The 274,512-nt window shown below is 42.8% G+C and overlaps 6 protein-coding genes across 15 annotated transcripts in view; 5 read left to right on the plus strand and 1 right to left on the minus strand.

The window, feature by feature from the left end:
- The first annotated feature begins 12,638 nt into the window (after positions 1 to 12,638).
- LOC115154010 (solute carrier family 22 member 4) lies at positions 12,639 to 18,506 on the plus strand. Of its 2 annotated transcripts, XM_029699765.1 has the most exons (10): positions 12,643 to 13,325; positions 13,739 to 13,842; positions 13,918 to 14,072; positions 14,158 to 14,329; positions 14,502 to 14,628; positions 15,172 to 15,272; positions 17,332 to 17,546; positions 17,639 to 17,821; positions 18,069 to 18,204; positions 18,297 to 18,506. In XM_029699765.1, exons 1-10 carry the CDS (start codon positions 12,933 to 12,935, stop codon positions 18,370 to 18,372), a joined length of 1,662 nt encoding a protein of 553 aa, XP_029555625.1. In that variant the 5' UTR covers positions 12,643 to 12,932; the 3' UTR covers positions 18,373 to 18,506. The 2 variants fall into 2 exon arrangements, with proteins under 2 accessions (XP_029555627.1, XP_029555625.1); XM_029699767.1 differs by lacking the exon at positions 18,297 to 18,506 and having other exon boundaries at positions 12,639 to 13,325; positions 18,069 to 18,208.
- Positions 18,507 to 25,347: 6,841 nt separating this feature from the next.
- On the plus strand, positions 25,348 to 132,240 carry LOC115154012 (long-chain-fatty-acid--CoA ligase 6). 8 transcript variants are annotated; one of them, XM_029699771.1, is made up of 22 exons: positions 86,322 to 86,729; positions 87,606 to 87,665; positions 98,549 to 98,769; positions 102,641 to 102,758; positions 106,803 to 106,867; positions 107,533 to 107,634; positions 107,904 to 108,003; positions 111,059 to 111,237; positions 111,981 to 112,013; positions 112,936 to 112,987; positions 120,065 to 120,138; positions 120,567 to 120,644; positions 122,040 to 122,174; positions 122,280 to 122,414; positions 122,957 to 123,052; positions 123,278 to 123,350; positions 126,449 to 126,537; positions 126,711 to 126,827; positions 126,984 to 127,127; positions 130,090 to 130,191; positions 130,523 to 130,594; positions 130,802 to 132,240. In XM_029699771.1, the coding sequence occupies exons 3-22, from the start codon at positions 98,566 to 98,568 to the stop codon at positions 130,940 to 130,942; spliced, it is 2,109 nt and encodes a 702-aa protein (XP_029555631.1). In that variant the 5' UTR covers positions 86,322 to 86,729; positions 87,606 to 87,665; positions 98,549 to 98,565; the 3' UTR covers positions 130,943 to 132,240. The 8 variants fall into 8 exon arrangements, with proteins under 8 accessions (XP_029555634.1, XP_029555632.1, XP_029555633.1 ...); XM_029699774.1 differs by lacking the exons at positions 86,322 to 86,729; positions 87,606 to 87,665 and adding an exon at positions 25,348 to 25,458; XM_029699772.1 differs by lacking the exons at positions 86,322 to 86,729; positions 87,606 to 87,665 and adding an exon at positions 27,022 to 27,144.
- irf1b (interferon regulatory factor 1b) lies at positions 74,075 to 78,543 on the minus strand. The gene is made up of 8 exons (XM_029699776.1): positions 78,385 to 78,543; positions 76,943 to 77,034; positions 76,551 to 76,650; positions 76,187 to 76,398; positions 75,737 to 76,007; positions 75,587 to 75,621; positions 75,297 to 75,438; positions 74,075 to 74,841 (listed from the first exon to the last, which is right to left on the minus strand). Exons 2-8 carry the CDS (start codon positions 77,027 to 77,029, stop codon positions 74,690 to 74,692), a joined length of 999 nt encoding a protein of 332 aa, XP_029555636.1. The 5' UTR covers positions 77,030 to 77,034; positions 78,385 to 78,543; the 3' UTR covers positions 74,075 to 74,689.
- A 5,942-nt stretch (positions 132,241 to 138,182) lies between the features above and the next one.
- On the plus strand, positions 138,183 to 140,922 carry LOC115154015 (uncharacterized). Its single transcript, XM_029699777.1, has 10 exons — positions 138,183 to 138,285; positions 138,620 to 138,758; positions 139,135 to 139,225; positions 139,424 to 139,478; positions 139,560 to 139,596; positions 139,728 to 139,853; positions 139,972 to 140,097; positions 140,372 to 140,411; positions 140,519 to 140,553; positions 140,687 to 140,922. Exons 1-10 carry the CDS (start codon positions 138,265 to 138,267, stop codon positions 140,779 to 140,781), a joined length of 765 nt encoding a protein of 254 aa, XP_029555637.1. The 5' UTR covers positions 138,183 to 138,264; the 3' UTR covers positions 140,782 to 140,922.
- A 325-nt stretch (positions 140,923 to 141,247) lies between these two features.
- On the plus strand, positions 141,248 to 194,414 carry fnip1 (folliculin interacting protein 1). Its single transcript, XM_029701859.1, has 21 exons — positions 141,248 to 141,377; positions 144,860 to 144,961; positions 145,074 to 145,700; positions 163,711 to 163,840; positions 168,630 to 168,773; positions 168,971 to 169,071; positions 170,535 to 170,609; positions 173,560 to 173,651; positions 174,310 to 174,393; positions 176,533 to 176,604; positions 177,729 to 177,864; positions 178,530 to 178,731; positions 180,565 to 180,650; positions 186,842 to 186,988; positions 187,537 to 187,706; positions 188,656 to 189,665; positions 190,167 to 191,359; positions 191,509 to 191,674; positions 191,834 to 192,034; positions 192,917 to 193,032; positions 193,750 to 194,414. The coding sequence occupies exons 3-21, from the start codon at positions 145,612 to 145,614 to the stop codon at positions 193,826 to 193,828; spliced, it is 4,293 nt and encodes a 1,430-aa protein (XP_029557719.1). The 5' UTR covers positions 141,248 to 141,377; positions 144,860 to 144,961; positions 145,074 to 145,611; the 3' UTR covers positions 193,829 to 194,414.
- Positions 194,415 to 198,311: 3,897 nt separating this feature from the next.
- The window catches only part of rapgef6 (Rap guanine nucleotide exchange factor (GEF) 6), a 181,957-nt gene continuing 105,756 nt past the window's right edge, over positions 198,312 to 274,512 (plus strand). Inside the window, exons 1-7 of one of the 2 annotated variants that reach the window (XM_029699779.1) lie at positions 198,312 to 198,733; positions 198,873 to 199,283; positions 237,685 to 237,755; positions 238,302 to 238,358; positions 240,312 to 240,395; positions 256,425 to 256,494; positions 273,548 to 273,676. In XM_029699779.1, the coding sequence (XP_029555639.1) occupies positions 199,209 to 199,283; positions 237,685 to 237,755; positions 238,302 to 238,358; positions 240,312 to 240,395; positions 256,425 to 256,494; positions 273,548 to 273,676 (486 nt within the window). In that variant the 5' untranslated portion in view covers positions 198,312 to 198,733; positions 198,873 to 199,208. Of the gene's footprint in view, positions 198,734 to 198,872; positions 199,284 to 237,684; positions 237,756 to 238,301; positions 238,359 to 240,311; positions 240,396 to 256,424; positions 256,495 to 272,958; positions 273,677 to 274,512 lie in introns of those variants that run through there. The other variant, XM_029699778.1, reaches the window with a different exon arrangement.

Genomic DNA, 274,512 nt, shown 5'->3' on the forward strand with positions numbered 1-274,512 from the left:
CCTACATAGCATTACATGGGCTTGCTCCTACCTATCTTTCCAATTTGGTCCTGCTGTACATACCTACACGTACGCTACGGTCACAAGACGCAGGCCTCCTAATTGTCCCTAGAATTTCTAAGCAAACAGCTGGAGGCAGGGCTTTCTCCTATCGAGCTCAATTTTTATGGAATGGTCTGCATATACATGTGAGAGACGCAGACTCGGTCTCAACCTTTAAGTCTTTACGGAAAGGCTCTGGAGCAACGAACCACCCTTGCTGTCTCTGCCTGGCCGGTTCCCCTCTCTCCACTGGGATTCTCTGCCTCTAACCCTTTTACAGGGGCTGAGTCACTGGCTTACTGGTGCTCTTCCATGCCGTCCCTAGGAGGGGTGCGTCACTTGAGTCGGTTGAGTCACTGACGTGGTCTTCCTGTCTGGGCTGGCGCCCCCCCTTGGGTTGTGCCATGGCGGAGATCTTTGTGGGCTATACTCGGCCTTGTCTCAGGATGGTAAGTTGGTGGTTGAAGGTATCCCTCTAGTGGTGTGGGGGCTGTGCTTTGGCAAAGTGGATGGGGTTATATCCTGCCTGTTTGGCCCTGTCCGGGGGTATCATTGGATGGGGCCACAGTGTCTCCTGACCCCTCCTGTCTCAGCCTCCAGTATTTATGCTGCAGTAGTTTATGTGTCGGGGGGCTAGGGTCAGTCTGTTATATCTGGAGTGTTTCTCCTGTCTTATTCGGTGTCCTGTGTGAATTTAAGTATGTTCTCTCTAATTCTCTCTTTCTCGCTCTCTTTCTTTCTCTCTCTCGGAGGACCTGAGCCCTAGGACCATGCCTCAGGACTACCTGGCATGATGACTCCTTGCTGTCCCCAGTCCACCTGGCCGTGCTGCTGCTCCAGTTTCAACTGTTCTGCCTGCGGCTATGGAACACTGACCTGTTCACCGGACGTGCTACCTGTCCCAGACCTGCTGTTTTCAACTCTCTAGAGACAGCAGGAGTGGTAGAGATACTCTCAATGATCGGCTATGAAAAGCCAACTGACATTTACTCTTGAGGTGCTGACTTGTTGCACCCTCGACAACTACTGTGATTATTATTATTTGACCATGCTGGTCATTTATGAACATTTGAACATCTTGGCCATGTTCTGTTATAATCTCCACCCGGCACAGCCAGAAGAGGACTGGCCACCCCTCATAGCCTGGTTCCTCTCTAGGTTTCTTCCTAGGTTTTGGCCTTTCTAGGGAGTTTTTCCTAGCCACCGTGCTTCTACACCTGCATTGCTTGCTGTTTGGGGTTTTAGGCTTGGTTTCTGTACAGCACTTTGAGATATCAGCTGATGTAAGAAGGGCTATATAAATACATTTGATTTGATTTGAATAGGGTTTAGATGACTGTGCTGGCCTCTCCATTACAGACAGAATACCAGCTGACTGCTTCTTCCCTAAATAGGTCTTGCATAGTTTGGAGCTGTGCTTTGGGTCATTGTCCTGACAGATGCGTCAAGCACTCCCCCAGCATCTTTTCATTTCTTTCTGCGTCTCACAGATGGTCTTCTTTGTGATCCGAACACCTCAAACTTAGATTCGTCTGTCCATAACACTTTTTTCCAATCTTCCTCTGTCCAGTGTGTGTTATTTTGCTCATCTTAATCTTTTCTTTTTATTGGCCAGTCTGAGATATGGCTTTTTCTTTGCAACTCTGCCTAGAAGGCCAGCATCCCGGAGTCGCCTCTTCACTGTTGACGTTGAGACTGGTGTTTTACCGGTACTATTTAATGAAGCTGCCAGTTGAGGACTTGTGAGGCATCTGTTTCTCAAACTAAACACTATAATGTACTTGTCCTCTTGCTCAGTTGTGCGCCGGAGCCTCCCACTCCTCTTTCTATTCTGGTTAGAGCCAGTTTGCGCTGTTCTGAGAAGGGAGTAGTACAGAGCGTTGTACGAGATCTTCAGTTTCTTGCCAACTTCTCGCATGGAATAGCCTTCATTTCTCAGAACAAGAATAGACTGACGAGTTTCAGAAGAAAGTGCTTTGTTTCCGGCCATTTTGAGCCTGTAATCGAACCCACAAATGCTGATGCTCCAGATATTCAACTAGTCTAAAGAAGGACAGTTTTATTGCTTCTTTAATCAGAACAACAGTTTTCAGCTGTGCTAACATAATTGCAAAAGGGTTTTCTAATGATCAATTAGCCTTTTAAAATGATAAACTTGGATTAGCTAACACAATGTGCCATAGGAATACGGGAGTGATGATTGCTGATAATGGGCCTCTGTATGCCTACAGTATGTAGATATTCCATTAAAAAATCAGCAGTTTCCAGCAACAAAGGTCATTTACAACATTAACAATGTCTACACTGTATTTCTGATCAATTTGATGTTATTTTAATGGACAAAAGAAAATATTTTCTTTCAAAAACAAGGACATTTATAAGTGACCCCAAACTTTTGAACGGTAGTGTACATCTGCCTCACCAGGCACCCATATTGGTTGGATGTGTGTACTGATCTCCTAGGTGTAAGGTGTCTTATCTGGATAACTTATGCACTGGGTTTGACCAGGCCACAAATAGTGACAGAGATGTATTTATCTTGGGTGAGTTTAATATGAATTGGAAGGATCAGAAAAATTCAAACATAACAAAATTATTGAGATATGGCAAGAGCTGTGGTTTGAAACAAATGGTTAATGACACTACAGGATCATTAACTAAGTTCGCTCACCGTTCAGACACGTGCATTGATCTGATCTTCTGTAATATACCATTGCAATGCTTAAAGGCCAGATCAACGCCAGTGGGCTGGACAGACCATAATATTGTGACCATAACCATGAACACCAAGGTTCCAAAGAAACCCCCAAGGATTGTGGTCAAGAGAAATTTGACAAAATTTAACCATGAGCAATTTCAAAATGATTTGGCTGCTGTATCCTGTGAACTGATTTATCTAGAGGATGATTTAAATCACGCTACAGAATGTTTTATTCGTTTGCTCACTGGGTTAATGGACCATCATGCCTCAGTAAGAAATAGTACAGTTGGGGCTCGTCCATCTCCATGGATTGATGATGAACTGGGTGAGGCATTTTCTCAAAGACATATGGCAAAATCTAAACTAGAAAATGATGAACAGAAAAATAGATCACTACGTAATTATGTAGTTAAATTAAATCGTAAGAAAAAAAACATTTTACAAAATGCATGTATTGATTGTAAAAATTATTACTTGGTACTTTGTACTTTGTACATCTATCTCATTATGCCCCTCTAGTGTGAAGATTGACGGGAGAACAATAACAACACCAGCTGATATTGGCAATCATTTTGCAGATTTCTTTAGAAAACGAATTTACTGAGAGATCATATAAACTCCCATTCTTCCAAACAAGCTATTGTCCATTGGAATGATTATCATATTATGAGCAAAAACATTGCTATTTTAGTCTACCATTGGTGTTAGTAGAGGAGTTGTTAAATCTATTGAAGGCATTACCCAATGATAAATCTACATGTTATGATCTTATGGACAATTTTTTACTTCACTATGCTGCTCCCCAGATTGCATCTCCACTGAAATACATATTTAATTGGTCACTGGAAAAGGGGACATTTCCAAATGTATGGAAGCATGCTAAACTGTGTCCAATCCCAAAAGATAGCAAAGAACCCATTACTCCTGCCAATAGTCGACCAATCAGCCTTCTCCCTTCACTCAGTAAGATGTTGGAGGGTATTGTGAGTAGACAAATATGGTATGTATGGAAAATAATGGTCTGATCACAGCCAATCAGCATGCTCATCGCAAAAAACATTCCACTACCACTGCATTGGTTGACATGAATAATGTCAGGTTTGTGAGGGTACAATTGTTTTATTTCAGTGCACCATTTGATTTAGAGTATCATGAAACCATTTTGATAGCATTATTGCATTATGGATTTAAGGAGGCATCATTGAATTGGGTACAGTCATATCTAATTGACAGGAAACAGTCCACCTATATCAAATGGGTAGTTTTCTTCCCCTGATGCTTTAAACTGTGGAATACCGCAGGGCAGCTGCCTTGGGCCACTTCTTTACTTAGTATATACCAACAACCTTCCTTATGCCTTATCTGAAACTCAAGCTACTACATTTGCAGATGATACTACACTTTATACAGAAAGGTAAATCGGTTCAACAGATACAGCAAGTTCTACAAGTAGATCTGGGAAATATCAGGGAGTGGGTTTGCCGGAACAAACTTGTTTCGAATGCTAAGAAAAGGTTATGTTGGTCTGTTCCACCAAGAAAAGGCCAACGCAGCATGGGATGTGATTAAGCATGGGGGGGGTACAAACTGCATGCATGATGAGAAGGATAGCTAAATATTTACCAGGAAATATTCTTCTGCAAACAACCCAAGCATTAATTAGGAGTCTGGTGAACTACTGTTCTGTTGTCTGGGTAAATGCATCAGCAACTGAGATTAGGAGGCTGCAGATTGCACAGAACAAAGCAATAAGGATTGTCATGCACAGTGCTCTTGGGTGGTCATCAATCAACAAGTAAAAAAACATGCTTATTTTATTTCACAATGTGCACCATTTAAAACGGCCAAACTCCATTCACAACAGCATTCAGTTGGTAAGAGACAGATGTTCAGTCAATACTAGGAATATATTGTCCACCATCTATGTGTTATCCCAGCAGAAAAGATAAATAGGCAAAATAACATTTTAGATTCAGAGCAATAAAGAAATTGAATAATTTATCTGAGCAAACCAGAAACCTTTCAATATATAAATTCAAACAATACTTTAGAACCATTTAAATATAATACATTTGAAGGTTGTGCAGGACTATGGTAGATGAAGGAACCAATCTATCTTTTCATATTGTCAGAGTATTTATCTGGTCAATATGTCAATGTTTTATGTCTGTTGTTCATAACAGTGTGTTATATGTGAAAATATGATTATATTATAAATTGTATTTTAATATTTAAGGACTTGGAAGATTAGTCCAAATGAGGACTATAAAGAGATCCTAATAAAATTTTATTAAATCAAACACCTTACCGTGTGTGTGTGTGTGTGTGTGTGTGTGTGTGTGTGTGCGCGCGTTTGTTCATGTAAGTAGAGAAATGACAATACCACCCCCTCTATTTCATGTTGATGAAAAAGGTCTATGACTCTGTCATATAATACACACTTTTAGTTTTTGTTGTCCTAGGCTATCTGGCTAAAATGCTTGCTCGCTAGCCTAACTTCCTTTCATGGGCAACGATGAGCCAGCTAGTTAACATTAGCCTACTACATCTAGCTACACATTGAACTTCCATCCTCTCAGGCCAGGGGAACAATGTATTAATTTATGGTTAGATCAGAATCGTCGTTATAAGCATTGGCCAGTACGTAGAATTAAGTAAAACCACAAGTCCAAATCCCTGTCTCCACAATTTTAGCTAGCTAGCTAGCCACAGGAGGACAATGACCCAATGAGATCCAACAATTACATTTTTTTCTGTCAATGACGTTTTTCTTTTGATGTGATTGGTGTGAAGCCCGATCCAAATTGGCTTCCCTTGACACTTTTTTTGGTGCACCAGGACCGTTCACTGTTGAGCTCACCCAGTTTAGCTCAATGCTGATTGGTTATTATTTTTTACTTTTTTATCAAGGAAGGTCAAATGCTCGCTGGCTTCCCTTGCATTCAATGCTACAATGTCATTCTCTTTTATGACCAGACAGCATCATATAGATTTTCTACACATACAGAGACAGAGGGGCGCTGTTAAACTTGATGATTGAGTTGAAGGCGTGCATGGCCACGCAGTCGTCGGTGAACAGGGAGTACAGAAGGGGGCTGAGCCCGCACCCTTGTGTGGCCCCAGTGTTGAGGGTCAGCAAAGGGGAGATGTTGTTTCCTACCTTCACCACCAAAAAGTCCAGGACCCAATTACACAGGTTGGGGTTGAGACCCAGGGCCTCCAGCTTGATGATGAGCTTGGAGGGAACTATGGTGTTGAATGCTGAGTTGTAGTCAATGAACAGCATTCTTACATAGGTATTCCTTTTGTCCAGATGGGATAGGGCAGTATGCAGTATGATGGTGATTGCATCGTCTGTGGACCTGTTGGGGTGGTATGCAAACTGAAGTGGGTCTAGGGTGGCCGGTAAGGTGGAGGTGATATGATTCTTGACTAGTCTCTCAAAGCACTTCATGATGGCAGAAGTGAGTGCTAAGGGCAGTGGTCATTTAGTTCAGTTATCTTTGCCTTCTTGGGTATAGGAACAATGGTAGCCATCTTGAAGCATGTGGGGACAACAGACTGGGATAAGGAGCGATTGAATATGTCCGTAAACACACCGGCCAACTGGTCTGCGCATGCTCTGAGGACGCGGCTAGGGATACCGTCTGGGCCAGTAGCCTTCCGAGGGTTAACACGTTTAAATGTTTTTGTGCCACCGGCGCGGCCCGTGTTAACCCTCAGAAGGCTACTGGCCCAGATGGCATCCCTAGCCGCATCCTCAGAGCATGCGCAGACCAGTTGGCCGGTGTGTTTACGGACATATTCAATCGCTCCTTATCCCAGTCTGTTGTCCCCACACGTCAGCCACAGAGAAGGATGGGGGGGGCGCAGTCCTTGTTAGCGGGCCGTGACGGTGGCACTGTATTTTCCTCAAAGTGGGCAAAGAAGGTGTTTAGTTTGTCTGGAAGCGTGATGTCGGTGTCTGTGACATGGCTGTTGTTTTTTGTAGTCCCTACCACATACTTCTCGTGTCTGAGCCGTTGAATTGCGACTCCACCTTGTCCCTGTACTGGCATTTACAGTGCGGGAAAAAAGTATTTGATCCCCTGCTGATTTTGTACGTTTGCCCACTGACAAAGAAAGGATCAGTCTATAATTTTAATGGTAGGTTTATTTGAACAGTGAGAGACAGAATAACAACAAAAATATCCAGAAAAACGCATGTCAGAAAAGTTATAAATTGATTTGCATTTTAATTAGGGAAATAAGTATTTCCCTCATTAAAAGCCAGATACAAACATTTTTGTATGTGGCTTTATTGACTAAACTACAATTGAAGTCAGAAGTTTACATGCACCTTAGCCAAATACATTTAAACTCAGTTTTTCACAACTCCTGACATTTAATCCGAGTAAAAATTCCCTTTCTAAGGTCAGAATAATAGAGTAAATTATTGATATAATCTTTTATTTATTTCATCACATTCCCAGTGGGCTAGAAGTTTAGATACCAATTTCTAATTGAGTGTAGAAATGCCTTGAAATTGTTTAACTTAGGTCAAACATTTCGGGTAGCCTTCCACAAGCTTCCCACAATAAGTTGGGTGAATTTTGGCCCATTCCTCCTGACAGAGCTGGTGTAACTGAGTCAGGTTTGTAGGCCTCCTTGCTCGCACACACTTTTTCAGTTATGCCCACACATTTTCTATAGGATTGAGGTCAGGGCTTTGTGATGGCTTTGTTGTCCTTAAGCCATTTTGCCACAACTTTGGAAGTATGCTTGGGGTCATTGTTCATTTGGAAGAACCATTTGCGACCAAGCTTTAACTTCCTGACTGATGTCTTGAGATGTTGCTTCAATACATCCACCTAATTTTCCTCCCTCATGATGCCATCTATTTTGTGAAGTGCACCAGTCCCTCCTGCAGCAAAACACCCCCACAACATGATGCTGCCACCCCCATGCTTCATGGTTGGGATGGTGTTCGTCGGCTTGCAAGCCTCCCCCTTTTTCCTCCAAACATAACGATGGTCATTATGGCCAAACAGTTCTATTTTTGTTTCATCAGACCAGAGGACATTTCTCCAAAACGTACGATCTTTGTCCCCATGTGCAGTTGCAAACCATAGTCTGGCTTTTTTATGCCGGTTTTGGAGCAGTGGCTTCTTCCTTGCTGAGGGGCCTTTCAGGTTATGTCGATATAGGACTAGTTTTACTGTGGATATAGATACTTTTGTACCTGTTTCCTCCAGCATCTTCACAAGGTCCTTTGCTGTTGTTCTGGGATTGATTTGCACTTTTTGCACCAAAGTACGCTCATCTCTAGGAGACAGAACGCGTCTCATTCCTGAGCGTTATGATGGCTGCGTGGTCCCATGGTGTTTATAGTTGTGTACTACTGTTTGTACAGATGAACGTGGTACCTTCAGGCATTTGGAAATTTCTTCCAAGGATGAACCAGACTTGTGGAGGTCTTGGCTGATTTTTTTTTATTTCCCTTTGATGTCAAGCAAAGAGGCACTGAGTTTGAAGGTAGGCCTTGAAATACATCCATAGGTACACCTCCAATTGACTCAAATTATGTCAATTAGCCTATCAGAAGCTTCTAAAGCCATGACATCCTTTTGTGGAATTTTACAAGCTGTTAAAGGCACAGTCAACTTAGTGTATGTAAACTTCTGACCAACTGGAATTGTGATACAGTGAATCATAAGTGAAATAATCTGTCTGCAAAAAATGTTGGAAAAATTACTTGTGTCATGCATGAAGTAGATGTCCTAACAGACTTGCCAAAACTATAGTTTTTGGCAAGGGATTGGTTGGACAACAACCAGTGAGATAGCACGGCGCGAAATTCAAAACAAATAATAATCTCAAAATTAAAATTCAAGTATTATACGGCATTTTAAAGATACTCTACTCGTTAATCCAATCACATTGTCCGATTTCAAAAAGGCTTTACGGTGAAAGCAAAACATTCGATTATTTTAGGATAGCACATTAACAAAAAAATAAAAAAAGCAATTTTCCAAGCACGGATAGCCGTCACAAAACCAGATATACAGCTAAAATTAAGCACTAACCTTTGACAATCTTCATGAGATGACACTCCTAGGACATCATGTTAGACAATACATGCATTTTATGTTCGATCAAGTTCATATTTATATCCAAAAACCCAATTTTTACATTGGCGCGTGACGTTCAGAAAATGTTTTCTCCCCATAACCCTCCGGTGAATAGGCACATACATTTACAGAAGAACTCAAAACATTGACAAAATTTATAACAATTATTTAAAGAATTAGAGATAATCTACTCCTTTATGCAACCACTTTGTCAGATTTCAAAATAACTTTACGGAAAAAGCACATTGTTCAATATTCTGAGTACAGAACTTAGCCTTCAATGCTAAGCTATACAGTTAGCCTACAACCACGGTGTCGACAAATCTCTAAAAATATGTTCGAAATATTTTCTTACCTTTGCTGATCTTCGGCGGAATGCACTCGGAAGGGCACCCACTTCCACAAGAAATGTTCATTTGTTCTGCAAAGTCCATCATTAATGACCAAATACGTCCGTTTTGTTGACCCATCCAGAACACTTTACAATGCCATGTGGCATGGACGCAAATCCATAGACGAAATGGTCAAAAGTTCCATTACCGTTTGTAGAAACACGTCAAACGATGTTTACAATCCATCCTTTAGGGTATTTCTTAACGTAAAATTGCGATAATTTTACAACCGGGCAATAGGTATTCATCCCAGAAGAAAAATAAAAAACAACGAAGTCACGTCCATGCGCGTCATAAGACACCTGTCCTCAGACTGGCCAATGATTGACTGAGCCACAATTTTCTGCCCGGTAACAGGTGACAGATGAAACCAGTTCCTAAAGATTGTTGACAGCCAATGGAAGAGTTAGGAGGTGCAAAGTAAATCCTATGTCACTGTAGTTTTTCAAGGGATTCAAAAGAAAAACGACATTTCTAATTTCTCCCACTTCCTGATTAAATTTTTCTCCGTTTTTTTGCCTGCCATATGAGTTCTGTTATACTCACAGACACCATTCAAACAGTTTTAGAAACTTCAGAGTGTTTTCTATCCAAATCTAATAATATGCATATTCTATTTTCTGGGCCAGAGTAGTAACCTGTTTAAATTGGGTACATTTTTCATCCGGCCGTGAAAATACTGCCCCCTAGCCCAGACAGGTTAACAAGAAATATGTAGAGTGGTTGAAAAACGAGTTTTAATGACTCGAACCTAAATGTATGTAAACTTCCGACTTCAACTGTATATATCTTTTATATATTGTTTGCAAACTGATCTGTGACACGTATTAATGCCAAAATAACCTCTCTAGGGTATGTGGGACGAAATCGTCCCACCTACTCAACAGCCAGTGGAATCCCGTGGCGCGTTATTCAAATACCTTAGAAATGCTATTACTTCAATTTCTCAAACATATGACTATTTTACACCATTTTAAAGACAAGACTCTCGTTAATCTAACCACACTGTCCGATTTCAAAAAGGCTTTACAACGAAAGCAAAACATTAGATTATGTCAGCAGAGTACCCAGCCAGAAATAATCAGACACCCATTTTTCAAGCTAGCATATAATGTCACATAAACCCAAACCACATCTAAATGCAGCACTAACCTTTGATGATCTTCATCAGATGACAATCCTAGGACATTATGGTATACAATACATGCATGTTTTGTTCAATCAAGTTCATATTTATATCAAAAACCAGCTTTTTACATTAGCATGTGACGTTCAGAACTAGCATACTTCCGGTGAATTTACTAAATTACTCACGATAAACGTTCACAAAAAACATAACAATTATTTTAATAATTATAGATACAGAACTCCTTTATGCGATCGCTATGTGCTTTCGGTGAAAGCACATTTTGCAATATTCTGAGTAGATAGCCCAGCCATCACGGGCTAGCTATTTAGACACCCACCAAGTTTAGCCCTCACCAAAGTCAGATTTACTATAAGAAAAATTGGATTACCTTTGCTGTTCTTCGTCAGAATGCACTCCCAAGACTTCTACTTCAATAACAAATGTTGGTTTGGTTCAAAATAATCCATAGTTATGTTCAAATATCCTCTGTTTTGTTTGTGCGTTCAAGACACTATCCGAAGGGTAAAGAAGGGTGACGCGCCCGACGCGTTTCGTGACAAAAAAATTCTAAATATTCCATTACCGTACTTCGAAGCATGTCAACCGCTGTTTAAAATCAATTTTTATGCAATTTTTCTCGTAAAAAAGCGATAATATTCCGACCGGGAAACCCTGTTTACGTTCAAAGACAGAGAAAATAAAAACATGGGGTCGCCTCGTGCATGCGCCTCAGTCTCATTGTCCTCTGATTGACCACTTACCAAAGGCGCTAATGTTTTTCAGCCAGGGGCTCCAAAGACATCATTCAGCTTTTTCCCGCCTTCTGAGAGCCTATGGGAGCCTTAGGAAGTGTCACGTTACAGCAGAGATCCTCAGTTTTCAATAAAGAGAGTGAAGAAGCCCAAGAAATTGTCAGACAGGCCACTTCCTGTAAGGAATCTTCTCAGGTTTTTGCCTGCCATATGAGTTCTGTTATACTCACAGACACCATTCAAACAGTTTTAGAAACTTTAGGGTGTTTTCTATCCAAAGTCAATAATTATATGCATATTCTAGTTTCTGGGCAGTAGTAATAACCAGATTAAATCGGGTACGTTTTTTATCCGGCCGTGTAAATACTGCCCCCTATCCCTAACAGGATAAAATATAAAACAGGCAACAACCAAAAAATATTTGTTTTTTTGCTAAACAGGTTGGGCTCAAAACAGGTGCTGCCCTGAATGACGTGTCACCACTGGTTGTACTCCATAATTGATCATTCTTATACCTCCACTACACTACCTTGATACGAATCAGTAGCGATTAAGAAGTGAATATAAGCAATGCCCACTGAAAAAAAAGTGGGTATACTGTTTATACCTGCGTCTACCCTCCAGTACACCACTGGCCCTTTGTGTTTTACAAAAAGTGCACTCTAACATGAGTGTGCCGGTATTACGGTTGCTGTCCTTTCATAATCACAAACCTTTCACACACTGAAAGCATATAGGTTCATGTCTATAATAGATATAAAGGCTGTTAAGATATTCATGTTTCAAGAAAGGAGTGTATATATTTGGCCTGGCGATGTCCTCACTGTCCAAGACTGAGTCAAGACCGAGTACAAATGTATCCGACACCAAGACAGTCAATATGTGGTCTTGAGACCACACTACTACAACATTGCCTCAATACCACACCAGTGCACTGGTCGCAGGCTTATCGACTCATCGTGCGGCCCAATCAGCCACTCAAAATGGTCTTGAGTGGCAACACATCTGCCCAATTAGCTGATTCGCTTTCCAAACACCCACTCCTTCCTACACACCCACTCGCCCATACTCGGTTGCTATATTGAGCTGGAGCTACCCATACTTGAAAAAATCTGCCGCTGTCAGACTTATAGTTTTTCTTTTAATTGGTAAAAACTTTAAATGATGCCATTCAGTGTCAGCTTAAGAGGTTGCTGTCAAACAGGCTGCTTATGATGCATAAGTGACTCTTCGGCTCAATCGGATCCTAATGCACACTCACTTGTCTGTTGTTTTTACAGAGCAAACTCTGACATGTGTCTTAGCCAATCATTAACTAGGTCTGGGAAGGTGTGTGAGATAAGGCTGTAGTTAGAGTGTTGTTGAGGTGGGCCCCTCTGCCCCCCTTCCCAGACGTTTCATCCCTCTTCAACTGTTGTCCTTAACTCGAGGTTGAATTCCACCACCAGCGGACATCCTATCATAAATTAACCCTCACTTTTAATTACCTTCCAATACATTACCAATACCGAGTGGGGCAATTCAAGATGCAGTGATATGTTATCTACCTGCTTTCAAGAGGGGTTGGTGCATGAAAGGAGAGAGCTCTGCTGTTTGTTGACGGTGTCAGATCAAAGGAGTGAGCTCTGCTGTTTGTTGACGGTGTCAGATGAAAGGAGAGAGCTCTGCTGTTTGTTGACGGTGTCAGATGGTGATGGATGATATCCGACACCACTACAACAACTTCTGGACAGCTATACAATGCAGGCAGTTTTCTGCAAGTGAATAAATGACTGGACTCAAAGGTCAACAGAACACAGCAGCAACATGAGAGATTACGATGGAGTCACAGCTTTCTTGGGAACATGGGGACCCTTTCAGCGGACAATCTTCTTGGCATTGGCCATCAGTATCCTGCCCAATGGGTTTACTGGTATTTATATAGTGTTTGTAGGTGATACACCGCCACATGAATGCTATGTTCCTGAGGAGTATAATATCAGTGAGATGTGGAGAAATGTGACCATCCCAATGGAGACAATAAATGGTGCATTGCAGCATAGCTCTTGCTCAAGGCTCAAAGTGGAGACAGTTAGAAACTACTCTAGCCTAAATATCATTCCAAATGTGGATGTCAACGTGAGTGAAATTGAGCTGGAAAGTTGCTTGGATGGTTGGAAATACAGCAAAGACGTCTACCAGTCAACATTCGTCACTGAGGTGAGAAATGTATTGCAAATCAATGCAAACATTATTAGCTATTCCCAAAGACCAAAACAATTCTATGTGATAAAAAGAGTATGAAAAACAAATATGTGAATGATGAACTTTAAATGCTTACACAAACACTTTGGATTGCACTGTTGGGTTACCCAAACCCTTACAACAACAAATTGCAGTTACAGTACAGTACATTTTAGTTGTACTGCAATTACTGCATCCAGAAACAAACTGCTGTGTTACTTTGCTGTCTAGTGTCATAATTTAGCAATTCACCTGTGTTTATTTTGCAGTTATAGTGCAATTACTGGTGTTTAAAATAGTACAGTAACTGCACTGTAACTGCAGTTTCACTTTTTGTAAAAGGAGAGAAAGGGCATTTGTGTAATTTAGGAAATATGTGTATTTTGCAGTGGGATGTGGTGTGTGATAATGCATACAAAGTTCCCTTGACCACTTCAATTCACTACTTTGGTGCGCTGGTGGGAACGTTCATCTCTGGCCAGCTGTCTGACAGGTCTGTACTGTATACCTCAGTCCTGATGGAGAATCATCTCAGACAATGTGACCTTACATCATTTTTCATCAACAGGTTTGGAAGAAAGCCAGCACTCTTTACTATGATGATAATCCAGAGTGTGGCCACTTTCGCACAAATATTCTCCCCAAACTGGCAGGCATTCACTATTTTTTTCTTCTTTGCTGGTGCTGGATCAGTCTCAAACTACGTCATAGCATATGTTCTTGGTAGGTTCAAAATAAGCATAACTTGTGTCTACAGTATCTCTTGCACATTTGGTAAATTTACTGAACTTGCATATCTGGTCTTCAGGGACAGAAATACTGAGCCCTGGAGCTCGTTTGGTATTCTGCTCTCTTGGAGTGTTCCTGAGCTCTGCGATTGGCTACATGTTCATGCCGGCTGTGGCATACTTCATCCGTGATTGGAGGTGGTTGCTGGTTCCCATGACAGGCTCTGGAATAATATGCCTCCCGCTATGGTGGTAAGCAAAATGTATCCCCACAGGAATGTGTTTGCCGCAAAACCTACTATGTTAATGCTCTGTGTACTCTTCTTTTAGCGAAGGTACTTATCTATGTCAAATACAAACATTAGCCTGATTTAACATAGGACCTCAGTAATGTTTATATAACTGTGCATATGTATTGGTATAGGTTCATCCCAGAGTCCCCCAGATGGCTGCTCTCTCAGGGAAGAATGGAGGAGGCTGAGGCCATACTGAGAGATGCTGCCAGAAGGAACAGAGTTGAAGCACCAGAGGTCATCTTCACTCCCTCAGAGGTGAGCAAGTTTACTTAGCTACAGTTTAGCTTGCATCATTTAATAAAATAAACCTTCCCAGGGATATGGAGTAACAAAAACCATATATAGAGGAATTACAAAAAAGTGCCTATGTCTTTTATTCCCATGTAAAAATGTTAATATCTTTTTAGGCACCTATCCAGTTGAAGTCAAAGTCCTTTTTGCTGGTGCTGCAATACATAAACTGAATGAAGTTGATTAATAACCATTGTTAAATCATTTGAGAGACTAATGCATCCCTTCCTGTTTTATGGTGTAATCCAGGTCATTCATCAGACTACTTGACCACTCACTCTGGCCTGACTCTAGTTTAGGTTTCTGAAGTGTTATCGTTTAACCAATGCAGTGTAGAACTGCAGAATAATGAAAGTGAGACGGTGGACTCTGTGCTTACGGCGATGAAGGAGAGACACGGGGAATAAAATACAGGGGAAATCTACTCTTAGCAATTTCATCCATTATGCATTTTGCTCTTCTAAATGGTGTATCCTAATAATGATCCTAATGATGACTTATCTCCAGGTAGAAGATGCTCTGGCCATGAAGGACAAGAAACACAACATTCTGGATGTCATGAGGAGCAGCAATGTGCTTTCAATTATAATTCTGTGTTCCCTTCTGTGGTAAATCTTAGCATCTGTTAACACAAATCCTACACAATCTTAAAGGAAAACTCCCCCCCAAAAAACTATATTTTGGTATTTGTTTCATTAGTCCATTGTTGACATAGTCCCAAAATGTTTTGCTTGTCAGCAATCAAGTTTTCATGATATGTAACTTTCAAAATACAGAAATCCTCACATGATGCAATTTGCATCATATGATACAAAACGCAGCATCATATTATGCAAAGTACGGTATTACTTCTTTATTTTGAAAGTTACATATCTTAACTTGATTGCTGATAAGCAAAACATTTTGGGACTATGTCAACAATGGACTAATGAAACAAATACCACAAATGTTTTGAGTGGAATTGTCATTTAATGACTCTGAATATTACTTTGTTTGTGCCTGTTCATCTACAGTTGAAGTCGGAAGTTTACATACACCTTAGCCAAATATATTTAAACTCAGTTTTTCACAGTTCCTGACATTTAATCCTAGTAAAAATTCCCTGTTTAAGGTCAGTTAGGATCACCACTTTACTTTAAGAATGTGACATTTCAGAATAATAGTAGAGAGAATGATTTATTTCAGCTTTTAATTCATTCATCACATTCCCAGTGGGCTAGAAGTTTACATACACTCAATTAGTACTTGGTAGCATTACCTTTAAATTGTTTAACTTGGGTCAAACGTTTCGAGTAGCCTTCCACAAGCTTCCCACAATAAATTGGGTGAATTTTGGCCCATTCCTCCTGACAGAGCTGGTGTAACTGAGTCAGGTTTGTAGGCCTCCTTGCTCGCACACACTTTTTCAGTTTTGCCCACACATTTTCTATGGGATTGAGGTCAGGGCTTTGTGATGGCCACTCCAATACCTTGACTTTGTTGTCCTTAAGCCATTTTGCCACAACTTTGGAAGTATGCTTGGGGTCATTGTTCATTTGGAAGACCCATTTGCGACCAAGCTTTAACTTCCTGACTGATGTCTTGAGATGTTGCTTCAATATATCCACCTAATTTTCCTCCCTCATGATGCCATCTATTTTATGAAGTGCAGCAGTCCCTCCTGCAACAAAGCACACCCACAACATGATGCTTCCACCCCCGTGCTTCATGGTTGGGATGGTGTCCTTCGGCTTGCAAGCCTCCCCCTTTTTCCAAACATAACAATGGTCATTATGGCCAGACAGTTCTATTTTTGTTTCATCAGAACAGAGGACATTTCTCCAAAAAGTACGATCTTTGTCCCCATGTGCAGTTGCAAATCATAGTCTGGCTTTTTTATGGCGGTTTTGGAGCAGTGGCTTCTTCCTTGCTGAGCGGCCTTTCAGGTTATGTCGATATAGGACTCGTTTTACTGTGGATATAGATAATGTTGTACCTGTTTCCCCCAGCATTTTCACACAGTCCTTGTTCTGGGAATGATTTGCACTTTTCACACCAAAGTACGCTCATCTCTAGGAGACAGAACGCATCTCCTTCCTGAGCGGTATGACGGATGCGTGGTCCCATGGTGTTTATACTTGCGTACTATTGTTTGTACAGATGAACGTGGTACCTTCAGGAATTTGGAAATTTCTCCCAAATATGAACCAGACTTGTGGAGGTCGGTAATCTTTTTCTGAGGTCTTGGCTGATTTATTTTGATTTTCCCATGATGTCAAGCAAAGAGGCACTGAGTTTAAAGATATGGCCTTGAAATACATCCACAGGTACACCTCCAATGGAGTCAAATTATGTCAATTAGCCTATCAGAAGCTTCTAAAGCCATGACATAATTTTCATGAATTTTCCAAGCTGTTTAAAGGCACAGTCAACTTAACATATGTAAACTTCTGACAAACTGGAATTGTGATAAAGTGAAATAATCTGTCTGTAAACAATTGTTGTAAAAACGACTTGTGTCATGCACAAAGTAGATGTCCTAACCGACTTGCCAAAACAATAGTTTGTTAACAAGAAATTTGTGGAGTGGTTGAAAAACGAGTTTTAATGACTCCAACCTAAGTGTATGTAAACTTCCGTTTTCAACTGTAATTCATTCAACTTTGTATGTTTGATTTCCCTATGCAGGATTATTATCACATGTGGCTACTTCGCCCTGATTTTGAACACCTCCAACCTCAGTGGAAATCCCTATGTCAACTGCTTCCTGTCTGGAGCTGCAGAAGTGCCAGCCTATTTCATTGCCCTGTTGCTGCTCAGATACTGTTCCAGACAGTTTTGCCAGTCCTCCACTCTTTTCCTAGGGGGAGCTGTTATTCTCTTCATTAACATGGTCCCAACAGGTAAAATTCATTGACCGTCTCAGAGGGAGTCTCATTTACAGATCTTTATAGACATCATCTAATTTACACCTGGTTGTCTCTCTATGTTTCAGATCTCCCAGGAGTGGCTATCTTCCTGGAGATGGTGGGGAAGTTTGGCTTCACGGCAGCGTTCTGTGTAGTGTACGCAGTCACGTCGGAGCTCTTCCCCACCGTGGTGAGGAACATGGCCATGGGGACGTGCTCCATGGCAGCACGCATCGGAACCATCATCTCACCCTTCATCATCTACCTCGGTAAGACCAATCAATCAGTTAATTCATCAATCAGTTAATTAATCAATCATCAATGTCAATATTGGACTGTTAATGTATATATATATATCCAATCTTGTAAGACCTGGATCACTACCCATTACTTTGTTCAGTAGAGATAAACAAGATTGAGTGGATGTATTCGACAATGTCTCTCACTGTTAATTTGGTTTTCTGATGTTCAGACCTCTCCCTTGATATTGAAAATTTCTCTTTTATTTATCTGCAGGAAATTACTACAAGTACCTACCATACATATTGATTGGTAGCTTTGCAATACTTGGGGGTCTGTTCTGCTTCATTTTACCTGAGAGTTACGGCAAGGTTTTGCCAGAGACCATCTTACAGATGCAGCATATCAAAGGGTGAGTTTGACTGTCCGTCCGTCTCTACGTACATTCCTCCATCCATCTTGATTAAGAATTGTTTCAAACATGTGTTTTCATCTTTTCTACAGGTGTCGATGCAACACAGACCAAGACAACGAAAACGTAGATAGCAAATCAGAGTATAGGAAGGAATCTAAATTGTAAATCTTGTACTTTTTCTTCTAAGCTGACATATGGAATTGTTTGAACATGGTCAAACCATGGATCATTTAGCTATTTGATTTTGAATTTTAGGACCCCTTTAGGTATAAAATAATATACTGTATATAAAAAAGTTAGTTGATAAAATATTGAATTTGGCCTTTACTACTCTAGCCCATAGAAACACATTGAATAACACATTCATAAATGGCAAAAAAGACAGTAAAAAAATAAATAATAAAGAATAAGGTTTTGAAGTGTCTGTCCTATATCTAGGAGATATAAGAAAGCTCAGGAAATATTTGTTTTTTTGGACACATATTTAACCCCTTATTTTTGTTGGCACAAATTAACCTCCATACTTCCATTCATTTGTATGGGTCACTAGTCCCGTAAAGCAAAACGGAGAACACCATCATATTCATGAGAGTCTCCTTTCCACAGTCATACAGTATAAGCTTGAAGCCCAAACGGTTCGGACGCTACAGAGAGAAGTTGGCACATCAGCATTACCGAATTCAGATGAGTCATGTGGAGCTTGTGGGGGTCATAGAGAAAGATGGAGGACCATCGTGTTTGTGAGACGTTTTCGTGAGAAGACCGATTTTCAGGATGTATCAAGGTCTGACAAACACTGCTGTAGCTCGGACACCTTCCTCTGCAGATGCGGAAGGACAACATAGCCTGATGTTGTGGATTGAGAAACACCCCAATGCAAAATACATACATAAACTGACAGATTTTGATGGGGATTATTATGTAACTTCGATTGATGCACAGGTGCGTCAAAAGACTGTTAAGGATTTTTATATGAATGTACTGTACACCTAAACTTAATACAACCAGCAAAATGAATGGTTAAGTTACAAAACTTATCACAGCATTTGGACATTAATTGTGTAGAGGTTAAAAGATAAAGACAAGTTCCTCTTAAATTAATGTGGATTCCTGGCTGAGACTAGATAACTACATAACTCTTGAGTTATGCATGAAGAGTCCCATAACCTTGTAGCGCTATTGTCAGAGAGAGGTAAAGATAAAGATTTTGTTCGGGCACCAGGCAGGTATTAACCCCGCCGAAAGGAAAAGAGTAGGATAGATCGACACACACATCAGCAGAAGAGACTGCCTTGAGTGTAGCCTGTTGGCCAGATAGCCAGTGGAGAGAAAAGATAAGACACACCATATGAAACACACATCACAGCACAGGGGTAACCCAACCAATAATACCTCATACAATAATAATGGCAGAGAAATTTAACGGCAACTTCATAGAAACTATTTACAAGAAAGAACTCAGTCATCAACATTAGAGGATTTGCAATAATCTGTTTTACCTCCCGGTGGAGGAGTGCAGAGGGTTTGAATGGTGGGCACACCGCACCAATACAGTTCCAATAACAATACACAATAAACGCGCAAGCAACCTCGCTTTAACTAACATGTCAACCCAAATACGTCTGGCAGGGCATAATAGTCCAGCGACACTAAACATCAAAGGGAAGCGCATTGACTAAAAATAAAGTCTGCTGCAATGAAAAGCATGATAGAGGGAAGAGAGAGAGAGGGGGTTGTTGACTTCAGGCTTGCAGTTGCACTTTCTGTCAGTCTTATGGTTTGTATGTCAAAGCTTCGCAACAATGTTGCTACTAATCAATGCGATCAATAACCGGTGCAGTCCCAAACGATAACTACCATGACGTAGAGCAGTAACACCGGCGATCTGGTTATAGACTTTACAAACTAAGCATTCTGAAAATAAACAAGACTTTCTGACTGCTGATGAGCTCTTAAAGTTGCAGCGTACGGTGAACGTTCTGTGCAGGATTTCGCTACAACCTCTCTAGCCTCATCATTGGCTGCTGCTCCAGTTGTGCGCAATGGCCAAGCAACTGAAAGACATGGGTGTGAGCAATATGTTAACAAGAAATGGACTGGAACTAAGCACAGGCAAAATCATAGAGGAAAATCTTGTTCAGTCTGCTTTCTACCAGATACTGGAGAGATGAATTCACCTTTCAGCAAGATAACTTAAAACACAAGGCAGAATCTACACTGGAGTTGCTTAGCAAGAAGACAGTGAATGTTCCTGAGTGGCCTGGTAACAGTTTTGACTTAAATCTGTTTGAAAATCTATTGCAATACCTGAAAATTGTTGTCTAATAGAGATCAACAACCAATTTGACAAAGCTTGAAGAATTTTGTAAAGAATAATGGGCAAATGTTGCACAATGCAGTTGTGGAAAGCTCTTAGAGACATACCCAGAAAGACTCAGAGCTGTAATCACTGCCAAAGGTGATTCTAACAAGTATTGACTCAGAAGGTTGAATACTTGTCTAATTAAGATATATTAGTGTTTTATTTTTCATTATTTTGTTTTACTAATGTTTGAATTTTTCTTCCACTTCGAATATTTTGTGTAGATTTTAATCCCACTTTGTAACACAACATAATGTGGAAAAGTTCAAGGGGTGTGGAAACTTTCTGAAGGCACTGTATGAAGGGGATAAAACTAGATCTAATGAAGCTAGCCATTCCAGCTCAGGCTTCATCAGTACTATGACGGTGGAATGGCCGTAACCATATATACAGAATATAGTACACAATCAAATAAATTACCGGTCAACATCCTAAATATTGCTCCCAGCATTGATCAAAGCTCAGAAGTAGGTGAACGGATGATCTCTGCATGTGTGGTTCCCACCATGAAGCATGGAGGAGGAGGTGTGATGTGTGGGTGTGCTTTGCTGGTGACACTGTATGTGATTTATTTAGCATTCAAGGCACACTTAACTAGCATGGCTACCACAGCATTCTGCAGCGATATGCCATCCCATCAGGTTTGCGCTTAGTGGGACTATCATTTGTTTTTCGACAGGACAATGACCCAACACACCTCCAGGCTGTGCAATTGCTATTTGACCAAGAAAGAGAGTGATGGAGTGCTGCATCAGATAACCTGGCCTCCACAATCATCCGACCTCAACCCAATTGAGATGGTTTGGGATGAGTTGGACCGCAGAGTTAAGGAAAAGCAGCCAACAAGTGCTCAGCATATGTGGGAAGTCCTTCAAGACTTTTGGAAAAGCATTTCAGGTGAAGCTGGTTTAGAGAATTGCAAAGCTGTCATCAAGGCAAAGGGTGGTTAATTTGAAGAATCTCAAATAAAAATATATTTTGATTTGTTTAACAGTTTTTTGGTTACTACATGATTCCATATGTGTTATTTCATAGTTTTGATGTCTTCATGACTATTCTACAAAGTAGAAAATAGTAAAAATAAAGAAAAACCCTTGAATGAGAAGGTGTTCTAAAACGTTTGACTGGTGATTGGAAATTATGCAGACAATTCAATTGATAAAAGCCACTATCAATCCGCAATATTAAATGCACAAATAACTTGGCTGACTATCAAGCTTAGATTAAACAGAACACAGCTAGCTGCATTTACTATGTTTTTAATCAGATGTTGTTCAAATGTCTTGCCTCCAAACCAGTTGGACTCAACTATTTTGTCCTGCCAAGCCAATGCCATGAAAACAAATTGGGAAAAAAACTATTTGATACATTTGTCATTAGCTGGCTAGCACGTTCACCAATTCACGATTAAAAAAACTGTCTGGGTCTTCACAATTGACACTGCTGACTTGACGATTAGTTTGTTTAGTTGTTCATCTCTAAACAGCTGATAACCAGGACGTGATCGCCTGCTAGCTAGCCATCTGTCCAACCAGCTAACTTAGCTTGGCTAGCTGGCTGATAAATAGCAGTGACTCAACATTTTAATTTAATAATGTTTTAACATAATGTGGTGAATAAATAAACATAATATTTAGATTTTACAAACTTCTTCCTCTGGAACATTTTCTCTCAAGCGGGGACTTAAGTTCTCCATTAATTCAGAAGTTTGGGAATTTTCGCTGTGTCGCAAGGTGTTATTGGATAGCCTCCCCTGCGAAGGGAAAGAAAAAGTATGCTCCCATGCATGCTTAATTCTGTGGTTCTTACATTGAGTTATCAGAATGAAAAGTGTGACAAAAAGGATGTTATGACTTAACAGTTAAAAAAAAAAAGGTTTTATTTACCTTTATTTAACTAGGCAAGTCAGTTAAGAACAAATTCTTATTTACAATGACGGTCTCGGAACAGTGGGTTAACTACCTTGTTCAGGAGCAGAAAGACAGCTTTTTACCATGTCAGCCTGGGGATTCGATCTAGCAACCTTTCGGTTACTGGCCCAACGCTCTAACCACTATGCTACCTGCAGCCCCCCGCCCAAAAAAAAATGTAAATACAAAAAATACTAAAAAATAACAAAAAATTAAAAAAGGTTGGTAGACTTGTTTTGGAATGGAGCAGTTCAAGAGGAATATTTCCATATCTTCACTGTGTATCTGTTCATTTCCATAAATAAGATAAATAATAAGCCCATTAGAGATTCTTATACCAAAAATGTATGGAATGATCAACCATGACTTTTAAAAGGTATTTGTATTTGTATTTATTATGGATCCCCATTAGCTGCTGCCAAAGCAGCTGCTACCCTTCCTGGGGTCCAGCAAAATTAAGGCAGTTTATACCATTTTTAAAACATTACAATACATTCACAGATTTCACAACACACTGTGTGCCCTCAGGCACCTACTCCACCACTACCACATATCCACAGTACTAAATCCATGTGTATGTTATCGTGTGTGTGCATGTGTCTGTGCCAATGTTTTTGTTGCTTCACAGTCCCCGCTGTTCCATAAGGTGTTTTTGATTCTGTTTTATAAATTTTACTGCTTGCGTCAGTTACTTGATGTGGAATAGAGTTCCATGTAGTCATGGCTCTATGTAGTACTGTGTGCCTCCCATAGTCTGTTCTGGACTTGGGAACTGTGAAGAGACCTCTTGTGGCATGTCTTGTGGGGTATGCATGGGTGTCCAAGCTGTGTGCCAGTAGTTTAGACAGACAGCTTGGTGCATTCAACATGTCAATACCTCTCATAAATAAAAGTAGTGATGAAGTCAATCTCTCCTCCACTTTCAGCCAGGAGAGCTTGACATGCATATTATTAATATTAGGTCTCTGTGTACATCCAAAGGCCAGCCGTGCTGCCCTGTTCTGAGCTAATTGCAATTTTCCTAAGTCCTAGTTTTGTCGCACCTTGACTACTGTTCAGTCGTGTGGTCAGGTGCCACACAACTAGGGGCTGTAGGACCTGCCTTGTTGATTGTGTTGTTAAGGCAGAGCATCGCTTTATTATAGACAGACTTCTCCCCATCTTAGCTACTACTGCATCAATATGTTTTGACCATGACAGTTTACAATCTACTCAATTTCCACATTATTTATTACAAGATTTAGTTGAGGTTTAGGATTTAGTGAGTGTTTTGTTCCAAATACACTGCGTTTAGTTTTTAGAAATATGTAGGGCTAACTTATTCCTTGCCACCCACTCTGAAACTAACTGCAGCTCTTTGTTGAGTGTTGCAGTCATTTCAGTTGCTGTAGTAGCTGACATGTATAGTGTTGAGTCATCCGCATACATCGACACTCTGGCTTTACTCAAAGTAGTGGAATGACTTTAGCTTCCCTCCAGGCCTGAGGGATACAAGCTCTCTATGAGGCTTAAATTGAAGATGTGGCAATATTGTCTGCTATTATCCTCAGAAATTTTACATCCAGATTGTCAGTGGCTTGTCATTGTTGATAGACACAATAATTATTTCACCTCTTCCACACTGACTTTACGGAATTCAAAAGTACAATTCTTGTCTTTCATAATGTAACGGCCGTCGTCTGAAGAAGTGGACCAAGGTGCAGCGGAGTTAGTGTTCATTATTAGATTTTAATATAAACAACATGAACACTATACAAAACAAGAAAAGAGTAAACCGACAGCAAACAGTCCTGTCTGGTACAAAACACTGACAGAAACAATTACCCACAAACCCAAAGGAAAAACATGCTCCTTATGTGTGACTCCCAATCAGCAGCAACGAGCTTCAGCTGTGCCTGATTGGGAGCCACACACACGGCCCAAAACAAAGAAATACAAAAACATAGAAAAAGGAACATAGAACGCCCACCCAATGTAACACCCTGGCCTAACCAAAATAAAGAACAAAAACCCCTCTCTATTGCCAGGGCGTTACACATAATTTGGTCCGATATACTTTGATGTGTAGTGTCAGCGCTTGTTGCTGGCATGTCATCCCTAATATTGCTTATCATGCCAATGAAAAAAATGATTAAAGTAGTTTGCAGTATAAGCGGGCTTTGTGATGAATGAGCGATCTGATTCAATGATTGAAGGAGACGAGTTGGCTTTTTTTCACAAAATGTAATTTAAGGTGCCCCAAAGCTTTTTATTATCATTCTTTATATAATTTATTTTTCATAGTGTAGTTTATTTTTATTTAGTTTAGTCACATAATTTCTTAATTTGCAGGTTTGGAAGAAGCCCAATGCTCTTTTCCATGATGATGTTACATCTTCGCCAAGGTATTCTCCCAAACTGGAAGGCATTCAGTGCCAGCTTCGTCTTTGTGGGCTTTAGTGGATTCTCCAACTATGTGGTAGCTTATGTGTTAGGTTTGTGACAAACTTTAATAATAAACTAACATTCATTCCTAATTGTCCAACTTCCATGCAAATATCGGATTTATCCAATAAGCACAATACACCTTTGACCTGTGTACTGGTTGGTGTCTGCAGAATCCAAGATTCTGCATGGGGTTCGGCTCCCTGGGGGTGTTCATGGGATCTGGTTTGGGCCAAATGTTCATGCCAGCAGTGACCTACTTCAGCCGTGACAGGAGGTGGCTCTTGGTGCCCATGGCAGAGTCTGGACGGATGCACATCCCCATCTGGTGGTAAATTGATGAATTGACACTCAACACAGTCTAGTTGAGGACCCTGGACCTGGTCGAACTGTACTACCTAATGTACTGTATGTTTGACTGGTTAATTCCAGAGTTTCCCAGATGGCTGCTCTCTCAGAGAAGAGAGGAGGGGGCTGAGGTCATACTGAGAGACGCTGCCAGGAGTAACAGAATCGCAGCACCAGAGGTATCTTCACTCCCTTAGAGCAATGGAGGTAAGCGGTTATCTTTATTGAATAGGTCTAGATTAGAGGCTAACAGAAAATCTCACACATGCACTATAGCTACAAAGATTGAGTGTTTATTGCCAAAAAACTATCAAAAAACGATATAGTGACAATAAGGTTATGTGACAAGGGAATTATGTCTACACCTCACAAACACAGAAAAATCAAGGATGGAAGGGGTAAATCCCTGAGGTGGGCAGGGAATGTACATTGCTAACTAACATTGGTAACCTACAATAGGTTGAGGATGCCTGTGAAAAGAGGGACAAGAAATATAATTTCTTGGACATTCTACATTCTACCATTGCAACATGGTCTCAATCATACTTATTTGTTCTCTTTTGTAGTAAGTCGTACTCACCGTTGTATTAGTTATATTCCTAAAAATGTTTAAGATATCAGAGTCTTATCACTCAGTCCAGGCATTAAAGGTAGACTCAGCGTTATGACATTTGCCACGATCAGCACCGCAGATATTGAGATAAGCTCACAGTCACATAGAGGATCTACGCATGTGCACGAGTGTGCTTCACGCTGATACAGTGTTGTAGCTGCTGAGCCAAAACAGCAGATCATTTTAGCCTCATGCTTCAATGCTCTTAGTTGTTGCGGAAATACCAATATTTTGCTTACTTTGTGTGTCGCTGTCTGCTTTTAACTGCTATGAATTAAGCTAGTCCTCTGTCCAATCCATGGTAAAGTTATAACATTCAACAACTAGTAAGCATATAGGACCAGCAGGTTTGCTAGGAGCAGTAAGTGTATTGGTTAATAATGAATTGTAGGTCTACAGTCCCTCTACACCAGAGAGTGTAGGAGCAAACCAGTTCAGAGTTCAATGTCATGGGTGGGTCAACTTTTAATTTGTCAATGACAAAAAACTGTCATAGACTAAATGAACTGCAATACACTTGTCTCAAATACAATAGCATAGCTAACAACACAGAACGACCGTGGACCCCACCCCCCTTTTGCCCTCAGAACAGCCTCAATTCGTCGGCATGGACTTTACAAGGTGTCAAAAGCGTTCCACAGGGATGATGGCCCATGTTGACTCCCTTGCTTCCCACAGTTGTGTCAAATTGGCTGGATATCCTTTGGGTGGTGGACCATTTTTGATATACACGGGAAAATGTTGAGCATGAAAAACTCAGCAGCGTTGCAGTCCTTGACACAAACGTGTGCGCCTGGCACCTACTACCATACCCTGTTCAAAGGCATTTACATTTTAAGCCTATTCACCCTCTGAATGTTACACATACACAATCCATGTCTTAGTTGTCTCAAGGCTTAAAAATCCTTCTTTAACATGTCTCCTCCCCTTCATCTACACTGATTGAAGTGGATTTAACAAATTACATCAATAACGGATCATAGCTTTCACCTGGATTCACCTGGTCAGTATGTCATTAATGTTTTGTACACTCAGTGTATATTTGCAATATCATCAGTAATATGAGCTGATCAAATAGCCACAATATTTTCTATTTCCTTTTTATAGATGCGCACAGCTTCCCTACCAGAGCCCTCCCCCCATTTGATCACAACAAAAAGTGAAAGTAAAATTGACTGCCATTAAAACATTGTGCGAGACTGTTATCCTTGGGTCCCTCAAACTTCATTTATATTTAGGATATTTTACTATGGAATATGATCGTCTCACTGCATTTTAAGGTGAGTTTGTGTGATGTAAATATCAAAGGATAGGATAAGAATGATTTAGGTCTTAGTGGCTACCTTAGCAATGTTTTCATAGAAGATTGATAAAAACATTGGTAAAAACATGTATTTTTTGTGTTTCGGGTAAGAATATAATACTATAATACACTCAAAATTGTGTATTGATAATAAAGCAGTAATACATGTTCATGCTTTGTTATAATCTATTAGCCATATGCTACGTGAGAAAGCAAAAGTAAAAATGAAAATGGTCATCTCTCAGGAAACTCATCCCCACATACCTTGACTTGATGTAGGCTAAAACATAAGCAACATTGTTTCATTCAGGCTTTATTATTGATCAATGTTTAGAATGTATAGGACCCTTTTTAACATGTATGCCATTTTCAAATACAGCTCTTTGACTGTTGCGGTTTAAGGCCTGCGTGTGTGTGTGTGTGTGTGCCATGTGTGTGTGTACTTACGTGTTGAACGTGTTGCAGATAAATGTGAATATTATTACAGAACATTTGTTTTTCTGTACTTTAAAGTCTCTTTGGTGTCAGAGTTTGTGTATATTGGAACCCTAGGCAAATTGTCACTGGTAGGGTTTAATTTTCCCCCATGAGGAAATCTGTGAGGGGACTGTGGATAGGTCTCTGTCCATCCGTTTGTTCGTTATTCACACAAGATATCCAAGACAGCACTGGCCTGATTTTGACTAAACTTGGCTGAATGACACGTCTTGACATAGGCATTGCAAAATGACACTGATTGGCCCAAGGTGGGAGCTATAGTAATTAACTGGAATTTGTGAGTCACACCAGGAAGGAAGAGGCGAAGCGAGAGGGATAACTGGGAAAGTTAATTAAGCTTTCACATTTTCAAACTCCAAAACGTAATAAATAAGTAGATTTTCCCAACGTCTGACGCTTCACACTTGTTATCAACCAGCATTCGGTTTCCAAGCAGAGGCACGAATGTCAAAGCCTTCCCTCTGCCTAGAGTGAGCCCTGCCTCAGTAGGCTAGGTCCTGGACACTCACAGTCTCAGTGGATGTAGGATCCCAGGAGCGTAGCCACAGGTGGGTAGCCAGGCCCACCACTCAGCAACAACAAAACATTTTTGTTTTATGCCCTTTACTTGTCAGTGTTCCAAACGGGACATTATTTGTCTTTTTACCTAAACATGCAAACACCATCAGATAGATTTCATAGCAAGCAGTGCACTGGGTTAGTCAGATTTGATTAAATATAACAGAACAGATGACCTGGAATGACATTCACTCCCATGGCATGGTTTGACAAAAATAACTAACTGAAGGCCACGAATATGACTGCATTGAGGCATATGTCACTGTGCTTCTATGGCTATATGCAACATGCCATTGCCTATTTCCTTTGTTCATTTAGCAAACAAGACAGCTCATAATCCAGTGCCTTTATCATTCAACATGAACACCTGATTCACGCAGGTCTCCTCTGAACAGTTGATGTTGAGATGTTTGTCTGTCACTAGAACTCTGTGAAGTATTTATTTGGCCTGAAATTTATTTGGGCTGGTAACTCTAATGAACTTCTCCTCTGCAGCAGAGGCAACTCTGGGTCTTCCTTTCCTGTGGCGGTCCTCATGAGAGCCAGTTTCATCATAGCGCTTGATAGTTTTTGCAACTGCACTTGAAGAAATTTTCAAAGTTCTTGAAATGTTCTGGATTGACTGAACTTAATGTCTTAAAGTAATGATTATTGTCATTTCTCTTTGCTTATTTGAGCTGTTCTTGCCATAATATGGACTTGGTCTTTGTCACGTATACTCCCTCTCCGGTGCTCAAGGTCGTCAGGCTGCTCATTATTACGCACACCTGTCACCATCGTTACACGCATCAGTGCCTCATCAGACTCACCTGGACTCAATCACCTGCCTGATTACCTTCCCTATATATGTCACTCCCTTTGGTTCCTTCCCTAGGTGTTATTATTTCTGTTCCGTTGTTTCATGTCTGTACGCTACTCGTGTTATTTATTATGAACAGTCACTCCCTAACATGGTTGTAGCTAGTTGGCAAGCTTATAACTCATTATTTTATGGTGGTCCAGTTACTGTATGTGTTTTAGCCTAATTGTTAAGGTCAGGGTTAAGTTTAGGAGTTAGGTTAAAGGGTTAAGATCAGTGTTAGGGGAAGGGTTAGCTAACATGCTATGTAGCTAGCTAAAAAGTAGTAAGTAGTTGAAAAGTTGCTAATTAGATTCCAACTCTCAACCTTTCGGTTTCTAGATGTTTGCGTTATACGCCCACCCATCCAACCTACTTTCGTTTTTGTCTTAAGTAACCATCGGTCGTATGTAACCATACCAAATGTAACATATTGTAATGAAACAGCAGGGAGCAGGTTTCGAACCCTCAACCTTCTAGCCCAAAGTTCGGCGCGCTATCGACAGTGCCGCAAAAGCATGCTCAAGCGGCAGAGTCGATTTCCGCGCTTATAAACCCAGGGTCGTTACACTACTCCCTCCTTTCAAAGAGTGCGTCCTCGCGCTAGCTTGAGACTCTACGTCTTACAGGAACGCGCTCACCGGCCAAGCACACGCACTGTCGTGGAAGCAAGGTCCGATCACTTCCGACACCAATGTAATGAAACGGCAAGGAGCAGGTTTCGAACCCTCGACCTTCAAGCCCGAAGTCCGGCGCGCTATCGACTGTGCCGCAAAAGCATGCTCAAGCGGCAGAGTCGATTTCCGCGCTTATAAACCCAGGGTCGTTACACTATCATACACATTTTTGTGTCCCGGATTTGCATTTACTATGTTACGTCTAGTCTGAGACCAGGCTGCAACATCAGGCAGGTGTGCTATTTTAGCAATCAGCATTATGATTGCTATGATTGCAGCATTATGATTGTCTGATGCAGCATCGTGGCTACATGGATGAAGCATGGGGCTGCTCCTCTGCATTGTTTACCCAAATGGGCTAATCATTAGCTAGATCACCGACTCTATGATCTTGTTGTTTGTTTAATGTCCAAAGAACAACTCACACTGGCACAAATAAAATCATGTGATTTTCCCAGTGTTTATAGGCTTACAGTTTACAGATCTTTCTATAAATAATGGGGCCAATGTGTGACATTGGGATCAACATTTCAAATGTTTTGAAACCAAAATTAAATGGGTTTTCATGCAGTTCCACATGTGTACTTAGAGGAATAAAAGTGAATGTATGCAAATTGTCCCACAACTCCACCTATACACCAACATAGGCCTAGGAGGGTCAAATATACTATACATTCTTTAAGCAGGGTTCATACAGACATTGGTAAGTCAAATTCAATTACTTTTTCAAGCACTTAATTGTAATTTTCAAGGACCTAAATGTTATACAATTGTATAATGTATATAACTGTAAATATAGGGTCTAAAATAGAGCACCTCCCCCAAAAAAGCATGCAAAAAGTATAAAAGAAAAGTAGGCCATTACCACTTTGAGAATAAAAAAAATGTAAGGCCTTGAAATTCAAATTATTATTACATTCTAAAATATGTGAGAATAATGTGGACATTGCCTTACTAAATATATAGATTGAATGCATGCGTGGCATTTTTTTGTAGTCTATCTGGCCAATTTAGGCAAACGTAATAAATCCATGAATAGCGGTAGTATTCATCTCACCATCACTGTTTTTATAATGAGAAAGTGGCCAAAAACAAGGTTCCTTTTTTAATGGAAGGATTTGAATGGAACGCCAAGTAGAAGCCGACAGTGCATGTTGTCATCTCCAATAACCGCACGTGGTTTTACCGCTATAGAGTAGCGAAACACCCTTGATTTGAAGCGGCGGGAAACAAACAAAAGTGGCCACATCTCTCACAAAAACGGATCAAAAATAAAATCACGGATAATTATGAGGGAGCAGGAGAACTTATAAATTGGCTACAATAACTACATGGACTTTTCAAGCACCAAATTGAGTCCCAAAGGTAGGCCTATTCCAGTAGTTGAATTTCTGAGCTCCAAATTCAAGTAGACAACTTAATTTGTATGTATTTTTATTTAACTAGGCAAGTCAGTTAAGAACACATTCTTATTTACAATGATGGCCTACCAAAAGGCAAAAAGCCTCCTGCGGGTAAAGGGCTTGGATTAAAAATAAAATATAGGACAAAACACAAATCACGTTATTTTGACCTAGCACTGTTGGGTTAAGTGAATGACCACGCACGCACGCGCATACACACACACACACACACACACAGTGGCCTTTCCTATTGCTCAGAACATGCTATACTCCTATACAGTCTATTGTTGTGTGCGGGTATTTCATTTGCATTGAGTCAAGACACTTTGTGCATGGTTTAAAGCAGGGGTGAGAAGAGTACTGAAATTGCCTGCTCAAGTAGCAGTACTGTTACTTCAATTAGATTTTTTTGGTTTGCAGTGGTTTAGATGGTACATTGATTCCATACACTATACTTGCTTGTTTTGTCACACAAACTGAAATTAGGTGAACTATTATAATTTTAGCAACCAGGAAATGGTGTAGCGATTTCTGCATAGTGCATCTTTAAGTGGAGAGTCAAAATGGATAGCCTAAACTTCGATGAACTGAGAAAATAATTTTCAATAGATTATGTTAAAGTAACTGTCTGCATTCAGACTGAGACTAGCTAACTACCTAACTCAAACCCATAGCCTAGCTAACGTTAGCCAGCTAGCTAACATTAGCCACCTAGCTAGAAATCGTAACATATCATGTTTTGCAAATTTGTAACATATCATACAAAAATTTGTGATGGACCTCCACAAATTAATACATAACATATGAAACAACATATACTAAATGGAGTGTCTCGAATTTACATGGACCATGTACAGGCCCTAAATATATTGCTTTTTATCAATATGTTATCGGGCTCATTTCTGGAGGAAATATTACATCTTCAACGTTTTAATATAGGCTATGTCATCATTTACGGGGGGAGGGGTTTCAAACAACCAGCGTAAAATCAGATGTTATGGTTGGCTATAATATAAGGTACTTTCCCATACTGCAAATGAAAGATGAAATCACCCACGATTGAAATTCTGCGTGCATAACTTGCTTTAATGTGATCTTGGCCCGGGACCAGTGCTTAATTTGTAAATCGGGAGGTGCAGGAACAAAAAGTGAGAGGGAGAAGGGGAGTTATGAGGTAGCTGAACGCATGAGAGAAAAAAAAAATCACCTTTATAGGAATGCATTGCATGCATATCATCGCATTTGCGTAGTGGCATAGAGCGGTAGAGTAGAGGCATTTACAGAAGTTGCACACCTGGGGAACATTTTAGTAGTCTTGAGTCCTGGAAAAATGTGGCCTTTTATAAACGCATGTCATGCAATTCTACATCATTTTACATGACTTGGAGACTTTGGTAGAATCTGAGAATACTTTGACATTGATAAACTGAGAATGTGAGATCAATAAAAACAACCCCGTCTTATATCCATCAAAAGCCTAGGCCAAGGTGTGTGGAGACATATTGAGGGCTACAATATGCGGAGAAAATTATAGTCCTAAAAATGCTTTCCAACTTCACTGACTCACTCAATGATGCATAGCTCACTCACTGGTTATTGCCGATACGCTCGTGCCGAAAGCCTATTCTCTCTTTTGGAAGTTGATCAAATATTTTGGTAGCCTACAGCATAGAGTTTTCTATTTTCAGCAGGAGCCATTTGCTTTCCAACCTGTGTGTCCCCTCGATTGTATTTGAAATATTATGAAAGGCTTGTTTTGTCTACATGCAGTTTTTCCACTGACAGATTTGCCGCGCGTTCCCTGCTGTAGGCAATTCCTTGTGTTATTGGGCTACAATCAACAGCTAAATTAGGATTTGTTTTTATTTTTTATAAACTATTGATTCTCTGTGGTTAAATTATAGGCCTGCTCATGGTGTAGTAGGCTATTCTGAATGATTTCCTTTATTTCTTAACAGACAGCAGTAATAATGACAAATATATTTCCATTTATCAGGGGTGCTACAGTTCCTTCAGAACCCTTCGCGCGATTCTATACGGAAATCAATTATGCAGTGCAACACAGGAGAGATGAGAGTTGCATGAGTATTTCGCTACGATGTTGCGCAAAACATAAACCCGACCGGCCCAACCCGAATCAATTACAATATTAGGCTCGGGCTGAAAATCTACTTTTTCACATAGTTTTTTTTTCTTTTGTGGTGGCAGGATAATTAACGAAGAGTCAACTCGCACAAACTTTTATCGCTTTTGTTCAAATTTTTACATTGCAAAAAGTGAAAATTCTTTTTCATGCCACGAGAGGTACCGGGTCCAGCCAAATAGGTTCCAGAAAAAAAAACTGTCCAAAACGGAGAGGTGGGGATCCGGCTCAAATTAAGCACTGCCGGGCTGGGACAGTAATTTCCACTTCTTAATAGGCCTGTGTGGCACTGGCAAATTGACCTGAATGTCAAGTGTTGGACTGGTACCTGGGCTAATTGCCTTCCATTTTTGAATACATTAATTTACAATCGGCAATTTGAGTATCTGGTCAATATAATGGCTAATCCGCATCATCCGTGGGGGACGACATGTTTACTGTTGTCTTGTTTAAATGTGTAGGGTGGGGTTTTATTAATTACCAAATATTCTGTGTAGGCTGGCCCATTGTAGAATGTATTAAATCAATGCATCATATTACATCTTTCATTGTGACATATGTGATTGATGCAACAACATGACATTTTGGCTCAGTTCCTTGCTGTAGGCAATTCCTTGTGTTATTGGGCTACAATCAACAGCTAAATTAGGCTCAGTTGGTAGAGCATGGTGTTTGCAACGCCAGGGTTGTGGGTTCGATTCCCACGGGGGACCAGTACGGGGAAGAAAAAAATGATGTATGAAATGTATGCGTTCACTACTGTAAGTCGCTCTGGATAAGAGCGTCTGCTAAATGACTAAAATGTAATGTCAAAAAAAAAGTGTAAATGTAATTTTATTGGCAAGAAATGCACCACTTCACAGGTAAAATAACTATTTAATAAAAGACCACAAGATGTCGCCAATAGTATACTCTAAAAAATATTGCTTGTCCTTAAACCTGCTCTTGCGAGGACTCAGGTTACTCGACTAATTCAGTTTATAACAATGAAAACACAGAAACTCATCTTGACCATGTGTCATATGGTTATTACCATGACAGTATTGTTCTTGTGAAACAATTTGTATGTGGCACTTGCATTACTGTGAAGAGAGACATGGTATTTGGAGGGCTAGTTTTATCACTAAGCCTAAAGTTAGTTAGAAATGGCATGCTTGTCTTCAATGCACTGGGAGGCCTTTATGCATGCAGGTAATTATATTGAATTATAAATAAAGACCTATTGCAGGCATCAAAGTCAAGATGATGATCTCTCACTCTATTTGCATTATGGAGCCAGAACACTGAGATGCTTTTTATAGCGTTTTGCATGTCTGGATCGATGCCAAGCAGGATGTTTGTCTTAATTATAAGGCGGTGATAGTGATCATGGTAATTGTGACCAACTAGGTCAGAAAATGCAGTACACCCAGACTTGTGAGCCAAAATTCCAATGTGAGGTCTAGTACTGGTGTAATCCTGATGTGTAGCAGTCTACAGGTATTCACCTCAAACAATTAGCCCGCAGAAAGCAAACTATATCCTGCTTAAATCCCCATTCAGATTCACATCAAGGATCAATCAAGTCTTTCATAACAAAATCGTTTTTATGCTGCTGATGCATTGATAGTGGCCTGAATAGCACATCGTTGGTATGTGTGTCAAGTCAGCCACTGATATATAGTCTAGTTGTTTTTTTTAAGGGCCAATATAATTAACTGGTGTTTGTCAGTGTTGTGTATTGTGTGAACAGTATCAGGGCTGAGTCATTGCAGTAATTATCAGAATTATAGTTTTATTGTCATTCATACATATTGAAAACAACTGTCCATGACATGGTTAGACTATTGTGAGGTCTTTGTTACTGGAATGTCACTATGATGCTCTGTTTGTCATTACTGTCTGAGAGGGCTACACATCACAGGAGCTGGATAATAACAAGTCCATGAACATATCGTTTTCTATAAATGGGTTGCTTGTTTAGCAACAAAACTGACGCGTGCACAACTATGGGGCAAAACAGACCGGGTTGGCTTAGATTGTTGACAACATGTTAACTATATTTCGTCTCCATTGTTTATTTTAAACATAAACAATTGTCACAATGAGCACAAAACAAGTGTTGTCTCAAATACATCGTTTCAGTTATTGGTTATCTAGCTAGATTTTTTGTTGTTGTTGCCATATTCGCATGACATGAAATCAGTCAAAACAAGACATGGTAACTAGCTGAAATGTCCCATTTTTGATTCCCAACATGGCCGTTTCTTGTCATTGTTGTTAGCTATCTGGCTATCCAGAATCTCAACAACACACGGACTTCTGTCCCATTGAAGTGTGCACATCATTTTCGCGACGTTCTCTGCTAACACATCTATAGAATAAAAATAAACCTTACCAAACAAAGCAGCATGATACTTGTAAATGAATGGAAGCCTCCCCATATGAACAATTGACGGTGGATTCCAAATGGAGGGTTTCCTGTAAATGTCTTCTTCTCAGTGGCAACACACCCTGGTAACAGGCCCACATTGCAGCCCAAGTAAAAGTCACGTGATTTTCAATAAATTGGACCTGAAATTTGAGTGTTTCCACTGAGATTGTTTGTTTAGAGCAGCATGTTAGTTTAGAGTAGTATGTTAGTTGTATTTATGTTATTATTCTCAAAACATGATACTTGGCAATGAATGGAAGCCACCCCATGTGAACAGAGTTCGATTCATCAGGTCAGAGGGAGGATGAAGAAATGGTCAAGGTTCTAAATGTGGATATCTTGTATACTATTTGACTTATCCCAAAATAGTTTGTGGTTTTGTTTTTCACTTTTGCTACTATATTTCTTTATTCTGATTTCTGCACGTGATTCTGAAATTTCAACACTTGAGTGGTCATCAATGATACTTGTTGGAATGAATTTAGCCTTAAGATGATTTTGGGAAACCGGGTCCAGGTCTTTGTAGGAATTTTGGGTTGAAATAAATACTTATTTCTGTTGTTTAGCTAGATTTATATGCATAGAGTATTGTTGCTTTGACACTGACTTTTCACATTTCTCACATGCTTAGTAGAAGCACTTAAATGAGACTGGAAAGCAGTTTTTGCAACATGACCTTTATACGTAGAGAGGATGATATATATATACGACTGTGGTGGGAGGCCTTTGTTCAGTATCATATCGCTTCCTTTTTTCCATTTTTTTGTGACCAACCACTCTCTTAGTTAACATAATGAGGCCTAGGGGGCTACTACAGATTTTTAGCACCTTTTCCATTTACCATAACAGCTCTGCTTTAAATTCCAACAGATGCAATGTACCTTGATTGACTGTTTTGTTTTTTTATTCATCCCACACCCTTCCACTAAATTATAGACGTCACACTGGCAATGCCAGACATTCCTGGTCTCTGTGTGTTTCAGAAAAATAGTCTCTAGTCTATCCAGTAAATCAGGAGACCGACGCAGAGGTTGCATCCAAAATGGCCAGAGGCAAGGAGACTTAGAGCTTGAATCACCAAGGGATCTCTTTCTCCTTATCAACCTGCTCTCAGCTCTTTGGCTGTGACCCAAATGGCACTCTATTCCATATTTAGTGCACCACTTTTGACCAGGGCCATTAGGTCTCTGGTCAAAAGTGAACTTTATGGCATTATTAGTATTTTAATACAGTACATACCTGACCCCTCTTTCTAGGACTGGAACCCTAATGGCTGCTTATGAAGAGGAGAGGCATTACTCACCGTGAATGTGCATCAGTTCCCTGAGTTACTTTTGTGAGGAGTAGCTGTGATTGAATGAGTTACATTATTGGTTACTTTGCTGCACTGTCATCAAATAACTTGGCATGGAAAAGGTTATCTAGCTGTGCCCTAATTCCAAGAATACACACCATTCCTACTACCCTCTTTCCGGGTGTGGTTGCATGCGTGGTTGCATGCCAGTGTGTAGGTGTGCCTGCAGAAGGGTTCTTTGAAAAGCCGAGCAAAGGGATCGAAGTCAAGTCTGAAGATACAGTAAACAGTTACCGGATAGTTCAGATTCTCAATCTGTTGATGCGCTACAGATGGTGGTAATATCAACAATCTATCTGTTGATTAGCAACTGCTTGCTAAGATTACGGTTAGGGTTAAGGTTAGGGCTATGATAAGGGTTAAGGTTAGTAGATAGTCTGTAGAACATTACAGATGGACTATACAAATAAAGTATTACCCAGTTACCATGAATAGCCTTACTTGCCCAGGCATGGCAATCTAGCTTTACCTCCTGCACACTACCAACACCAGTCCTTTAATCTGTATGCCATGCTCTTTCCCGGTGGTTGTGTGGGTGGTTGCATGCCAGTGTGTAGGTGTACCTGTAGAAGGGTTTCTGAAAAAGCCAAACAAAGGCGTCAAAAACCTGAAAATCAAGTTGGTCTGTTGTTGTTTTGTTTGGCCTTTGTTATGATTCTCAACATTCATTTATATAACTTTGCTGTGATGTATCAAATATGTCTGCTGCTTATTATTTTGAGGTAGTGAGTTTGATGAATGATTTAGTGGTGAAGGAAGTTCTTGAACATAAGGGTTTAAAGTGGAGGTGATGGCATTGTGTTTCAACGAGATCATGCAACATGATCTCATCAATGGAGGTCTTGAGCTTTATGTTACGTTTCTAACAGAACAGTATAATCAGCACCATATCACAGTGGTTATGGATCTCCCATTAATGCATGTCCATCCAATGTGATTATACGCCTTAGTGCAATAATTCATCTGTGATAGTGGACTTTGCATACACCAAACTGAGTTTAATATCAGCAAATGTACATATGTTCAAAATGTGTGCATATCAGCTGTGTCTAGACAATGACTCCTAAATGCATTCCATTGTTGAGAATTGGTATTCAGAATCGCTGTCCTACATCCGACTGTAGTGGCCTCTACTCTTTTCTAATCCACTCTACTTTCTCTGCCTATTGGCATCCCGAAGTAGGTCTGTGATCATAATCAATCCTGTTGGCTTTTTCACACATTCTGGTGCAAAGACATGTGGGCAGGTGTAATAAGGCAGGTGATAAAGCCAAGGTGTATCTGTCCCATCTGGCTTCCTTAGTTAACCAATGGAGGACAATGAGCTCTGATTATCATCAGACAGCTGAGTGATTGGTTCCTTGGTAACCCTTGGCTTTGATTGAGTGACGGCAAATTATAACCCATCATTTTGAGATTGTTGAAATGTCAACCTCACGCTCAGTTTTATAGAGATATTCCATCATTCAATTTGCGAGCTTAATTATCACATCTCTTACCCTTTCTGTCACCCGCTTTGTATTTATTTATTTCACCTTTATTTAACCAGGTAGGCTAGTTGAGAACAAGTTCTCATTTACAACTGCGACCTGGCCAAGATAAAGCAAAGCAGTGCGACACAAACAACAACACAGAGTTACACATGGAATAAACAAACATGCAGTCAATAATACAATAGAAAAGGTATTTAATACAGTGTGTGCAAATGAGGTAGGATAAGGGAGGTAAGGCAATAAATAGGCCATAGTGGCGAGATAATTACAATATAGCAATTAAACACTGGAGTGATAGATGTGCAGAAGATGAATGTGCAAGTAGAGATACTGGGTTGCAAAGGAGCAAAATAAATAAAATAAATAACAGTATGGGGGATGAGGTAGTTGGATGGGCTATTTACAGATGGGCTATGTACAGGTGCAGTGATCTGTGAGCTGCTCTGACAGCTGGTGCTTAAAGTTAGTGAGGGAGATATGAGTCGCCAGCTTCAGTGATTTTTGCAGTTAGTTCCAGTCATTGGCAGCAGAGAACTGGAAGGAAAGGCGGCCAAAGGAGGAATTGGCTACGGGTGGGTGCTGCTATGGTGACCAGTGAGCTGAGATAAGGCGGGGCTTTACCTAGCAAAGACTTATAGATGACCTGGAGCCAGTGGGTTTGGCGACGAATATGAAGCGAGGGCCAGCCAACGAGAGCATACAGGTCGCAGTGGTGGGCAGTATATGGGGCTTTGGTGACAAAACAAATGGCACTGTGATAGAATGCATCCAATTTGCTGAGTAGAGTGTTGGAGGCTATTTTGTAAATGACATCGCCGAAGTCAAGGATCGGTAGGATAGTCAGCTTTACGAGGGTATGTTTGTCAGCATGAGTGAAGGATGTTTGTTGCGAAATAGGAAGCCGATTCTAGATTTCATTTTGGATTGGAGATGCTTAATGTGAGTCTGGAAGGAGAGTTTACAGTCTAACCCGGGGGTCGGCAACCCGCGGCTCTAGAGCCGCATGCGGCTCTTTAGCGCCGCCCTTGTGGCTCCCTGGAGCTTTTTCAAAAATTTGAAAATGGAAAAAGATGGTGTGAATATATTTTTTGTTTTAATATAATTTATTATCCAATGCTGTAAAAATGTCTATAATAAATATTTAATTTCAACATTTCTGTCAACGAAGATTTACGTCATAGCCTGCGACACACGTTTCTTTCAGCTCGGCGTAGTGCCAGACAGGTGGCTGTTGCAAACAAACCGGCGGGTGTGTCATGGGCCATGGATCCCAAATGGAAAAAGAGAAAGATAGCTGAGGAGAACAGAGGATTCCACAGTTCTTGGACCGAATCATTTGCTTTCATTGCCAATGCGGAATGGCTAGTTAGTTAGCGGTGGTCCGCGCTAATAGCATTTCAATCGGTGACGTCACTCGCTCTGAGACTTGAAGTAGGGTTTCCCCTTGCGTTGCAAGGGCCGCGGCTTTTGTGGCGCGATGGGTAACGATGCTTCGTGGTTGTCAGTTGTTTGATGTGTGCAAGAGGGTCCCTGGTTCGAGCCCGGGTTGGGGTGAAGAGAGGGACGGAACCTACACTGTTACACATGTTTGCTTTGTAATGAGAAGTTGTCAAATAACAAAAAGAGTAACGTGGAAAGACATTTCCATTCTTCCTGACAGTTATAGGAACATGAAGAAATATGCATTTGGTGTATTATCCATCTTTGGATCAACATACCTGTGCAAGCAGATATTCTCAAACATGAACTACATAAAATCCAAATACCGCACCCGCCTCACAGATGAGAGCTTGCAGTCCTGCGTGAAGATTAAAGTTACATCTTACATGCCCGATGTTGAGAAGCTGTCCAGTGATGCCCGAAAACAGAAGTCACATTAAACGGGTAAGAACACACTCCTGTCATAGGCACATATTTAGTAACAAAGTGGCTGTTTTTATAAAGTTATTTCTGATTTTTGTCAGTATATATTTGGAATGACACATAGGGATATTATTGTGTTTTGTTGCTCAGGTCCGAGGATGGCTGCATTGTATTGTGCGTGTCAAAAGAGAAGAGGGTGCTGCTGCACATTTGCAGAAAACTAAAGAGAAGAGGATAATGCACAGAAATCGAACTTAAACTGTATTATTTTAATTTTATATACTTTACCTTTTCAAAAGGCAGCTGTTTTATTGCACTCTGTCTGTTGCCCAGATAAGGGGAAAAGAGAAGAGGATTGTATCGTATTATTGAGGTTTGAAAAGGACTGCATTTTATTTCCATGGGGAGGTCTGAAATTACAGGAGGCCTATTATGCACGTTGCACATATATATATATATTTTTCGAATCCTAAAATAAAAATGACATCAAATCTGATTTCTGTATTGTATTTCTATAATTTCATCAATGCAACGAAACATAATACATTAATATTATAATGGAAGTTAAACTTAAAGCACCATCGTACAGCAGAGTAGTCACTTGGTGCGTCATTCTCTCCAGGATGCGCTGCAGGTAAAATAAACGTTTAATCATGAATGCTTATTATGTATTTGTAGCCTACTTATCATTTTGATAGTAGGCTATTATAGCTAATATAGACACTTACAGCATGTATTGCCTTCATTATAAGGCTTATATAAGGCTTTTAATTTTTTGCGGCTCCAGACAGATTTGTTTTTTGTTTTTTTTGGTCCAATATGGCTCTTTCAACATTTTGGGTTGCCGACCCCTGGTCTAACCAGACACCTAGGTATTTGTAGTTGTCCACATATTCTAAGTCAGAACCGTCCAGAGTAGTGATGCTGGACGGGCGGGCAGATGTGGACGGCGATCGGTTGAAGAGCATGCATTTAGTTTTACTTGCATTTAAGAGCAGTTGAACGCCATGGAAGGAGAGTTGTATGGCATTGAAGCTCATCTGGAGGTTAGTTAACCCAGTGTCCAAAGAAGGGCCAGAAGTATACAAAATGGTGTCGTCTGCGTAGAGGTAGATCAGAGAATCACCAGCAGCAAGAGCGACATCATTGATGTATACAGAAAAAAGAGTCGGCCCGAGAACTGAACCCTGTGGCACCCCCATAGAGACTGCCAGAAGTCCGGACAACAGGCCCTCCAATTTGACACACTGAACTCTGTCTGAGAAGAAGTTGGCGAGGCAGTCATTTGAGAAACCAAGGCTGTTGAGTCTGCCGATAAGAATGTGGTGATTGACAGAGTCGAAAGCCTTGGCCAGGTCGATGAATACAGCTGCACAATATTGTCTCTTATCGATGGCTGTTAAGATATCGTTTAGGACATTGAGCGTGGCTGAGGTGCACCCATGACCAGCTCGGAAACCAGATTGCATAGCGGAGAAGGTACGGTGGGATTTGAAATGGTCTGTGATCTGTTTGTTAACTTGGCTTTCGAAGACCTTAGAAAGGCAGGGTAGGATAGATATAGGTCTGTAGCAGTTTGGGTCTAGAGTGTCTCCCCCTTTGAAGAGGAGGATGACCGCGGCAGCTTTTCATATCGTTGGGGATCTCAGATGATACAAAAGAGAGGTTGAACAGGCTAGTAATAGGGGTTACAACAACCTATGCTTAACCTGTGACAGTGAGTCTGCATCCCTGAGCACTATACTATGAATGTAGTTTTTTGTCGATCACAACTTATTTATCTCATGATCATGGCATAACAAAAGTTGTTTTGATGAGATCACAAGATAATTTTCTTATGATCACGACATAAAAGTTGTTTTGTCGAGATCACAAAATAAACTCTATGAATAGGAGTGGATGCATTGATGATAGATTGATAGTAAGTATGGCTGAAGCGGCAGAGCTTACAGTCAGCGCATATGTTATTATTGTTTGCTACACTAAGGGATGGTACATTTCATGCTAACATTATGCTTGGAGCTCATTATCAGTTTATAAGTTAGAATGTTAGCAAGCTAAACGTCCCTTACCTTGAGCTAAGTGCCTGTGGGGCATTTACGTCCTGAACTATACCTGACAGGCAAGACTGTCTCCCCGGCTATATACCACCTCCAAGACCACAGCCAATCGCATGCAAGCAACAACTCAGCTACAGTGCTTCAGAAAGTATTCAAGGCCCTTGAGTTATTCCAAAATTTGGTTGTGTTACAGCCTGAATTTTTTCACCCATCCTAGACACAATACCCCATAATGACAAAGTGAAAACATGTTTTTAGACATGTTTGCAATTTTATTGAAAATTAAATAAAGAAATATCTCATTTACATACGACTTGACACCCCTTTGTAGAACCACCTTTGGCAGCCATTACAGCTGAGACTTTCTGGGTAAGTTTCTAAGAGCTTTTCACAGCTGGATTGTCTTCAAGCTCTGTCAAGTTGGTTATTGATTATTGCTAGAAAACCATTTTCAGGTCTTGCCATAGATTTTCAAGTAGATTTAAGTCAAAACTGTAACTCGGCCACATTCCCTCTCTTCTTGGTAAGCAACTCCGGTGTAGATTTGACCTTTTGTTTTAGGTTATTCTCCTGCTGAAATGTGAATTAATCTCCCAGTGTCTGGTGGAAAGCAGACAAGCAGGTTTTCCTATAGGATTTTGCCTGTGCTCAGCTCCATTTAGTTTATTTTTTATCTGGAATAACTCCCCAGTCCTTATCTATTACAAGCATACCCATAACAGGATTCAGCCACCACTATGCATGTAAATATGGAGTGGTACTCAGTAATGTGTTGTATTGGATTTGCCCCAAATATAACAGGAAAAAAAGTTAATTGCTTTGCCACATTTTTTGCAGTATTACTTTACTGCTTTGTTGCAAACAGGATGCACGTTTTGGAATATTTGTAGTCTGTACAGGCCTCCTTCACTCTGTCAATTAGTGACTGGGTATATTGATACACCATCCAAAGTGTAATTAATATAATTAATCACCATGCTCAAAGAGATATTCAATGTTATATATTTTTGTATCTACCAATAGGTGCCCTTCTTTGCGAAGCATTAGAAAACCTCCCTGGTCTTTGTGGTTGAATATGTTTTAAATTCAATGCTCAACTGAGGGACCATACAGATAATTGTATGTGTGGGGTACATACAGTGCCTTGCGAAAGTATTCACCCCCCTTGGCATTTTTCCTATTTTGTTTTCTTACAACCTGGAATTAAAATAGATTTTTGGGGGGTTTGTATCATTTGATTTACACAACATGCCTCCTACCACTTTGAAGATGCAACATTTTTGTGAAACAAACAAGAAATAAGACAAAAAAATTGAAAATGTCAGTGTGCATAACTCTTCACCCCCCCAAAGTCAATACTTTATAGAGCCACCTTTTGCAGCAATTACAGCTGCAAGTCTCTTGGGGTATGTCTCTATAAGCTTGGCACATCTAGCCACTGGGATTTTTGCCCATTCTTCAAGGCAAAACTGCTCCAGCTCCTTCAAGTAGGATGGGTTCCGCTGGTGTACAGCAATCTTTAAGTCATACCACAGATTCTCAATTGGATTGAGGTCTGGGCTTTGACTAGGCCATTCCAAGACATTTAAATGTTTTCCCTTAAACCACTCGAGTGTTGCTTTAGCAGTATGCTTAGTGTCACGACTTCCACCGAAGGTGGCTCCTCTCCCTGTTCGGGCGTCGCTCAGCGGTCGTCGTCGCCGGCCTACTAGCTGCCACCGATCCATTTTTCCTTTTCGTTTGTGTCTGTCTGTTTTTTCACACCTGGTTTAATTTAGTTGATTTCAATGGGTTTATAGTCACCCCACTGCCTGCTAGTCTTTGTGCGGGATTGTTTCAGAGTTATGTTGTTAGGGGTGCGTGTTGCACCACAGGGTTTGTTCTTTGCTCACGGTATGTTACCGTTTTGATTTATTTCATTCGAGGAGTAGAAGTTTCTCCTCCGTGTTTTGCTTTTCTTCCCTATGTGTGGCGACTTCGTTTTTGCGTGTTTCCCACATGTTGTGTTTTGTTTGGGACAGCTTTAAAATAAACGATTGTGCCACTGGGACTTCCTTGCTCTCCTGCTCCTGATTCCATGCACCTCCCTCCTACTAGGAGGTGCCTAACACTTAGGGTCATTGTCCTGCTGGAAGGTGAACCTCCGTCCCAGTCTCAAATCTCTGGAAGACTGAAACAGGTTTCCCTCAAGAATATTTAGCGCCATCCATCTTTCCTTCAATTCTGACCAGTTTCCCAGTCCCTGCCGATGAAAAACATCCCCACAGCATGATGCTGCCACCACCATGCTTCACTGTGGGGATGGTATTCTCGGGGTGATGAGTGTTGTTGGGTTTGCGCTAGTCATTGGTGGGTGGCCCGCTCTTGGCAGCTTTGTTGTGGTGCCATATTTTTTCCATTTTTTAATAATGGATTTAATGGTGCTCTGTGGTATGTTCAAAGTTTCGTTTTTTTTTTATAACCCAACCCTGATCTGTACTTCTCCACAACTTTGTCCCTGACCTGTTTGGAGAGCTCATTGGTCTTTATTGTGCCGCTTGCTTGGTGGTGTTACAGACTGGGGCCTTTCAGAACAGGCGTATATATACTGAGATCATGTGACAGATCATGTAACACTTAAAGTCCACCTGTGTGCAATCTAACTAATTATGTGACTTCTGAAGGTAATTGGTTGCACCAGATCTTATTTAGGGGCTTATTAGCAAAGGAGTGAATACATATGCATGCACCACTTTTCCGTTTTTATTAGATTTTTTTAAACAAGTAATTTTTTTCATTTCACTTCACCAATTTGGACAATTTTATGTATGTCCATTGCATGAAATCCAAATAAAAATCTATTTAAATTACAGGTTGTAATGCAACAAAATGGGAAAAATGCCAAGGGGGATGAATACTTTTTTAAGGCACTGTAGATGAAGTAGTCATTAAAGAATCATGTTAAAAACTGCTATTTACCGCCTCCCGAGGGGTGCAGAGGTCTAAGGCAATACATCACAGTGTTGCGGCGTCACTACAGCCTGGGGTTGACCGGGAATCCCATAGGGCGTCGCACACTTGGCCCAGCGTCGTCCGGGTTAGGGTTGGGGGTTTGGCCAGGGGGCTTGACATGACTCATCGTGCTCTAGCAACTCCTTGTGATGGGCCGGGCGCCTGCAGGCTGACTCCGGTCATCAGTTGAACGGTGTTTCTTCCGACACATTGGTGCAGCTGCCTTCAGGGTTAAACGAGCTGGTGTTAAGAAGCATGGTTTGGCGGGTCATGTTTCGGAGGACGCATGACTCGACCTTCGGCTCTCCCGAGCCCGTTGGGGAGTTATAGCGATGAGACAAGATCGTAATTGGATCGCAATTGGATATTATTTACTTATTTAGGCTTGCCATAACAAAGGGGTTGAATACTTATTGACTCAAGACATTTCAGCTTTTCATTTTTAATGGAGCATCAGCATTTGTGGGTTCGATTACAGGCTCAGAATGGCCAGAAACAAAGACCTTTCTTCTGAAACTCGTCAGTCTATTCTTGTTCTGAGAAATGAAGGCTATTCCATACGAGAAATTGCCAAGAAACTGTACTACTCCTTTCACAGAACAGTGTAAACTGAATAGAAAGTGGAGTGGGAGGCCCCGGTGCATAACTGAGCAAGAGGACAAGTACATTAGAGTGTCATGTTTGAGAAACAGACGCCTAACAAGTTCTCAACTGGCAGCTTCATTAAATAGTATCCGCAAAACGCCAGTCTCAACATCAACAGTGAAGAGGCAACCCTGGGATGCTGGCCTTCTAGGCAGAGTTCCTCTGTCCAGTATCTGTGTTCTTTTGCCCATCTTAATCTTTTATTTTTATTGGCCAGTCTGAGATATGGCTTTTTCTTTGCAACTCTGCCTAGAAGGCCAGCATCCCGGAGTCGCCTATTCACTTTAATGACTACTTCATTGGGTACGTTTTTCATCCGGCCGTGAAAATACTGCCCCCTAGTCCAGACAGGTTAACGAGAGAATCACTGACATGATGTCAGCTGGTCCTTTTGTGGCTGAAATTCAGTGGAAATGTTTTTCGGCAGATTCAGTTCATTTGCATGGCAAAGAGGGACTTTGCAATTAATTGCAATTCATCTGATCACTCTTCATAACATTCTGGAGTATATGAAAATTGCCATCATACAAACTGTGGCAGCAGACGTGTAATACTGTTATATGATGTACTGTTTTATATTTTGTTTATATGTAATGTAAGTGCCTTAATGTTTTTGGACCCCAGAAAGACTAGCTGCTGCCTAAAAACGAAATAAAACACTTTTAAATGCTATTTGACGGACAGCAAAAACAGGCAGAAATGACCCTAGCCATTATCTCCTTGGCTGCTGTAGGTTCATTCACCTGTCGATCTACAAACACATAGCCTATTAACTATACAATTTCAATGTTATACCCCTGAAAGGGGGGGAAATATGAGAAATGCTCCACACTGGCACGTAGTATCAGCGACTGTTCAGTCTGTTGTAATGGTGATTTTGTGCAATTCATCAACTCTTCAAATAGATATCTATTTTCTTAAAATTACATAGCATTCACAGTTGTATTCCTAGGCATTACTGATCAAGCTCTGCACAGACAGACACCAATGTAGTGGTAAAAAATAAAATAAAAGGGATAATGGATAAACTACATTGGGCATCGAGATAAGACGAACAACCACCGATATACAGTTGAAGTCGAAAGTCGATACACCTTAGCCAAATACATTTAAACTCAGTATTTCACAATTCCTAACATTTAATCCTAGTAAAAATGCCCTGTCTTGGGTCAGTTAGGATCACCACTTTATTTTAAGAATGTGAAATGTCAGAATAATAGTAGAGAGAATGATTTATTTCAGCTTTTATTTCTTTCATCACATTCCCAGTGGGTCAGAAGTTTACATACACTCAATTAGTATTTGGTAGCATTGCCTTTAAATTGTTTAACCTGGGTCAAACGCTTTGGGTAGCCTTCCACAGGCTTCCCACAATAAGTTGGGTGTCACGCCCTGACCGTAGAGATCCTTATTATTCTCTATGTTTGGTTAGGTCAGGGTGTGACTCGGGTGGGAAAGTCTATGTTTTCTGTTTCTTTGTTTTTAAGCCAGTGTGGTTCCCAATCAGAGGCAGCTGTCCATCGTTGTCTTTGATTGGGAATCATACTTAGGCAGCCGGTTTTCCACCTGTGTTTGTGGGATGTTATTTTCTGTTTAGTGTCTGTGCCTGACGGAACTGTTCGCTTTCGCTTATTCTTGTTTGAGTGTTTCTTGGAATAAAGTATCATGAACACTTACCACGCTGCACCTTGGTCCACTTCTACTACCAACGATGAGCGTTACATTGGGTGAATTTTGGCCCATTCCTCCTGACAGAGCTGGTGTAACTGAGTCAGGTTTGTAGGCCTCCTTGCTCACACCCGCTTTTTCAGTTCTGCCCACACATTTTCTATTGGATTGAGGTTAGGGCTTTGTGCTGACCACTCCAATAACTTGACTTTGTTGTCCTTAAGCCATTTTGCCACAACTTTGGAAGTATGCTTGGGGTCATTGTCCATTTGGAAGACCCATTTGCGACCAAGCTTTAACTTCCTGACTGATGTCTTGAGATGTTGCTTCAATATATCCACATCCTTTTCTGCCACATGATGCCATCTATTTTGTGAAATGCACCAGTCCCTCCTGTAGCAAAGCACCCCCACAACATGATGCTGCCACCCCCGTGCTTCACTGTTAGGATGGTGTTCGTCGGCTTGCAAGCCTCCCCCTTTTTCCTCCAAACATAACGTTGGTCATTATGGCCAAACAGTTCTATTTTTGTTTCATCAGACCAGATGACATTTCTCCAAAATGTATGATCTTTGTCCCCATGTGCAGTTGCAAACCGTAATCTGCCTTTTTTCTGGCGGTTTTGGAGCAGTGGCTTCTTCCTTGCTGAGCGGCCTTTCAGTTTATGTTGATATAGGACTCATTTTACTGTGGATATAGATACTTTTGTATTATTTTCCTCCAGCATCTTCACAAGGTCCTTTGCTGTTCCGGAATGGATTTGCACTTTTCGCATCAAAGTACTCTAGGAGACAGAACGCATGTTCTTCCTGAGCGGTATGATGGCTGCGTGGTCCCATGGCGTTTTATACTTGCGTACTATTGTTTGTACAGATGAACGTGGTGCCTTCAGGCGTTTGGAAGTTTCTCCCAAGGATGAACCAGACTTGTGGAGGTCTACAATTTCTTTTCTGAGGTCTTGGCTGATTTCTTTTGATTTTCCCATGATGTCAAGCAAAGAGGCACTGAGTATGAAGGTAGGCCTTGAAATACATCCACAGGTACACCTCCAATTGACTCAAATGATGTCAATTAGCCAATCAGAAGATTCTAAAGCCATGACATCATTTTCTGGAATTTTCCAAGCTGTTTAAAGGCACAGTCAACTTAGTGTATGTAAACTTCTGACCCACTGGAATTGTGATTCAGTGAAATAATCTGTCTGTAAACAATTGTTGGAACCGACTTGCCAAAACTATAGTTTGTTAACAAGACATTTGTGGAGTGGTTGAAAACCGAGTTTTAATGACTCCAACCAAAGTGTACGTAAACTTCCGACCTCAACTGTAAACGAAAACGTATGACATTTTTAGAACTGTATTGTTTGCATTTTGATTGCATTTTAATGTAGGCCTATAGGGAAGATAAGCCATGAAACATATCTTCTTTGTTTTAACTTCCTCACTTGTTTGATAAGATTAGTACATATCTTCTGAGGAGACCCCACATGGGGCCCCGACCCCAAGTTTGGGGTTGTCACTAGTTAACACAGCCACAAAGTCAAAATTGGCAACAACAAAAATTAATGGTCTTAATTGAAGGTTAGGGTTAGGCATAAGGTTAGCAGTGTGGTCAAGGTTCAGCGTTTGATTTAAAATCAGATTTTAATAAGAGATATCGTGGAAATAGGCAGGTTTTACCAATAATTATGACCTTGTGGCTGTGGTAACTAGTGACGACCCAAGTTGGGAACCACTGTACTAACCTCTCTCTCTGCATGCTTCCTTTCTCTCTCTGTCTCCACTGCTTCCTCCTGCATGCATTGCAGCCTGCCTCAGCCTCACCACTGAGCGTCACATCACTGTCTCAGTAGCCTTCTCTCTGTAAAGCATAGTTATTATGAGAACTTAGTAGCCCACGCAGGCAAACATCACGATCACACCACTGATCATGATTCCACTCCTTCACAAAGAGGCAGGCGCAATTACAACTGTCAGATCAAGATTATAAGCTTACTGACCTTTGATCAACGCTGGGAGCAATATTTAGATGTTGACCAGTAATTTACTTTGTGTACTATACACTATTCAGACCCATTTACTTTTTCCACATTTTGTTATATTACAGCCTTATTCTAAAATGTATTAAATAAATCAAAAATCCTCCAGCAATTTACACACAACACCCCATAATGACAAAGCAAAAACAGGTTTTTAGATTTTTTTGGCAAATGTATTAAAAATAAAAAACAAATACCTTATTTACATAAGTATTAAGACCGTCACGTCTGGAGGAAACCTGGCACCAACCCTATGGTGAAGCATGGTGGTGGCAGCATCATGCTGTGGGGATGTTTTTCAGCGGCAGGGACTGGGAGACTATTCAGGATCGTGGGAAAGATGAACAGAACAGAGCAAAGTACATTGTGATCCTTGATGAAAACCTGCTCCAGAGCCCTCTGACTGGGGTTAAGGTTCACCTTCCAATTGGACAACGACCCAAAGCACACAGCCAAGACAACGCAGGAGTGGCTTCGGGACAAGTCTCTGAATGTCCTTAAGTGGCCCAGCCAGAGTCTGAACTTGAACCTGATCGAGAGTGTGCAAATCTGTCATCAAGGCAAAGGGTGGCTACTTTGAAGAATCTCAAATATAACATATATTTTGATTTGTTTAACACTGTTTTGGTTACTACATGATTCCATATGTGTTATTTCATAGTTTTGATGTCTTCACTATTATTCTACAATGTAGAAAATAGTAAAAATAAAGAAAAATCCTGGAATGAGTAGGTGTATCCAAACTTTTTACTGGTACTGTATATATACACAACGCAAATTTAAACGCAACAAGGATCTGTACACAGTTCCTGGATGCTTATGATGTCTCAGTTCTTCCATGGCCTGCCTACTCACCAGACATGTCACCCATTGAGCATGTTTGGGATCCTCTGTATCAAAGTGTACGACAGCTTTTTCCAGTTCCCACCAATATCCAGCAACTTCACATAGCCATTGAAGAGGAGTTGGACAACATACCACTGCCCACAATCAAAAGCCTGATCAACTTTATGCGACGGAAATGTGTCGCGCTACATGAGGCAAATTGTGGTCACACCAGATAGTTTTTTTTTAAGGTATCTGTGACCAACAGATGCATATCTGTATTCCCAGTCATGTGAAATCTATAGATTAGGACCTAATGTATTTATTTCATTCGACTGATTTCCATATACTGTTACTCAGTAAAATCTTTGAAATTGTTGAATATTGCATTCATATTTTTGTTCAGTGTATCTGTCACGGGTGTCATAGGGATTAGACCAAAACGCAGCGGGAACGTGTAAACTCATCTTATTTTATTAAAGAAGGAAAACAAAAGAAACACGTATACAAAAATAACAAACGACACTAAACGGTCCCGTCAGGTGCACGAACACAAAACAGAAAATAACTTCCCACAAATCCCATAGAAAAAACACCCCTCTTAAATAGGACCTTCAATTCGAAGCAACGAGGAGCAGCTGCTTCCAATTGAAGGTCAACCCAATAAACACCACATAGAAATAGAAAGACTAGAACTAACATAGAAATAGACTAACAAGAACATAGCCCAACAAACCCCGAAAACACTCTAAACAAACACCCCCTGCCACGCCCTAACCAAACTACAATAACAAACAACCTCTTTTACTGGTCAGGACGTGACAGTATCTTGATTAGATAAGTATTCAACCCCCTAAGTCAATACATGTTAGTCTTTAAGAGCTTTACATCTCTAAGAGCTTTAAGTCTCTAAGAGCTCTCTAAGAGCTTGCCACACCTGGATTGTGCAACATTCTCCCATTATTCTTTAAAAATTCATCAGGCTCTTTCAAATTGTATGTTGATCATTGCTAGACAACCATTTTCAGGTATTGCATAGATTTTCAAGGAGATTTAAGTCAAAACTGTAACTCGGCCACTCAAGAACATTCACTGTCTTCTTGGTAAGCAACTCCAGTATAGATTTGGCCTTGTGTTTTAGGTTATTGTCCTGCTGAAAGGTGAATTCATTTCTCAATATCTGGTGAAAAGCAAACTGAATCAGGGTTTCCTCTAGGATTTTGCCTGTGCTTAGCTCCATTCCGTTTCTTTTTTTTATCCTGAAAAAGTCCCCAGTCCTTAGCGTACAAGCATACCCATAACATGATAAAGCCACCACTATGCTTGAAAATATGGAAAGTGGTACTCGGTAATGTACCTTCAGAAACTCTTCACACCCTTTTACTTTTTACACATTTTGTTCTGTTACAATCTGAATATAAAATTAATTACATTTAGATGTTTTGTCATTGGTCAGCACACAATCGCATAACTGTTTTTTCGGTTGTTTGTGAACACACAAAAAAAATCTTAGGGTAAGCCATCGTCGAATATTGGTCAACAGTAGGAATTCTTCAAAGAAGTGTCTGTCACAACGTCCACAGAAGGTGGCGCCTCTCCTCGGTCGGGCGGTGCTCGGCGGTCGTCGTCGCCGGCCTACTAGCTGCCACCGATCTGTGTTTCAGTGTCTGTTAGTTATGTCTGTTTTTTGATTGCACCTGTTTCGTGTTTGTCATTAGTGGGGGGGTATTTAGTCTGTCTGTGTTTAGTTAGGATTCGTGCGGGATTGTTCTTTGTTACGTGTGGTGTTATATTGTTTGGTTTACGACTTATTGTATAGGCATTAGGGTTGCCAGGCTGCGCCCCGTCTGCCTTTTTGAGCGGAGCTTCTTTTAGTCTTTTTGATTGTTGTGCTCCCAGCCGTATATGGATTTTGCCCTTGGATTTATTAAATCAAGTTTGTTCCAACGGACCTCAGCCTCCTGCGCTTGACTCACCCTTAAAACTGTTCTATCCGCCCGTGACAGAATCACGCACCACGTTATGGAGTCAGCAGGGACAGAAACACCATCAATGGAGGAACAAGTCTCCCAACATGCCAGCCTCCTCCACCGACTGGGCACGGCCATGGACCAGGTGCTGGCCCGTTTGGAGAGCTGGGAGCGAGTCGCTCCTTCACCCCCACCAGGGCCAAGTCATCACCCTGCGCCCCTACCGACACCCACCGAACCCAGTACAGGCGGGATCCGGATCATGGCTCCCAGGGAGTATGATGGGACGGCCACTGGGTGCAAGGGGTTTTTGCTCCAGTTGGACCTATACCTGGCGACCATCCGGCCCTCTCCCTCCGATGAAGAGAGGGTGAGCGTCCTCTTCTCGTGCCTCACGGGTAGAGCTCTGGAATGGGCCAACGCCGTCTGGGAGGGCCCAGACTCAGCTAAGGACAACTACCAAGAGTTCGCTCACCGCTTCCGGGCGGTATTCGATCATCCCCCGGAGGGCAAGGCGGCGGGCGAGCAATTATTTCATCTGAGGCAGGAGACGAGGAGCGCTCAGGACTTTGCCCTGGAGTTCCAGACTCTAGCCGCCGGACCGGGGTGGAATGAGCGGGCCCTGATTGACCACTACAGGTGTAGTTTACGTGAGGATGTCCGCCGGGAGCTGGCTTGCCGGGACCATACCACCACCCTGGACCAGTTGATTGATTTGTCCATCAGGCTGGACAACCTGCTGGCTGCCCGGGGACGTTCCGATCGGGGCCTATTCATTCCACCTCCCATCCCTCCTGCTCCAACGCCCATGGAGCTAGGAGGGACTGCTGCTAGGAGGACCGGAGGGGGGGGCCTCTCCTGCACCCACTGTGGCCGTAGAGGACACACTGCGGACCGGTGCTGGAGAGGTTCTCCCGGGAATTCAGATGGCAGGCCGAGCACCACTTCGACCCCCCAGGTGAGTCAGCACCAGACCCACCCAGAGCCACCTGTCGACCACATGTACGTCTCTGTTTTTTTCCCTGAGTTTTCCCCTCACTCCCAGTATAAGGCACTAGTCGATTCAGGCGCAGCTGGGAGTTTTATGGACCGTGGGGTTGCTGATAAGTTAGGGATTCCCCTGGTTAAACTGGACCAACCCTTCTACGTGCACGCTTTAGATAGTCGACCACTAGGGTCTGGCCAAGTGAGGGAGGTAACAGTGCCACTGGTCATGGTGACGCAGGGGGGTCATGAGGAACGTATCAGCCTGTTCCTTATTGATTCCCCGGCATTTCCGGTGGTGCTGGGACTTCCCTGGCTAGCCTCTCACAATCCTCAGATTTCATGGGGGCAGAGGGCTCTTAAGGGGTGGTCGAGGGAGTGCTCAGGTAGGTGTATAGGAGTTTCCATCGGTGCAACCACGGTGGAGAGTCCAGACCAAGTCTCTACTGTACACATTCCCTTTGAATATGCCGATTTGGCTATCGCCTTCAGTAAAACGAAGGCAACTCAATTACCACCCCATCGACAGGGGGATTGTGTGATAAACCTCCAGGCTGGTGCGGCCCTTCCTAAAAGTCACTTGTATCCTCTGTCGCAGAAGGAGACAGTGGCTATGGAGACATACGTCACTGAGTCCTTGAGACAGGGATACATTCGGCCATCTAAATCACCCGTCTCCTTAAGTTTATTTTTTGTGAAGAAGAAAGGGGGAGGCCTGCGCCCGTGCATTGACTATAGAGGTCTAAATTCTATCACAGTGGGGTTCAGTTACCCACTACCTCTCATTGCTACGGCCGTGGAGTCATGTCACGGGGCGCACTTCTTCACCAAACTAGATCTCAGGAGTGCGTATAACCTGGTGCGTATCCGAAATAAAGACGAGTGGAAAACCGCATTTAGTACCACATCTGGCCATTATGAGTACCTCGTCATGCCGTATGGGTTAAAAAATGCTCCCGCCATCTTCCAATCCTTTGTGGACGAGTTTCTCAGAGACATGCTCGGACAGGGTGTGGTGGTGTACATCGATGACATCTTGATCTACTCCGCCACACGCGCCGCGCATGTAGCTCTGGTGCGTAAAGTGCTTGGGCTGCTGCTGGAGCATAACCTATACGTCAAGGCTGAGAAATGTGAGTTCTCCAAACAAGCCATCTCTTTTCTGGGATATCGCATTTCCACCACAGGGGTGGTGATGGAAGATGACCGCGTTACGGCTGTGCGTAATTGGCCGACCCCTACCACGGTGAAGGAGGTGCAGCGGTTCTTGGGGTTCGCCAATTATTACCGGAGGTTTATCCGGGGTTTTGGTCAGGTGGCAGCTCCCATTACCTCACTGATGAAGGGGGGTCCGGTGCGATTGCGGTGGTCGGCAGAGGCGGACAGAGCCTTCCGTCATCTGAAGGTTCTGTTTACCGACGCTCCGGTGCTGGCGCATCCGGATCCCTCTTTGCCATTCATAGTGGAGGTGGACGCGTCCGAGGCTGGGGTAGGAGCTGTTCTTTCGCAGCGTTCGGGCGTTCCTCCGAAGCTCCGCCCCTGCACATTATTTTCTAAGAAGCTGAGCCCGGCGGAGCGCAACTATGATGTGGGGGACAGGGAGTTGTTAGCCGTGGTCAAGGCTTTGACAGTGTGGAGACATTGGCTTGAGGGGGCACGTCACCCTTTTCTCATCTGGACCGACCACCGTAACCTGGAGTACATCCGGGCAGCGAGGAGACTTAATCCTTGTCAAGCCAGGTGGGCCATGTTCTTTGAGGTTTCAATTTACCCTTTCGTACATTCCGGGTTCTCGGAACCGGAAGGCCGATGCACTGTCGCATCTCTACGACACCGAGGAGCGGACCATCGATCCCACTCCCATACTCCCTGCTTCCTGTCTGGTGGCACCGGTGGTATGGGAGGTGGATGCGGACATCGAGCGGGCGAGTCGGTCAGAACCCACTCCACCTCAATGTCCCGCGGGTCTGAAGTTCGTTCCGCTGGGTGTTCGCGATCGCTTGATCCGATGGGCCCACACTTTACCCTCCTCGGGTCACCCTGGGGTGGAACGGACAGTGCGAGGCCTGAAGGGGAAGTACTGGTGGCCCACCTTGGTTGAGGATGTAAGACACTATGTCTCTTCCTGTTCGGTGTGCGCCCAGTTCAAGGCTCCTAGACACCTGCCTCGAGGGAAATTACAGCCCCTCCTCGTTCCACAGCGGCCTTGGTCTCACCTCTCGGTGGATTTCCTTACGGATCTCCCGCCATCTCAGGGGAATACAACGATCCTGGTTGTTGTGGATCGGTTCTCGAAGTCCTGCCGTCTGCTTCCGTTGCCCGGTCTTCCTACGGCCCTACAGACTGCGGAGGCCCTATTCACCCACGTCTTCCGGCACTACGGGGTGCCCGAGGACATCGTATCTGATCGGGGTCCCCAGTTTACGTCCAGGGTATGGAGGCCGTTTATGGAGAGACTGGGGGTCTCGGTCAGCCTGACCTCGGGTTTCCACCCCGAGAGTAATGGGCAGGTAGAGCGCATTAACCAGGATGTAGGCAGGTTTCTGCGGTCGTATTGCCAGGACCGGCCAGGGGAGTGGGCGCGGTTCGTTCCCTGGGCCGAGATGGCCCAGAACTCTCAGCGCCACTCCTCTACTAACCTGTCACCCTTCCAGGTCGTGTTGGGTTATCAGCCGGTCCTGGTGCCATGGCAACAGAGCCAGACAGAGGCTGCTGCGGTGGAGGAATGGGTCCAGCGCTCTAGGGAGACCTGGAATGCTGTCCAGGAGTGTATAAAGAGGGCTGGAGAACGACACAAGGAGAGCGCTGACCGCCACCGCAGTGAGGCCCCCGTGTTTAACCTAGGGGATAGAGTCTGGCTCTCGACCCGGAACCTGCCCCTCCGCCTGCCCTGCTGGAAGCTGGGTCCGCGATTTGTGGGGCCATTCAAAATCCTGAGGAGAATAAAAGAGGTGTGTTATAGGTTACAACTTCCTACATATTACCGTATTAACCCCTCGTTTCATGTGTCTCTCCTCAGGCCGGTGGTAGCTGGTCCGCTGCAGGACGCTGAGGTGCGGGAGGCCCCCCCTGGACATCGGAGGGGCCCCGGCGTATACAGTCCGGGCCATCTTGGACTCCCGACGTCGGGTGGGGGGCCTGCAGTACCTCGTGGACTGGGAGGGGTACGGTCCGGAGGAGAGGTGCTGGGTCCCGGCAAGGGACATTCTGGATCCAGCCATGTTGCGGAATTTCCACAGCCTCCACCCGGATCGCCCGGCGCCTCGCCCTCCGGGTCGTCCCCGAGGCCGGAGTCAGCGCGCTGCGGGACCCGCGCGTCAGGGGAGGGGTACTGTCACAACGTCCACAGAAGGTGGCGCCTCTCCTCGGTCGGGCGGTGCTCTGCGGTCGTCGTCGCCGGCCTACTAGCTGCCACCGATCTGTGTTTCAGTGTCTGTTAGTTATGTCTGTTTTTTGATTGCACCTGTTTCGTGTTTGTCATTAGTGGGGGGGTATTTAGTCTGTCTGTGTTTAGTTAGGATTCGTGCGGGATTGTTCGTTACGTGTGGTGTTATATTGTTTGGGTTACGACTTATTGTATAGGCAGTAGGGTTGCCAGGCTGCGCCCCGTCTGCCTTTTTGAGCGGAGCTTCTTTTAGTCTTTTTGACTGTTATGCTCCCAGCCGTATATGGATTTTGCCCTTGGATTTATTAAATCAAGTTTGTTCCAACGGACCTCAGTCTCCTGCGCTTGACTCACCCTTAAAACTGTTCTATCCGCCCGTGACAGTGTCTGTCTTTCAACAAGAGACAAATTGTTTTCATGCAACAACAAAAAATACTTGAAGTACTACACCAAACCTCTTAGTTAGATGTAAAATTGCGTGACTAAGATCTCGTCTGCATAAATGTCAAAATGAATTCCATGAGTTATTTTAGATTAATTCTGACTATGGTGTCTCAAGATGGACAAGCGGTACTATTGACACTTTTTTTCTTGTCATTCAAGCAAAGGTCTTTTTAGGGAGTATGCGAGCACACTCGTTCGGTTTCCCTAGCCGAGTTCGACATATATAGGGCAGGTAATCAAGGAGGTGATGGAGTCCAGGTGAGTGTCATTATGCTCGTAACGATGGTGACAGGTGTGTGCCATAACGAGCAGCCTGGTGACCTAGAGGCCGGAGAGGGAGCACACGTGACAATATTTTTATTCTGTACAGGCTTCCTTCTTTTCGCTCTGTCAATTAGGTTAGTATTGTGTAATAACTACAATATTCTTGAGCCATCTTCAGTTTTCTCCTATCACAGCCATTAAACTCTGTAACTGTGTTAATGTCACCATTGGCCTCATGGTGAAATCCCTGAGCAGTTTCCTACCTCTTCGGGGAAAACTGAGTTAGGAAGGACGCCTGTATTTTTCTAGTGACTGGGTGTATTTATACACCATCCAAAGTGTAATTAATAACTTCACCATGCTCAAATGGATATTTAATGTATTTTATTTTTACCCATCTACCAGTTAGTGCGCTTCTTTGCGAGGCATTGGAAAACCTCCCTGGTCTTTGTGGTTGAATATGTTTGAAATTCAATGCTCAACTGAGGGACTTTACAGATAATTGTATGTGTGGGGTACAGAGATGAGGAAGTCATTCAAAAATCATGTTCAACTATTATTGCACATAGAGTGAGTCCATGCAACTTATTATGTGACTTGTTAAGCACATTTTTACTCTTGAACTTACTGAGGCTTGCCATAACAAATGGGTTGAATACTTATTGACTTAAGACATTTCAGCTTTTAATTTTTTATCACTTTGTTTAAAAAATGTAAATCATCATTCCACTTTGACATTATGCGATATTGTGTGTTGACCAGTGACAAAACATCTCAATTTAATTAATTTTAAATTCAGGCTGTAACACAACAAAATGTGGAAAAAGTAAAAGGGTGTGACTAGTTTCTGAAGCCACTGTATAAACCCCAATAATGACTATATATAAGCCACTGTATAAACCCCAATAATGACTATATATAAGCCACTGTATAAACCCCAATAATGACTATATATAAGCCACTGTATAAACCCCAATAATGACTATATATAAGCCACTGTATAAACCCCAATAATGACTATATATAAGCCACTGTATAAACCCCAATAATGACTATATGTTGTGTTTTTGAATGAGTGGCCTGGGTGGTCATAGGTAACATATTTTCACTGTGGGTAATGTTTACAGAAAACCAGAGTTATTGTATAACACACCCTTGGTGGAGAGTCAGTATGTGCAACCATGCTGGTTAATGAGGCCTGAATGTTAGGGGAATACCAAAAATAGTTTTCTGTCTACTTGTGTTAAGGAAGTTACCCTGCTGTGCTGTGTTGGGGTTGTGTTACTGAGCTCATTTTACAACCATCAAAACAACACATTTTAAACTGCTGCTTGTTCAGAAGCAATACATCAGCACCTTTTTAAAGTGGTATATATCTTCTCAAAAATATAAAGCCGCTTACTTTTATGCCTGAGAATAAATCTTCTGGTAGGGTACTGTACCGTTAACTAACATACTGTTTATCTGTACCTAATAGGTGAAACTGACTACCAGCATCAGTGTGCTCGATAGCATCCTAGTGATAGATATGAAGATTGCCCCCTATTATCAATGATAAATACAATATGCACTGTAAAAAGAACTATCGCTTTCCTTCCTATTGTGACCTGTGTATATCTTAGTTAACACAGGTGTATGTATTTGTCATAGAATTAGGAATTAGAATACTAATTCGAATTTAATAGTATTTCTGTGGTATTTGTCTCCAGGTGCACCACTTTGCAATTAGGGGTGGGGCTTCGCTGATATATACCAGGCTTTTGGGTCAGTCCACAGATCCCCATGATGTGTGAAAGTTGGCGTGTCCTGGGAGGATGGAAGCTGAGATGGTGTCTTTTTATTAAATTCCAGTGTGGCCGATTGGAATTTGTAAGTGTATATCTATTGTCTATGTCCCCTATGTAGCTCAGTTGCAACGCCAGGGTTGTAGGTTCGATTCCCACGGGGGACCAGTATTTAAAATGTAATAAAATGTATGCACTCTACTGTAAGTCGCTCTGGATAAGAGCGTCTGCTAAATGACTTAAATGTAAAAATGTAAATGTATGGCGGGTTGCCCTTAGTGCACTGACACGCTCCCCTTTATCCCTGGGCACGCCTCCCTGAGATTGCTGGTATGAATTATCGGTGAATCGTGCTTGAGAATGGAGAACCTTATTTGAGGAGGTAAATCATTTTTTATAACATTTTAACTTGGAGGTTCCGAGTTTCCGATAGCACGTGAATGTGGCGTTAGGTTGTGTTTCGAGGTGAAGAAATAACTTTCTCCCTGTCACACTATCTAACCAGGAAGTCACCGGTTTGATGTGTTTTTGGTATGGGACAGCCTATTATATTACTGTATGTGTGTGGACTGGAAAGACTCTGTTTTTCATGTCACATGATATTGGTACTTGCCATCCCTCTCTCCCTCCATCCACCTCTAATGGGCTCCCGGGTAGCACAGCGGTCTAAGGCACTGCATCTCCGTGCTAGAGGCGTCACTACAGGCCCTGGTTCGATTCCAGGCTGTATCACAACCGGCCGTGATTGGGAGCCCCATAGGGTGGCGCACAATTGGCTGGGTTAGGGTTTGGCCAGTGTAGGCCATCATTGTAAATAAGAATTTGTTCTTAACTGACATGCCTAGTTAAATAAAAAAAGGTGTGTTTGTGGTTATTTGATCACTGGTCAGGTATTTTCAGTGACTCCTGACAGTCTTCAGAAATGATGGGGTGAAAAGGTTTGACATTGTGGGTTTAGCTGCACTTTCATGGCCTTAACTACATGTGAGGACACCGAGGTCCGGATCTCTAATTTCTGTATAATAATAAAAGAAAAACAGTACACAGCATTGATCTGACAATTCTAATCGCGCCTGCTTCTTTTACGAACGAGTGGAATCATGAACAGCGGTTTGATCGTTGTGTTCGCCTGCGTCGCCTGGCTTTGCCTTTTTAGCAGCGTACATTCACTACTTTCTCAAAAGGCTAAATACATCCGCATGCTTCCCATCCGAATCAGTTTGTGCATATACACTGCTCAAAAAAATAAAGGGAACACTTAAACAACACATCCTAGATCTGAATGAAAGAAATAATCTTATTAAATACTTTCTTCTTTACATAGTTGAATGTGCTGACAACAAAATCACACAAAAATAATCAATGGAAATCCAATTTATCAACCCATGGAGGTCTGGATTTGGAGTCACACTCAAAATTAAAGTGGAAAACCACACTACAGGCTGATCCAACTTTGATGTAATGTCCTTAAAACAAGTCAAAATGAGGCTCAGTAGTGTGTGTGGCCTCCACGTGCCTGTATGACCTCCCTATAACGCCTGGGCATGCTCCTGATGAGGTGGCGGATGGTCTCCTGAGGGATCTCCTCCCAGACCTGGACTAAAGCATCCGCCAACTCCTGGACAGTCTGTGGTGCAACGTGGCGTTGGTGGATGGAGCGAGACATGATGTCCCAGATGTGCTCAATTGGATTCAGGTCTGAGGAACGGGCGGGCCAGTCCATAGCATCAATGCCTTCCTCTTGCACTGCTGACACACTCCAGCCACATGAGGTCTAGCATTGTCTTGCATTAGGAGGAACCCAGGGCCAACCGCACCAGCATATGGTCTCACAAGGGGTCTGAGGATCTCATCTCGGTACCTAATGGCAGTCAGGCTACCTCTGGCGAGCACATGGAGGGCTGTGCGCCCCCCAAAGAAATGCCACCCCACACCATGACTGACCCACCGCCAAACCGGTCATGCTGGAGGATGTTGCAGGCAGCAGAACGTTCTCCACGGCGTCTCCAGACTCTGTCACGTCTGTCACGTGCTCAGTGTGAACCTGCTTTCATCTGTGAAGAGCACAGGGCGCCAGTGGCGAATTTGCCAATCTTGGTGTTCTCTGGCAAATGCCAAACGTCCTGCACGGTGTTGGGCTGTAAGCACAACCCCCACCTGTGGACGTCTGGCCCTCATACCACCCTCATGGAGTCTGTTTCTGACCGTTTGAGCAGACACATGCACATTTGTGGCCTGCTGGAGGTCATTTTGCAGGGCTCTGGCAGTGCTCCTCCTGCTCCTCCTTGCACAAAGGCGGAGGTAGCGGTCCTGCTGCTGGGTTGTTGCCCTCCTACGGCCTCCTCCACGTCTCCTGATGTACTGGCCTGTCTCCTGGTAGCGCCTCCATGCTCTGGACACTACGCTGACAGACACAGCAAACCTTCTTGCCACAGCTCGCATTGATGTGCCATCCTGGATGAGCTGCACTACCTGAGCCACTTGTGTGGGTTGTAGACAACGTCTCATGCTACCACTAGAGTGAAAGCACCGCCAGCATTCACCGCCTATAATTTCCACCTGTTGTCTATTCCATTTGCACAACAGCATGTGAAATTTATTGTCAATCAGTGTTGCTTCCTAAGTGGACAGTTTGATTTCACAGAAGTGTGATTGACTTGGAGTTACATTGTGTTGTTTAAGTGTTCCCTTTATTTTTTTGAGCAGTGTATTATGACGACATTTTGATGTTTTTGATCTTCGGCTGATGTTTTTTTGGCTGTTTGTGAACTAAAAAAAAACCTTGCGGCAAGACAACGTTGGTAGCCGAAGTTTCCGCCCCTTCGTCGGTGACTGGTCAACAGTAGGAATTCTTCAATTAAGTGTTTGTCTTTCAACAAGAGACACAATTTTCATGCAACAACAAAAAATACTTGAAGTACTGCACCAAACCTCTTAGTCAGATGTAAAATTGCGTGACTAAGATCGCGTCTGCATAAATGTCAAAATAATGAAGGATTTCATTAATTCTGACTAGTTTGAAGAAGTGTATACCGGCTACGGTGTCTCAAGATGGACAAACGGTACTATTGGCACTTTTTTTTCTTGTCATTCAAGCAAAGGTCTTTTCAAGGAGTATGCGAGCACACTCGTTCGGTTTGCCTAGCCGAGTTCGACTAGACGCAGCATTTTAAAGACATCCCCCAAACAAAAACGGACTCATTCTGAGAGTAAGTGCACACCTGGTAAGTTGTTGCTTAAAGATAGCTGCCGGCCGGCAGACTTATATTGCAGTAAAGTTGAAGGGCTCTGGCTAATATTAGATAGATGGATGAAGTACAAAGCTACTGTTAAACAGAGCCTACCTCAGCAGGAGTAAAACATTGGCTACTAACTTCTTATAATACTGTAATGACCTGACTAGATCATAAAGGAACAATTGTCCAGACAGAAGATTGAGTTTACGAAACTTACGGTTTATTAACCCAACTTCACACAAGCTTCTGTTTGGCCGTAGCCCACGCCAAATAAATGAAGGATACCCTATAAAACAACCGTGACCTTCTGTTGTGAAGGCCAGACGTAAGAGAGAGAACAATGGCTAAACCTGGTCTTAAGTTCCAATGCTCCATCCCCTGCCCAACCCTCCTCCACACCACTCCGCCAACCACCAGGATGCCCGGCATCAGAACATTCCAGGCATTCTCGTGATTGGCAGATAGCAGGTTGATGTCGGACCCCTCGAACACTGGTAAGTACAACACAACCCACTAAAAGCCTAACACATAACACACAGCTGTCTGTGCGGGTCGCTACACAGCCCCCCCACCACAAAGTCCCTCGTCCCCGAGGGAACAAACAAAGTCTCTGAATCGACCCGGAGGTCTCCTTTGCCTGCGTGGCCATGATGGTCGCAGAGTGTCCAGATGTGAAACAGGGGGCTCCATCCGTGGCAGGGGGCTGCCCCTCTGGGACCCAGGGGATGAAGGCAGGGATATGGGGGACAAGGATGCGGGAACGGGGAATACAATCCGTGGCTCCAGGGAACCACGCGATGACACGGAGGGAGACAGAGGGAGTGGGCTGTCTGGAGCCTTGTCTGCGGCACCTGGGCTTGGGTGCCTGGAGAATGTCATTGCCAGAAAGGGGAATTGTGGGGGTCCCTGGGGTTTGGGGAGAAGAGGCCCCTCTGTATGGGTCTAACCTGTCCCGGTGCAATGCAGGGGGAGAAAGCCTTCACCCGGTAAACAATCTCCCCTACCCTTTCCAGGACGCTGCAGGGTCCCACCCAGTGACTGTCCAACTTGGGGCATCTGCCTTTTTTCCTTAGGGGGCTGTAGACCCAGACCAGCTCCCCAGCCACAAAGTGCCTTCCCCGGGTGTGCACGTCATAGTTCCTCTTCTGCCTCACACCTGCATTCACCAGCTGCTCTCTGGAGAAGGTGTGGACTGTCTCCAGGCGGTCCTGGAGTCTCCGGGCATACTCCGACCCCGGGGGAACATGAGGGCTATTCAGGAACCAACCAAACGCCATCTCCACAGGGGTGCGGATCTCTCTCCCCAGCATGAGGGCAGGCGTGCAGGAGGTGGAGTCTTGGACAGCGAAGCGGCATGCCATGAGGACCACAGGCAGGTGCTTGTCCCAGTCACACTGGTGTTTGGCAGAGACGATGGTCAGCTGCTGTCTAAGCGTTTTGTTGAAGCGCTCCACAAGTCCATCACTTTGAGGATGGAGAGGAGTAGTGCGGGTCTTGTGCATACCCAGCCTCTCACACATGGTGGCGAACACACTGGACTCAAAGTTTCTGCCTTGGTCGGTGTGGATGGACTCCGCAGCTCCAAACCTGCTGAACATCCCCGCTGTCAGGGCGTCGACGATGGTCTCTGCCTCCTGGTCAGGCAGAGCATAGGCCTCGGGCCATTTTGTGAAGTAGTCCATGGCCGTGAGCACACAGCGGTTTCCACTGTCTGTGGTGGGGAACGGCCCAACTACATCCACTCCCACCCTCTCCATGGGAGCCCCCACTGGGAACTGTTGGAGCTGAGCATGAGAGCGGCCTGGGGGGCCCTTTCTCGCTGTGCAGTTGTCACAGCGACGGCAAAAGTCCTCCACATCCCTCTTGTTCTGCCCCCAGTAAAAGCCCTGACGGAGGCGGCGCAGTGTTTTTGTGACCCCAAAGTGTCCAGTCCCCACCCCCCCATGAGTACTCTGGAGCACAGCCTCCCGCAGTGCTTTTGGGACCACCACCTGCCACCTCTCCTCTCCCGTAGCTGACTCCTTCCATGCCTGCTGTAGCACGCCATCAGCCAGCCGCAGTCTCTCAAACTTTGACCACAACCCTTTGGTCGCGAGTGAGAGCGCTGCCACCTCTTCCCACGGTGGCCTCACCTGTGCCTCTACCCACTGTAGCACTGGCTGTAGGTCTGTGTCCCGTCCCTGCTGCTGCCCCCATTCAGCCACGTCGACAGTCTGCAGCTCACAGCAGACAGGCCCGCTCTCCCGACCACACTGTGGCACAGACCCCCTCCTCTGCACACAGCTCTCTCTCACGTCCCTCTCTCCGCTCACAGTGGCGGCAGCCGTCTGCAGTACAGGGCCGACGGGACATGGTGTCGGAGTGGCATGCCCCTGCCCTGTGCACCACTGTGAAGTCTGGCTGAAGCTCCTCCAACCAGCGTGCCACCTGCCCCTCTGGCTCAAGACATGAGCCACTGGAGAGCAGAGTGGTCAGACCTTACCGTAAAGGGCAGGCCACCCAGGTAGTACTTGAAGTGTTTGATGGAAGCCACAACAGCCAGGAGCTCTCGCCGGGTGACACACTAGTGGCGCTCATGTTTGTCAAATGTTTTGCTGAAGTACGCCACCACTCTCTCCTCCTCTGGCCCCACCTGGGCCAGCACCCCACCCATGCCCACATTGCTCGCGTCTGTGTCCAGGATAAAGGGCAAGGTGAGGTCGGGGGGGGCAAGCACGGGGGCCTCGATCAGTGCACGTTCGAGGGTGTTGAAGGCCTCCTCACACTCCACTGTCCAAGTGAAGGCCTTGTCCTTCGGCAGCAGGCGGTTCAGGGGAGCAGTGATGCTTGAGAAGCCCCGTACAAACCTCCTGTAGTACGAGGCCAGGCCCAGGAAGCTCTTCAGCTGACGCTGGTCGGTGGGGGTGGGCCAGTCTCGGACAGCCCCCACCTTGTCCTCCATGGTGCTGATCCCCTCCTTCCCCACTCGGTGGACCAGGAAGGACACCTCTCTCCTCATGAAGTGGCACTTCTCGGGGTGGAGCTTCAGACCTGCGGCAGCCACCCGCTCCAGCACACGCCATAGCGCCACCAGGGCTGACTGGTCATCGAGGTATACCAGACACTGCTGTCGGGGATGCTATCCAGCATCAAACGATCAAAAGTAGCTGGAGCATTGCACAGGCCGAAGCACAGGATCTTGAACTGCCAGTGTCCTCTGTTAGTGGAGAACACAGTTTTGTTCTGGCCACCGGGGAGAGGGGCACCTGCCAGTAGCCACTGCGGAGGTCTAGTGAGGAGAACCAGGAGGACCCCCTAACCAGGTCCAGCGACTCATTGATACGTGGTATGGGGTATGAGTCCTTCCTGGTTACCTAATTCAGCCGCCTATAGTCCCCACAGAACCTCAGCTTGCCCCACTTCTTAGGAACCATGACGACTGGTGCCGCCCAGGGGCTGTCTGAGGGCTCTATGAAGTCTGCCCGCTGCATCTCCAACACAGCCTTGTCTGCCTCCTCCTGGCGTGCCAGCGGGACATGGCAGGGACGCAGCTTAATGGGTCCAGCATCACCTGTGTCGATCTCATGTTGCACCAGATGAGTCTGACCCACCTCTTCATCACTCAGCGCAAAGCTGTCTTTGAATTAAAACAGCAACTGCCACAACCGTTCCTGTTGCTTGGGGTCGAGACCAACAGTTCCTCCCCCATATCTCCCTCACTGCAGACAGTGTCCTCTCCTCTCCCATCTGGGGTAGCGAGGCCCGGGCTCACGGAGGGATGTGTCGTGGAGGTAGCTGGGGGAATGTAACACACAGCCGTAGGTGACAGAGGGGCTGAGGAAAAGTCACACACAGATGAGGGGGAGATGGGGGAGGGGGGGCAGCCATGAGTCTCTGCTGCTTTAACTGTTGGAGTAAAGTGTTTATTGGGTTGAATGAATGTGACATTAGGGGGGGCCATGGTGACTACCAGCCCTCCCTGGAAGCTCAGTGTGCCCCCATTTAGGTCTAACTGGCAGGCTGTGCTCCTAAGAAAGTCCAACCCCAGGATACAAGGGTCATGCACAGCCGCCACCCACACAGGATGACGCACAAACCTGCCCCCTACTGTCAGAGTCACTATTCCCTTCCCTTTCATGGGTGCCAGCTCACCTGTGACTGTGCGGAGCTGCACAGTTGTGGGCTCACACTGAGTCCAACCTGGCACAATATCTGGCCTCACCAGGGTTACTGTGGACCCGGTGTCCACCAGGGCAGAGCAGGGCACCCCCTCCACAGTGACAGGGACATGACAAAAGTCCCCAACACAGGTCCGGCCCACCACAACAACAGGCTCCATCAGCTTGCCCTCGTCTGCTTCTGGGGGAAGTGGAGCCTTGCTTACCCGTCTGTGCCGGTGGGCTCCTACTGAAGATGATGGTGGTTGGGAAAGAAAGCCAGGGTTCCGCACTACCCGGTCTATGCGGACCCCGAGCCGTTTCCCTGAGCTCTGGGGGACATTGGGCAATCCCGGCGGAGATGGCCTGGCTGGCCACACCCCCAGCAGACCCTGGGACCAGGGTGTGTGTTTTGTGTCGCCTGTAGAGACACAGCACGAATGAGTTCAGTCAGCCACCAAAGCTCCAGCTGAAGCCCCAGCCCACACCAGCTCCCTCTCCAAAGCCATCTCCAAGACTATCTGCAATGACTCAGGATGAGCCAGCTGGGTCTGTATGTTCAGCTCCGTAGGAGAGAGCACCTGTATGAACTGGTCCCGTGCTAGCTCGCTCTGCATGGAGGGGCCATGTGAGCATGTGCCCGCCGAGAGGCTCTCCAGGCTGCCTGCGTCTATTACTCAGTTCGGAGCGCAGCAGCCCGGGCTGTACACATTGTCCAAAGCGCCTCCTCAGTGCTCCCACTAAAGCCTCATAATCACGTCTGTCCTCGGGGCTAATCAATATCAAACAGGCCAGAGCATCATCCGTGAGGCACAAAGCCAACTGCAGTGCCCCATCTTCATTCAACCACCCCCCAAAATGAGCTAACAGTTCAAACTGAGCATGAAAAGCTCCCCAATCCGCCTTACCGGAATACTACTTAACAGATACGGACGCGATCGGGAACTGGGCGCCGCCGTGTTTGTTTACATCCTGAGCCCCAGATTCCTCTTCCTGCCGCGTCGACGTCACACCTTCGGTCCGCCCACCAGAATCCGCGCGAAGCAGTCGACGAAGCACTCATCCCCGTTTCAGCGGCCATCATTCCAACGTCCTCCCTCAAGCGGCCTCTGGGCTCCGACGCCCTGGCGATCTCTTCAGCCAGATCCTCCGACATCCATGCACACGCACCTCCTTGGCCATAATCGTCCCCTACCTCCACCTTCACTTTCGGATTCCCTCGAAGCATTTTCAACCCCGTTCTCACCTACGTTAGCTAGCAACAGAAGTCAGCTAGCTAGCTGGCTAACTTTTATCAACGTTTTTACTTCTGACACCAATGTAATGACCTGACTAGATCATAAAGGAACAATTGTCCAGACAGAGGTTTGAGTTTAAGAATTTACGGTTTATTAACCCAACTTCTTACAGGCTACTGTTTGGCCGTAGCCCACGCCAAATAAATGAAAGATACCCAATAAACCAACCGTGACCTTCACTTGTGAAGGCCAGACGTAAGAGAGAGAACAATGGCTAAACCTGGTCTTAACTTCCAATGCTCCATCCCCTGCCCAACCCTCCTCCACGCCACTCCGCCAACCACCAGGATGCCCGGCATCAGAACATTACCGTGATTGGTAGATAGAAGGTTGATTGGCATGTCGGACCCCGCGAACACTGGTAAGTACAACACAACCAACCAATAGCCTAACACATAACACACAGCTGTCTGTGCGGGTCACTACAATACATTTGCTTTAGAAGGAAGGCTACTGAGACAGTGATTAATAATTTATTCAATTTAAAGTGCTTTTCAAATGATGTCAAAGCACAAAATTACAAGTAATTTAGAAAAACAACATCAACACAAGGGGATGGACAGTCAGTAGAAAGTTCATGACTTGAGTGGTCATCTGAGGGAGGTGGTCTAGCAGGGCGAGAGAGTCTAGAGTCAGGCAGTGCAGTCTCATCAACGTGTCTCGCCGTTTCTGTCTTTTCCGTAGTAGAACTGTCAGATTAAGTTTTAGTTTAGCCACTAAATCCATGGACTCAGTAGTAGCTAGCTAGCTAGCTAGCCACTCATTCACTATTACCAAAATTAAGCACCCATTGGATGCTGCTACGGCAATTATGTGGCCCCAGAAAGCACACCACATTTCAATGTTAAATCAAGCGCAGCCTTGTAACTTTGACCTCCCTACGATTCTCATTATTGCACACCTCTGCCATCTTGCTTTGGGCTTCTCTCCATCCTCAACACCTGGACACTGGCTGGCATTGGAATCAAAACAGCTAGCTAGCCAAACAAACAAATGCCTTGCCAGCTTGTCGTAACGCTGTGGTGGATTCTGATGAAAGTACATTAATTACATAGATTAATTGTTCATTCTTTTAAACAAAGTGTTGGTTAAAAAACATGCCATGAACTAATTAATTACCAAAATATTTACAAAATGTACAGGAGCTCTCTGCTTTGGCTGCTGCTAGGGTGCCATGGCAACTGCAGAACAGTGATGTGGCGCTCAGTGGTGAGGCTGAGGCAGGCTGAGGCAGGCTGAAGCAGGCTGAGGCAGGCTGAGGTAGGCTGAGGCAGGCTGAGGCAGGCTGAGGCAGGCTGCAATAAAGCTCGCCAGCTTGTAGTCCTAATATCCGGAAATAAATTACCTCAGGTTCGTTCAACCATACCTATGGAAAAAGAATAGGGTTTGGGAATAAACGCCCAAAATAAGGTCTGAGGTGAACACAGATTTAGGAGATTTTATACATGTTGTGCTATGAGATAATAGTAGTCAGTTAACATTATATATGTTTTTTATTTGAAAATAAATTCTTAAAAATTCACAAAAAGTGGCATTAGCTGATGTAGTTTCTCATAGAACAAAACGTATAAGATCTCCTAAACTTGTGTTTATCACATACGTTATTTTCTGTGTTTATCCATAAACCCTCCAAAAATTGCATTTATTTTCCTTATAGGCTTTGCCCAACGAGCAATGGCTGAGTTAGTGCCAAGAAAAAGAGCCATTACCATTTCTCTCTATGCATGCAGGAAGCAGAGGAGACAGAGAGAAAGGAAGCAAGCAGAGAGGTTAGTACAGTGGTTCCTAAACCTGGGCCGTCTATAGTTACAACAGCCACAAAGTCATAATTATTGCTAAAACCTGCCTATTTCTACAATTTCTCTTCATAAAATCTGATTTTAAACCAAACCCTTAACCCTAACCGTAACCACACTGCTAACCTTATGCCTAACCCTTACCATAACCCTAACCTTAACCACATGGGTCGGGCCCCATGTGAGGTCTCCTGAGAAAATCTGTACTAATCTCATCAAACAAGTTAGGAACTTTTAAAAAGAAGATATGTTTCAATATGAACATCTCATTTTAATGTCGGCCTGTCTTCCCTATAGGCCTATATTAAAATGAAATAAAAAAACGCAAACAATACAGTTCTAAAAATGTCATACGTTTTTGTTTATATCGGTGGTCGATCGCCTACTGGAGTTTATAGTTTACCCATTACCCACCTTTTACCACTACATCACTGATATTAATACAGCATCGTAAGTAATATTCTAAGAATTAATGTGAATGTGATAATGCAATCATCTGTGTGCTCCATTGATGTCTGTTTGTGCGGGGCTTGATTAGTAATGCCTAGGAATACAAATGTGAATGCTATGTGATTTAAGAAAAGATATCTATTTAAAGAGTATGTGATTTTATGCAATTCATCGTTAGAACAGAGTAAATAATCGCTGATGCTACGTGTCAGTGTGAATAATTGATCATGTTTCCTCCCTTTCAGGGGTATAACATTACAATTGTATAGTTAATGGGCTATGTGTTTGTAAATGGACAGAGGTGATTGAACCTACAGCAGCCAAAGTGATAATGGCAGTCAAGTAATGTACTGTACAGTCAAGTCTCGGTCAATTAGAAGCAGTACATGTACATTAATGTTTAGTATAAGCTACTGTGATAGATCTTGCTAGTTCTTTAAATCAAATCAATTTGAATTTGTTACATGCTTTGTAAACAACAGGTGTAGACTAACAGTGAAATGCTTACTTACAGGTCATTTTCCAACAATGCAGAGTTAAAGATAAAGATACAAAATTAAATAGAAATAGTGACACGAGGAATAAATACAGTGAACAATGAATAACAATAATGAGGCTATATACAGGGAGTACCAGTACAAGGAGTACGAGGTAATTCATGTAGGAATGCTTCTCTGTCTCAGATACAGTGGTGGAGTTTGGTTAGTGTAAAATTTTGCTAGCAGAGAGAGCAGGTGTCTGGGACAAATGTTAGAAAATCTCCCCGATGGGTCGTCACTAGTTAACACAGCCACAAAGTCATAATTATTATTATTTTTTTATTCTCACCTTTATTTAACCAGGTAGGCTAGTTGAGAACAAGTTCTCATTTATAACTGCGACCTGGCCAAGATAAAGCAAAGCAGTGCGACACAAACAACAACACAGAGTTACACATGGAATAAACAAACATACAGTCAATAATACAATAGAAAAAGTCTATATACAGTGTGTGCAAATGAGGTAGGATAAGGGAGGTAAGGCAATAAATAGGCCATAGTGTTGAAATAATTACAATATAGCAATTGAACACTGGAAAGGTAGATGTGCAGAAGATGAATGTGCAAGTAGAGATACTGGGGTGCAAAGGAGCAAAATAAATAACAGTATGGGGATGAGGTAGTTGGATGGGCTATTAACAGATGAGCTATGTACAGGTGCAGTGATCTGTGAGCTGCTCTGACAGCTGGTGCTTAAAGTTAGTGAGGGAGATATGAGTCTCCAGCTTCAGTGATTTTTGCAGTTAGTTCCAGTCATTGGCAGCAGAGAACTGGAAGGAAAGGTGGCCAAAGGAGGAATTGGCTTTGGGGGTGACCAGTGAGATATACCTGCTGGAGCGTGTGCAACGGGTGGGTGCTGCTATGGTGACCAGTGAGCTAAGATAAGGCGGGTCTTTACCTAGCAAAGACTTATAGATGAACTGGAGCCATAATTATGACTAAACCCTGCCCATTTCTACAAAGTCTCTAATTAAAATCGGATTTTAAACCTAACCCTAACATCAACCCTAACCTTAACCACATTGCTAACCTTATGCCTAACCCTAACCTGAAATTAAGACCAATATTTTCATTTGCCAATTTTGACATTGTGGCTGTGTTATCAAGTGGAAACCCCTCTGATGATTGTGGAAGATCCACTAGATACTGAACACTTCTTGGTCAGATGATAAGGGAGGGTTTGTTATTTGGGCCAAGGCGGCTGATGTACTGATATAGCCTATAACCTGAAAAACTCTGCCCTGCCATGCGTATAGTAATTGCTCTGTAAGGTTTCCAATAATTGTCAAGTAGTCTGTTCAGGTCACAACTTGTGTGAGGAATAGATCTCAAACTCCATGTGTTCATATTTGTTAACTTTTTCTATCACTTGTTGCTACTGTATTCATCAATTGTTGAAATATAGTTATTGTATCTATCTCATTATTGTACTTGAGTATTTCAATAAAATAACATTTAACCACACAATGATCAAACACTATTATGATTTTGAATCTACAATTCTGCACGGTTCTTTCAGCTTCAGTATATTACGATGTAGAACAACTGGGTTTAAAATAGTACAATGGCCAGTAAAATGTTTATCTGCGAGAATTTGACAAACTACCTAAATAGGAAATTAGAAGAATTATAGATGGACTAACACAAAATATTGAGTAAGGCCTGGTTTGGGTCTGTTCATCAGCCTAAGAGGAATTGTAATATCCGTCTGTGGCTGAAACTCACATGAGGAAAAAAAGCTTATGTTGGAATGGATAAATAAGACTCAGCAAAATACCCAAATGAAGCCGCCGTGGACAGCACACTGTAAAAAGTAACTAGTTCAGCTAACAATTTTTATGTGGTGGATTCCCGTTGCCTAGAACCATTTGAGTAACCCAACTCAAAGTGTTGCAGTGTTCAATACTTAAAGTAATAAAGTGACATCCCCACCCATATAGTTATTTTAAGGTGTAAATACTATAAACTTTTTGACACTAAATTGTATTAAGTATTCTGAACTATAACGATTGAAGTTACTTGAATTATTATTTTTTGTATTGAACATAAAAATGCAAGGTCCTTTCTACTTCAATTATTAACCTTCATTAATATATTTTTTCAAGTTTAAGTAGTTTTGATTAGTAATTTTCAGTGGTCATGTCTTAGTGTTTAACGTTGTTTATTGTATTTGACAATATCTCATTTTATCCCACATTAGGAGGCATTGTTGAGCACGTTGGTCATTCCTCTAACAGTAACTGGAGGTAGAACTGTAAGCATTACAGGATGTTGCATTAACCCCTGTCATTAAGAGTGGTGCCTATAACTTTGTTGATGGTGGGAATGACTTGTCTCATTGTTGAACATCAATTTGCCAGATGGTTTTGATATGCGTTCATCATGATCAATTACACTGATCAAATAAACTTGTAAAAATTAAATAACTTTGGATTAGCAGAACAAAAATATAGTTATAGTTACTCAATAACCTAATATTTGTTAACAGTACTCAAACATTAAGTGATAAGAAATCTTATTGACATACAGTATGAGTTAGTACCACTTTTGTGATTTGAGTTCTACTGACCGTTAGAGATGTTTGAGTAGACACTACTCAATTTCTTTAATAAGTTAGGCAATTACTTTTTATATTGCAGTTGTCAAAGCAGTTTGACCCATTTCCAAGGAATGTAACAAACTTGACATGAAAAATGTGCAAAAGTATTCAACAGTGTTTTATAGGCTTGAGTCTGAGAATGTAATTCCTCTCTAATGTATTTATGGAAGTAGTTTACAACAGCTAGGATTAATCATGTGATTTACACACAATGCTGTGTTAAGTAACCTTCACCATTAAAATAAACACTTTCATGCTCAGTCACTTTTATGAATTCCACTGAGACTCCCTTTAAAACTGTTTACAAGAAAATATTATTTCATAAGTATTGGATTGATTTTACGATTATTACACTGTAATGTTACTATAACCTTGCGCCAGGCTGTTGTCACTGCAGTACTGCAGCTCCCCATGTCTCTTAGACGGCTAACTAACTAATCAGGTCATACAGGCTCATCAAAACTTATCTAAAAGTCTGTCCTCTTTGTCATGGTGGATATAAGAAGTATTAGATAATAAGTATATTATACTATACATACTATATGCACTACAAAATAAGTTGGTATTTTATTTATTTTATATAAAACAAACCACAACACACATATTCAATACAAATACAGTATTTACAGATTCAATACACAAAACAGTACATCTTTAAGACTTTTCACCAAATGAACAGACATTTTTTTCATAATAGTTTGTCATGAATGATTATTGTTCAGGAATATACAGCTATATACAAGTGTAAATAACGGAATTTCTTTTCACAGTAAAACAGAAAAAACTGATATCGTATTGCCCACTCAATTGGAGAGTTTCTGTGTTGTGCTGGCAATGGGATAGGTACCCTCATATCGACTATGGATCTTGTAAATTATCAATACAGCTATGAGCACAATGATGTAACAAAGACTAGAAACACAGTAGAGAGCATGACAGTTGGTTAAAAAATGTCTACTTCCTGTCAAAAATGCTATATCACTTCAGAGATCCACCAATTATCACAGAACATCAGAGGTCAAATGGCAAAGATGGTGTAGCTTAAGGTTCAGAGGTCACGAAATAAAAAAGTATTTTAGACTAGAGAGTCAGAGTGAAGTCTTTTGTTTCTGAACAGTGTCTGAGAAAGAGTAGGCAGGGCTTAGAGTGGGCAGGAGATCCAGGCATGGCTCAAAGTGGGCAAGAGATCTGTTGAAGATAACTGGTCGTGCTGTTGTTCAGTGTGTTGTTCAATGCCCAGTGGTCGGTGTAAGAGACGAGATCTTCTGCCATTGGTAGTCCTGGGCTCAGTTCTGTGTATAACCGCAGCTGTATTTCCGACCCTATATGGCAAACAAAACAAAGCTGGTCAGTGATGCAAGAGAAACACAGCTGAATGAAGTTGCAGATTTCCTCTATGTTGTGCAATGTTGAGAGCAGCCTTGTTAGAGAATTTTGATGTAATGAAGAAGAAAACAGAAACTCAGGCTCCGGTGTAATCATTCAGTTCTTATCTCTGCCATCTGTTTACCTTACATGCATTATTATGTTTCACACCTTATGCATATGAGAAGGAAATACTATTGACTGAAATGCGTTCCTCAATCGTCTGACACGTATACTTTTTTTCTCATATGTTTCTAAAGGCCCTTGGATTCCATCAGTTTTATTTTCCTGTTGTAGTCTTTCATTTTCACTAGCAAATGTTTCACAAAGACAATACATGCAGACATGGTGAAGCCCTGCCGTTGAATACTACAGTATAACAAAAAGCCAGATTCCCTCTAGCATCATTTACCTGAGTTATCACTCCATTGGCTCTCTGGACTGTGGTTAGACTCTGCAGTGTTGTATGACTCTACTGTAGCTTCTTCATTGCTCAGGAACCCCTTGCTGTTTACACTGCCTGGCAGCTCCAATTGCTCCCAATGCTGTGCAATCTGAAAGAGCAAAACACAGGGGATGAGCCTGGTCGAATTTTTGCTTGGTTTAACTGTGTTAGAATTTTTGGATTTCAATGTAGAATATCTGGTAAACATGGGTATTCCTGATAATGAAAAAAGCACACTGAACAAGAGACAAACTTACCTCAATAAGTGTTTCTTCGTTCAAATCTTCATAGTCTGTAAAGTTGAAGGAAAATTGACATGAGCATTACGCAAACCTCAATTACATTTGCAGCCCACATTCACACACAGAGTTGAATCAAACCCAAGCATCAAGCAAGCTTAATCTTACCTGTGGAGTGATCCGGTGACACTTGGAAAGACGAGTAGTAGTTGATGCTGTCTGGTCCTATTTCCACAGAGGTGATAAAGTCTGGAACATCAGGGTCATTGACAGAGCCGTCAAGATATGACGCTGCTGTGATGGTCTCACCTAGGTTGTCTGAGCTGTCGACTTTGTTCTCCTGTATCTTTCTGTCCTCCTGCAGGTGTGTGTTGGTGTTGCGATCCTCGAGGCAATGGGTTGCGCTGTAGTCCATTTCCTCTGTCTTGATCTTTAACCCCTAGAGGAGAAAACAGCAAAACATTAAATAAGATTGAAATATTGATCTCTGTTGTCACTGGTCTGGATACAGCCAGCTAAATATACATGCACCGCTCTTTATTCAGCAGAGGGAAAACAGTACTACAAGTGATGATAAAGGGATTCTAAAGATTTGTTGCAGTTAAAAAGTAATATAACCTTGTCATTTTTCTTTGCATCCTTTGCTTTTGACCTCTTGTTATTTGGCTTTGTGCTGACGTTCAGCATTTTGTAAACGCGCACCGCTCCAGACCCTCTGTTGATGCTTTTGTCTTTCACCTCCTTGATGTCAGGAAGGGAGTTCATTGCGCAGCGGAAATTAGCCTTCCATGTCTTAGGGTCTGGTGTAGTCTCGCCTTGTATGAATTTCCCTGCATCAACAGACAAGTTATATCATTGTTATTACGATGCAGAAAGTAGATTGAAAAGGTGCTGAAGTGCATATTGTTCATCTAGCAAAAATCCATTATTATAAGAGGGGCTATTCCACACTAGGTAGTCTAGGTATGTGTAATTTGCTCACCTGTGTGCATGGCCCATTGCTTGAATAGACAGGCATCCTTGTTCAGGTCCCATCCATGACGTGCAGCATGCTTCCATGGGATGGAGAATATCTTCTTGTCCTGGACAAAACCACAAAGAAATGGGTTTCAAATTAGCGCCTCCTATCTCTCACCCCAGCGTCTCCTGTACATGCTTAGTTGTTATTTCTTTTTTTCTTTAACCTTTATTTAACTAGGCAAGTCAGTTAAGAACAAATTCTTATTTCCAATGACGAGTAGTCCTGTTCATGGGTAATAGTACTAAATATGTTTTGTGTTGGCAATGCCTCGACTGAGCTCTCTTCATACAATGACAGTGTCTTTGTAGATAAAAAAAATCATTAGATGAGTTTGACGAGCAGGAAAGTCTTACTTTGTCCACCCACACCAAACCACTGATGGAGTTGGACTCAATCTTATCCTCCAGCCAAGGCCTCATTCTCATCCTAGACACAGGCATGGTTCCTGGGAGATCAAGGAGAAGAGATAAACTTAGTTTTAGGCACATGGCATTTGGGGTAGATGTACAGGCATGTCACTCCCACCCACTACCCTGCTCAGTTAGTGCAAATGTTTAGTGCACATAGTAAAGTTCATGACCAGGAAGTGTGATGTAGCTACTATGACAATTGCCAACAACTGCCAAATTACTGGAAATATGTGCAAATCAGTGAAAGAGAGCAGTACTACTAGTATGTCTATCATGTGCATTTTAGGACTACACTGAAATTATTTTAAAGTGTTCTAATTATCTTATTCAAGCAGATGCACGGTTATACTATACAGTGGTGTAAAGTACTTGAGTAAAAATACTTTAAAGTAGTACTTAAGTAGTTATTTTGGTGTATCTTTACTATTTTTATATATATATTTTTACTTCACTACATCTCTATAGAAAATAATGTACTTTTTACTCCATACATTTTCTCTGTTTACATTTTGATCACTTAGCAGCACAGGAAAATGTCTCTGATCTGGCAGACTCACTAAACACGTTTGTAAATGATGCGAATGAGTGTTGGAGTGGCTATTCATAAATAAATAAAAAACAATCTAATGGTGCCATCTGGTTTGCTTAATATAAGGAATATGACATGATTTATACTTGTACTTTTGATACTTAAGTATATTTAAAACCAAATACTTTTGGGCTTTTACTCAAGTAGTATTTTATTGGGTAACTCTTTACTTGGGTCATTTTCTATTAAGGTATCTTTACTTTTAGTCAAGTATGACAATTGGGTACTTTTTCCGCCACTGCTGCTATATCGCTATTTATGTTGCATTCGAGGTTAAAGAGAGCGGGGTTCAATAGCTCTTGAAAAGAACGAACAGACGTATTCACCCACGCACACTTTAATCGTGCATTGAACAAGCGCATGCATATTTTGAACAATGCATTACAGTGCCTCTAAATTACAATGTTGCAACCCTTGACCCACTAAAACTTGCAACTTTACATTTTAACTATAACTCTTGAAATGTCATAAATATACTACTGCAAAGCTGCATTAATTATAACTGCATTGTTCCATGTCTCGTTAAATTCACAAATGAGCGCACCGCGCACACCACTTAGCTTCTAGCCTCGTGTCAAGGGTAAATAAGATCTGTCAATATTTGGGATATATGTGCCCAATGACAAAACGCACGCTACTGCACACATGGAAAAACAAATCCCAGTCAATTGAATAGAAAATAGCATATACTATAAATTACAAGTATATCTGCTATAAATATGTACAAAGAGCACTAGCACAAACACAACGTTTCCACGTAGCCCAGTGCATGCAATAATACAATAAAATCACTTACAGCTACAATATGATGTCGCTTAATCCCGGTAATTTGTAATTGAGCCTAAAAGCAGGTATTTCCTTTTGATTGGATGGAGTGTGAAGTTATTCCTCTGATTCCTTGTATAGTTAATATCCACTCAGGTCTTCATTTACAGTGTGACAATCTGCTGAAGGAAACTGTTTTTTATATAAAGTGGGTGGGTTTTCCCCAATATAGTATCATACACACTCTTCATTGGTGGCGGGGACAGTTTTGGCAGCAGTCCGCATCTGCGCTGAGGCAGAACTGCACATACAGGCGCGCTCAAACTTCAGGCAACATGATTTCCGAGAAATCATGCTGTTGTGAGAGATAAGGTGTGACGAGGAAGTCTTGAGTATAGCCAATAAACGAATATACTGCAGGATCCTACATGTAGCAGTATCATGATGTATCATTTTACAATATCTTGGCTCATTCCACATGTATTCCCGCCGATTATCCTAAATAAGTACACATAATTAGAGAATAAGATTGCACTATTTTATAGCATAAGTAAACCAAATGCAGAGGGTGAGTGGCCTATGCATTTTCAGTTATTGTTGCAATTATGTCCCGCAAAGCATCAAACAGACAAAATCCAGGCAAACCCTTCAGAATAAATTGTAGTCGAGTCGCGCTTTTCCGGGAAATGGTGTAGTTATTAAAATCAACGTCAGGGGCAGTATTGACTCTGCAGTTGATACAGAGTTGTGTCACAGACTCCAGTTCAGACTTCATGTAAATCACTGCTGACAGTGCGTTTCTTGTTTACGTAAGATAAACAAACAGGGGTGGACTGGCCACTCGTTAGCAAGGCCCACCCAATCAGATTTAGAAAAAATTAATTCAGATGTATTTGCAAATAAAAAAATTACGCTCTTTACTTGTCAGTGTTCCAAACGGGATAGTATTCGTCTTTTTACCTAAACATGCAAACACCATCAGATAGAATTCATAGCAAGCAGTGCACTGGGTTAGTCAGATTTGATGAAATATAACAGATTACCTTGAATGACATTCACTATCACAGGATGGTTTTGACAAAAGTAACTAACTGAAAGCCACCTCAACAAGCCACAAATATGACTGCAGTGAGGCATATGCCACTGACTGTTTCATTTGTTAATTTAGCAAACAAGATGTATCATAATCCAGTGCCATTTTCACAGTCAACACACCTACATTTTAGCTTTATTTAGCTTTAAAATGCTAAATGTTCTCTCAGCCTCATGGCAAAATGTGTAGAATAACATGAGATTTGCTGTAAAACTGCATATTTTTCTCTGCCCCATGTCAAAATGTGTAAAATTGCAGGAAGTTAGCTTCTTTGAGGGGACCACAGTATTTTAGCTAGCTAATATTAGCATTGCTAGCTATTTTTGATGAACTTCGCTAATAACAGTAACAGAAATATTTACATCTCTCATCAATTTGGCTACATCATAATATGGCAAAGATGTTTCCGACAAATGATTGCCTACTTTAGCAATGTCATCGGATTTCCATGCCACTCTAAGTTAGTGTAACTTAGACAAAACAAATATCCGATAACATACACGTGGTCTGCGGTTGTGAGGCTGGTTCGACATACTGCCAAATTGTCTAGTATTTTGTTTTTTGGGGTTTTATTTCTTAACAAGCATTTCGCTACACCCACAATAACATCTGCTAAACATGTGTATGTGACCAATAAAAGTAATTTGATTTGAACAGCTCTGGTGGACATTCCTGCAGTCAGCATGCCAATTGCAGACTCCATCAAAACTTGCCGTTGTGTGATAAAACGGCCATTTTAGAGTGGCCTTTTATTGTCCCCAGTAGGGATGTCCACCAGAGCTGTTGCCAGAGAATGTAATGTTAATTTCTCTACCATAGGTGCACCTGTGTAATAACCATGCTGTTTATATTTTTTTTACTTTTTACCTGTTTTTCTCCTCAATTTTGTGATATCAATTGGTAGTTACAGTCTTGTCCCATAGCTACAACAGGGATGTAAACACATTTGTACACAACATTTGAGAGAAATAAATAAGCTTTTTGTGTGTATGGAACATTTCTGGGATCTTTTATTTCAGCTCATGAAACATGGGACCAACTCTTTACATATTGTGTTTATATTTTTGTTCAGTGTATATTCCACACTATGAGGTTGGAATGATACTGTGAAATTGTGAAAATTATGATAATGCCCATTTAGTGTAAGAGCTGTTTGAAAAGACCGCCTGACATTTCAGCCTGTTTTGTGGGATGGAGTTTTGGCCTACCTAGTGACATCATCAGGCAGTAAATTAGTTAAAAGACAAATAAGAAAGAGTTCCAAACCCCTTTGCCAATAACTCCTTTTCAGTTTTCCCCTTACCACTTAGACCACTCCCAGACAGTCCTTGCAAAATTCTTGTTTGAGAATTTGCTCTTTGCTAAGAAGTTATTTTTGTTAGATGTTCTTTACCATTCGGCCTTTGGCAAAAGGCTCGGCACACGCATACTCAGGCAGACTGGCTCTCGTTCAGGCAAATGAGAAATAAGTGCGCTCAGGCTATCCGGAAGGCCAACGTTAGTTACTTTAAGGAGCAGTTCTCTCTCTGTGGGTCAAAACCCAAGAAGTTCTAGAAAACGGTTAAAGACCTGGAGAATATGCTCTTTAATCATCACTTCATTAAGTCAGGATTTGTACTTGACTCAGCCATGCCTCATTGCCTGTCCAACATTTCCTCATCTTCCACCCTTCTAATGCGACTAGCCCCGATGCTCCTCCCTATTTTTCCCCTGCCCCGCTACAAAGTTTCTCCCTGCAGGCAGTCACTGAGTCGAGGTGCTAAAGGAGCTACCTAAACTTGACCCCTAAAAAACATCTGAGACAGTTATAGTCCAATTTGCATTTTGCCCTGTTTATCAAAAGTGTTGGGAAAACTGACTGGCTTTGTTGATGTCTATAGTATTCTCTCTGGTATGAAATCTGGTTTCCGCTCAGGTTATGGGTCTGTCACTGCAACCTTAAAGGTGATGTCACCATTGCCCTTGATTCTAAGCAATGTGTTAAATGCTCTACTACAACAGATTTCTTAACTTCCAACAAGCTTTCTCTGCCCTTAACCTTGTTCTGAACACCTCCAAAACAAAAGTAATGTGGTTTGGTAAGAAGAATGCCCCTCTCCCCACAGGAGTGATTACTACCTCTGAGGGTTTAGAGCTTAAGGTAGTCACCTCATACAAGTACTTGGGAGTATGGCTAGACGGTATAGTGTTCTTCTCTCAGCACATATCAAAGCTGCAGGCTACGGTTAAATCTAGACTTGGTTTCCTCTATCTTAATCGCTCCTCTTTCACCACAGCTGCCAAACTAACCCTGATTCAGATGACCATCCTACCCATGCTAGACTACAGAGACGCAATTTATAGATCAGCAGGTAAGGGTGCTCTCGAGCATCTAGATGTTCTTTACCATTTGGCCATCAGATTTGCCATCAATGCTCCTTATAGGACACATCACTGCACTCTATACTCCTCTGTAAACTGGTCATCTCTATATACCCGCCGCAAGACCCACTGGTTGACGCTATTTATAAAACCCTCCTAGTCCTCACTCACCCCTATCTGAGATACCTGCTGCAGGCCTCATCCTCCACATACAACACCCAATCTGCCAGTCCCATTCTGTTAAAGGTCCCCTGGGTCCCATTCTGTTAAAGGCACACACATCCCTGGGTCGCTCCTCTTTTCAGTTTGCTGCAGCTAGCAACTGGAACAAGTTGCAAAAAACTATCAAACTGGACAGTTTTATCTCCATCTCTTCATTCAAAGACTTAATCATGGGGTGGCAGCGTAGCCAAGTGGTTAGAGCGTTGGACTACTAACCGAAAGGTTGCGAGTTGAAATCCCTGAGCTGACAAGGGACAAATCTGTCGTTCTGAACAAGGCAGTTAACTCCTAGGCTTTCACGTAATATATTGTTGTCTCTTGCCTTTGTGCTGTTGTCTGTGCCAATTAATGTTTGTACCATGTTTTGTGCTGCTGCCATGCTATGTTGTATTAGGTCTCTCTTGTCGTGATTTGTGTTTTGACCTATATTTTTAATCACAGCCCCCGTCCTCGCAGGAGGCCTTTTGCCTTTTGGTAGACTTCATTGTAAATAAGAATTTGTTCTTAACTGGCTTGCCTAGTTAAAGAAAGGTTAAATAATAATTAAATACAGTTGAAGTCAGAAGTTTAAATACATTTAAACACAGTTTTTCACAATTTCTGACATTGTCACAACACAACTGATTGGCTCGTCACAACACCTTGTCACAACACAACTGATTCGGTCAAACGCATTAAGAAGGAAAGAAATTCCACAAATTAACTTTTAACAAGGCACACCTGTTAATTGAAATGCATTCCAGGTGACTACCTCATGAAGCTGGTTGAGAGAATGCCAAGAGTGTGCAATGCTGTCATCAATGAAGAATCTCAAATACAAAATATATTTTCTGGGTTACTACATGATTCCATATGTGATATTTAATAGTTTTGATGTCTTCACTATTATTTTAAAATGCAGAAAATAGTAAATATAAAGAAAAACCCTTGAGTGAGTAGGTGTGTCCAAACTTTGTACTGGTACTGTGTATATATATATATAATTATCTGAATGTTAAACTGCTGAGGAAAAGGTAGCCTTCATGCCATGCCTTAGAGATGAAGGATCTGAGAATAATACATTTACTTGTAAGAAGTAGTCTGTTTACTAAGAGAAAGTCACACAAATGCACGTCTGAACTCGTTGAATCAACTTTGTTTTCACGTCATTTCAACCCAATTGGATTTGCAAATAGTCATCAACATAAGGGAATTTCATATTTTTTTCAACATACACTTACTTAAACTACAATCTCCCATAAACCCAGGTGGGAAAAACAACTACTTAAGTATGATCTCCAATTAGAGATAACGATGACCAGCTGCCTCTAATTGGAGATCATCCCCCCCCAAAAAAACATAGAAATACAGAAACAAGAACATGACAACATAGAAAATCTTAACGTTAAACACTTTGAAATTTGATGTTTGGAACAACCTCGAAATTTGAAGTCTGAGAAACATGGATTAATGTCTTATTCTGACGTGAGACTGTGAGAGCTGGTAGCTTTTAACAGCTTCTCTGCAACAGTTCTCCACCTCTGTTTCTGTCTACCCCTCCACCATGGCCACCCCCCACCCCCCAGTGATCAGTGAGATAAGAGGGCCTCAAGATGATATAGATAACTTGACATTCTTTATGGCATGGAAGATGGGGGAGGAGGAGGGGTTAGTGTGTGGGGGGATGTTTATATGTGGAACTTTGAAAATCCCATGAACAGAACAAGCAGCTGGGGGAAAAGAGGCATGTTGTTCCTGTGCAGTACAAGTTTCACTCTGTTAACACGTATCTCCATACGTGTGTGTTGTGTCCTCAAACTTCCCTTTCTGCATCTAGGGACATTGCAATCATGCAATGAAATCCCTCTTGTCTGTCAGGTAACTGCTCTGTAAGCAACTCTTGCATGGCCTTCATTGATTCCCCCTTCATGTAGTGTGTGCATCCCAAATTCCTTATATAATGCACTACTTTCTACCAGAGCCCTATGAACATTTGATCAAAAGTAGTGCACTACTTTCTACCAGAGCCCTATAGACATTTGATCAAAAGTAGTGCACTATAAAGGAAATCGGGTACCATTTGAGATGCAATCAGTATCCATTCACCAGTGTGATCTGGTTGCCTGCCTTTGTTTAGCATGTTTAAAGTGGCCATGTTTGTATTTTCTGCGGCGGGAGGAGAAGAAGTGTGTGGCTGGTGGCACGACAGAACATGACAGATGGGTGGTCCTGACCATGACCCACTTGATACCACAATAGGGCAATTACGCCTCCCTTCCATGGCTCCCTCCCCGGCTCCCTCCCCGGCTCCCTCAGGAGACTTCCTCCAACAAGTTTCTTAGGTTGCTCAAAATGTGTCCTCTCAAAACATACAATGGGTACAATGAATGAATGACATTTTATTTTCGTGTCAAATCGCCAATTGGCAACCCATCCCTTATGGGATGAATTGACACATAAACAAACATTACAATAATTCCCTATGGTAATTAAATGATAATTATTCTTCCAGCATTCTCTGCATTGTGCATCACATAAAGAGTGAAAAAATATATAGAATTATTATTTTTAAATACATCAATACATAATAGTATATAAGGTTATCCAAACAATAATTACATCCCTAGAGCAAGTGTAGGCTAGGCCTACTCAAAATGGTGTCGAAATGAACCAGTTCTATAAAAGAGGCTACAGTGCCTTAAAATGTATGGTGTGATATAGTCTATGTATGACAAGCCAAGAAGTAGAAATGTATCTCTGTGTGCGGTCCTATCAAATGGTCACACACATTTGACGTTGCAGCAGCTGTAATCTCATTCCCAGACACTTCAGTCCAAATGCACGAAGAGTGTCAGACCAACGCGTCCAATTTGGCTTTCGTTAGCAGAGAGCCGGGAGAAACTCCAGGTGCGGCATTGGTTTAATCGACTTAATCTGCCAAACAATCATCTCCCACAAGCTCTTCCCCCTAACCCTCCTCCATGCACTAATGACGCGTTCATGTGCAAGTCGAAACTAGGAAACTCTGAAATTTTAGACTTGCTACGTTCAACCAGTTAGCAGGTCGGAAATGTAGGAGTTACTTAGTTCCGACTAGCACGTGAACGCCCTAGCACACAACAAGAACAGAGCCACGCCTTACAGTTGTGTGATTCGCTTAAATTAAATGATGACGAATACTTGACTCAGTAGGTCACTCTTATAGAATTATATGGTCACTCCCACTAAAGAAAGATTTGAATGGCAGATATCCCAGGTTCATATGCCCATGCGGAGGGCCGGTTTTAGCCTTTTGGTGGCCCTAAACAAGATTTTGTTGCGGCCCCCCCCACCTTGCGTGCAAAACATTTTAGTGGCCCCCGTCTTGATGGCGGAGTGAAAAAAAATATGTGTTAATTTCCTGTAAATTCTACACATGTTGCCTTGGGGCGTAGACTAAATGTTGCCATTTTAAAGCAAGTTATCTGCAATTCTACACATTTTGCCATGGGTCAGAGAGAAAATGTTCAAATTGTATAACTCATTTCATGCCATGACTCTCATTTTGCCATGGGGCAGAGAGAAAAAAATGCAGTTTGACTGACATAGCAAGAGGAAAACTGCTGATGCACAAACAAATATATAAATTGCACCTTGTGTATTCTACTATTCAGTAGAACATTAAGTTGAGACCCGACTGAGTTAGGGGCCCAAGCCGACCGCCTATGTCGCTTAGGCCATGGCTGTGGCAATAGCCTATGGATGAGGTTACAGCAGCAGCAGCAGAAGGGATGGGCTCTCCCCTTGCTGTGTAGGGTGAATTTTCAAGGTGATGTTAATTCAGGGGTAGTGTCATGTCACGTGACAAGTGTATCTCCAACCCATCTCACTCTTGGGGAATTGTGAATTAGCAGGACCCAAACATATTCCCCAAGCAAATTTACTGAAATGTACCTGGTAAACCCAACTCTAGAATCCGCTATAACTTGCATAGCCTACTGTAGCCCAGGTGATATACCTCCCGATAATAAAATGCCGATATGTAGGCTACAGCTATTACAGGACAGAGACGACACAGAACTATTATCAGACATCATCGTGAACATGATCTAAATCTAATAGCCTCATCATGTACAAAAATCAAACATCAATTTGGTCTGTTAATGCATTTATACACAGCACCTATGCTGTCGTGCATGTTGGTAATATTTAATGTATTCGTGTAGTGAATAAGAAAGAAAGAAAATATATAGAGCCGCTATAACAGCCTACCGCTATAGTGCACGTCACCCCTACAATTATCTCTGCATAACCTTGCTACTCGCGCATCTCCCCTCTGACGCAGGCTAAACCCTTTCATGTCAGTGGGTAGGCCGTTACGAAGGGCAGCCTATAGACTACCTAGAGGTTAAATCAAATATAAAGTCCAGGAGGAATTGTATTCGTTCATATTTGAGGAGGCATTTTTCTTATCTTCTCGTGTGCAGCTATACTTATTTCTGCTCTCCAAGGCAAATAGCCTACTGACTGTAACCGGTTGGACGTTGCAAGCTGTATTGACTGTCTCGCAGTAGCCTAGTATTACTCGTTGGTTCTCATAATCTCCCAGATTGCCGGGTAGTACTGCAGTCGATGCTGCAGTTGTAGGCTCTTGCGCCGGGCTGTGTGCTGCGACAGCAGACTCAATGAGAAAGGAATGCTTGCCTTCGTTCTGATCTCTGGGTCTATCTGGATTATATTAGGTGAGTTTCATATATTTGCATTCATTATGTTCACCATAGAATAGCAGGTGCCATGTATTGCATGGGCGCAGCCTCTCTGAAATTGTGAGACAGGTTATTGATTTACAATTCAGATAGGATAAATAATTTTTACGAGGGCAGTTTCCATATTTTGAAAAGGCTATAGAGTGGCCTGTATGATATGAATACATTTTCTGGATACAGTTTTTCGCGTCCGGCCTACAAGGAATGCCTCTTGGAAAGGTTAGCTTTATGTGCATACCTGCCGGCCTGACAGGGTGTGCGCGGTTATAATGTAACCTATTTGATTAACTACTCTTAATAATAGGCTACACCCGTTTTTGGGACATCTTCACAGAACAACGATTGTATTCTAAGCCGGCCTTGCAATTACAGGCATGACATGGGCAAGATCATAGCATACCATAACGCCAAAAATCTGCGCATACGACAAATTGGTCGGTACATTTTTTTCTTCAATTAGGCCTAGATATTATTTGGTGTTTTTAATGAATTATACATATTTACGGTAGCCTATTTTGTATACGAAGTTATTCCACATGGCATGCTTCAAAATGAAAAAGTATTGTCGGCAGGCTAAGGTCATGTGCAATAGGGTACGCTGTCTCTGCGTAATGAAAACGCTCATCTCTCAACAACTTAGCAACTGCATGTTGCCTATCAGTGACTCAATGACTGATGCTAGCATGCGTCGTCGTAAATGTAAGCAATTATCAGACAGTCAGACAGCTATACATAGAACAACAAAATATTGTATATTTAGCAATCCATAATTGAATGTAGGATATGTCTTTATTGCGACGTGGTACAGTGGTTGCCGATGAATGTTTGCTTCTAAATCTACCCCTGCCATAGTGTGACGTACACCTTCACGCGCTGAAGCGGGCTTGTCTGATTGGAAGGAGCTGTTCAATGGTGAGGGTCCTGAAACACTGCATCCAGTCCGAGCATATTTAGCGCTCTCTGGAGTAACGGTCTGTAAAACAGTTTTATTCCGCCAGTCAGGGGCATGGGGAAAAATGTGACCATTTTAAAATACATTTGGGCATATACTCAACATATCAGCATGTTTGATCTATAGTAACCTCGTGCCCAAAATTTAAAGTAGCCTAGCCTAAGGCCAGGACTTCTGTTGCGTTCTCAACGTTTACTTTACAGCCATTGTACGCTGTCAAATGCTACTCCTCGGCATGCATAATGCATTGTTTTAACATCTGAGGTACTACACAGGTAAACCTATTCTTTTTCCCCTCTCAATAATTTACAGGATAAGACACATGCTCCACTCATCACAGACTGAGAAAGCAGTCTGTGAAACGTTTTGCCAAAATTCTGTATTTTCTGAACATTGTAGGCTGTATTTCTTAATCAGCTTACCTTTTAAGTCATCATGGAACCTTTCTAGGCTGTATGAAGTAATAATACAGGCCTACCAGTGGTAGTTAAGTGTTGTCTCTGTAATTTAGGAACATTGCATTCGAAGAGTGTACATATTATCAAGCTCTGTGCAGTAGGCTATGCTACTACTATATACATGAGGTGTTCATTTACATTATAAACTGGGTGGTTCGAGCTCTGAATGCTGATTGGCTGACAGCCATGTTATGTCAGACCTCTAATACAGGTATGAGCAAACATTTATTTTTACTGCTCTAATTAAGTTGGTAAACAGTTTATAATAGCAATAAGGCACCTCAGGGGTTTATGGTATATTGCCAATATACCACGTCTAAGGGCTGTATCTAGGCATTCTGCGTTGCATTGTGCCTAAGAACAGCCTTGAGCTGTGGTATATTGGCAATATACTGGCAATATACCACAACCCCTCGGGCCTTATTGCTTAATTAACAGGTTCATATTTATGTAACCTCATTCCATTTTTAAAGAGGAGAAATTATATGCCTACTTCTCATATAATCCATCACATATATATTGGACTGCATTGACCAAACGGAAAGTACTGAACCAAGGTTACGTCCTCTCCTGATTCATCACATGCTTTACTGGGTTTCATTAGATCACTCTTAAAAAGCATTGCCTGACATCCCCATCCTGTTTGTTTGTATGTGGGTGTGTTTGTCTGTAGATGTGTTCATGTACTCAGTACTGTAGTATACAGTCTGTTAAACGACATGTGTGATTTTCTGTAGGAAGGGAGGCACTCTGGGTTTAGGGAGGGGGAGGGAGGATGGGGGAGAGAGAAGCTGCAGAGTCTGCTGAGGGTGGTGTGATACGGTGGCCAACCAGGCACAAACTAGGCCAAACGCGTTTCTCCTTTATCCCCTCGCTGTCCTCGCTGAGTGTAATCTCCCAGCAGTGGGGGGGGGGGGGGGGGGGTAGTAGTAATCACAGGTTTGCAGAAGGCAATGTGAAATCTGATAGACTGATGGGTTTCAGTGCTCCTTTAAGTGTTCACCACGAGAAGCTAGTGTGCCCTGTTTCCTTATTAGTGCTGCTGCTTTTCCTCCTCGTGTGGCATGGAAGGTGTGGATGTGCGCAACATGCATACAATGGGTTTAAAGTGGTTGTGAATTTGCAGAGGTGACACTGTTGGTAGGGAGGAAGGGAGGGAGGGAGGGAGGGAGAGAGAGAGAGAGAGAGAGAGAGAGAGAGAGAGAGAGAGAGAGAGAGAGAGAGAGAGAGAGAGAGAGAGAGAGAGAGAGAGAGAGAGAGGGAGAGGCTTATTGCTCGGTACTCTCTGCAGATGGGGAGAGGGGGCGGGACTCAGGCCAAGTGTGCATGGTGTGTTTCTCCCCCTTGATTTAAGCCTCTGAGGTCAGCCCTACACCTTCCATTCACAACCCCTGAGCTACCGGTAGGGTACATGAACAGTAACCAAGGATACAGTGGGCCTAGCTATATTTCTTTTGTTTATTTATTGAGTAAATATTTTTCTTGAAACTGCATTGTTGGTTAAGGGCATGTAAGTAAGCATTTCACAGTAAGATCTACACCTGTTGTATTCGGCTCATGTGACAAATAAAAATTGATTTCAAAAGGAAAGAAGCAGTACATGTATGGAAAATTCACTAAATGGACTCTACACTGTAAACCCGGATAAGTTCTGGCTACTCAAACGTTTTGAGGAAACCAATTACCTAAAAACAATGTGTTGTTAAACTTAAATAGCTGAATTGAATTGTACTAATTTGATATGATTAATACTAATACAATTTATTTTTGTAAGATATTGGAGCCAGGCCTCCAATCATTTCCCAGTATCCCTTTTCGATTGAACTGTTACCACCCATGAGTGTATTTTTTGTGACAGAGACATGGTTGTTAAAGTCATTGAATTTCAGTTATGTGGCCTTTAAGTGAGCTCCTAGGCAAATGTTATCGATATAATTGAAGCATTACATATATCATAAGGCCTTATACAATCGACTGAAACTCATAGTTTACAGCCCACATCAGGCCTGTAAGTAGGGTTCAAAATTCCACCAACTTTCCCAAAAACATTTCCAGTAATTTTCCAACCAGGATTTCTGAAAAACCTGGAAAATCGACCATAATTTTGCACCCCTAACTGTAAATCCCATTATGCTGGCTGGCAAAGTGATGTGTAATTCCTATTGGACTTGTTAGGCTATCCAATAGTTTAAATGTGTATTCACCCACAACCTGCATTGATGACTGCCAGGGTTAAGAAGAGTGGGAGGAAACTACCTAAGCCATTTAAACTGGAACAAACATTTCAGTAATGGGTGCAAAAATTCAATGATTGGATTAGTTTAGAAAAAATATATTTATCTTTGTGTAGCATAACATTTATTCAATCAATCACTCCATGTACATGCAGAAACACAGATATCAAAAACACCTGCAGTAGAGCATGCTTGGAAAAAAGTGAATTTGTTATCATATCTTTAAAAAAAAATGTTGGTGTGACTTCTCATTTAGTTTTGAGTCAGTACCACCTACACCTTTTAAGTAATAATGACTTTTAATTGATTTTGAGTACAACTTACTATAAGTATTTGAATTAAAAAAGCCTTGGGGTTTACAGTGTATCTGCTGCATTAGGGTGGGAATTAAATAAAGGAAACTAATGTATATCTCGCTGTCTGTGTACCCCTCCAGCCACATAGATCTTGAGCTCACTGTGTCCCTAATGACACAAATAAGGCTGGGTAAGGCGACTTCTGTGATTGGTCCATCTGATCAAGGTCGTTATTGTTGAGGATGATGCTGAGCAGCTCTTCAGCTGCCCTGTGCCCAGTACAGTAGTACTCTTCCTGGGGTAAATATAGCTGGCTCTGACCTGTCAGTGATCCTCCAGTAGCTTAGTGTAAGGCTGGGTTACTATAGGACAAAGTGCAGAGAACAGACATTCCCTATTGGATGAGAGGATAGGCTAACCATCTAACCCTGATACAGATACCCTCTGGCGATAGGCTAATGACTTTGATGGGCTGCCATCATTAAGGGGAAGGGTCTACAACTGTTAGCCCCCTTGTTTACATCCAAGCTTTCTTACTCTCCAACTGGGGGACTTGACTTCCTCAAAGGTTGATTGGGTATTTTACTTTTGTATCCTACCTGGACAACGTTTAGCCTGTCCTAGTCTCAGGTTGATATGGCTCCTCAGATAGCCTCAGTCGGTCACAATGGGACAGGTATCGTAGCCTCACACAGGTTATGTTGTGTTACCGCTTAGTGCTCGGAAGGCATCCATCAACTCTGAGGTGGGGCAGTCTGGGACACATCACATTATGCTACCCTGTTTCAGTGGAAAGGTTCAGTCAACAGTTACATGAACATCTTTCTCTAATATACTATTACTCTAATATACTAAAGTCTCTCCCAAGATTTTGTGAATGTTTTCCATTGCATACGCATTGTTACAGGGCTGCTACAATGTGATGACTAATGTGGTGACTCTACATGACATTGCAACAAGGCCGTAAGTAGACATGTAGTTACATCACCAATCCATATCCGTGTGATTCATTCTGTCCTAGCCTGTTTGTCAGTGCTGTTTCATGTTCAGTATGTTAGTGAACTCAATGGCCATTGTAACAACTGTTAAACAAGCACTTTGAACAGCAGGTTGACTGGTGTTTGTGTTGAGGTGGGTAGACTTCCCCAGACCAGAGCTTTTAATGGCTCTACCTTGAAATCAATAGCCTCAATAGTGTCCGCTAGTTTGGTGTCATTAGAATGAATAATACATTGACACTCGGACAATGAAGCACAATGTGATCCTCTGAGATGGACCAGGATGCCGTGTTGTTCAATCATGTACCCATTCTTCAAGCTAGCATGTTTGATTCAACTAGCCTAGGACTAGCCTATATCTACATGTACCTTAGCAGTAGAGTTTGAAATTTCCCTCTGCTCTATTGTTACCACAGATGCTAAGATATGTACTGTAAGCTTTGCAGAGCAAGAGGAAGGGAACGTATGGAGTGTGTGTCTCTGATTGCCCATTCAATGAAAGCAAATGTGTGACCTACTGTGTATTCTCTTTATGCTTCCCATGTTCTTCCCCCTCTGCCATGTTACTCACGCCTCACATCCTACCAGCCACCACATAGCCTGTAGTCCTGCTGCCACATGTAGCCTACAGCTACCACGCACGCAAGCACGCACATACTGACTTTCATTCATATCCCCCAGGCTACTACAGAGCGTCTCCTCCGCCACCCACGTTTACAGTAACACACACAATCTCATGCATTCACATGCACGACATGCAGTCATGTGCACAGGCTCTGTCTGTCTGTCTGTCTGTCTGTCTGTCTGTCTGTCTGTCTGTCTGTCATCAGCTGGCATCCCCTCAGCGACGGTGTGGCCAGGCAGGCTCATCGGGGACTGTTGTAACCCAGAAATCACACCAGCATGTATGAACTCAGTGTGTGTTCCAATTGGCACCCTATTCCCTATATAGTTCACTACTTTTGAACAGAGCCCTATAGGCCCTGGTCAAAAGTTGTGGGAAATTAAAGGGAATAGGATGCCATTTGGGACCAAGAGGAGTCTCCCTGCCAGGGTCTGTATAGCCGTGTCACTGGGTTATGTAGCAAAGGAGCAATATATACAGTGCATTCGGAAAGTATTCAGACGCCTCCACATTTTGTTACGATATAGCCTTATTCTAAAATTGATGAAAGAGTTTTTTCCCCTCATCAATCTACACACAATGCCCCATTATGAGAAAACAGAAACTGTTTTTTTTATGTTTGCAAATGTATTAAAAATAAAAAACGATCACATTTCCATAAGTATTCAGACCCTTTACTCAGTACTTTGCTAAAGCACCTTTGGCAGCGATTACAGCCTCAAGTCTTCTTGGGTATGACGCTACAAGCTTGGGACACCTGTATTTGGGGAGTTTCTCCCATTCTTCTCTGCAAATCCTCTCAAGCTCTGTCGGGTTGGATGGGGAGCATCACTGCACAGCTATTTTCAGGTCTCTCCAAAGATGTTTGATCGGGTTCAAGTCCGTGCTCTGGTTGGCCACTCAAGGACATTCAGAGACTTGTCCTGAGATCTCTGGAGCAGGTTTTCATCAATGATCTCTCTGTACTTTGCTCTGTTTATCTTTCCCTCGATCCTGACTAGTCTCCAAGTCCCTGCCGCTGAATAACATCCCCACAGCGTGATGCTGCCACTACCATGCTGCACCGTAGGGATGGTGCAAGGTCTCCTCCAGATGTGACGCTTGGCATTCATGCCAAAGAGTTCAATCTTGGTTTCATCAGACCAGAGAATCTTGTTTCTCATGGTCTGAGAGTCCATTAGATGCCTTTTGGCAAACTCCAAGCGGGCTGTCATGTGCCTTTTACTGAGGAGTGGCTTCCGTCTGGCCACTCTACCATAAAGGCCTGATTAGTGGAGTGCTGCAGAGATGGTTGTTCTTCTGGAAGGTTCTCCTATCTCCACGGAGGAACTCTGGAGCTTTTTAAGAGTGACCATCGGGTTCTTGGTTACCTCCTTGACCAAGTTCCTTCTCCCCTGATTGCTGAGTTTGGCCGGGCGGCTAACTCTAGGAACAGTCTTGGTGGTTCCAAACTTCTTCCATTTAAGAATGATGGAGGCCACCGTGTTCTTGGGGACATTCAATGCTGCAGATTTTTTTATACCTTCCCAAGATCTGTGCAATCCTGTCTCGGAGCTCTATGGACAATTCCTTTGACCTCATGGCTTGGTTTTTGCTCTGACATGCACTGTCAACTGTGGGACCTTATATAGACAGGTGTGTGCCTTTCCAAATAATGTCCAATCAATTAAATTTACTACGGGTGGACTCCAATCAAGTTGTAGAAACATCTCAAGGATGATAAATGGAAACAGGATGCACCTGAGCTCAATTTTGAGTTTCATAGCAAAGGGTCTGAATACTTATGCCAGTGTGATTTTTCTGGGGTTTTTGTTAAAAATTGTCTGAAAACCTGTTTTCGCTTTGTCATTATGGGATATTGTGTGTAGAATTAATTTAATCAATTTTAGAATAAGGCTGTAACGTAGCAAAATATAGAAAAAATCAATGGTTCTGGATACTTTCCCAAGGCACTGTATTACAGCAAGACTGATGTTTTCCTCTATAACAACACAACTTAACCCCAATGGGCATCGACAGACACTCTGGAAAAAGGAAGCTGTGGCTCGGTCACATGACACCACCATCCCGCTGTGACAATAGATTCACACACCATGTTTTAGATCTGTTTGACTTTTACATGCTCTCCTGGCAGGGCAGCCACATGTAAATAATGTGTATCAATGGGCTGTGTGTGTGTGTGTGTGTGTGTGTGTGTGTGTGTGTGTGTGTGTGTGTGTGATGGCCGGTGTAGCTCTGCTCTTTGATCTCTCTGGCAGTGTAATTCACCCTCATCAAGGCTGAAAAAGGCTGAGATGGATATCGGACAGAGGCCACTGTCTGCCACCTCTGGGCGTCAACGTCTGGTCTAATGGACAGAAACACCCTTAGCTACTGAACTTCTAGGCTTATATGATAATAATACTCTGAAACAAGGAAGGTGAGGATGATATAGCCATAGAAATAAGAATTCATTGAATGGACTTGGAAGCTCAAACGCTGGCAATTGACTTGAATGGAGACGCCCTTTCTATTAATTCTTATTTCTATGAGTATAGCAGTGTGGAAATCAGTTTGTGTAAAGCAGTGTTTCCCAAACTTTTTATAGTCCTGTACCCCTTCAAACATTCAACCTCCAGCTGCGTACCCCCTTTAGCACCAGGGTCAGCGCACTCTCAAATGTTGTTTTTTTGCCATCGTTGTAAGCCTGCCACACTCACACTATACTATACATTTCTTACATTTTTAAATGTTCAGGAGAAAATTCCAGGACCACGGAGCTAAGTAACTAAAACTATTTCTACCATGACCTGTTCTAAGTTTTGGTACTGTTAGAAGAGAATGAGACCGTAATTTATATTTATTTACTGACCTGACTAAAAAAGAACAGAGATAAAATGGCATTTTACCCAATATGGCCTTAAAAATCAGTGTTTAAGCCTACGCAAGGTCAATGACGATCAGCCAACAGCGCTGTAGAGATCACAATGATGTGTTAGACGTTTTTGATTTGTAATGAATCTGAGGGCTGCATGATATACTGAATCAAGTGCTCTCAGGGTAGTGTTTGAGGCCTGCATATATATAACAGCTGTCACGGCGGTTGAAAGGAGAGGACCAAGGTGCAGCGTGGTGAGCGTACATATTCTTTTTATTTGAAAAGACGCCGAACAAAACAATAAACACAACCCAACAAACCGTGAAGCTAAAGGCTATGTGCCATAAACAAAGTCAACTTCCCACAATACAAGGAGGGAAAAGGGCTACCTAAGTATGGTTCCCAATCAGAGACAACGATAGACAGCTGTCCCTGATTGAGAACCATACCTGGCCAAAACAGAAAATAAAGAACATAGAAAAAGGAACATAGAATGCCCATCCTAGTCATACCCTGGCCTACCCAAAATAGAGAATAAAAAACCTCTCTTTGGCCAGGGCGTGACAACAGCACTAAAATATAAAACCGCCAGTAATGTACATCGTACCAACTCCTTCCTGGCCTCCAAAGAAAAACAAGCCTTATGCCGGTAATAAAAACCTATTTTCAGCTTGAGCTTCCTTATCAAGTTCTCTACATGCACAGTGAAGCTCAGCTTATCATCAACCCAAACACCAAAATATTTGTACACTTTAACTTGCTTTATAGTATGTCCAGCCAATGTAGCAATGACATGATTAGTAACATGCCTGGCATTTGAAAATACTATGCATTTTGTTTTACCCGAATTGACAACCAGCTTTAAATCATACAGATTCTGTTGTATGCTGTTAAATGCTCTTTGGGCATTTTCAAAAGCTAAAGATAAACTACTACCACTTGAATAAAGAACAGTATCATCTGCATAAAAGTGAACATCTGCTGTTTCAATAAGATCCCCAATGTTGTTGATATATAAAATGAACAACAGTGGGCCCAAAATAGAACCTTGTGGAACATCTGAGCACACCTCTATGGACTTACAACCATCCGCCATTCCACATTGTGTACGATTTGATAGGTAATTTATAAACCAATCTAGAGCATGACCAGTAATTCCACAACATTTTAACCTTTGCACTAACACAGCATGGTCCACGGTGTCAAAAGCCTTCGACAAATCAATAAAGACAGACACACAATGTAACTTCTTATCAAGAGCACATGTTGGAACATTGCTGCTGTGACTTGCTTCCATTCAGCCACAAGAGCATTAGTGAGGTCGGGCACTGATGTTGGGCGATTAGGCCTGGCTTGCAGTTGGCGTTCCAATTCATCCCAAAGGTGTTCAATGGGGTTGAGGTCAGGGCTCTGTGCAGACCAGTCAAGTTCTTCCACACCGATCTCGACAAACCGTTTCTGTATGGATTTCGTTTTGTGCACGGGGGAATTGTCATGCTGAAACAGGAAAGGACCTTCCCCAAACTGTTGCCACAAAGTTGGAAGCACAGAATTGTCTAGAATGTCATTGTATGCTGTAGTGTTAAGATTTCCCTTCACTGGAACTAAGGGGCCTAGCTCAAACTATGAAAACCAGCCCCAGACCGTTATTCCTCCTCCACCAAACATTACAGTTGGCACTATGCATTGGGGCAGGTAGCGTTCCCCTGGCATCCACCAAACCTAGATTAGCCCGTCGGCTTGCCAGATGGTGAAGCGTGATTCATCACTCCAGAGAACGGGTTTCCACTGCTCCAGTCCAATGGTGGCGAGCTTTACACCACTCCAGCCAACGCTTGGCATTGCGCATGGTGATCTTAGGCTTGTGTGCGGCCATGGAAACCCATTTCATGAAGCTCCTGAAGAACAGTTCTTGTGCTGACGTTGCTTCCAATGGCATTTTGGAACTCGGTAGTAAGTGTTGCAACCGAGGACATGCGATTTTTACGTGCTTCAGCACTCGGTGGTCCCGTTCTGTGAGCATGTATGGCCTACCACTTCGCGGCTGAGCCGTTGTTGCTCCTAGACTTTTCCACTTCACAATAACAGCACTTACAGTTGACATTGATTTGTTGGAAAGGTGGCATCCTATGACGGTGCCACGTTGAATGTCACTGAGCTCTTCAGTAAGGCCATTCTACTGCAAATGTTTGTCTATGGAGATTTCAAGGCGGCGTGCTCGATTTTATACACCTGTCAGCAACGGGTGTGGCTGAAATGACCGAATCCACTAATTTGAAGAGGTGTCCACATACGTGTGTGTGTGTGTGTATATATATATTGTACTGTGGTTAAAACACTCATACATGTGTGTGTATATATATAGTGTACTGTAGTTAAAACACTCATATGTATCAGTTTTGACAGAAGAGGAAGTGTTGCCTGTTCTCTTTTGGTAGATGAGGGGTTTCACATGGTGGCTGCTGTAACTGTCATTGCTGCGGTCTATTTCTGCTGCATAGTGAACCAAGAACAACAAGGAAATTAATCTGATTGGCGGTGCGGTGTTGTTATGTGTGACTCGCACCACTAAGGACGGGAGAAAGAAATTCAGCATTTAAACCGTCCACCAACCTACCACACTGAATGATGTATATTACACATCATGGGCTGGGCTTCAGGCTTGATTATATAGTTTTATACTGTATTTGCATTAGGCTTTTCTAAGTTTATCTCTTGACTTCTAAAGCTGCACGGTACAATACATACTTTATATAGTAAAGATCTACTGTGTAATGGGATCAAGCTAAAGCCTTATTCTGTAAGTCATTTTTTTTTACATAACCCTGCATCTCCCCCTCTCCCTCTCTCCCTCCCCCTCTCTCTCCCTCCCCCTTCTCCATCCCTCTCTTTCTCTCCCTCTCCCTCCCCCTCCCCCTCTCTCTCCCTCCCTCTCTTCCCTTCTATCTCTCTCCCCCTCTCTCTCCCTCCTTCTCTTCCCTTCTCTATCTCTCTCCCCCTCTCTTTCCCTCCCTCTCTCTCTCTCTCCCTCCCTCCCTCACTCTCTCCCCCTCTCTTTCCCTCCCTCTCTCTCTCTCCCCCTCTCTTTCCCTCCCTCTCTCTCCCTCCCTCCCTTTCTCTCTCCCCCTCTCTCTCTTTCCCTCCCTCTCTCTTTCTCCCCCCTCTTTCCCTCCCTCTCTTTCTGCCCCCCTCTCTCTTCCCCTCCCGCTCTTTCCCTCCCTCTCTTTCCCTCCCTCTCTTTCCCTCCCCCTTCTCCATCCCTCTCTTTCTGCCCCCATCTCTATCTCTCTCCTTCTCTCTCCCCCCTCTCTCCCTCCCCCTTTCTCTCCCCTCCCCCCTCACAATCTCCTCCCCCCTCCTGCTATCCCACTCCAGAGCTGAGTTCCACCCTGATGGAGAGGATGCAGACCCAGGAGCTGCAGAGCAGTCTACAGCTGCCAGAGCTGGATGAGTTAAACCAGTTCTTCCGCTCCCTGCCCATCTCCACGCTGGTGGGCATCGGTGCCCTGACTGCCGTGCTGGCCTACTGGCTGGCCACACGGCCACGTGCCATCTCTCCTCCCTGCAATCTCCAACACCAGTCTGAAGAAGTGGCGGTAAGCCAACGAATCACGATACAATACTCCACTTGGATCTGTATTCGCAAAGTGTCTCAGAAAAACAGTGCTGATCTAGGATCAGGGTGGACCTGATCCTAGAACAGCACTTTCTGAGATGGTTTGGGGCCGATTCAGACTTAGAAATGTATGCCTTTCCAACACACTTCTCAGTATTTGGTCGCGTAACACGCTCTTTAGGTGTGGCTACCTTGCACGCTCTGAATACATTTAATTTAACTGCTGAAACCCCTGCCACTTGCAGGCCAACAAATTTCCTTGTGGAGTTGTCATTCGATAGGGTTTTCAGTACATTTAGCTTAACCCATCTCTTTAAATACGATGTACCTTTTAGTTTCAATTTTGTCCATAGACTTTCTCAAATATATGGAGAGAACGGGTTCAGAATATCAGGAATCAATGAAAGAAAGCTATTTAAATACACACATTCGTCTCCATTTCAGCACCAGTTGGTAGATTTAAAAAATATCAAATCAAATCAAATGTATTTATATAGCCCTTCTTACATCAGCTGATATATCAAAGTGCTGTACAGAAACCCAGCCTAAAACCCCAAACAGCAAGCAATGCAGGTGTAGAAGCACGGTGGCTAGGAAAAACTCCCTAGAAAGGCCAAAACCTAGGAAGAAACCTAGAGAGGAACCAGGCAATGAGGGGGGTCCAGTCCTCTTCTGGCTGTGCTGGGTGGAGATTAAAACAGAACATGGCCAGGATGTTCAAATGTTCAGAAATGACCAGCATGGTCAAATAATAGTAATCACAGTGAACAGGTCAGGGTTCCATAGCCGCAGGCAGAACAGTTGAAACTGAAGCAGCAGCACAGCCAGGTGAACTGGGGACAACAAGGAGTCATCATGCCAGCTAGTCCTGAGGCATGGTTCTAGGGCTCAGGTCCTCTGATAGAGAGAAATAAAGAGAGAATTAGAGAGAGCATACTTAAATTCACACAGGACACTGGATAAGACAGGAGAAATACTCCAGATATAACAGACTGATCCTAGCCCCCCGACACAATCTACTGCAGCATAAATACTGGAGGCTGAGACAGGAGGGGTCAGGAGACACTGTGGCCCTGTCCGATGATACGGACAGGGCCAAACAGGCAGGATTTAACCCCACCCACTTTGCCAAAGCACATCCCTTACACCACCAGAGGGATATCTTCAACCACCAACTTACCATCCTGAGACAAGGCCGAGTATAGCCCACAAAGATCTCCGCCACGGCACAACTCATCGGGGGCGCCAACCCAGACAGGAAGACCACATCAGTGACTCAACCCACTCAAGTGACGCACCCCTCCTAGGGACGGCATGGAAGAGGACCAGTAAGCCAGTGACTCAGCCCCTGTAATAGGTTTAGAGGCAGAGAATCCCAGTGGAGAGAGGGGAACTGGCCAGGCAGAGACAGCAAGGGCGGTTCGTTGCTCCAGAGCCTTTCCGTTCACCTTCACACTCCTGGGCCAGACTACACTCAATCATAGGACCTACTGAAGAGATGCGTCTTCAGTAAAGACTTAAAGGTTGAGACCGAGTCTGTGTCTCTCACAGGCAGACCATTCCATAAAATTGGAGCTCTATAGGAGAAAGCTGCCTCCAGCTGTTTGCTTAGAAATTCTAGGGACAATTAGGAGGCCTGCGTCTTGTGACCGTAGCGTACGTGTAGGTATGTACGGCAGGACCAAATCGGAAAGATAGGTAGGAGCAAGCCCATGTAATGCTTTGTAGGTCAGCAGTAAAACCTTGAAATCAGCCCTTGCCTTAACAGGAAGCCAGTGTAGGGAGGCTAGCACTGGAGTAATATGATCCAATTTTTTGGTTCTAGTCAGGATTCTAGCAGCCGTATTTAGCACTAACTGAAGTTTATTTAGTGCTTTATCCGGGTAGCCGGAAAGTAGAGCATTGCAGTAGTCCAACCTAGAAGTAACAAAAGCATGGATTAATTTTTCTGCATCAATTTTGGACAGAAAATGTCAGATTTTTGCAATGTTACGTAAATGGAAAAAAGCTGTCCTTGAAACAGTCTTGATATGTTCGTCAAAAGAGAGATCAGGGTCCAGAGTAACGCCGAGGTCCTTCACAGTTTTATTTGAGACGACTGTACAACCATGAAGATTAATTGTCAGATTCAACAGAAGATCTCTTTGTTTCTTGGGACCTAGAACAAGCATCTCTGTTTTGTCCGAGTTTAAAAGTCGAAAGTTTGCAGCCATCCACTTCCTTATGTCTGAAACACAGGCTTCCAGCGAGGGCAATTTTGGGGCTTCACCATGTTTTATTGAAATGTACAGCTGTGTGTCATCCGCATAGCAGTGAAAGTTAACATTATGTTTTCGAATGACATCCCCAAGAGGTAAAATATATAGTGAAAACAATAGTGGTCCTAAAACGGAACCTTGAGGAACACCAAAATGTACAGTTGATTTGTCAGAGGACAAACCATTCACAGAGACAAACTGATATCTTTCTGACAGATAAGATCTAAACCAGGCCAGAACTTGTCCGTGTAGACCAATTTGGGTTTCCAATCTCTCCAAAAGAAAATACTCTGATCTTGTAGGTTATTTAGGTTTAGGAAAGTATTTATGAATCATAAGAAACAGATTTGGAGAGCCTTTACGCACGAAAGAAAGAAAACGGTGGTTTGATTCATTCTGAAAAAAGGAATTACATTTAATTTACGCCCGCTTGACTCAGGCACATCCTCAAACCAGCCCAGTTTCAGTTGGCAAATCAGAATTTTCAGAATTTGTCATATGAAACCCTTTCATTGCAGGGAGTCTCCCTGTAGTTTTACATTAACTGAAGACGCATGCTCGCAAACGCACGCACACACGCACACGCACACACACAGTTTTCAGGTACAGTTTCAGCTCCACTGCTTCCTTTTCTTTAGCAATTTCCTTCTTGCTTTGAGTAGCTCTCATACTGAGTAACTCTCATGCACATGCCCAGTTGCCACAAACCATAATGGCCTCTTTACTCAATTTGTCAGGAGAGGAATGGAAGGTATTTAAACCCCCTAGAGCCAATCTAAGTAACAATAATAAATAAATAAATCCCCATCAAAATCTGTCAGCCGATTTCACACTTCTGTATCTGCGGTGAATAGTGTCAGAGCTAGAGCGGTGTTTGTCAGACCATGAAACATCCCAAAATTCTGTCGTGTTCGAACGGTTTGACCAACTATTATGACCACTATATGGAAAGGGGAGACTTTCACCAACATGATGGTGTTCTCCATTTCTCTCTACGACCCCCACAAGTATCACGGGACTTGTCTGAAGGTAACTAATACTGGTTGAAAGAAATTACTGGAAAATAAGAAGGTAGTTTTGTGCCTACCCAAAAGGGGTTAAATATGTGTAAAAAAAAATATATATATAGATATTTATTTCCTGGGCTTTCTCAAATCTCATAGAAAAAGGGCAAACACTTCAAAACCTTGTTTCTTATGATACATGTATGAATGTGTTATTCAATGCGTTTCTCTTAGCTGTATTAGTAAAGGCTAAATTAAATGTTTTATCAAATAAACAATCATAGACTGACTTAGGTGTCAGCAACCACTCCGGCTTCAATCAGAATTAGGCCTAAAGACAGATTTTCGAAATGTAAACCAATTTCTCTTTCTGCCCTGAGGCTTCAGTACTGTACCTGTTGAAGCATGTATAAAACCTGCCAATTTGCATAATAACAATAATAATAATGGTTCCCATAGCTTAGAGAACAAGGATTTGGATTTCGAATATATATTTGGACTACATCCAGAAATAGCCATGTTGTTACTTTGGTGTGTGTATCCTAGCCTCACTGTCTGTGTCTATCTCCTCATGTCTGTCTGTCTCTAGCATGAAGATGGGGTTCGCAGGTCCATGCTGGGGGACAGCCCAAATAATCTGCTGACACACTACCACGAGGATGCCAAAACCATGTATGAGGTGTTCCAGAGAGGCCTCCACATAGCCGGTGTGTACACACACACACACACACACAAGCACACACACACACAGGCACTGTGGTCTGAAAAAGTGCTGGTGCACTGTCTGTGTGGTCTGTCTGGTGAGGGGATAAAGTACTATCTAGATTACCATGGCAACTGAGAGCATTGGAAGTAGCATCTGAGGTGAGGCCTAAAGTCAGACTGCAGACAGACTACACTGTGTATACAGTACCAGTCAAAAGTTTGGACACACCTACTCATTCAAGGATTTTTCTTTATTTTGACTATTTTCTATACTGTAGAATAACAGTGAAGACATCAAAACTATGAAATAACACATATAGAATCATGTAGTAACCAAAAAATGAATTGTTCATAGTAACCACCCTTTGCCGTGATGACATCTTTGCACACTCTTGGCATTCTCTCAACCAACTTCATGAGGTAGTTACCTGGAATGCATTTCAATTAACAGGTGTGCCTTGTTAAAGTTAATTTGTGGAATTTCTTTCCTTCTTAATGCGTTTGAGCCAATCAGTTGTGTTGTGACAAGGTAGGGGTGGTATACAGAAGACATCCCTATTTGGTAAAAGACCAAGTCCATATTATGGAAGAACAGCTCAAATAAGCAAAGAGAAACGACAGTCCATCATTACTTCAAGACATGAAGGTCAGTCAATACGGAACATTTCAAGAACTTTGAAAGTTTCTTCAAGTGCAGTCGCAAAAAACATCAAGCGCTATGATGAAACTGGCTCTCATGAGGACCGCCACTGGAAAGGAAGACCCAGAGTTACCTCTGTTGCAGAGGATAAGTTCATTAGAGTTACCAGCCTCAGAAATTGCAGTCCAAATTAATGCTTCACAGAGTTCAAGTAACAGACACATCTCAACATCAACTGTTCAGAGGAGAATCAGGCCTTCATGGTCAAATTGCTGCAAAGAAACCACTACCAAAGAACACCAATAAGAAGAGACTTGCTTTGGCTAAGAAACACGAGCAATGGACATTAGACCGGTGGAAATCTGTTCTTTGGTCTGATGAGTACAAATTTGAGATGTTTGGTTTCAACCTCGTGTCTTTGTGAGAAGCAGAGTAGGTGAATGGATGATCTCCGCATGTGTGGTTCCCACCGTGAAGCATGGAGGAGGAGGTGTGATGGTGTGGGTTACAGTATATACAGTAGGACATACTGAAAAGCACTTACACATACTGTGTTTGATTTCTTTCAGAGAGTCATGGAGTTGGAGGCTAACCAGACCCCACATTAAATAATTTATGTAGATGAGGCAGGGTTTAACCTGGCAAAAACACATCGCCCGGGAAGAAACGTCATCGGGAAAAGGGCCACCGTTGATGTGCCGGGTCAGAGAGGAGAAAATATCACAATGTGTGCTGCAATCTCGAGTTCTGGTTTGGTCCTGCAGAAATGCCAGATTGATCCCTACAACACCGAGCGCCTTCTTTTGTTTTTAGATGACCTCCACCAACAACTGGTGCCAGAAGCAGAAAGGGAGGAAACATGAGGACATTTGTGATTGCACGGGACAATGTAGCATTACACCATTCACATGCAATCACAAAATGGTTTGCAGTCCATCCAAGAATGATTTCCCTTTTCCTCCCTCCCTACTCACCTTTCCTCAACCCCCATTGAGAATTTTTTTTCTGCCTGAAAGTGTATGATCATCGGCCACATGACCAAATGTCCCTCCTGGATGCAATGGATGCCGGCTGCAGAGACATCTCAGCTGAAGACTGCCAGGGGTGGATAAGGCACGCCAGGGGTGGATTAGGCATGCCAGGGGTGGGTAAGGCACGCCAAGCGTTTCTATCCGTGGTGTGTAGCGAGAGACGACATAAGATGTGATGTGGACGAGAACATGTGGCCAAATACTGAAGATCGTATAGATTAGAACAGGACTGTGCATTTTTGTTTTTTCCCTTCTGTGCATTTTTTTACTGTAATTGTGTTTTATTTTTACACATTTGGAACCAAAGGCCATGTATGTTGTTTTTTTTGATGATCAAAATGTCATGTTGCTAATAAAGCTTTTACTGCAGCAATTCTGTCACTTACTATTTTTTTTCTACTCTACATTCTATAAAGTAAAGATGACTCATTCACTTTTAGATTCTATGTTGCCAAAAAGGCACACATTCGACACTGAACCAAAACATGTAGAGTGGTTTACAGTAAAAGGAAACTGAATTATAAAAAACGGTGTATTTCATATTGTCTATTGTATGCAGGTAGAACTGAAACATGAAAAGTAATGCAGTTTTTGTAACGCCATCAACTGTTAGTATTTTGAAAGTCGTTGTGCTATGATTGACTATACGTTCCTCTTGGATAGAAAATATGTGCTAGTGTTTTGACAGGATGATTAGATATTGTGTTGGGTTTGTCGTGTTTTGATAGAGTTAGTGTATGTAAAGAAAGTTTTTTTGCATTTTGAAATGCAGAGTTGGTATTTAATGAACAAAATGTGGTTTTGAGCAGAACATGTACTATTTGGCTAATTGTGTGATGTAGGTGTGTTGCTGTGTTAAGAGTTTTGAAAAATGATCTTAAGTACAGGTAAACGCTTTAATAGCCGAGCAGTTAGTCACTAACTGTGACTAGCTGACTGACTAGCTGACTGACTAGCTAGCTGACTAACTGACTGACTGACTGACTGACTAGCTGACTGACTGACTGACTAGCTGACTAACTGACTGACTGACTAGCTGACTGACTGACTGACTAGCTGACTGACTGACTGACTAGCTGACTGACTGACTGACTAGCTGACTGACTGACTGACTAGCTGACTGACTGACTAGCTGACTAACTGACTGACTGACTAGCTGACTGACTGACTAGCTGACTGACTGACTAGCTGACTGACTGACTAGCTGACTGACTGACTGACTGACTAGCTGACTGACTGACTGACTAGCTGACTGACTGACTGACTGACTAGCTGACTGACTAGCTGACTGACTGACTGACTAGCTGACTAACTGACTGACTGACTAGCTGACTGACTGACTAGCTGACTAATTGACTGACTGACTAGCTGACTGACTGACTGACTGACTGACTAGCTGACTAACTGACTAGCTGACTAATTGACTGACTAGCTGACTAACTGACTGACTGACTGACTGACTGACTGACTGACTAGCTGACTGACTGACTAGCTGACTAACTGACTGACTGACTAGCTGACTGACTAGCTGACTGACTGACTGACTGACTAACTGACTGACTGACTGACTGACTGACTAGCTGACTAACTGACTGACTAACTGACTGACTGACTAACTGACTAGCTGACTAACTATAGTTACATTTACATTTTAGTCATTTAGCAGACGGTCTTATGACAGACTGACTGACTGACTGACTGACTAGCTGACTAACTGACTTGCTGATTGACTAGCTGACTGACTGACTGACTCACTGACTGATTAACTGACTAGCTGACTAACTGACTAGCTGACTAACTGACTAGCTGACTAACTGACTCACTGACTGATTAACTGACTAGCTGACTAACTGACTTGCTGATTGACTAGCTGACTGACTGACTGACTAACTGACTCACTGACTGATTAACTGACTAGCTGACTAACTGACTAGCTGACTAACTGACTAGCTGACTAACTGACTAGCTGACTAACTGACTCACTGACTGATTAACTGACTAGCTGACTAACTGACTAGCTGACTAGCTGACTAACTGACTGGCTGACTGACTAGCTGACTAACTGACTCACTGACTGATTAACTGACTAGCTGACTAACTGACTTGCTGATTGACTAGCTGACTAATTAAATATAGTTACATTTACATATTAGTCATTTAGCAGACAGTCTTATAACTGACTAACTGACTGATTCCAACATAATGCTGAGGAGCAGTTGTAGTTAGCAGCCAGTAAAAAGACTGCTAAAGAGGAATCGATAGAGGAACAGAGACTGTACATGCATGGTCACGATGAGTGTCAGTCATGTGATGCTTTGGGGGTTTCTGTGTTTTTGTAAATTCACTGACTCGTCCTGTTGTTGTATTGTCTCTAGGTGATGGACCTTGCTTAGGCTCCCGGCTACCCGACAAGCCTTACAAGTGGCTGTCCTATAAAGAGGTAAGCACAGAGTAGAACTACCTCTGTGCAGAACACTGCATAGTGCACAAGAGCAATCTATAGCTCTGCACATAGTGCACAAGAGCAATCTATAGCTCTGCACATAGTGCACAAGAGCAATCTATAGCTATGCATGTAGTGCACAAGAGCAATCTATAGCTCTGCATGTAACTCAGTCCTTGTGGTTTGTATTACACTTGGATGTGTCATGTGGTTGATCAACAGATGCTCAGTTTACAGTACCCCCTACGTCTGCTGCTTCTACAACATCTGTAGCAACACAGAGTTGTATTTCAAGTTGATTTACACTAAAGCTTTCTGTACCACTGCACTGAACTACTGGACTTTTTAACACGCATCTATTAATGGGTTATAGCTCCCACACAAAACCGGAGGGATTTATTTTCAGCATTCTATTCATGGTATTTTCTCTTCAATGTTACTGAGAGGGATTTATTTAGGAAGCTTGTAAACACTTCAGCGTTGGAATGCTGCAGCTGGAAGGATTCTTGAGTTACAAAAACACTCCACTCCAATATTTGATCTATGACATCATGACACTTGAGGAGAGCATAGCGCAAACAAGATTGTTTTTTATTTTTTATACTGGCATATTTCTTGTTTCAAAATACGCTCAGCTGCTGCCCATTCATTTCCACTTCCAGGTCACAACCCGGGCGGAGTACTTGGGGTCAGGGCTGCTGAGCCAGGGCTGCACGCCGAGCCCAGATCAGTTCATCGGAGTGTTTGCACAGAACAGGCCAGAGGTGAGGTCATCGTCAAAGCTAGACATTATGTGTGTCTCAAATGGCACCCTATTCCCTACATAGTGCACTACTTTTGACCAGACCCCTATTGAAAGAAGTGCACTATATGGGGAATAGGGTGCCATTTGGGACAAGACACTTATTCACAAATGTTCTGACATGATATAAAGGTTAACAGCTCCAACTCCCTTTGTAGAGGCTTTTTTTTTATTGCTCTTTATGGCAACGGTGCCCTGGCCTCCTTTTGACCTGTCTGTCTCTAATTGCAGTGGATCATTTCGGAGCTGGCCTGCTACACCTACTCCATGGTGGTGGTGCCTCTGTATGACACACTAGGGCCTGATGCCATACGCTACATCATCAACACTGGTAAGACTAGCAGATTTCAGATTTCTGGGTCCCAAATGGCACCCTATTCACCTCTATGGGTCTTGGTCAAATGTAATGCACGACATAGGTACTAGGGATCCATTTGGGACAGAGCCTTACAGTAATTGTACTGCTGGCATTAGCGGTGCGTGGTTAAAATCACCGGGGAAGCCAATCCAGAACAAAAAGCCATATTACAACCTATGTGTTGTGATAATTGCATTGTTTTCTCTACAACCTGTTAGTTCATATGCCTTGCCACTGTGATATACAGGCCTAAGGCAGAGACAGTAAGAACACACAGTGGCAGAATAAATTGAACCACACCTTTGTTTCATCACAAAACCGGAGAGCAACCTCTGCCCGGTGAAGTTCACAAAGCATATTGCATGTAACAAACAGTTACATGACCTACAGCATGATAAGTTAATGTTCCCCACGTTTTCTGACTACTAAACAACTATTGATTTAGTTACCGCAAGTCTTGAAGAAAACAGAATCTGCTTCCACCATTCCAGAACCATTTCAACTTCAACATTTCAACATTATCTAATCACCTCTGCTTAGTCTAATACAGTGACAACTAAAAGATATCAAAAACTATTTAGTCCAATAAACATAAGCTAAATATGATGTGGCTGTCCATGGTGCTGATTTCTGTGTGTGGTGTGTGTGTGTGTGTGCATGCGTGCGTGTGTGTGTGTGTGTGTGTGTGTGTGTGTGTGTGCGTGTGTGTGTGCGTGCGTGCGTGCGTGTGTGTGTGTGCAAATAGAAAAAACATGTTGACTCACCCTACTTGTAGAGAAACGCCAATGCCATCCTCTTCTTTCATGTTGCCTAAACGGTCTATGACTCTGTCATACAGTGTACGTTTTTAGTTTTTGTTGTCCTAGTGTAACGGCTCTCGTCGGAATGAGTGGATCAAAGCGCAGCGTGGAATGTGTTCATGATTTTATTAGATCAAAAAACACTCGAACAAAGTAACAAAACGAACAGCCAACAGTTCTGTCAGGTAACAGAATACTAAACAGAAAAACAACCTCCCACAAAACTCAGGTGGAAAACAGGCTGCCTAAGTATGATTCCCAATCAGAGACAACGATAGACAGCTGCCTCTGATTGGGAACCACAAAACAAAAAAATTGAAAATATAGATATTCCCACCCGAGTCACACCCTGACCTAACCAAACATAGAGAATAAATAAGTTCTCTAAGGTCAGGGCGTGACACCTAGGCTACCATGAATACACGCCGCTGGAGCCTGTTGTGAGCTGGTGTAATTATATAACTAGGCTAAGGTTATGCCATACAGGTGTATGCCAACGCACCGAAACCTATTGTGTTGGTACCTGCCCTACTTTGCCCCTTCTACTCTTTATTAACCTATAGCAGTAGATCTGAGACTCTTCCTTTTATTTTAAAAGGAACATTTCTTTAGTTTCATGGACCAGTTATTCTGATACATTTTTGGGGTCCAGTTGTGTTAAAAAAAATTGTTACATTTTAGTCATTCAGGATTCAAACTAACAAAACTTTCATTTACTTACCCAACGCTCTTAACCACTAGGCGACCTGCAGCTAACAACTAGTATGAAACACATCCTACCTATAGATCTGGGATTGGCAACTGGCGGCCGTGGGTTTTGAAGGCCCTCGGATCGATACCCACCCAAAAAAGAAATTCTATATTTATTATATATATCATATATTTATTATATATTTTTGGGAAACTCAGTCAAGGGTATGCACATGTGGGTACGCAGACCTGCGAGCAACTGCGGCCCCTCATGAAGAGTTCAGTGGTTTTGTGGCCCCCACCCCCATCAAAGTTGCCCATCCCTGCTATAGATGAAGCTCATAAGCTGAGACACTCGTCCTTCCCTTCCTGAACAGTTGTCATTAGACTAGAGAATTCTGTTTTGTTGTGTTGTGCTTTAGACACACAATCCCTCTAACTCCTCACTCACTCTCTCTCTCTCTCACACACACACACACACACACACACACACACACACACACACACACACACACACACACACACACACACACACACACACACACACACACACACACACACACACACACACGCACAGACGCACAGACGCACACACACAGAGGAATCAGGTTAGGGCTCATCTTCGCCTTATGCTGGAGGTAATGAGCTTAGCTCAGTTGGTTTGGGAGGAAGGGACAGCCTCTCTCTGTCGTTACACTTTCCTCCTTCCCCATGTCCTCAGGGCTTTCCATCCTTCAGTTTGACACTAGTCAGTTAACTGACATCAAACTCTGTCATGTTATTCATCTCTTTCCAACTGCCCCTCAGTTAAACAGTGCGTTGGTTTTGGCCCAGTGTCCCAACATAATTTGTCTCTGCTCCAAGGCCGTGAAATGGAAATCTGTGTGTAGAGCAGTAGTTATCTATGTGTAGAGCAGTAGTTATCTATGTGTAGAGCAGTAGTTATCTGTGTGTAGAGCAGTAGTTATCTGTGTGTAGAGCAGTAGTTATCTATGTGTAGAGCAGTAGTTATCTATGTGTAGAGCAGTAGTTATCTGTGTGTAGAGCAGTAGTTATCTATGTGTAGAGCAGTAGTTATCTGTGTGTAGAGCAGTAGTTATCTGTGTGTAGAGCAGTAGTTATCTGTGTGTGGAGCAGTAGTTATCTATGTGTAGAGCAGTAGTTATCTATGTGTAGAGCAGTAGTTATCTGTGTGTAGAGCAGTAGTTATCTATGTGTAGAGCAGTAGTTATCTGTGTGTAGAGCAGTAGTTATCTATGTGTAGAGCAGTAGTTATCTGTGTGTAAAGCAGTAGTTATCTATGTGTAGAGCAGTAGTTATCTGTGTGTAGAGCAGTAGTTATCTATGTGTAGAGCAGTAGTTATCTGTGTGTAGAGCAGTAGTTATCTGTGTGTAGAGCAGTAGTTATCTGTGTGTAGAGCAGTAGTTATCTGTGTGTAGAGCAGTAGTTATCTGTGTGTTTACTAGCTGATTGGATCATGTATGTGTGTTCTATTTCTCACACAAGAAGTGGGGGCCTTTTGTGTGCTGTCTTTCAGCGGACATCGTCACAGTAATCTGTGACAAGCCTGAGAAGGCCCAGGTGCTTTTGGGTAACGTGGAGAGGCATGAGACCCCTGGGCTGAAGAGGATCATCCTGATGGACCCCTTTGACCCTGCCCTGCTGGAGGAGGGGGCGGGCTGTGGGGTCATCGTCCAGTCCATGCAAGATGTGGAGGTAGGGAAAGTGTGTATGGGGGCAGGGGTGATGGGGGAGTAGTGTATGGGGGTAGGGAGAGGGGAGAGAGGGAGGGGGGAGAGTAGATGCTCATGGAGAGGGGAGGGAGGGGCCTCAGGTAGGGAGGGAGAGAGGCCTCAGTTCAGCTAATATAATGTATCAAAGCCCAACCTTGTCTATGCAGAGACCTGTAGCTCAGCTGTGTACTCTTTCCACTGCTTGCAAGCCACACATGACTGATTCTTTGGAGAAGTATGAACAACACTTCAATGGCTCCATGTCTATGTACTCCAAACACTCCAAACACTAATGTATGACTGGTGTGTTGGCTATAACTTAATAAAGACTGCAGTATGTACAGTGTTTACTGTAATCCATGTACTAGGTCCTCTGAGGGCAAGAGACATGTATTATTATCTCTGCAGAACATGATGGTATCTTGAACAGGTCTAGCCTGTCTCACTTCCTTGCTGTAAATTACCATGTCAACAAAAAACAAACATTATGATACAAGCAAAAGTTATGTTTAGATCCTACATTTTGGCAAATAAAGAAAGAATGCTTCCGTTACAGTTTACTAAATGAATCTAGTGTAAAACTATACAAGCATCTCTTTTGTAGGGAAGAGAGAGTTGTTCAGATATGCAGTCCCTTCCACTTTATTATGGCTGTGTTTTATGGTTCTTCTAATGATTATCTAACACAAGATGTTGTGCTTGTTTGCATGCTGCCGTCCCATCCAGGATCTGGGCAGAGAAAACCACAGAAAGCCCCTGGTGAGTTCAGTCTTATATGTCTGGTCTGGTTAGTTGTCTGCGTCTCAAATAGCAACCTATTCCCTACTCAATCGATGCCGCCCAATTCGCACCTTAAAGTAGTGCACTAAATAGGGTGTCAGTTGGACAGCATCCATTGAGTGTTAGTGCTAGGGGAGTAAGCAGTTCTGTATCAATAGCTGTGTACCACAGCCATACCATTATCGGTCATACCATACCGGTCAGCTTGGGAAATTATTCATTAGTTCATAGGTCTTCTCTGTAGTCTGTCTTAGTAATTATTGTCTAATCGGCAGCACAGATCAAAAATACATGTATTTTGATTAGCCTCGAGATGAATACGATCTGTTCCTGTCTGCCGCGCTCCGCACAGGCAGAATGCAGGAAGACCTCAGAGTGGTGCTGACTATGTTTTGTTATGTTTTAGACATATTTTAGACGGGATCTCTGGCTGGGTGACAGTTTTCCCTCCATGACCTATTTGTGTATGCAGAGAGGGCTGTGTTGAATGTTTACTCAAATGTTGGAATGTGAATAAAAAAAGTTATACAATTCAAATTTGTGCTTTTGAGACCTGAGTGCAAACCAATTGGTTTCCTTTGATTGCAATCTATGTGTGCTATTGTGTTAGAATTGAGATCACACGATCCAAGACAACACAGTAGACATAAGGTCTGCAAACATTCTTTAGCTGTCTGTTACTGTAGTAACCACTATTTAAAATGCATACCGTATTAATATCCTTTTTGATCTCACATAGCACTTTAAGTCTGTGAGTGTTTTGTATTCTCGTTTTACGTGACCATCTTGCTTTAAATGCCTGAGATGGGCTAATATAACGTTGACTATTATCTGAAGGTGATATTAATGAGTTCATGATCTCATTCTGACTATATCCTGACTGTGCGTTTGTTCCCCACAGCCACCTACACCAGAAGACCTGTCCATCGTGTGCTTCACCAGTGGTACCACAGGTATCTCCATCTAGCCACCAGATAAACTATAGCACGCCAAAGTGTCTTATTCTTACAAGCTGATCAAATCGAATCAAATTGTATTAGTCACATGCGCCGAATATAACAGGTGTAGACCTTAAAGTGAAATGCTTACTTACGAGCCCCTAACCGACAGTGCAGTTTAAAAAAAATATGGATAAGAATAAGAGATAAAAGGAACAAGTAATTAAAGACCAGCAGTAAAAAATAACAATATATACAGCGGGGTGCCGGTACAGAGTCAATGTGCGGGGACACCGGTTAGTTGAGGTAGTATGTACATGTAGGTAGAGTTAATTAAAGTGACTATGCATAGATGATAACAGAGAGTGGCAGTGGTGTGGAGAGAGGAAGGGGGGGAATACTGATCACAATATTGATGTGTATTAGTTTTTCTCAGTCGCTTGGTGCATTTTTCACATCATCCCTAACATGTGCAAAATAATAAGTGCATTTCTCAGAACAATTTGTACAAACTGCAATATACAATAGATGTGTTTCTAAAGCTAGTCAGTCACTAAAAATCCTTAGTGCATCTCTCAAAAGTAAATATTCATGCCAATGATCATGTCAGTGTCATCAGAATGATAAGTCATTGAGTCATTGTTCACGAACAAGGTCGTCAAAATGTTTAGGCATGTTGTCAATGGAACTGTGTACTTTGACAGTATTACCTGATGTAAACTTAGGCTACAGTTTGGATGACAGTTATTGTATTGAAAATGCACAAGGCTGCACTTCTATGGCATATATCAATTTCAACAGTACTATTTACATATTACTGTATGTGGGTTATTGATTGAAAGAGACTGGACAACCCAAGGGGCACAAAGGGAAAAAAACTCAATTAGAACGAAACACAGGAAACCAGCCCTAAGGCACAACTTTGCCCGCAGCGCTGTTCTAGTGCCGTCTCTACACATCCAGACGTTCCTGTCTGTCGGCCCACATATTCTCATCCACATCACACCGGATATTTTCCCTTCCAATGCAACGTGGAAAGTATCTTTTGGAAGGCCTTATCCATCCTCTGCAGGCGTCTACTGTGATGTCCTCACATGCTGCATCCATTGCAGCCAGCAGGGTCATCTGTGTGTGTGGCTGACGATCGTACACCTTCCACCTCCATGCTGAAAAGAACTCCTCAATTGGGTTAAGGAATGGTGAGTAAGGTGGGAGGAATTCTATGAGCATCCTCGGGTGGGTCACAAACCATTGCCTTATGATGTTTGATTGATGGAAACTCACATTATCACAAATGACCACATACTTTGGCAAATCCTCTCTAAACAGACCCCTCTCATCATCAGGGATGAGAGCCCTGTAGAGTCTACAAAGTTGAGTAGATGCTGGGTGTTGTATGGCCCTATAAGGGGGATATGGGTTAGGACACCATGCTCTGAAATAGCAGCACACATGGTGATATTTCCTCCCCGTTGGCCTGGCAAATCCACAGTAGCTCTGTGACCGATGATATTCCCACCCCGCCTTCTGCATTTGGTCAGGTTGGCCTGGCAAATCCACAGTAGCTCTGTGACCGATGATATTCCCACCCCGCCTTCTGCATTTGGTCAGGTTGAAGCCAGCCTCATCCACGTATACAAAGTTGTGAGAGGGTTCACTTGATTCCAACTCCATTATACGCTATATCCCAGAACACACAGTTGAATTTGTTTTGGTAAGGAAGAGTGACATAAAATGTACATATATTGCATGTTCCTTCCACAGCAATGGAAATGTGTGCAGTTTATGCTTACTGTACTATGTATCACTATAAAATGTTGCTGTAAAGTAGTTATATAGATATATGTTTTACCTGTACATACTGGTACCGTAGCTCCTTAACTCTGTCCTCATTCCTTTGGAATGGTACACGGTACAGCTGTTTCATACTCATCTGGTTTCTATGCAGCACCCTGTCGATGGTTGAGATGCTAACCGTATGGATGTTTTCAAAGACATCGTTATCTTCTATAATGGTCCTTTGTATTTCCCTGAGTCTCATGGCATTGTTTGCTCGGTCCATGGTGCAAATAGCCTCCTCCTGTTGAGGTGTGAAAAGGCGTCCTCTGCCACCGGTTTGAGGTAATCTTGCAGTCCTATGTGGGGAAAAATGCAGTGATGCATCGCACACTTTCACATAGACAAAAACTATGCGAACACACATTTTACTGTAAAACATACAGGTGGGTGCATGTAATGTGCAGTATGTATCTGTATAGAGTATATTTCTGTATGCTGTGAAATACAAGTGGACTACTGTAATATGAAGCATTGTAGGAAGTATACAGTATACTGCTTATATACAGTAACTGTGCACTGTACATTGGTGGACATACCTGTTCTCTCTTCGAAACGTTTGAACTATTGAGGACACGGTTGATCTCCCAATATTCGGCTGCACCCTTCGACCCGCCTCAGCCATTGTAAGGCCATGATTGACAACATGGTCTACAATAGTGGCCCTTATGTCATCAGATATGAGCCTATGTCCTCTTCTGCCTCTTCCTCTGTTTTGCCTTCCACCACGCATCCTTGCTCCTCTTCTTCCTCCTCCTCCTCCTCTTGGCTGTTGACCCTGTTCGTTTCCTGGTCCATCCATTATTGGAAAATTGCAACTCTGTGTTGTGGTCTGTCTATATCTGCTTGCCAATTGATTCCTCATGAGATGCACCTTTGAGCAATTTAGACAACTGGTTGATTGTTGGTTGAACTAACACTTTACATTCCTTCATGAGTGAGGGTCAATTTCACCTGCACCATTCATCAATTCACGTTTTTGTACAAAAGGTCTAATAGAAATGTGTAAAACTATGCTTGACAGTTTATGACAAATAGTTCAACAATTTTGCATGTAATGGCTTATGCAAGGAACTAGTGCCTAGATGTTTTGAGGGGTAAGACTATTCAACAGAGAACCATCTACTATATTTTGATCAACATGACATGAGCAATTGAAAATGTGGAAAAAAGCTGACACTTGTACATTATCAATTGCAATATGTACAAAAGCAATTGCAATTTGTTCAAAGGAATAAGAAATTGCTTTAATGATGTGCACAAGTGACTAGATGATTTGGAATTTGTACAAGTAGTATCAAGAATGGCACTTTTGATCTAAGAAATGCACCAAAGCGACTGAGAAAAACTGTAACACAGTAATGCAGTATCTGGAGAGTTCCTCCACAATCCCTGGTTCAAGTCCAACACTGACGGTAGCTTTGGTCTGTTTCAGGACAACTTTCTGAAGTGTGTCTATTGTTTCTCTCATTGTGTGTGACAGATTATTAACAGGAAGAGGCCTCCCTCTGACCACTTAAAGCCAATGCCATGTATCAGGGTTGAAATTGTCACGGTTGTCGTACGAAGGAGACCAAGGTGCAGCATGTGTATCGTTCCACATTTTATTATAACTGTGAAACTATGCAAGACATACAAATAAACTACTAAACAAAAATAACAAACCGTGATGAAGAGGTGACACATACACTACCTCAAAATAATCTCCCACAAAACCTAGTGGGAAAAACAACAACTTAAATATGATCCCCAATTAGAGACAATGATAACCAGCTGCCTCTAATTGGGAATCATACAAAAAACCCAACATCGAAAAAAGAAACTAGAACCAACATAGAAATACATAAACTAGACAAAACCCCCAACATAGAAAAGAAACTAGAACCAACATAGAAATAAATAAACTAGACAAAACCCCCTGTCACGCCCTGACCTACTCTACCATAGCTTTCTATGGTCAGGACGTGACAGAAACGGTACAGTAATGGTCATGGTAAGGCCCTTATTAACAGTGAGACTTCAGAGGGAAAGGCAGTTACAGGGGTTTTTCTGCATCAAAAGGGGCTTAGGTGGTGGGCGTGGCAGGGGGGCATGGCAATAGGTCGGCCCGTCGGCATGGCTGAATTTTACAGAACATTTTAGACGCCCCAATTTCAGAGCCATTTTTGCATTGAAGTCAATTTCCTGAAATTCTACACAATTCTCTATGGAGCTGAGAGAAAATGATTCAGTTTTAAAGCTAGTTTCGTGTGATACTACATATTCTGTAATGGTGCTAAGAAAAAAGGTTTCAATTTTAAAACTAATTTCCTGCAATTCTATGCATTTTGGCTAATGTTATTTTGCTAAAACATAATAACAAAATCAATACTGTTAAATTCATTGGGTAACACTTTACATTAAGTTGCCCCTATTACCATGTAACTAACACTCACTGCATTAGCAATATAGTAGTTAAATACTGTAGGTGTTACTATGTAATTACATGGTAATAAGGTTGTAGCACTATCAGATATTACACAATTGGAACAAGGAATGTGTAATCACACATCCACTTGCTGAAGGTTGATTCAGATGTGTAACTATTGATGTTATTACACATGTTCTTGTACCACTATGTAACTAATGTTTTGTAATTACACATTTAAAAGTCACCTGTGAATTACCATGTTAATAACTCAAACCAAATTCTGTCCTTGTTACATGTACCAGGGTTAGGGAGTAACTGATTACATGTAATCCGTTACATGTAAGGGATTACAAAAAACGTTACCAGCAAAATATTGTAATCAGATTACGGATACTTTTGAAAAACTAGATGATTACTTTGAGGATTACTTTTAAATTCAGAAAGGATGTTTGACACTTCTTTGTTTTCTCAATGACATTCAAATCAGCATTGAAAAAAGGCACAAATTTAAATTTGTTCCACCTGAGCGAGTCTGACCACAAGTCAGAGACCACTATGATGACACATGAAATGTGTTTGATGGATCACGGGAAAAGAGCAGGAATAGGCTTTTGTAGACTTTCGTCCAAGGTATGGCTTCCAATGGTGCGACTGCTAACAGCATCCAAAGATGATCCAATTTGGATAAACGCTTGGTGGTAAGGATGACAGCAGTGGTGTAGTCTACGGTGATACGGATATCACTTATTATTGATATCTACATAACGCATTGATGTGAATCACACTGCTGCTCTCTCATTTAGCTATTTGCGCCTTACGGATTGTGGTTGTTGTGGATGGCTGTTCACAAATCTAAATGTGTATTTGAACCCAATAATGGTTGAATTCAAGAAGTTTAAGTTGCCTATCAATCATTGTTTTTGAAACCAGTGGACAGCCAGTGAAGAATGGGCTCTCACAACAGATGCATAGTGCAGATCCCAGCCTATAGAATAAAAGTGGGGCTTTTATTGCTAAATCTAATTCATGCTGATAAAAAATCCATAGGCGTAATGGACACATGCTGAAACTTGTAAACTTTTGATAGACTTAAAGGGGCAATCTGTAGTTGCTACATCCATTTTTGGACTACATTGTAGAATAACAGTGAAGACATCAAAACTATGAAATAACACATAAGGAATCATGTAGTAACCAAAAAAGTGTTAAACAAATCAAAATATATTTTATATTTTATGTTCTTCAAAGTAGCCACCCTTTGCCTTGATGACAGCTTTTCCAAACTCTTGGCAAAGCATGCCATTCCATGAGCGCAGCATTTTTTTTTTAACTTGAATCAATGAGCCCAATAAACTAACCCCTTAGTTTTGGGGTCATGTTCAGGTAAAACTATTTGTCTAATCTATACTCCCATATTTCCAAGTCCTATTCTTGAAGATCAAGGTGTATAACATTTATTGGAATCGCTGGAATTCTGATAGATTTTGTTTTTTAAAGTAAAGATATAATTTAGTTATATTATTATATGTAGTAGAAAGCGATGGGTTAGAAGAAGCCTACATAACCAACCCATAAAGTAAAATGTAACATCCATATATGGCCAGATATGTAAACTTTAACATGGATTTATCCTGCAATAGATGTCGTTCAATTGGTAACATAAATGTTTGTCTTCTTCTAATGCCTCTTAAGGGGGAAGTAATCTAAAAGTAACAGAATGTAATCTGATTACATTACTGAGTTACGTTACTGATTACATTTTCAGACAGGTAACTTGTAACTGTAACGGATCACATTTAGAAAGTAACCTACCCAACCCTGCATGTAACTACAAGATGCCACAACCATTGAATCCACATGTAATACCAGTTTTGATAAATAGGCTAGGACCTGGTAACAACAATTGTAACAAGCCACACCCTGTCATTAACTACTGGTCATATTAAATTGGTTTATTTCTATGTTATGACCTGGCTCAAATGCTTTACTGAATCAAGTGTAATACAAGAACAATGTAGTTACATAAGATATACTTGTAATTATCATGTACCTACCCAGGAGCGAGCAACTTAATGTAAAAGGTAACCCAGTAGGGTATAACCTTATAATTACTATCTAGTTACAATGTAACAACCTTTGCAGACAATAGACAACAACCTTGTTACCATGTAATTTACAAAGTAACAGCTACGTAACTACTATGTTACTAGAGTTATTACTGTGAAGATACATAGTAATAGGGGCAACAATATAAGGTGCATATATTCATTGTTTTGGTAATTTTATTACAGTCATATAGAATACCCCGGTATTTCCAGTCATGTAACCACAGCTTTAGTCACAAGTGGCTAAGCAGCCCACTGCAATAGTGGAAAGAGTGTCATCTGTTGGTCTTTCAGTGTAACTTCCATCAGCATGAAGCTTGTTTTCCCATGGTGTATGTCTCCCTGGTGCCCTTGTTACACGCCTGCCCTGAGGCCTATCTAAACTCCTGTCTCTCTGAGTGTGTGTGTTCCAAAGGCTGTTACAGGGGGATTCAACTTAGGTTGCTCCCACTATGGCAAACTAAAACACATACTGTTCATGTGTAGCCTGAAAAACAAGTGCCACAGTGATAATTATTTTAGTTCCTAGGCTGCTAACTTCTTTCTCCAGATATATATATCTAACCTTGTTGTTTTCCATCGATTGATACTGGATGGGTCCCAAATGGAAACCCTTTTCCATATACAGTCCACTACTTTTGACCATAGCCCTAAGTATTGCACTATAAGGGAATAGGGTGCTATCAATTGTTGAGAGCAGGTGGAGGAGAAGTCCACTGATTTTGTCCCTCTCCTACATAGGAAACCCAAAGGGAGTCATGCTGACACACGGGAATGTTGTGGCTGATTTCTCAGGCTTCCTCAAAGTGACAGATGTAAGTTCCATCGGACTATGGTGTAGCTGACCCTTTCTGTGGAATACATTTCCCTTGTACAGTATTTATCTTGAGTAGGTGCTACATTTCCCATTTATGTAACTATATTAGATGCAAGACTCACTAAATTGCTTCAAGTCCCATATCTTACTTGGGACAGTAACAAGACGGAAATGTACAATGCACAAATGTATTTGTTTTTGTGAGCTTGTGCATAATATCTGTTCCTCATTAAGATCATGTTTGGCAGTTGAGTGGTGAGAAACAAACCCCACTGGGAACAGAAGTCAATTCAATTTATCTATTCCGCATTGGTTCAATGTCATTTCGTTGAAATGACGTGGAAACAATGTTAATTCAACCAGTGTGTACCCGTTCGGACGGTTCTAATCCCCTGCTAACCACTTTTTCTCTCCCCCATGCCACAGAAAGTAATATTTCCAAACCAAGACGACGTTCTGATCTCCTTCCTGCCTCTGGCTCACATGTTTGAAAGACTCATCCAGGTAATTTCCCAAACAAAGCCCACACTAAGCTTTCATCTGTATAATTGTTGGTGTGGGTGTGTGTTGCTCCTCTTTGTGTGTGTGCGTGTGTGTGTGCGTGTGTGTGTGTGTGTGTGTGTGTGTGTGTGTGTGTGTGTGTGTGTGTGTGTGTGTGTGTGTGTGTGTGTGTGTATGTGTGTGTGTGTGTGTGTGTGTGTGTACACATGTACCTGTATTTCCAGACATGAAGGATCTTGGCAATTACCCTTGTCCTTGGTTGTTATTGACTTGGTTATCTATGGTTGGATTTCATTGTGACATTATATTATTATATAGGCATATCATATGCTTTCTCTGGATAAGCTGGCTCATACAGTCATGGGTGTGCATTATTTCAGCCGGTTCTAACAGCTTCACCCCCACAGGAAACTTGAGTCCTGCTGTTAACCCCCCCACGCTGCCTCTAGCTTGGGATGCATCCTAAATAGCATCCTATCCCCTATATAGTGAATTACTTTCGACCAATGCCCTATGTGCCTTGGTCAAAAGTAGTGTACTACAAAGGGAATAGGGTGCTATTTAAATCGCAGGCTTGGTCTGTTGTTTCCGATAGCTGTGGTTCCACAGCTCGTGTTTTCAGTCCCTAACTACTGATTTTGGATCAGTCCCAAGTGACCCTATTCTTTTGAATAACTACTATGAGTTAAACAACAAAGCTGGCACTGGATCAGCTTCAGTACTGAAGGGGTAAAGCAACCATACAGGTTCAACCGACCTTCGTGTTATGCCCCGCTGCAGTACGTGTTCTTTCCTTGTCAGTGTGTGAGACACAGACACAGGAAACCACCTCTCTTCCCCTCCAACACAAGCAGGCACATACTTCATGTTCACAAGAATGCACACACCCAGACACTGTTAATGTATGTGACCTTTAAGTAACTAATGTAAACGCCTTTAAGTTCATCCTCAAAAGGAAGGACCCATGTTCTCCTTGTAGCACTCATTGAATAGGCTTTTCCATATACAGTAAGTTTTATGGTCGCTGCCAGTGCGCTCCACTCTATCATGCAAATCATGTCTTTCAACACGTGAAAGAAAAAAAGGCAGTCCCTGCAGAGCCTGTCCTCATCATGACCTCAAAAACAGGAACTGTTCCAAAGATCGGTGTGAATTGTGGTACTTTTAAGAGAACTCAGAAACTCTGAACCTCCGAGTTAAAATCAATATATTTTTTTGCGTCAAGTTTCCTGTTGGTCAATTCTGATATTTTGCAAGTGGGAAAGTCAGAGCTCAAGTTTCCAAGTGGACATTTTAGAGTTTCTGAGTTGTCTTGAAAGCGCCATTAGGCCAGATCTATGATACTGAATACAATAAGTGCTTTTTGACTCAGTTGTAACTGTTAGGTTCTTTCCCTAGTCTGTGGTGTATTGTCATGGTGGCAGGATCGGGTTCTTCCAAGGCGACATCCGCCTGTTGTCTGATGACATGAAGGCCTTACGGCCCACCATCTTCCCTGTGGTACCTCGACTGCTCAACCGCATGTACGACAAGGTGAGAGAACCAGCCTTTACACCCCCCCTACACACACACACCTCCCCTCATTTATTCATATATATCTTATATCAACTCTTGAATGTCTATGTGTGTACTCTACAGATATTCAGCCAGGCCAACACCCCATTGAAGCGTTGGCTGCTGAACTTTGCAGCTAAGAGAAAAGGGTCAGAGGTCAGCAGGGGGATCATCCGCATGGACAGCCTGTGGGATAAGATATTCTTCAGTAAGATACAGGTATCCTCCTCCACTCCTTCTCTTCTCCTCTCCCTCCTGCCTATGAGTGGCCTGATACGGTGCCCCTGCACATTGATTCCCACCACCCGCCAACCCCTCTTTTATGCTACTGCTACTCTTTGTTTATCATATATATGCATAGTCACTTTAACCATACCTACATGTACATACTACCTCAATCAGCCCGACTAACTGGTGCCTATATGTAGCCTCGCTACTGTTATAGCCTGGCTACTGTTATTTTTATATCTTTACTTATCTGTTGTTCACCTAATACCTTTACTTAAAAATCGCACTGTTGGTTAGGGCCTGTAAGTAAGCATTTCACTGTAAGGTCTACACCTGTTGTATTCGGCGCACATGACAAAAAAACTTTGATTTGATTTGCTGTGTGTGTACAGCCAATAAAATGTGAATATGCACTGTGACCCGTGGAAGTGTTGCTAGGCAGGCAGGATGCACTGTATTTCAACAACACAGACTGCATTCCTGGTGTGTTGTGGGAGTTTGGCTTGTGTGATTGTATTATGTTCTGTTGGCAGGCCAGCCTGGGTGGGAAGTTACGCATGATTGTAACTGGAGCTGCTCCGGCCTCCCCCACTGTACTGGGGTTTCTCAGGGCTGCACTGGGTTGTCAGGTAAGTGAAGCACACGTGAATGCGCGCACACAAACACACATATGCGTGGATAAACACACAGATGCAGCTTCATGCTTAAGCATACACATGCGCACACACACACACGCACATGTGTTGACAAACACACAAACGCAGGCAGCCACAAGCACACATGGACACGAGGTCACACAGACAAACCATCAGACTGATCATATCACATCCTGCTAACATCCTGGCTGTCTGTAGGTGTATGAGGCATATGGCCAGACAGAGTGTACTGCTGGCTGTACTTTCACCACTCCTGGAGACTGGACCTCAGGTGATTATCTCTCCTCGCCCCTCTCCTCTCCTCTCCGCTCTTCCCTTCCCCTCTCTTCCCCTCTCCTTTCTTCTCATCTTTTCTCCTCTCCTCTTGTCTTCTCTCTTCTCCTCTCTTCTCTTCTTCTCTCTTCTCCTCTCTTCTCTTCTTCTCTCTTCTCTTCTCCTCTCTTCTCTTCTCCTCTCTTCTCTTCTTCTCTCTTCTCCTCTCTTCTCTTCTTCTCTCTTCTCTTCTCTTCTCCTCTCTTCTCTTCTCCTCTCTTCTCTTCTCCTCTCTTCTCTTCTTCTCTCTTCTCTTCTCTTCTCCTCTCTTCTCTTCTCCTCTCTTCTCTTCTCCTCTCTTCTCTTCTCCTCTCTTCTCTTCTTCTCTCTTCTCTTCTCTTCTCTTCTCCTCTCTTCTCTTCTTCTCTCTTCTCTTCTCCTCTCTTCTCTTCTCCTCTCTTCTCTTCTCTTCTCCTCTCTTCTCTTCTCTTCTCCTCTCTTCTCTTCTCCTCTCTTCTCTTCTCCTCTCTTCTCTTCTCTTCTCCTCTCTTCTCTTCTCTTCTCCTCTCTTCTCTTCTCTTCTCCTCTCTTCTCTTCTCCTTTCTTCTCCTCTTTACTTGTCTCCTCTTCTACTCCACTTCAACCGGTCAGCTGTTCCACTCCCAGTACACCCAAGTAGTGCACTATACATAGGGAGCCATTTGGGACCCACCCCTTCAGTAGGCCAGGGAGCAAGAGTACCTTTATGACATCAGATTACAGTCGGCTCTAGCCCATGCCTGTTTAAAAACTTTATACTTCACCACTGGGGTGAAAGTCTAAGAGGTGGAAACACAAGCACACAGAGATAACACGCTGTGTATTGGGGACACATTATAGTGTGACTGAGTAGAGCTGCTGCTGACTGATGCCAACATCAACAAGGCCCTCCATGTCCTGAGGAGATGGGGTAATAAGTCAGTGTCACCTGCTTTCAGCGGAAGGACCGCCGCAACATGTAATATTTTACTGCGAACACTACAGCTGAAGCGAACTCCTTCTTCCGCTGCACGTAAGTGCTTTCAGCTTCAGACTCAAACAAACACAAGCTTTGAGGTTCTCACTGTTTTTAGCTCTGTGGCTTCCGGCTGGCTCGTGCACGTTTCAGGGCCACAACCATTTCCCCTCTGTAATGTGTGAGAACAGGGGCAAGTGGTCGGGAGGCTTAATTGTAGTTGGGTCAACAACCTTTGGATCACAGCCAGTATTTACCCACGTACTGTTCTGTGCTATGTAATGTACAAAACACTGGCAGTTGCAGTATGACAACCCAAGCATGCAACAGACACTTTATTGTCTCGGTGAAACAGCCATGGCCAAAGGTTACACTGGAAATATATTGAGCTGCAGTACATTTGAATGGATGCTAGAGCAGCTTTAACACCTGACCCACCCACCGGTCCACTGAATCGTCGGTTGCGTCCCAAATGGAACCCTATTTCCTATATAGTGCACTACTTTTGACCAGAGCCCTATGGGAACAGGGAACCCTATGGGTCCTGGTCAAAAGCTGTGCACTATATAAGGTGTAATTTGGAATGCAGCCATAATCTCCTGTCTTCATGGAAATGTCATTACTTATTACATATTATTTCATGATGCAGACTTTGCCAGGTCTAGCATACATTTCTAGCCCAAGGACCACTCAAAACCCACCCACAAGGCCTGAAAACTAGGCCAAAATGTTGTTGTTTTTTCAGCAAGAGAGGAGTTGTTAAATAGGTGTCTCCATAATGACAATCTAAATACAACTGGTAAAAAAAAGGCAAATGGACTGAGAACACATTCTCATTTACAGCAACGACTTGGGGAATAGTTACAGGGGAGAGGAGGGGGGATGAATGAGTCAATTGGAAGCTGGGGATGATTAGGTGGTCATGACAGTATGAGGGTCAGATTGGGTATTTAGCTTGGACACCAGGGTTATCACCCCTACTCTTACGAGTAGTGCCATAGTATCTTTAGTGACCACAGAGAGTCAGGAAACCAATGTAACGGCCCATCTGAAAAACAGCACCCTACACAGGGCAATGTTCCCAATAAAATATTGTTTTTGTGATCTTGATCAAGGGTTTGTAAGCTACTCTGGACTTCTATAGGCCCTGTGCATTATACTCTTCGCCACTATAAAAACAATATGGAACTAGCGCTCTTATTCGTTTGTTGTCCTCACATGACTTGTCATGATGTGCTGCTCTTCTCTCACTTGTGACTCAGTTGCCTGCTACAGCGCTCTCTCAACACACGGCCCTCCCCATGGCCCTCCCCATCCCTCCCTACCACTCTCTCAGCAACAGCCTGCCTCACTACCTGATTATCAGTAGCAGCAGGTCACAGTGAAATAAATAGATTAAAAAAAAATACACAAAAAATAGAAATACCATAGAAATTCCATGGCAGCGGCGATGCTACTTAGAAGTAGCTCAAAAACCTGCAACCCGCAACCAATACATTTTCCCCTGCGACATTGGTTTCAAAGTACTTCAATTGCAGGGAAACCATGGACATGGCAACCCTGATCAGTGCACTCTCTTAATAAGGCCCTGTGCTCTTACAGTTCCTGGGCAGTGGGGCAGCCGCTGTTAGTTTGGAATCAGACACAACTGAATGTGTGAATGACATTCAGGGGTCTCAGTGGGGAATAACAATTTCAGATCTTCACACACCCTAGAATTGGGCTTTGGCTTTGTGCCTTGCAATGTTTTTAAGTTTAGCAAGTATGACTTCTCTAACTATTGTGCAGGCCTGATTGTCAAACAATACACATTTTAGCGTATTTCCACTAAAAGATGCACATTTGAGTTGTAAAGGTAATATAGCTTGTAATGATTAAGGAACATTTGTATTGCGTCAAATTAAAATATTATTCAACTGCTCCCCCTACTGGTTTGATTCTATATTTCAGTATTTTCAGCTTCACATTGCTGTTTTGGCCTGACTGTATAAATGCATACTTTTTGGTGGCAGCCAATTTACTATCTAATGACTTCAATCAACCAAATGAAGATATGACTCCACAGCTGTCTGTACGCTAGATTTTTTTCTCATACTTCTCCTTGGTTTGATGGCTAACTCTAGGTCATGTGGGGGCACCACTGCCATGTAACCTCATCAAGCTGGTGGATGTGGCTGAGAAGAACTACTTTGCACGCAAGGGAGAAGGAGAGGTGAGTTCAATAAAGCATTAAGGACATTTTAGGATAATCCCTATTTGAACATGGTCCCAGACAGTTGATCACTGAGGTGATGTAAGCATTAGTCGATGTGATAGTTAGGTGCTGAACACATTATCTTTAATTCTCACTCTGTGGCTGTCTCCCTCTCTCTGATCATCCATTAGGTGTGTGTGAAAGGACCCAATGTTTTCAAGGGCTACCTCAAAGACCCTGAGAGGACTGCTGAAACCCTGGACACAGACGGTTGGCTCCACACCGGAGACATAGGGAGATGGTTACCTGTACGTACACATGCTTTGTTATGACCCTTCCCTTGAAAATATACTTGTGTTATATACCCTCAATATTAGGGCCAAATCCTAACTTGACATTCACAACTATTTCAATTAAAATGTAAGGTATGGGCCTATTTTTTATGTCTGCCCTCCGCTCCTCAGAACGGTACACTGAAGATCATTGACAGGAAGAAGCACATCTTTAAGTTGGCCCAGGGAGAGTACATCTCCCCTGAGAAGATAGAGAACATTTACATCCGCTGTGAGCCTGTGACCCAGCTCTACGTCCATGGTGACAGCCTACAGGTGATCTCCCTAACCACTTCGTTGTTATCACATGACAGCCGATGGTAAGAGTTGTTTGGGCATTATCATTAAAGTTGGGCAGAACCACTGGCACACAGCTAGACATTAGCATAATTCCAAAAATCCCTATAAAAATCTGTCAGTTTAGGCCAGAGATCTTTTTTTTCATCAATTCACTGCATACGCACTTCCGCATCTGCGATGAAAGGTGGCAGAGCTCAAACGATGTTTGTCAGACCATGAGACATCCCGAAAATTAGTCTTCTCACAAAATCGGATAACACTTTACTTGACACCCAGCGTCATAACACATTATGATACAGTCATAACCATGTCATAATATGTCATAACAGCTGACATGACTTGTCATAAGTCATAATATGGTCATAACAATGTCATGACATGTATTTTAGACCTGTTGTGATATACTCTATATTGCATTATTTTATCACTGGTTATGACACCTACAAAAGAGTGTCAAAACCCACAAAACATGCACCTCTGTTGCTTATGACTAGGATGAATCCAGGGGCAGATTTCAGGTACAAGAAACCCTCTTTTTGACTAATGACTGACATAAGGTCATGTACATGATAGGCCTATCTGGCTTACATGATTATGATGGTCATAATGCATCTTGGCACTGTCATAAATCACATGAGCGAAGTTCACTGAACCACCTCCACTAAAATTACAATTGCTAGCCTTTGTGTTAGAGTAGGATAATTTTAAAAAACATGACACTGATGCTGAGGTTAATTGGTAAGCTGTAACAGACTATGTGAGGTCATAACATGTGGGTATTATAACAGGTGTTATGTAGGTGTCATAACCAGCCATAAAATAACACAATATGTCATAACAGGTGTAAATATGGGTCATGACAGTGTTATGCCCATATTATGACAGGTTATGACAAGTTATGTCAGCTGTTATGACACATTATGACACATTATGACATGGTTATGACCGTGTCATAACATCTTATAACGCTGTGTTTAAAGTAAAGTGTTACCCAAAATCGTCTGTAGCATCTGAATTATTTGACTATTATTACCCCTCTATGGAAAGATGAGACTCTCCCGAACACAACGGTGTTCTCCGTTTTGCTCTACGACCCCCACGGGTGTCTTGGGACTAGTCTGAAGTCAGTACAGCCAATCGGTTAACTTCTGTCTGTAGTGTCAAAACAGTTTGGACAACACACTAATATGACCCCTCTGTGGAAAGGTGAGACTCTCACAAACACAAATCTGTTGTTTTGCTCTAGGATGCCCACAGGTCTCACAACACCCGTCTGAAGGTTGCCCGTACCAGTTGAAAAAATGAATGGAAGTATACTGAACAAAAATATTAACGCAACATGTAAAGTGTTGGTCCGATGTTTTATGAGCTGAAATAAAAGATCCCAGAAATTGTCCTTATACAAATGTATTTCTCAAAAATGTTGTGCACAGATTTGTTTACATCCATGTTAGTGAGCATTTCTCCTTTGCCAAGATAATCCATTCCACCTGACAGGTGTGACATATGAAGAAGCTGATTAAACAGCATGATCATTACACAGGTGCACCTTGTGCTGGGGACAATAAAAGGCAACTGTAAAATGTGCAGTTTTGTTAGACAACACAATGCCAAAGATGTCTCAAGTTTTGAGGGAGTGTGCAATTGGCATGCTGACTGCAGGAATTTCCACCAGAGCTGTTACCAGAGAATTGATTGTTAATTTCTCTACCTTAAGCCGCCTCCAATTTTGCTTTAGATAATTTACCAGTCTATCCAACCAGCCTCACAACCGCAGACCACCTGTATAGTGTTGTGTGGACGAGCGGTTTGCTGATGTCAACATTGTGAACACAGTGCCCAATGATGGCGTTGGGGTTATGGTATGTGCAGGCATAAGCTATGGACAATGAACACAATTGCATTTATCGATGGCAATTTGATTGCACAGAGATACCGTGACAAGATCCTGAGGCCCATTTTCATGCCATTCATCCGCCACCATCACCTCATGCTTCAGTATGTTAATGCACGGCCCCATGCTGCAAGGATCTGTACACAATTCTTGGAAGCTGAAAATGTCCCAGTTCTTCCATGGCCTGCGTACTCACCAGATATGTCACCCGTTGAGCATGTTTGGGATGCTCTAGATCAACGTGTACGACAGCGTGTTCCAGTTCCCGACAATATCCAGGAACTTCAACCAGCCATTGAAGAGGAGTCGGACAACATTCCACAGGCCACAATCAACAGCCTGATCAACTCTATGCGAAGGAGATCTGTGGCGCTGCATAAGGCACATTTTTTTAAGGTATCTGTGACCAACAGATGCATATCTGTATTCCCAGTCATGTGACATTAGGGACTAATGAATTTATTTCAATTGACTGTTGCTCAGTAAAATCTGTGAAGTTGTTGCATGTTGCGTTTATATTTTTGTTCAGTGCACATATGGGGACAATTTAGTGCAAAAAATAAGGGGTTAAATACATGTAAAAAAATATATAAACCTTTCCTTATCTTTCTTAAATCTCTCAGATATAGGACAGACACTTCAGAACAAACTTCCTTGAGATAGTCCGAAAAACAATCTGTTCCATGTAGTGAATCTGTTATTCAATGTGTTTATATGGGCTAATAACAGTAAGGCCAACATGTTTTTTTCATACTTCAAGGGGTCTTAAAATTCTAAATCAAATAGCTAAATGATCCTTGGTATGACCTTATTAAAATAATTCCATATAGCTTAGTAGAACCCCCCCCCCCCCCCGGCTTAGAATGTAATGGGTTAAAACCACAGTTTATGCTGGATACTGTTTATGTACGGCTATTTTCATAGAGAGACACATACTTACTTACCTACTTAGGCCTATTGAGAGAGAGAGAAAGAGAGAGAAAAATACAGGGAACATTTGATTATTTCTAATTTCTAAAGGTTACTTGTGTGTTTCTCTTCTAGTCCTGTCTGGTTGCCATAGTTGTTCCTGACCCAGAGACAATGCCTGCATGGGCTCTGAAGAAAGGCATGGAGGGGAGCTATCGGGACCTCTGTAAAAATACTGTATGTGATTTCAATCGCATCGTTTACATTCAATGGTGTTTTCATTCTGTTTGTTGCCATGATGAAGGAGAGGTTTGAAATAATCAACTATGTGAATAGATGTGAATAGATTGACATAATCAAACGAAAGGATTCCTGTTGCACAACATTCATGTCTAGGTACTGCACTTTTAGAGAAAGATCATCAGATCCTCAGACCCTGAGTAAACTGATTCAAGAAAAGGAAAGGGCACCTTGTTGAACCCTTTGAGTTGTTGAATAGATCGACATAACACAACACATGGTATTGTCGTAGAGTCATGGTATGGTGTCTTGTCTTGTGTATGTAAAGGTCCTGAAGAAAGCCATCATGGAAGACTTGCAGAGACTGGGCAAGGCCAGTGGCCTCCACTCGTTTGAGCAGGTGTGTGTGTGTGTGTGTTTGTGTGTGTGTGTGTGTGTGTGTGTGTGTGTGTGTGTGTGTGTGTGTGTCAATTGTGAGGTGTTCATTGGTGAGGGAAAATGACAACTCTCTGAAAGCGAATACCTAGACGATGACAAATAGCTGATATGCACACTTGACCTGGCAAAGGATCCTGTCTACATTCTAATGTATTCTGTCTGTCCCAAGGTGAAAAACATCCACATCCACAACGAGCAGTTCTCCATACAGAATGGCCTGTTGACTCCCACACTAAAAGCGAAGAGACCCGAGCTGAGGGAGTTTTTCAAGGAGAAGATCGAAGACCTGTACGAAAACATCTCCATGTGAAACACTACCACCGAATAAACGTTTCTCAACAACATCACTCCTCATTTAACGTTTGTCCTTCACTCCCCTTCACCCCCATCCAACCACAAAACAGACTCAAACCAACCAAACAAGTTACTGACCGTGGGTCAGGAAGGAATTGTCAACTTAGCTCTTTGGACCCCCACTGACCGAGTTCTGTCTGCTGTTCCAGGGCAGCCTAGCAGTGTGTTGGGCCAGTAACTGAAAGGTTGCTGGTTTGAATCCCTGAGCCGACAAGGTCTGTTGATGTGCCCTTCAACAAGGCAATTAACCCTAATTTGCTCCAGGGGCGCCGTACTACTATGGCTGACCCTGTGAAACAACACATTTCACCTACAGTACTCGGTATATGTGACAATACATTTGTATATTTTTTTTCAATGTAGAGCTAAAACCAAATCAGCCTCATCTCTTATCTTGAAACGCCAGCAACAGACAGTCAACATAGCCTGCATGCTCCTCTTTCTTTTGTAGGCCTATCAAAACATTACAAAAAATGATGCAATCTTTACGTTTTTCTCCATGATGTGCTCAGAGAATTTGCCTGGTAAGAACATACCGACCTCAAATAAGGGCATTGCATGCAGTGTGCCCTGCATTGCTGGGACCGTTGTTACAGGAGACTTCAAAATGAGTCCTGGGCTTTTAAGGCAGTCAACAGGGGTGTAAAAACGTTTTGTCTGTTGCAAAACTTTTTCCAACAAAAACAGCTCAATCAAAACGTAAAACGTTTTTTCAACAAAAAATATAGTTTTTATTGGACAAATTCAGGTAGGCCCCTCCCCGTTCCATTTGTTCTGTTTGCTTCCATTTGGTTCCTAGAGTAAATGGTAAATGCTTTCCATGCAAGGCAAAACGTTTTGCAACGGAATCCGACTAATGAATACACCCCTGGTATACCAACACCATCAACCGTCATACTGCAAGGCTTTCTCATGTAGTCGAGATCGACAAGCTCCACTCATTGACGGAGGTTAAAAACAAAATGGACTGTGAAAATGTGGATTTATGTAGTACAAATGTATAGGCTTTTGAGTTCATTTCAGTCCCAAATTATTACTATGTGGATGTACATATTAAGGACAACTAGACATAAGCATATTTAAGCAATGGTTTGAATGGATTTTTTGCGTGTAGTGAGATGAATTGTAACTTTATTTAATCTGTTGTCAAATGGAATCAGCACCATATCCTTGTATTGAATGAGTGCAGCAACAGGGATTAGGGGTGGGGTTGGGATGGGGCAGAGAAAAATAAAATACATTCTGGAATGATTTTAATTTATTATTTCTTTATTCTTTTCCATGTCAAATGATGCTTAAACAAACTAAAACAGAATTACCTTTGCATTGCAACATTTGGCTGGGAGATATAGACAGAAAGTGTTAAAGGCCCAGTGGAGACACAAATGTGATTTCCTGTGTTTTATATATATTTCCACCCTGAGGTTGGAATAATACTGTGAAATTGTGAAAATTATGATAATACAATATTTTTTATTTTAAGAGCTGTTTGAAAGAAACGCTTGAAATTTGTTCCTGTTTTGGTGTCAGGGAATTTTGGCCTTCAATGGTGACATCACCATGCAGTAAATGAGTTAATAAACCAATAAGAAAGAGAGTTCCAAACCTCTCTGCCAATAACTGCACATTCAGTTTTACCCTCGCCACTAAAACCTGCCCTAGACAGTCCTAGAATAATTATTGCTTGATAAATGGCTCTTTGCTAAGAATGTATTATAATTTTTTTTTACCACTTTATTTGAAGAAAAAAAAAAATCACAGTATGGTACTTAATTGTTACCCTGAAATGATCTGATATTGAGATCGGCATTGAGATTTGGGCCTTTGTTCTACTTACCCAGAGTCTGATGAACTCGTGGATACCATTTTTATGTCTCTGTACCCGTACCCGTATGTCTCTGTACCCATAGACTTCCAGTCATTGCACTAACGCTAGTAAGCATTTGCTTGTGAAACTAGAGCTAACTTACTTTATACCGCACAGAGACATAACAATTGTATCCACGAGTTTATCTGACTCTGGGTAAGTAGAACAAGGGCAAAATAATAGCAATGATCACGGTAGTGATATAGGGTGATAAGATCAAATCAAAGTCTATTGGTGGCGTATGCAGTTTAGCAGGTGTTATGGCAGGTGCAGCGAAATGCTTATGTTCTAGTTCCTATCAATCAATGCAGTAAATGTCAAACAAGCACACAATAATACAAAATAAACAAAGAATCACAAATGTAGTAGATATAGAAATAGTATGTAAACATTGTTAAAGTGACCAGTGTTCATTTACTCTGTACATAGGGCAGCAGTCCGTAAGGTGCAGGGTAAAGTATGCAACAGTTGGACACAGTCTCCATTGATATGTGTCTTCTGAGTTTTTGGAGTCTACTGAGCTTGACACAGGTAAAGTGGCTGAGTGATTGGTCTACCTCTTCTGTAGGTTTACTTTGGCACAACAAAAGTCTACTTGGAGCTTGCGTCCTAGTGCATGCTTCTTCTTATCAGCAGCCAACAACTACAATGTTAAGAGCTAATGGTCTATAGGGCATATTTTCTTCTAAGTACCTCAGATGAAGTTTCATCATCATAGTTGATGTTTGATTTTAGTAGGGGAAAGGCTGCACTTACAGAGCCTCTGAAATATGTTTGTGAGCTGCAGCACCTCACATAGTCTGTTACAGCTTACCAATTAACCTCAGTATCAGTGTCATGTTTTTTTATTATTATCCTACTCTAACACAAAGGCTAGCAATTGTAATTTTAGTGGAGGTTGTTCAGTGAACTTCGCTCATGTGATTGTCTTTTAACTGAGGCCTGAAGACTAGCCCACAAAGTAAATGCCTACAGCAGGCCTACCCAGTTTTGTGACACAAGTTGCGTTCCCCTGCTCAGACGTTGCATGCGTCAACCAAAGGTTGCGTGCCATCGACTGTGTCATCGACTGACAGATTGATATAACATACAGTGAGGGAAAAAAGTATTTGATCCCCTGCTGATTTTGTACGTTTGCCCACTGACAAAGAAATGATCAGTCTATAATTTTAATGGTAGGTTTATTTGAACAGTGAGAGACAGAATAACAACAAAAAAATCCAGAAAAACGCATGTCAAAAATGTTATAAAATGATTTGCATTTTAATGAGGGAAATAAGTATAAAAGGAGCATAGGCCATAGACAAATGTCCTCCTCCATCTCACTCGTTTCGGGGCACGTTTTTCCAGGTCTCACCATGTTGAGGCTACTTTCAGTCAATTCTGCCTGGACAAATAAGCCTACACCTGTCACTGAACATCAAACTGGAAAAATGTGTCACAATCATGTCCCTCAAGTCTCTGCATAAATACAAGCTGTTCAGACGATCACATGAATCCACATCACAGATAAGATGTGATTGGCATAGGCCTATTTGGGGAGTGTACATTGGATCTGGAAGAACAGGCATGCTTGTACAGCACTTTTGTAAATTAATTTTTAGAATGAAAGGAATAAAAAACAATTGCAAGTGAAACCACGGGACTGGTTAGGAATCAATGAAGATTACATAGCAACATTCCAACTGATGATCAGATCACAAAGAATCCTGTAGTATGTTTAAAAATATATGAATAATATGTTTTACAGTAAATCTAAATGATGGGTAGATAGGACAGGAATCAAACTTTACATGTTGGATATTTTAATATTCAGCGGTTTTCCTTCTTTGACTAATGACACTATTTTAGGTGAGTGGCGATGTCTCAAACCAGCTACAGTGTTACCGTACTCTATTTTTGTATTTCACATTTATGGCCAGCAGGGAGCGCCAACATAATTAGGGGAACATCACCACACATTTGTTTTCAGCTGAATCTCTGGAAAAGTTTTTTGGGGTGCCAAGATGACGGGTAGGCTTACGCCCGAATGGTTGTTGGACTTGGAGGTGGAGTCAGAGGATCCCATAGAGTTCAATAAGAAAGCGGGCAGTGAAAAAATAAATAAAAAATTTAACATATTAAGAGTGAATATGGAGTGCTGCATAACGGAATTTAACATGATGAGAGTGAGGATGAATTAACTGAGGTGGCAGGTGCTGTGAAAACCGTAGAGTTTGAGCCAACTCCCGATGGTGATGAAGATGATTTTGGCCCAGTGGGAGAAAGATTTTAGTATTGAATGGATTCTTGCCTTCTGGCTGATCCGTATGTGGTGTCACAATGGGTGGAAAAGAGGTTGGAGATTGTTAGGTTGGTGAAAGTTACTCAAAGCGGAATCGTGTAGATTTTTCTACGTTTATACCCTCCAGAGGGAGCGTGCGCTCCACACCATGCGACTGGGGAAAATAAGCGTGACATGCTTTCCTCTACAGAGCAGGGCGCCATTGAAAGGATTGATAACTGGAGTGGCATTAAGTGTTGAAGAGGGTCAACTGAAGTTGAAGATTCCCAGTGTTTGTGACACACGCCGTTTGGTGCGACTCAGACCTGCAGAGAGGTGGTGAAACAGAGAAGACACTGTGTGTACTACTGAGCTTTGATGCAGAGTCTTCACCAGATAAAGTCCACTAACGTGTTTTAGGTGTCAGGCTTATGGCTTATGTAGCAGTAGTGTGTAGGAGGGAGATTCCTGGATGTAAGAAGTGTGCAGGAGGACATGAGACAAAGGAATGTGTAGTATCGGTGGAAAAAGTTGTGTATTGACTGTAGTAGTACCCATGGTGCTGGAGATCAGAGGGGTCCGGTGAAAGGCAGGTTGAGGTTGCCAGGATCAGAGTATGGCAGAAGATTTGCTATGCTGAGGCAGTAAAGAGAGTATTAGAGGAAGATGGGTCCAGGGTGAGGGTGAGGGATCCTAAGAGGCCAATCGAGAGTGATAGGAATAACACATGCTTCATAAGGATGTTTTTTTTGGCATTCATGGCCATGGATGTCAATTGTACCTCAGCAATGGAACTTAAATCACAGAGGATAGATGCTGTGGTGGCAGCTGCAGAGAACTACTTGGGTGATTGTTTAGACTGTTTTGATCATGCGGACTGGGATATGTTCCGGGTAGCCTCTGAGAATAACATCTACAAATACACAGATACGGTGACTGAGTTCATCAGGAAGTGTATTGGAGAGGTTGTACACACTGTGACTATTAAAACCTACCCAAACCAGAAACCGTGGATAGATGGCAACATTCGTGGAAAACTGAAAGTGTGAACCACCACATTTAACCATGGCAAGGTGACTGGAAATGTGGCCGAATACAAACAGTGTAGTTATTCCCTCAGTAAGGCAATCAAATAGTTAAAACATCAGCACAGAAACAGTGGAGTCGCAATTCAACGGCTCAGACACAAGACATATGTGGCAGGGTCTACAGACAATCACGGATTACAAAGGGAAAACCAGCCACGTCGCGCACACTGACGTCTTGCTTCCGGACAAGCTAAACACTTTCTTCGCCCGCTTTGAGGATAATACAGTGCCACAGACGCGGCCCACTACCAAGGACTGTGGGCTCTACTTCTCCATGGCCGACGTAAGACATTTAAGCATGTTAACCCTCGCTAGGCTGCCGGCCCAGACGGCATCACTAGCCGCGTCCTCAGAGCATGCACAAACCAGCTGGCTGGAGTGTTTACGGACATATTCAATCTCTCCCTATCCCAGTCTGCTCTCCCCACTTGCTTCAAGACGTCCACCATTGTTCCTGTACCCAAGAAAGCAAAGGTAACTGAACTAAATTACTATTGCCCTGTAGCACTAACTTCTGTCATCATGAAGTGTTTTGAGAGGCTAGTTGAGGATCCTATCACCTCTACCTTACCTGACACCCTAGACCCACTTCAATTTGCTTACCGCCCAAATAGATCCACAGACGATGCAATCGCCATCGCTTTGCACACTGCCCTATCCCATCTGGACAAGAGGAATATCTATGTAAGAATGCTGAATGCAGACCCCTCCTGTACTCCCTGTTCACCCATGACTGCGTGGCCACGCACGCCTCCAACTCAATCATCAAGTTTGCAGACGACACAACAGTAGTAGGCCTGATTACCAACAATGACGAGAGAGTGGTGCCAGGAAAATAATCTCTCACTCAATATCAACAAAACAAAGGTGCGGATCGTGGACTTCAGGAAACAACAGAGGGAGCACGCCCCTATCCACATCGACGGGACTGCAGTAGAGAAAGTGGATAGCTTCAAGTTCCTCTGCGTAGACATCCCTGGCGATCTGAAATGGTCCAACCACACAGACAGTGTGGTGAAGAAGGCGCAACAGCGCCTCTTCAACCTCAGGAGGCTGAATAAATTTGCCTTGGCCCCTAAAACCCTCACAAACTTTTACAGATGCACAATTGAGAGCATCCTGTCGGGCTGTATCACCGCCTGGTACAGCAACTGCACTGCCCGCAACCGCAGGGCTCTCCAGAGGGTGGTGCGGTCTGCACAACACATCACCGGGGGCAAACTATCTGCCCTCCAGGACACCTACAGCACCCGATTGTCACAGGAAGGCCAAAAAGATCATCAAGGACAACAACCACCCGAGCCACAGCTTGTTCACCCCGCTATCATCCAGAAGGAGAAGTCAGTACAGGTGCATCAAAGCTGGGACCGAGAGACTGAAAAACAGCTTCTATCTCATTGCCATCAGACTGTTAAAAAGCCATGACTAGCGGGCTTCCACCCAGTTACACAACCCTGTACCTTAGAGGCTAATGCCCTATATACATAGACTTGGAATCACTGGCCACTTTAATAATGGAACACTAGTCACTTTAATAATGTTTACATACTACTTTAGTCATCTCATATGTATATACTATTCTACTGTATTTTAGTCAATGCCACTCTGACATTGCTCAATCTAATTTTTATATATTTCTTGAATCCAATGTTTTACTTTTAGATTTGTGTGTATTGTTGTGAATTGTTAGATACTACTGCACTGTTGGAGCTAGGAACACAAGCATTTCGCTACACCCGCAATAACATTAGCTAAATATGTGCATGTGACCAACATTTTTTTTGTTGATTTGGGTGTATGAGATTTTACTGCAGAAGAGTTACAAGATGTTTTGAATGATAGTGTCCCGTCCTCCAAGGCTGCTGGCCTGGAGTAGGAACAGATAGGACCAAACTAGTGGAATAGTGGTGAGTTTTTAATGGGTGCAATTTTTTCACAAAGTGTAAATAATTCATACTACAGAATAGTAGGCTGATACACAGCCAATACAGTAGGTGGCGCCATGCACCGATAATACTTGTTTGCGGACCGCCGTAATACCCCAGAAGAAGCAGTTGCTGATGATCCAGAGGTCTACGGAGGTTTGTGATTAAAAATAAAACTAGCTATGGCCAATGACAACATTTAATAATTAAATGAATAATTGTCTGTTCAAACTATCTTTCTGATTCGTTGGTTTGCTGGCTTTATACTTTAATCTAACAAGTGAAACACCTGCCTGGCCAAAAAAGTAATAACAAACGTTGGCTACCGTTAGCTAGCTACTGTAGCTAACTTAGCAGGCGTCATTATCGGGACACTCAAACACGTTCAAGTTGAAAGTTCATTCTCACCTTGACTTCATATTAAGTGGATGTAAATGCATCATTGTGCCTCGTAGTCGTGTTTTGATTCAACTGTAACTTTTCTCCAAAGAATCATCGTGTTTTTGTTGGAATGGTTCGTTCAAAATGTCGGAGTGACGACACCATCACAAGACGAGAAGGAATGCTCAGCAGCAGCTCCAGAAGGCAGAGTGGCGATACGCCTTTGAAGTCAGGTTTCACAAGAGGCAGTAAGAAATGGGATTCCTTTCAATGACAGTATGAGCTACTATGATTATACCTGTCCTGGAGGCCATCTCTCCCCAGATTTCTTCAAGTGGTATCTTCATACTCAGATAAGATGTAGCCATCTATAAAGTATTACAAAAACAGTTTGACAACAAACTACACACGGATTTACATGCAGCACAACTGGTGGACAAAAAAGTTAAACAAGCCCAGTAGTATACTCATTCCCAAGCAGAGGTTTTACCTTGCTGAGGAAGTTAAGTCTTGCTCATAGCCAATCATTAGGTTTGACTACTATGGTTGCTGATCACTTGCCTGGCAGAAGCAAATCGGTCTGGATGCCAGGTAAACTGATCAAGTCTTTTGTTTAAATTTCAGAACTGAAGCGACTCTTCCCTAAACCCCTCTGCGCACGGCCAAAAGGCCATGTTCTGTCACCCATAAATGAGTCAACATGCACTGATCACAGGTGAGCTGCTTCATCTGTTAAACAATTTATAACAATCAGATAAGGGCTGAGTCCCAAATGGTACCCTATTCCCCATTTAGAGAACTACGTTTGACCAGTGCCATGGGGTGCCATTTGGGATGCAGACAGATAAGATTTGTAGCTAGCATTAACGTGACTGCTCATTCCTAGTACATCCCATTATGTGTGCCTCAACAGATCTGTCTCGTCAACTGCTCCCTGGATGAACAGAATGCTGGAATCAAATGGAACTGTGAGTGAAAAGTCATTAAACCAGTTTGCATCACCTCTGATTCACTCGACTAACTTATCACTCTCCATTTTCTCTTTTCAGGAGAGCACAATACATTATAGCACAGAAGATGGTTCAAGTTGAGTTAGGAACGTTTTTTTTGTCAGTTAATGGATAAACCCATGCTCACTTTGGTCCTTCATGTTTTGGATTGGTAATTGCAAATGGGTCAAGGTTTACTATTGAAAGTAATATTTTTTCTATGTGCAGATTCACAAGTGGGTGTCTCCTCCCTCCTGTTGGATTGTGATGAGACTGACTCTGCTGACATCTCCAGCGATACTAGCTCCAGCAGTCTGCCCTCACCTGAGCAGTTCCGCAGAGAGAAAGTCTATGGTGTGTGTGTGTGTTGGTCTAGGACTCAGCAGGCACTGTAATAAGACCTGGCTGACGGCCCATGCCCTAAGAAGTTGAGTGACAGGGATTTTTCAATCCATCTTTTTTTGCGGTTTAGAAGAGATAGTGGCCTTCCCCAGTGAGGAGATGTTGGACCTGAATGTAAAGAACTCCACTCTCCTAGATGTCAGCCATGCTGAGGACATCCACATGCAGCAGCCTCCTAACCTGTCCTCCATCATTGGTAAGAGATACAGCACAATACTGGACATACAGGATGTTACCCCAAATGGCACCCTATTGACTTTATAGACTACTGTTTTGACCTGTGCACCTAGTGCACCACTTTTGACCAGAGACCGATCTTGGGAAAATAGTGCCATTTGGGACATAACCCAAGTTTTTGTAATTCTTTTTTATTTTTTTATTTTAAGGACCCTGAAACCTTGTCAACCTTGGAGAGGTTTAGTATTCCATGCTTCCTTATCTGCGCAAAATGTTATTTTTTTTCTTTGCAGACATTTCCCAAATGAATGATGAAAAAGATCAGGAAAAAAGGTCAATATGATTGAATGGCCCGACTCTTTGTATAAGATGTGACATTTTATTTTTCATAGAATGAATAGTCATTTATATTCTAACAAAGAGCCTTTATTTGTTTACAGACGTTTAGCGCTACCCATTAGAAGTACATATTCAGGTATTTGCTTATATTTTTTATCATTATTTATAAATAACTAATAGTAATTTGTTTTTTATTTTTTGAAAAAAATACCTAACAAAAGCAGGTGAACGCATATAGAACTGATGATTTATTTTCCATGTATTTGTAGACAAGCTGTTCAATGCCTATGTGTCAGTTGAAAGCACACCCCTAGCTGGAGGAGTAACTGTGCCCTCAGTCCCCAAGAAAACACAAAGGGTATGAAAACGCTCACCTGTCTTGTATTTCTCAGATTCTATCTGAGCTACAAGTGGCATGTAAAGAGAAACTGTGGCTCATCTGCAAGTGTAAGAATGTCAGTTAGTAATGAAGTCCTCCTCTCACAGCCAGTGACGATTAGACCCAGGAAGATCAAATGCAGGAAGAGAGTAAAATTCTGTGACTCTGTTACCACTGAGAAGATGGTAGTGAACAATGTGGAGCCTGTCAGTGACCACACGGTCAGTGAGAGGACCAGAGACACAGTAGACAACAGAGAGACTGCTGCCCCTGAAGTAGTCCCTCAAGTCCTGAAAATACCCACACATCACTCACCAGAGCAAGCCAAGTTCTTTGACTTTGCAGACGAGAAAGAAAGAAACACCTTCTTTCAAAAGTTGAGGAAGAGGTACTCCTCCGTGAGGGTAAGCATCCTCTCTGGATGGTCAGTCTTTGGATGATTGCAGATGCCATGTATCAAGAATTTGCTCTCATAGTATGTTGTTTGACTGACCATGTCCTGGTATTGTTCGTCACCAGAGTATATTCGCCAATGTTGGTGGGCGTTCGACAGATACATTTGAAGATGAGGGTAATGTTTGGTAAGCACAATTTCTATATAGGATGAAGTCCTGCAGATGTTAGTAAAATGGTTGGTTCCTAGGACAAAAATGTCTTGCAGAAATGTTATTACTAGGGTTGCACATTTTGGGGTATATTCAGAGGTGGAAACTTTCCGTGGGAATATATGGGTATTAATGGGAAATATATGCATATTAATACCATTTAAATGTAATGTTTTTTGCATTGGATATATTTACCATATCATATGGAGAAAGAAACAAACCTTTTACCTTATCAAAAGTAGACATAATTGCAAATGATTAAATCCTTCCAATAGAAAAACAACTATTTAGTTATGAATTGAACTTTAATTAAATGAGTTGACTCTTCACATGGGATGATTTCACTGAACAACAAAAGGGAATATTGAATGATCCCCAATGATCCATCGCATCTCCCAAAAACGTTTTCAACACATCTGTAAAATGAGTCTAGAAACTAAAGCTTTGGTTGTCTTCCTCTGTCTTCCATGTTTTCTCGCTGGACCTCCTCAATGTCCACTTCTTGAACATCAGACTTTGAGTCCTCATCTTCACTGTCACTTTCCAATTTTGTTGACGATGGCTTGTTGTCAGGCTCAAAAAGGCTCAAATTTGCCCGGGTGACCACCAATATTTCAACCCGTGTATTGGTCAGCCTGTTGCATGCTTTGGTGTGTGTGTGTGTTCCCAAACGAGGACCAGTTGCGCTCTGAGGTGGCTGATGTTGGTGGGATTTGGAGGATGATGGAGGCAACCGTGTAAAGAGCCTGAGATCTACAAAGTCACTTCCAGCAGGTGGCTGATGAGATATGTTGGCACGACTGCCATATTGCATCTCCATCCCAAAGCCCTTGCTTGGAAGTGTACTTCGCCAGACAGCCAAGAACCTTGTCCTCATCCAGGCCAAGGTGGCGAGACACAGTAATGATGACACCATAGGCCTTGTTGTTCTCTGCACCAGACAGGATGCTCTTGCCAGCATACTTGCGGTCCAACATGTATGCTGCGGTGTGTAAGGACTTCAGGCAGAAGTCATCACGCTTTTTGATGCATTTCAGAACTGCAGTTTCCTCTGCTTGGAGCAACAGTGAAGTGGGCAGGGCAGTATGGATTTATTCTCTTACATCTGCAAGCAGAGTCTGAACATCAGACAGGATGGCATTGTCTCCCTCAATTCGTGCAATGGCTACTGCTATAGGTTTCAGGAGTTTCAGGCTGCTTACCACTCTCTCCCAAAATACAACATCCAGGATGATCCTCTTGATGGGGCTGTCCATATCAGCAGACTGATATGGCCATTTCTTGGAGAGACTCCTCCCCTCCAGGAGACTGTCAAACATGATGACAACACCCCCCCAACGGGTGTTGCTGGGCAGCTTTAATGTGGTGCTCTTATTCTTCTCACTTTGCTTGGTGAGGTAGATAGCTGCTATAACTTGTTGACCCTTCACGTACCTAACCATTTCCTTGGCTCTCTTGTAGAGTGTATCCATTGTTTCCAGTGCCATTATGTCCTTGAGGAGCAGATTCAATCCATGAGCAGCACAGCCAATGGGTGTGATGTGAGGGTAGGACTCCTCCACTTTAGACCAAGCATCCTTCATGTTCGCATCATTGTCTGTCACCAGTGCAAATACCATCTGTGGTCCAAGGTCATTGATGACTGCCTTCAGCTCATCTTCAATGTAGAGACCGGTGTGTCTGTTGTCCCTTGTGTCTGTGCTTTTGTAGAATACTGGTTGAGGGGTGGAGATGTAGTTAATTATTCCTTGCCCACTAACATTCGATCACCCATCAGAGATGATTGCAATACAGACTGCTTTCTCTATGATTTGCTTGACCTTCACTTGAACTCTGTTGAACTCTGCATCCAGCAAATGAGTAGATAAAGCATGTCTGGTTGAAGGGGTGTATGCTGGGAAAAGAACATTCAGAAATCTCTTCCAATACAATTTGCCTGTGAGCATCAGAGTTGAACTAGTTGCATACACAGCTCGAGCAAGACATTCATCAGCATTTCTGTGACTGTTCCTCCATTGAGTCAAAAAAAACTTCTGATTCCAGGAGGACCTTGCTATCTATAAGGTGTCTGATTCATCATTTTCACCTCAAATAGAAGAAGAGGGACTTTTGTCAGAGCTTGCTTGTTGTGAGAGCTGAGGGAACTTTATGCACTTGGCTAGATGATTCTGCATCTTTGTTGCATTCTTCACATATGATTTGGCACAGTATTTGCAAATGTACACAGCTTTTCCTTCTACATTAGCTGCAGTGAAGTGTCTTCACACATCAGATAGTGCCCTTGGCATTTTCCTGTAAAGATTAGAAAAACATATACAATTCCATGTACAGATAAATAGTTAAGCAGTTAGATTAAACAACTCCTTTGTAAGAAATGTTTTAAAATGAAACATGTATGGAAACAGGTGAATTAACACTCCTCAGTTAGCAGGCTCAAGCAAGCTAAAACCCACATGGTAGCAAAAACTAACTAGCAGAAATTGTTAACAAGTTAGAAATGATTTAAACACACTTTGCTGTAGGCTACTATTTACTAGTTAACAAAAAATAATGTATGTCATATAAAATATATTCACCCCACCCAGTATTTGAATCAAAACTTACCAGAAAGCATGTAGTCCTTGGCTCAGACAGTCTAGTAGTCTGAGCTCAATAGCATCTCATTAGTGTGCAAGATCTTGAGAATCAGCTGTACATGTGATGGAAGAGGGCACTCTGTGAATGCAGAGGGTTGCAATTCTTTTGAATTGGGGTTAACAAAAATATGCCACAAGACGTAGAATTGCCTTGTGTATCCCACTAAAAAGGTTCACTTGTAATAAGCTAACTTTTCTTGATGAATTTAAGCAAAATTCCCGGGCTTAACTTCCCATGGAAAATTTTCGGTAATTTACCGGAAAGTTTCTGACTGTGTCCTCTCAAGTATTTCCATGGGTAGGGCCAGGAGTTTTTCCTGACCAATGTGACCGGACCTGCGGACCTTAGCTAATTCTGTGGCAAAACAATTCTTAAATGGAAGCAAACTGAACAAAACGGGGAGGGATCTACTTGAATAGAAACTCTCGCTTTGCTCCTGTGTGGCTAAGTTGGTATGGTGGGACCAGTACAGAAAAAAGTATGAACATTTATTCACTCACTACTGTAAGTCACTCTGGTTAAGAGTGTCTGCTAAATGACAACAATTTTAATGTAAAATGCTCTGTTTACTGTTTGAAAACCAAATGGAAGCAAACAGTTTCCGTAGGTAATACGCCACAGGAAAAGCTCTTGGCTCTAGTTATTAGCTGTAAATCGGGCTTGAGTTTTTCCTACTCGGGAGAAATCCCTACCGCCCTATCCGTTAAACATTATACTGTTTTGTTTTTATCATTTATAGTAATGGTTGAGTATGATTGATCTGCTGTTACTTTTGTTCATTTTCCATTGTTATTTAATATTGTGCTTTATTCACTCTGCAGTACCAAGTAGTTAAAGGGCTGAACCATTTGTGCAAAGCGTACCGCTTCCAGTCCTCCAGGAAGTAAAGCCACCACAACTTGTAAAAGCTGTCGTCAATACCGGTGAGAAAGCAAACAAACCACATTGTCTGACGCTCATATTTGAACCTTATTTTACATGCCATTTTCTCTAAGTATTAATCTCACAATGCCCATTTTATTCATTCCCTTTTAGGACACTTCTGATCCCTAAAGGTTTTCACAGTCCATGGACAGACAGGTTGTTGTGGTTAAATAAAATAAAAAATGAAATTCTGTTGCTGTAATAGATAATGTAGATACATAATGTACAATTATTTTAATTTAATTAACATAATAAATTGATAAAATTACAGTTCTGCTGTATTTGAGCTTATTATTTGACTAAACATGTGACATATATTTCAGGCATAGAATTGGACTGTGATGTATACAAATAATTTATTTATGTTTTAGGTGTTGAATGTACATTTTTTATTTGGTGTCTTGTATTCGAACTTTCAGCCAAAACATAAACAGAGTGATTATTCTGACCACGTGGTGCTACGCCAAAAATATCATCCAATCAAGTGTTTTCGAGAAGGAGCAGTGGATCGTCGTCCAATCAGAAAACTGTAGTGGGTTTCCAAGCAGTTCGTGTGACTAATGCCTGTCATATGACTCTGCCACAAATGGAGTTAGTTTCAAGGAACTAGGGCTGCACTTGGATTTGGAAGAAAGCGAGACTTTCTAAAATGCCTCCAACTCTTTTTCAGAAACTTTTTAATAAAAGAAATTCATTTTCGCCGCCCCCAAGATGCAACAAAGAGGACCCCGCGTTCAGGTTTGTGCGCATGCTATCTACAATAAACTGCAAGCTATAGCTAGCTGGCTAGTTAACGTTAGTTGAGCAGCTCATGTTCTTGTGCAAGTGGTGAGCAGAAGTTGTCCCGAGTATTAGGTATTAAGATACAGTTTTGCAATCCTTAACATGCAACGTGTTTTAGCCACCTACCATTCTGATAACTGCTGTAAGATGACGTTAATTATTGCCACCTGCTAGTTAAGTTAGCTAACCCACGCCAATCACATCGTGAAATCGCTTGAGAAAGACTGGGTTTTTGTAGAAAATATGGCAATGCTTCCGCTGTTTTGTTGGAAATTACTTGAAGCTAATAATGTTAATATTTTGTGTTGTGCTGGATAGGGTGTCTTTGTCGCGTTTACTTACAGTGAAATACATTTTCGGAATTATGTTTAATATCAGTGTACACAAACAACAAGAATGCATAACTAGCAAGCTACAATTCAAGATTATTATCATCACTTGGTGCCAAGTATAACGTGCATGCATGTTACTGTACCCAGTCGCAGGCACAGTAGCTCTGTACGTGCAACGGTGCACGTGACTGTTCAATGGGCCTCTGACAACTAGATAACTAGATGTCTGGGAAACGGATGCGCTGTGAAGGCTCTGTAAATACTGGACTTGTGCTATACTTTCTCTGATTACCATGAAATTACTAAGCATTGGTGACATTGACCTTCTGTTACTGCGCATTGGGAAATACTTTTTTATAAATTCTTAAATACTGCCATGTCATTTTTGGGATGTCATGCTAAAATATTTAATGTTTGAATTATAGGCCTATAATTTATATGTCAGTTGGATTCTATTTGTCGTCACTCATGAGACCCCCGATGCTAAGTCCCCTCACCTATATGTGTCAACAACATTCTACAGCCAGAAATATATGTTGTCTGAGATAAATGGAGCATAGTGAATTTCGCCCTTCGGCTTCTATTGTGGCATGGCTTACTATTCCCTTTCTGGCCCACAAGACAGTACATTTCTTTGGCACACAGGCTTCGTTTATCAGACATGCAGGACTGACAGACAGGAGTTCACTAACACTCACTCAGGCACAGGTCTGAAGAAGCAACACTTTGGTGTCTAATTTAATTAATTAGCTTATCTGATAGTGACACTACTCACATACTGACACCTGTGATTGAGCTTTAAGATGTTGTGAATTACCGTTCTGAGCAAACTTCTCATCTGGAGCAGTTTGTGAGGGCGCAAACATGCTGGGATTGAGATGTCACTGTGCTGCCTACTTATCAACGGCTCTTCTCTAAACCCATCGTCATATCAATCTGAGACAAGTAATGAAAAGTTCATGTTAAGGAGTCTCTGTTGGACTGGGCCTGGAACAGCACTGCACTCCCTAAGAATACCAGGCAGGGCAGCAGGTTGGCTGACCCTCTGAGGAAAACCTAAACAGCGCTCATATTTCCTTGGCTATGAGTGACCCAAGAGCAGCATACTGTACATTGCTAAGAGATCCCACCCAGGGGCTTTGTTTGCAACAGGGGCAGGCAGGGGAGCAAACAAATGTCCTTCCTGTACCACAGCACAGCCTGAAGTGTGGACTTAACACACTGCTCCTTCCCCAGCCAGTTCTCTGTAGATCATAAATGCTAAACTGATATTTTCAATCATTTCTGTTTGTCTATTAAGCCTTTAGCTGTAGTAGTGAAATGGGTTGAGAGAGGAGAAATCTATGCTCAAGTTCCATCTCCTGGCCCTCTGCACATAGTTTCAAAACAGTGTGTGTCATGTGAGGGATCATCAATCATAATGTCTGCCAGAGTATCACATGTCTGTATTCCCCAGTCATTCACAATCTATAAAAGTAACTGCCAAGTTAGATGTGGGAAAGTTATTGCTTTTTTATTCCCAATGTCCGCCTTCCCCTGTTTTGAGTGATGGTTTGGCTACCTTGTATTTAAAAAAAATTAATAATAATAATTATAATTATATGAGTTTGGCTAGTGAGTGTGTTGCATCTCAGCAGGCAGGCCAGTGGTCTGTAAGACAGCTTGTCGACATGTTCTTCCTATACGGGCTATTTTAAGTGGCCCGGCGTTCTCAGAACAGCAGTCATGGTAAAGATATATTTTTTCTCCAGCCCCATCCCTTAATGGAAAACTCCATCCAATATTTTGGTATTCATTTCATTAGTCCATTGTTGACACAATCCCAAAATGTTTTGCTTGTCAGCAATCAAGTTTTCAAGATATGTAACTTTCAAAATACAGAAGTCATCCCGTACTTTGCATTTTGCATAATATGATGCTGCGTTTTGTGTCATATGATGCAAATTGCATCGTGAGGATTTCTGTATTTTTAAAGTTACATATCATGAAAACTTGATTGCTGACAAGCAAAACATTTTGGGATTGTGTCAACAATGGACTGAACAGACACCCAAAAGTTGTCTGTTCTTTTGACCAATTGTTCAGTCAAAATCTCTCTCTCGCTCTCTCATTTATATGAATGAAATCAACTATATGCATTGAGCTTGTCTGATGCTTTAAGCTTACGGTATGAAATAAGACAAATGCCTCAAGGGGGCGCAAGAGGTCTAGACTAGAGGTCGACCGATTTAATCGGAATGGCCGATTTCTAGTTTTCATAACAATTGGTAATCGGCATTTTTGGACACCGATCATGGCCGATTACATTGCCCTCCATGAGGAGACTGCGTGGCAGGCTGACTACCTGGTATGTGAGTGCAGTAAGGTGCTAGCTAGCATTAAACGTATCTTTATAAAAAACAATCTTAACATAATCACTAGTTAACTACACATGGTTGATATTACTAGTTTATCTGGCTTGTCCTGCGTTGCATATAATCGATGCGGTGCCTGTTAATTTATCATTGAATCATAGCCTACTTCCCCAAATGGGTGATTTAACAAGCGCATTCGTGAAAAAAGCATTGTCGTTGCACCAATGTGTACCTAACCATAAACATCAACGCCTTTCTTAAAATCAATACACAAGTATATATTTTTAAAGCTGCATATTTTGTTAATATTGCCTGCTAACACAACTTCTCTTGCGTTCTGTGCAACAGAGTCAGGGTATATGCAGCAGTTTGGGCCGCCTGGCTCGTTGCGAACTGTGTGAAGACCATTTCTTCCAAACAAAGACAGCCAACTTCGCCAAACGGGGGATGATTTAACAAAAGCGCATTTGCGAAAAAAGCACAATCGTTGCACGAATGTGCCTAACCATAAACATCAATGCCTTTCTTAAAATCAATACACAGAAGTATATTTTTTAAAACCTGCATATTTAGTTAAAAGAAATCCAGGTTAACAGGCAATATTAAACTAGGGAAATTGTCACTTCTCTTACATTCATTGCACGCAGAGTCGGGGTACAGTGGGAGGAAAAAGTATTTGATCCCCTGCTGATTTTGTACATTTGCCCACTGATAAAGAAAGGATCAGTCTATAATTTTAATGGTAGGTTTAATTGAACAGTGAGAGACAGAATAACAAAAATTTCCAGAAAAACGCATGTCAGAAATGTTATAAATTGATTTGCATTTTAATGAGGGAAATAAGTATTTGACCCCCTCTCAATCAGAAAGATTTCTGGCTCCCAGGTGTCTTTTATACAGGTAACGAGCTGAGATTAGGAGCACACTCTTAAAGGGAGTGCTCCTAACCGCAGCTTGTTACCTGTAAAAAAGACACATGTCCACAGAAGCAATCAATCAATCAGATTCCAAACTCTCCACCATGGCAAAGACCAAAGAGCTCTCCAAGGATGTCAGGGACAAGATTGTAGACCTACACAAGGCTAGAATGGGCTTCAAGACCATCGCCAAGCAGCTTGGTGAGAAGGTGACAACAGTTGGTGCGATTATTCGCAAATGGAAGAAACACAAAAGAACTGTCAATATCCTGGGGCTCCATGCAAGATCTCACCTCGTGGGGTTGCAATGATCATGAGAACGGTGAGGAATCAGCCCAGAACTACACGGGAGGATCTTGTCAATGATCTCAAGGCAGCTGGGACCATTGTCACCAAGAAAACAATTGGTAACACACTACGCCGTGAAGGACTGAAATCCTGCAGCGCCCGCAAGGTCCCCCTGCTCAAGAATACATATACATGCCCGTCTGAAGTTTGCCAATGAACATCTGAATGATTCAGAGGACAACTGGGTGAAAGTGTTGTGGTCAGATGAGACCAAAATGGAGCTCTTTGGCATCAACTCGCTGTGTTTGGAGGAGGAGGAATGCTGCCTATGACCCCAAGAACACCATTTCCACCGTCAAACATGGAGGTGGAAACATTATGCTTTTGGGGTGTTTTTCTGCTAAGGGGACAGGACAACTTCACCGCATCATGACGGGGCCATGTACTGTCAAATCTTGGGTGAGAACCTCCTTCCCTCAGCCAGGGCATTGAAAATGGGTCGTGGATGGGTATTCCAGCATGACAATGACCCAAAACACACGGCCAAGGCAACAAAAGGAGTGGCTCAAGAAGAAGCACATTAAGGTCCTGGAGTGGCCTAGCCAGTCTCCAGACCTTAATCCCATAGAATATCTGTGGAGGGAGCTGAAGGTTCGAGTTGCCAAACGTCAGCCTCGAAACCTTAGTGACTTTGAGAAGATCTGCAAAGAGTAGTGGGACAAATCCCTCCTGAGATGTGTGCAAACCTGGTGGCCAACTACAAGAAACGTCTGACCTCTGTGATTGCCAACAAGGGTTTTGCCACCAAGTACTAAGTCATGTTTTGCAGAGGGGTCAAATACCTATTTCCCTCATTAAAATGCAAATAATTTTATAACATTTTTGACATGTGTTTTTCTGGATTTTTTTGTTATTCTGTTTCTCACTGTTCATATAAACCTACCATTAAAATTATTATAGACTGATCATTTCTTTGTAAGTGGGCAAAAGTACAAAATCAGCAGGGGATCAAATACTTTTTTCCCCCACTGTATATGCAACAGTTTGGGCCGCCTGGCTCGTTGCAAACTAATTTGCCAGAATTTTACATAATTATGACATAACATTGAAGGTTGTGCAATGTTACAGGAATATTTAGACTTATGGATGCCACCCGTTAGATAAAATACGGAACGGTTCCGTATTTCACTGAAAGAATAAACCTTTTGTTTTCGAAATGATAGTTTTTGGATTTGACCATATCAATGACCTAAAGCTCGTATTTCTGTGTTTATTAATATTAAGTCTATGATTTGATATTTGATAGAGCAGTCTGACTGAGCAGTGTTAGGCAGCAGCAGGCTCGTAGGCATTCATTCAAACAGCACTCTCGTGCGTTTGCCAGCAGCTCTTTGCTGTGCTTCAAGCATTGAGCTGTTTATGACTTCAAGCCTATCAACTCCCGAGATTAGGCTGGTGTAACCGATGTGAAATGGCTAGCTAGTTAGCGTGGTGCGTGCTAATAGCGTTTCAATCAGTGACGTCACTCGCTCTGAGACCTTGAAGTAGTTGTTCCCCTTGCTCTGCAAGGGCCGCGGCTTTTGTGCAGCAATGGGTAACGATGCTTCGAGGGTGGCTGTTGTCGATGTGTTCCTGGTTTGAGCCCAGGTAGGAGCGAGGAGAGGGACGGAAGCTATACTGTTACACTGGCAATACTAAAGTGCCTATAAGAACATCCAATAAGGTATATGAAATACAAATGGTATAGAGAGAAATGATCCTATAATTCCGATAATAACTACAACCTAAAACTTCTTACATGGTAATATTGAAGACTCATGTTAAAAGGAACCACCAGCTTTCATATGTTCTGAGCAAGGAACTTAAACATTAGCTTGTTTACATGGCACATATTGCACTTTTACTTTCTTCTCCATCACTTTGTTTTTGCATTGTTTAAACCAAATTGAACAGGTTTCATTATTAATTTGAGTCTAAATTGATTTTATTGATGTATTATATTAAGTTAAAATAAGTGTTCATTCAGTATTGTTGTAATTGTCATTATTACAAATAAATTAAAAAAATCTAAAACTCATCCGATTTATCGGTATCGGCTTTTTTTGGTCCTCCGATTATCGGTATCGGCGTTGAAAAATCATAATCGGTAGACCTCTAGTCTAGACCCAACTATTCTCCTGCTAACTTTCGCAGATTCTACCATTACTCTCCTGAAGTTGCCGGTAAGCTTTCTCATGCGGAATGCCAATTTCTTATTTCTACCGATCTGCGTTCCACTTATGGTTTTCATATGCACATTTTCGTGAAAGTTGCATTTATAATAACGTTATATCTCAAAATCATTGTCATGTGGTTGATCAAAATTCTATTTAAATGAAAATGATAAACCTAAAAAAATTACTTCTATTGCCAACTATGTAAAAAATAGCCTACATAAAGCCAACAAATAAAAACATTGCAGCCTGCAGGTAGAAAATATCCTGATTTTTAAAAAATAAATATCCTATAAATCACATTGGCTACACATGGCCTGTCTAAAACGAACTTGAAACATTGTATCAACTATTAACTTGGGTCTAGCCAAAGCTTGTGCTTTGCTAGCAACATTGTATAAAATATTCTGGGCCCACAGTTTCCCGAGCTCAGGACAGACACAGCTGTAGGCTATTTGCGCAAGGGATAAGAAGCAGTGCTTGACTTGGGCAGGAGCTCACCGGAGCTGAGTACCAGCACCTCAAATGTTCTACTGCTTGAGCTCCTGTTCCTTTTTAAAGTATATTAGTTCAAAAGTGTTCTGGTGCTCCTGCACCTAAATAGAAACAGTACCAGCACCCAAAATGAGTACCGGAACATATTTCAGTCCAAATCAAGCACTGATAAGAAGTAATCAGGTCTGCCTATTGATGACAGCTTTGCACACTCTTGACATTCGCTCAACCAGCTTCACGAGGTAGTCACTTGGAATGCATTTCAATTAACAGGTGTGCCTTGTTAGAAGTTAATTTGTGGAATTTCTTTCTTTGAGCCAATCAGTTATGTTGGTGGTATACAGAAGATGGCCCTATTTGGTAAAAGACCAAGTCCATATTATGTCAAGAAAAGCTGAAATAAGCAAAGAGAAATGACAGTCCATCATTACTTTAAGACATGAAGGTCAGTCAATATGGAAAGTTTCTTCAAGTGCAGTCGCAAAAACCATCAAGCGCTATGATGGAACTGGCTCTTGTGAGGACCGCAACAGGAACGAAGACCCAGAGTTACCTCTGCTGCAGAATATAAGTTCATTAGAGTTAACCGCCGTGTCTTTGTGAGATGCAGAGTAGGTAAATGGATGATCTCTGCATGTGTGGTTCCCACCATGAAGCATGGAGGAGGAAGTGTGATGGTGCTTTGCTGGTGACCCTGTTGGTGATTATTTAGAAGTCAAGGCACACTTATACAGCATGGCTACCACAGCATTCTGCAGCGATACGCCGTCCCATCAGGTTTGCATTTAGTGGGACTATCATTTGGTTTTCAACAGGACAATGACCTAGCACACCTCCAGGCTGTGTAAGAGCTATTTGACCAAGAAGGAGAGTGATGGAGTGCTGCATAAGATGACCTGGCCTCCACAATCACCCGATCTCAACCCAATTGAGATGGTTTGGGATGAGTTGGAACGCAGAGTGAAGGAAAAGCAGCCAGCAAGTGCTCAGCAAATGTGGGAACTCCTTCAAGGCTGTTGTAAAAGCATTCCAGGTGAAGCTGGTTGACAGAGTTCCAAGAGTGTGCAAAGCTGTCATCAAGGCAAAGGGTGGCTACTTTGAAGAATCTAAAATATGTTGATTTGTTTCTTTTTTAGTTACTGCATGATTCCATGTTATTTCATAGTTTTGATGTCTTCACTATTATTCTACAAATATAATAGTCTAATTAAAGAAAAACCCTTAAGTAGGTGTTGTAAAACTTTTGAGTGGTACTGTGTGTGTGTGTGTGGTCGACCAAAAGCATAACGACCAAACAATTGACCAGTCGACTAATTGGGGTCAGCCCTACTAACTTTACTAAAACAGGAGGGGAGACACTTTGTTTCAACTGCATACTGCCCCTTTAATTAAAAGACTAGCCTATTAACCTCTCTCGGGTATGTGGGACGAAATCGTCCCACCTAGTCAACAGCCAGTGGAATCGAGTGGCGCGATATTCAAAAACCTTAAAAATGCTATTACTTCAATTTCTCAAACATATGACTATTTTACACCATTTTAAAGACAAGACTCTCGTTAATCTAACCACATTGTCCGATTTCAAAAAGGCTTTACAACGAAAGCAAAACATTAGATTATGTCAGGAGAGAACCCAGCCAGAAATAATCACACACCCATTTTTCAAGCTAGCATATAATGTCACAAAAACCAAAACCACAGCTAAATGCAGCACTAACCTTTGATGATCTTCATCAGATGACACTCCTATGACATTATGTTATACAATACATGCATGTTTTGTTCAATCAAGTTCATATATCAAAAACCAGCTTTTTACATTAGCATGTGACGTTCAGAACTAGCAAACATACCGAAAACTTCCGGTGAATTTACTAAATTACTCACGATAAACGTTCACAAAAAACAATTATTTTAAGAATTATAGATACAGAACTCCTTTATGCAATCGCGGTGTCAGATTTTAAAATAGCTTTTCGGCAAAAGCACATTTTGCAATATTCTGAGTAGATGGCTCGCCATCACGGGCTAGCTAATTTGACACCCACCAAGTTTGGCGTTCACTAAACTCAGAATTACTATAAGAAAAATTGGATTACCTTTGCTGTTCTTCGTCAGAATGCACTCCCAGGACTTCTACTTCAACCACAAATGTTGTTTTGGTTCAAAATAATCCATAGTTATGTTCAAATATCCTCTGTTTTGTCCGTGCGTTCAGGTCCCTATCCGAACCGTGACGCGCGGACGCATGTCGTGACAAAAAAATTCAAAATATTCCATTACCGTACTTCGAAGCATGTCAATCGCTGTTTAAAATCAATTTTTATGCGATTTTTCTCGTAAAATAGCGATAATATTCCGACCGGGAGACGTTGTTTTCGTTCAAACACTGAAAATGTACAATGGACTCTTCACGTGCACCCGTTTCATTGTTCTCAGATCGACCACTATCCAAATGCGCTACTGTTTTTCAGCCAGGGACTGCAGAGTCATCATTCCCCGTTCTGGCGCCTTCTGAGAGCCTATGGGAGCCTTAAATGTCACGTTACAGCAGAGATCCTCTATTTTCCATATAGAGGCTATAGAAAGCCAAGAAATGGTCAGAGAGGGCACTTCCTGTATAGAATCTTCTCAGGTTTTGGCCTGCCATATGAGTTCTGTTATACTCACAGACACCATTCAAACAGTTTTAGAAACTTTAGGGTGTTTTCTATCCAAATCAAACAATTATATGCATATTCTAGTTTCTGGGCAGGAGTAATAACCAGATTAAATCGGGTACGTTTTTTATCCGGACGTGAAAATACTGCCCCCTACCCAAGAGAGGTTAATCAGCCTATTTGTGTGAGATTTAGGCTATCAAATGTACAGTTGTTTAGCCTATTAGGCCTATTTCTGGAACTCTTCCGTGCTATGTTAGTTAGCAGCACAATCAGGGTTTCTTCACAAACCACATCCAAAGCCTTTGAAAACCTGTTTTTAAGTTTACCTGCATTTTGTTTTCTTGATTTTAATCTAACTCTCTAAATTCCAACTTTGGTTTTAATACTAACTTTGCCAGAAACCCTGTTCGCTGTGTCTCAGAATTGTCAATCAGAGGTTGTGTCCCAAAGGGCACCATATTCCCTATATAGGCTTGTGCAATACTTTTGACTAGAGTCCTATTGGCCCTTGCTTTGACTGGTCTCTAAATGGATCTAAGCTAGTATGCTCAAAAAGCTTTCTGATTTTGCACGTACTGTCTGTTACTTTGCCAATTATCAATTATTATGTTACTTTTATCACAGCTAATACAGTTTTTGCATAATAGGGCCATGGTACTGGCAGTGTCCTTTTTGGTGTAGTTTTTTTTTAATGCAATTGCGGGACAAAGACGGTTTTAGTTACTGGGTAAAACAGAAAACCAGCAGGCTCCTTCGGCCCTTGTAGGGCAGGGGTTTCAAACTCATTCCATGGAAGGCCTAGTGTCTGCTGGTTTTTGTTTTTTCCTTTCAATTCAGACCTAGACAACTAGGTGAGGGGAGTTCTTTACTAATCAGTGACCTTAATTCATCAATCAAGTTCAAAGGAGGAGTGAAAACCTGCAGACACTCGTCCCTCCGTGGAATGAGTTTGACAGGAGTTAAATGCCTAGGCCAATAGGCCTATGCACAAAGATGTCGGCAAATTCATCTCTGGAGAGTCAGAAATAAATCTGATCATTCTGGATCCTATTTTGACAGGTTGCACATCAAAATTTAAATCATGCATTCCCTGGATATGTTAGCTTACTTGTTTATTCATAGGCTGTACCATCTGTTGTCTGCCTTGGCACAAAGACACTAACTGTCCCTTTACACTAACTGTCCTTAAAAAATGGTTTATCCTTAATGAGCAAAATAGTTAATCATCATTTATTCATATTACTTATCATTTATTCAGTTGTGTATATTACATTCGTTTTATTTGATGACTATTTAATTTCAAGGCATCTCATCTCATCATAGAGCTGCTGTCTGACAAAATCACTATTTTAGTAGATCTTCAAAGTAAATAAGGTACTTTTATGATCGCTGAGTGCCTACTATCAATCACTTAGATCATTTATTTTCAGGTAGAGATACCTCTTGGTCATGCATTCTTCTGTCTCTCTCCGTGTCTGCCCCACACTAACATAATGTAGCAGGCGTTAAAGAAAATCACATACCGGACAAGTAGCTGCGCAATGGATTATGTTCATTGTAGTTAATGACCATGTTTTCTGCACTAAACTATGTAGAATATTGGCCTGTTGGAAACTACAACTCCTAACTACATCGCACAGTTCGGGCTTGATCTGATTTATCTCTAGAAAAAATGGCACAATGTGCGCATTGAGCTCAGAGAAAAAAACTGAACGAAATGGAATTCAAATAATTGATTCGACATTGGTCAATTAGTTGTAAAAAAAGAGAAACTCAATAACAATTTTCAGTTCTCGCTCAGCACTATAACATAGAATAACTTTATTTTCCCCAGAGAGAATGTTAGTTTGGCAAGTCTGATAAGATTCAAAAAGCACTGGAGGTTGGTGGCACCTTAATTGGGGAGGATGGGATCATGGTGATGGCTGGAACGGAATAAGTGGAATGGTATCAACTACATCAAACACATGGCTTCCATGTTTTTGGTCCCATTTGCTCTGTTCCATAAGTTATTATGAGCCGTCCTCTCCTCTGCAGCCTCCACTGGTGTAAAGTAAACACATTACACAACATTCTTACACACACTCACGATGGAGCATGATCCACTCAGTCATAGACACACAGACCTTGGGTTTAGGATTTCCTCTGGATTCCTATCCGTTGAACAATCAGTGGTTGAACATGGTTGGCCTGGAGAAGTGGATGTGATGTCATCCACACACACTCATGGATCATGTGACTCATTAGATCATGTGAGTGTGGAATGCAGAAGTGAGTGCTCACCTGGCTGAAACCAAGGAAACACAACAGGTTGTCAGTCAGGTGTCTGTGAGCCAGCTAAGGTAGGGCCGTTGAAAGAAACGGTTTAGTAGTATCCAGTCATTCCTGTTGTCAAAGAAAGTAAACAGACGTTGATTTGAACATTTTGAAGCCCGTGTGTGTGTTTAGCATCTTCTGGCTTCTCTGGGGTTGTGAGAGAATGGAGACAGGATTCCCACTTCTTCCAGTGCCCTCTGACCCCTGCCCCAGAGAGAGGGGTTTCACATCTTGACACTCTTCAAGGGGTCACACAGACACACACACACCCGGAATGGGGTGAGTGAGGTGAAAGGCTCTTTTCCCTGACTATTTAATTTGTAGTAGGTGTCAGTGTTGTTAATGTACCACAATACTCTACCAACGAGACCAAAACAATACCACAACAAAGAAACAGGCGTATTTTCCATAGTCACATACTGGTACTTGAACTCAGCTACTGCTCTGTTCAATGTTTTTGATTTCAATATCGTTACATTTGATTTTTTTAAGACAACCATGTATTAATGAATCAATTATACAATCGTACAATCAATGTGACTTTTACCAATCTAACTACAAAACAACAATGCTAGTGGTTTATTTGAATGGAAAATCTCTTGATAAACTGGGTAAGTCAATACAGGTGGATGCATATTATTCGTTTGGAGTGTGGTGCATGCATTGAGTTATTGAGCTTGTTTCGGCTAATTTTATGGGGCAACAGATTACAAACAATCCCTTCCATTTAGGATTTATTTTATTGGCAACAGTTAGGAGAATATATAATTTTATTGTACTGATCAACATTTGCATAGAAGCAGTCTCTTCAAACTTGATCCTCTGAATCACGTGAGACATAATTGACAGAAGTACTGAACGTAAGAAATTCTAGTACCGAACAGTTGTATTCATTTTTTATAACGAAAAAGTACCATCGTTTCGGTGTACCATGCAAAACTAGTAGACTGTGTGTGTTGCCCACAGATCCAGTTACTGTGTTGGAGTGGACAATGACGAGGGGTAAGCAGGTGTACTCTCTCACCCACAAGAAAGCGTGATAATTCTATTCTAGCCAACTGTGTCCTAAAGCAGGGTTTAATTTTCAGCCCAGAGTGTTATAGTATAGCCTAGCAGGCTCGGTTCACCAGAATACTGACCTGGAAAGTACCCGCTGTGGATTCAAAAACGACCCCCACATCAGACATAGAAAAAGTGTCACAGCTTAGTTTTTGTCTTGAAAGCACCATTATGTTACAGAGGTTGATTATCTATGTCAAATCATAACATCAATGGTCTTCAGGTCGGAAAGTCAGAGCTCCAGAAAGATGCCTGAGTTTCCGACTTGGAATTCCGAGGTGGATGACCGTTAAAACATTTTTTTTCCCCAGTCGGAGCTTGTTTCCCCCCCCCCCCCGAGTTCCCAGTTGTCTTGAACGCTCGGAAGTCTGATATTTCCAAGTTCACAGTTTTGAACGACATAAGTACACATTCACACAGTGTGTGCCAATGGCCTGAGTAGCTTGTGCCAGTCCGGTGGGAGGGAGGGCTGTTTGAGGTCACAGTGAGGAGGACAGATTATTCCCTGTGAAGTCCTCCAGTGGATGGCTCTGCCGGTCTCTTTCTTCAGCTTCAGAGGGGGACAAGACGCCCGACCAGTGGGCTGTGCCTGGATGCCTTTGTCCAGCACAGTGCAAAGATCACCTGACTGTCTCATGTTGTGTGCATTTAGTTAGGTGCTATTCTTAGCCACGCTCTGGGGGAGTGTAGGGGAAAGACTGGCAGACGCACAATGATGCCCAGGTACCCAGTAATATTTACCCAGCTTGATGCTTTTTGTGTGCATAATTGTTGTTGGGTTTTTGTGATACTGTTTTAGGCTTTGACTGTGTTGGATTTGAATGTGGTTAGAATTCCTAACTGGATTGTATTTTCAGCTTCACAGAGCGCTGCAGAGTGTGTGTTGTGCTGTGATCTACTAGTTGTTCAGCTGCGTTGCAATAGATTTACACAATTGAGGGGGGGGGGGACATTACTACTAGAGGAGGCCAACGGCTTGCTGTAATTGAGCCAATGACTATCCATTTAAAACCACGTCTTGGAAGAAGTGTGTATATATATATATTATGTATTTTTCCCAGCGGTCACTGCTGCTAAATTAATATAAGGGAAACACTGGTGTAAATCTGCTGCTGTGTTATGCAATTTAATGTGGTGGAGATTTGATCTCTGACGGCTTAGAGTTGCTTCTCTATTTGTAACCAGTGTTTACCGTCTTTTAGTCAAAGGCTGTCTGTCTTCTGTCATTTTTAGGGAGTTTACTTTGGCACTGCAAGGCCCCGGCTCCTCACTCATTGCTTATTTGTAGCTCTGATTGATAGACTTGGTCTATAGGGAAATTGTTGTTGTTATTACAAAGGCTAAATAGTAGTACATTTCAAACAATCACAAACTAGGGAGAGATAGAGAAACACTTGTATGCTTTGAGAGATGGCTACTACAAGGAAATGAATATGTTGTTTATACAGTAGACCTTTTGTGTAGGCTCTTTTTATAGGCTCAGTCCTAATTGAGGTCAGTGCTGCTGTATGTAACAGTCTTGTAGTCATGTGCTGATGGTTTTATGAATGGCTCTGCTGATGTCTGACTGTCACAGGGTCTGTTTCCTTGTTTCTCTCTCTCTCTGTCTTTCTGTCCCTGGTTAAATGATACAAAGTTCATCAACTGCTCCACTTTCTTGTCTGCTGACTACGGTTCTGATAAGATAGAGGGCTGATTTGACTCAATTGAGTATCCTAGCTGCAGAAATGATTTGCAAAGCTCATTTTGAATGTTTTGTTTTTGTGGTGTGTTCTGTTTAAGCTGAATCGTATTACTCCCTAGGCTATATGAGAAGATGGCTATCATAGCAGCATGCTGAGCAGTAATAATGTGGTCTTGAAACATTGACCGGGGCTCTAGACTGGCGGGACTATCATTGGATCTCATAATGTAGGCTGTACAGTATTTACGTCACACTGCCTAAAACTGTAGGCCATAATGAGACTAGTTGAATATGAATAGCCTAATGTGTGTTGGTGACAAATCTGTTCTTCATCCGTCAGTGAATACCTCATGCATGCTTCAGAGCGGACATCATTGATGACTTAGTTGTCTGGGGAGGGAATAGGTTTCTGAACAGATGGAGCTATGGAAAACCTGGGCTGTCTCAGGGTGCGTCCCAAATCGGACCCCCCAGAGCAGAGGTCAAAAGTAGTGCACTATAAAGGGAATAGGGTGCCATTTGGGACGAAGGCAGAGTGTTTGACAAGGTAATCTGCTCTGCTCTCTACAATTGGGATGGGAGTATTCTTGGCCTGCCTTAAAATGCTGATTCTTCCCAGGGTAGGCCTCATGGACAAGGCTGGAACTCTGACGTTCTTTACTGAGTCCAAGGATGATGACTATGATGTACCATCTGCTTTCTAGCCTTAATTTCTTGAATCTTGTTTTTCGTTTACCTCCTCGATCAGTGCTGTCATTGAGTGAAGGTTTGATGATGGGCACATAGAGGGGACATTGAACCCAGATAATTGTGAGGACCCTGACACTGAATCAATTTTGAATAATATACAGCCATTATGCGTTAGGCTAATGTGATACCAATTATCAAACAATTTTGAAATTAGCATTCAGCAATGGAGAATTTGATTAAAAGTTACTTTATCAATCAATCAAATGTATTTAGAAAAAAACGTTTTACATCAGCAGATGTCACAAAGTGCTTATACAAAAACCCAGCCTAAAACCCCAGAGAGCAAGCGATGTAGGTGCGTGGTGGCTAGGAAAAACTCCCTAGAAAGGCAGGAACCTAGGAAGAAACCTAGAGTGGAACCAGGCTCTGAGGGGTGGCCAGTCCCCTTCTGGCTATGCCTGGTGGAGATTAAAACAGTACATGACCATTTAAGGCTAGATCATTCTTCAAGATGTTCAAACGCTCATAGATGACCAGCAGTGTCAAATAATAGTCACAGTGGTTATGAAGGGTGCAACAGGTCAGCACCTCAGGAGTAAATGTCAGTTGGCTTTTCATAGCCGAGCATTCAGAGGTCGAGACAGCAGGTGCGGTAGAGCGAGAGAGAGGGTCGAGACAGCAGGTGCGGTAGAGCGAGAGAGAGGGTCGAGACAGCAGGTCCGGGATAAGGTAGCAGGTCCGGTGAACAGAAACTTTATCAGCAGTAGGAGCAGGTGGACTGAGGACTGGGACAGCCAGGAGTTGTCAGGCCAGGTAGTCCTGAGGCAGGGTCTTAGGGCTCAGGTCCTCCGGGAGGGGAGAGAGAGCTGGAAGAATTAGAGGGAGCATACTTAAGATCCCACAGGACACCGGATAAGACAGGAGAACAACACCAGTTAGGACAGACAGACCCTAGCCCCCCCAGCACATAAACTATTGCAGCATAGATTCTGGGGACTGAGACGGGGGCGTTGGACTCGGGGCTTGAGAAGAACTAATCCCCCCCCCCCCCCCAAAGTGAATGGCTAACCCTTTAGGAATATTGGTAATACTCTACTGTCACCAGTGTTTGGTAAACAGCAGGTCACACAACACACACTGGTAGCCCTGACCAGTACACATCCCTGGCCCTGAGAGACCACAGTGACATAGAGAACACAAATACCCGTAGGCTGTGACTGAGCTGTTCTCACTCCCTCTCAATAGGCTACCCTTCACCCCGTCATCCCCCCACAAATTTGAACAGTAGCCTTTAAGAGGACCCCTTCTCACATCCCTCCAATAAACAGCTAGAAATAGACATATACACACTGCTTCCCATCCCTCAGAATTTATAGAAATGTTCCTCTGTCTCGTCCGTCTTTTATGGCCTTCCAAGCCAAACAGGAGGCTGGTGATGTGGTGGAGGCTGGTGGGTGGCCATAGCTGTCTCTGTTCCCCCCTGTGGTGGAGGCTGGTGGGTGGCCATAGCTGTCTCTGTTCGCCCCTGTCGTGGAGGCTGGTGGGTGGCCATAGCTGTCTCTGTTCCCCCCTGTGGTGGAGGCTGGTGATGTGGTGGAGGCTGGTGGGTGGCCATAGCTGTGTCTGTTCCCCCCTGTGGTGGAGGCTGGTGGGTGGCCATAGCTGTCTCTGCTCCCCCCTAAGGTGGAGGCTGGTGGGTTGCCATAGCTGTCTCTGTTCGCCCCTGTGGTGGAGGCTGGTGGGTGGCCATAGCTGTCTCTGTTCGCCCCTGTGGTGGAGGATGGTGGGTTGCCATAGCTGTCTCTGTTCCCCCCTGTGGTGGAGGCTGGTGATGTGGTGGAGGCTGGTGGGTGGCCATAGCTGTCTCTGCTCCCCCCTGTGGTGGAGGCTGGTGGGTTGCCATAGCTGTCTCTGTTCGCCCCTGTGGTGGAGGCTGGTGGGTGGCCATAGCTGTGTCTGTTCGCCCCTGTGGTGGAGGCTGGTGGGTGGCCATAGCTGTCTCTGTTCCCCCCTGTGGTGGAGGCTGGTGGGTGGCCATAGCTGTCTCTGTTCGCCCCTGTGGTGGAGGCTGGTGGGTGGCCATAGCTGTCTCTGTTCGCCCCTGTGGTGGAGGCTGGTGGGTTGCCATAGCTGTCTCTGTTCGCCCCTGTGGTGGAGGCTGGTGGGTGGCCATAGCTGTCTCTGTTCCCCCCTGTGGTGGAGGCTGGTGGGTGGCCATAGCTGTCTCTGTTCCCCCCTGTGGTGGAGGCTGGTGGGTTGCCATAGCTGTCTCTGTTCCCCCCTGTGGTGGAGGCTGGTGGGTTGCCATAGCTGTCTCTGTTCGCCCCTGTGGTGGAGGCTGGTGGGTGGCCATAGCTGTCTCTGTTCGCCCCTGTGGTGGAGGCTGGTGGGTGGCCATAGCTGTCTCTGTTCGCCCCTGTGGTGGAGGCTGGTGGGTTGCCATAGCTGTCTCTGTTCCCCCCTGTGGTGGAGGATGGTGGGTTGCCATAGCTGTCTCTGTTCCCCCCTGTGGTGGAGGCTGGTGGGTGGCCATAGCTGTCTCTGTTCGCCCCTGTGGTGGAGGCTGGTGGGTGGCCATAGCTGTCTCTGTTCGCCCCTGTGGTGGAGGCTGGTGATGTGGTGGAGGCTGGTGGGTGGCCATAGCTGTCTCTGCTCCCCATCAGGCAGGCGATGGTATGAGGGACGGAATGGCAGCAATGGTACGACTGTTGGCCTGGCCAAGCCCGCCGACCCAAAGGGCTGACGGATTAAAAGAGCTTTTTAGTTTGATGGCTTTTGCTACTCTGACTGTGAGGACAGGTCTGACTCGGGAATGTCTGTCTGTACATGCTGCTGATGTTTTCAGAGTCCGTTTGATAGTTTTAGTAGAAGGTCTACATTCATTGTAAGTTGTGCCAGCGTGGTCATATGCTTCATGCTTGTGTCCTCTCTCCTCCCTCACTTTCTCTCTCCAGCTGGTCATCCCCACAGCTGGACCCTAGCCAGATCAGATTGATACTGTACCAAGACTGTGAGCGACGGGGGAGAAATGTCCTCTTCGACTCCAGTTCCAAAAAGAGGAGCGCAGAGGAAGCCCCTGCCTCGGTGAGTGACGTGTGGGTGTGTATCTGACTGACTGACGAGGGGTGTTTAATGGGGCAGTACACCACAATGTGGGCTCCTCCTGTGGCTATATTAAAGAGGGCTTGACCGGTTTGAGCTGGAGCTCTGATCTCCAATACTAGTAGCCTCATCTGAGACCTGCCACTGACGTGTAAAGCATTCTCACATGACCGCAGTCTCTGTGACTGACTGCTGATTGACTCCCTCACTCACTCACTCACTCACTCACTCACTCACTCACTCACTCACTCACTCACTCACTCACACACACTTCGGCGGGTTACTTGCTGCAATCTACTGTGATGTTGACAACGCCCTTCCGCTTGACCTGTATCACCCATATGTGTCCAAATAGAATGTGTATATTTTCTTTGCCCTGTTCTAAATCCTTGTTGTACATGTTTTTATTGTTGTACATGCAATTTGTTTATTGGATACGGGCCAAAATGACCCAAGCCTGTCTATTCAACAAGTGTGTACTATGTCATTGCCAACCAATGCATTCTGCTGCATGGTTAAAGGTGAAGTCTGATCCCTAGCACATTATACTTTATTGCCTGATGATATTGTTTTTCCATAGAGAGAGGGAGGGAGCTAGAGAGGGGAGAGCAAGCCTAGAGAGAGAGGGAGGGAGCTAGAGAGGGGAGAGGGAGTGAGCTAGAGGGAGGGAGCTAGAGAGGGGAGAGCAAGCCTAGAGAGAGAGGGAGGGAGCTAGAGAGGGGAGAGCAAGCCTAGAGAGGGAGGGAGCTAGAGAGGGGAGAGGGAGTGAGCTAGAGGGAGGGAGCTAGAGAGGGGAGAGGGAGTGAGCTAGAGGGAGGGAGCTAGAGAGGGGAGAGCAAGTCTAGAGAGGGAGGGAGCTAGAGAGGGGAGAGGGAGTGAGCTAGAGGGAGGGAGCTAGAGAGGGGAGAGCAAGTCTAGAGAGGGAGGGAGCTAGAGAGGGGAGAGCAAGCCTAGAGAGGGAGGGAGCTAGAGAGGGGAGAGCAAGTCTAGAGAGGGAGGGAGCTAGAGAGGGGAGAGGGAGTGAGCTAGAGGGAGGGAGCTAGAGAGGGGAGAGCAAGTCTAGAGAGGGAGGGAGCTAGAGAGGGGAGAGCAAGCCTAGAGAGAGAGGGAGGGAGCTAGAGGGGGGAGAGGGAGTGAGCTAGAGGGAGTGAGCTAGAGGGGGGAGAGGGAGTGAGCTAGAGCAGAGAGAGAGAGAGAGAGAGAGGTAGAGCTAGAGGGAGGTAGGGAGAGGGGTAGAGCTATAGGGAGGTAGGGAGAGCGGGGTAGAGGGAGGTAGGGAGAGCGGGGTAGAGAGAGGTAGGGAGAGCGAGGTAGAGGGAGGTAGGGAGAGCGGGGTAGAGGGAGGTAGGGAGAGCGGGGTAGAGGGAGGTAGGCAGAGCGGGGTAGAGGGAGGTAGGGAGAGCGGGGTAGAGGGAGGTAGGGAGAGCGGGGTAGAGGGAGGTAGGGAGAGCGAGGTAGGGAGAGCGGGGTAGAGGGAGGTAGGGAGAGCGGGGTAGAGTGAGGTAGGGAGAGCGAGGTAGAGGGAAGGTAGGGAGAGCGAGGTAGAGGGAAGGTAGGGAGAGCAGGGTAGAGGGAGGTAGGGAGAGCGGGGTAGGGGCGGGTAGGGAGAGCGGGGTAGGGGGAGGTAGGGAGAGCAAGGTAGAGGGAGGTAGGGAGAGCGGGGTAGAGGGAGGTAGGGAGAGCGAGGTAGAGGGAAGGTAGGGAGAGCAGGGTAGAGGGAGGTAGGGAGAGCAAGGTAGAGGGAGGTAGGGAGAGCGGGGTAGGGGCGGGTAGGGAGAGCGGGGTAGAGGGAGGTAGGGAGAGCGGGGTAGAGGGAGGTAGGGAGAGCGGGGTAGAGGGAGGTAGGGAGAGCGGGGTAGAGGGAGGTAGGGAGAGCGGGGTAGAGGGAGGTAGGGAGAGCGAGGTAGAGGGAGGTAGGGAGAGCGGGCTACAGGGTGGTAGGGAGAACGTGGAAGAGGGAGTTAGGGATGGGTGCATGGTAGAGGGAGGTAGGGAGAGCGAGGTAGAGGGAGGTAGGGAGAGCGGGGTAGGGGCGGGTAGGGAGAGCAGGGTAGAGAGAGGTAGGGAGAGCGGGGTAGAGAGAGGTAGGGAGAGCGGGGTAGGGCTGGTAGGGAGAGCGGGGTAGAGGGAGGTAGTGAGGTAGTGGTTGCAGTTCCAGCTCACCAGTTCCCGAGGAAGTCCTATGACAGCCATTCACATGTTCCAGGCCTTTGTGTTCTCTATCGGGGCAGGCCAGACATTTGTTTGATGCGACCCATTACCGTAGCAAAGAAAGGCACGCAGTCCACAAAAGCATTCCAGTGCAATATAGGGTGCCGTTCTCTGGCACGTCACATGGGGGAAAGCAGATTGGAGTGTGGTTTTCATTTGTATGGATTTGTGACTAACGGATAGAACATTGTATGCTCTGACATCAATCATTTCAAGAGGTAGAGAAAGCCTGTGTAAATACTGAGTGTTGGTTGTGTTTGCTTAGAAATACGAGATAGAGGCTTGATGTTTTTTTTTTTACGTCACTAACATATTTAGTTTCTTCCAAGCTAGTGCACTCAAAACACTGTTTTGAAGCAATGTAGGCCTGTAACATAAAGCATGAACAGAACAACGTTTTAGTTGCTGTATACTCATATTTTTTAGCGGAAATGTTGTACTGTTACACTCTTGCATTCCTAGTGCATGTATGTAAGAGTACTGTGTGCCCTAAATACATAGTGCCGTCTGTGCAAAAGATATGCAACGTTAGTGTTGAAAGATCAGTAAACAGCTCATATCCTAGGACAAAGACTATATGTTATTCTTTATGTGGTAGGCGTGACTAAACACTCGTTACCTGGCGACTCACCCTGAATTTAATTCCGCTGCTCGCTACATACAGTGCATTCGGAAAGTATTCAGACCCCTTGACTTTTCCCACATTTTGTTACGTTACAGTCTTATTCTAAAATAGATGAAATACAACTTTTTCCTCAGCAATCTACACACAATACCCCATAATGACAAAGTGAAAACAGGTTGTTAGAAAGTTTTGCAAATGTATTCAGATCCGAAGACAAATACCTTATTTACATAAGTATTCCGATTCTTTGCTATGAGACTCGAAGTTGAGCTCAGGTGCATCCTGTTTCCATTGATCATCCTTGAGATGTTTCTATAACTTGATTGGAGTCCACCTGTGGTAAATTCAATTGATTGGACATAATTTGGAAAGGCACACACCTGTCTATATAAGGTCCCACAGTTGACAATGCATGTCAGAGCAAAAACCAAGCCATGAGGTCAAAGGAATTGTCCGTAGAGCTCCGAGACAGGATTGTGTCAGAGCACAGATCTTGGGAACTTAAAAATTTGCAGCATTGAAGGTCCCCAAGAACACAGTTGCCTCCATCATTCTTAAATGGAAGAAGTTTGGAACCACCAAGGCTCTTCCTAGAGATGGCCGCCCGGCCAAACTGAGCAATCAGGGGAGAAGGAACTTGGTCAGGGAGGTGACCAAGAACCCGATGGTCACTCTGACAGAATTCTAGAGTTCCTCCGTGGAGATAGGAGAACCTTCCAGAAGGACAACAATCTCTGCAGCACTCCACCAATCAGGCCTTTTTATGGTAGAGTGGCCAGACGGAAGCCAATCTTCGGTAAAAAGGCACATGACAGCCCTCTTGGAGTTTGCCAAAAGGCACCTAAAGACTCTCAGACTATGAGAAACAAGATTATCTGGTCTGAGGAAACCTGGCACCATCCCGACTGTGAAGCATGGTTGTGGCAGCATCATGCTGTGGGGATGTTTTTCAGCGGCAGGGACTGGGAGACTAGTCAGGATCGAGGGAAAGATGAACGGAGCAAAGTACAGAGATCCTTGATGAAAACCTGCTCCAGAGCGCCCAGGACCTCAGACTGGGATGAAGGGTCACCTTCCAACGAGACAACAACCCTAAGCACACAGCCAAGACAATGCTGGAGTGACTTCGGGACAAGTCTCTGAATGTCCTTGAGTGGCCCAGTCAGAGCCAGGACTTGAACCTGATCTAACATCTCTGGAGAGACCTGAAAATAGCTGTGCAGCGATGCTCGCCATCCAACCTGACAGAGCTTGAGAGCTTCTGCAGAGAAGAATGGGAGAAACTCCCTTAATACAGTTGTGCCAAGCTTGCAGCGTCATACCCAAGAAGACTCAATGCTGTAATTGCTGCCAAAAGTGCTTCAACAAAGTACTGAGTAAAGGGTCTGAATACTTATGTCAACGTGATATTTCCATTTATTATTTTATAAGTTAGCAACATTTTCTAAAAACCTGTTTTTTCTTTGTCATTATGGGGTAGTGTATAGATTTGATAAAAATGTCATCCATTTTAGAATAAGACTAACTTACCAAAATGTGGAAAAGTCACGCGTGTCCAAATACTTTCCGAATGCACTGTACATTCAGTCTGAAACTGCCATCCTAGAAGTCAAAATGATGAGCGTTGTATACAAAACAAATGAATCAACGGTTGGATCGTCTCTAACCAATCAAAGTTGATAACACCATCATGTAGGCCGGGACCAATCAGAATGGTCAGAATGTGTTCGCGTTCTAGAACTCCTCGGGGAGTGAGGCAAATCCAGACTCATCGTGGAGAAGAAACGTCACTTTTGCCGCAGCGATGTAAATGGGTAGCCAGTCAAAAACACTCGTACCAACAATCCAAATATTGAAACTAGAGAAACTCCTATGCTAGAACCAGGGCCTTATTCTACATATGTGAGTGTGTTATTTGTGTGGTTTTCCCCACAGCAGAAGATGTGCAGTAGCGAGGCCCAGGTGAAGAGGAATGGGAAGTGCTGCTTGCTGAGGCCTACAGGGGGCAGCTCCAACTCTCTGGACAGTTCCTGTGCCGCCGAGGCCCGGGAAACCAGGGAACAAGGGCTGCGCTTCCAGGTGAGAACATACTGTGTGATAGAGGGTGCACTTGACCCAAAGCCTGTTTTCAGAATGGGAAGTTCCATTGATAGGAGATGAGCTCTCTAGTACATCTCTATGGGTGAGAACAGTCCCTATATCATGATCAAACGACCCTCAAACCCTATCTCTGTTCTCCACCTCCTTTTCCTCTCTCCTCCTCTCCTGTCTCTCAGGGGTTGCGGTGTTCCTCTGATGCCAACATGTTGGGGGAGATGATGTTTGGTTCGGTGGCCATGAGCTACAAGGGCTCCACACTCAAGATCCACCAGATACGGTGAGATCCAGGGAACAAGAGGGGGAGTGAAGTCAGTTAGGCAGTCTGTTAGGATTTCCATTAGCCACTAATAGACGTTTTTTGGGGGCAAAAATAATATGAAAAGCCGATTTTTTTTAAATAAAATTGGCGCTGACCAATTGTCCAGGAGAAGAAAAAAATGATCCCATTGCAAAATAATGCATTTTAGCCTGTTGGTTGATTGAAATAGCAGGCGATGTAGCGCGAGAGCTGTTGCTACAGCTCATCAAACAGCTGTTTGTTGCTGCTGGAGTGAAACGTGTGCTTTTTATAAGCACAATCATTGCACAACAATAATAAAATGCAATCACATGTTAAAAACAATGGTCACAATTAAAAATAGCTTTTGTTTATATTTCTCAACTGGTAATTGAATTGTGCTTCCGATTCACCGTTCAAGTGCATAAGCAATGTAGGCAGGCTTCAGCGAGTCATACACCACTTTGCAATGAGCTGGAGGCAGTATGCATTTTGAAAACGTGTACTTAATTGTTTGAAACCTGAACATTTTACTACATATTATGTCTTAAAAGTAGCCTAGCCAAAATCCAACCAAACGTGTAGGCAATTATTTTATAAAGACTTCCATATGCCATTGAAACCCTAAATGCATTGTCCAGTAACCAAAGGCACACATCTAGTCATTATCAACCCATGCTAGTTGTTGCATCTTTAATTCTCCCCTCTTTCTAAATTTCAAATTGATATTTTCATCTGTTTCATGAAACCGCTCACATGTGCAGTGTGCTTTTGACAAGTGTTTTCCCGCTAATTGCATTATGGAACAAACATTCTGAATTGTAAGTTAAACGATCTGATCTGTTGCATGAGCCTCATTGCTTTCTGATGTTTTTTAGGATGTAGCCTAGTCCTACTGGTTGTATGAATCTGGGATCTATCGTCCCACAACTGTCCCAAAGTCTGTTTGGATAGGCTTTTTCTTTCTCGCACAGAACGACAAGGTGACCAATAGAATAGGTCAACTTTTCTACTATCGGGGAAAGTAGATTGACATAGGCTAGTGAATTAGCTGTTTGTTACTCGTCTTGTTGGCTGAGGAAAATACTGTTGCATCCTCGAATTGAATGTTCTGTTAAGATAATTACCAATTAATAATAATTATTAGCTGATAGATAATTAGCTAAATCTGATTTCTGTCATCCTGAGCACCGTGGGTGGACGCCCTAATCAGTTTATGTACCCAATGCATATGGGCCCGGGACATTTCTTCAATGTCCGGTAAAATTATAATGCTGCGGGTCAAATGTCCAGCGTCACATTTTCCTAACGGAAACCCTACAGTCTGTCCCACACAGCACTTTGAAGCAGAGATCAGAGAAATGTACACACATATACATAACACACATCAGGAGCACCAAGTCATCGTGCCTTTGTTCTCTCCTCATCCCCCCGCTTTTTCTCCCCTCCTTGTCTGTCCACAGGTCACCCCCTCAGCTGATGCTGAGTAAAGTGTTTACAGCCCGAACAGGGAGTAGTGTCTATGGCAGCCTTAACACGTAAGCCCTTCTACGATGCGATCTCTCTCGCTTTCTCCTTTCTAAACCTGCTATTTCTCTTTCTCCTATATACAGTGCATTCAGAAAGTATTCAGACACCTTGACTTTTTCCACATGTAGATACCTTAAAGCATTATTCTAAAATTAATTGAATTGTTTTTTTCCCCCCCTTATCAATCTACGCACAATACCCCATAATGATAAAGCAAAAACAGGTTTTTAAACAACAGAAATTCACATTTACATAAGTATTCAGACCCTTTACTCAGTACTTTGTTGAAGCACTTTTGGCAGCGATTACAGCCTCGAGTCTTCTTGGGTATGATGCTACAAGCTTGGCACACCAGTATTTGGGGAGTTTCTCCCATTCTTCTCTACAGAGCCTCTCAAGCTCTGTCAGGTCAGATGGGGAGCGTCGCTGCACAGCTATTTTCAGGTCTCTCCAGAGATGTTCGATCGGGTTCAATTCCGGGCTCTGGCTGGGCCACTCAAGGACTTTCAGAGACTTGTCCCGAAGCCACTCCTGCGTTGTCTTGGCTGTGTGATTATGGTCAATGTCCTGTTGGAAGTTACACGTTCGTCCCAGTCTGAGGTCCTGAGCGCTCTGAAGCAGGTTTTCATCAAGGGTCTCTGTACTTCCATTCATCTTTCCCTCGATCTTGACTAGTCTCCCAGTCCCTGCCGCTGAAAAACATCCCCACAGCATGATGCTGCCACCACCATGCTTCACCTTTGGGATGGTGCCAGGTTTCCTCCAGATGTGACACTTGACATTCAGGACAAAGAGTTCAATCTTTGTTAAATCAGACCAAAGAGTCATGTTTCTCGTCTAAAAATCATTTAGGTTCCTTTTGGCAAACTCCAACCGGGCTGTCATGTGCCTTTTCCTGAGGAGTGGTTTCCGACTGGCTACTCTACCATAACGGCCTGATTGGTGGAGTGCTGCAGAGATGGTTGTCCTTGTGGAAGGTTCTCCCATCTCCACAGAGGAACTCTAGAGCCCTGTCAGAGTGACCATCGGGTTCTTGTTCACCTCCCTGACCAAGGCCCTTCTCTCCCGATTGCTCAGTTTGGCCGGGCGGCCAGCTCTAGGAAGAGACTTGGTGGTTCCAAACGTCTTCCGTTTAAGAATGATGGAAGGCTACTGTGTTCTTGGGGACCTTGAATGCTACAGACATTTTTTGGTAACCTTCCCCAGATCTGTGCCTTGACACAATCCTGCCTCAGAGCTCTACGGACAATTCCTTTGACCTCATGGCTTGGTTTTTGCTCTGACATGCACTGTCAACTGTGGGACCTTATATAAACAGGTGTGTGCCTTTCCAAATCATGTCCAATCAATTGAATTTACCACAGGTGGACTCCAATCAAGTTGTAGAAACATCTCAAGGATGATCAATGGAAACAGGATGCACCTGAGCTCAATTTCGAGTCTCACAGCAAAGGTCTGAATACTTACGTAAATAAGGTATTTCTGTTTTTTATTTTTAATGTGTAAAAATGTCAGCTGTTTTCGCTTTGTCATAATGGGGTATTGTGTGTAGATGGAGGAGGGAAACAATTATTTTATCCCTTTTAGTATCAGTCTGTAACGTAACAAAATTTGGAAAAAGTCAAGGGGTCTCTCTCTTTTCTAAACCTGCTCTCGCTCTCCTTTCTAAACCTGCTCTCGCTCTCCTTTTTAAACCTGCTCTCGCTCTCCTTTCTAAACCTGCTCTCTCTCTCCTTTCTAAACCTGCTCTCGCTCTCCTTTCTAAACCTGCTCTCGCTCTCCTTTCTAAACCTGCTCTCGCTCTCCTTTCTAAACCTGCTCTCTCTCTCCTTTCTAAACCTGCTCTCGCTCTCCTTTCTAAACCTGCTCTCGCTCTCCTTTCTAAACCTGCTCTCGCTCTCCTTTCTAAACCTGCTCTCGCTCTCCTTTCTAAACCTGCTCTCGCTCTCCTTCTAAACCTGCTCTCGCTCTCCTTTCTAAACCTGCTCTCGCTCTCCTTTCTAAACCTGCTCTCGCTCTCCTTTCTAAACCTGCTCTCGCTCTCCTTTCTAAACCTGCTCTCTCTCTCCTTTCTAAACCTGCTCTCTCTCTCCTTTCTAAACCTGCTCTCTCTCTCCTTTCTAAACCTGCTCTCGCTCTCCTTTCTAACCTGCTCTCGCTCTCCTTTCTAAACCTGCTCTCGCTCTCCTTTCTAAACCTGCTCTCTCTCTCCTTTCTAAACCTGCTCTCTCTCTCCTTTCTAAACCTGCTCTCTCCTTTCTAAACCTGCTCTCGCTCTCCTTTCTAAACCTGCTCTCGCTCTCCTTTCTAAACCTGCTCTCGCTCTCCTTTCTAAACCTGCTCTCTCTCTCCTTTTTAAACCTGCTCTCTCCTTTCTAAACCTGCTCTCGCTCTCCTTTCTAAACCTGCTCTCTCTCTCCTTTCTAAACCTGCTCTCTCTCTCCTTTCTAAACCTGCTCTCGCTCTCCTTTCTAAACCTGCTCTCTCCTTTCTAAACCTGCTCTCTCCTTTCTAAACCTGCTCTCGCTCTCCTTTCTAAACCTGCTCTCGCTCTCCTTTCTAAACCTGCTCTCTCTCTCCTTTTTAAACCTGCTCTCGCTCTCCTTTCTAAACCTGCTCTCTCTCTCCTTTTTAAACCTGCTCTCTCCTTTCTAAACCTGCTCTCGCTCTCCTTTCTAAACCTGCTCTCGCTCTCCTTTTTAAACCTGCTCTCTCCTTTCTAAACCTGCTCTCGCTCTCCTTTTTAAACCTGCGCTCTCCTTTTTAAACCTGCTCTCTCCTTTTTAAACCTGCTCTCTCTCTCCTTTCTAAACCTGCTCTCTCCTTTCTAAACCTGCTCTCTCTCTCCTTTTTAAACCTGCTCTCTCCTTTCTAAACCTGCTCTCTCCTTTCTATTCTTGATCTTAATCTCTCCCGATACCCTTTGAACTTGCGCTGTTGTCTTTGTGCTCCTGGCAGACTGCAGGACAGCCTGGAGTTCATGGGTCAGGACCCCAATTCTTTGAGGCCAGATCAGAACACTGTGACCAACGGCCTCTTGGGGAACATAGGTAACCACAACAACAACTACAGACAGGACCACATCACAACTGACTGGCACCTGCAATGTCTCGCACATAAAGGACATGAATGGATGTATACTGTTCATATCAACACCTATGCATTTTCAGTTATTTTGGTTGTACTGAAGCACTGTTTTGTTTAACTCCGTTTGTCCATCATATCTTCATTTATCGTTTTATCAATGTACATACTGTATGTGATACACTGACTGTCTTTGGAAGTTTGCTACATGTGAATTGACTTCAGTTGAATCCAGGTGTATTCTCTGTTTTCTCCAGGCACATTTTTTTGTGTTCTTTTCCCTCTTTTTAACATCCATTTCAAGACAACCTGAAGCAGTTTGGGACCACAATGGCTGCGTTTAGACACGCAGCCCAATTCTGATCTTTTTTCCACTAATTGGTCTTTTGACAAATCAGATCAGCTCTGGAAAATATCTGATGTGAAAAGATCTGTGATTGCTCAAAAGACCAAAGATTAGAATTGGGCTGCATGTCTAAATGTAGCCATCGTGATCCCAAACTGTTTCAGGTTGTCCCCCCTCTCCATTGGGTTGGAGTATGACCTCCTGCTTCATTACTAACCATGGTTCATGTCCTGTCTTGTTTTGTTTGTCTCTTTTCCCCGTCCGTTTGTGCTGCGCAGGTTTCTCTCAGCTCTGCAGCCCGCGGCGGGCCTTCTCTGAGCAGGGCCCTCTGCGCCTCATCAAGAGTGCCTCTTTCTTTTCAGGTTTGCAGTGTGCTCGTGTGCAGTTGCATGCGCGTGTACATACATTGGATGTGTCTGCAAGTGTACTACGGGCATGCTCAATATCTGCTTTAGGGTGCTTGCTGCTGGTTGTTGTACTCCCTACTGTCCTCACTTCCTCCTTCCATCACTTCCTCCTTCCATCACTCCTTCCCATCACTCCTTCCCATCACTCCTTCCCATCCTCCTTCCATCACTCCTTCCATCACTCCTTCCATCACTCCTTCCCATCACTCCTTCCCATCCTCCTTCCATCACTCCTTCCATCACTCCTTCCATCACTCCTTCCCATCACTCCTTCCCATCCTCCTTCCCATCCTCCTTCCCATCCTCCTTCCCATCACTCCTTCCCATCCTCCTTCCATCACTCCTTCCATCACTCCTTCCCATCCTCCTTCCATCACTCCTTCCATCACTCCTTCCCATCACTCCTTCCCATCACTCCTTCCCATCCTCCTTCCATCACTCCTTCCATCACTCCTTCCCATCACTCCTTCCATCACTCCTTCCCATCCTCCTTCCATCACTCCTTCCCATCCTCCTTCCATCACTCCTTCCCATCCTCCTTCCATCACTCCTTCCATCACTCCTTCCCATCACTCCTTCCATCACTCCTTCCCATCACTCCTTCCATCACTCCTTCCCATCACTCCTTCCATCACTCCTTCCATCACTCCTTCCATCACTCCTTCCATCACTCCTTCCCATCACTCCTTCCCATCCTCCTTCCATCACTCCTTCCCATCCTCCTTCCCATCACTCCTTCCTATCACTCCTTCCCATCACTCCTTCCTATCACTCCTTCCCATCACTCCTTCCTATCACTCCTTCCCATCCTCCTTCCCATCCTCCTTCCCATCCTCCTTCCATCACTCCTTCCCATCCTCCTTCCATCACTCCTTCCTATCACTCCTTCCTATCACTCCTTCCATCACTCCTTCCATCACTCCTTCCCATCACTCCTTCCTATCACTCCTTCCCATCCTCCTTCCCATCCTCCTTCCCATCCTCCTTCCATCACTCCTTCCCATCCTCCTTCCCATCACTCCTTCCCATCCTCCTTCCCATCCTCCTTCCCATCCTCCTTCCCATCCTCCTTCCCATCACTCCTTCCCATCACTCCTTCCATCACTCCTTCCCATCACTCCTTCCCATCACTCCTTCCCATCACTCCTTCCATCACTCCTTCCATCACTCCTTCCCATCACTCCTTCCCATCACTCCTTCCCATCACTCCTTCCCATCACTCCTTCCCATCACTCCTTCCATCACTCCTTCCCATCACTCCTTCCCATCACTCCTTCCCATCACTCCTTCCCATCACTCCTTCCCATCACTCCTTCCCATCACTCCTTCCCATCACTCCTTCCTATCACTCCTTCCCTCCCTCCCTCCCTCCCTCCCTCCCTCCCTCCCTCCCTCCCTCCCTCCCTCCCTCCCTCCCTCCCATAACTTCTGAATGATGGTGGCAGGGGTGATGTTCTGTAAATAGCCTCCATGCAGCCCTCTGTAAGCCACAGCTTGGTGGTACGGCATGTAGCTCTTCAGTTATGCAATAGTGGAATGCTCATTAGGTCGCAGGCCAGGGTGGGCGGGGCACAGACACTTTGCAGCAAAGCCTGTGTTGATTTGACCGTAAATCATCAACAGGACAACACCAAACGATGCCTTTGCAACACATGCAAGTGAGGGGTTTGCGGTTTCTGCGCTGGTAAACTATAACGTGAACTTTAATTTTGTTATTTTACCTATTGTGTTAGCGAGATGTTAAGTACATCTGAGAACATACAAGCGTACATGTTGTTGTGTATTTCCGATGCTGCACCTGCTTCAACAGAGTGGCGTTAGAGTGAACGACACAACACACCACAGTACCGTAGTAGAGGGCCAGAGCCTGCTTGTGGTTTGGCCTGTAGGAAGTGTCTTGTACTGTGTTGGTATGTCATTAGTGGGCTTGGTCATTGTGAAATGAATGTTGTGTGGTGGTGAAGGTGGCCCCATGCTTTGAGAGTTGTTGTGGGATAAATGCTGGCACCCCTCCCTGCTTGGGCTCCTCAGTATTGCTGAGCTGAGTCGGCCTGATCGGTTTCTCAGTCTTTCCCCTCCATCTCTTTCCTGCAGGCCATAGTAACCCCATGGACATGCCGGGCAGAAACCTGTACGACGAGAGAGACAGCGGCATCGCCAGATCAGGTAATGACTCTTAAATAAATCCAGGGTTGGCCTCTCTAGACTCAGCCTTCTGTGTGTCTCTGAGATGATGTAACTAGGTGAGTAGGTATTGGCACTAGATTCACCTCAGTGTTTTCTCTCTCGCTGAACCATCTCTAAACAAGAGGGATGCAACTAATGGGTTTAGATGAATCCATATTCTACTGGGTCATGGCTGCAGATCGGTCATCTCCACATAGCATTCCTTCTCTTCAAGGTCAAACTGGAGTGAGAGTGACACCAGGGCTGTGCCCATAGGACTCTGGTCTAAAGTAGAGCACTATGTAGGGAATTGTGGTGCCATTTGAGACCATTTAGTGACACCAGCTTATGCTCCATCCTCCTCTGTAATGTTGGCATAGCGGAGACGTTAACAGACACACTTTTCCGTTGACCCCGCTGCCAGAGTTTAGCCCTCCTCCATCCTCTATAGGGGTGTGGAGGAGAGAGAGATGCTGGAGAACCTTGTACAGTGGAAACTGACCCCCAGCCCTTGCATCAGCGGCATGAGGGGAATCTCACTTTCTGTTGAACACCCGCGTCACATGCATATGCTTAAATATAGCAGCTCCCACAACCCGTTACTAGTAAATTAAGTTTTAATTTGGTCCCCTCTACTCTACCACACAGACACACACACTCCTTCAACTCCTCCTACTCCCGTACGCCCCCCCTAGTCGTCAATCACCCACACATTTGGCATCCCTTCTTTGATCTATGCCTACGTGACAGCAACGTGAGCTGCATACACCCTCCACCTACCTGGTATTGGGCCAGCTTTTCTTGTAACATCATGTGACTGTGAGGTGATATTGAATGTCCCAGCCATGCTCTAATAATCAGGGTGGGCTGTGGGAAGCTGAACTAATGCAGTGTGGATGTGTTGTATGTGTTTTTCCCCTGTTCTGTTGTGTGTGAGTAACCTCACTGACTGAATCACTGACTCTTCTGTTCTCTCCTTCTGTTGTCTATCCTCTCATTCCTCAAATCCTCTTTTTTTGCTCTCTACACTTCTATGGCTCTCTCTGTGCTCCCATCTTCCCCTCTTTCATTCCTCTCACTCGCTCCATCTCTGCCTCCCCCTCCGACCCCCCCTCCCTACACAGCGTCTCTGAGCAGTCTGTTGATTACTCCGTTCCCCTCCCCGGGCTCCTCCCTCACCAGCAGCCAGGCCAGTAGCTACCAGAGACGCTGGCTCCGCAGCCAGACCACCAGTCTGGAGAACGGGGTCTTCCCAAGATGGTGAGAGACTGCAGCTCAACACATTTACTGACACACACTCCTTCTGGGGTCCCCCCGTTAGGGCCTCTCGTAGGCCCATGTGAAGTGGAACTCGCAAGGACTTCCTCTAATTCCAGCAGGCATACTGCTATATACATATAAGTGAACAGTATGGTGATGGTAGTGTGTGGGCCCACTGGCTCACTCCCTGAGTTCTAACTACACATAGCAGCTACACTGGCGCTGGCATTTTCTTTGAATAGTAAATTACCAGTAGGCTGTTACAAATGATATTTATGTATTGGCCTACAACCAGTTCCCAGAAGTCAAAGGTGAGCTGTAGAGCTCTCTGACTTTGTGTACCTGTGTCTTTTTTTAGATGCAGAAAAACATGTTGACTCTAATCACACTGCAAAGACGTGATACAGATCAGGACCTCAGTCCTGGCTATATCAACACCATCGTAGACATCCATGGCTTGTTGTTGTTACCTATTGTCTATGGTTTTCCCCCAGCCCCAGGTTGAGAGTTTATGCCATCATACTCCTCTGTAAGGCATCATTTACCTTTTCTTTTGTCCTTGGACTTTATGCCTGTTAAGAATCCTGTTCACTTCTCCATAGTACTTCTCTCTGTGCAACCCCATAGATTTAGGTTGATGTTTATGGCTTTCCCCCTTGCTCCAGGTCTGTGGAAGAAAGCTTCAACATGTCGGACGAGAGCGGAGGTCCCAGCCTGGGCGTGGCCAGGAAGAAGAAGATAGCCATCGGTGTCATCTTCCTCCTCTCCCAGGACGAAGAGGAGAACATCAAGTTCCAGGACTTCTTCTTCTCCCACTTCCCCCTCTTCGAGAGCCACATGAACAAACTAAAAAGTGCCATTGAACAGGTAAGGAGCTCCTCACATAGATATTGTGGTCGGTGTGTGGAAGTCTCCCTGGTGTATTTGACAGATGTTAGATATACTACATTTAATCAGACTTGCTCAGGGTGTTAAACATATACAATCTAAAGTGCATTCGGAAAGTATTTAGACCCCTTCCCTTTTTCCACATTTTGTTACGTTATAGCCTTGTTTATCTCATCAATCTACACACAATACCCATAATGACACAGCGAAAACTGGTTTTTAGAAATGTTTGTAAATGTATTGAAAATAACAGATACCTTATTTACATAAGTATTCACACCATTTGTTATGCGACTTGAAATTGAGCTCAGGTGCATCCTGTTTCGATTGATCATCCTTGAGATGTTTCTACAACTTGATTGGAGTCCACCTGTGGTAAATTCAGTTGATTGGACATGATTTGGAAAGGCACACACCTGTCTTTATAAGGTCCCACAGTTGACAGTGCATGTCAGAGCAAAAACCAAGCCATGAGGTCGGAGGAATTGTCCGTAGAGCTCCGAGACAGGATTGTGTCGAGGCACAGATCTGGGGAAGGGTACCAACAAACCTCTGAAGCATTGAAGATCCCCAAGAACAGAGTGGCCTCCATCATTCTTAAATGGAAGAAGTTTGGAACCACCAAGACTCTTCCTAGAGCTGGCCGCCCGGCCAAACTGAGCCATCTGGGGAGAAGGGCCTTGGTCAGGGAGGTGACCAAGAACCTGATGGTCACTCTGAAAAAGCTCCAGAGCTCCTCTGTGGAGAAGGGAGAACCTTCCAGAAGGACAAACATCTCTGCAGTACTCCACCAATCAGGCCTTTATGGTAGAGTGGCCAGGCGGAAGCCACTCCTCAGTAAAAGGCACCTAAAGACTCTCAGACTATGAGAAACAATATTCTGTGGTCTGATAAAACCAAGATTGAACTCTTTGGCCTGAATGCCAAGTGTCACATCTGGAGGAAACCTGGCACCATCTCTATGGTGGTGGCAGCATCATGCTGTGGGGATATTTTTCAGCTGCAGGGACTGGGAGACTAGTCAGGATCGAGGGTAAGATGAATCGAGCAAAGTAAAGAGAGAACCTTGATGAAAACCTGCTCCAGAGCGCTCAGCACCTCAGACTGGGGCGAAGGTTCATCTTCCAACAGGACAACGACCCTAAGCACACAGCCAAGACAACGCAGGAGTGACTTCAGGACAAGTCTCTGAATGTCCTTGAGTGGCCCAGCCAGAGCCCGGACTTGAACCCGATCGAACATCGCTGCAGCGAATCTCCCCATCCAAGCTGACGGAGCTTGAGAAGATCTGCAGAGAAGAATGGGAGAAACTCCACAAATACTGGTGTGCTAAACTTGTAGCGTCATACCCAAGAAGACTCGAGACTAATCGCTGCCACAGGTGCTTCAACCAAAGTACTGAGTAAATGGTGTGGATACTTACGTAAATGTAATATTTCAGCTTTTTATTTTTTTCAACTGAACAAAAATGTCTAAACAGTTTTTGCTTTCCCATTATCGGGTATTGTGTGTAGATCGATGAGGGGGAATTTTTAAAAAAATCAATTTTAGAATAAGGCTGTAACAACAAAATGTGGAAAAAGTCAAGGGATCTGAATACTTTCCGAATGCACTGTATGTTGGCCTAATATTGAGAAATAAAAACCATTGACTTCTGTTAGATCTGTCAGCACCATGTTTACTGAAGGCTGTATGTATTTATGGGTCTCAGTTCTTGTACGTTAGTGTAGCCTACCGCTCTTCTCTCCACTCTTCCCCTCCCTCTTTAATTACATGGCAGGCCTCTAACATGCCTCTTTTCTCATTAAAAAGGCCATGAAAATGAGCCGGCGATCAGTTGATTCCAGTCAGAGGGCTCTGGCCTATAGCCGCATGGTGGATGGCCTCAATGAATTCAGGTGAGTTACTGTCATGTGTTTACTGAGACCAAGGCAAACCACACTGAGAATGTAGCAGAGGCAAATCCCTTAGCTTGTTACCTGGGTGGGGGTCAAGAGGTGGAGGCATGGTTTGTTGTAATAGGGACTCGGATAAAATGTCAGAGTGCAGTAGATCATTAATCCACACCTTAGTTTAATAGTGATAGGTTTGGTTTCTGAGCTTTAGGTATTATTAATCACTATTTATATTATTAATCGTCAGGTATATTATTAATTGTTAGGTATATTATTAACCTTTTGGGGCTAGGGGGCAGTATTTGCACGGCCGGATAAAAAACGTACCCGATTTAAACTGGTTACTACTCTTGCCCAGAAACGAGAATATGCATATAATTAGTAGATTTGGATAGAAAACACTCTACAGTTTCTATAACTGTTTGAATGGTGTCTGTGAGTATAACAGAACTCATATGGCAGGCCAAAACCTGAGAAGATTCCATACAGGAAGTGCCCTGTCTGACAATTTGTTCTCCTTCTGTGGCATCTCTATCGAAAATACAGCATCTCTGCTGTAACGTGACATTTTCTAAGGCTTCCATTGGCTCTCAGAAGGCGCCAGAAAGTGGAATGACGTCTCTCCTGTCTCTGGGCGAAAAACAGCAGGAGATTTTGTGAGTGGTCAGGCTGGGAACAGTGACACTGGAGATGCGCGTTCATGAGAATTCTCAATTTGTTTCTTTCAGCCTTTGAATGAATACAACGTCGCCCGGTTGGAATATTATCGCTATTTTACGAGAAAAATAGCATAAAAATTGATTTTTAAACAGCGTTTGACATGCTTCGAAGTACGGTAATGGAATATTTTGATTTTTTTTGTCACGAAATGCTCTCGCGCGTCACCCTTCGGATACTGACCTGAATGCACGAACAAAACTGAGGTATTTGAATGTAACTATGGATTATTTGGAACCAAAACAACATTTGTTGTTGAAGTAGAAGTCCTGGGAGTGCATTCTGACAAAGAACAGCAAAGGTAATCCAATTTCTTAATCGTAATTCTGAGTTTAGTGAGCACCAAACTTGGTGGGTGTCAAATTAGCTAGCCTGTGATGGCCGAGCTATCTACTCAGAATATTGCAAAATGTGCTTTCGCCGAAAAGCTATTTTAAAATCTGACACTGCGATTGCATAAAGGAGGTCTATATCTATAATTCTTAAAATAATTGTTATGCATTTTGTGAACGTTAATCGTGAGTAATTTAGTAAATTCACCGGAAGTTTGCGGTGGGTATGCTAGTTCTGAACATCACATGCTAATGTAAAAAGCTGGTTTTTGATATAAATATGAACTTGATTGAACAAAACATGCATTATTGTATAACATAATGTCCTAGGAGTGTCATCTGATGAAGATCATCAAAGGTTAGTGCTGCATTTAGCTGTGGTTTTGTTTTTTGTGACATGCTTGCTTTGAAAATGGCTGTGTGATTACATTTTCATTTACATTTACGTCATTTAGCAGACGCTCTTATCCAGAGCGACTTACAGTAGTGAATGCATACATTTCATTTTTTTTTTGTTGTACTGATTGTTTTTGGCAGGGTACTCTCCTGACATAATCTAATGTTTTGCTTTCGCTGTAAAGCCTTTTTGAAATCGGACAATGTGGTTAATAATATACCTATTATTATATTATTATTATTATATTATATATATTAATAACATACCTGACGATTAATAGTATACCTGACGATTAATAGTATACCTGACGATTAATAGTATACCTGACGATTAACCTCCCTGGGCAAGGTGGGACGTTTGCGTATATTATTAATCGTCAGGTATATTATTAATCATCAGGTATATTATTAATCGTCAGGTATATTATTAATCGTCAGGTATATTATTAATCGTTAGGTATATTATTAATCGTCAGGTATATTATTAATCATCAGGTATAATAGAGACATGAGGGGTACCATAAGTAAGCTTGGGAGGGGTTGAGTGCAGGGAAAAGGATCCCATGTAGCAGTACTGATAAGGGGAGGAAACGTTTAACCTCTCTGGGCCAGTGGGATGATAGCGTCCCACTCTATTCAACAGCCAGTGGAATCGCGTGGCGCGAAATACAAATACCTCAGAAATGCTATAACTTCAGTTTCTCAAACATATGAATATTTTACATCATTTTAAAGACAAGACTCTCGTTAATCTAACCACATTGTCCGATTTCAAAAAGGCTTTACAGCGAAAGCAAAACATTAGATTATGTCAGGAGAGTACCCTGCCAAAAATAATCACACAGCCATTTTCAAAGCAAGCACATATGTCACAAAAACCAAAACCACAGCTAAATGCAGCACTAACCTTTGATGATCTTCATCAGATGACACTCCTAGGACATTATGTTATACAATACATGCATGTTTGTTCAATCAAGTTCATATTTATATCAAAAAACAGCTTTTTACATTAGCATGTGATGTTCAGAACTAGCCTACCCACTGAAAACTTCCGGTGAATTTACTAAATTACTCATGATAAACGTTGACAAAATACATAATTATTTTAAGAATTATAGATACAGAACTCCTTTATGCAAACGCTATGTCAGATTTTAAAATAGCTTTTCGGCGAAAGCACATTTTGCAATATTCTGAGTACATAGCTCGGCCATCACAGGCTAGCTAATTTGACACCCACCAAGTTTGGTGCTCACTAAGCTCAGAATTACTATTAGAAAAATTGGATTACCTTTGCTGTTCTTTGTCAGAATGCACTCCCAGGACTTCTACTTCAACAACAAATGTTGTTTTGGTTCCAAATAATCCATAGTTATATCCAAATACCTCCGTTTTGTTTGTGCGTTCAGGTCACTATCGTGACAAAAAATGTCAAAATATTCCATTATCGTTCTTAGAAGCATGTCAAACGCTGTTTAAAATCCATTTTTAATTGATTTTAAAATAACCGGGCAATGTTGTATTCATTCAAAGGCTGAAAGAAAAAAAATTGAGAAGTCTCGTGAACGCGCATCTCAGTCTCACTGTCCCCAGGCTGACCACTTACAAACTCTGCTGTTGTACTTTGCCCAGAGACAGCAGACACCACATTTCACTTTCTGGCGGCTTTAGAGAGCCAATGGAAGCCTTAGAAAGTGTCATGTTACAGCACAGATGCTGTAATGTCGATAGAGATGCAACAGAAGGACAACAAATTGTCAGATAGGGCACTTCCTGTATGGAATCTTCTCAGGTTTTGGCCTGCCATATGAGTTCTGATATACTCACAGACACCATGCAAACAGTTTTAGAAACTTTAGAGTGTTTTCTATCCAAATCTACTAATTATATGCATATTCTAGTTTGTGGACAGGAGTAGTAACCAGATTAAATCGGGTACGTTTTTTTTATCCGGACGTGAAAATACTGCCCCCTATCCAAAAGAAGTTAAGGCCCAGACCACTCAACTCCCTGCCTAGAAATAATGATGCAATGTGTAGCGATGAGGAGACACCACCCATAGTGGGGCATGTAAACTACCATGTGTGAAAACATGTTTTTGTTTGAATGTAGCTGTATTGGCCTCTGGGAAGAAGAAACTTGGTTAAGCTTTCATAGAGTAAAAAAACTCAACGGACACTGAGAATTAGAACCTAACAATAGTCAGTGACGTAGATATCATCTGACCTTCCTAACTGGGTAGCGTCCACACAGGGTGTTTTCTCAGACCCAGCCAAAATAAGCACATTAATAATCTGCACTGTAAGCAGAGAGGGAGCACGCAGTCCCTGCCGGTCCTGTCCACACTCGCACCCGGTGATGAAGCGCCAGCTACACCCATGCTGCTCCCAGTGCATGCTGGGAACCCCACTGCTGCAGAGCCAGTGATGAAAAGGGAGGGAAAGGAGAGACGTGTGGGGCGGCTTGTGTCTCTGCACCACTGGCCACATGCTTAGACTCTTTCTCCTAGCTGAAGGCTTCCCATTTCTGCAGTCATATGCCTGCTGGTGCAGTGCCACAGCAAACCGAGCACCAGCTGAGGAAACACGATCTTCCTCAGACAGTGTCCAGGCTACCAGAATAGTCAATTATATGTCAGTGCCATCAGCAGGAAGGCCAATTTCACTGAGGAAAAAACAAATATCTCACCTTCAGCGTCTAAATATACATCCACTGATGTATATTTGTTTTTGACTTTTAGGCCTCTTAGGTCATGGGACATGATGGTGCAAAACACAAGATATGCCTTTTGATGTTGTTGACTTGTTTTTCCCTCAGAGTAGGATAGAAAACAGCAGTTGAATCCGACTATTATTTTAAGGATACTATGGTGCATGTGTTTAATGTTTAATTTTTTTTATCATGTGTTGGTCATTGTAAGTCATTAATGATGCATGCTGTGATAAAACAATTTCCCAAGTTGGTATTAATAAAGTAATACTCTACTCTCTACATGACGCAGTCTGGCCTAACCAACACCCATAGCCACAGCCTGTCTGGCCTAACCAACACCCATAGCCACAGTCTGTCTGGCCTAACCAACACCCATAGCCACAGTCTGTCTGGCCTAACCAACACCCATAGCCACAGTCTGTCTGGCCTAACCAACACCCATAGCCACAGTCTGTCTGGCCTAACCAACACCCATAGCCACAGTCTGTCTGGCCTAACCAACACCCATAGCCACAGTCTGTCTGGCCTAACCAACACCCATAGCCACAGTCTGTCTGGCCTAACCAACACCCATAGCCACAGTCTGTCTGGCCTAACCAACACCCATAGCCACAGTCTGTCTTGCCTAACCAACACCCATAGCCACAGTCTGTCTGGCCTAACCAACACCCATAGCCACAGTCTGTCTGGCCTAACCAACACCCATAGCCACAGTCTGCCTGGCCTAACCAACGCCCATAGCCACAGTCTGTCTGGCCTAACCAACACCCATAGCCACGGGAGGCACTGCAGTGTGTTACTTACATAGAAACACACATTATGCTGATTGGATATCTGTCAGGGTCGGGATATGAAGAAAACGGTTGCATTCGGTACCACAGAGCGGTTCATTTAACGGAAACGGTAATGTACTGAACGACCAGTTGAAGAATGATGGTGTTCCAGAGGGAGATTGTATGGTGTGTGTGCTGCTGGAGTTTAGCCATTTTCTAAATGGTCACACCCATATTGATCAGGCCACACCCACCAAACGGGAGCAAACCTACCTGTTGAAGAATGGTGCGCACCGTTTTGGGGAAACATGTCGTTTAGTACAAACAGTCAAACGTTGAATGGAACTGAACGCGCACCTGCTCAAGAGTCTCTTCGTTTCTTGACTGACTTGATATGCTTTGCCTGCACAATCGGTATAGAGGTCAGAGGGAATGAATGAAGTCTAAACTTAGATGCGGTCGGTTTTATAAATGTCCACTGGACTAGACATACCTTCACGTCCGTCGCTACCTTAAAGTTCAGCTGCTCAGACGGGCTGTAAGGATAGACCCTGAGCTGGCTTCCCCACGTCAGGGAAAGAGCTGTCACAACCCATGCCACACCGGGGGCTTTTAATAGGCTACTCCATACTAGATACTGAGAAGTGTTGCTGGGATGAACTTTACCAAACACTTCTGTAGTTAGGTGTTCGTTGAATTATAACAGGATTCTAGTTAAGCCATTTCAGCATATTACCCTGCAGTGTGTCAAAATTCAGTTAAAAGTCTGTTAAAAACCGTGTAGCCCAAAATGTTATGTTACCAACGCTACAGTTTTAACAGGAGGCGCCTTTTCAGCCTGTCGGTCAGGCAACTTGAGCCCTGGGTCCAAGTGGGGTTATTGGTGTTCATCTTTCTTTTCTGGGAATTGTTGTCTGGGAAAGACCTTGTACAAATCATCAATCTCCTTACTACCTGTCGTATCCTGTCTATAACCTATAGCTCTTGTTCGATAGTTACACTACTTGTTTTCCTCAGTCATCAGTAAACATCTGGGCTCTAAAACTATAATTCCGCCCTATAATTCCACACATTCCTCCATCCTCAGAGATTCCCTCAGCTCTGTGTAAAGCTCTGGACGGCTGCCTGCTGTGGAATTTCCAGACACTGAATTGCCTCAGAGAGAGGGTCTCCCTTGTAAGCAGGGCCTGGACTGAGAACTGTGGCCCGCTTGTTCACCCCGAGACAATGATGGCTTGTGTTTCTCCCTCCCTCTCTCCAGGACGACCATCGTCAACCTTTACACCATGCCCCGCGTGGCCGAGCCCGTTTGGCTCACCATGATGTCTGGAGCCCCCGAGAAGAACCAGCTCTGTGGACATTTCATGAGGGAGCTCGCCCTACTCATGGATCAGGCCTCAAAGAACCAGTTGAGTGCCCCTGACTGTCTCTGTATGCCTGTCTGTCTGTGTGTTTCTGTGTGTGTGCGCAATACTTAATTGTTTTTGCTACCGCATTCAATAGTGAATGAGCTGCAAAGTCAGAAATCCCTGCCAATCTTTAGCTTGTTATGTCGATGTTACAAAACCAAGCTGAATCATTTGTCAATGTATCAATTGGTAGCAAGACATCCATAGAACTTCTCCGATGTTCCACTCACTGCATTAGTATGCAGTAGTCTATGACGGTCTGCCTCGTGATTTAGACTGACCAGTGACCACTGTGTCGTATCTCTGAATGATCACGAGATAGAGAAGAGGGAAGTAGCAGAACACGAGGCTGCGGTGGTGGAGATGAAGAAAAATGTGTCAAACAGAGAGTGAAAGACATTATTAGTTCTGTATCCCAAATGGCACCCACATTTTTTTCTTCTTCTCCCCCCGGTCAAAAGTAGTGCACTCCATAGGGAATAGGGTGCCATTTGGGATACAGACAGTCTGTGCCTAACCCAACCGCTCTCTCTTCCTCTTCTCCCAGGTTCCTCCCTGCCCTTCTCACAGCCATCCTCACCAACCACCTGGCCTGGGTGCCCACTGTCATGCCCAATGGACAGCCGCCTATCAAGATCTTCCTGGAGAAACACTCTTCTCAGAGCGTGGATAGGCTGGCCAAGAGCCACCCCTACAACCCACTGTGGGCCCAGCTCGGTAAGAACAGACTTCAGGCCAGGACTCTGGTTGAAAACCTCTTCAGTCTTATGTGATAGTGCTTCCACGTACATGTGGGATGGGGATTAAGCTAGCCAGAGGCTAGTACTTTTCAGACCAGGCTAGTAGAAAATGTGCCAAACTAGCTCCACAGGACTGTGAAATTGGGTCTTTTCAAATAGCCCAAGGCACCGATTTTTGGGGGGGATTTTTTTACCCAAGCTATCGCGGCCTACTAGCCCGGCTGGCCAGTGCTCAAAATCCTTAAATTACATTCCAACATGGTTGCATGTTTGTTATTTTAGCTTTTTCAAGCTGTCAGGTGGTATAAAACTCATTATCACTCCAAGTGATATAATATCTCTCCATCACTCATCAGTTCATGGTAAATAATATCTCTGTATCATTGACTATTAAAAGATGCTCCTATAATTAGCAATAACTAGCTGTAAATGGGGCGGCAGGTAGCCTAGTGGTTAGAGCGTTGGGCCAGTAACCGAGAAGGTTGCTGGATCGAGTCCCCGAGCGGACATGGTAAAAATCTGTTGTTCTTTCCCTGAACAAGGCAGTTAACCCACTGTTCCCTGGTAGGCCGTCATTGTAAATAAGAATTTGTTCTTAACTGACTTACCTAGTTAAATAAAGGTAAAAAAAAAAAAAAAAAAATTATATATATATATATATATAAAAAATACTAGATGGTGTGCTTCATTTTAGTACAGGCACAGTTTGGAACTTTGGTGTACAACTCCACATAGTGGCTGAACAGGAGAAATGCAGCACTGAGCAGTGATGCTGATGGAGATTTCCTTCACTCTCCCAAATGTTAAAGGGAAAAAATAAGTTATACACATTTGACCACATTTTCATATTCTAAATGTGGCTTTACTAATGCAACAAGTGAAAATAAGAAATGTGTTGTTAACTGTGGTGTTTGTTTTGTGACTAGGTGACTTGTACGGGGCCATCGGCTCCCCGGTGCGTCTGTCCAGGACGGTAGTGGTGGGGCGGAGACGGGAGCTAGTCCAGCGACTCCTCTATGTGCTCACCTACTTCATCCGCTGCTCTGAGCTGCTGGAGACCCACATGCTGGACAGCACTGAGGACGAGGCCATCGTCATCCCAGGCTCTCTCATCACCACTTCGCTGCAGCGTGGGGAGGTGGAAGAGTCAGACTATGTGCTGGTCACCGTGCACAAGCCCAGCGGAGACTACCTCAGCCAGGGTCCCAAGCCCCAAGAGGACAGCAGCTACCCCTCACACAGCAACAACAGCGTGCAGTGCAGCACCTACACTGAGGCTGGCCCTAAGGAGGGGGACAGTAGTAACAACAGCCAGGGCTCCAAGAGCAGTGTCCTGCAGGCCCAGGCCCAGTCCAGCCACAACACTAACGCTGTGCCCATCATCCACATGGAGGATGTTAGTGAGCCCACGCCGCTCAAGGAGTCACCAACCGCCTGTCTGGAGGCCAAGCTGGAAACAGTGGTGCGTGTGGGCTCCGCCTCCCCTAGGGAGACAGTGGTGCGTGTGGGCTCCGCCTCCCCTAGGGAGCAGGTCTGTGTGCTGCTGGAGACGAAGCCTGAGACCGAGTTAGAGGTCAAGGCCAGCGAGAAGGAGGGGATGGGGAGTCTGCCCATCAAGGTGTTCCGCTCTTCTGGGATACCACTGGAGAAGAAGCCCCCTGATAAGACCGTACCTGTACCTGTACCCGGACCCTTTTTGTCAAAACACCAGGAGGAGCCTGCCACCAAAGTGCTGTTTCTCATCGGCGACCCCCAGTCTCCAGGATCAGACACAGAGAGCAGGAGGAGGAAGCTGGAGGAGGACATTAAAAAGCACAAGAAATGCATCAAAGAGAAACAGAGGCAGCAACCGCAGCAACAACAACAGCAACCGCAGCAACAACAACAGCAACCGCAGCAACAACAACAGCAACCGCAGCAACAACAACAACAGCAACCGCAGCAACAACAACAACAGCAACCGCAGCAACAACAACAACAGCAACCGCAGCAACAACAACAACAGCAACCGCAGCAACAACAACAACGGCAACCGCAGCAACAGCAACCGCAGCAACAGCAACCGCAGCAACAGCAACCGCAGCAACCGCAACAACAGCAACCGCAACAACAGCAACCGCAACAACAACAACCGCAACAACAACAGAAACCGCAACAACAACAGAAACCGCAACAACAACAGAAACCGCAACAACAACAGAAACCGCAACAACAACAACCGCAACAACAACAACCGCAACAGCAACAACAGAAACCGCAACAACAGCAACCGCTACTACAACAACAGCAACCGCTACTACCGCAACAGCAACCGCTACTACCGCAACAGCAACCGCTACTACCGCAACAGCAACAACAGCAGCAACAACCGCAACAACAGCAGCAACAACAGCAACCGCTACTACAACAACAGCAACAACCGCTACTACAACAACAGCAACAACAACAGCAACCGCTACTACAGCAACCGCTACTACAGCAGCAGCAACAGCAGCAACCGCAGCAACAACAGCAACCGCTACTACAACAACAGCAACCGCTACTACAACAACAGCAACCGCTACTACAACAACAGCAACCGCAACAATCACAACCGCAGCAATCGCTACTACAACAACAGCAACTACAGCAACCGCAACTACAGCAACCGCAACTACAGCAACCGCAACTACAGCAACCGCTACAACAACAGCAGCAGAGTGGGTGTGGTGACGGCGGCGATCAGAGGGTGATGTCTACTACCAGCACATCACCCGACCAAACCAAGACCAACGCTGGCGGAAAGAAGACTCTGATGCGTGTCTTCAGCAAGATGCCCCAGTGGAACCCTGTCAGCGAGGAGGAGTGCTCGGAGCTGTTCGACGAGTACTTCAGTGATGACAACCCTGTAGAGACCAGGACTATAGACGATGTGGCGAAATGCCTGGACTTGTCTAACGGCACGGACAAAACCCAGAAAGAGCTTCTGGACCCTTCGGGAGTCCAGAGTAGCAGTTGCTGTAAGGGACAGGGGGATCAGGGACAGAAGGGAACAGGGCAGGTGGGTGTGGGACTGGGAGGTGTTGGTGGGGATGAGGCTGATGTCCAGACCCGGTGTACGGGGGAGGCTGACATTAAGACCAGGTGTTGGGGGGAGGCTGACGTCCAGACCAGGTGTTGGGGGGAGGCTGACGTCCAGGCCAGGTGTGGGGGGGAGGCTGACGTCCAGGCCAGGTGTGGGGGGGGGGCTGACGTCCAGGCCAGGTGTGGGGGGGAGGCTGACGTCCAAACCAGGTGTGGGGGGGGGGCTGACGTCCAGGCCAGGTGTGGGGGGGAGGCTGACGTCCAGGCCAGGTGTAGGTGTGGCTCTACACACACATCGGCGGCACGCTCCTGTAGAAGTTGTTCTGCTGAGCAGAACATGTGCATCCTGATTTCAGTAACCGTCCCCAAAGGGGCCCAACAAAAGAAGGGGGCCACGCTTAATGACTGTGAGATCCCCCGGAACGAGAGTTCGGACAGTGCGCTTGGGGACAGCGAGAGCGAAGACGCAGGGCAGGACATCCACAGGCAGAGTGATAGCGACACCTACTACAGAGATGATCAGGAGCCAGATGAGTGGCAGGAAGAGGTGGAGGTCCCCTTCCCTGGGTGAGATACACACTGCTAGTGATGTCAACTTTATAAACGTGTTGGCATTCATATTAGGTTTTCAAGACACATATCAACTTCTATGTGAGTTGCATTTCTGGGTTACAATATGTTCTGATGTCTATCTATGCCATGTTTTCAATCAACAGGTCAAAGTTGGTGGAACATTTCTCCAAACCGAGCATTGCCAACTTTGGGAGGTCACTGTTCGGAGGGTACTGCACAACCTATGTGCCGGACTTTGTTCTGCAGGGGATGCCCAACGATGACAAACTAAGGCAGGGCCTCGTGTCAGAATTAGCCCACGCTGTACAGGTAAGAGACTGCTTTATACCTGAAGCACTGAAGTTTGTGTTGAAACTGGATTACAAGTCTTTATGCTTGCTTGAGGCTCATAAGGCGTCAACAGGAGTGCACCGCTGTATCTGGTCTGCATCTGTCGGAGCACAAAGTTTTCTCTTCTTCTTTTCGCAGCATCCAGTGTTGGATGAGCCCATTGCAGAGGCGGTCTGCATTATCGCAGACACTGATAAGTGGACGGTGCAGGTAGCCAGCAGCCAGAGACGAGCCACGGACAACAACAAACTGGGGAAGGAGGTCCTGGTGTCCAGCCTCGTGTCCAGCCTGCTCCAGTCCACCCACCTGCTTTACAAGATGAATCTCTCCCCCAACTTTGTAAGTTCATACAAATACCAAATAACTATGCAGTTATTAGCACTGTAAAAACAATCCCTACTCAGTAACACGTTAACACGAGGCTAATCAGTAACACGAGGCTAATCAGTAACACGAGGCTAATCAGTAACACGAGGCTAATCAGTAACACGAGGCTAATCAGTAACACGAGGCTAATCAGTAACACGAGGCTAATCAGTAACACGAGGCTAATCAGCAACACGAGGCTAATCAGCAACACGAGGCTAATCAGTAACACGAGGCTAATCAGTCACACGTTAACACGAGGCTAATCAGTCACACGTTAACACAAGGCTAATCAGTAACACGAGGCTAATCAGTAACACGTTAACACGAGGCTAATCAGTAACACGTTAACACGAGGCTAATCAGTAACACGTTAACACGAGGCTAATCAGTAACACGTTAACACGAGGCTAATCAGTAACACGTTAACACAAGGCTAATCAGTAAGACGTTAACACGAGGCTAATCAGTAACACGAGGCTAATCAGTCACACGTTAACACAAGGCTAATCAGTCACACATTAACACAAGGCTAATCAGTAACACGTTAACGCAAGGCTAATCAGTAACACGTTAACGCAAGGCTAATCAGTAAGACGTTAACACGAGGCTAATCAGTAACACGAGGCTAATCAGTCACACGTTAACACAAGGCTAATCAGTCACACATTAACACAAGGCTAATCAGTAACACGTTAACGCAAGGCTAATCAGTAACACGTACATGTTAACACAAGGCTAATCAGTAACACGTTAACACAAGACTAATCAGTAACACGTTAACACAAGACTAATCAGTAACACAAGGCTAATCAGTAATAAAGTTGTAATTGAGTTTGACATCCCTTTCCTCAGTGCATAATGCATCTTGAGGACAGACTCCAGGAGATCTACTTCAAGAGTAAAATGCTGGCAGAGTACCTGAAGGGACAGACTAGAGTGCACGTCAAGGAGCTGGGGATGGTCCTGGGGTGAGCACCTAAACTGTTTTTATACATTGGCTCTGCATCCAAAAAGACACCTATTCCCTATATAGTCCACTACTTTTGACCAGAACCCTATGGGAATAGGGTCCCGCTTTTTGTCAGATATCAGTATTGTGATCCATGTTGTCTTTCTGTTCTTAAAGGCCCAATGCAGCTGTTTTTATCTCAATATCAAATCATTTCTGGGTAACAATTAAGTACCTTACTGTGATAGTTTTCAATTAAAATGGTCAAAAATAGCTTCTTAGCAAGAGCAATTTCTCAAGAATTTTGCGAGGACTGCCAGGGCGTAGTTGTTATTAGCAGAGAGGTTTGGAACTCTTTCTTATTGGTCTATTAAGTTATTTACCACATGGTGATGTCACCAGGCAGGCCAAAACATGCTGAAATTTCCGGCTCTTTTTTTCAAACAGCTCTTACACTAAAAGGACATTATCATCATTTTCACAAGTTAACAGTGTTACTCCAACCTCAAGCAAAACTCAATATTAGGAAGGTGTCCTTAATGTTTTGTACACTCAGTGTACAAACAAAACACAGGGAAATCATGTTTTTGACTGCACTGGGCCTTTAAAATACTGCACTGTGTTATTTACATCTCATTAACAATCACAGTAACTGAATTAGGAGAATAAACCCTTGGCTTGTTGTTCTGTTGCTCACCTATGTACAATATTCTAAGCATGGCTCTTATTATTTCAGTATTGAGTCCAGTGACCTCCCCCTGCTGGCAGCGGTGGCAAGCACTCACTCTCCCTACGTGGCCCAAATACTGCTATAATAGATGGAACCAAAGCCAGAGTTGGCAGGTGACTGTGGACTGGAGCAGCCGGATACTGTGCTTCACCCTGGCCCAACATGTTGGCTTGACCCTGTTCACTGACGCCCTGCTGATGCTCTGAGAGGGCCGGTCGAGTCTCCTGGACAAGGTGTGCATCCCAGATTGCATACTATTCAAAAGATGGATCCGAGACCTCGGCTACTGCCACTGGGCATACAGACATACTGCCACAAGGGGACAGCCGAGTCCATGGTCTCCTCTGCTAGTAAGAGGTGAAGCTCTGTTGGCCCACTCCAGGCCAGAGAGGCATGCTGCTGCTGTTGCCAATTCTCTTCTTTTTCAGTGTTTTCCCCCCCTCCTCTGCATCAACATTATTTTAACCCAGTTAGGACAAGAAAGCCAAATAATTTTTCTGTTGAGTATAAATAATAATCAAGACATCAATTCTAAAATATATATTTTTTTATATCTACTACTTTCCTGTACAATCTTTTACCCGTTTAACCAGGAAGCACAGGTGATACAGTGAGGGGAAAAATGTATTTGATCCCCTGCTGATTTTGTACTTTTGCCCACTGACAAACAAATTATCAGTCTATAATTTTAATGGTAGGTTTATTTGAACAGTGAGAGACAGAATAACAACAACAAAAATCCAGAAAAACGCATGTCAAAAATGTTATAAATTGATTTGCATTTTAATGAGGGAAATAAGTATTTGACCCCTCTGCAAAACATGACTTAGTACTTGGTGGCAAAACCCTTGTTGGCAATCACAGAGGTCAGACGTTTCTTGTAGTTGACCACCAGGTTTGCACACATCTCAGGAGGGATTTTGTCCCACTCCTCTTTGCAGATCTTCTCCAAGTCATTAAGGTTTTGAGGCTGACGTTTGGCAACTTGAACCTTCAGCTCCCCTCCACAGATTTTCTATGAGATTAAGGTCTGGAGACTGGCTAGGCCACTCCAGTACCTTAATGTGCTTCTTCTTGAGCCACTCCTTTGTTGCCTTGGCTGTGTGTTTTGGGTCATTGTCATGCTGGAATACCCATCCACGACCCATTTTCAATGCCCTGGCTGAGGGAAGGAGGTTCTCACCCAAGATTTGACGGTACATGGCCCCGTCCATCGTCCCTTTGATGCGGTGAAGTTGTCCTGTCCCCTTAGCAGAAAAACACCCCCAAAGCATAATGTTTTCACCTCCATGTTTGACGGTGGGGATGGTGTTCTTGGGGTCATAGGCAGCATTTCTCCTCCTCCAAACATGGCGAGTTGAGTTGATGCCAAAGAGCTCCATTTTGGTCTCATTTGACCGCAACACTTTCACCCAGTTGTCCTCTGAATGATTGATGTTCATTGGCAAACTACAGACGAGCATGTATATGTGCTTTCTTGAGCAGGGGGACCTTGCGGGCGCTGCAGGATTTCAGTCCTTCACGGCATAGTGTGTTACCAGTTGTTTTCTTGGTGACTATGGTCCCAGCTGCCTTGAGATCATTGACAAGATCCTCCCGTGTAGTTCTGGGCTGATTCCTCACCGTTCTCATGATCATTGCAACTCCACGAGGTGAGATCTTACATGGAGCCGAGGGAGATTGACAGTTCTTTTGTGTTTCTTCCATTTGCGAATAATCACACCAACTGTTGTCACCTTCTCACCAAGCTGCTTGGCGATGGTCTTGTAGCCCATTCCAGCCTTGTGTAGGTCTACAATCTTGTCCCTGACATCCTTGGAGAGCTCTTTGGTCTTGGCCATGGTGGAGTATTTGGAATCTGATTGATTGATTGCTTCTGTGGACAGGTGTCTTTTATACAGGTAACAAACTGAGATTAGGAGCACTCCCTTTAAGAGTGTGCTCCTAATCTCAGCTCATTACCTGTATAAAAGACACCTGGGAGCCAGAAATCTTTCTGATTAAGAGGGGGTCAAATACTTATTTCCCTCATTAAAATGCAAATCAATTTATAACATTTTTGACATGCGTTTTTCTCGATATTTTTGTTGTTATTCTGTCTCTCACTGTTCAAATAAACCTAACATTAAAATTATAGACTGATAATTTCTTTGTCAGTGGGCAAACGTACAACATCAGCAGGGGATCAAATACCCTTTTCCCTCACTGTAGATAGGATGAGTTTTTTGTTTACTTGTATTGAATATGGTCATATTCACTTTATTTCAATTATGTTTCTGTGTTCTTCATGTATTTGTTTACAAGTGTACTTGACCTGAAATGTCTCCCTCAATGGTCCATAATTCATTGGATTTCATTTGAAAATGGACTACACTAATTATATAAACATAGGCCTGGAAGTCGTATCTGGGTAATTTATACACATTCATTGTAATTCTTAACTGCAGTGTAGTTTTAACATTCTTGATCACAGGTACAGCACTACCTCAGATATTTTGTGGGCGATCGACGCTGCACGCTTTTTATAGTTGCCGACGAGATAAGCCTGAGAGAATTATTTGTATTTTTAAATCAGTGGAATGTTCAAATAAAACTGCGAACCCAATGCTGAACTCTATTGAAAAAGGGATGTTAATAATTACATTTTTGAAAATGGGGAAAACCTTTAATTATTTTTGGAATACAACAAGAGCTCATTTCTACTGCGGTATGTGGGGGAAAATAAACAAAAAATGATCTACATATATTTTTAAACTGAAATATTTTCACAAGTTTAAAATATTTTTATCGCTTTGACACCATCATACTATGTTTACGGCTGTATTGCATGCTACAAAGGGAGAGTTTGTGGAATATCTGTTAGCAATACGTGTATCAGTTCCTTAAACTATACTCAATGTTTATGGCAAAACCAATAAGTAAAAAAATGAATTGCTGTATTGATTTTACAAAAGCAAGACACAAAACCACAAATCTAAACCACAGATTTGTTTTTATTTTTTTTTATAAATATTTTTACCAACCATGAAATTCACGTGTTGCATTTCATTTGGATGTACTTTGTCTGGAGAGTGTGCCATGCTATGGAGTCTTAATGGACATGTGGCATGAATGGATCAGGGGCTTCTGAAGAATTTATTTTGCTGGTTGAAATTATTTTTACATGCTTATCATGTAAGATGCTAGGTCCTTCAGGATATGTTCTTGTTGCATTTTGTAAAGCTCCTGATTATTTCTGAGGTATGTCTACTTTTCTCTTTATATATGAATACATGATTTAGTATGGTGTGTAACGGTTAATGAAAATTGTACATATTCAGTTTATTTCCATTTATTTGTACATAATGTCTGAATATGAATTGTTTCTAAAATTATCCTTTCCCAATTTTAAGGGAATGTTGTGCAATAAAGATGCCAATGTTGTAGATGCAAGTGTCTCAGTACATACTTTCAGTATTAATGTTTCAGTCCAAATTCATGTTTCATTTTAGTAAGAATGATGCCAATTAAAAGGGAAATGGCGACCAAACGTACAGTAAGTTACTGCAATACCTTTTCACATAGGGAAGTGCCTTGGGTGTTTTTTTTTTATAGACTTGTCTATAAAGAGCCTTTAATATCATGAGTTAACTTACATTTTTGTTATATTGAGAGGTTTTCAACATGCTCAAAAAAACGCTAAACAACGAAGGTTGGCGTTTTCACTCACTGTCTCTCGTGCCTGTGTAACAGCTTAGCTTCCGTCCCTCTCCTCGCCCCACCTGGGCTTAAACCAGGGACCATCTGCACACATCGATAACAGCCACCCTTGAAGCATCGTTACCCATCGCTCCACAAAAGCCGCAGCCCTTGAAGAGCAAGGGGAACAACTACTTCAAGGTCTCAGAGCGAGTGACATTACCTATTGAAACGCTATTAGCGGGGTGCGAGCTAACTAACTAGCCATTTCACATCGGTTACAATCACCCCCCTTTTGACCTCCTTTTCCGCAGCAACCAGTAATCCGGGTCACGGCACAACTTGTTTTGTTTATTTGCACCACCAAGATTTACATGCTAAAATTGTAACTGGTCTGTTACTTGAACTCTGTGAGGCATATATTTGGGCTGCAGTTTCTGAGGCTGGTAACTCTAACTTATCTTCTGCACAGTGGCGGTTATAGACCATTACAACTGGGGGGGCCAAGCTGGGGCCAGTTGTACTGTTAGAGGGGCCCGTTACATTAATAACGGATGTAAAAAAAGAATGATAGCAAATATTAGTTATGTAAAAATTATTTCATACTCCACATTTAAGGGGGCCAAAATTGTTGTCACAGGGGCACTGTCATCAAGGCAAAGGGTGGCTACTTTGAAGAATCTCAAATATTAAATATATTTTGATATGTTTAAATTTATTTTATTTATTTTTACCCGTTTTTCGTGGTATCCAATTGGTAGCCCCATGGGTCTCCCGGTCACGGCCGGCTGCGATGGAAAGTCATATGTTTTTCTCGCGATATTCAGGACATGAACCAGGGAGGGAGCGGAACGTTTTCCACTAGTTACCACAGCCACAAAGTCAAACTTCATTATGGTATAAATCCATGAAAACATCCATTTGGTTTTGGGTCTTAATTTAATAAGGTTAGGCACAAGGTTAGTAATGTGGTTAAGGTCATGTTTAAAATCACATTTTAAGAAGCTAAATTGTATAGTTTATGACTTTGTGGCTGTGGTTACTAGTGACGACCGAGCGCAACAAGAATTTACTTTTTTTTATGCATAACAAAAACCGACACCCAGCTACCTAAAGCTGATAGACTAATATTTGATGTATGCAGGAGCTTAACACGTGTAGTGTCATTTGTTACAGTATAGCAGACAGTTGGCTTGATTTTGCAACAAGGACAGAGAGTTGGTGGTTCTGAAAAACACTTAAAGGCCGAAGGTTTATCAGCTGATGAGATTTGCTTTTGAGAACTGTGAGGAGCTATCCCACAGACAGACAAGTATGTTCTCAAACTAAGCTGAAGAAGTGAAGAGCTTGCGAGCGCATTATCTACTGTTTCACCATTGATAATATTCACTTCCTTTTGTAGTACGTTTTGTTGAATAATGAAACGTTATTACTGTTTTTTTTAACGATAGCCTCCTCCTGCGTTCTTGAGCTGTCAATGAACAGAGGGATCACAGATTCGACTCCGGCGTCGAGACAGAAGTCAACTCGTCCCAAATGAAGAACTGATGATCAGGAGGCAACTTTCCAACTGGATGCTAAAGATGCAAATCATTTTTGTATTATTTACTTTTAGTACATTTTATGCGCACCAGTTGCGTTCTAGAGGTTAGTTTTGTGTTAATTTTTACAAGGCATTTTCACTCCATGCTCGGGCGAGGAAAAGAGCGACGGGATGGAAGTTTAGCGGTATCGGCCTTAAAAAGTGAGACTGGGATCTCTTGAGGATTTGATTCTTGTGTGAAGTTATGACAATGACTGGATCAATGGAAAATTCTTTCAAACAAGCTTTAAAGAAACCTCCATCACTACGGACAGCAGAGGTAAGCAAGCTGAATATAGCTAAGCTGTGTGTTCTTGGTTTGAATTTCTCAAGTCGGAAAGCTAAAGTAGCTTACTGCCGTTAGCTAGCTGGAGTAATTTAGCTAGCTAGCATGCTAACGCACGAGTTGATGAGGAGCAATGTTTTAACCATTCACCCAGCCAGTCACTGAGTTGGTTTTGTTACCAGGAAAGTAAGAATGAACCATCTAGCTGGTATTTTATTTGTGTTGTGTGTGTGTGTGTACTGAAGTTACTAAGCTAGTTGGCTATCCAACAACATGAGAGCGAGCATGCTAACTAACGTTACAGCCTGAGTGAGTTGTCGATTTATATTTAAATGACGTCACGAAGATCGTTCATTAACGTTATGGTCTCCCTTAGTTTTCTGAAAAGCTGCATCTTGAAATAATAAATGATTATGCAATTGTTGTCCTATTATATTATAGGGCCAGGCTCCGGTCGACTATATTCAATAGAATCCCTCTGTCAGTTTGATTACTGTTAGGAGTTTTGTGAGAATGCAGTTTTAGTCACTGTTCTTTGTGAATCCAAACCTCAGCCCATTAAAACTGTGGAGTCCCAGCTGTGTTGGCACTGCTTGTCCTATACTATCTCCCTAAGGAGTCTGTGTTTAGTTGTAGACCATATTGAATTGCAAGCATTTTTCAAAGTACAATCGGTTAAATACCACCCACATCCCAGTTCAAAAGCCTAAAACCTGGACGACGTTGGGCCAATTGTGGGCCGCCCTATGGGACTCCCAATCATGGCAGGTTGTGATACAGCCTGGAATCTCACCAGGGTGTCTGTAGTGACTCCTCTAGCGCTGAGATGCAGTGGCTTAGACCACTGCACAACTCAGGAGCCCCTCTTTGCACTTTTTCAGAAAGTGAGTATATAATACAAAGTGACAACAAACTCTCTAACAACCATGTTTCGGTCCTCAAACATAAACAAACAGTGGTTAAAAAAGTACTATTGAGGAGGGTAAGTTCGATGTCCTGTTAGTGATATGAATGAAAATGTGTTGCTGTTTGGTACTGGTTACCTTGTAGGCCGAGAGAGGCATTGCATGCTTTGCTGTCAGATGTTTATGTTTACATTTTAGTCATTTAGCAGACACTCTTATCCTGTCTGGGATAGGGGGCAGTATTTTCACGGCCGGATGAAAAACTTACCCAATTTAAACAGGTTACTACTCTGGCTCAGAAACTAGAATATGCATATTATTAGTATTTGGATAGAAAACAATCTGAAGTTGGCGTCCCACCTAGTCCATAGAAGTTATCCAAAGCGACTTACAGTAGTGAATTTCATACATTTCATTTCATGCATTTTTTTTGTATTTTTTGTGTACTGGCCCCCCGGCCATTGCACACACCATGCTGGCGTTGCAAACACCATGCTCTACCAACTGAGCCACAGGGAAGCCTGGGCTTTGTGTGTGATGTTTAGGCTGCAGGTATGGGCGGTGTCCCAAATGGTGCCCTTTCCCTTACATAATGCTCTATGGCCCCTGGTCAAATGGTGCCCTTTCCCCTACATATTGCTCTATGGCCCCTGGTCAAATGGTGCCCTTTCACATACATAATGCTTTACGGCCCCTGGTCAAAGTAGTCCACTATGTAGGAAATAGGCTGCCATTTGGGGGACACATGATGTCCTGAGTTTACAGTTAATCATCCCCCTCTATCCGCTGTGCCAGTAGAAGTGCATGATTTACTATGCTGCTATTGAGTATAGCATGGATATCAGACATTTTTATAGCAGTCCACACCATCTTTTCAAAGTTCTCCTAGCAACAGGCACTGGATGATGGAGCTCATATCACTTTGGTTTATTTTATAGACATGAGCGTGGTGGACGTTTTACTCTGGGAATTGGAAGCGTCTCCGTTTGAGCTGGATCTCCCTGGGTTCCCCAAAGACAGATAAAAAAAAAAAAACACAAAAATGGTGTAAAAGATAAGAACTGTTTGTCCTTCTGGTTGCCCTTTAGTTTAATCACCATGTGTTGTTGTTGAGGAGATTGTGTGTATCCATGCCTAAGGGTAGGGAGTCCTATTGGACACACCTTTTTTTTATGCCACCATGAGAGGCTAACCATAAGGTCTCTGGATTCTATCACACAGAAAAGCACTGATGTGTGATTCTGTTGTAGAAACAAAAAAAAGAGACTTATCACCAGGTTTATCATGTCTGTGCACCAATTTAATTAGTTATTTGTTCATTTTAGGATAAATTTTTTTCCTTCTTCACCATAATAGGCCCAGCAAGTTGTCAGCAGCATTGCTAAGGGGTGTGTCTCATTGTATGGTTCTGGCTAAAGCTGCTTAGGAATGAGGCTTTGGCATCTGAGACAACTTGCCGTGACAATTCATATGGAGCAAAAAAATCAGAGGACTGCATATTTAACAGTACTAACCCATAATTTTTCAGCAATGAAACAGGCCTCTCATTCGCAATGTGAAGTTGATGCCTTTGGTGTGACGTATTTCAGTCATCCATTGACTAGTTGAGGTGGAACATATAGGTCACAGCTGCCTGTGAGAACGAGAGCGCAGAAGGTGTGAGTTTGGAACATACACCTACTTCATTAAACTAGGCTCATATCCAGTACTTGGACTGTTAGCTTAACCAACTGAATGACAAGAGTAGCCTAATGATAGTCTTATATGTTATCTCTGATGTCATTGATTTGCAAAATGCCACTCATCTTGTCAACAAATACTCATACACCTCGATCACACTGACAGCGTCATCGCGTTTTGGTACACCAGAAGTACATTCATTTTCCAATGGAACGATGCGTTTGCCTTGAAGCGTTGCGTTGAAGAGTCTGTTGTAGTGCGTTCTGTGTGGTGCATACGTTGGATGTATTGAAGGTTCACCTTCCAACAGGACAACAACCCTAAGCACACAGCCAAGACAACGCAGGAGTGGCTTCGAGACAAGTCTCTGAATGTCCTCGAGTGGCCCAGCCAGAGCCCAGATTTGAACCAAACCGAACATCTCTGGAGTGGAGGTCGATCAATTGAAATCGGCCATGCCGATTTAAGTTTTTATAACAATCGGTAATCTGCCTTTTTGGACACCAATTATGGCCGATTACATTGCAATCCACGAGGAAACTGCGTGGCAGGCTGACCACCTGTTACGCGAGTGCAGCATCAAAAGGAGCCACGGTAAGTTACTAGCTAGCATTAAACTTAACTTATAAAAAACAATCAATCTTAACATAATCACTAGTTAACTACACATGGTGGATGATATTACTAGGTTAACTAGCTTGTCCTGCGTTGCATATAATCAATGCGGTGGCTGTTAAATTATCATAGAATCACAGCCTACTTCGCCAAACGGGTGATGATTTAACAAAATAACATTCGTGAAAAAAGCACAATCGTCGCACAAATGTGCCTAACCATAAACATCAATGCTTTTCTTAAAATCAATACACAGAAGTATATATTTTTTTAAACCTGCATATTTGGCTAAAATAAATGCATGTTAGCAGGCAATATTAACTAGGGAAATTGTGTCACTTCTCTTGCGTTCAGTGCAAGCAGAGTCCGGGTATATGCAGCAGTTTGGGCCGCCTGGCTCGTTACGAACTGTGTGAAGACCATTTCTTCCTAACAAAGACTGTAATTAATTTGCCAGAATTTTACATAATTATGACATAACATTGAAACTTTTGCAATGTAACAGGAATATTTAGACTTAGGGATGCCACCCGTTAGATAAAATACGGAATGGTTCCGTATTTCACTGAAAGAATAAACGTTTTGTGATAGTTAAATGATAGTTTCCGGATTTGACCATAGGCTCATATTTCTGTGTTTATTATATTATAATTAAGTCTATGACTTGATATTTGGTAGAGCAGTCTGACTGAGCAGTGGTAGGCAGCAGCAGGCTCGTAAGCATTCATTCAAACAGCACTTAACTGCGTTTGCCAGCAGCTCTTAGCAATGCTTGATTCATAGTGTTGTTTATGACTTCTAGCCTATCAACTCCTGAGATTAGGCTGGCAATACTGAAGTGCCTATTAGAACATCCAATGGTCAAAGGTATATGAAATACAAACAGTATAGAGAGAAATAGTTGTCATATTTCCTATAATAACTACAACCTAAAACTTCTTAACTGGGAATATTGAAGACTCATGTTAAAAGGAACCACCAGCTTTCATATGTTCTGATGTTTTGAGCAAGGAACTTAAACGTTAGCTTTTTTACATGGCACATATTGCACTTTGAGAATTTATTTATTTTATGTATTATATTAAGTTAAAATAAGTGTTCATTGTTAATTCAATATTGCTGTAATTGTCATTATTACAAATATAAAAATCTGCCGATTTTAATCGGTATCGGCTTTTTTTGGTCCTCCTATAATCTGTATCGGTATCAGCGTTGAAAAGTCAGTCGGTTGACCTCTACTTTGGAGAGACCTGAAAATAGCTGTGCAGCGACGCTCCCCATCCAACCTGTCAGAGCTTGAGAGCTTCTGCAGAGAAGAATGGGAGAAACTCCCCAAATACAGGTGTGCCAAGCTTGTCGCGTCATACCCAAGACTTGAGGCTGTAATCGCTGCCAAAGGTGCTTCAACAAAGTACTGAGTAAAGGATCTGAATACAGTACTTATGTAAATGTTATATTTTAGTTTTAATTTTTTATAAATTAGCAACATTTCTAAAAACCTGTTTTTGCTTTGTCATTATGCGTTATTGTGTGTAGATTGAGGGGAACAAAAAAATATTTAACAAAATGTGGAAAAAGTCAAGGGGTCTGAATACTTTACGAATGCACTGTATTTGTAAGGTTAGAATCTTCAGTGTTCAGGGGAGATCTTGACAGCATCGGAGTTACTTGTCAATAAGGCTATTCAAATAGTATTTTGTAACTTTGTCAGAATTACATGGCCAGTATTGAATATAGGAGAACACTAGCCAATTTTGAGAGCTTGAGAGAGCGTTTTACAACAGTATGCAGCATTGGTTTCTTCAACTATGCACCCGTATCAACTGTGTTGGCCATTTTCGGTTATATACGAGTGCCGGTGGAAGTTTTTTTTTTTTTTTAGGACATCAGACATGACATTAATGCATGCTCATAGTTAACCAGCCAAACTACACTATGTTTTGAATCTAGTTATACAACAGACTATCATTATTTGACCGACTGTGCTAATCGTTCGCTCGCTCGCCTCTGGCAACAGACCACTGGCACACTCAGGTGATGCACACACCATTACTTTTTATGATTTTCTTTGCTGTCCAAAAATGAGCTGTAACTGGGCAAATATCTCGCTAGCAATTATTCTCAACAAATGTGCAAATGCTGCTCGCTTTGATCTCAAAAATGCATCATGTGACTGACTGCATGATTTGAAAGACTTCTCGTGCCTGTCAAAGCAGGCCTACAATAATTATACCCCGATGCGCTGTGCAGAGATTGGGAGGACAGTGAGCAAAATATCGCATCTGGAAGACACTTGGCTCAAACAGTTTGTTTTACTTGCCCTGAGCAAGCGTACACGAGTTAATGTCGAGGCCTGTATATGTTCTTGTACGGTCTCTGGAGGGACTCTGTGAGTAAACACAGCCTGCTTGTGACCTGGGAACCTGAAAGCACTCCTTGTAGGCTAATAAAATCCCCATGGTTCAGATCAAGCAAACTAATTAGAGGGTCAGTTTAGAAGGAGAGAATGCGCTTGAAATTGAAGCCAGTGAGTCAAGTCACTGATTGTGCAGTGGTAGACCTATGCAGCTGGCCGCAGGTTCAAACGTTATAGCCTATAGGTTCCAAATAAACTTACACCATCAACTAGACCACTACGTCTCATCCACAGGATCTCAATGACGTCAAACTCTCTGGTCTATCAGCTGCTGCTGCTTCTAAAGCTTATTTGTATTGGTACAAGCTAATATTTCAAGCCCCTCCTGGCTGTGTGGTGTGAACCCGCATTCACCTGCGGGTCCCGACAGAGATCATTGTGGCGCAGTCAGCATTTTTAATGCTGCGGTCGGGAGCGGGTGGTCAGATCAGACAACTTTGGGATTAAAATATTTTTGTTTTCCCACAGGTTATTTGGAAATGGTCGTCTTTCTGCTTTGTTATGCGTTAGCATTAGAAGCACTTCATTGTCGCATTATTCACACACTCAGAATTCGCTGCTTCATCTTCAGTAGCCTACCTCTCCTCTCCTAGTTGGGCATGCAAGATAAAGTGCGCCGAAGACATCAAAACTATGAAATAACACATGGAATCATGTAGTAACCAAAAAAGTGTTAAACAAATCCAAAATATATTTGAGATTTTTCAAACTAGCCACCCTTTGCCTTGATGACAGCTTTGCACACTCTTGGCATTGTCTCAACCAGCTTCATGAGGTAGTCACCTGGAATGCATTTCAATTAACAGGTGTGCCTTAAGTTCATTTGTGGAATTTATTTCCTACTTAATGCGTTTGAGCCAATCAGTTGCGTTGTGACAAGGTAGGCGTGGTATACAGAAGAGTCCTATTTGGTAAAAGACCAAGTCCATATTATGGCAAGAACAGCTCAAATAAGCAAAGAGAAATGACAGTCCATCATTACTTTAAGACATGAAGGTCAGTCAATCAGGAACATTTCAAGAACTAGGAGTTTCTTAAAGTGCAGTTGCAAAAATCATCAAGCGCAGTGATGGAACTGGCTCTCTTGAGGACTGCCACAGGAAAGGAATACCCAGAGTTACCTCTGCTGCAGAGGATAAGTTCATTAGAGTTTTCCAGCCTCATAAATGGCAGCCCAAATAAATGCTTCACATAGTTCAAGTAACAGACACGTCAATTGTTTAGAGGAGCGTGTGAATCAGGCCTTCATGGTCGAATTGCTGCAAAGAAACCACAACAATAATAATAATAATAATAATAATAATAATAATAAGAGACTTGCTTGGGCCAAGAAACATGAGCAATGGACATTAGACTGGTGGAAATCTTGTCTTTTGGTCTGTTGATTCCAAATTTGTGATTTTTGGTTCCAACCACCGTGTCTTTGTGAAATGCAGAGTAGGTGAATGGATGATCTCCACATGTGGTTCCCACCGTGAAGCATGGAGGAGGTGGTGTGATGGTCTGGGGGTGCTTTGCTGGTGACACAGTCAGTGATTTATTTAGAATTCAAGGCACACTTAACCAGCATGGCTACCACAGCATTCTGCAGCGATACGCCGTCCCATCAGGTTTGTGCTAAGTGGGACTATCATTTGATTTTCAACAGGACAATGACCCAACACACCTCCAGGCTGTGTAAGGGCTGTTTGACCAAGAAGGAGAGTGATGGAGTGTTGCATTAGATGACCTGGCCTCCACAATCACCCCACCTCAACCCAATTGAGATCATATGGGATGAGTTGGACCGCAGAGTGAAGGAAAAGCAGCCAACAAGTGCTCAGTATATTTGGGAACTCATTCAAGGCTGTTGGAAATGCATTCTAGGTGAAGCTGGTTGAGAGAGTGAGAGAGTGTGCAAAGCTGTCATCAAGGCAAAGGGTGGCTACTTTGAAGAATCTAAAACACTTTTTATTTACTACATGATGTGTTATTTCATAGTTGTATGTCTTCACTATTTTCTACATTGTAGAATAGGTGGGTGTGTCAACTTTTGACTGGTACTCTATGTATGGTCTCAATTAAATAGAGTAGGCAGTTATTTTTGAAAATAAATATGCATCCTTAATTTTATTAGGCTATGGTTTAGAAAATTGCCGAGAAATAAATATTGATCACCCATATTTGTCTGAAAATCGTCCCACTCTTAAAAGGTAGGCTGTAAAACGTAGCTCAAGAGAAAGTGCAAGTCTCCAAATCTTTTCAAGCTATGTCTATCCTATTGGCTGATATAGCCCAGTAATACTGAAAGCTTAATATAATGGTCCACGTGAGAATCTCTTCTAAAATAACCTAAGAAATAGGTTAAATTACAGCATTTTGATATTGTCTATAGTGCGCAAAATTACTGTGAGCTGCGTCGTCACATACGTCTAAAATAACATTGCGGGACTGCAGTTGGGTTCAGGACCAGCTCTTGTGGGTGTGAGTCGGACAGAAAGCCAGCGGGTGTGGGCGGGTGCAGTATGAAAAGCTTTAGGCAGGAGCGGGATGAATGAATCATTCCCAAGCAGACTTCTAGTGTTAAGGCTGCCTGGCCTGAGTGTAAAGCAGCATTCCATGCAGGACTCTGGGCGTGAAGAGGCATATTCCCTCAGTGCCACTTTACTGATAGTGAAAGCAGATGCTGCAGGCCACTCTGAAGTAGGAAGGCTACACTAGTCACAAAGGTCAACGTTTCACTGTGGTAGAGCAATGGGAATTCTTGTAGAATTCCTGAAAAGAACACGTCCTGAAAATAAATGTTATTTTAAAGGAAGGGCATGTGTCCAACCCCCCCAAAATCAGGATTCTATTTCTTTAAAATCTCTTAGATGTAGAGGCCCCTGTGTAGTTCTGGTACCGGTTCCGACTGAAGTTTTAGCTTATAAATAAAAAAATGTGGACACCGTTTATTGAAATGGCTTGCATTGAGTGGTAGCCAAGGTTCTCAAGGACATCGGAGTACAGGTACAGGTACTCAGGTACTCCCTTTCATTTCCTCCACCTGTGTGATGTAGGATGTGAAATCTGACACTACTTGAAGCTGGCTGAACCCTATGTGACAGACACTGACAAAGCACATGCCTGCAATTCCTACATCCTGGCGCAGCAGGAGAGAGTGGTTTCGTCACTCTGGCACACTGCGATTGATTTATAGGGAAGTAATCTACAATAATTCAAATATTTAAAAAAATATATATGTTTGTCATAGACGTACAAGATTAATATGAGATGAAAGGTGAGTTCCTAACGAGTTCAGGAAGCCAAGCCAGAGTTCTGTGTGACCTTCCCAGCGGTGGGGAGAGACCTTTAGACAAATATGCACATTTTCTCTGACACTAAGCATACAAATATATATTTTGCAGTTCTAAGGAAGGTGAAATCTTAGCTAGTTTTTATGATTTGATTATACTATTTTTAGAAAGCATAAGTAATTTCAAGCATTATTCATACAGTTTTGTTGAATAAACTCATTTTTATCATATTTGTACAATGTATTTGAGCTTGTCTTCAAAAACTCTTTTTACCAGAAAGGTGAGATTTTAACTTTTCTTTGAGTACGCAGCTTTACTAGTTATTGTTTATGGCCCTTTTTCATGATGATAATTTTAAGGATTATGTAGATTGCATTTAACTGGTTAAAGAGTGACAATTTTTTTATGTTTGCTTCTTATTGTTCTTATGTCTCTATAGGGACTACCTGAAGTAGACTTCGTTCAAACTGTCGCCATGGTAGCCTTATTAAAGTGTATTTATTACCTTGCTAAACTCGTCTGGAATCCCTGTCTGCGTCAGTTTAACTCTCCTCTGGGTGAGATTTTATTTATATAAAACAAAAAGCGGGCCTTGTAACCTCTCTCCTACTCTTTCAAGCCAGCTCAAATATCTAGCTAGGTTACAACCATCCTGCCTAGAACCCATTGAGACGTAATTTAACACAATAACGTTCCACTCAACAGCCTTGCTAAGGTACAATCGAGAATGACCAGGAAAATGTGCTGTTTCTTTGAGTGTCTTTGGACAGAATAGTCTAGATTGGACTACGGTAATTCTCTTTTTTGCATTGCATTCCCTGGTAAGAAGTTATGTAAAAAAAGATATATAATTTATAAACTCGTAATATAATCTGGCCAATTTGGAGTAGGACACTGCTCATGCAATTTGGCATAACAATCACCGTTTCCTGACCTGATGAGCCATGCTGCCTTTATTTTCTCTAAGATTAAATATTGTGACTTTGTTTAAGGTGACATGTTTTGGGTATAATTCCATATACTGTCATTGACAAAATGGTACTGGTTTAAGACCAATGTGGAGACCCCCCCCCCCCCCCTGTTTACTGTACTATGGAAAATTGGAGTCACCCTGTACAACAAAATACCTTATTGCAGTGAGTCTCACATTTTCCCTCACTTTGGTCTGGTCCTCTCTAAACACTACTGTGGAAGGCTATGGCCTCACCCACACATTATTTTGTCATCTCTTGAAGCCCAAAACACGCGGATAAAAGACCTCACAACTTGACACGCCCACAGAATGTGCCAGATTCCAAACATTGCCTCTACTGGGATTACTGGCGGTTCTTCAGAGCATTAACATGAAAGAATGAAGCCGGACCTGAACTGACTGTTTGAAGCCCTGATGCCTGCAACAAGAATTCTGCATGCACACCTCCGGCATGCCAGGAATTTGTGCTGGTTCCCTGAAGTGCCGACCCTTCAGGCTGTTCACTCATTGTGATTTTTAAGTGTTCAGCCTCAGAGCAGCGGGTGACCAAGTGGGCAACAAGGTGGAGGGGTTAGGAAGAGGGTCAGGAGGTGAGGGGTCATGTAGGACATTTGTTTTTAATGACAGGCTCTCTCCTCCTCTCCCCATGCCTGTCAGCTTGAGGCCGCCGCTTAAATGGATGACTTGTTTAAATGGTGTTGGCCGTTTATAGGTGTGGGAATCCAATTTTAGCTATGGATTGTCTGGCATCAGCACACCGTTCCACACATGTAGGAGACCTGTAGAGAATTGTTCTCATTGTGTGTTGTTGGCAATGTATCTTGGCTTATGTTATTAAGGTGTGCCTCAAGTTGAATGCAATGTCAAGTTTAAAGTGAACTGGAATGATTTTGCCAGCTCACCTAGTCTAATTTGACAAGGTTTAGGTGATATTACCGTAGCATCGTCTATCAGGATGATTGACAGACAGCGTCGATGACATGGGCTAAACCATTCTGTCACATGACTATTTGAACTTGACTGCTGCTGTGAAGTAAAGATTGGAGTCTCGCAGCGCACAGCAGGGCAGCACACAAGTGACATTCCCAGTCATTATTCGTATTTGCTATAGCCTTATTCAATAAATGTTACATACAGAACGCAAGAGAAAGCTTGGCCCCAGTGACGTCCTGGGCCGTTTGCACTATAGAGTAGTGAGTAGTGCAGAGTAGTGCAAACGGCCCAGTACATCACTGGGGCCAAGCTTCCTGCCATCCAGGACCTATATAATAGGCGGTGTCAGAGGAAAGCCCATAAAATTGTCAGGCTCCAGTCACCCAAGTCAGACTGTTTTCTCTGCTACCGCACGGCAAGCGGTACCGGAGCACCAAGTCTAGGACCAAAAGGCTCCTCAACAGCTTCAACCACCAAGCCAAAAGACTGCTGAACAATTCATAAAAACCGCCACCGGACAATTTACGTTGACCCCCCCCTCTTGTACACTGCTGCTACTCGCTGTTTGTTACCTATGCATAGTCACTTCGCCCCCACCTACCTCAACTAGCCTGTACCCCCACACGCTGACTACATTTGTTGTATTCGGCGCATGTGACAGTTTGATTTGAATGTAGGCCAGACAGCAGATCATTTCAACATAGCAACTCAAAATGTCCAGTTAGAAAATATTGTTTTTCTCTGTCGATGCATGGGCCTAAGGTTTAAACTTAATCCTATAATTTGTTTTTAATATATCTCGGATACTCCAGTGTAAATTTGTCAACAATAAGAAAAATACTCGTCAACTACCTAATTTTTCCTGACTAAAACTATGACGATAACGAGACGCCATGGGAAAAAAACAAACTATTACAAATTACTTTTCATTTTAGCCGACAGAAATGTGACGAGAATTCCAACTAAGACTAATGGCCATTTTGATTTGACATGAAGCTTCTTTTTATCCGTTTAGTCCAATCCTACGCATTCATGCAGAACTGACATCTTTCAGTGGCGCTGTCTGATCTGATCGGCTCTCCCACACAGCTTCCAGGCGGTCGCTTCAGTCACTGATTCGAAGCCAGGACACTTGACTTGTAACTAACCTCAACTAGAAGCAATGTTTACTCTCTTTGATATAGGGTATTTTTGCTATGCTTAAATCAAAGCTCCATTTTCCATTGTGCGTTGTTATTTATTCATCTGTGTTGCTGCTCTTGCGCGGCGTTCTGCAAATGCCAGTTGCGTTTGCTTTTTTCCTATGAGGAAAAACAAATGTTATACTTTTTTTCTTTCAAGGAAGCACTATTATTTGCCCCTTGACAGTTATGATGGGGAGAAAATCAGTGCTGTAAATTGTTTAACCTGTAGCCAAGACTTTATAGCCTATATGGTTAATTTTGGCTGGCATTGGTTACAATCTGCCACAATATCTATGTTGCTAGGTAAGCTATACAAGGTGAAAGTAGGCCTTGTCCAACTAGGCCATCTGAATTTACACATGAGGAAGTTAGATATAGCATAAATATTGATTATTTAGCAGAAAAAAATGTACTGACTAAAATGGCTGTGACTAAAATTGTCAAGTTTTGATCATTTGATAATAACTAAAACTAACACAGGAGGAATTGACTAAAATGTGACCAAGACTAAAAGGTAGGCCTATCTGTCAAATTAACACTGGGACATTCCTTAACAATCTTAGCTGTTTAAAAAAAATGGCTTTATTCACAACATTTTTGTGGCCCTCTTTCTGCAATTTCCTGCAATTCTACACATTTTTCCATGGGGAGGGATACATTTGTACAGTTTTAATCCTTAAATCTATTGATGCACCCGTGTCTCAATCTAAGTAACATAATAAAATCCCTATCAAAATCCGTCAGTTTAAGCTAGAGATCTGTGTTTTTTGCATGGACATCCGCCTATGTCGGCCTTTCCCCACCTGCAGTGGAAGGTGGCCGAGCTACAGCAGTGTTTGTCAGACTATGAGAGAAAATCGGTCTTCTCACAAACATCTGTAGCGTTCGAACGGTTTGCCCTACTTGTGGGGAGACTTTCACGAACACAATGGTGTTCTCCGTTTTGCTCTACAACCCCCACAAGGGTTACTCGTCTGAAGGTGACCAATACAAACAAATTTGAAGTACAGAGGTAGTTTAGTGCCCCCCCCCAAAAAAAAAAATAATGAACTTTCTTATGTCTCCTAGATATAGGACAGACGCATCAAAACCCTATTCCTTAGGATTTCTTTTTTGTTGTTGCCATTTTATGAATGTGTTATTCATTGTGTTTTATGGGCTATAGTAGTAAAGGCCAAATTCAATATTTTATCAAATACATAAAAAAATTGTTGATACCTAAAGGGTCCTTAAATTCTAGATCAAATAGCTAAATGAACCCTCCCCCAACAGACTTTTAGAGGTTAAATATAGTTTTCCGCAATTCTACCTATTTTGCCATAGCATAAGAACACAGCATATGCAATCTGAGTGACTCAAACATAACAAAAGTCAGGGAGAATCAAAAATGGATGTCTAGTTTTTATTTAGGTGGTTGTTAGTTCTCAAAGATCTTAAATATATATTAGTGTGGCGGCAATGATATAGGTAAAAACATAAGGTAGCCATGGGACTAATAATGAGAGAAGAAACAATATCAATAGCCTATAGAAACATTTTAATGCCAAGTTTTTAATTAAGTTTAAGCTTACATTTTCCTGCAGTATGGATAATTTTAAGGTTGAAAGTCAAATGGCCAATAATAACCTATCCTCCAACTAGGCCTAACCATAAAAGCTTTAAGACAAGGTAAAGTTATGAACAGTAGCTTATTTCCCAAATATTCTAGCCTAAGAAGGTGTCCTAAAGTTGCCGCAGTAAAAATGAACAAGAATGAAAGTCAATAGCATAGGCTATTCTCAATCACAGCTTTATGAGAGATCCAACAAACCAATATATTTAATTACTGTTTTATAAGGCAAATAAAGTAATCATTAGCCAATTCTGAAGACTATAGACTGCGTCTATCTATCTTGTGATGTATAACCTAACTCACTACGGTAAAACATCCTGTTCCTCATCGGACTGTCTATGCTCTACTGTGAGCGCCACACACAACCTTTTCCATGCTGAAGCTCCACCAGAAAGGAATATTAGAAAAGATCTGCCTGCACTTAGCTTCTCTGCCCAGGCTTTCAACAACATTCTCTTTCATCATGATTCATCCCGTTGTAGCATTCATGTACCATCATATCAATGTTTTTGGGGTACATAATCACGATAGGACAACGGCTGACATTGCCCAACCCTAAACCCAACTACAGGATGTTCAGACGTATTGTGAAAGTCCACATATATCTGGCCCCCTGCCCTTTGACACACAGTCAAGGAATACTTACACTCATTTATTGCCCAATGATTGTTACCATTTCATCCTGTTCTTATCAGACAACAGCAGCACACACTAACAGCAGCCAGCGGCATGCTATGTCTCTCCTGGCTCAGAGGCTCTGCACAAGCTGTGTGAGTTGAGGTCTGTTTCAGGCCTCCACTGGGCTCCTGTCACACTGGAGCTCATTGTAATCACCTCCACCCCCTCCTTGTCTAGTTGAAGGGCTGCTGGATGGCAGCAGCAGGGAGGGTCATGTGCATTCCATTGAGCTCTTATTTTTTAATTTTTTTTAAATTGAACCTTTTATTTAGCTAGGCAAGTCGGTTAAGAACAAATTCTTATTTACAATGTCGGCCTACTCCAGCCAAACCCGGACGACACTGGGCCAATTGTGCGCCGCCCTACGGGACTCCCAATCACTGCCGGATGTGATTCAGCCTGGATTCGAACCAGGGACTGTAGTGACGCCTTTTGCACTGAGATGCAGTGCCTTAGACCACTGCGCTACTCTGGAGCCCTATGCGCTCGACCTGTTGCTATGGGCCACATAGAGCGTGTGAAATTATAAATGTGTGTGTAAAAGATAATTCATCTATTTTTAAATAATATAATCTCTGAGAGATAACAATCACCAAAATAAAACTGGATAGGGAGAATTGAACATTCCCAAAACAATGAATTTAGCAATATTCAATTTATTATTATGTTTGAGCAAAAGAACACAGCATTATCCATGGTAAAATGCATAGAATTGCGGGAAACTAGCTTTTCAAACAGTAAAATTCTCTCCGTTCCATGGCAGAATATGTTGAATTTCAGGAAATAAGCATTAAAACTGCAACATTTTCTCTCAGCTGCATTGCAAAATGTATAGAATTGTAGGAAATTTGCTGTAAAATTGCAAAGTAAAATCTCAGCGCAATGGAGGAAAAAACCCTGTTCTTAGTGGTTGAACTTCCATCAGTCCTGCTCGGGGAATGTTTTGTGTGGGACTGGAAACAAAAGGGTAAGCAGCAGGCTACAGAAGCACACACGTTCAGTCTGTTGCTCAGTGTGTTCCTTCTCAGTACACCAAAGGCTGTCCCCCTGATAAGATGCCATTCTCCCGGGGCTACAGACATGTTAATGCTGCCGAGGTGAGAAGTGACTCTGTAGTCACCATCGTGGGAGCCATGTTCAGCCAACATGCCTTCTGATTTCCCATGATGCAAATGTATTCAAACCGGGGTATGTGGTTGAGGGCTTTTTCTCGATCTTTGAGCCAATCCATAATGTGTCGTCCTTTATAATATCACACCCTTTTAAGTCTCCATTTCACTGTATTTAATATCCGCCAACCAATACATTGCTGTCTGGAAAATGTTACTGTACCTGACTCATTGTTGCACAGCAGAGTCAGTATGTGATAACACTGCTTGCCTGTTGAGTTGCCTTTGACACCTAGCTAGGCTTTGCAGGCACCCTGTGGACTGAGACAAGTGAAGACATGTAGGCCACAGCCTCACAGAACCTGCAGTTCGCCTGTGTCAGTGATCTATGAATTAGCCAGCTTGTGTGTGTGTGTGTGTGTGTGTGTGTGTGCGCCCCCAGCCTCAAACATTGACTCTGAGCTGAGCTGGCAGCAGAGAGGCTACATCTCATCACAGTGAGCTCAACACTGTATGCCCTTTAGAACAACTACTTTGTTGTAGATGAACCACACTTTGTTTCTCCAAAAAGTTGACTTCCAGGCTTGGGGATAGAGAAAGAAATGATCCGTAACGTTTTGTTATATTTAGAAGGTAGAGAAACCGGACAGGTTGTTCTTAACTTAGATTATGACTTGGCGTTATTGGGATGCCAAGAACCTGAGGCTCCAAGTTGCTGTCATAACTTCGCTGTTCTCTTCAGTCTAAATACATTTCAAAACTTGGCAAGGTCTCTGTGAATTAGCTAGGTTACATAATGAGAACATTTCCCGGGGTTTCCATGACAACGTTACGATTTGTGTATTCCAGCCAACTAGCACCCTCTCTTTTAGGGCTGGCTGGTGGAGAGATGGCAGCTGTAGTGTGCTGGGTCCAGCCAACTAGCACCCTCTCTTTTAGGGCTGGCTGGTGGAGAGATGGCAGCTGTACTGTGGTGGGTGCAGCCAACTAGCATCCTCTCTTTTAGGGCTGGCTGGTGGAGAGATGGCAGCTGTACTGTGGTGGGTGCAGCCAACTAGCATCCTCTCTTTTAGGGCTGGCTGGTGGAGAGATGGCAGCTGTAGTGTGCTGGGTCCAGCCAACTAGCACCCTCTCTTTTAGGGCTGGCTGGTGGAGAGATGGCAGCTGTAGTGTGCTGGGTGCAGCCAACTAGCACCCTCTCTTTTAGGGCTGGCTGGTGGAGAGATGGCAGCTGTAGTGTGCTGGGTGCAGCCAACTAGCACCCTCTCTTTTAGGGCTGGCTGGTGGAGAGATGGCAGCTGTAGTGTGCTGGGTGCAGCCAACTAGCATCCTCTCTTTTAGGGCTGGCTGGTGGAGAGATGGCAGCTGTAGTGTGCTGGGTGCAGCCAACTAGCACCCTCTCTTTTAGGGCTGGCTGGTGGAGAGATGGCAGCTGTAGTGTGCTGGGTCCAGCCAACTAGCACCCTCTCTTTTAGGGCTGGCTGGTGGAGAGATGGCAGCTGTAGTGTGCTGGGTCCAGCCAACTAGCACCCTCTCTTTTAGGGCTGGATGGTGGAGAGATGGCAGCTGTAGTGTGCTGGGTCCAGCCAACTAGCACCCTCTCTTTTAGGGCTGGCTGGTGGAGAGATGGCAGCTGTAGTGTGCTGGGTCCAGCCAACTAGCACCCTCTCTTTTAGGGCTGGCTGGTGGAGAGATGGCAGCTGTAGTGTGCTGGGTGCAGCCAACTAGCACCCTCTCTTTTAGGGCTGGCTGGTGGAGAGATGGCAGCTGTAGTGTGCTGGGTGCAGCCAACTAGCACCCTCTCTTTTCCATGATGCCCTATTACTAGCTGGGCTTTTTAGAAGCTCCTATTTTTTTTTTATAGAATTAAGAACTTGATGTAAGACCCACTTTATTTTTACTCCATAAGGGACCACCGGGTTGAAAGTCTGGACTTTGGGGTTTGAGAAACCAGACTGCGCACTCCTAAAAGCTCCAATATATGTAGGCCACTAAGGCTAGGTAGGCTAAGCACCATTTGAATACATTAACGTTCAGTAGTATGGCAAAATGTAAGCACTGTAGTCCTACCTGAAAGCCAAGCCTGATTTGACCCCTTGATGGAGCGCTAACAGCAGAGAGGATTACCAGAGCGCTTTGACGCTTCATGATTTCATCCCACTTAAGACCGTTGGTCATATCTGACATTACAGGCACGCATGCGTCAAACCGTTAATGGAACCTCTCTTTTTTTAAAAAACAGAATTGAAGTCTCAACTAAGGATTGTAATTGTAGCGTACGGCTACTGCAGCCTCTCTGGTTTTCGAGTTAGGATCTGAAATGCTCAGTTTCTCTGAACATATTGTTTTAGGGGGTTAAAGAGGCCATTGAGGTGAGAAGGGTGGCCTAAATGGGTGCATGACTCTCTTCAGTTGGCCCTGCACTACAGTTAGCCTACAGACTAGTTTCTGCCTGGGCGTACTCCAGGCCTCAATCTGTGTATTATCAAATGAGGTATAGAGAGTCTCCTGTTTTTCTGTCATGTTTAAGATGCCAGTATGAAACGTGAATGGCAGTGAATGTATGAAGGCCTTCAGATGTTATTTCTTTACTGTTGACAGTACGTTTTAGAAGTCTATGTAAATGGATGTTTGTTCTGCAGGCTGAATGGGTGTGTTGTAGTTTTAGGTACAATGCCCCCTCTGTAAGGCCTACATATTGTATATTTTAATGTAGGCTTTAAATACCATCTGATCTCTAGTCTATAGACAGGGTTGTGCTTCTGTAGTGAGCAGGCAGCCTATGTACCAGAAGGTGGCAGCAACACTGATGCACATAAACAAAAGGACATATAATTGGATTGCAGTTCAATTATATGATCAGTTGCAATATCATTGCTGCTGTCCTATAAGGATAATGCTGTTTTTTCAAAGTTATGGGCGATTCAATATTTTAAAGTTTTCTCTAAATAAGTTTTGTTACACAAAGGTCAATACACTGCATTTCAAACAGTTTAGAATAATCAAATGAATTCAGGGCTTGTAAAATGATATGTAGGCTAAATAGAAGCCTTCCACAACCATAAGTCCCACTAATAATATAATTGGCTTTTATTAGCTTTTTTTTGTTGTTGCAATAATCACTGATCTGGCTTTAAAGTCTGTCTATGAAAATGTTTAAATGTGTATTTTTATGCTCATTGTACATTTATAAAAGACTTGTCTGTGGCTAAAATGCTGCTAGTGACAGAAACGGAGCTTTAGTTTTCCACAACATGTTAATTGATACTCTTGTTTTAATAGGGTCTGTTCTACATTTTGGGAGTTGAGACATAGAAAGGGTATCGTTAGAATGGTTAAGTTCTCGTCTATTACTGTAAAATAATGTCTCTAAGCATTTCGGCATCGATATGACCAAATTGTATTTATTTTTTGGGGGCCAAACCTCAAATGCAAATAGCGAGTTTAAGCTTTTTGTTGTCAGAGAAGAAGAAATGATCTTTTGTCTTTGTGTAACCGATGTGAAATGGCTAGTTAGTTAGCGGTGGTGCACGCTAATAGCGTTTCAATCGGGTGACGTCACTCGCTCTGAGACCTGAAGTAGTTGTTCCCCTTGTTCTGCAAGGGCCGCGTCTTTTGTGGCGCGATGGGTAACGATGCTTTGTGGGTGTCATTTGTTGACGTGTGCAGAGGGTCCCTGGTTCAAGCCCAGGTTGGGGTGAGGAGAGGGACGGAGGCTTTACTGTTAAATTTGTTGCGAGTAGTGATGCACCGATATCACATTTTTGGCCGATACCAATAAACAATATAAAAAAATGTTGCGGCCTTTTAAGCATTCTAGTACAGTTAAATAGTTAACACACACACATGGACGCAGTGGTCTAAGGCACTGCATCTCAGTGCAAGAGGCGTCACTGCAGTCCCTGGTTATATTTCAGGCTGTGTCACATCTGGCCGTGATTGGGAGTCCCATATGGCGGAGCACAATTGGCCCAGCGTTGTCCGGGTTTGGCCGGGGTAGGCCGCCATATTAAATAAGAATCTGTTCTTAACTGACTTGCCAAGTTAAATAAAGGTTACACACCACACTGACCAAAAAGTTATTTTGTTGGCATGTACGTATGTCCCCATTACCAGTAAAAACCAATCGAAACCGATTTCTTTCACTTGCTGTGCTGTTTCGTTGTTCATTTGTTGAGTTGTTTCATTCTCAACCAGGATTTCTATGGAATGCTGTTTGGGTCTTTGCGTGTCAAAAAAGTTAAATGTCAAATAACACGTTTTGACCAATCAGGACCTGAATATGACTGCACGTCACATAATCATTAACGTAGTTATTACACATTGATTACACTATCACTCGTATTTCATATGTCACAACGATTCATCGATACGTATGCTATGATGCTGGTAAAGTTGTCTCGTTCACCTACAGTGCTGGTCATAAAGCTAGCTAGCTCATGGATGCAGACAATGTTCTTCCTCAAAAGCATAGCAAAACGACATTGTTTCAGTAGCTATATAGTTAGCTAGCGAAATATACAGCTAGGTGTCAGACCCATCTATGTGAAGCTAGCCACAAAAAGGATCAACCACAATAGTGGACTTTGCGGTTAGCCTTCAAAATAAGTGTCATTGACAGTGATGCAAATTATACAAATAGTAGAATTATGCCATAATTGAATAGATCATGCTAAATGAGGTTGGAATGTAGTTAAATAAAATCAACAAAAGACAATTTGTTAATTGGGCAAAAATCTGTTTGCATACTGCTCAAACAGATCCACAGATCTCTATTACACTCCACACTGCCCTTTCACAGCTGGACAAAAGGAACACCTACGTGAGAATGCTATTCGTTGACTATAGCTCAGCGTTCAACACCATAGTGCCCTCAAAGCTCATCACTAAGCTAACGATCCTGGGACTAAACACATCCCTCTGCACCTGGATTCTGGACTTCCAGACGGTCCGCCTCCAGGTGGTGAGGGTAGGTAGCAACACATCTGCCACGCTGATCCTCAACACTGGAATCCCTCAGGGGTGTGTGCTCAGTCCCCTCCTGTACTCCCTGTTCACCCACGACTGCATGGCCAAGCACGACTCCAACACCATCATTCAATTTGCAGACGACACAGCAGTGGTAGGCCTGCTCGCCGACAACGACGAGACAGCCTATAGGGAGGAGGTCAGAGATCTGGCCGGTTGGTGCTAGAATTACAACCTCTCCCTCAATGTGATCAAGACAAAGGAGATGATTGTGGACTACAGGAAAAGGAGGACCGGGCACGCCCACATTGTCATCGACGGGGCTGTAGTGGAGCAGGTTGAGAGCTTCAAGTTCCTTGGTGTCCACATCACCAACAATCTTTCATTGTCCAAACACACCAAGACAGTCATGAAGAGGGCACGAGACAACCTATTCCCCCACAGGAGACTGAAAGGATTTGGCATGGGTCCTCATATCCTCAAAAGGTTCTACAGCTGCACAATCGAGAGCATCCTGAATGATTGCATCACTGCCTGGTATGGCAACTGCTCGGCCTCCGACCGCAAGGCACTACAGAGGGTAGTGCGTACGGCCCAGTACATCACTGGGGCTAAGCTGTCTGCCATCCAGGACCTCTATACCAGGCGGTGTCAGAGGAAGGCACTTAAAATTGTCTGACTCCAGCCACCCAAGTCATAAACTGTTCTCTGCTACCACATGGCAAGCAGTACCAGAGTGCCAACTCTAATACCAATAGGCTTTCAAACAGCTTTAACCCCCAAGCCTTAAGACTCCTGAACAGGTGAACAAATGGACTCTTTGCATTCCACCCCCTGACACCCAGAGAACATTAGCGTTGTAGCTCTTATTGCGGGACTCTCAAACTGAGAATTGAGCCACATTTTTTTGTCAACCTACGTATATTGAATACTACTCCCGAGGAAAAACAATACTGCATGGATTAGAGGTCGACATCTTGAAATCGGCCCCGACGTAATTATTCATAACAATCTGTAATCAGCGGTTTTGGACACCGATTACATTGCATTCCACGAGGAAACTGCGTGGCAGGCTGACGACCTGTTAGCGAGTGCAGCAAGGAGCCAAGGTAAGTTGCTAGCTAGCATTAAACTTATCTTATGAAAAACAGTCAATCTTCACATAATATCTAGTTTACCTATGGTTGATGATATTACTAGGTTAACTAGCTTGTCCTGCGTTGCATATAATCAATGCAGTGCCTGTTAATTTATCATTGAATCACAGCCTACTTCAACTTCGCCAAACGGGTGATGATTTAACAAAAGCCCATTCGCGAAAAAGCACAATCGTTGCACAAATGTACCTAAGCATAAACATCAATGCCTTTCTTAAAATCAATACACAGAAGTATATTTTTTTTATAGAAGTGAAAATTTGTGGCCAGAACTGAAAGCGTGTGCGAGCAAGGAGGCCAACAAACCTGACTCAGATACACCAGCTCTGTCAGGAGGAATGGGCCAGAATTCCCCCAACTTATTGTGGGAAGCTTGTGGAAGGCTACCCAAAATGTTTTACCCAAGTTAAAAAATTTAAAGGCCATGCTACCACATACTAATTGAGTGTATGTTAACTTCTGACCCACTGGGAATGTGATGAAATAAATAAAAGCTGAAATAAATCATTCTCTACTATTATTCTGACATTACACATTCTTAAAATAAAGTGGTGATCCTAACTGACCTAAGACAGGGAATTTTTACTATGATTAAATGTCAGGAATTGTGAAAAACTGAGTAAATGTATTTGGCTGAGGTGTATGTAAACTTCGACTTCAACTGTAAATGAAAATTGATAAACATCTAAAACTTATATTGCCAATATGTAAAGGTAGCTTACATAAACCCAACAAATGAAAACATTGCAGGTAGAAAATATCCAGATAAATGATTTTATTTTTTAAAATATTTTTTATTTTAATAAATATCCTAGAAGTCACATTGGCTACGCATGGCCTGTTTGTAAGGAACTTGAAAAATTGTATTAATTAGCAACACTGTATAAAATATTCTGGGTCCCTTAGTTTCCTAGGCCAGTGAGTTCAGGACAGACAGACACTGCTGTAGGCTATTTGCAGGAGGGATAAGAAGTATTCAGGTAGACCTAGTTTGTTTCCACTGGTTCAGAGCATGATTTTTTATTTTATTTTTTCTCTCTGTCATGCTGAGTTGACTAATCGAAGGGAGAGCGCTAGAGAGTTTTCCAAGAGGCTACGTTGAGAAACTGTCATTCTCAATGGATGTAAAAACATCTTTCCTGTACTTGCTGTTTTGTGGCAAAGAAAAAACTACTTTGAGAAGTTCCACAGTGATGGTGAGTTAAGACAATCAGAAATAGTATCAGATCCCTAAATGGGCACTACATTTGCGCTCAGTCCAGGTAGACTAGTCCTACTTCTATAGGCGCAATCAGGTCCGTGTCCTTACCCAAGATTGAAAGGAGAATAAATTGACAACTCGTAAATGGAATGAAATAAACCAAAAGTGCTTTCTCACAAGTGTAGCCTAGGTTGTGCGCTCTGTAAACAGCGTGTCCACTCCTACAATGATGCAGAAAGACTAATAATAATATATTGAATGCATTAACAGAAATTACCACAAACAGACATTGTAGATTAGAAATTATGGGAATTAACAGTAAATGTACTCCTGGTGATACTGGTGTGCCATCCCCGCGGCCTCCATAATGGATTAGTCCACTCGGACAGGCCTACTCAATGGATTAGTCCACTCAGACAGGCGTGTATCAGACAGGTGTCTACTGTGCCATAATTTGTTATTGTATATTTGCCACTGCTCGATTAAAAAGAAATTGGTCCACCAACAGCCTATCGACCAGTCGCCTAAATGTGATTAGCCCACACATTTGGAGGGATTTTGGACCATTCTTCTATGCAGATCCTTTCAAGATCCTTCACATTCTTGGGTTTGTGCTTTTCAACTGCCCGCTTCAACTCAGACCACAGGTTTTCGATTGGATTGAGGCCCGGTGACTGAGATGACCATGGCAAAACATTGATTTTGTTGTCACAGAATAATTTCATGTGTGGATCTTGATCATTGTTGGAAAGTCAACCTACGGCCAAGTCCCAGCCTTCTGGCAGAGGCAGCCAGATTATCAGCCAATATTGCCTGATACTTGGTGGAATTCATTATGCCATCAATCTTAACCAGTGCTCCTGGACCTCTGGAATTAAAACAGCCCCAAAACATCACTGACCCACACCCATATTTCACCGTGGGTATGAGGTGCCTCTCCTTGTATGCATCTCTGTTTCGACGCCAAACATGCCGATGCTGTATCTGAACAGAACGTTCAATTTTGGTCTCATCTGAACAGAGCACCTTCCAGTCATAATTTAAATGACGTTTGGAAAACTCCAAGCGTCTGTGTCTTGTGGTCAGAAAGGGTTTTCTTCTGGCAACCCTTCCAAAGAGCCTGTGGTTGTGGAGGTGGCATCTGATGGTGCCTTTTGAAACCTGGTGACCCCAAGACGCCACCAAGGCCTGCAATTCTTTCACAGTGATTCTTGGGGATTTTGTTGCTTCTCTCACCATCCTCCTCCCTATCCTGGGGGGAAAATGCATTTGCGTCCTCTACCTGTGAGGTGTTCAACTGTTCCATATCTTTTGCATTTTTTTAAATAATTGCCCTGACAGTGCTCAGTGGTATATTCAATCGTTTGTGGATCTTGTAGCCATTACCAGATTTATGAAGGTCCACGACCATCTGTCTCTTTTGAACTGTCAGTTCTTTAATTTTTTTTCATGGTGTTGGATGACAAAGGGATATTGCATGCGTGTTACCTCATTTTTATACCCTAGTGAAACCGGAAGTGATGTAATGGCTCTATGTAGTTCCTTAAGACTTAGATACATTTAAGTAAGTGGAATTTAATTCCTGGTTTAATTTTGGTAGATGTAATTTCCAATCATCTTTTAGAGTGCCATTCATTGTTAAACCTTGATTTGGAGGACATAGATTTTTTTTATTAAATCAATAAATTATTTTGGTGGGTTCCATTGAAACATTAAAGTACAGTATTTCTCACATGTTGGTATTTTGAGTTTCTCTCTAATATATTGTTTGTTTGTGCATTGCCAGTCAGGGGTGCCAGTAATTTTGGAGCCGAATGTAAATAGTCTACACGATTTAAATAGTCTACATGATTTTAAATAGTCTACACGAAAATAAAAATTAGGATTTAAAAATGTATTTATATTGAACAATGCACATTAATCAACATAAATATTACAGTAATGCAACATCCATGTAAATGTGCCGGGGTTAGCCAAAAGCTAATTTGCACCTGTAGTCCCAGGGCAGCTAAGGACAATTACACAGCCACAACACACATACTCACTAAAACAATACCAATACATTACATCCAATAATATATCATTCTAACGACCACAACACTATCATCAACTGTCGTCTTACATATGAGGAACCACATAACTCGTGTACAGGTTTGGAGAGATTTTAGCCATGTTTTCAATTCAAATTCAAAAGTACAATAATCCGTGCAGCTCAAGACCATGGGCATTGCCTTCCAGTATATTGTAGCTCTAACAGAGAAGGCCGATTGGCCAATTTTACTGTGTCGATAAGGGACAATGCAATCCCCTCTAGTTACTGCCCTTGTTATCCTGAAGGTGCTTTCCTTGAGCATGATATGCCGGCATAAGGGTGGAGGGGCAAGACCATGCAGAATCTTAAAGACAAGGCCTGCATCTACATACTGCTTAAAGCTATTCAGACTAAATCAAGTATGTTTGTAAATTACATGACAATGGTGGTAACTGTTTGGTTTATTATCAAAAATCTTAAGTGCTTGTTTGTAGAATGACTCAATTGGTTTCAGAATAGTAACTCCTGCATGTGAGGCAAGTTCTCAAGTGTGAGATCATAGCATGCATATATAGTTTGGCGGCCTTCAGTGGAAGGAAAGGTCTTATAAACCTAAAGTTGGATAATCTAACTTAACCGTGTTAACCACTTTCTTCACATGTTTCTTAAATGTCAAGTTGGAGTCCAAAATGACAACAAGATACCTGAAGTTAGACACAACTTTCAGATTCTCCCCATTAACAAGAACAGCACATTGGGAAGAATCAAAGGATTTCTTAGAGAAGTACATAGTCTTGTCGATATTTAAATGCAGGCAAGAATTAGTCATACATTTAGAAACATGTACCATAGCTTCAGTTAACTTGTCAACAACCAATTGTCTATTTTTTGAGTGTACATACAGTTCTGTATCATCTGCATGTTAATTTGTGGGCAAGCAATTAGGAGATCATTTATATAGATGGTAAACAGAAGGGGGCCTAATATTGACCCCTGTGGGACCCCAATGTTATAGTAAAGAGAGTCCTACTGAGTGTCCCTCAAAACAAACCCTTTGACTTCTGTTTGTCAGATAGGAATACATCCAACTAATGACTTCAGTGGACACATTAAGGGAGGATAGTTTGGATAGGAGGACCTCATGATTCACAGTATCAAAGGCCTTTTTAAGATCCAAAAAGACTGCGCCGACTTCACCACCTATGTCTAGTTTAGATTTAATGCACACCTGAAAATTGCAATTGGCTGTTTCGGTAGAATGGTTAGTTCTGAATCCAAATTGCATTTGATGTATAGAGTTGCCCTGAATGAGGTAATCAGTCAGATGATCAGCCACCCATCTTTCAGCTACTTTTTGATAGCACCAGATTTTAAAACGAGTATCACTGCAGCAGACTTCCAAGCATTGGGGAAGAACCCGTATTTGATTGACTGATTAACTAGATGGGCAATCGGAGGATATTTGTCTCTTCAGGAATACAGTGTCTAGACCAAATATACATATTTTGTTCTAGAGCTCCTGAAGAAGCTAATAATACTGTCCACTGCTGATGAGATTTCAGGAATTCTGAATATTAGTTTAATATTGTCTATGGGAGTGAGAACTGTGGTCTTGGTTGAAAATCTCTGAGCCACTTCCCTGACAGAGTCAACAAAAACATTGTTAAAGGTGGTGGATATGAAATTGGACTCTTGAATTAGAATCCCATTAACCTTTATTTCAGGATTTTTATGGCCTTTTCAGCTCGTCTCCCTGTTTGTTGAGATTTTCCCAAATCACTTTGCCATTTCCTTTTGCTTCACTGATCACTCTAAGAAAGAACTCTGCTTTTGCTTTTTTTATATTCCTAACCAACTTATTTCTCTGACGCAAATATAACTGTCATCATTCTTACCAGATTTCAGTGCTTTTTTTCAAGGGAAAATCCCGTTCTCTCATCTGCCTCAGGAGGTCCTCGTTGAGCCATAGTAGGGAGGTTTTCAGTCTTGGCTTACGTTGACATTTCCTAGTGAAAGAGGTATCCACCTTGTCAGTAGCTGACAAATGTTCTGTATCCAGACTCTGGGTCTTTATTGCTTAACAGATCAGACCAGTCAATTTGACTTATAGCTGCATCGTAGTTACTCTGCTCACTTTTCTGGATTTGTTTATCGTACTGTTGCACATTTAATATGGTTCTTAAATCTATTTTTAGTGAGCTTTCTAACCACCAATGTAACGTTGTGGTCAGATATGCCAGTTAGTAAGTTAGTGGATTTAGTTATTTGATCAGGTATGTTAGTAAACACCAGATGAATTTGAGTCTGGGATGACTGTGTTACTCTGGTTGGACCTTGTATTATTTCAGTCAGGTTGACATAATCTGTGATCTCTTGAGTTTTCTTTTCCTGCAAGTTTTTTTGTTTCCCCAGTTTTATATTGAAATCTTCCATGAAGATAATCTCCTTATGATCACATTCTTTAAGCATGGCATTTAGATGGTCGTAAAACGAGAACAGATGATGGTGGTCGGTATAATCCAACATATGAGGGGAGAGGAAGACATTCAGCCCCATACAGTCATTGGCGTGTTTCCATATGATACGATTACATTTAAAGTTATCTTTTATGTACATAAGCAATCCACCCCCTCTCCCCTTCCTGAATATGGAATATCCAGGGACATTAACCTGTTGGGGATAGGGGGCAGTATTTGCACGGCCGGGTAAAAAAAACGTACCCGATTTAATCTGGTTACTACTCCTGCCCAGTAACTAGAATATGCATATAATTGTTTGATTTGGATAGAAAACACCCTACAGTTTCTAAAACTGTTTGAATGGGGTCTGTAAGTATAACAGAACTCATTTGGCAGATTCCAAACAGGAAGCGCTCTCTCTGACTATTTCTTGGCCTTCTTGATCATCTCTAACCAAAACAGGGGATCTCTGGCATAACGTGACATTTTCTAACGCTCCCATAGGCTCTCAGAAGGCGCCAGAACGATGAATGGTGGCTTTGCAGGCCCTGGCTAAAAAACATTAGCGCATTTGGATAGTGGTCGATCTGAGGACAATGAGACTGGAGGCGCATGCACGAGCCGACACCATGTTTACTTTCTCTCTCTTTGAACGAAAACAACGACTCCCGGTCGTAATATTATCGCTTTTTTACGAGAAAAATCGCATAAAAATTGATTTTAAACAGCGTTTGACATGCTTCGAAGTACGGTAATGGAATATTTAGAAATTCTTTGTCACGAAACGCGTCGGGCGCGTCACCCTTCTTTACCCTTCGGATAGTGTCTTGAACGCACGAACAAAACGCCGCTATTTGGATATAACTATGGATTATTTTGAACCAAACCAACATTTGTTATTGAAGTAGAAGTCCTGGGAGTGCATTCTGACGAAGAACAGCAAAGGTAATCAAACTTTTCTAATAGTAAATCGGAGTTTGGTGAGTACCACACTTGGTGGGTGTCAAAATAGCTAGCCTGTGATGGCCGGGCTATCTACTCAGAATATTGCAAAATGTGCTTTCACCGAAAAGCTATTTTAAAATCGGACATAGCGAGTGCATAAAGGAGTTCTGTATCTATAATTCTTAAAATAATTTGTTTTTTGTTAACGTTTATCGTGAGTAATTTAGTAAATTCACCGGAAGTGTTCGGTGGGAATGCTAGTCACATGCTAATGTAAAAAGCTGTTTCTTGATATAAATATGAACTTGATTGAACAAAACATGCATGTATTGTATCACATAATGTCCTAGGATTGTCATCTGATGAAGATCGTCAAAGGTTAGTGCTGCATTTAGCTGTGGTTTGGGTTTATGTGACATTATATGCTAGCTTGAAAAATGGGTGTCTGATTATTTCTGGCTGGGTACTCTGCTGACATAATCTAATGTTTTGCTTTCGTTGTAAAGCCTTTTTGAAATCGGACAGTGTGGTTAGATTAACGAGAGTCTTGTCTTTAAAATGGTATAAAATAGTCATATGTTTGAGAAATTGAAGTAATAGCATTTCTAAGGTATTTGAATATCGCGCCACGGGATTACACTGGCTGTTGAGTAGGTGGGACGCAAGCGTCCCACTGGCCCAGAGAGGTTAAAGGCAGAAATATATTTTTTTTTCAGCCGTGTCTCAGAGAAACAGAAATAATCTAGATTAGTCGTTCAATAAATGTTCTACCCGTTCACTTTTAGAAATAATGCTACGCATATTTAGATGACCTCCCAATATTCCTCTAGGCTTTAACGGTTTGAAAAGGTTTCATGGTACAATGTTTTCTAATACCTGGGTTAAAGGAACTGGGTTTCTGACTCGAAGGCGGGTTTTGTTTTGGACATGTATCATGAGTTGGCATTAAAATGGAATGATCAGCAGATTGCTCATTCTCTTGAAAAGCCATGTTAGTGACAGTAGTTATGCTCACATACACAGAATGACCTTCTCTGAACCAGATAATATAGATTTCAATCCTTCATCAATGATTTTGGTCTGGATGGCTAATTTGTGGGACTTTTCACTTCTCCCAGAATTACATCCTTTTTTTCTGCTGGTGACCTAACTTCAGACTTTGATGGGGAGCTTGGTACCCTGGGCCGTTTGGGTGCATGTTGATTCCAGACTGTTTGAATGAAAGCCAGTGTTGATGTTTGGCTGCCTTTTGTATTCCCCAGAGAGTTGCACCGCCTTCGGGGGCCCTTATTAACCTCCAGGTTTTCTATTGGGTTATGATTGTCACTGGTCTCAGTAACTACTTTCCCAGCTCCATTCTTAGCATTTTTCCTCTTATTCTTCTTTTCTTGGAATGAGAGATCACTGTTGTAGACTCTGACTCACCAGGTACCAACTCCAATGCTTCATTCACTCCGTCTTTGTTCTTGGGAGCCGAGGAATTATCCTCTTCAACCTCAGTCTCACGTTTCAGCTGAGATATGTGATATGTCTGCCCTACTCATGGGGACAGGATTGTTGTCCTGCATAGTGTGAAAAAGGTTCCTCTTTGCACTTTATGTTGTCCAGTGTAGTAGGACTACTCTACCATCTCCTGACCCCCTCTAGTGTGGGATTGTGTCAGCCAGTCCTGTCTACACGCAGGAGCTTGTCCATCATAAAATACTTTGACCCAGTGAGGGCCCATCTTTACAGACCGTGTTATAGGAATGATGGGTGCTGCTTCAACATACACAAAGCGATCTCCATTGGAGCAGTTTGTAAGTTGACCCTTGTATCTTATCATGTGCCTCGTCACTCTCCCCACTCCTTACATCCAGCTTTAGCCAGAAACTCAGTCACAACACTACCATCTGCTGATTCAGGTAGTTCTTTATTTGTAACTTGGAGTTCTGGTCAGCCATGCGTGACTTCAAGCTGAACAAATTATTCTCTTTGAACACAACATGTTTTCCTCTGATCAGAAGCTTTGCCCTTTCTTCCTTACTGAGAATATATATGCCCCAGAGTGCACATACTCTGGGGCATATACTCTCTGTGCTCCTCCTTAATGGGGTTGGCTATGGCCTCCTCCTTTGTCAGGATTTCTCTCTCCATGATAAAAATAGGTAAAACAGTCTCCTTTGGGGCATTTCCACCCACAACCTTGCTCCAGGTCTCATTTTCCTTGACATCAGTTTTTGCTTCGCTGGAAATAGCCACAACTACTGCAGCCATTTTAATTGTAGTGTTAATGATTAAAGTAATTTGTTTAACATTGAAATATATCAACAAAACTATTCAGCAGTATACAGTGAGGATACTTCTTACTTAAGAATTGATGGATGGTTGATCCTCAAATAGATATTTGCTGGATTCAGTGTTCTCCAGCAATTGAAGCTTCCCAGCTGGGCCGAATACCCAAACAAAAGGAGACGTCAAAACAAAATATGCATATATCATTCCGGACCTGACAGGCGATAAATCCAAAAACTAATCAAACAAGCAAGCCGTCTGGTGAGTTGCGCACTACCCAACGAGAGACTGGGCCGACAGAAGCGTGGTGGGCACACGTACCGGCGAGATGCCGTACCCGACGGGGTAAGAATAAACGACTACTGTACCAGAGGCAACCGTTCACACGGTTCCAGAACACACGAGACTAAGTGCATTTCATTTAACAAGCAAGATCGCATAAACTTATTTTGGCTCATTGAAATGGAAGTGACCCCTACCTTGCAAAGCAGCCTTGTCAGTACAGGAGAGCTGTAGTCGTGGTGTGATTTCAGTTACAGCACTCCACAGGGGAGACCATTTATTTATTTATTTTATTTATTATTTATTGTTTACGCTGGTGATTCTAACATCCTGTCTGGGGATATTGATGATCTGCTTTAGTCTGATCGATGACTGAACGGTAGCATACTTGTTTTTGGTGTTGGGATTGTTAGCCTGTACGTAAAATGAATGCATGCATGAATAAGTCGTTTTGGATGAACGTGTCTGCAACATTTTTGGACCAAGTGGTGCAGCGGTCTAAGGTACTGTATTGCAGTGCTAGAGGTGTCACTACAGACCCGGGTTTGATTCTGGGCTGTATCACAACCAGCCGTGATTGGGAATCCTGTAAGTGGCGCAGCATCGTCCGGGTTAGGGGAGGGTTTGGCCGGGGTAGGCCGTCATTGTAAATAAGAATTTGTTCTTAACTGACTTGCCTAGTTAAATAAAAAATATTATTATTATTATTGGGTAGGGTGGGCTCCCCAGAACGGAGGCCAGTTGTAGACCTTAGCCTATAGACCATCAGTGTTTTTAAATCTAGGCGACCATTGGCTTGACCTTGCCCCCCCAGTGAGAGGATGCTCCTAGCGGTGCCTACATATTGAGTGGATGCCCCTGTGGGCCACATTGACTGTAAGAGACTGTCTGGTCTGAATTGAACACACTACTGGCCATCACATCCTGCCCCGGCTGGCCCCACACTGCACTCACTGTCTGTCCCAAAGGGCATAGCATTCCCTATATAGTGCACTACAGTGCTCTATGTGCCCTGATCAAAAGCAGTGCACCACATATGAGCGAGGGTGCTATTTTGGAATGCAACCCCTGCGCTCCCCTGAGCCGACTCACCTGGCCTCAGGAAGAATAGTGCTTGCCACAGCAGAAGCTGCTCTCACTAACCCAGTTAGCTTTGAGGTAAAGTCAATACAGTTTTAGTAGCTTGAGAGCCATCAGTATACTACAGTATGCTGCTGCTGCCAGTGTTTTCATGAGTTGTCTTATTCCTCCGAGTTGAAAGTGGGGCAGGCCTAGAACTATTTCCTACAAACAGTGCTGCAAATGAATTGTACTGTAGTGTGTGTTTTCAGGCCATTGGCATCTTCATATCCAATTCATTGGGGCTTGTGTTTTAAAGCCAGGTGGATGAAGAGGTCTACTTTTCAAAATGAGGTAATGTAGTCTGTGAAAGTAGTTGAGGCTGGCCTGTAAATCTGTTATCATATGGGTTATATATAGGAAGAAGACTGGCTGGGTACTCCCCCCAGCAGTTTCCTGGAAGACACTCTTAAGGAACACAGACAGATGGCTCATCTTCGTAGATACCACATGGTCAGGTCACATGTCAGGAAATGGGCCTAGCCCAACACGTAAATAATAGCAAGCCTCAGTTCAGCCCTGTCTGGGATCAGTATTTTTCTATCCAAATCAAAATGTATTGGCCGCGTACACAGATGTTATCGCAGGTGCAGCGAAATGCTTGCTAAATGACAACTGTATGGACAGTATGTGAATAGAAAAGGTGTGTACAGCAGTAGTTGTATAGGATGAGCCTTGACTAGAATACAGTATCTATACGTTGAACAAAAATAAATGAAACATGCAACAATTTAAAATATGTAACTGAGTTACAGTTCATATAAGGAAATTAAATCGGTCAATTTAAATAAATTAGCCCTTAATATATGCATTTCACGGCTGGGAATACAGATATGCATTTGTTGGTCACAGATACGGAAGAGTAGCCTAGTGGTTAGAGTGTTGGACTAGTAACCGAAAGGTTGCAAGATCGAATCCCCGAGCTGACAAGGTAAAAATCTGTCATTCTGCCCCTGAACAAGGCAGTTAACCCACTGTTCCTAGGCCGTCATTGAAAATAAGAATTTGTTCTTAACTGACTTACCTAGTTAAATAAAGGTAAAATAAATACATTTTTAAAAACAAAAAAGGTAGGTGTGGATCCCAAAGCCAGTCGGTATGGTGTGACCACCATTTGCCTCGTGCAGCGTGACACATCTCTTTCGCGTAGAGTTGATCAGGCTGTTGATTGTGGAATGTTGTCCACCTTCAATGGCTGTGCGAATTTCCTGGATATTGGCAGGAACTGGAACATGCACGACAATCCAGAGCATCCCAAACATGGGTGACATGTCTGGTGAGAATGCAAGTCATGGAAGAACTGGGACATTTACAGCTTCCTGGAATTGTGTACAGTCCTTGCGACATGGGGCTTGCGTTATCGTAAGGTAATGGCGGCGGATTAATTTTACGATAATGGGCCTCAGGATCTCGTCATGGTATCTCTGCATTCACGTTGCCAATTGTGTTCGTTGTCCGTAGCTTATGCTGGCCCATACCATAACCCAACTGCCACCATGGAGCAACATTGACATCAGCAAACCGTCTGCCATCTGACCGGTACAGTTGAAACCGGGATTCATCCGTGAAGAGCACACTTCTCCAGCGTGCCAGAGGCCATCGAAGGTGAGCAGTTTCCCGCTGAAGTCGGTTACGCACCAAAACCCAGGTGACGACGACAAGCACGCAGATGAGCTTCCCTGAGTCGGTTTCTGACAGTTTCAACAGAAATGTTTCATTGTGGAAACCCACAGTTTCATCAGCTGTCCGGGTGGCAGGTCTCAGACGATCCCGCATGTCAGGAAGCCGGATGTGGAGGTCCTGGGCTGGCATGGTTATACGTGGTCTGCGGTTTTGAGGGCGTTTGGACATACTGCCAGATTCTCTAAACTGATGTTGGAGGTGGCTTATGGTAGAGAAATGAACATTCAATGATCTGGCAACAGCTCTGGTGGACATTCCTGCAGTCAGTATGCCAATTGCACGCTCCCTCAACTTGAGACATTTTTGGCATTGTGTTGTGACAAAGTGCACATTTTCGTGGCCTTTTATTGTCCCCAGCACAAGGTACTCCTGTGTAATGATTATTCTATTATTCTGCTCACTAACAAGGATTTAAACACATTTGTCCACAACATTTGAGAGAGTAAGCTTTTTGTGCATATGGAACATTTCTGGGATATTTTATTTCAGTTCATGAAACATGGGACCAACACGTTGTGTTTATTTTTGTGTACATATAAAGTGGGTAAAACGGAATGTAAACTTTTATTAAAGTGACCAGTGTTCAATGACTGGAATACAGTATCTACACTGAGTATACCGAGCATTAGGAACACCTTCATTATATTGAGTTGTACCCCTATTGTAAATCAAATTGGCACCTGCAATTGTTCGGGAGAAGAAAAAATCTAGCGTTTTTCTTTTTATTATTATGTTATTATTCTTATCACACGCACACAGCGAACAGATACGGAGCCTAGTTTGAGTGAGAAATATGTCAGACAGTGTGAGAGTTGCTGCTCTTGCTGCTGGAGTGAAACTTGCTTCTATAATCCCAATCATAATGCAATAATTTGTTAAAAACAATTTTGATGGCCATGATAAATAGCTACTTTTTTCTCTTCAGGTAATTAAAACGCAATACCCGTCTGCCATTCAGGTGGTTAGGCAAGATGTGAAACCCAGGGTTGAAAGTAAGGTAGGATCCAGTACGGCATCCCGGGAAAATAAAGTGATAGGTTATTACACCATTATTAAACATTACCGCATGTCTTTTGGTTATCAAAATGCTTAACTTAATTAAGCACCAGCGTAGGACATCGGCCATATCCTCAGTGAGTGCATATTCACTGTGGTCATCATTGGTTCAGTGACACTTTCGTTGGTTTTTGAACACTAATTTCCTCCTCCGGTTAGATGGACGTCATATTGTATTTGTGTCCCACCTTTTCATACGCCGATTATACGGATCAGACTACATAGTTTTTTATTGGTCTGTTTGTCAGTCAGCAGAGTAGGCTACCCTGTAATCTTTGTAGTAGGCTTATTTATAAAAAAAAAATTATGCGTGAGTGCGCTTGGTTGTCCCGTACCGGTAAGAAATGAAATCTACTTTCACCCCTGGTGAAATGTGAAGTTTTACTTCATATTATGAGGCATGTCTTACCTTGCTTCAGAGTAGCAGAGCCAAAATCTGTTTCTTTAACAGAATGACAAGCAGACCAATAGAATAGATACACTTTTTACTATGGGGGATAGTAGATTGACAGGCTAATGATGTTGGCTGTTACTCATCTTGTTGGCTGAGGAAAAGTAAATGGGGACAGTTATTCTAACATCTTCAAAGTGCGTGTTGGAATTCGGTAAGAACCACACACACCGTTGCCTCTTCTGTTAAGGTGAATTAGCATCATCTAAATGTGATTTCTGACAGTATGAACACTGTGGGTGGACGCCCTAATCAGGTTTATGCACCCAATGCGTATGGGTTTGGTACATTTCTCAAATGTCCGGAGCTACATTTTCCTAACAAAAATTCTGGTTGACTCCCTCCACATGTTCTTAGTGATTTCCCTTTGTTTGAAGTAGGAGTATAGAGAGACTGACAGACGGACTGACGGACGGACGGATGGTTCTGGCCTCTGGTTTTCAGATGAACTCTCAGAGGAAGTGTTAGCAGGAGGAGGAGCCCAGACTGGCACGGCTCTGTGTTGTTCCTTATAGTTAAACTCTTCTACACACATCCAGGAGGCCCACACACACACACACACACACACACACACACACACACACACACACACACACACACATACACCCCTTTGTTTCCCCCCATTCCAGCGTTGCCTGGTTTTCCTCTTGTAGCAGGTTTTCTGCATGATCTCTCCATTTACTGATTGAGACATTTTTGTGTACACCACACACAAGATCTGAATACAGTACACCATGACTCACTCCCACATTCTCTGACTGGTTTAGCAAATACCCTCTGATTTCCATAGAGACAAACCGCAGAGGTTCAATGTTCTATTAAATTGGTCCCTCAGCAGTCTCAGCTAACTAACACTTGCTGTCTTGCTGCCACACACATCAGCGTGTGTGTACACGTGCGTGGGCACTTCCGCTTGCCTGAAGCCACTGAGGCATGTGCTCCACCTGTTAATGCTAGTTGCCCATGGGCTCAATAGCTCCTCTGTCTTGCCATACCATATGTCTACATGGAGGTTTTCACATGCATTCTTCAGGCTATCTGCTCTTAATGTTTGAACAGCTGTGTTTGATATGACAATTTTAAGGACATTGTGTGTTTGTGTTGGTCTGGATTAACAGTGTAAATTTGATAGGAAGTGTTTTTTTTGCACGGGACTACAGTAAACTCCTCAATGAAAATAGATGTTTGCACGTGACCTTGGTCTGGTTCGCTTGGAGCTGAGTTGATGCAATCAAATGTAGAAAGGTTCCTTTATTCTGTAGATAACCAGCCAGGCTTGTATTGAAAGAGTGTTGTGCTCCTCTGATATAACATGGCTGTGTGTGTGTCGCCTTGTTTGTTTTTGCCTCCTGTTGTATTGTGAAAAAGGGTTGTTTGACCATGATCTGTTAATTCATACAAATCCTCCAGTGTTTGATTCAGACCTTTGGTCAACCCTGACTGAGGGCCTGTGTGCCCAAACATTTGCAGTCTTTCAATACATATCTGGGAGTATTAGGTCTATAGCAGGGATCATCAGCTAGATACAGCCGCGGTCCTATTTTTTATTTAATTTTTTCTTGCGCGGATGGTCGGAGGGCTGGAACATAATGACTAATAATTTGTAGACTGTTAATTGACTGCAAGAAGCCCAAACAGATATGTTTGCTAAAACATAATCATTTCAAACCTTGTTTACATTTGTATACGATCACATCTCTCTATTATGCATGGGAAAACTTGAACAGATTTCTTGAATTACAATCACTTGGAGCTGATTTCCTGGTGTTTTTACAGCCTTATGTCCAACAATATTATTATATATATTTTTTAAATGTTAATTGTTTTTGCTCAGAAAACTTGGTTGGGGGGGCAAATAAAACCACCTGCGGCCCAAATTCGGGCTATTAGCTAGGTTGCCACTTGTTGTACGCCTATTGAAATTGAACTTCAGTTCATGAAAATAAATAGCTAGCCAGTTACTTAACCCTGTTGCCTGACGCTAACGTTATAAGCAGCCAGCTAGCTTGATCTGGCTTGTTACGCTCGACAGGACCGGGGTTTGTGTTGTAAAGCTAGGATGCGGCACAATAGTGGAATTTGCGGTTTGCCTTCAAAATAAAAGTATGTCATTGACAGTGATGCAAATGAATACAAATAGTAGAATTATGCCATACTTTTATTTTGAATGCTAACCGCGTAGTCCACTATTGTGGCTAATCCTTATTGTGCCTAGCTTCACATAGATGGGTCCGACCGCCATTAATCAAATAAGAACTGTCTTATAAATTAGGGTTATTTTAGATGACACCTGGCTATATAGTTAGCTAGCTATGTTATTTGATGTGTATCTTTTTTTGAGACGCAAAGACCCAAACAGCATTCCGTAGGAATCCTGGTTGAGAATGAAACGACTGAATAAATCAACAGCACAGCAAGTAAGAGAAATAAATAGGGTTTGGTTGTTTTACTGGTAATTGGGACATACGTAAATGCCAACAAAATAACTTTTTGGTGTGTGTGTGTGTGTGTGTGTGTGTGTGTGTGTAACCTCTATTTAACTAGCCAAGTCGGTTAAGAACAAATTCTTACTGACAATGAAGGCCCGGACAACGCTGGGCCAGTTGTGTGCCGCCCTATGGGACTCCCAATCAAGGCCGGATGTGATACAGTCTGGATTCGAACCAGGGACTGTAGTGACGCCTCTTGCACTGAGATGTAGTGCCTTAGACCGCTGCGTCCGTGTGTGTTAACTGTACTAGAACGGGCGCAAAAATTTTAAATATCGGTTATTGGTATAGTTTTTTTTTTTGTTAAGGAAAATATCTCGTATCGGCCAAAAATGTCATATCGGTGCATCACTAGTATATAGTTCCTGCTTTTGAGTAGGAAGACGACTTTTTTTCTCTCCCCAATTTCGATCGTCTCATCGCTGCAACTCCCCAACGGGCTTGGGAGGCGAAGGTGGAGTCATGCGTCCCTCGAAACATGACCCGCCAAACCCTGCTTCTTAACACCCGCCAGCTTAACCTGGAAGCCAGCCGCACCAATGTGTCGGAGTAAACACTGTCCACCTGACGACTGAGGTCAGCCTGCAGGCGCCCGGCCTGCCACAAGGTGTCGCTAGAGCGCGATGTGCCAATTGTGCGCGGCCCTATGGGATGGCCGGCTGTGGTACAGCCCTGGATCGTACCCAGGTCTGTAGGGAAGCCTCTAGCACTGCGAAGCAATGCCTTAGACCGCTGCGCCACTCGGGAGGCCCTAGGGAGACCTTTTGGTAAACCAATCACAGTGACCAGACCTGAGCTGCGTTTTCAATTGCTTGCCCTACTTTCTAAACCAGCCTGTGTTGCCTTGCCTCTGTGTGAGGTGAGATGTCTGTCTGAACCGGTTGTCTTGTCTCCTCCAGGACTTGCACACTATTTACTGTCACTTCTACCACATGGATGTCCTGTCCCACCTCAGGGAGCACCAGCTCAGGTCAGATTCACCTCCCCGTTCATCCATTACACCGACCACTCACCCTACTTAAGCTCCATACACCAGGGCCTGTATTCATAAAGCAGCTCAGAGTAGGAGTGCTGATCTAGGTTCAGGTAGGCCTTTTTTAAACCTAATGAATGAGATTAGACTATGCTATTTGGACAGGGGTGGGCCTGATTCTAGATCAACACTCCTATTATGTGGTTTTTATGAATACAGACACAGGAGGTGGAGCTACAACTAGTGTCTGAGTCATCCACATGGCCCATCCTGTACAATCTCCTGTACATACATAGGACAGAGATGACAAACACACACTGGAGCCGGTGTGCAGGCCAGGCCATGCAGCCATACACCTCTGAGACTGGCCCTGACATTCACCACAACCATTCCACATCACCAACATTCAGATATGAGAGCTGTCAGTCTGGTTGTGATAATGTATGAATTGGTAAGGTCTGAACTGATAACGTCTTCTAATAATGTATGAAACGGATCATGTATGAACTGATCGTGTCTGAAACTTGTTTTGTTGTTGTGCAGGTCAATGAGTACCTCAGCCAGGTATGAGAGACACGAAGCTAACCACATCCTGTTCTAGTAAGTTACATACACACACACATGAAACCCTAAACGTCTGCTTGGCTTATCTTACAGAGCACTGTTTTCCTCTTCTGTCTCCTGCATGGTTTTCTTGTCATGTTACTGTTGTGTTCTCTGGGTTTACCATTGTTGTTACTACCAAAGACTCCTCACACTTCAAAGAATTGATCCGTGTCAGGACATAACAGCAGACTTTCATCTCTTTAGTCTTGAAAGAAAGTCATAGTGCTTCTACACCTGCATTGCTTGCTGTTTGGGGTTTTAGGCTGGGTTTCTGTACAGCACTTTGAGACATCAGCTGATGTAAGAAGGGCTATATAAATACATTTGATTTGATAATGGCCTCTCTTCTGCTCCACTGCATAGAGTTAAGCTGTGTTATAGCAAGAGGGGGAGCGGGAGAGAGGCATATTCTTCATATCCAACATTGTGTTGATGTATTACTCCTTTCATTGGAATCACATTAAACTCTCAGTAGTTTTAATTTTTTATTTGAAAAAGAATCTCCCCATGCTTACACACATCCTTTCCCCACTCAGTACCATGCTCAGACACCGTAGGAATCAATCTTCCTGGTCCAATTAGGCACAGAGAACATAGGCATTATAGTACCTACTTGGAGGTATTAAACAGCCTTTGGAAACAGTCAGGATTCCTCATGAAACACTAATGCTACTTAACCATGAGAACCTCCATGCAACCCATGTACAGTGCATTTGGAAAGAATTCAGACCCCTTCACTCTTTCCACATTTTGTTACGTTAGTTTTATTCTAAAATTGATTCATTTTTTCCCCTCAATCTACACACACTACCCCATAATGACAAAGCTCAAACAGGTTTTTAGAATTTTGTTGAGAATGTATTAAAAAAAAACATCATAAATTGTGCACAAAATTTGTGAGTTGAGCTTTTTGTTCGTATGGAAAATGTATAGGATCTTTTATTTCAGCTCATGAAACCAACATTTTTACATGTTGCGTTTTATATTTTTGTTCAGTGTATTTAGCTATTAAATGATTTGGTCAAGCAATTCTGCTTTTAGCAATAAGATAAACACAGCTATCCTGTGTAATACTTGTCACAGTTGAAGAGAGGATGTTCTCAGTGTTGTGCAGGTATGTTTTATTTCTCAGCTGTCTTATTTTACAACCAAGATATTGATATGGATTTGCGATACAGAGCGTGCGAAATGAGCATCGGCCTCTGCGAGCACATCGGCCTCATTGGGTATTAGGCAATGACAGCAATGTTTTTTTAGGACATTAATAATGACTTTACTGTTAGCTTAAAACATGGCTACGTCCTGTGAAAAATGTATTTGGAGGTAGGGATTTGTGTGTTTTGAATTTCCACTTACCCAGCTGGTGAATTAGCACCAAATATATTAGTGCACATAAAGATGTTGGCAAATTAATCTCTATTTAACAAAAATATTGAGTCCTATTTTAACAGTAAAATATAACAATTGCTGTATCAGGTTGCAGTGCACATAGACATGTCTTGAATCATGCATTCCTGCTTAGATGAAACAAGTTATTTGAATACCATCTCAGTAGTCTATTGCACTTCTTTATTAAAGCACTGTGAATGCCATTAGAAGCCTACTCATTTTTTCTATTAGTGACGGTGTGAAGAATCATGGGAATATTAGCAGGTTTGTGGCGCACACACAGACCTCAAAATTGGTATTAAATTGCATTTCAAGTGGCATTAAAGTATTAAATTCAACGTGATGGAACCTGCAGATACCCTGTACCTCCTCGAGCAACATTCAAGACTCGTTTGTAGGGCCTATAGTTTTTCCTGGTTAGATCACATGGCGAGGAAAAACTCCGGTCCTTGTTCCTTTTTAAAGTATGATGCATGTGATGTCACCATTCAGACGTGTCCATAAACAGCACTATGTAGACTAACACAATGTCCCTTGTTATCTTGTCTCCGTCTACAGCCCAGACAGCATCTCCACATGCTGGTACACCCTCCTGTCCGGTTCAGTTTTCCTCAAGGACCACATGTACTTGGCCAGATGCTGGTAGGTTCCATCTATGTTCCATTTATCAGCACACAGCCCTTCACCAAGGTTGGGTAGTAAAGGATTAAATGTAACTGATTTAAAAAAAAAAAAATAATAATGTAATCTGTTACGTTACCAGCAAAAACAAATACTTTTGAAACTAGATGATTACTTCTAGGATTACTTTTAAAGTCACAAAGGATGTTTGAGAACATTATTTGACACCTTTCTGTTTTCTCAATGACATTCAAATCAGCATTGAAAAATTCAAGTTTTAAGTTTGTTCCACCTGAGTGAGTCTGACCACAAGTCAGAGACCACTATGATGACACACCAAATGTGTTTGATGGATCGCAGGAATAGGCTTTTGTATGCTACAGTCAAAGCTAGGTCTTCCAATGGTACGACTGCTGTCGGCATCCAAAGATTATCCAACTTGAATAAACGCTTGGAGGTAAGGATGGCAGCAGTAGTGTAGCCTACGGGTGATACTGATATCACTTATTGTTGATATCTACTTAGCACCACGATGCAAATCACACTGCTGCTCTCTCATTTAGCTATTTGTGCCTTACGAATTGCGGTTCCTGTGGATGGCTATGCATTTGAACCCAATAATGGTTTAATTTAAGTTTAAGCTGCCTATCAATCATTGTTATTGTGCTCTTGCAACAGCTGCATAGTGGGGTTCCTAGCCTATGGAATAAAAGTTTGAGGGAGTTCCTTCCTTTTTTAAACTTTTCCGTGGTACTACATTTACATGTCAGTCATTTAGCTGATGCTCTTATGCAGAATGACTTACAGTTACTGCATTCATCTTAAGAAAGCTAGGTGGGACAACCACATTTCATAGGCATAGTAAGTACACTTTTCCTCCAAAGTAGTTATCAGCAAAGTCAGAGCTAGAAAATTGGGAGGGGGTCAAGTGCAAGTGTTGGTTCAGGAAAGTTTTTGTGCTCGATACTGTCAAACTAGTATAATTTAAGAAGACAACGATTGGGGCTTTTATTGCTGATTTAAAAAAAATTATAATTCTATAGGCCTAACAGACTCAAGCTAGCACACAAACGTAAACAATAGGCCTAAAGAAAATGGAGTTTATCACATTCATTTTTCACACGCAAATAGCACTTTTCGGTAGTGCTCAAAGCATGCCATTCCGTGAGAGCAGCATTTATTTTTCAAATCGAAGCAATTGGCCTAATCAGTCCTCCATGACAAGAAAATCATGAACAACGGAGTAGGCAAATAAGTCCTTATTTGTTGGGTTATACTCTGGTAAAAGTATTGGGCTAATCAATTTATCTATATTTCGAAGTCCTATTAAAGAAGATCAAGGGATATTATATTACGTGGAATGACTGGAAATCTGACAGGCTTTGGTTTTTAATGTAAAGATATAGCCTAATCGTATTGTCTGTAGGAGAAAGCAATGGGTTAGAAGAAGCCTACATAACCAACCCATAAAGTAAAATGCAACATCCATTTATGGCCAGCTATGTAAACATTTTTGTCTTCTAATGCCTCTTAAACTGAAACTAATCAGATTACATTACTGAGTTGGGGTAATCCAAAAGTTACATTACTGATTACAATTTTGGACAGGTAACTAGTAACTGTAACGGATTACATTTAGAAAGTAACCTACCCAACCTTGCTCTTCAGACAGACTGGGAGGGATACAGATAAGGAGAGGGCTGTTGCGTCCCAAATGGCACCCTATTCCCTATATAATGCACTACTTTTGACCGGGTTCCATATGGCTCTGGTCAAACGTAGTGCACTATAAAGGAAATTAGTTGCCATTTGGGACGCATCCAGAGAGGCTGGTAGTGTGATATATTCAGCTCCTGTCTTGCAGCAGCAGTGTGCTTCAGATCTGTGTTGGCTTTGATAAGAAGAGCCACTGATGAAGTGCCTGTAATACTACTTTTACATAGGATTTACTGTGTTCAACCTATAAAATATTAAACATTTGGGCAATGTTTATATGAGTTGACCCCCTTACAAACAGGCCAATTTTTTAAGACGTTCTTGCCTGCATACACTTTTTATACATCCCGTGCACATGCCGGTGATGAGTGGTAGTAGTGGTGTTCACATGTGGGTGGGCCACTGTTTGAATAAATCCATTGAATATACACCATCAAAAAGAAATCCGTTATTCATTTGTTTAAGCAGGTCCTAAGAAACATCAAGACTTTTTTTAAATGTATTTTTTAAACAATAGAATGGCATATTTTGAGTTTAATTATGTTAAATCCAAATGAATGAAATCAATAGTTTATTATTTAGTTAAACAGACAAGACACACATACCCCGATCAGTCAACACACATATATATTTTATAGTAAGAATGTAATTAAATATAACAGAATAAAATAGCAGCGTGTGGAACCGCTGTCATATAAAAAAGTTATATTTTGAAACAGCCCAAGGCAAGCCCATGCTTTTTCTTATCCACGTTTCATCTCTTTCCTACCCTCACTCTGCTTTGTTAGGGAGCAGACGTAGGGTCTTACATTGAGAGTATCTTCATCATGATACCAATAGAAAATAGCAATCTATATTTTCAAAAGCATGCGAGTCTCGTGTTCATACTTCACAACCTCCGCAGGCTTTTGGAGTCTCCTTTACACGATTTAGCAAAATAATAGGCCTACACTTGATTTAGACTAAATAAATTGGCCTACACTTGATTTGGACTAAATAAATTGGCCTACACTTGATTTGGACTAAATAAATTGGCCTACACTTGATTTGGACTAAATAAATTGGCCTACACTTGATTTAGACTACATTATTGCAAGCTAAATGTTTCTGATCAGTGACAGATTAGCAAACTAATAGATGAGCTATACCACCTCCACTTATTAACCAAATGTACAGACGGAGATTCAGTGAAACAAAATCAGCATTACGGCTACATTTCATACTAAGCCGTAGGCAGAATTTTACCGCAATCATGACTAGGTCGGTTGGTGGAAATAAGTCTTTGCTAGGTAAAGGTCTGCCTTAGCTCACTGGTCACCATAGCAACACCCACCCGTAGCACACGCTCCAGCAGGTATATTTCACTGGTCATCCCCAAAGCCAACACATCCTTTGACCACCTTTCCTTCCAGTTCTCTGCTGCCAATGACTGGAACGAATTGCAAAAATCTCTGAAGTTGGAGACTTATATCTCCCTCACTAACTTTAAGTATCAGCTGTCAGAGCAGCTTACCGATCGCTGCAGCTGTACACAGCCCATCTGTAAATAGCCCACCCAACTACCTCATCCCCATATTTGTTTTTCTGCTCTTTTGCCCACCAGTATTTCTACTTGCACATCCTTATCTGCACATCTATCACTCCAGTTGTAAATTGTAATTACTTCGCCACCATGGCCTATTTATCGCCTTACTTCATTTGCACACACTATACTGATTAATCTGTTGTGTTATTGACTGTACGTTTGTTTATCCCATGTGTAACTCTGTTGTTTTTGTCGCACGGCTTTGCTTTATCTTGGCCAGGTCGCAGTTGTAAATGGTGAAATAAAAAATAAATAAAATAGAGGCTTTGTCACCAGCAATACTATGTATGTATGTATGTATGTATGTATGTATGTATGTATGTATGTATGTATGTATGTATGTATGTATGTATGTATGTATGTATGTATGTATGTATGTATAATAGAGCAATTCTAACAGCTGCTCACACACAAACAGTCATTTTAACACACTTAAGCAGGGATCATGTCTGTTTGATGGAGTGCAGCTTTGAGGCGAGTGTGATTCCTCCAGCAACACGTGACTATAATAACTGCAGCTGCCAATAATGAGGTGTGTGTGTGTGTTGCTGATTGACTGCAGATGTCTCGGACACAGGCACATCAGCCAGGCCCATTCTCACCGCGTATTGTTTTTTGTCTGCCTGCATCAGTTGGTCTCTCCAACACACTCTCACTCCTCTACTTTGTCCTGCCCAGCCATGAAACACAATCCTGAACCAATTAGTTTTGTGAGCTCAAGACTGAGAGAGAATTTGCACATAGAACCACTTCCTCTACCCCATTTAGGCTAGTGCCATCCAAATTATTAATATTTCCAAGAGCGCCCTGCCTACAGACAATTAAGCCATGTTTGCACTGCAGGCCTTAATGCTCAAATCATTTTAGTTTTTCAAATCCGTTTTTGAATACTGACTGTCCAAACAGCAAGATACAAGTAACCACGTGTGTTTAGACTGTAGTAATTTGCTGACATGGCTACACTAGTTATCATGGTAATGGCGGGTGTGTATGCAGTGGTGTACAGTCGTGGCCAAAAGATTTGAGAATGACAACAACAAAAAAATTCAGTCTGCTGCCTCAGTTTGAATGATGCAATTTGCATATACTCCAGAATGTTATGAAGAGTGATCCGATGAACTGCAATTAATTGCAAAGTCATCTTTGCCATGCAAATGAACTGAATCCACAAAAAACATTTCCACTGCATTTCAGCCCTGCCACAAAAGGACCAGCTGACATGTCAGTGATTCTCTCGTTAACACAGGTGTGAGTGTTGACGAGGACAAGGCTGGAGATCACTCTGTCATGCTGATTGAGTTCGAATAACAGACTGGAAGCTTCAAAAGGAGGGTGGTGCTTGGAATCATTGTTCTTCCTCTGTCAATCATGGTTACCTGCAAGGAAACACGTACCGTCATCATTGCTTTGCACAAAAAGGGCTTCACAGGCAAGGATATTGCTGCCAGTAAGATTGCACCTAAATCAACCATTTATCGGATCATCAAGAACTTCAAGGAGAGCGGTTCAATTATTGTGAAGAAGGCTTCAGGGCGCCCAAGAAAGTCCAGCAAGCGCCAGGACCGTCGCCTAAAGTTCATTCAGCTACGGGATCGGGGCACCACCAGTACAGAGCTTGCTCAGGAATGGCAGCAGGCAGGTGTTAGTGCATCTGCACGCACAGTGAGGCGAATACTTTTGGAGGATGGCCTGATGTAAAGAAGGGCAGCAAAGAAGCCCCTTCTCTCCAGGAAAAACATCAGGGACAGACTGATATTCTGCAAAAGGTACAGGGATTGGACTGCTGAGGACTGGGGTAAAGTCATTTTCTGTGATGAATCCCCTTTCCGATTGTTTGGGGCATCCGGAAAAAAGCTTGTCCGGAGAAGACAAGGTGAGCGCTACCATCGGTCCTGTGTCATGCCAACAGTAAAGCATCCTGAGACCATTCATGTGTGGGGTTGCTTCTCAGCCAAGGGAGTGGACTCACTCACAATTTTGCCTAAGAACACAGCCATGAATAAAGAATGGTACCAACACATCCTCCGAGAGCAACTTCTCCAAACCATCCAGGAACAGTTTGGTGATGAACAATGCCTTTTCCAGCATGATGGAGCACCTTGCCATAAGGCAAAAGTGATAACTAAATGGCTCGGGGAACAAAACATCGATATTTTGGGTCCATGGCCAGGAAACTCCCCAGACCTTAATCCCATTGAGAACTTGTGGTCAATCCTCAAGAGGCGGGTGGACAAACAAAAACCCACAAATTCTGACGAACTCCAAGCATTGATTATGCAAGAATGGGCTGCCATCAGTCAGGATGTGGCCCAGAAGTTAATTGACAGCATGCCAGGGCGGATTGCAGAGGTCTTGAAAAAGAAGGGTCAACACTGCAAATATTAACTCTTTGCATCAACTTCATGTAATTGTCAATAAAAGCCTTTGACACTTATGAAATGCTTGTAATTATACTTCAATATTTCATAGTAACATCTGACAAAAATATCTAAAGACACTGATGCAGCAAACTTTGTGGAAATTAATATTAGTGTCATTCTCAAAACCTTTGGCCACGACTGTAGGCTGATTGGTGGTGGTGCTCGTGCTTCCTGTCACTCAGAAGTTGTTGTATAGCAAACAAAGATGACAACAATGCCTGCTATGGATGTTTCCTAGTTGCTTTGAATGTTTGGAATCGTAGTCACTTTACCTCTACCTACATGTACATATTACCTTGACTAACCGGTGCACCCGCACATGGACTCTGTACCGGTTCCCCCTGTATATAACTTCGCTACTGTTATTTTATTGTTGTTCCTTAATAATAACAATATTATTTATTTATTTATTTATTTATTTATTTATTTATTATTATTATTATTATTATTATTATTATAATAATTAAACACTTTTTACTTCAGTTTGTTTTAGTAAATTCTTTAACACTTTATTTTTTCTTCTTAAAACTGCATTGTTGGTTAAGCGCTTGTAAGTAAGCATTTCACAGTAAGGTCTACACTAGTTGTATTTGGCTAATGTGAAATAATTATATTTAGTAAGAACCCTCAAAGGATACGGGGATCTAACTTTCAAATGAGTCCATTTTGTCTTACTGCAACAGTCAACTAGGTAACTGTTTTAGTTTGCTAGCACATTCACTCCAGCTAGTTAGCTACCACATGTTCTTGTCAAACTGTCAGAGTAACTAGCATGCAACAATGTATGCCAAATCAAATTTGATTTATCACATGCTTTGTAAACAACAGCTGTAGACTAACAGTGAAATGCTTAGTTACGGACCCTTCCCAATAACACAGAGAGAGAGAAAATAGAAATAATAGATCAAATGTGAAAAATATAGGGTACCAGTAAGTACTGAGTTGATGTGCAGGGGTACACGGTCATTAATGGTCTAAAAAACAAATCAACCAGATGTTACTGTTCAGACACGTCTTATTGCCAGTAATCAATGATCTTAATCACCCTATGAAGGTATTTTGAAATGTGGCTTGAAATATCCTATTCCATGTGCTTTTTTTTGTCTATTAAGACTTGAAACTGCCAGTGTGAACAAGGCTTTAGTCATTCTAGATGGCACTGCATATTGGATTTGAAGCACTGAGGTTTACAAATGGAAAATGGGGACAATAAGCATTGAAAACTCTTGGTGTGTAGCTGAATCTGCTTGTTGGCAGCAGTTTGTCCCACATTAGGTGACCGTGCTTTAGTGCAGAAGGAAAAGTTGGGCAATTATTTTTTTGGTTTTTTATTTCACCTTTGTTTAACCAGGTAGGCTAGTTGAGAACAAGTCTCATTTACAACTGCGACCTGGCCAAGATAAAGCAAAGCAGTGCACCACAAACAACAACACAGAGTTACACATGGAATAAAAAAACACACAGTCAACACAAGCACGACTGCCTCGAGGATATATTAAAGTGTGTGTGTGTGAACATGGTGTCTGTGTGCTCCTGCATGTCAGTTGATGACAGACAGAGAGGGGAGGTGGGGGTGGGATGCTGCCCTGCAGGGGGCAGTTGGGAGGAGGAGGGTTGGGGGGCTGGAGGGCAGGGAGCAGAGGGAAGGGAATAATATGGAACTCCTGGAAGGACTGGGGCTGACCATGTGTTCCTGAGTAGCCTGCAGCCTAGAAGCACATCCAGGCAGGAAATTAACACACACACACCCACACACACAAAACACACACTGCCCTGGAGCCACCGGACACACAGACCCGAGTAGAGGGGACACACTCCCTCCCTTAGAAAGGACTAACTCAAGCCCATAATGACTCTCCTCCTCTTCCCCCTGGATCTCTAAACAGACTCCTCCTCTTCCCCCTGGATCTCTAAACAGACTCCTCCTCTTCCCCCTGGATCTCTAATCAGACTGGACTTGGATTTAAAATAGCAGGAGTTTGGATCGAGACCAGTGCTATTCAATTTTTTCCCCCATTGTTTTTGAGGATATTCTGGATATCATTTCCCCAGAGAAGGAGATCTGTATGTAGCTGTTTGAGTTGGTGTTTGTCTTCTTCCGTTGTGCTTTTATCGTTCTGTTTGGAGTTGACCCCTAGGACTTGGAGTTCTGGATGTGTGCCAGAGGAAGTCATTGAGGAGGTTTTCGACTTCTCTCCCTATGCTTGTGGACTGATGCCGACATGGGAATCAGCTCCCTGGGACAAACTCTGTTAAGGACCTAATGTTTTGGAATTCCCCGTGGGACACACACATCAGCAAGATGCCATCAGGCCTGTGTGATTTGACATGAAAGCGTACTATACATGTTGTTGATTTTAAATCTGACAGAGAAATGTACTACTACTGTGAGAAAGTAAGAAAGGCGCATTTCCCCAGACTGAGACATGGCTTAACAGAGGAATAGCCCACAGGAAGTGTTTCTTTCTACTTGCAGTTTCACTTCTAAAACGGATTCATCTTAACTTACCCATTACAAGAGAACACAGCCTTGTTTAACACAACATTAAGTGATCCTGTAGCTGACAGAAAGGTTGTTTTCTATAGTCTTGTGAAGTTCTCATGTCTTCCCATGTTTTGAATCTGGTGACACCGCAGCCCTTCTCTTGTCCAGTGATTGTTGTTGATTGTCCAGCATGTTCAAGGTAAGCTGGGGAAGTTCCTTTAGATATTAAAGTAACATTCCAGTTTTTTTTTCCTTCTCAATAATATCATTAGTATTCCTGCTCAATAATGTAGACCAGGGTTAGGCAACCTCATGTTTTTGATGTAAGGGACCTGGAAGACCAGGTGTGTTGAATTTAGGTAATCAATAAACTGATCAATTAGCTCAGTTGGTCAAGGTGTGGTGCCTAGTTAGAACAACATCCTGCAGGACCTGTGGCACTCGGGGTACAGGGTTGCCTACCCTTGACATAGACTAAAGGGGCTGTAGGGGTTTAATTGACTGGCTTGTTTAATAGTATTAAATGAAAACACTACATGGAGGTTAGCCATCTTCTCTTGACTACCCTCCTCCTCTCCAACCCCCCACTCATCCCAGATACTGTACATGCCAAAGCAGATTACCGTAATTTCTGGACTATAAGCCGCAACTTTTTTCCCACGCTTTGAACCTCACGGCTTAAACAATGACGCGGCTAATATATGGATTTTTCCCGCTTTCAATTTTTTTTCTCCAAAAAAACATTCTGTGACGTGCTCAGTTTTTTTTGGCGGCATGAAGCTTTCATTAGACCAATGAAATTGCCGAACGGGTTAAGGTCAAACAACTTTTGTTTACTGTTTAGATTAAATCGAGCGCTCTCAAACTTCCCATCATTCTGATTATGGTAGTCATTTTGTCACCCTCATCATGGAAAAGACACGGAGAAATGCATATGATGCAGCTTTCAAGTTGAAGGCGATTGATCTGGCTGTTGGAAAAGGAAATAGAGCTGCTGCACGGGAGCTTGGTCTTACCCGAGAGAGGTTATGTGGGACGAAATCGTCCCACCTAGTCAACAGCCAGTGGAATCGAGTGGCGCGATATTCAAAAACCTTAAAAATGCTATTACTTCAATTTCTCAAACATATTACTATTTTACACCATTTTAACGACAAGACTCTCGTTAATCTAACCACATTGTCCGATTTCAAAAAGGCTTTACAACGAAAGCAAAACATTAGATTATGTCAGGAGAGTACCCAGCCAGAAATGATCACACACCCATTTTTCAAGCTAGCATATAATGTCACAAAAACAAAACCACAGCTAAATGCAACACTAACCTTTGATCTTCATCAGATGACACTCCTATGACATTATGTTATACAATACATGCATGTTTTGTTCAATCAAGTTCATATTTATATCAAAAACCAGCTTTTTCCATTAGCATGTGACGTTCAGAACTAGCAAACATACCGAAAACTTCCGGTGAATTTACTAAATTACTCACGATAAACGTTCACAAAAAACAATTATTTTAAGAATTATAGATACAGAACTCCTTTATGCAATCGCGGTGTCAGATTTTAAAATAGCTTTTCGGCAAAAGCACATTTTGCAATATTCTGAGTAGATAGCTCGCCATGAAAATGAAGAAAATTGACTCTTCACGTGCACGCATGCGCCCGTGTCATTGTTCTCAGATCGACCACTATCCAAATGCGCTACTGTTTTTCAGCCAGGGACTGCAGAGTCATCATTCAACATTCTGGCGCCTTCTGAGAGCCTATGGGAGCCTTAAATGTCACGTTACAGCAGAGATCCTCTATTTTCCATATAGAGGCTATAGAAGGCCAAGAAATGGTCAGACAGGGTACTTCCTGTATAGAATCTTCTCAGGTTTTGGCCTGCCATATGAGTTCTGTTATACTCACAGACACCATTCAAACAGTTTTAGAAACTTTAGGGTGTTTCCTATCCAAATCAAACAATTATATGCATATTCTAGTTTCTGGGCAGGAGTAATAACCAGATTAAATCGGGTACGTTTTTTATCCGGATGTGAAAATACTGCCCCCTACCCTAGAGAGGTTAATGAGTCGATGATAAGACGTTGGAATCAGCAGCGTGAGGAATTGACTCAGTGCAAAAAGACAACTAAAGCTTACTGCAAATGTTTTATTTTTTGTTACAAGCCGTGTTTCGTTAAAGCCTATTTATTTTTGTTACAAGCCGTGTTTCGTTAAAGCCTGTGTAAAGTTAATTTGTTTCAATGTACTGGTAGGCACCTGCGGCTTATAGGCATGTGCGGCTTATTTATGTTCAAAATAATATATATTTTTTAAATTCAGTGGGTGCGGCTTATATTCAGGTGCACTCAATAGTCCAGAAATTACGGTAAATCATGTGTGCAAGAGTCGCCCACCCCCGTATGGACAAATGCACACAATGCCTCTCCTAAAGGACTCCACACAGTCTATGCATTGACTCCCTTGATACAATGACTGTATAAAATACATTATTCAAATACTGAGCTAGAGAAAGATTTTGTTCAAGTAATATATATTTTTTTGTCATGATACTGTCATTTTTGCTCATTTTTATCAAGGGTGTCAATAATTTCGGGCCCCACTGTATATTAACTCCTGGGGGTGAGCTGGAGAGAGGAAAAGGAAGCCAGGCAGGCAGAAAGGCTTGGCAGGCAGCATTTCCCATCGGCTGACAGGCTGCACCAGGCTGGTCCCAGCCTCACTGGAGTGTGGAGAGAGTTGTCAAAGCAAGGCTGACGTCTGGCTCTCAGAGCAGACTGACTCCCTCGCTGAGAGCGAGAGACGCTTCAGTATTCTGGAGGAAAATGGAAATTCACTTCTATGTTTAATGCACTGTTCCCTTTTCCAGGAACAAGCACCTGTGACTGTAGAATAGTCCGTAAGTAGTGCCCCAGGCTCTCTGCTTTGACCATGATTTTGGGACATAGGCCTGTCGCAGCAGTGGAAGTTATGGTCACACACTGCCTGTGTCGACGACGTCAAGATACCAGACCTGGTACAATGAATTGACGCATGAGCTTTAATGTATTCAAATGTTTACGTAATGGTTCCCTTTGTTGGGGTGGTGGGTTCCTTTCTCAGGAATTTAAGCGTTTGAACGTTCTTCTTTATCACCGAACACTAAATGAAGACACGCTTTCTTTCATTGGACCAGAAACATGCTGGTTTCGTTGTGTGAAACCATCCATGATTAAAGAATTGATAGGATGAATGCGGCTATCTGTCTTTGGTCTGGGAGAGTAGGAATGCTTCCCAAATGCTACCCTATTTCCTATATAGTGCACTACTTTTGACCAGAGCCCTAAGGGAATAGGGTACCAATATGGGCCCAGGTGAAAAGCAGTGCAGTATAAAGGGAATAGGGTACCATTTGGGACGCAACTTAGAATAGGAGTTACAGATTTGGGCGCTCTCCCTGCTCACCACATCTCATAATTGAAAGCACTGAATCTCTCACTTTCTCGCTGTTAATTGCAGCACGGGTATTTTTGGCGCGTTCTGCCTCCTCTCTGATTTTAGATGGATTGTGCTATTGATTGAGATGTGACACCGCCGTGAAGATGAAATTAAGTGACAAAATATAAAAACGTGTGAAGACGATTCTATTATTAGATGGAAAGCTGAAACAAAGGGATCCCTCATCTCCCAATTCTCATTGGGTTGAATTAAACTGCACAAAAATGAACGCAACAAGTTAAAAGATTTTACTGAATTACAGTTCATGTAAGGAAATCAGTCAATTGAAATAAATGCATTAGGCTCTAGCTAATTTATAGATTTGACTGGGAATGCAGATATTGGTCACAGATTCACTACATGACCAAAAGTATTTGGACACCTGCTCGTCGAACATCTTCCAAAATCATGGGCATTAATATGAAGTTGGTCCCCCCTTTGCTGCTATAAAAGCCTCCACTCTTCTGGGAAGGCTTTCCACTAGATGTTGGAACATTTGCTGCAGGGTCTCGCTTCCATTCAGCCACGAGCATTGGTGAGGTTGGGCACTGATGTTGGGCAATTAGGCCTGGCTCACAGTCAGCGTTACAATTTACCCCAAAGGTGTTAATAGGGTTGAGGTCAGGGCTCTGTGCAGGCCAGTCAAGTTCTTCCACACCGATGTCGACAAACCATTTCTGTATGGACCTCGCTTTGTGCACAGGGGTGTTATGCTGAAATGGGAAAGGGCCTTTCCCAAACTGTTGCCACAAAGTTGGAAGCATAGAATCTTCTAGAATGTCATTGTATGCTGTAGCGTTAAAATGTCCCTTCACTGGAACTAAGGGCCCTAGATTGAACCATGAAAATCAGCCCTAGACCATTATTTCTCCAACACCAAACTTTACAGTTGGCACTATGCATTGGGGCAGGTAGTGTTCTCCTGGCATCCGCCAAACCCAGATTTGTCCTGCCAGAAGGTGAACGCGTTTCCACTGCTCCAGGGTCCAATGGTGGCGAGCTTTACACCACTCAAGCCGACGCTTGGCATTGCGCATGGTGGTCTTGGGCTTGTGTGTGACTGCTCGGCCATTGAAACCCATTTCATGAAGCTTCTGACGAACAGTTCTTGTGCTGATGTTGCTTCCAGAGTTAGTTTGTACCTTGGTAGTGAGTGTTGCAAATGAGGACAGACTTTTTATGTGCTATGCGCTTCAGCACTCAGCAGTCCCATTCTGTGAGCTTGTGTGGCCTACCACTTCGCGGCTGAGCCATTGTTGCTCTTGGTTTCCACTTCTCAATAACAGCACTTAGTTGACCGGGACAGCTCTAGCAGGGCCGACATTTGACGAAGTGACTTGTTGGAAAGGTGGCATTCTATGACGGTGCCACGTTTTAAAGTCACTGTTCGTTTTCCATAGCTTATGCCTGCCCATACCATAACCCACCGCCACCATGGGGCACTCTTTTCAAAATGTTGACATCAGCAAACCGCTCACCCCCACGACGCTATCTGCCCGGTACAATTGAAACCGGGATTCATCCGTGAAGAGCACACTTCACCAGTGTGGCGGTGGGCATTTGCTCACTGAAGTCGGTTACAATGCCAAACTGCAGTCAGGTCAAGACCCTGTTGAAGACGCCGAGCACGCAAATGAGCTTCCCTGAGACAGTTTCTGACAGTTTGTGCATAAATTCTTTGGTTGTTCAAACCCAGTTTCATCAGCTGTCCGGGTGAAGAAGCCGGATTTGGAGGTCCTGGGCTGGCGTGTTTACACGTGGTCTGCGGTTGTGAGGCTGGTTTTACATACTTCCAAATTCTCTAAAACGACCGTTGGAGCCCGCTTATGGTCAAGAAATTAACATTAAATTCTTTGGCAACAGCTCTGGTGGACATTCCTGCAGTGAGCAAGCCAATTGCATGCTCAATCAAAACTTGGCATTGTGTGACACAACTGCATATTTTAGTGGCCTTTTATTGTCCCCAGCACAAGGTGCACCTGTGTAATGATCATGCTGTTTAGTTAGCTTCCTGTCAGGTGGATGGAGTATCTTGGCCAAGGAGAAATGCTCACTAACAAAAATAGTAAACAAAATGGTTCTCACAATTTCTGAGAAATAAGCTTTTTGTGCGTATTGAACATTTCTGGGATCTTTTGTTTCAGCTCATGAAACATGGGATCAACACTTTACATGTTGCGTTTATATTTTAGTTCATTGTAGTTGGTGACTATTTTGCTATCTCATAAGAAAATCATTGTACAGCTGAACAGCTCCATTCATGTGAATGGGGAACCAGGTCTTAATGAAGTCCTGTCTGTGGGAAAGTCAGTGGGCTGACTAACGTGATACTACTACACCATGTGATTGATCTGAAGGGAGAAGTGTGAAAGCTATCGGCCTGTTCTGTTCTATGGTGGAACCAGTGAAAAGGCAGAGTCCTGTGCTTCGTCCCAAATGTCACCCAATTCCCTACTTAGGGTGCTGCTTTGAACAGATCCTATGGGCCCTGATCAAAAGCGGTGCACTATATAGTGAATAGGGTGCCATTTGGGACACAGACCAGTGCTGTGTCGAGATCAATAAGCTCCTTTGTGATCCCAGTCAAACATGACCTTATTGTCCAGAGGGGAGCAGGTGGATTCAATCCTCAATGGACAGTTGACTCGCTGTGTGAACGTCCTACCAATCCTTTATTTTGTTAACAAGCATCAACTTTAACCTGCTACTAAATTACCAACACCAGTTCACCTCAATGCATTAGTGGAGAATGATTGTTGATTTTATATTGATTTTATAGGCCCAGAAATAAATCGGCCTAAATATCGTTATCGCTTCAATTTGAACTGGTCGATCTTTGCATCATTGGATACAGACATCAGTACTGACTGCAATACATTGAAATTGACACTAAAAACAGTGTCTCTAATTTGCAATGTAAAAGTGTATTCAGTGTTGAACAGCAGTGTTAATTTCGTCAACAAAAATATTGACTCAAATATTTGTCAAACACCTATTTTTCTGTGGCAATTGACGAGATGATCACTGACTAAATATTCCCAGATAAAACTGACTAAACAATTTTAATTTCAGTTAGCTAAAACGATCTCTTACTACTAAGTGGACTGGACAATAGTTTTTGGAGAGATTGAGCTTTTCCGTGATGACCACAATTAATATTAACAGCACAGATTGAGTTTAATAGTAAAACAACAGTCAAGCAATGTTTTTCTCTCCCTTGAGTAGGCTGTAGAAAAGTAGGTTGTCTTTTTTTGAATTTGTGTTCTTGCTCAACCGTTAACCTTTATTTTTTTTTTAGGCTATACTTTGTTAGGTCATGTTACCTCATTAGCTAGATAAAGCTAATAACCTTGGGAGCGTTGAGCATGATGCAACTTTTTGGAACGTTCAGATAGAAATATGCTATGTAGAACAAACATGCCTGACGCATTTAAGGAATAACGTTGGCTCTATTCATAGAATTTCTATCTGCAACGATCGAGAATGTTTGTCCAACTGAACGTACCTCTGGTAACTACCAGTAACCTATATGCAACATTTTGGGGGGGCACAGAGAGAAAGGGATAGCAAGCAATTTGGCTAAATCATTCTTGCCACTAGGCTTTATCTGACTGGTTAAATACATTTATTTAGAGTTAATGTGGACCTAGTGACTTAGACTTCAGTACTTGAACCAGGACTCGAGCACTGGGACTCTGACTTAAGACATAGGGACTCATGACTCGAACTTGGACTCGAGCACAGGGGACTTGGGACTCGATTCGGACTTGAGGTTTAGTGACTCACTGGGCGAAACAGCCATTAGCTCCCTTTGAAAGTCAGTAGCCCACGTTCTAATTTTGGACATTAATGTGGTTGCGGCGTCTGTGGAACATTAATAGCAATGACTCGACTGAGTGATGGAGATGCTGGAGGTACTTTGCGCCACCATCTCTGTCACTCTAGGTTTCTCTCGGCCTTTCTTTCTTTTTCTGTCTCTCTCTCGGCTTGTGTGTGTCTTTGTTTTGTATGTAATGTGCAATATTTGTGTAGGCTCAATTAGGAATTTACATGGCCAAATAATTCTTACATATAATCTTCTAATATATTTTTGTCATATTTCTGCTGTTGGAAAGAAATAGGATGCTGTGCAGAAAAATATGTTGGTAGGACAAGGCTATGTATGTTTGTGCACATGGAAGTCAGTGCTTTATGTTTATGTTAATGAGGCAAGACAAATGCAATGTGACTAAGACTTAATGATATTTTAGTCATAATGACTAGACTGTGTGTGGTCCCACCCTGGCCATATAAAGATGCCTTGGCCTTCCACTTGGTTTAACACCCTGTGTCCTCTGTGTTCTCTCTCCACAGCTTTGGCAAGCAGCTGGGGGGCAGACGAGGCTGTGAATGCATCACTTTAGAGCCCTCAGAAATGATTGTGGTGAGTAGAGCCACTGCTTCTCTCTCTCCCTCTCGCTCTGTCTCTCTCCGTCTCCATATCTACTGACTCTAGTACAGAAAAACACAGACCGGGACAAAGACAGTGGATTGTGGCAGTAGGCGCAAAATGCCACAGCGCCTACAGAATTGGATTGCTGTCTTAAAGCTATCCTCTCCATGGGTTCTTCAGTTTCATCTGAACTAGGCCAATAGCCTTGATCTTAAGAAGACAATAATACAACTCGATGCGATGCCTACACAGGCTGTATCAGTAAATAGGCCCACATTGAGGCGTGTCTGTCTGCGAGGCAGCTAGGTCATAGCACACCACATTCAGACTGAGGCTGAGTCCATCACCACCATCTCCCTGAGCAGGCCTGGCCAGCGAGCACCAAGCAGGCTGCTCCATCAGAAGCAGGCTGGGAGTAAGAAATAGGCTTCTATTAGATTTGGCTTGGCTGATTCTGCTGGCCTGGGTCCTCTCTCCATCTGCTGGTTGGCATCCACTGGAGGAGGACAGTGAGGGTAGGGTGAATGTGGAATGAAAGTCTTTACTGTGTGCAGATGGACTGGCTGATTAGCTGTGCCTGGGAAGACATTGGAGGGGGGATGGTAGGCTGGGGAAATGACATTACGTAAGCTACTTGTTGTTCATATCCGCACATTTCCTCACCCTTTCGGCCCTGATTGTCCGTAATGCTGCTAATAACCACAGCCAGTGTTGTGGTTACTGTTGGCTCAGTCAGTCCATACAGGCAGCAGAGAGGGAGGTGAAATGAGACTATTGTTTTGATGACCATTTAATTGATATTGCTTCATAGCAAAGTCATTGGAGAATAATCACTTGATCGTGCTCCAGCGACTCCTTGTGGCGGACCAGGCGCCTGCAAGCTGACCTTAGTCGACAGTTGAATGGTGTTCCCTCCGACAAGTTGGTGTGGCTGGCTTCTGTGTTAAGTGAGCAGTGTGTTAAGAAGCAGCGCAGCTTGGCGGGTCATGTTTCACACCTTTGCCTCTCCTGAGCCCGTTGGGGAGTTGCTGCGGATGAGACAAGATGGTAACTACCAGTTGGATATCACGAAATTGGGGAGGAAAAGGGGGTAAAATTACAACAAAAAACAAAAAATGTATTTATCTGGAGCTGTCGGTTCTGGCCCCGTAGATGGACAACATAGAGATGTTATAAGGCCATCCTTGCGACTAACGGGACCTCTATGGGCTTTTCGATCACAGAAGTGATCAATGGCAAAGATGCGAGGTGCGTACTCTACATTTCCATGGACAGTAGCTGTCATTTTTCCAAACACCCTCCGCTCGCTCGAGAACTAAATGAGGAAACAAGTGGAGATCGGATCATGGAAACACGCACCCGGTAGAGAGGTGATTCTGATGATTCCCAATTGACCCTTCACTAAGCCCCGCCCCAGAATTTTGGCCAACCAATAAAAGCGCTGCAATGGATAGCAACTGTCGTCGAGTCCGAGACCTCGGACAAGCTCTCGTTTGAAACGCATAAAAGCCAATGAGAGCGATCCAAAAGCCAGGTTTTCATCCCAAAACTAATTTTTTAAATGGATAAATAATTTAACAGTGCACTTGCTACTGTGATCCCGGAAATGCAGAGTGTTAGAATAATTTTTCTAATCCAAAATTATACTTTTGTTATATTGTTTGCTAGCTTAGCTGATTAGCTAGCTCTGTCTTATTGACCACCTAACGCTAGCTAGCTAGCTAGCCACTTAATACAATTTTTTTTAATATACTTTTTTCCCCCAGTTTATGAATAAAACTGCTGCTGACATCAGGATACGAATTGAGAGCACTATTTAGCTCCAAAAGTGGTTAGTAACTTTGGCTGCATGCTGACAGTGCATTCAGAGCCATCCAGTGGCTAGCCACAATACAACCTTAATTTTACCAGGATCCTGTGAAGCAATTGTAATGACAGTCAGGGTTGGGTAGGTTACTTTCTAAATGTAATCCGTTACAGTTACTAGAGTTACCTGTCCAAAATTGTAATCAGTAACACAACTTTTGGATTACCCAAACTCAGTAACGTAGTCTGATTACATTCTATTACTTTTAGATTGCTTTCCCCTTAAGAGGCATTAGAAGAAGACAAACATTTATGTTACCAATTGAACAACATCTATTGCAGGATAAATCCATGTTAAAGTTTACATAGCTGGTCATATGTGGATGTTACGTTTTACTTTATGGGTTGGTTATGTAGGCTTCTTCTAACCCATCGCTTTCTACTACATATAATAATATAACTAAATTAGATCTTTACCAGTCATTCCAATAAATGTTATACACCTTGATCTTCAAGAATAAGACTTGGAATAATGGAGGTATAGATTAGACAAATAGTTTTACCTGGACATGACCCCAAAACGAAGGATTTATTAGCCAGCCCTACTGTTTGATTTTGTTGTCATGTTGGACTGATGGGGCTCATTGATTTGAGTTTAAAAATAAACGCTGCACTCATGGAATGGCATGCTTTGAGCACTACTGAAAATAGCTATTTACATGTGAAAAATGAATGCCATATGCTGCATTTGCTATAGGCCTATTGTTGACCTTTTAGTTGGTGACACTTTGATAATATGCAGCTGTTTAAAGGGCACATCTACAGATGAAACAATAACAAAACGGTTGCCCCGCCTGTTTTGGTAAAAAGCTGAGGGATGGGCCTGGAGAAATGTAACCAGTCTCAGATTAATAGACAGAGCTATGGACGCAAGGACTAACCATCCATGATATCAAAATGATTGTTTTAACCATGTTATGAGGCTATACAGTGTTTGTTTACATCTACAATGTTTACTCACATTGGAGTAAAACAAGCTTATATGTTGGGTTCTCATGGAGTGTGACAGTTGAACTAAGCTCATGAGGCATTTATAAGTTATATTCTTCAAGTGTGTGTTATATATATTTCAGTGTGTGCGAGACATGGAGAGGCGTACAAGCCCCAGTGTCTCGCACCCACTGAAATTTGGTTCGGTGATGATCTCAGGGGGGTGCTTCAGCAAGGCTGGAATCGTGCAGATTTGTCTTTGTGAAGGACGCATGAATCAAGCCACTTACAAGGTTGTTCTTCTGCTCTGACAATGTTCCCCAACTCTGAGGATTGGTTTTTCCAGCAGGACAATGCTCCATGCCACACATCCAGGTCAATCAAGGTGTGGATGGAGGACCACCAGATCAAGACCCTGTCATGGCCAGCCCAATCTCCAGACCTGAACCCTATTGAAAACGTCTGGAATGTGATCAAGAGGAAGATGGATGGTCACAAGCCATCAAACAAAGCCGAGCTGCTTGAATTTTTGCGCCAGGAGCGACAGTCACCCAACATCAATGTGAAAGACTGGTGGAGAGCATGCCAAGATGCATGAAAGCTGTGATTGAAAATCAGGGTTATTCCACCAAACATGCATTTCTGAACTCTTCCTTAGTTGAACCGTTAGTAGTGTGGTGTTTAAAAATGAATATGAACTTATTTTCTTTGCATTGTTCGAGGTCTGACAACACTGCATATTTTTTTATTTTTACCAGTTGTCATTTTCTGCAAATAAATGCTCTAAATGACAATATTTTTATTTGGGAGAAATGTCACTAGTTTATAGAATAAAGCAAAAATTAAAATTTTACCCAAACTCATGCCTATAAATAGTAAAACCAGAGAAACAAATAATTTTGCAGTGGTATCTTAATTTTTTCCAGAGCGTATAAATATACATTAGGGATGCAACGGTACACAGTACGTTGTCGAACTGTTCGGTACGACCCCTACTGTTCAATACGCACACGTGAACCGCGGAATTATCATATGTCTGTCATTTTCCTCTAATTTCCAAAATGAACTTTTTGTGCTGCAGACTACATGCACGATTACATTCAGATCCACAGAACCAGATGCAGTTTGTGAACAGGCAAGGCAGGCAACGGCTTGGGGCTCCTGAGGGCCGAACAACTTTACTCCGCAGCAATGTCTCAAAATGTGGCAACCACAGTGACCGCAACCCCCTCCCCCTTAAACAACAAATGGACAATTTGCAACGACATCTCGGTAGGAAACGTCCCTAAAGGGGCCCCATGAAGAGAGGGGAAACTTAAAAACAAATATTCTCTCAGCTCCAACGTGACAATGGCGAGCGCTAGCGAGACAGAGAGAAGCAAATTTGAAGAGGCACCACCGTCTTTCAAATCCGCTGTGTGGGAACATTTTGGATTCAGCGATCAATACAATGACGAGGGTAAGAAGACCATAAACAAACAAAGTACAGTATGCATGCATTGCTTTGCCACTGTCGGCTACTCGGGTGGAAACACTTCTAACAGGCTGACTACACCGCTGGCATCGCGTGCGCGAGCTTTGCAAAATCAATTTAGAAATCTATATTATTCAATTGTTGTACCCACACTGCTCGCGCGCGCCAACGAGCGTCTGCGTTGCCAAGGGCAAAAAATATAAGTCAATTCTATTTGTGACGCAGATCGCGTTGCAAGTCCTGCCTCTCCCATCTCCTCATTGGTTTATAGAAGCAGGTACCCACGTGCCATCTCCTCATTGGTTACTGACCTCGTTCGTCTTTTAGTCACCCACGTGGGTATAACCGTTATACCCACGTGGGTGACTATAAGACGAACGAGGTCAGTGGTGGTAATGCACCTAATTTATGAAAGTTGCCAATCCCAATATAAAGTCAAGAGAAGAAAAAGCCTAGGAGGAGGAGAGATGACTAGAAACGATTCGGTTGACTGTTTTATGTGTGGATTAATTGTCGGAGTAGAGGACCTTGTGCATTTCAGGTAAAATAACAACTCAATGTTTGTATCGCAGGACAAATTAGCTAGCAACAGCAAGCTAGCTAGCTAAATTGCCATAAATGTTTAATGCTTTGACTTGTCCCCAAATTAATGTAATTGGTTAATGTAACAGAGTTTGTTTTGATATTTTACCCTGCGTGTCGTGATCACGTTTGGTGGGGGGACAAAATAAATGTATGCACGATGGCGCATGACGGTGCATGCGCGCAGCCGGTTTGGGTTCCGTGTAACATGTCATTTACGTGACCGTCACCCGGCCGTATCCCTTGCAGGTGGAGCTGGAGCAAGGAGAGTCCACTCGTTAGCCAAAACAACAATCTCTCGCTGCTGCCTTCCAACAACAATTTGCAACAAATTCAGAAAAGCAAAGAAATAACGAAAGCAGTGGGAGTATTCATAGCCAAAGATTTGCAGCCCTATTCGGTGGTTACTGACTCGGGATTTCGTCACATGATGAAAAAGTTTTCACAGCGTTACATTGTCCCCTCCAGCACACATTTCAGCAGCAAAGTAATTCCCAAACTCTGAAACATCATGGAGAGAAATTGAAAATGAATTGACACAGATACCCTATTTAGCTCTCTCCACTGATAGTTGGACCTCCAGAGCAACTCAAAGCTACCTATGTGACGGTTCACTATGTACTGGAAGCTACCTCTGTGACGGTTCACTATGTACTGGAAGCTACCTCCTGTGACGGTTCACTATGTACTGGAAGCTACCTCTGTGACGGTTCACTATGTACTGGAAGCTACCTCTGTGATGGTTCACTATGTACTGGAAGCTACCTCTGTGACGGTTCATTATGTACTGGTTTGGGAGATGAAGAGCTACGTGTTGCAAACTCTTCCCCTGTATGAGAGTCATACAAGCGCATACTTTTCATAAATATAAAGATACCGAAACAGTACTGTTACCTTGGCCCACAAACCGTGATACATACCGAACCGTGGGCCCACTGTACCGTTGTGTCCCGTATGGATGTATGGATGGTTGAAGTCAGAAGTTTACATACACTTAGGTTGGAGCCACTCCACAAATTTCTTGTTTACAAACTATAGTTTTGGCTAGTTGGTTAGGACATCTACTTTGTGCATGACACAAGTAATTTTTCCAACAATTGTTTACAGATTATTTCACTTATAATTCACTGTATCACAATTCCAGTGAGTCAGAAGTTTACATACACTAAGTTGACTGTGCCTTAAAACAGCTTGGAAAATTCCAGACATCATTTGAGTCAACTAGAGGTGTACCTGTGGATGTATTTCAAGGCCTACCTTCAAACTCAGTGCCTCTTTGCTTGACATCATGGGAAAATCAAAAGAAATCAGCCAAGACCTCCACAAGTCTGGTTTATCCTTGGGAGTAATTTCCAAACACCTGAAGGTACCACATTCATCTGTACAAACAATAGTATGCCAGTATAAACACCATGGGACCATGCAGCCATCATACCGCTCAGGAAGGAGATGCGTTCTGTCTTCTAGAGATTAACGTACTTTGGTGTGAAAAGTGCAAATCAATACCAGATCAACAGCAAAGGACCTTGTGAAGATGCTGGAGGAAACAGGTAGAAAAATATCTATATCCACAGTAAAACGAGTCCTATATCGACATAACCTGAAAGGCCACTCGGCAAGGAAGAAGCCACTGCTCCAAAACCGCCATAAAAAAGCCAGACTACGGTTTGCAAATGCACATGTGGACAAAGATTGTACTTTTTGGAGAAATGTCCTCTGGTCTGATGAAACAAAAATAGAACTGTTTGGCCATACTGACTATCGTTATGTTTGGAGGAAAAAGGGTGCTTGCAAGCCGAAGAACACCATCCCAACCGTGAAGCACGGGGGTGGCAGCATCATGTTGTGGGGGTGCTTTGCTGCAGGACGGACTGCTGCACTTCACAAAATAGATGGCATCATGAGGAGGGAAAATTATGTGGATATATTGAAGCAACATCTCAAGACATCAGTCAGGAAGTTAAAGCTTGGTCGCAAATGGGTCTTCTAAATGGACAATGACCCCAAGCATTCTTCCAAAGTTGTGGCAAAATGGCTTAAGGACAACAAAGTCAAGGTTTTGAAGTGGCCATCACAAAGCCCTGACCTCAATCCCATAGAAAACCTGTGTGCAGAACTCAAAAAGCGTGTGCGAGCAAGGAGGTATACAAACCTGACTCAGTTACACCAGCTCTGTCAGGAGGAATGGATCAAGATTCCCCCAACTTATTGTGGGAAGCTTGTGGAAGGCTACCCAAAACGTTTGACCCAAGTTAAACAATTTAAAGGCAATACTACCAAATACTAATTGAGTGTATGGACACTTCTGACCCACTGGGAATGTGATGAAAGAAATAATGGCTTAAATAAATCATTCTCTCTACTATTATTCTGACATTTCACATTCTTAAACTGACCTCAGACAGGGAAGTCTTACTCAGATTAAATGTCAAGAATTGTGAAACTGAGTTTAAATATTTTTGAATAAGGTGTATGTAAACTTCCAACTTCAACTGTGTGTACTACCATTCAAAAGTTTGGGGTCACTTGGAAATGGCCTTGTTTTTGAAAGAAAAGCACTGTGACGAGGCGACTCTGGGATGCTGGCCTTCTAGGCAGAGTTCCTCTGTCCAGTGTTCCTCTGTCAAGTGTCTGGTTTTTTTGCCCATCTTAATCTTTTATTTTTATTGGCCAGTCTGAGATATGGCTTTTTCTTTGCAACTCTGCCTAGAAGGCCAGCATCCCAGAGTTGCCTCGTCACTGTTAACGTTGAGACTGGTGTTTTGTGGGTACTATTTAATGAAGTTGCCAGTTGAGAACTTGTGAGGTGTCTGCTTCTCTCACTAGAGAGACTAATGTACTTGTCCTCTTGCTCAGTTGTGCACCGGGGCCTCCTACTCTTTCTATTCTGGTTAGGGCCAGTTTGCGCTGTTCTGTGAAGGGAGTAGTACACAGCATTGTACGAGATCTTCAGTTTCTTGGCAATTTCTCGCATGGAATAGCCTTCATTTCTCAGAACAAGAATAGACTGACGCGTTTCAGAAGAAAGGTCTTCGTTTCTGGCCATTTTGAGCCTGTAATATTAGATATTAGCCATTTTGTAAGGAGTGCGTACTGGCGGCAGAGAAGTCAGACGCAGGAGAACAGAAACTGTGTTTCCAAACGGCGTAGTTTAATAACCAAAAACTCACCGGAAAACAGAACAATCAAATAATGGGTACATAACCCGGCGCACACCAGGACAGACGTGCACAAGCACTTACAATCACCGACAAGGACATGAGGGGGAACAGAGGGTTAAATACACAACATGTAATTGATGGGATTGAAACCAGGTGTGATGGAAGACAAGACAAAACCAAAGGAAAATGAAAAGAGGATTAGCGATGGCTAGAAGGTCGGTGACTTCGACCGCCGAACGCCACCCGAACAAGGAGAGGGACCAACTTCGGTGGAAGCCGTGACACATTTTGAGCCTGTAATATCCAGATACTCAACTAGTCTAAAGAAGGCCAGTTTTATTGCTTCTTTAATCAGTACATCAGTTTTCAGCTGTGCTAGCATAATTGTAAAAGGGTTTTCTAATGATCAATTAGCCTTTTAACAGGATAAACTTGGATTAGCTAACACAATGTGCCATTGGAACAGAGGAGTGATGGTTGCTGATAATGGGCCTCTGTACTCCTATGTAGATATTCCATTAAAAATCAGCCGTTTCCAGATACAATTAGTCATTTACAACATTAACAATGTCTACACTGTATTTCTGATCAATTTGATGTTATTTTAATGGACATTTATCAAATGCTCAGATTTAAAAAAAAATATATAATAATATTCCCAGTAATTTTTCGGAAACCCTGACAAGCGCGCGTGCACACACACACACACACACACACACACACACACACACACCAGTTTCCGCTCCTCATTCACGCTGCTGCAGCACTCAGTCAAATCACTTACATTCCAACCAATTAGCTAATTGAGTCCTGGGGAATTATCACAGACTAACTGCATGCATTTGTGCATGGCTTCCATTTCACCCACCCTGTGTCTCTGTCCCTGTCCGTTTGTCTCGGCCTGTTTGTCTGGGAGCACAGAGCCATAGACAGACCATTGTAGTTCACAGACCAGTCCATACAGGAGTTAACTAGTCAATAGTCCAAGCAGGAAATATCTCCGTATGGGCAGACTCTTCATAGACCGCACTCTGTTCAGAGTGAAGACTTTCTATTTAGTAGTGTGTGTGGAATGACTCCTTGCAGTGTGTAATTGTACACTGAAATGCCCCCTTAAAATGCTTAGTCAGTCTTCTGTTGTTGACTTTGCTGTGATAACACTATTAGGCTGTCATTCTGGTTAGTTTTTCATTAGAGAAGTCTGTGCTGTTTGATAAATCAACCAATCGTATAGTTGTTATACAGTACAATCTTTGCACCTCATACTGTTTGTGACACAAGTCCATTCCCCTGTTATTCTCTCGTTTTTGGGGAAAAAATCAATAGTTATATATCAGGATATTTGACAATATCGCTGTATTATGTTGCCGATAGTTGGCTGTATCTGCACCAAAACACCAGTATTTTTCCTCCTGTAGCTTGTTCTCCATCTTTTTAAATAGGGAGCCAATTTGTTTTCAGCACTTTTATTTCCGTGACTTATCAAATCTTTCTCCTGGCTCTCTCTTGTCCCTCTGCAGCAGACATATTGTTAGCAATATGTTTGGAAGATCGAATCGCAATAAAATCACAGTATCAAATCGCAATACATATAGAATCATGAGAATTGCAATACATATCGTATCGACACTTAAGTATCGTGGTAATATATCGGGAGGTACCTGGCATTTTCCAGCCCTAATGACGGGCAAATTGGCCATACTTTCACATCATGGCCTTGACGTGTGAGCTTTCCCCTTTTTTCCTCTGTGGCCCTCCTTGCCTCTTTTCCTCTGTGTGTCTCATGTAATGTCTTAGTACACCCTGATGGATGACTGGAGCTCACAGAGATGACAGCCCTGCCGCCTGAACTAGAGAATGACCGTTATGGAATTTTTAGGGCCGATACCGATTTTTGGGGGTATTTTAGGCCGATATTCAATATCATAAAATGTGAACATTTTGATGACATTTCCCAGAGACAGCCCTGTATGCATTTTAATAACCTCTTAAATGTAATGGAGAAATGTAGATTTCCGCCTAAATAGACACTCAAAAGTAACTGCTATTCATGTGTAATTACATGATTCTGACATGCAAAAATGTGGTATATTTGGAGAGAAGACATCTTAGAGATTATGAGGAAATCATCAGAAGATAGATAGGAGTTACATAGTTCAGAGCAGTAAACACAATACGTTTTTTTTTGGAACGTCATCTTTCATTGACAAACTATAAGTGAATTATTGATGACCAGAGCTGGAAACGCATCAGATGGCTTCCACAACATGTGAATAATATTTTAAAAAATGGGATTGATAGACCTAACAACTATTTGTTCAGTATAAAAACACTTTCTTCCATATCAACCTCACTCAAACATTGTGGTGGTGTTATGGGGTATCCAGGGTACATTCAAGTGTCTTTTCAACCTCTCCAAAGTGTCCAAATGTGGTAATTGCACTTTTTTTGCACACTGGATGTGCCTAAAAGTTATTGTTCACTATAAAAACTAAATTTCTACAACACCAACCTCTCAAACATGGTTCTTGTGTCGGGGGACATACAGGGGATATGGATGCCTACAGCGCGTATGAAGGCAACATCATTTTTGATGCGCAAAGATAATCACTCAGGGGACATTCAGTGTTGCCATTAAGTAATGCAACAACGTATCAACGTATTCCGTGTTTATTTTGTTTATGCTTCACAACGCATCCGTAGTTTGAGAAGTGAGAACGCACTGATCTACAGCTTTCCTGGTACATAAACATACAGGAAGATTCTTAGGTAGCTAAACCTATTGCCAACCTTTAGTTGGGAATTTTAAAACACTTCCATATTTCCCTATGATGACAATCCTCTATAGTGCATTGGGAAAGTATTCAGACACCTTGACTTTTTCCACATTTTGTTACGTTACAGCCTTTTCTCTCAAATTAAATCGACACACTACCTTATTTCACAAAGCAAAACCAGATTTTTAGACATTTTAGCTAATTTCACTATGTCATTATGGGGTATTTTGTGTAGATTGAGGGGGGGGGTATTTAATCCATTTTAGAATGAGGCTGTAACATAACTGTGAAAAAGGGAAGGGGTCTGAATACATTGAAATTCAACTGTCAATTATGAATGCAGCTGGTCAGATCAGCACAGCAGTAAATAGCTACCGTTACACTGCAAGTCAGATGGCTCCTTGCTGAAAATGTTGCATGTTCAAAGTGATAACCAGCTAACGTTAGCTAGCTACGTTGGCAATTAGCTCCTGTCGGATACCTTAGCACCATGTTTATCTAGCCAGCTAGCATAGTTGCTAACACCACAGATGAAAAGGTTTGTTATCGTAATCTTTGCTAACAGGTCACATGGCTATCTACATGTCCGGGCACATCGACACGAGCCTTATTAGTGAATTAAACTAATATTTGCAACAGGAATTCGATTTTGGTCACTGTGTCAATTCCGTTTCTCAATACTGCACCTTTCTTTCTGTTGGCGAATGAGCTAGCTTGCTGCTGATGATTTTCAAAGCTAGACATTCCTGGTGAGTGGCGACTGGCATAGCAAAACTTTTGCTATGTCGATGTACTATTGACATAGCCGATAGACTAGAAAATGCCAATATCGCCCTGTCACGTAGAGTAGGTCTGAAGGCTAAACTGAAAAACCTAACCTCTATCAAATAAAAAGTTGGCGGAACCGCAAAAGTACTTCTGTGCAAGGGTGTTTATTTACATAGTGAATCTGGAAAAAAACAACAGTACTGCCATCCAAAGTATACGTTATGGGGACAGCTTACAAACAATGCTGCCCCATCAACAGCTCAATCCAAAATGGTTCCCCCTTTGAACTGAAAGAGAGGCTCCTTTTGTAGGGGAAGCCCCTTCCATCAGAACATACCCAGCACTAATTAATTAAGCAATTACCTTCATCAAAAACATTTTCCACTCAACTAAACATACTGAATTATTTACATTGCAACACGTTTCTCATAATACAATATACCAATATAACACATTTACAAAATCCCATCCCTACTGACATAGAGCCTTCCAATATGCCCATTCACATGAACGAGCCATTCGGGACAGGCACTACAAAGCCAGCCCGATTACCGTCGCTCTGGTCCTTATCCCAGCTACCCGGAAGCTACAGAGATGGACAGGAACAGAACCAAACAACGCGCTCATCCATGACATTAAGTACAATAAACGTTGCTTAAATTAAACATGAACACTTGTCTGTATATTCTTTATACCATAAACTGTTACTGACGGGAGGTAAGAATAAAGTGTGAAATGTATGTACTAAGAGAAGTTAACTTGTGTGTCGACCCACATTGTTAACGTAGCTGATAACGGAGCAGGGAGGCGCGCTGAATGTGTGTTGGTGTACCAAACACTGCCTGCGGCCAGTGACGGACTTCTCCGTCACACGCCCTGAGACTGACTGACTGACTGACTTGAGTTTATATCACAGACTACCCTCATCCTAACTCTCATCCTCCTCCTCAGACTTCTCCTGGCTCTGGGTTTTACCCGCCCACTCCTATATGAAATAGAAAGTCATCTAAGTACATGGTTGAGCGAAGCAAAACACTTGTCAATAGTGTTCTGCTGGCATTCGTCAGAGCCCACTCATGATGCTTAAAATACAGTGGAAAAAGTTGGTTTGCCTTGGCAGGGATTTCCCCGACTCAGCGAGACATTGAGGGAGATCGCAGCAATGTTCAGACGATTGCAGATGTTTTTTGTTAATTTCTTATTCGTCTCCCGCTTGTTTTTACTCTGGCTGGGCCGGTGGTGGCATTCCGCCTTCACTGTGTCAGTGACAGCATTTGATGGGTTTACAAACTAGGGATGTGAACATTTAAACAAAACTGGGATCCTTAACATTAAGACAATCTTTTTTTTTTTCCTAAACAAAATTAAAATCTCAGTGCAGTTATCACAACGACCACTAACAGGTCCCAATCATCAACATAAAGGAAAAATAAAATTAAACAAATGCCTAACGCAACAATGCTGTAACGTTAGGAGAGAAAAAGGCAGTCTTTTAGCTACTTAATTTTTTTAATTATTTATTTCACCATTATTTAACCAGGTAGGTCAGTTGAGAACAAGTCTCATTTACAACTGCGACCTGGCCAAGATAAAGCAAAGCAGTGCACCACAAACAAAACAGTTACACATGGGATAAACAAACGTACAGTCAATAACACAATAGAAAAGTCTATATACACTGTGTGCAAATGTAGTAAGATTAGGGAGGTAAGGTAATAAATAGGCCATAGTGGCGAAATAACTGTAATTTAGCAATTAAACACTGGAGTGATAGATATGCAGAAGATGAATGTGCAAGTAGAGATACTGGGGTACAAAGGAGCAAATAATAAATGACTATGGGGATGAGGTAGCTGGGTGGGCTATTTACAGATAGGCTTTGTACAGGTGCGATGATCGGTAAGCTGCTCTGACAGCTGATGCTTAAAGTTAGTGAGGTAGATATGTTTCCAGCTTCAGTGATTTTTGCAATTTGTTCCAGTCATTGGCAGCAGAGAACTGGAAGGAAAGCTGGACAAAGGAGGAGTTGGCTTTGGGGGTGACCAGTGAAATATACCTGCTGGAGCGCGTGCTACTGGTGGGTGCTGCGATGGTGACCAGATTATATGCAACGCAGGACAAGCTAGATAAACTAGTAATGCTAGTGATTATGTTAAGATTGATTGTTTTTTATAAGATAAGTTTAATGCTAGCTAGCACCTTACCTTGGCTCCTTGCTGCACTCGCATAACAGGTAGTCTGCCTGCCACACAGTCTCCTCGTGGAGTGCAATGTAATCGGCCATAATCGGTGTCCCAAAATGGCGATTACCGATTGTTATGAAAACCTGAAATCGGCCATTCCGATTAATCGGTCGACCTCTAGTCTGGAGGTTTGTTAACATAGTGTCCAAAGAAGGGCCAGGAGTATACAGAATGGTGTCGTCTGCGTAGAGGTGGATCAGAGAATCACCAGCAGCAAGAGCGACATCATTGATGTATACAGAGGAAAGAGTCGGCCCGAGAATTGAACCCTGTGGCACGCCCATAGAGACTGCCAGAGGTCCGGACAACAGGCCCTCTGATTTTACACACTGAACTCTGTCTGAGAAGAAGTTGGTGCACCAGGCGGGGGAGTCATTTTGAGAAGCCAAGGCTATTGAGTCTGCCGAAAAGAATGTGGTGATTGACAGAGTCGAAAGCCTTGGCCAGGTTGTTGAAGACGGCTGCACAGTATTGCCTTTTATTGACGGTGGTTATGATGTCGTTTAGGAACTTGAGCTGAGGTGCACCCATGACCAGCTCAGAAACTAGATTGCATAGCGGAGAAGGTACAGTGGGATTCGAATTGGTTGGTGATCTGTTTGTTAACTTGGCTTTCGAAGACTTTAGAAAGGCAGGGCAGGATAGATATAGGTCTATAACAGTTTGGGTCTAGAGTGTCTCCCCCTTTGAAGAGGGGGACGACCGTGGCAGCTTTCCATTCTTTAGGGATCTCAGACGGTATGAAAGAGAGGTTGAACAGGCTAGTAATAGGGGTTGCAACAATTGTGGCGGATAATTTTATAAAGAGAGGGTCCAGATTGTCTAGCCCAGCTGATTTGTAGGGGTCCAGATTTTGCCGCTCTTTCAGAACATCAGCTATCTGGATTTGGGTGAAGGAGAAATGGGGGAGGCCTGGGCAAGTTGCTGTGGGAGGTGCAGAGCTGTTGACCGGGGTAGGGGTAGCCAGGTGGAAAGCATTGCCAGCTGTAGAAAAATGCTTATTAAAATTCTAGATTATTGCGGATTTATCGGTAGTGACAGTGTTTCCTAGCCTCAGTGCAGTGGGCAGCTGGGAGGAGGTGCTCTTATTCTCCATGGACTTTAGTGTTCCAGAACTTTTTGGAGTTAGTGCTACAGGATGAACATTTTTGTTTGAAAAAGCTAGTCTTTGCTTTCCTAACTGTCTGTGTATATTGGTTCCTAACTTCTGTAAAGTTGCATATCGCAGGGGCTATTCGATGCTAATAAGGTACGCCACAGGATGTTTTTGTGCTGGTCAAGGGCAGTCAGGTCTGGAGGGCTATATCTATTCTTAGTTCTACATTTTTTGAATGGGACATGCTTATTTAAGATGGTGAGGGAAGCACTTTTAAAGAATAACCAGGCGTCCTCTACTGACGGGATGAGGTCAACATTCTTCCAGGATACCCGGGCCAGGTCGATTAGAAAGGCCTGCTCGCTGAAGTGTTTTAGGGAGCGTTTGACAGTGATGAGGGGTGTCATCTGACTGCGGACCCATTACGGACGCTGGCAGTGATCGCTGAGATCCTGGTTGAAGACAGCGGAGGTGTAGGTTGGTCAGGATGATATCTATCAGAGTGACTGTGTTTACGGATTTAGGGTTGTACCTGGTAGGTTCCATGATCATTTGTGTGAGTTTGAGGCCATCTATTTTAGATTGTAGGATGGCCAGGGTGTTAAGCATATCCCCTCAGGAATAGGGGTGGAACTGGGGGCTACAGGGCCTGGGTTAACCTCTACATCACCAGAGGAACAGAGGAGGAGTAGGATGAGGGTACAGCTAAAGGCTATAAGAACTGGTCGTTTAATGCGTTGGGAACTGGTGGACTCACTGCGCTGGTGGACTCACTAGTTATTTATCATTTAATCTGAATACATAGTACCTGACTTGACGTATTAAACCGAGAGACTCTAGTGAAGCTAGCTAGCTTGTTAGCTATTGTAATTGAGACTACATAACTTGAACTGTGCGCTTCCTCCCCTTCCAAATCTTCCAGTAAATAACAACAAACCCATTCAGATTAAGAAGCGGCCTGCCTGTTGGCTCCCTGTCTTCCTCATTTAACTTTTAGTTTTGTCATTGTAATTTCATCTTCTGTTGAATAGCCTAGATGTCCCCTAATTACTTGCAACAGGGAAGCTCTATGACTGTAGAGCCGGTTTGATGACTTGTGATTGCATGACAACAACAAGCTACTCGCACCACTCTCGAGAAAAGCAAGCACACCAGCAGCATAAATGATAAAACATTTCTCACTCCGCGGGAAGCGCAATGTAGACATCTGCATTATGAATTCACATGATTTTAATTTTGATTGTTTTAACTGAAAACCCTCCCAAAAAATGGCTGTTTTGAACAATAAGTAATAGTTTGTTTGCCACGTTGTTATTACAAACACAGCACTTTACCTGTACTGATGGTTACGTCATCTCCTCCACTGTCCTGATAAACCCACTCAATCTGCCCTCATAAAACACAGCCTCTCCTCTCATACTAGACTGCCTTTATCATCATCATCGCTTTTCTAGTGAAAATACTCTTCAAGCATGTGAGTCTAGAAAAGTACTGTTTATTTTTTGTTGTTGAAAATACTCAAAGCCTATGAGTCTTGAACAGTTGAAATATTCTTCCATTTAATATTTATCCTAGTTTTAATGTTTTTGAATAGTTTCACAACTCGCTTCACAAAATGCAACTATTCGCTCAGCCTAGTTTTTTTTGTAGCGTGAAAAGAAAACAAATACTCCAGCAACAGCATAGTAATACAATCAAAAATGTTCTGTCTCGCAAAGGAAATTGGTATATTGAAGGAAGCTGTGGTCTCACTGTGAGCTATGTTGTGCAGAAACGGTCTCCTGACTCGACACAGCAGACTGAGAATGACTAGAACTATTCTCGTCGCAGCCTTGGAGAGAGAGAGTCTCATACCGTCTACCTCTCCTATCTCTTCTCTTGTCCGTGTCCTGGATGCAGTCCACATGACGAGGCGCTTGCACAGGCTCTCTGTGCTGTGGAAGAACTGGATGTTCTACCAGGAGCCTGAACAACAGAACCCTGAACAGGAACAGAGCCAGGATCAGCTCTCAGAACCAGTAGCCAGAAACAAATGTGATCAGTCTGAGCAGCTGACTCTGATCTCAGAACAAGAACAGTCTAGTAGTAGCGGTAGCTCTGAGCCCCAGACCTCCAGCACTGAGGCCCAGCTTGGTGATGTGTTTCAGGTGGACAATGCCAGCGAGGGTGAGGGGGCACAGCAGAGGGAGGCATCCCAGAGACGTTCCCGCCGGCGCTTTCGCAAAGTCAACCCCCGGGGAGAGCGGGAACTGATCACTGACGGCCAGGACCCCACGGTAAGAACTGACGCTAATGTTTACTCACTATGTTCCTGAAGTTAAAGGACTTCTACTCGGCTCAGACAGAAAGATGCCATAGACGGCTGTGTCTGAGGTGTCTATGTACCAAGCGCTCTCTGTTTAGTGTAAGTGTAGTGTTGACAGCTGTGGTGAAACTGTAAAAGTGTTAAATGAAGTACTGCTTGTTGTGTGGTAGGTCAAAGTCTAAAAGCAGTGTGGATAAGGAGAGTGGATTTACTGTGTAAAAGTATCTACTGGTATGTTGGTTACAATTTAGTTAGTTTGTTTATAGTGCAGGATTGCATTCCCCCCCAAAAAATAGTTGTCACAAGATTGTTTATCTTGAGTGTTGAAAGTTGAATGAAACATTGCAGAATAAGTAGATTTCATGGCTGTATCCTACATTTACTCCACACTGAACTACCATAGCTATAAAGCCTATTTTAAGTTCTGCAGAGGGCTCACTTGGGGTGGGGGGCGAAAGCAGACACATGCCTTTACAGTGAACAGTCATAAGTTAACTTGAGTTATGTTTTATGTAAAAACTAAAATGTATATGTCCTCTGTTGATCATCCTGACATCTTGTAATTCTCTCGCCCTCTCTCTCTCTCGCCTGCTCGCCTGCTCTCTCTCTCGCCCTCTCTCTCTCGCTCGCCTGCTCTCTCTCTCGCCCTCTCTCTCTCTCTCGCCTGCTCGCCTGCTCTCTCTCTCGCCTGCTCTCTCTCTCTCGCCTGCTCTCTCTCGCCTGCTCTCTCTCTCTCTCTCTCTCTCGGCTCTCTGCTCTCTCTCTCGCCTGCTCTCTCTCATCCGCCCGATCTCTCATCTCTCTCTC

This window comes from Salmo trutta, chromosome 19 (assembly GCF_901001165.1).
Source record: "Salmo trutta chromosome 19, fSalTru1.1, whole genome shotgun sequence".
NCBI classification, from domain to species: domain Eukaryota; kingdom Metazoa; phylum Chordata; class Actinopteri; order Salmoniformes; family Salmonidae; genus Salmo; species Salmo trutta.

Bases quoted from the DNA above. Each gene is read 5' to 3' on its own strand.
- LOC115154010 (XM_029699765.1), top strand. From the start codon at position 12,933: ATGAGAGATTACGATGGAGTCACAGCTTTCTTGGGAACATGGGGACCC. The intron at 14,629-15,171 runs GTGAGCAAGTTT...ACTTATCTCCAG, and splicing joins TCATCTTCACTCCCTCAGAG to GTAGAAGATGCTCTGGCCAT. The intron at 17,822-18,068 runs GTAAGACCAATC...ATTTATCTGCAG, and splicing joins ACCCTTCATCATCTACCTCG to GAAATTACTACAAGTACCTA.
- irf1b (XM_029699776.1), bottom strand. From the start codon at position 77,029: ATGCCTGTGTCTAGGATGAGAATGAGGCCTTGGCTGGAGGATAAGATT. The intron at 76,399-76,550 runs GTGAGCAAATTA...CTGTTGATGCAG, and splicing joins GCAATGGGCCATGCACACAG to GGAAATTCATACAAGGCGAG. The intron at 75,439-75,586 runs GTAAGTTTGTCT...TTGCTCTTTCAG, and splicing joins ACGAAGAAACACTTATTGAG to ATTGCACAGCATTGGGAGCA.
- LOC115154012 (XM_029699768.1), top strand. From the start codon at position 86,684: ATGCTTGCCTTCGTTCTGATCTCTGGGTCTATCTGGATTATATTAG. The intron at 112,988-120,064 runs GTATCTCCATCT...TCTCCTACATAG, and splicing joins CTTCACCAGTGGTACCACAG to GAAACCCAAAGGGAGTCATG. The intron at 122,175-122,279 runs GTGAGAGAACCA...TGTACTCTACAG, and splicing joins TCAACCGCATGTACGACAAG to ATATTCAGCCAGGCCAACAC.
- LOC115154015 (XM_029699777.1), top strand. From the start codon at position 138,265: ATGATCCAGAGGTCTACGGAG. The intron at 138,759-139,134 runs GTAAGAAATGGG...TTTAAATTTCAG, and splicing joins GTCAGGTTTCACAAGAGGCA to AACTGAAGCGACTCTTCCCT. The intron at 140,412-140,518 runs GTCAATATGATT...ATTTGTTTACAG, and splicing joins GAAAAAGATCAGGAAAAAAG to ACGTTTAGCGCTACCCATTA.
- fnip1 (XM_029701859.1), top strand. From the start codon at position 145,612: ATGCCTCCAACTCTTTTTCAGAAACTTTTTAATAAAAGAAATTCATTT. The intron at 177,865-178,529 runs GTGAGAGACTGC...CCCTTGCTCCAG, and splicing joins AACGGGGTCTTCCCAAGATG to GTCTGTGGAAGAAAGCTTCA. The intron at 189,666-190,166 runs CCGCAGCAACAA...CTACAACAACAG, and splicing joins AGCAACAACAACAACAGCAA to CAACAACAACAGCAACCGCT.